General features: G+C 44.1%; 9 protein-coding genes and 1 long non-coding RNA gene across 20 annotated transcripts; 6 read left to right on the plus strand and 4 right to left on the minus strand.

Moving 5' to 3' along the window:
• Window positions 1-10,742: 10,742 nt before the first annotated feature.
• Window positions 10,743-12,189, plus strand: PDE6H (phosphodiesterase 6H). Its single transcript, XM_035551766.1, has 3 exons — window positions 10,743-10,882; window positions 11,171-11,211; window positions 12,113-12,189. Exons 1-3 carry the CDS (start codon window positions 10,743-10,745, stop codon window positions 12,187-12,189), a joined length of 258 nt encoding a protein of 85 aa, XP_035407659.1.
• A 21,438-nt stretch (window positions 12,190-33,627) lies between these two features.
• Window positions 33,628-51,830, plus strand: AGBL3 (AGBL carboxypeptidase 3). The gene is made up of 14 exons (XM_050708311.1): window positions 33,628-33,654; window positions 34,948-35,008; window positions 36,267-36,449; window positions 38,342-38,449; window positions 41,334-41,472; window positions 42,003-42,782; window positions 44,591-44,753; window positions 45,845-45,971; window positions 46,554-46,648; window positions 46,811-46,887; window positions 47,990-48,056; window positions 50,345-50,413; window positions 51,541-51,598; window positions 51,684-51,830. Exons 1-14 carry the CDS (start codon window positions 33,628-33,630, stop codon window positions 51,689-51,691), a joined length of 1,962 nt encoding a protein of 653 aa, XP_050564268.1. The 3' UTR covers window positions 51,692-51,830.
• A 9,325-nt stretch (window positions 51,831-61,155) lies between these two features.
• Window positions 61,156-67,948, plus strand: TMEM140 (transmembrane protein 140). 5 transcript variants are annotated; one of them, XM_035551758.2, is made up of 4 exons: window positions 61,156-61,305; window positions 64,774-64,928; window positions 65,483-65,598; window positions 66,344-67,948. In XM_035551758.2, exons 3-4 carry the CDS (start codon window positions 65,493-65,495, stop codon window positions 66,943-66,945), a joined length of 708 nt encoding a protein of 235 aa, XP_035407651.1. In that variant the 5' UTR covers window positions 61,156-61,305; window positions 64,774-64,928; window positions 65,483-65,492; the 3' UTR covers window positions 66,946-67,948. The 5 variants fall into 5 exon arrangements, with proteins under 5 accessions (XP_035407651.1, XP_035407653.1, XP_035407652.1 ...); XM_035551760.2 differs by having other exon boundaries at window positions 66,347-67,948; XM_035551759.2 differs by having other exon boundaries at window positions 64,777-64,928.
• A 581-nt stretch (window positions 67,949-68,529) lies between these two features.
• Window positions 68,530-71,324, minus strand: CYREN (cell cycle regulator of NHEJ). Its single transcript, XM_035551754.2, has 3 exons — window positions 71,238-71,324; window positions 69,583-69,858; window positions 68,530-69,492 (listed from the first exon to the last, which is right to left on the minus strand). Exons 1-3 carry the CDS (start codon window positions 71,322-71,324, stop codon window positions 69,265-69,267), a joined length of 591 nt encoding a protein of 196 aa, XP_035407647.2. The 3' UTR covers window positions 68,530-69,264.
• A 1,407-nt stretch (window positions 71,325-72,731) lies between these two features.
• On the minus strand, window positions 72,732-90,406 carry WDR91 (WD repeat domain 91). The gene is made up of 15 exons (XM_035551823.2): window positions 90,243-90,406; window positions 89,216-89,395; window positions 87,544-87,751; window positions 86,581-86,663; window positions 84,286-84,410; window positions 82,348-82,525; window positions 81,928-82,086; window positions 79,618-79,817; window positions 79,071-79,221; window positions 77,534-77,628; window positions 76,908-77,076; window positions 75,756-75,864; window positions 74,828-74,940; window positions 74,269-74,466; window positions 72,732-73,366 (listed from the first exon to the last, which is right to left on the minus strand). The coding sequence occupies exons 1-15, from the start codon at window positions 90,363-90,365 to the stop codon at window positions 73,202-73,204; spliced, it is 2,256 nt and encodes a 751-aa protein (XP_035407716.1). The 5' UTR covers window positions 90,366-90,406; the 3' UTR covers window positions 72,732-73,201.
• On the plus strand, window positions 89,429-105,125 carry STRA8 (stimulated by retinoic acid 8). The gene is made up of 8 exons (XM_035551824.2): window positions 89,429-89,956; window positions 92,648-92,723; window positions 94,146-94,230; window positions 94,629-94,781; window positions 97,457-97,739; window positions 99,086-99,162; window positions 100,921-101,032; window positions 104,882-105,125. Exons 1-8 carry the CDS (start codon window positions 89,933-89,935, stop codon window positions 104,954-104,956), a joined length of 885 nt encoding a protein of 294 aa, XP_035407717.1. The 5' UTR covers window positions 89,429-89,932; the 3' UTR covers window positions 104,957-105,125.
• A 5,562-nt stretch (window positions 105,126-110,687) lies between these two features.
• Window positions 110,688-131,196, minus strand: LOC118250551 (solute carrier family 23 member 1-like). The gene is made up of 12 exons (XM_035551791.1): window positions 131,119-131,196; window positions 127,622-127,768; window positions 126,101-126,258; window positions 122,624-122,783; window positions 120,774-120,955; window positions 118,330-118,450; window positions 117,815-117,971; window positions 117,386-117,639; window positions 114,087-114,251; window positions 113,250-113,358; window positions 112,118-112,213; window positions 110,688-110,956 (listed from the first exon to the last, which is right to left on the minus strand). Exons 1-12 carry the CDS (start codon window positions 131,170-131,172, stop codon window positions 110,688-110,690), a joined length of 1,872 nt encoding a protein of 623 aa, XP_035407684.1. The 5' UTR covers window positions 131,173-131,196.
• Window positions 131,197-139,620: 8,424 nt separating this feature from the next.
• Window positions 139,621-150,712, plus strand: LOC118250508 (uncharacterized). The gene is made up of 4 exons (XM_050708313.1): window positions 139,621-139,708; window positions 144,606-144,762; window positions 144,972-145,154; window positions 145,458-150,712. The coding sequence occupies exons 1-4, from the start codon at window positions 139,621-139,623 to the stop codon at window positions 145,660-145,662; spliced, it is 633 nt and encodes a 210-aa protein (XP_050564270.1). The 3' UTR covers window positions 145,663-150,712.
• Window positions 150,713-153,208: 2,496 nt separating this feature from the next.
• Window positions 153,209-226,600, minus strand: CNOT4 (CCR4-NOT transcription complex subunit 4). 7 transcript variants are annotated; one of them, XM_035551710.2, is made up of 13 exons: window positions 226,329-226,600; window positions 193,861-194,104; window positions 186,266-186,463; window positions 183,515-183,601; window positions 182,890-182,991; window positions 181,607-181,732; window positions 178,749-178,882; window positions 175,574-175,729; window positions 172,963-173,020; window positions 172,437-172,686; window positions 170,188-170,685; window positions 155,331-155,543; window positions 153,209-154,574 (listed from the first exon to the last, which is right to left on the minus strand). In XM_035551710.2, exons 2-13 carry the CDS (start codon window positions 194,032-194,034, stop codon window positions 154,273-154,275), a joined length of 2,298 nt encoding a protein of 765 aa, XP_035407603.1. In that variant the 5' UTR covers window positions 194,035-194,104; window positions 226,329-226,600; the 3' UTR covers window positions 153,209-154,272. The 7 variants fall into 7 exon arrangements, with proteins under 7 accessions (XP_035407603.1, XP_035407607.1, XP_035407613.1 ...); XM_035551714.2 differs by having other exon boundaries at window positions 178,758-178,882; window positions 226,329-226,470; XM_035551720.2 differs by lacking the exon at window positions 175,574-175,729 and having other exon boundaries at window positions 178,758-178,882; window positions 226,329-226,470.
• Window positions 226,601-227,261: 661 nt separating this feature from the next.
• On the plus strand, window positions 227,262-231,650 carry LOC118250590 (uncharacterized). The gene is made up of 3 exons (XR_004779501.2): window positions 227,262-227,734; window positions 230,667-230,721; window positions 231,307-231,650. It is a non-coding gene; the product is annotated as an uncharacterized LOC118250590 (long non-coding RNA).
• The last annotated feature ends 11,322 nt before the right edge of the window (window positions 231,651-242,972 follow it).

A 242,972-nucleotide genomic window follows, 5' to 3' on the forward strand; every position in this document is an offset into this window, starting at 1 on the left:
TTCTCCTCCCAGAGCTAATAGAGTCATAACCAGAAATAATCAATAAGTGGGTCCTGATGAAAATTATATAATGCCAAGGAAAAGCATGGCAAGCAATTGTCATCCTCATCACCTTTGTCATCATCACCTGCTGCACTGGTGAGACCCCCAGGGGAGAATACTCCTATGGAACCCCATTGTTACTATTCCCAGCTGGTCACTGGGGAAAGTCTTCCCCTTTCCCTCTCTCCCCCTTCATTTATTTGCATTTTGCTCTATAGCTACCTTTAACCTTTACAGTCACTGTATGCCTTCAGCTATGTAGCCTGCAAATGGATCTTTGTGTATGTGAACATGTGAGTACATGCGTTGTGCAACACGTGTAAGCCCAGTGTGCAGTGATAGCTCCTAACCAGCTCACTTTGTCCATCATGTGCTTCTCGTACTTGACTGGACACCAGAAGTGGGCTGCAGCTCCAGGTCCTTGGCACAGAAATGGCCTCAGGGGCCTCCCAGTAAGAGGATCTAACTCACTTTGTGAGGGGTGTACCTCCGCTTGAAAGCATGTACTGGGTCTAAATTAAAGGAAGGGTTGGAATCTGCCAGTGAAAAACCATAACATCAAAACAAACAAACGAACATTAAAACATTAAAACCTAAGGATTTGTGAAACCCTGAGGGGAGAACATAAGGCTTAGTCCATGGTAATACACCTGATCAATAAAAAAAGTGTTGTTGTTGTGTTGGTTTTTTTTTTTTTAATATGATTTATGTTTCCATCCCCTGTTTTTTCCCCCTTCTGCGGTTATTTTCATCAGGGATCTGCTGTAGCATGGCAGCTAGAGCATTTAGCATCCATGTGTCTGGGAGATGAGCAGCCACCCAAGAGACAAGATAATGGAGCAGGAAGAGCTGCCTCCTCTGCCCATTAGCTGAATGTTCCCAAGGAGAATGCAAGATGCTCCCCAAAAGCAATCATTTCTATTTGAAAGCCTCATCTGTTACTTCAAAAAAAAAAAAAATCCTAATCATGGTGGTGGTGGCAAAGAGTCGAACTGAATGGGATTGCAGAGCGGCGCTTTTATGTAGTAGCAGGAGGAAAGAGTCTGTAGCATGGTGTGAAAGCCATAGGAATAGATGTGTCTCCTTAAGAAGAAGAAAGAAACATTTTACCAAAATGTGTTAGAAGAGCCTCTCTTGATTGGGCTGCTGGTTGCCAAGGAGAAAGAATTGATCATTCAGAGCAAGATGAGAAGAGGAGCTGTCAGGAAAGAAGACATCTGGAGCTGACTTGTGCACGGTTTTGTCTTCTTAGCCCAGTGACACTGAATCATTTGCTTCACTGTTTTAAACAGAATAAACTTCTGTAAATATCTGATTTCCATTTAAATAAATAAAAAAAATCTTGTAGCCTCTTCTTTTTTTTCTTCTTCTTCTTAGCAATGAAGCCAAACAAGACAATATTACTTCCATGCTTGGTTCAATGTGTGATTACTTTTAGTCAGTGCTAGTGGGTCATTAAATCACCGCTTGCAGGTACATGGCATGTAATTCATACAGAAAGAAGCAACAAGATTAACTCCTTGTGTTTGATCAAAAAAGTGAAAAAATGTCCTAGTTCAGGACTTTAATGTTAAGCTTGTTTGGTAAACGGCATTCAGGAGGAAAATAATTTTATAAAAGAAAAACAGATATTCTAATTGTTGGCAGAGTAACAATAGGAAAGAAAGGAAGTTTTTTAAAATGATCTAACAAGCTCAGTCCTACTGCAGCACCACCAACAGCCTGGATGCAGACATTAAGCAAAGTTAGTGCACAGAAAGGACGCTTACTCACGTTACTGCTTTCTCCTGGGACAACTCAGCTCTGAGCAGGGGGATGCTCCTAAACGACAAATCACGAAGCAGTTATAAAGTACTGAGCTCTTTGTGCTGCATGGCCAAGCTCATCGCTCCCCACAGCAGATGTCTGGGTGGATGGGTCTTATCTGCAGGTCTCTGAGATTTCTGTACATCAGTTTCCATATTTACAGATAGGGGTGATGAAAATTTGCTCTGTACTTTGAGATCTAGGGGTGACTAAAAACGAGAAGATTCATTCTGCTTTTCTTTTTATTTATACCAACCAGGATTTTATAAATTAATAAAATCCTACCAGTGTACTTCTTGAGAGCATTAGGTGGCAAGACTTTGTTATCTGTTTGAACAAAGGCCAGGCTCAATGCTCGGAGCAAGAAAATGTAACTCTCTGGTAGCTAATGAAGTGTATGACAGGCTACACGGGTTTTATATCGTCTGCTATAAAAAGCCCTGGCACGTCCTAAAGGGTTGGTGCCTGAGAGCCTGGGGCCTGCAACAATGTGCTGGCATGCACATTAAGCACCTTGACTGAAGGGGAAAAGCAGGATCCTCGCCTTCCCCGAGGAAGCCTGGGGACAGCAGCGCAAGCGGACTGCTCAGATGTGTAACGTGGGGCTGCATGAGCGGCCTGGTGCCATCGAGCACCCCCTGGTAGGAAACATCAGGGACTTAGCCACGTCCCCAGTGTCACCTACTTTCTAACACAGGCAGGGACATTGCTGGTAGTTCAACTAAGCCTTAGGGTTTGATTTATTTTTCCTCAAAGGGCCTTTTTCTCCAGACTGACCTTGGAAATCTCTCTCTGGAGCCCTGGCAGTGGAAAAGCAGGCCTCAGCCTCTTTCACCTCCACCTCATTGCCGGAGCAGTCTCCAGGGCATGACTGGAAATGAAACTCAGGAACCAGGCTCTTCTGCAAGCTGAGCACAGAGGCACCCAGTATAACAGCAGGCACAGACCCCCCGAAGTCAGCATAGCCCCGTATTTATTGCAGGCCATTATAGGTGCTTCATCCCGAAACCAGAGCAGTGACCCCTGATTTCCTGAAGGAAGAACAAGAGGACTCTCCATGAGGATGCCTTCTTCTCTGCAATTCAGACAAACTGGTTTACGTGTACTCAAGAAGCTAAATACTGGCTCAGCCCTCTATAGTTGGTTCCCTTTTTTTTCGCTAGCACAGCTGACAGACCATTCAGGAACATGGCGAGCATTGCGGAAGGAGGGTTACAGCAAGTGAGTCTTCTTCTGCAGACACCTCAGTACACCAAGCTTCTCACCAAGATACTGTTGGCATGACAACTTCGTTGACCTACAAAACAAACAGACGATTTCCTTCCAAATCGAGGTCCTACCACCGTCTTCCTCCTGCCAGGAGCGCAAGAGCATTTGCTAGGCTGCCTATCTGCAGGTGGAAAACCTACGCTTACCTGCAGATGCCTCAGAAATTCCCTGTTCATTTCCAGGTAGGTATGTCTGTCTGACAAGCCATAAAGCTCTATCAACATGGAGCAAAGTCTCACAAGCACCTGGCATGAGCTGGTAGAGGTTTGTTTCAAAAGGGTTATTGTAGCCCGTGCCAGACACCGCTCTCATGCACTGCATCCCCAGCCTGAGCCCTGGCTGGGATTTCCTCCCACAGTCCCATGAGCTCAGCCAGCCCTGGAAAAGTCACTGTCTTGTAAACCAGTGTTGTCTTTGTCATTCAAGCGAGCTGCTATTTTTGGTATAACTACAGTTACCATGGCGACACCAGCTCACAAATAGGGTCAGAAACCTCGGAGATATCTTTAAGTAGTTCCTTGGAACAGGGACTTATCTGGCCAGAGGTAATGAAGTTCTTGGTTTTTCCTTTGGGACTACACCCCTGCCACCACACGGCCCCTGCAGCTCCCGGAGCAGCTGGCTCTGGATGCGGTGGTCTGAGAGGCCAGCACTGGCTTCTCTGGGGCCAGAGGAGAATGAGCCTGGGCAGGGAGGGACAGGGGCTGCGGGCTAGGAAGGGATCATCAAGTACCCCATTCCTGGGCAAAACTCCTCATCCAGCCATGTGGCACAGAGCTGGTGCAACACGGCTGGATGGGGTCCCAACAGAGCAGAGAAAGGAGGTGGAAGGAGAGAGAGGAGGAGAGGAGAGGGGAAATGTCCTGGTCATAATGGGGGATAAGAAAAATCACGAGTGGGGCTGCTCCAGGAGTTTCTGCCACACTTTCTCAGTGAGCAAAAAATAGCTTTGTGTGACACACTGGAAATTTTTTCCCACGTGTCCACTTTTATAAAGAGAAATGAGCCTGCTTTCACTGGAAAAAGAAAAAAAAAAAAAAGAAAAAAACAACAGGAAAACAAAGGGGATGTTTCAAAAACAAATGGCCTGAAAACGTAAATTTTTAAGGTTAAGAAAAAGGAAGCCTGTAAGATTTCAAAGGAGCAGGGAGGGGGGACAAGAAGAAAGCAAGCACGCTTCCTGCGAGGACTGGGGGGCTGTAAAGACAATTTTCCCATCAACTCTACCCCCACAGGCAGAAAGGAAGGGGGAGCTCCCGGAAACCTGCCTGAAGCAGATGGAGGCATGGGAATGAGCAGCAGGGATGGGACAGAGCCTGCTGCCAGCAGGCTGCACCTGTTTATATCCACACAAACAGGTTCCTGCCCACAGAAATCACTTCTGCTGTCAGGAGCTGCTGAGCACAATCCATCTAGGCGTGTTTGTGTGCAAGCTCGAGTCGCTGCAGGGAAGAGACGATGCCAACACGATGCTGCCCCCGTCCTCTTCCCGTGCCCAGAAATTATCACACAAGCTTCTGAAAGCTGCATGATCGTCCTCAAACACGTGGGAACACTGCTTCTCTGCTGCCTCTGTTCTCTGCTCAGTTGGCAGCCCCTCAGCTGCATTCAGGATTTACTTCCCGGCTTCTCTGTGCCTAATCAAGGGGTAGGACCTGATCGATTGTTTTAAATGTAACGCGAGAGTCTCACTGAGCGATTTATCTCGGCTAACTTCAGCCATCTGAAAGGCCAAAGGCTTTGGCTGCAGGCTTTGGCTCAGCAGCAGAGCATTGCAGTACGGGTCCCCTCCGTCACAGTCTGTCGTGTCAGACAGATCCTGTCCTTTCTCAGCCACATGTGGTCACCCCTGGCTAGCACGGATGCTCCAAATCCTTCCTCCATCCTCACCTGAGGTGAAACCCATCCATCACTTCACAGGCAGCCTCTCCCTGACCTTCCCTCAGCTCCTTCTGCCCCTGCACTACTCTGATGCTCCTTGTGCACCTCCTTCCTCCAGGAATATTTTGTCCTTGATCCCACATTGTGGGCTGGTTGCTCAGTGAAGGTAAGTGAGCAGAACTTCACCAGAGCCAGCAGACCTGGAGGACTGTTGTTTTGCCCTATGGTTAGGCTCAAGCCACAGAGCTATTGCCCATGACTGATGTGCTGTGCTGCTGCAGCGGAAGATGAAAATGACCATCTAGCATCTTCTGGCAGGACCCTTGTCCTTGTCTTTTTGTCTGTGGATTCCTTCCACTTTGTCCAAATCTCTGACACTGGTCTCCCAGGCAGTCTCAATGGGCTATTAAAATGCACCAGAGAAATGAAGCACATGATAAAATCATGTGTTACTGCCAATGGGTCTTCGTTGGGCTGGAATTTGGGCTGAGGCACCAGCTCCTCCCTCTCTCAGGTAACATCCACAGTACCCACACATGACCTAGCTGCTACCCCCAGTCAGGTGGGTCCCAGCCCCTGCAGCACTACTGAGCAGTCTGCTGGAAGCCTCTCCAGCCCTTCTCCAGCCTGAGGGAGGGATGTGGGGTGGTTATGACCAATGCTTCCCTTCCCTGCATGTGTGTGCGTGTGTGTGTGTGCTCACAAGCAGCGGCACAGCACAGAGGGCTGGTGATTTCCTTGCTTCTCCAGCAATTTCCCCACTGGAGCACCAGAGAAGCCACAACCTCTTCTAGGGTGATGCTGCAGAAAGGAGCATGTCCGCTACTCCCCCAGGCCTCGCTGGAGCTGTGCCTGCAGAACACTGGGGCCACGCACCCCCCCGTGGGGGCTCTGGCCATGATTGGCGCCCTGTGCCCTGATGTCACCTGCTGACAGGGTATATCTGGAGGAGGAAGGACACCTCGAGACTTTTCCTACCCAGGCTGAAGGACGGGAGTTGAATGATTTGCAAGAGGAGCCCTTGGCACTGTAAGTATTTGCTGGGAGCTCAAAGCAAATGAGGGTGGCGGGGGGGGGTGCAAATGAAGCTGGCTGCAAAACCTAGTGGAGAGAAAAGTCCTTCTCCCCATGGGGGAAAAAGGTTTGTATTTTCATGCTTGGAAAGTGTGAATGCACCCAGTAGCTATGAGAGAGAGTTCTGCTTCTGTGCAGTCATGGCTGTTTCCTCTTAATTAGGGCTCAGTGCTGGGCAAAAAGGTTCATGCAGTAGTCGTGGTTTGTCTCAGCAGGCAGCAGGCTCTGCCATTCACGGGGCCACTCGGTTTCCGACCCCGGCAGCCCTTGGCAGGGGCTCACTGGCAGCCCCTTGGCTTGTGGGCTCAGCCTGCACGTCTGCAGCACTGGAGGGTTCCCAGGGGTGGTGGGGTCAGGCGGCTGGTGCTTGCTGCCCAGGTGCCCAGCAGTGCACACAGGGCTCATCCGTGGGGAGTTTGTGCAAGTGGTGCTGCATCTCCTGCGTTACTGAATGCCTTCCTTGGTGTCAGCACTTAACTGAGGTTGTCTTTCCAATGCTCCCCATCTGGGAGGCTGTTGTGGCAATACAGTTCAACTTGAAGTGAGCTTCTGTCTTTTGGAGTACATCCTCTTTCATTTGGTTGTGGTCTTACAACTGCTGCTAGAATACAGGGGCTGACATCCTGTGTAAAACAGGATCAGAAAGAGCTGAAGCTGCGTGAACTCTTTCCATCCCTATGATTAGCCAGATCAAGCAGCTGAGACTGGAGCTGAGACTCCTCACTCCTCGCAGGCTTCTCGCACTGGATACAATATTTCCTGATGAAAGCCTGGCTGCAAGGAAGATGGCAGTGGCTCTTGAGGTCAAGAAATGACCATCAGAATTATTGCCAAAAATGAGAGTATTTCTTCCCGGAAGCTGTCTATTCCTATTGCATCACTGTGTGGAGGGACACAGCTCATGGAGTTTCAGTTCCTGACACCCCTGAGGCACCAGGAAGATGTGCATGAAGAAGCCTGTACCTGAAGTTATCAGACAGGGGAGGAAGAGATCCGACACTGGATCTGTCTGAAGAAAGTCACATGAGGCATCTGTGTTATCTGTCAGGGAAATTTTCCATAGCGAATCAGAGATTAAAGGGGAGGAGGGGGCAGATTAAAGAGTCACCACTTGTCAGTAGTGTTCAAGCCTCTTTAAGTTCAAAGAAAACTAAAAGAAGGATGATTAACCTGGCCAGCAACCCAGAGGTGGGATATCTGACGCAACTGAGATAAGCACATTACTGTGCATTAGGTATAATTAGCATTCGGACGCAAGCAAGGCTCTTACCCAGAGGATTAAGCCCTGGACTAAACAGAAATGCTGTCAGGGGCAATTAGGTAACGCCTTGTCAGAGGAGGGGGCAGAGGAAGTGCACGGAAGAACATCTTGCTCCCCAGCAGCCTGCACATCCACAGCCATCCACTCTTACCCAGGAGCTGTGTCCCAGTGCCGACAGCAGCAGAAGAGCTCTGACATCCCAGACATCCCCAGGGCCAAGGCAGCTAGAGGAGACCCAACCGTATCAAGCATTTGTCAAGCTTTCTGTTTGGTGTAGTACCAAGGATCTCCAAAGCACCCAGGTATGGGGAGGTGAAAAGCTGGGAAATTCCCCTAGGAAGGTGTCGCGGTGTTCCCTCTGTTTCTTCTGGCTGTGAGCTGGGGCAGCTGGCTCCCAAGGAGGGGCAGCCCTCGTGCTGCTGTCCTCTTTGACATCAATGGAGGCATCTTTTCCTGTGGAAGATGGCAAGCAAGTCCCACCAGCTCAGCAGTGGGAGGGCAACTTGATCCCTGCTGCAAGATGGAGGCTGTTCAGTGGCATTAAGGTTGCTTCCCACCCTCTGCCCTTTCTTTTGGTGATGCGTGGGGAGTACAGGTGAAGGGAGGTTGGTAAAGAAAATGACAGAATGGTCTCTTTAGTTGCATTGAATGCCATTTCTTGAATTCATGCATGTGAGAGATAGGATGGGATGTGATTTGGGCAGATCCTTTTTGCTTCCAAATCCCAAATCAGTGTAGAGTAGCTGATATGTGGGTACAACTGCTTTGGATAGGGACTGAGTAAACTCCCAGGGCTGAGTCTTCTCATTAGCTATTTCTTAATGGATTGAAGGCTGGGGCAAGGCAGGAACTCAAAGAACTAAGAGGAGCTGGCCCTCAATGACATGTTTGTGATTAAGGTACCATGCTGGCAGATGGCAGGGGTTGGTGAAGTGGGGAGGGAACTGAGCAGGGGCTCAGCTGCTTCTTACAAGTCTTGTGTGTCAGGCCAAAGGGCTGGAAATCTGTTAGCCATTTTGTTTCTTCTGTTGTACTTTTGGGAGCAGCCCTTGGGAGAGGTGCCAAAAATCTCCGCATGCCAGATGCACTGAAGGTGCCTAGAAGTGGGTCTGTGTCTCACAGTCCAGGAGAGGTATCTGGCGCTGAGACGAGTGCCCTACTGATGAGAATTTCTCCTGAGATGAAGGCACAGTACTTTACAGGGGGGCGTTAGCAGACCTTCAGTGGAGCACGATCTTCCTATGCAAAGCATTTTCTTGTAGGGCAGTACTGTTTAAATCCCTTGCTGGTCCTGAGCATCACTGAGGGACTGGATTCTCCCTTGGTGCAGATTCACGCAGCTGCGGAACCTCACATTGCTTTGGATTGAACCCAAACTGCCTTCACCTCTCGGATTGGCCCTAAAAACTGGGAGTCAAAACATTTTGGCACACCTCCCAGCTGCACGGTCCAGGTCATACCGATTACCGCACCTCCAGTCCCATTCTGTAAAAGATGTGCTTGCGACAGTGCTTGCCTGTCCAGCCACCGTGCTGTGGGGATAAAGCTGTAAATACTGGGCAATTGCTCAGGTTCTCCAGAGATGAGAGCCAAATCAGTAATTTCTCTGATTTGAGCTGATCCCTGTGTTTGTGGGCACACTGTGTGCTGGGGAAGCGTTGTGTATAGCATCTGTGCATACTTCAGCTGCAGACACAACCATCTGTTGCTCCATTTGGGGCTGCTGGAACGGGTCCAGCCTCCTGCAAGGGATATTACAGCTGAGACAGGAGCCCGACCACAAGCGACAGGAGAACTACCGTGCCTCTAGGTGCTATCATTAGGATACATCCAACCACCGTCACGGATGGAAAGATGTCAGGGGTGAAGTATTCCCAGACTGCCATGGATACAGAAACACATCTCTTTGCCTTGCACTGATCTGGCAGTGACACAGGAGGATTGCCTGGATTCTCTTTTGCCTTGTTCTCAGGCCTTGCTTTCCAGCACTCTGGCTATTTCGAGCACTGTCAAAGATATGGGCTGTCTTCAAATTATGAAGGAAAGAAGAATCTTTGATGGCATTCATAGTTCTGAGATTAAAAGTCTGGAGTGTCACTGCAGGTGATACTGGGGATCAGGCCAGAGCACTATGGTGACATAATGGGATTAGCCTTCAGTACTAAAATCCTGAAGTTAATTCCATTGGCTATTCCATCAGCCTGGCTGCACAGGGACAAAAACCTGGGGAGAGCAATTATGTAATGGTCATGGGGAAGGATGTGACTTCAGGGAGGGGAGAACAAATTGGCATTTATTTTTGTCCATAAATGGATGTGGTCAGACTACTCTAGCATACTAATTAGCACAAAATTTGATCAAGGGCTGGGAGCTGCCCCTTGGGCACTGGTGGAAGTTATTGCTGTCCTCTCTGGGTGGGAGCAAAGGGTCCTCAGTGCAGCAGCTCTGCCCTCACGCAGGAGAGGTGTTGTCCCCCCCCCACCCCCAAGAATGAGAACTGCTACTTGACACTTAGGTAGCCTCTGTGATGTGGAGCTTGGCTCACGCACAGTGTGGTACAGAGGGCGTCAATCTATGTAACATAGTGCTTAAAACCATCAAAATGGACAACGCTTCCTGGGGAAAGTTACAGGCTTTGATCTCCTACATCCTAAGAAACTAAATTCCACCTAAACCAGTCTCCAATGCTTTGCCTTGGCCTTCTTTACAATCTTTCGGAGGTCCTGTACTGTTTCCCATAAGGTTGGTACTGACAAACTTGAGGCCCTAATTGCAGCTGCACCCAGACTAAGGGCCCATCCAGGTCAGCATCGCATCTTCCTCCGTGTGCAAGAGGCAACACTTAGGCACAAGTACAAGAACAGATGAAGTATATTGTGTTTCCCAAGGACAGGACACTTCTCTAAGCCATAAATCCATATGTGTGTCTTTGTGGCTCCTAGTAGTCATATCCAGAATTAGTAAGTAAAAGCACCAGCACTGCAGAGCAAACTGGAATACAAACAACATTGGCATTACCAGCCTGGTTCTGCACAAACTCTGGGGCAAGATGCTGCAGCAGCCTTGTCTGAGACAAAAGAAGATTTAACTCTCCATGACTCTGCAAGTCATCGGACTGTGGGATTAAGTGTCTTTTTGTGCAGGAGTGTTCATAGTTTGATATCTTAATTCTAGCATGCATTGACGAAAATCAGTGCCACTCTGCTTACTTTGTATACATTATGGTCTTTCTTTTTGTTTAATGTCTTTATGTTTAATTCTCTCACAATTATACTTCCCAAAATTATTCTGTCACAAGACTGTTGATACCTAGAAATGATAAGCAGAGTGTTGCGTCAGTCCTTGCTGTTATCTTGCAGACAGAGGGATCTGAGCGAGGCATACTCCTGTCACACAAAACAGCCCAGCAATGAGTGAGAATCCCACCACCAACCTCAACACTGGAGATGCTCCAACTGGTCCCACCACACCACGCAAGGGGCCTCCCAAGTTCAAGCAGAGACAGACAAGGCAGTTCAAGAGCAAGCCTCCTAAAAAAGGAGTAAAAGGGTAAGGGCATTTTGGAAGGAAGAGAAACTGTCCAAGTCGGGTTGCTCCCCACTGCTAAGCTGGGCTCCTGTGGCACCATCTTCCCCCACACAAGGATCCAGGAGGTTTTCCCCTGCCCCACGGTGCCATCAACTCTCCTGTTGTGGTGCTGGCCCACCCCAGCACTGAGCTGCTTCTCATCGTCTGCTGCCCACACTCCTCCCTCCCTGGCTGGGGTTGCAGGGCATCTCCCCTTTCCTGGGTGCTGCTGGCCCAAAATCACCCCTCACCTGCTCTTCTCTCCCCTAGGTTTGGAGATGACATCCCAGGCATGGAGGGGCTGGGCACAGGTAAGCGCTGCGGGATGTTGTTGTCATGCCCTCTTTAACACAAGTGTAACCATGCTTCAGCACGGGAGAGTACTGTCTGGGCTGGGCTCTGTCTGCCTGGCCTCTCTGTAGCTCACAGGGTCACTGGAAGGGGCTAGTACTCCTTCCACAAACTGCCACAGTCATGCTTATGCTTACATACACCACAAGGTAGAAAGTCTATTTAGGCATGCTTCCATTTTTGAATACTTTCACTTGGCTGCAAATGTGCTTGTTTGTCTTTGTTTTCTGCTAATACTCTGGCTTAGAATTTCAGCAGCATGAGGTTCTCAAAGAAATGCCAAATGCTAAGCTATTAATAGCAAAAATCACAAGAACTAAATCTCAGATGGTTGAGTATTTATGTTATCACCAAAATCGTAATTTTAAGAATTTTAGGCACCCATCTGGGATTGAGAAACACACACTGGATGACCTGTAGCCAGTTAAAACTTAGATGTCAATAACAGCTGCCCCTATCAATGAGTTACAGATCCTAAGTGCTGTAGACCAAATATTTCAGCATCTGATTTAAGATTGCACGTTTTCCAGGATGTCACAGGTTGGTTACAGACAGTTTATAAGAACAGGAGAAACCGCACAACCAGGATGAATTTTCACACTAGTCTAGATACTGAGGAGATCGTAGTCTTGTTCACAGAGAAAGATGGCACAGGAGAAAATACAGTGACCTGGTTCAGCCTGGTAGGTAGTACCAAATGTAAAGAGCTCATCAGCTCATTCAGTCTTCAAGTGGAGTCTCATTTTTCTTGTTCTTCCCACATCTGAATGTTTCCTCACTAAAGCAGCCTTTCTATTCATACAAAAGAAGTCCAGGAAGTGCCATGACCAGAACCCATTTCTGATTCTCTCTGTTTTGCAGATATCACAGTGATTTGCCCATGGGAAGCTTTCAGCCATCTGGAACTGCACGAGCTGGCCCAGTTTGGGATCATCTAAAGCGCCAGCATCTCTACTGGTGTCACCTGGTGACTCCGCAGATCCCACCATGGTCTTCATCACCTTTGACACTGAATTTTGGCCCTTACATCCACCTGTTCATGGACAGGGTGATTTTGTATGAGCTAATTTTGAGAAAGTCCTTTGCAAATTAATTTGTCAAAGAAGTTATTCAGGACCCTGAACAGACTGCATGCTCCATGTGATGAAACTACTGAAAATGTCTTAATGTCTCCCTGCACCATACCCTGTCTTCTCCCACTATTGTAGATCTTCATGTGTATGGAGAAAATGGGAGGCTTTATTTGAACCTTTCCCCTGGTTAGCTGAGGTAGTGTGTGCATGGGTGTGCATGTATGCCCAGACCTCATTATATCAAGCCCATTCTTTTTTCTTCCTTCCCTTCCTGACAGCTTTCTATGTAGTATTTCCACGGGTATGTTCCCAGGTTATCTGGACCAACAATTAGATACTGAGACTGTATCTGTAGAGAACAGAATCAGAGTAAATAGTTCAGCCATTAAGGCGTTTTTAAGTAGCAGGAGAGCCTTCCCCAGGGGTTCACCATAAGGAATCTGCTGCTGAGGTTCACCTCATCAAGAAAGGGGGAAAGGGCTCTGAAATGTTCTCTCTGCTGTACTACCCACCAGCTTATGAGCCAGAAGATTCTGGCTGTTCTAGTAACGCTGAATGAAAACACGTGTGTCTGAGATCAAAAACTAAATGAATGAATTAATCCTTCTAATTCCTTTGTGAACCTGAGTGGTTGGGATTCCAAAGAAACAACCCTCCAAATGGCATTTGGGTGTCCTCTCCTTCAATGGCAGGCTCCTGTGTGACATTTGTACTGTCCCTAAAGCCATACATATTTACATGAGGAGTTTGCTCCCTGGGACATGATGCTGGTTCAGAAGACATTACAGTTTGCCACCAGACAGTGCCAGTAGTCCCACCTCATCTAGCAGAAGATGGTATTGAATTACTTGCTCTCTCTTCCCTGCATTTAGCACGGACAATTCTCTCTTCATCCCACCCATCAGCAGGAAGGCTTTTCCCTTCACCCTCTGGCAGCTTCAAGCTCCAAAGCCTGTCTGGACAAGCAGGAAAATGGTTGTTCCCCCAGGAGGGATAAGAGTAGAGCAGGTGGGGAGGCAGGGGGAGACTAGGATTTGCAGGCAAGCACGGAGCAAATCCACTTAACCTCATCGATTTTTGTCTCCTGGTCTCTGGCAGCCTGAGCACTGGTGAGCAGGGAGGCACTTGTAACCACTTAAGTGCTCAGGGAAGGCACCGAGACTCCCTGCTGCCCTGGCATTAAGGAAGGGGGTTCATTTTGGTCAGAGGCAAGGAGCAAGCGTTGTTGTAGCTATGTGATATTCAGAAGGGGAGATGACATTTTTAATCATTGCCTTCAGCTTCACAAGCCTCCTTGCATATGAACTGCCCCCCCCAGCTTATCTTTCCTATGCTGAGCATGTTCACAGGAGCAAGGAATGGCTGTGGAGAGGACAGCAAGTCCTGCCTACAAGATCGATCCCCACGCATAAAGCATTGCTATAAATCCATGGCTGTGCTATAGTTATCAGCTAATGTCATGCCAGAAGTAAAAGCTAGCAGTTTTCATTTAAAATATAGCTTCAGCACTAAAAGCTAAAGGAAATTCTTGCTGGCAGTCCAGAGTAGAGCTTTATTATTCAGCACTCCTGTCATTAGCAACAGCAGTAAACCAGCGAGGGTTCAGACCAGCAGCACAATCACAGCACTGAAGTCATGTACCATTTAGCTAATTGCTGTACACAATATTTCCCTGGGCAGAGGCGGTCCGTCCTTTCCGCTCACTCCTCATTTCTCACATCTTTCTAACCTTTTAAGGTTGTTCTTCCTTCCCTAAGTGTTCTGAATGTAAGTGACATTTTATTTAGCCTTTACTGCAGGAGACTGATTTCATTTTTCTTCAAGCTTGTGCTAGCCCTCTCCTTTTGTGGTTAAATGTGAATGTTCCTATGTCAATGCTCTTGTGATTTCCCTCACGTTATGCCATCTTGTAGCATGTGATCCTTATTTTACTTTCTCAGTCTGTGCTCTTCTATATGGGAAAAGACCCATTGGATCCAGTTTGTGATCCTGCAAGCTGGCTGCCTCTATTTTCACGGTGTTTTTCCTTATTTTAAGCAGGAGTACATCAACAGAAGAACATTTGAATTAGCCCTTTTGCTCCATTATCATCCCAGACCTTGGGAAAGCAGTACAAAAATAGTGAGATTCTCAGTCACGAAATACTGGTGTAAAAACAAAGTTCTCCCTCGTCCAGAGACTGAAGAATTTCAGCAAATGGGAAGGTCCTGATGTAGTTCTACATCTGACTGCCATAACCCCTGCTCCCATCAGAGAACCACGCCTCCAGCGGGAATGCACACATACCCCAGTCTCATGCTTGGCTGAAGAGCTTTGCCAGAAGATGTTCTGAGTCACCACAGTGTGTTAGTTAACTTAAAAATTCATTTCTATGCAGTAATAGGGATTACATTTGTTCCTGTACTTGTAAGGAGTTCCAAGACTTAGAAGAAGAGTCTTCAAACATCCTCACAGTTGTTTTTTCTGAGGGTCCGAGTTTTTTCTAAAGAGATATAACCCCTGAAGCTTTAATTTCTCAAGCAGTGAGAGATGGCTGTGGTATAAAAAGCAAATATATTTAAATAGCTTGTTGAAGGACTTCAGTCTATATACATTGTAATATGTTATTTGTTCTTTTACTATAAAAACAAGTCAAAAGCAATAAAAAATTACACAAAAATGTTTTAAAAATCCTACAAATGTAGTCTGATTTACTTACAAAACATATCCAGAGAAAGGCAGATGATTCAGCTTTTCATTCTATAATCCTTGCCTTAGGAAAGCTCTGAGTGCCAGTCACCACTCCTCATGAGAGAAAAGTAGCTATTTATCTCCAAACAATAGGCAATAAAGTCTTAACCGTGATATCATCTGAGAAGCAATTCTTCTCTGAGTGATGATTGGTGTATTCTCCCAGGCGTGGTGCACACAATTTCCTCAGGGCTGAAATCTTTTAGCCAGTTTTGTCTTTTGGGACTCTGTGCAGCTGAGTGTCAGCATGCTTCTACCCCATAGCAATAAAGGACTTAGAGACATGAATGCTACTCAGTTCCCTCTCTTTGCTGTGACTGCAAAGGAGAGCTGCAAACATTCGTCTCCCTTTGCTTCTTGTCGATGCTGAACTTTCTAAACCTTCACAGAAGTTTCAATTCAATCAAAGAAGGGTCAATTGCCTGCTGGTAGTGTGCTGCTGGGTCTCAGTGTTTTCTTTTGTACCGTCTTTGGAGGTGCTTTCTTGCACCTCATTGCTGAGTATCTAATCCAAAGTCTTTTGGATGTCTATCCTGAGAAAGACAAATATCAGTTAGCCAAGAGGAGTCTTTAATTATTTTATTTTTTTTAATAAATCCTTTCCTAACAGCATTTTGAAAGCCAGGGAAACTTTCTTTCATGTGGTTACTGCTATTTAACAGTCCCAACTTTAAAGCCACGTTTAGCTTCAGCTTGGAAAATTCTGTATCACACCAAGAGTGCCCTCAAAGATGAGTCCTATCCTCGCTGACCTGTTTCTGTCTCTAGTGAAACAGTTAAATAAACTCAAATGTCTGGAAAAAAAAAGAAGCATTAACCTTGGGAAAAGCTAGAAACGTGTATTGCTTTTCCTCCCACAAAGTATCTAAATGACCTCAGGAATACCAATTTAAAAAAAAAAAAATCTTCAGTGTGAGCTGGGTTCTTCAGACCTGAAGATGCTCATTGCAAGATCCCATCCTACAACAATTTGCAAACCAGTACCTCAGTATCAAGCCACTATCTCATTTTCCTATGGTATTGATCAAGATGGCGTGGTACACTGAAAAATGTATTCTGACAATATCCTTGTGTGTTGTGGGGGACATTTTTCTATTTTATAATTGGGATTCTGAGAGCTAGAAAAATTAATGTTCTCACTACTTTGATGTCTCCTGTACCTGATTTTTGAGAGTTCTTAACATTGTGTCTTGGTGTTCAAAATACAGCTGTCCTTGCTTTTGTTTGCAGCTACTCATTAGTGAGTCTCACCCTCTCTCAATCTGATCTCGCTCAGACGGTAAGATCCAAGGCCTCAGCTCGGACATCTGAGGAACAATGAGGGTTGTTAAAGCAGGGCTCTTAAAAAAAAAAAAAAAAAAAAAAAAAAGAGCTGTTAAAGCTGTTAAAGCTTAGTGCACTGACGTTGGGCACCTCCAGAGGTTGTCCTGCCTGCCCAAGGCAGTGAGCACTTAGAGCTCGCAGGCTTCTCCACATCATCTGCCAACCACCTGTAGTAGGTTGGGGAGAGCTGAAACTCCTATACTGGGAACACATAGGATTTTAATCTACCAGTGGCAACATTTAGCTTATCTTTAAAAAGCACTCCTATTTTTTACATGCTTCCCTTTCCTGGAGTCTAGCACAAAAATCCCTGTGGTGGATTTTTGCCCCTTGCTAGCCCTGCTGGGTGAAACCGATACTTCCACTATGAAGGCTCATTGCCTTCAGGCATTTGCAAACACTTCCTTGTCTCCAGCATTTTTCTGAGGGTCTCTCCCACACTTCTGAAGCTGTAAACAGAGTGAATGAGCATCATAATCACCAGCATGTATGCAACATACACCAGCCGGTCCTGATGGTAGACCAGAGAGTACAAAGAGATGAACTTCATTATCCTGTTAAGAGTGTGACTTTAGCCAGGGGAGCACTGGCAGCAGAAAAGGCTTCTGGTACCCTGAGAGCTTGGTTCAGACAGCAGTGAGCACAAGAAATGTGCATAGGAAAGAAGGATTTCTTCAAGAATATGAGCAGATGTTCCCCAGGTAGGGACAGTCTAAATCAGCTCCAACAGCAGCCCACCACAGCCGGGTGCCTTGTGTTGCTAGGAAAAGACCCATATGAAGATCTCAATAGCCTGTGTTTTGTTTCCCCCTACCCCTGGTGAGGACTGAAACATTAGAAGGAGCAAAGGATGGAGATCCCTGGACTGTTAACGCCCTTTCCAACGTAAGCTGTTAGCAAACATCTCTTGGAAGTGGGATCTATGCAGGCTTACAGGGGGTGAAGAGGGACACAGCAGGTTATAGGCAGATAGGAGACAGGACCAGTTCCTCAGTCACACAGGGCCCAGGCGACCTCAGGCACAAACACACATTGCTTCCACAAAACCCCACATTGGTTTCTCTAGGCACAAAGAGAAGGCAAGCTCTTTCTGCTCATCTCACAAGCTAGCTGGATACCAGTCATCTTGAAGCTGTCCAGCAGACATCCTGTACACCTTACCATCCAGGCAGCTGCTGGCACAGGCAGAGCAAGCTTGCATCTGTCTGCACCAGTGGGGCTGCAAGTCTGAGAGTAAAGGAAGAAAAACAGCCTCAAGCCAACAACATGAGAAACAACAAAGAGTGTTAAATCTGGTTTTAACAGCTGAAGTTTTTTTGTTTACAAGAAACCCTCACTGGGATCAAGGTCTTTCCATGTTAGACAATTTGTAAATGCATCACTGGGAATTAATGAGTTAGTATTAAGCCTGGTCTCCAAGCCAGTGTGATATTTCAGCCCCTGGATACCAAACTTCAGTAGCAAGGGGCGGGCTGTGGAGATGCAGGACAAGGGTCCTGAAAATGCCAGTAGTATGACTAGGTCACACAAACAGTCAGGATGGGGAACACACAGATACAGGCATCAGGGAACAGACCTTTCAAACACAGATCAGAAGTTCTGGTAAGCACCAGGCCCAAACAAGAGCGAGGGAAAAACAAGTCGGCAATTGGAATCAAATATGGTAAGCAAACAAAGCAATTCTGGGCTAAGACTGTCTATACAGAAATAGCACCACAAGGAGCTATGATACGAAAATCCTGAGAGGAGCTTAACACTGTAGCGTCCTCAAGCAGAAAGCTGCATTCAGGCCCAGGCATTTTGAGGACAGAGGCTGATAAACTGTTAAGCATTTCAAGCTAATGTGAAAAGGGGAGGGAGAGTAAAGAAACATACAGATAGAAAGATGAGGGAATGGAGTTGTAAGGACTCTACAGAGAGCAGGGAATTTGCTCCGGCATGTGCAGCCCCCTAAAAAAAAAGCCAAGTGGAGTTGTGATTCCCCTCTGTAAGTAGATAATGAAGGAGGACAAATGTTACCTAGGATGGCCCAAGGGAAAAACTATCTGAACATAATAAGCAAAATTTTAAGTAGATGTTATCAGGAAGTCTTAAAAAATGCCTTCCTTGGGAAATCTGGTCTCTTGTCCCATGGGAAGTGGGAGGGCTCTGTTACTCAGGACATTTGCAATGGGACTGTAAAAAGCATCCAAGAATCCCCTGCAGAGAACATCTGGTATGGATCAGCTGTAACTCCAGCAGGAGGCAGGGCAGTCTCTCTGGCCATCACCATTATGGCTTTCTTGCAAGCTATGCAATAGTGAGTATAGTGAGTATAGAGAGTGTAAGTTTGTTTTTCGTATGAAATAGAATCATAGAATCGTCTAGGTTGGAAAAGACCTTCAAGATCATCAAGTCCAACCATCAGCCTGACCTACTGACTCCCATCACTACACCATGCCCCTTAGTGCCATGTCTACACAACTTGTAAAACCTCCAGGGACTGGGACTTCCCTGGGCAGCCCATTCCAGTGCTTGACCACCCTCTCTGTATAGAAATTATTCCTAATATCCAATCTAAACCTCCCATGGCACAACTGGAGACTATTTCCTTGCATCCTATCACTTGCCACCTGAGAAAAGTGACCAACACCCTCCTCACTGCAATCTCCTTTCAGGTAGTTGTAGACAGCGATGAGGTCTCCCCTCAGCCTCCTTTCTCCACAATAAACACTACCACTTCCCTCAGTCTCCTCACAACTCTTGTTTTCTAGTCCCTTCACCACCATCATGGCTCTTCTCTTCACATGCTTGAGACGCTCAATATCCTCCTTGTAGTGAGGGGCCCAAAGCTGAGCACAATATTTGAGGTGCAGTCTCACCAGTGCCGTGTACAAGGAGACAACCATTTCCCTAGTCCTGCTGGCCACGCTATTTCTGATGCAGGCCAGGATGCCATTGGCTGTCTTGGCCACCTGGGCACACTGCTGGCTCATGTGCAGCACACCCAGGTCCTTTTCTAGCAGGCAACTTTCCAGCCACTCCTCAGCCACTCTTCCAGCCACACTCTTCAGCCAAATGTATGTTGTTATTACAATAGCAAAGCTAAATACACAGGTAGCTCTGTTTAGCAGCCATCTGTAAGCTTCCGATAACAAGACATAAATAGACCAGTAGAGAAATGAAAGACATTCATATGATGTAAGAAAAATGTTTGAGATGAGCTTTCGCCACTGCTCCCTGTTACCTGTCAGGATTCATTATTTCTATGGAAACAAAAAATAAAAATAAAATAAGAAAAAATCAAAACAAAAGACCAAAAAAAAAAAAAGAAAGAAAAATAGGAGCCATCGTCTCAGATGTACACAAGCGAGCCCTCAGGGAGAGGCGGCAGTGCCTGCCCATGACCTTCTGCAGGCACCAAATGGCTGCCGCCACCACCTGCTGCCCAGGCACCACTGCAGGAGAGGGAGAGCCACCCAAGTGCCCGTGGCCTCCCCTCCACCATGAGCTAAGGAAGCATGCTGCAGCCATGCCTGCAGCAAGCAGCAGCCCGCAGCAAGCCTCCGTCAAGCTGAGGTGTGGGGTCTCATCCCCACACATCAGCTGCCAGCACTGTGCTCACTGCTCCCCCTCTCCGTCTCCCTCCCTGCCCCTCTTTCCTCCAGTGTCTGCCCATTCTGAAGGGTTCTTCCCCACAGTACTGGGAGTCCTTTGCTGATTTTCTAGGAGCTAAGGGAGAAAAGCTCATTCAGAAAAAATAAAAAGCAAAAATGCAAGACTCAAAAGAAGCAGCACCAAGTTGCATGAGACATTTTCATTGCACTGACCAGCAAGAACTGTTACTTGGAATAAACCTGTGGGATTTTAGTTCCACATCCTACCTTTAGTGCTAGATTTCTCCACTTTGGAAGATATAAGATACACCTCATTGTGCCTAATACTATGATGTGCAATTATTTTTCCTTGGCTACGTTCTGGGACCATTTCGCTGAAAGGCAGAATAAAGCTTTGCAGCTTTATCCCAATCATGTAACCTCTTTGCATACTTTCATGTTAATGCCTAATCCCATTTTTAATCTTAATAAGCTCTTTAGTTCAATAATATCCTACGGCACTAAGACATACAAGTTAATTCCTTGACTTAAAGCCAGAGGTCTCTTGGGAGCTTTTCCACTGACTTCCACAGGCTTTGGTTCAGGTCAGGCTCCAGAAATAAAAACCAACCCACTGCAAATCACTGAATTACCTCACTAAAAAAGTGCTATGGTTTTATATCCTTCGCACATGTAGCCTCTCCATATCTCTCTATATAAATTCTGCTTTCACAAGAATTTCAAGCAGTGTTTAGCCTAAATATAGAGCTACGCTGATGCCAAGATATTCTTGATAAACCCTACAGAAGGAATGATTTCCTTATCCTCACTACCCTGGCCTGGGCTGATATGGTGATTCAAGATGAGAAGTTTGGAGCCTTCGGGTGCCTACTCCCAGAAGAACCCTATCTCTTGATCTATCTAAATTAGTCAATTAAAAACAAGATTCCCAAGTTTATACAGACAAAAATGATGGAGACAAATTTAATATGAACTAAATTGCAAGCAGGAGGAAATTGCTGCTAGTTATAATAATTTAATTACAGAGCAAATTTTAAATCATTTCTTTTGAAGGACTGAGAAAAGTCAAACTGTGGGAACTGCCTGGAATTTCTCTCTGAGCACCAAATAAAGGTCTCGAGTGGTCCCAATAGTGCAAATCTCCTGGTTTGCTGCAAAACTGGAACTGTGGCTGGGAGCTACACTACAGTACAAAAACCATTCAGTGCCCTTTATGCATCTTCATTTTGACACTTTAAAAACGAGAAGATAAATCTGTCTCCAGGGCCCCTTTAGTCCCTCGAGATTTGTGATGAGACACAGAATATGCACACACAGAGGGTAAACTAGCGCAGCGCTCAGCTACACGTTCAAAGCAAGGGAGTTGCTGTAGCTCCAAAAGTTACTGTTCATCAACTGAGTTAGAGAAGGTGACCTCTTTGGCTGCTCCAATTGCCCAATAAAAAACAGTTTATGGTGGTTTATGCTTGCATTTATGCTTTCTTCTTGCAGCAAGCTCAGAGCACACACACAACCCATCACTGCAGTTCAGCTGCTGAGTAGTATTTAGTAACCTGAAATGGCTTTGTTACTTTCTATCATGGATCCATAACCCTTGTTTGGTTTACTAAAAAGATGGTTAAAAGGCCATTTGGTCAGACCTGGCAATGTGTTCATAGGAACAAGTTTCAGATAAAAAAGGAGGTTTTCTTCCAAGCAGCAAAAGTAAAATCAGATCCGGTGGCTGGAAACTGTTTTTTGAGAATTTCAGATAAGAATCACATTGCTCATTTCTGACAGAGGAAATAAAGAACCTCAGAAACAATTTTCCATGTGATCTGTGCCTTGTAGGTCATCAAATCAAGGGTGCGTAACAGGGGATGAAGATATATATGTTCTAGCTTACATCTGTGGCTCAGGCAGTTCAGTGCTCTTGTGCAGGACCACTATAGAAGTTTTCAAGCCAGAGATACACAGGATGATCCCAGGTGGCTCTGACAGTCTGTCACCCATCCTCACTCATTGGTGCACTGGTGGGAGCCCATGAGCAAGAGCTGTGCTTAGATATGATAGCTTTTATGTCGCTACAGATGCACACCGAAAGTCTTCAGGAAAATGGAGATTAACACGTACATTATAACAGTATCACTCTGACATAGGCCCTGCAAAATTTCTAGCTTGTTGCTATGGAACAAGTCTTCTTGTTGCTGTCTTCTGTATGTCCATCTTCTACCAGAAACATCAGAAAAGCATAACAGAAGTGTCTCTACCAAATCAGGCAAAAAATCCCTCCAGCCCAATACTCTGTCTCCAGCTGTGGCCAGTAATGGATGCAAAGGAGAAGATACAAGAAGGTGGCAGTGTGTAGCAGTATACCACTAACATGATCATGGAGCTTCCAGTGATTTACACTCCAGGACATCCTGAGCCAGAGTTGATGTCCTTGTGTTTCATAGCACTTAGTATATTCTTCCTTCAGAACTCAGTCCGGACACTTTCTGAACCTACAGAAACCTTTACGACCCACAGAACCCTTAGGCAAGGAGTTCACACAGTAAGTCTGTTCAAATCAAATAAAGAAATAAATAGAAGTGACTCCTTTCATGTTTCTCAGAATACACAAAAAAAAAAAAAAGGTAATTTTGCTTACTGTCACTTGTCAACTGCAAGTTTCCTTGATGCTTGCCTTGGAAGAGACAGTAGTACTATGCTGGCAAAGGAAAAGTTTTCCTACTTCTCATATTCTTGGTGCCCCAAAGCAGAGGATGTTGTGGTCATTCATTGTTTGGCTAGTTACACTCAACAGCAAACGATGGGTTCCATGTTATGACTCAAAGAATATTGCTCAAAGAATATTAAAAGCTTTAAATCCTTCCTCAGCTAGAGAGGTCAGGAAATATTCTACCTTTAAATATAGTTACAATTCACTGCAATAAGTGTTAATGGAAGTTGTTTTGTTGTTATTGTTGTTGTTTGTTTGTTTGTTTTTATGTCTGTGTTACTTAAAACCTCTGTTCCAAGTATTCAGATAGGACATGGTGGTAATTAGTATAAGTTACTGGAAGTTGGGTTAGTAAAGTTCCTGTGGGCAGATAAAATATTTACTGCATCCTTCCAGTAGTATCAAGATAAAAGATAAATGCTTCATGACCTTCCCCTGCACACAGGGTCAGAGCCTCTGCTGCTGAAAACTGACCTTGAGCCTTGAGTTCCCAGACACTTATTTAACCCATAGCAAGGCCATTTTCTGGGGCCTTAGAAGTTCAGGTGTCATTGTGTGCCCTGATTCAAGGAACTCCGTTTTCTTCCAGCAAGCAGTCTTTTTTCCACATTTCCTGTTCAAGGCACCACCTCTCACAGCATCATCCTTGGGCTCTCCCAAGGCCCAGCAGCTGATCACAGCAGTAAAATCCAGCTAAACTCATTGAAACAATGGGGTTTCGAACTTTAGTATGAAAAGAGATGCCACGGTCCTAGCCTCCGTGAGGTAACCAGCAAGAAGGAACAATTTAGAGAGGACAAAGTAGTTTGTTGTTTTAACCTTTCAGTCAGCTATGGCAAACCAGAAGACAATTTCATGTAACACATCACATTACCTAAACAAAGGCTGTGGTGGTGATTTACTGCCTCAGAAAGGGTGGTAAGACATATATAGGACAAACCGTGGGTGCTTAAGATGGGGTAAAGGTGTCCAAGGCAGGGTCCACATCTAAGACAGCAGAATCAGAGGGAGAAATGCAGATTTCTGTGAGGATCAAATCAAAAAGGCACTAATAATTCATTTACAGCAAATACAGCTTAAATAACAAGAAGGTGAAGAACACCCCTATTCCTTCAGAGCAAAGTCCAGCTGCAGAAGCAAAGACACCTCTTGAATTTGCTGTCAATATCTGTAAGCAAAGCCTGGGACTGACCTGGTATGGCTTTTGTTCCAGTGCTGGAGGCTACAAGGCTGCAATGATGTGAGTGGACACCTCCAGCTCTTGTTCCCCATCCACTGTACATAACTGCCTCTTTTAAGCTCCTTTTGGAGGATGATGACAGTGGCTGGCAAACATGTCCTGCTCTCCTGGGGCTCCCCATGTGCTTGTACTAGTTCTGTCTGCTGTTCTTTCAAGGGTCACTGTGCACTGTTCACACACACACATACTATGCTGAGCACTCAAGTCCTGGCCATGCCAAATTCAAGGGGAATTTTCTTAACACAGAGATGTTCTTACTGAGGACACAGCCTTGTATGGTTAGACAGCAATATCTGTGGCGTATTGTGAGAACTGGAGCTATAAATACAGAAAATAAGGGTGACTTCGGTATGTTTTCCCACTTACATTTTATTGGACTTTTTAAATCCACAAATGCCAGAAAACTTCTCTTACAACAATGGTATTCTTTAAGAGGCTGTTAAAAGCTACAAACTCTGACAGAGCCTCATCAGGCCAAGCTTGTTTCTCAGGCCTCAGTGCGACGTTGTTCTGAGTGAGGCTGTGCCAGGGAAAGACGACCCCAGTGATGAGAGCATCACTAACCCATCCCACTACCCTTTACCATCTTCCAGCCTTCAGCTGTTTGTCTGTTACCCCACAAGTGCAGCTGGAAGTGAGGAAAGGAGAGCTGCCAGAACTGCCCCACAGCACAACAGTTGGCTTGCAAAGCCTCAGCTGGCATGCTGCATCCTCAAACAGAGCCTCCTGTTACTAGCACCGAAACACAAGGAAGTTCCCCTTCCACAGAGACATTCAGGGAGTTTTCAAAAGCTGATGGAAGAGGAACCGTGGGTTGAGTGACACCTGACCTCTGGATGTGGAGTGTAGGCAGCACCGCTACCTCCCACAGCCCACTCCACTGTGCAAGGGGACCAACACCGTAGTGTCTGGGGCCAGAAGCAGGACAGGGTGGCTGGGACACTCATCCACAATGATGCGGGTGTATCTCAGAATAAATTATCACTAAACAGAAGCAGTGACTCCTTCTACAGTAAAGGCCAGCTGCTGGTACAGACTAACTTGAAGAAGACCTGTCTTATGGCACGGGTTTCATCTCATCACAGCTGTCCCATAAATAAGAACTTACTCTTACTGGAAGCAAAGGCAGGGGGCTTTTGGGGAAATACATTGTATCTTTCGTATCTTTAGCACTATCAAGTATTGTCAGAGCTCTCCATAGCTATAAAAAAAACCAGCTGTTTTGTCCCGTTTAGGTCAGTGGAAGTCACAGGCATGACTTTGAATGACAGAAGCACAGAGATACAAATAACTTATTTTTATTTATTTTGTTTTCTGACGTCTATAAATATAAGCATCTGCAAGACTGCATGACTTTGCCAGAAGTTAAAAATACAATTGAAGAAGAAAGAAACAGCCACAGTCTGTTCCTAATGACAAGTCAAAATAAAACTAGCCACAGGAGAGTAAATCTAACCAGTATTTTCTATCCTATAAACTCAATTACCTCACCTTACCTTACATCACCTCACCCTGCCACCCAAAGAAAAGTTTCAAATGCAAAAATAAATGAATAAAAAATAATTCAGTATCATACACTAAGTATCACTTAGCCCTTTTGTTCTCTACCAGGTTCCTTTTGCCATACACTCCCCAATGATATGGCCTAAAAAACATGCCTTCTGCCTCCAATGAGCTACGACTGCATTTTTAGATGTATCACTCTGGTCTTTCTGCTGAAAGAGATGCTGTGTCCTAGGAATCTGCATGGCACCAGGAAAAAGAGAATGATTAAGTGATTTTTAGCCTGTGGTCTGTAGCCCCCAGGGACTCCACAAACTATTTCTAAATAGTTCTGAACCATGAAAAACAACCAAGGCAAGCAAGATGTTTGTCACTGTGCTTTCATCTGATGGGCAGGAACTCACACTCCATTAGGAAAATAGCTCAATTGGAAGCTTACTGGAAAAAGATAAAAGACATCATCCAAGATTGGAGGTGGTCTATGAAAGTCCACGAGCCCACCTGAAGAGCAGGAACTTGCTTCATACATACCACTTTCTGGATTACAAGTGTTTCAGCTGCCTGAAGCATGAAACTATGGTGAATTTATATAGCTTCTCAGCAGCATTTTGCAGTCCATATTTCCCCAGCATTCATGCCAGTTAGCTTAAAGCTAGTGCAGTGGTTTCATCGCTTTCCTAGTCCTACTTTATCTGAGCTGTTGTCGTTTCTCCAAGTCAAGGAGCTTTGCTTTCATCTTAGAAGTAGGAACATTATTGAACTATTTCTTTCCACATTATAAATCTGATGTGCTGATTTACCCCACCAGCTCTGGATCTTCTTGACTTATTAAGTGTCACCAGATCTACTCCTCATTGTCCTTATCTGGGTATAAGTATTTCACAACAGACAGACCAAAATAATCTCTGCTGGGTTAACATTTGTCATGTTGTATGTTATACCACGGATCCGTTTAGTGCAGAAACAGGCAACAGAGCATATCTGCATTGTAGAACAGAACTGGGTGTAAAGATTGCAGAGTTAATGTCCAACAAAAATAGCTCTGGACTGGGAAACAGTCAAATGTCTTAGCAAAGCAGCCTAGCCAGCTAATTTTCCTTGAGGAGAGATGGAGTCACTAGTGGAACTGCTGTACTGTTCTCTAGGTCCGAACTGCTATCTCTGCACAGCACCGCACTGCTGTTCCAGCTTTGCCTGGAGCTGGCTCCAGGACATGGAGCTACAAAGTACACCTATGTGCTATTTCAGAAATCACCTGAGGGATGTTGAGTATTTCATACATTCTAGAGAATGCTTGCATAAAGAAATAAAACAGCATAACAGAAGATTTCCCATGCTCTTGAGCAGCAGCATATGACAGCCCATGTTAAGGACAGTACATTAGAAATACAGCAGGTACAAGAATTCATAACAAAATAATGTTTTTGCCATTCCACCCGGGGACCACTTGGTGACATTCTCAGATTGAGCCAGATAGGAAAGCAGACTGAAAACCAATGGGATCACTTCAAAAGAGTTTGGTTTTAGGCTGTCACTGCATACTGTGGAAACAAATTCAGGCTCGTGTTCCTTAAAGCTGTACTCATTTAGGACAGCTGGTCTCTAAATGCTCTGGTTTCTTGATGCAGTGCTGTAGGATCAGAGCTTGCCATCAGTAAGCATATACTGTCTGTATATCTTTCCTTTCATAAAAGAGATGTCTAAACTTTTCCCACCCCAGAAAATCTTTCCCCATCAGCCTTTCCCACCACCTCCCCCATTTCTGTGCCAGTTTGTAAAGTTGGTCACTGTTTCTGGTGTTGCATTGTTTCTTCTGATGAGCTTGTACTTTACTTGGGGGTGTACTCTCTGAGCTGACTTCTGACTGGACTGCACCTTTCAGAGGGCTTCCTAATCACAGAATCACAGAATCACAGAATCATCTAGGTTAGAAGAGACCTCCAAGATCACCAAGTCCAACCTCTGACCTAATACTAACAAGTCCTCCACTAAACCATATCACTCAGCTCTAAATCTAAACGTCTTTTAAAGACCTCCAGGGATGGCGACTCAACCACTTCTCTGGGCAGCCCATTCCAATGCCTAACAACCCTTTCAGTAAAGAAGTTCTTGTTACAAGGCTCTTCAGAGCCTGGTTATCTCAGCGAGTCCATGCCCTGGATGAATGAGTATCAAATTGGAAGCAATCTTTCGTGCAAGTCTCAGACTCACTGTCCCTGTACCATGACGGAGATGCATCAGCCCTGTGTCCGCTGGCATGCCACAGGGGCCTTATCACCCCAGACTGCAGCACTTTCATTAACTGCTTCTTTACTCTACGACTACAGCCAATTTCTATGAAGTTATAGCTCTGGAGAAAAAAAAAAAAAGTTTATTTTTTTTAATCAGAAGTAATGGAGTCATTTCCTGTAAGTAACCCTCAAGTAAAACAGCCACAGAAGCCTTAGAGAGCCAGCAACGTTCAGTCAAGAGCAAGGAAGGGAGAGGAAGGATTAGACATGCCAACCTCAGCCCCACTGCCGTGCTGCTGTCTTGTTTGTCAAAGTTCATTTATTTAGGTTCAAAGACAATTTCTCTGACTTAAAAAGCCCTTGAGCCAGACCTCTGCAGGCTGGAAGCACCACCATCGCTTACCCTGCATTTTTCCCTGGCATTGATTATTGGCAGCCATCAGAAACTGTGAACCCTTGGGCTGACCCAATGCCCTTCGTCTTATGCTTTAAGCTAATTCAAAAGCTGATGAAGGAATTTCTTGTACTTCTTCGACCCCAGTAGTTAGAAAGAAACTAGAAATGTCCAGGAAAAAAATGGAGAAAAAAAAAAAAAAAAAAAACAGTGAAACCAGCAAATGAACTGGCAGCATGGGCAGAAGCCAGTGCAGGCACAGGCACAGCGCTGGGGACTGCAGCAGACATTAGCCAAGGAGAAGGGCAGGACAGGGTGGGAGAGAAGGTATGACCGAGGGGAAGAGGGATTGTTGTGCGCTCTGGAGTTCATGCTCTGCCCCAGATGCGGCCAAGTCTGCGGGCCTGGTTAGGGACTCACAGACTGGGGAGAAACTGACAGCAGCCCCTTTGCTGGGCCGGGCTTGCAGCCCCCAGAGCTCTGCCTGGGGCCGGGTTAGGCAGCATCCATCCACACACCGGCTTTCTGTGCCAAGTGACAGCAGCAGCATGGTAGAGGTCAGGATGGAATTTGTCTCTCCCAATTTCAAGTATGTGTAGCACAGCTGCCAAGGGGGATCTGGCTAATACAGCCACCTGAGTTTAGGAAATACCTGTGTAACCAAATGCAGGTATCTGTTTCAGCATGAGATGGCTCAGCCATACTGACCAGCCTCTGTGGACTGAGAAGGAAAGCCAGGGTGCCTTGCTCAGACATAGCCACGCACACATGATGGGAGGTGAGCATCACACTCTGAATCCAAAAATAAAGTAGTCCTGAATTCAGTGAGGATCCATCCTGGTACAATAGTGACAGCAACAGTCACACCAATACATAGCTAGGGAATGCAGACAAAAATAAAACCTGTGGGAACAAGCCAAATTCTCAAAGGACTACAATAACCATCAGTTAAACGACATAGTTTTGACTGGTATTCAAAAACATCCAAAAACCCTTAGCAGGGTTCAAAGCCATGCTGTGCTAAGCACTGTATGACCATATAATGAGACACTCCCTGTCCCTGGAGAATGTGTGCAAGAGCAGTAAGATCAGTCCATGGTCTTTGCCCATTTTCTTTCTTTATTTATTTTTCTTCCCTACCATTTTCACAGGGTTCTCACCAATCGCCCATTTCTCTCAAGGGGTTGTACTGGAACACAGTGACATGATTTGGGCAAGAACTTGTATTAAAAATGGGCGTAAACTGTTGTTCACAAACTTTCTGACTTTCCAAGGCCAAGCTTGTACCATGACATTTCAGGTTTCTTTTTGGGTGATGTCAGGTTGTTTCAACGTCTCAAGAGTTTCAGCCAAGTCTTTGAACAAGAATGAAGTAACAAAAATATTAGAAATATTCCCCAAGAATGTGGGAAAACTTATATATATATATACAAGAACCAGAGGATTTGAGGGGAGTGGAAGAGGAAAGAAACATACCCCCTCTAATGAAAAATTGTACAGAACTCATTTTTACTCAGTAAACACAAGAAGGAACTTAACCATTACAACAGTTTCAGAACAATTTGTTAATGAAGGCAGAAAAAAAGCTTAAAATAATGCATTTACTTTTCTGTACACCAGGTTTGAGTTCAGGTGTGTGTTGAGTACCTGTCTCCACGTATCTTCAAAAGTAATTTGTTCAATCTTTAGAACAAAGTCACTTGGCTTTTTAATCAAAATAGAAGCATCAGAGATACATAAGGGTTTATTTGGAGTTGCAGATGAAATTTTCAAAGAAAGCTCAGGAGGCTTATTAGAGATGGAGCTGGAAGAAAAAAAAAAAAGAAAGAAAGAAAAATAAATAAATAAATAAAACTGAGCACAAACACAAAAAACAGTACTGGCAGCTGGTGACGTGACTCTCCTAAGACAGCCTGAGAGAAAAAAATATCTGGAAAGAACTGTAAAGAAGAAAGAGGAAACAAACATTTAATGGAGATTGGTCGATTAAGACCTTCTCAAATACCTGTAAAAATTCATAGAGATTTGCTAAATCCTGTAAGTGAGCAAGCTGCACAAGTAACTAGAGAGTGCGTAATTTTTAATTAGCTAAAAGTAGCTGGCATATGTATTCTTAACCAGTTTAGTTTCTGTTAAATGCGAGTGTGCACATTTGAGAATTGTGGAATAAAAGGAAAACATGGAAATTAAGTCACGCAGAACTAGAAAAACATATGAACAATTGTATGAGAAAAACAAATTGGGCAGCTATCTTCAGTTCAGCATTTTATCACTTTGTAAACCATACTATGGCCAAGGAAAAACAAGTATGAAGGGAATTGGGTCAATTCAGGACATGAGTTACTTTGCAACTCCTCTGCACCATGTTTAACATAAGCACACTGCAATGTACCATGAAGTATAGCGCCACTTAAAACAAGAGAAATTTAAAGCATGTGTGCAGGTTTGCAGCACGGGGTGAAACAGACCTAATACAAATCATGATTTCATCTTGTGCAACATGAACTGACATTTTTTCACTTCTTTGCCTCCAGGGACAGGGTCTTACTGAGCAATGAATGGGTGATTAAATCATTAGCACTGAAGGGAAAGACTTGCACAAGAGTAAAGCTGGGCTCCATGGAGGAAACAACAGCTTAGGCTATGGGTTATGGCTCTCACTAAACAAATGACAATGAATGCAAGTCCCTACTAGTACTGACACATTTTTTTTTTCTTTACAAGATTTAAGCTGCGTGCTGCAGTGTCTGAGCATTCAGTCTGAGCACGACATGTCTAAATGAAACTGTTGCTATTCACAGCACAACTAGCATTTGTATATAGGAATGCAGCAAGATTTTGGCACCCAAGGGCTTATCTTCACTGCAAAGCTAAATTAACATTATAAAGTTGTACTTTGAATGTTGCCTTTATTTTGAGTCCTATTCACATCCAAAAACTTCACTCAAGTATGATGTAGAGCAGACACGGAATGGAAATATGTTGGTGCTGCCAGACCTCACACACCTTCCCCTAATTCCCATGCATCCAGAAAGGTTAAACTCTCCCAGAATCCACAGTGAAATAATTTACAGAACAACTTCATGTATTTCTTCTGATGATTGTAACCCACGCCGAAATGATCCTTGCAGTTGTCTACCCCAGTAATCTGCCAGAGGCTACTCTTTCTCTTCTTTTCTCTCATAACAGGAGCAACAGAAGATTTCTTTCTTCCTGAAACTGTGGTTTCATGCACATTAATATGGTTCTGCACACTGCCAGATCACTCAGCAGCACATATTCAATCTTGATCACGTGTGGGCATATGACTGCATTTCTGTTAAAACAGACAGAGCACATGATGGGGTTTTTACTGTCACCTTCTATCAACGCGAACTTTATGTCAGCCTAGGAGGCTGAATGATGTCTGATCTCTTACAAAGACAGGCAGTATGAAGTTAACCCGTTACATTACTCTGAACTGATCTGAGCTGGAAGAAGGAATACGCAGGAGGCAATGTGCAACCTGGGGCCATGCCATTCTGGATACCGTTATGAGAGACAGAAAGTAGATTGACTGCACTGGCCAGCCAGGGCCTCAGGCATGGCAGCACACAAACCAAGATGCTAGCTTAAGCTGGCAATTTTGAAACCAATTTGCACTTGGCATCCTTGACCAAGCCCTGTGACACCAGCCTATGGGGCTGTACAGCTAACAAGAAAGATGCTATGACCAAGGTAACCAACAAACCCGCATAGATACAACAGCATAGGCGTTATGGCCCATTGCTCAAAGTGGTCAAAGTGAAATGACTAAAGATAACAGCAACTGGATGTAAAATAACTCTGCCTGAACCCTACAAATGCTCCACCCCATGGCACAGCACACAGCCAACATCTGGCCCCACGGATCCGTCAGCAAACCTCAGCGGCATCTCCTCACCCTTCCTTACAGACTGCTACCACCTCGTGGTCGTGCTGCTTCCCATGTTCGTAAAAGCAGACGAAGGAAACCTTTAGAAGTTAGTCCCATTTTTCCCCGTTCCTCTGGAGATAAATGATTTTCAGGGAAAGAAGTTGCAAACACAAAGCACTATGGGGCAATTGTGTCACTGGAGAGAAAGTAACATAAAGGAATACACAACGAAAACCTTTCTCATAAAGTGAACACAAGGATCTCAAAAAAGCACCTACCACTCCATTTTGCAAATGCAAATAAAGCTCTGTTAAGGAAGGACAGCACAGACATTTTAAAACCAAATGAACTATTTGTGAAAAACGGTTTCTCCAGTATCAAACAAAGCTTTAATGCACTCATCCTGAAATCCTAGCATCCTTGATTCATTCAGGAACAAATTAACACCGAGATGGAGAAATCATCTGTAAAATAAAGCTTAAAGACATTTTAAATCAAGTTGCTGCCAAAACCTTTTCCCCACAAAATAATATAACAGCATGTAACTTCTCACTGGAGGTACCCAAAAATTCCTGGAGACCCCAAGCTAAGGTTTAGGCTGTGCACTGCCAGCTCAGCACCTCGCATTTGTTGAGGGGACATTTCATTTCATTGTGAGGGAGGATGCTGCCCAGCGGGCAGGATGGATTTATGGCACAGTTTACGTTCTAGGCTCTGCCTTCTGTCCTGTCCTGCCTCCTTGCCTGTCCCTCACTGCCTTGCCTCCTTGCCTCTCAGTGAAACATGGCACCCGACACAACATGGCTCTGACCGCGGTGATGGGTATGGCAGTGACAGAAATAAAAGTCAGTAACTGAAGTAAGAGCACATGGTTGATTTTATTTGATTTGTGTTGCGGTTAGGTTACAGAGACTGGTGCTGATACACGGGAAGTAAATCTAATCATTCATCTGGCAATTTAGGACAGCAAAAAAGGAGTTCTGAAAGTATCAGGATAGTGATCAGTCAGTATTACTTTTCAGCATACAAAAGAGAATCATTTTTCAAGCTACTTTCAGGAGTTTTCCCATTATTTGCCCAAGCTGCAGTGGTTTATTGGTGCCCACAGTAGCACGCTAGAGGTGCTTATCATATGTTAAACACAGTTTTCACTCATCATAAGCAGGAAAACATGATGGCTCAAATCTCCTTTCTCGGAGACTTTTATAGGGACTGCAGCTAACAGGAGACTGAGACATAAGCTGTTGACTTGTTGATATGCATGTACGAGATAGGTAAACACTGAATTTACTTTATTGCAATATTTCATGCTCATTATGCCCCCTGACGTGAAGGGCAGAGGGTAACTACCCAAAAACCGCCCTTTTCCACGCACAGCCCCGCGCGGTGCCGGAACGGGCTCCTCAGGGGGCGTTACACCACCACCCAGCCACCGCCAGGTGGGGACACGGCGCCGCCATCTTAGGGCAGGCCCGGTGAGCCCGTGGCCGCGCGCCGCGCCGAGCTCTCGCGCGCAGCGGGGCGGTTGCCATGGCAGCGGCAGCGGGGCGGGACGCCCGGGCCCGGCGCGGCCTCGCTCGCCCAGGCCGCCGGGGAAGCGCCGCCCCTGTGCCGGGCCCCGGCCGCGGCCCTGCGGGGAGCCGGCAGCGGGGGGTGCGGGGGTGCGAGGCGGCGGCCGCTCCCCGGGAGCATGTCAGAAGGCCCGGAGCAGCAGCAGGCAAGGGCAGCTCGCGTAGAGGACGGGTACCGAGGGTCCTCCGGCTGCTCCAGAGGTGGCCGGCCCCGCCGCTCCGAGCTCTGCTGTGTCGCGACTGTTGGGCTGCCGTGACATCGACGACAATTAAAATATTCTGGGCTCTTAAAAGCAGCCGGGTGCTGAACACTCGTAAAGGGCTAAATGGAAGGAAGGCAGTAAATAGCCCCAGTAACAGACCGCTTCTACCTGAAAGGCATCACAGAGCGTGCTTGCAAATTAAATGTTAGCCCCGCGCTGGGTGTAGGGCTATGCAAAGCCCTGCCCTAAGCTCCCCAGGAGTTCTGTGCGTACTGCTGACAGCAGTCGTCAGCAAAGTAAAACCTCCTCCATGTTAGTTAAATCTGTGCTTTGTTTTGTGAACTGTTTGCAGTTCCTCACCTGTAAAAATCAAGCCCTTGATCAGCTATGGGACTAGCAGAGTTTTAGAAATCACTTTGTATTTGCAGCTGCAGTAAGTGTAAATGGCAGCAATAAATAAAGCTGAGTATTTTTACCAGCTGTGAAATAGATTGGATGTTAACGACGCTCATATTACAGGAAGGAAATTTGTTTTTTAATTGAATATGGTGTTAATGAAAGGGGGCTAGATTGAAAGAACATGAAATAAACACTGTGTTAAGCACAGAGCAGAGGACAAACACTGTTGTCCCTGTGTTGCCTTGCCAATATGCTTCAAATTTAACCCAGGATAGCTGATTGCTTTTCATGGTCCGTGTGCAGCTTGGATGCAGAGTGGTTCCTGTTTAATTTTTGCCAAGTGTTAAACCTCTGTTTACTGATTATCAGGTTCCTCATTTCCCTGTCCTAGTCATTATTGCTTTGGGATTATTGTGGCATATACCTGCGTTGCCACCAAAAGGACTGCGGCTATTGGTTTCCATTGCCTCTCCTGCGCTTATGTTAGCGGACTTGTATGATGAGCTGGATCAGAGGGCTAGCTAATGTAGCTGAAAACCAAACATTTTTGTTTTATGTTAGTTTTCTCTTCTACCTTTTCAACCAACAGTACGAATACGAGTACTGCACAAGAGAGGCACTGGGGAAACAGGCTAAGTTAAAGCATGTCTCCTGTGAGAGGCAGCCAGGAATAATGGCACTGTAAATGACTATACAGACTTGGCCCAATTATTTTTCAAGCCATAAATAAAGTACACCAAAGCAGAGGTAGCTCTTCTCTTCTCTCTGAAAATAAGAAGGAGCAAGCTGTCCTGCTATGGACTTTTGATTTTATGTTAGTATTTTATTTTTTTTTAGGATGAAGACTCCCATAGCTCCTTTGTGGCAGAAGATAGTCAGCAGTGTGCAGTTCTTACAGGTTAGAACCCTTTCAGTTATTTCCCTACATTTTCCCTGTAAGACCACTGTGGGTAAGAAAGGGGAAGGGAAGAGATATTGGTACACATATAACTGTCAAGCTGTAAATTAAATTGGAGCTAGGTCTAGTCACACTTTATGGTTCTTGACCTAGGTGAGTGATTATCTCGGTCCCATCCTGCAGCGTGCCCTTGATCACCAAGTACTGATTTGGTATTTTAGTAGCCAGGTATCCGTTAAAGTTAAGAGCTAACTAGAGTTTAAAGATGGGTTCAGCAGTTTTGCTTTTAGTTTATGTATGTTTCACATGTAGTATCATCTATGCTTGGAAACAGATCCTTAAGATGAAGAGCTGTTGTTTGTTATGGTGTTCTTTTGCTTGTTGTGAGGAGAAGTAGTTCTAGAAACCAGATCTAAGCTGATTATTATTTTTGTTCTGGTAAAATAAGTCCTGTGGGTGCTGGTATCTGATTCAGACCCAAAACAAATTTAAAAAAAATAAAATTTCCATGAAGCCAAACTGCTGTCTTTTGGTCTGTCCAAAGTGGGTCGTAGTAAGGACAGAGAAAAAGCTTTGAAAGGGAATCTTTCATACCTGTGGCAAAGACAAGTAATTAACTTTGGCCAGTGTAGTGGTCAGCACACAGTACCAGTCTGAATCTTCAAATTACTAGGTTTTTATCAAAACCCTTTCTCTGCCTGTCATGTTTTCATTCAAGTGGCTTCTCATGACTTGACAGGGTTCCTTGTGGACAAGTAAAAGCTCCCCCCACCTCTTCCAAATGTCTCGGGAGATGTACAAAATTCTCGATACCATCAGATTGTTACCTCTCCTGTCATGCTAGCCAGTGCTATCTCATTATTGAATACACCGTGTGATAAGTTTTATAGGAGTAAGCTTTGTTCTGTATTTGTGTAATATTGCACTGTACAGATTTTGGCTTAGGCATTGAGATTGTAGACCTTACCATAATATGCTAGTAATAAAAGCAGTAATAATAACAGGTGCCATCATTTTCTGCAGGAACCCAAGTAAGTTATTTCTTACTACATTGCTCTGTGGTTTAATGAATTAATTCAATGCTACTTTTAAATTCAGTGTGATTTATAGGCTAGAACATTGCATTTACATTTCACTGGGATGTAATTTTATTGTGCCATGCTTAGTTATGTTGATTTCATGTAGATAATCTGTGCAGCCTGTTTCCACTTGAAAGAACAAAAGAGACTGATGTAAGGGTTCTTTCACTTTCTTACAGATTCTGTTTGTGCTGATCTTTTTCCAAGGGCAAAACAGATTCTGCTACCATCTAATTCAGAGGCAGAGGTTCCCCATCTTCAGGAGCTGCCGAATCTGTGTGACTTACCACCTGTAGGTCAGTTTTCCCAGGTGTACTGGCCAAACCAATGTGAAGTCATCAGGGACAGAATTGAGCACATTGGTAAGTTACTGTGGTATGCTCAAAATCTTGCTTGTGGGCAAAGGGGAAGCACACCTTACATATAAATACAGCCAAGAATTTCTTGTTAGTATAACTGAAATCTTAAGAGCGAAATCACTATTAGTTCAGATCTAATTGCTACAGATGAAGAAAGAATAGTAGTGCAGTTAAAATTGTTATGCATATGCTTAACTCACATCCTTCTCCAGCTCCCCTTCCCACTGCTCCTCTAGGTCCTCAGGTCAGTGGTTTCATTCTGGTGGAGGGGAGGAGTTGCTTGTTGTGAACTGTCAGCCTCTGGAGTCCTTTGCTGGGAGAAATATGATGTTCATATTGATGATATCTTCTTCCTTACTCTGGGAATCAAATGACTTTGGGGGGTCATTTTTATATGTTTGATTGCTGGCTCTTACACCTTTCTCTTTTGTGTTGGTCTGCAGTTCCATGTTAGATCTGAATTTAGTATGTATGGTATCCTTTACATTTGTTAGATATTATTTCATTGTTCTCTTTGTTGCCCCTAAAATGAGTTTTGTTGAGCTCCAGGTCTGCATTTCTTCAGGTGACAATAGGAGAGTTGTTAATAGGGTCTCCAGTGCCAAACTTGTGCCATGTCTGTTATTGTCCCGTGACAGTACTCCTGTACCACATCCTATATCTCTACTTCTCAAAGCCTCTCCTATTGGACCAGGCCTGTATTTCCCAAAGCCTCTGTCTGCTATTGGACCAGACCTGTATTTCGCACGCTACATAATTCTGTTGGAGTTGCAAATATCTCGATGTGCGCAGGGTAGCTGCTTGTTGCTGTTGTCTGTATAAGCCCACAAAATACTACACGAAAATGAACAATAGTAAAGCACATTAGCCATGTACCTGGTGGGTTAGAGAGATTACTGTCACAGCTAAACTAAGGGAAACAAAGCTGCAAACAGACGAAGAAAAGTTCAGACAGATTAAGCCTGACAATCTTCAGCAAAGAGGTCTTGCAAACTCAGTACAAATTGTATGGCCTGTTACTAGCAATGTCCATGCTTTCAGGGTTCTATAACCATAGCCATCGCCATAACCATATAACCGTATATGGTCATATAACCATATATAACCATATGTCATAACCATATATGGTTATATAACCATAAGCATATGAATACCAACTAATAACTGTTTTTATGCAGTCTGTACAGAAGTCATACTGCAAACCTATTAGGAGATGATGAACACTTGACCAGTTCCTGTGCTTTATAAATACAAACAATTGTGATTTGGAAGTAATCAGTAGAAATCAGAAATGCACAGAGGTGGGACTGAGACATCTATGACTCTGTTCTGTTGTCTATGAAAATAGATCCCAATATCTTCAATGAAATGAGATGAGACTGCTGTGAGTATTTCAGGAAGGAAACGCCAACTGTCACAATGTACCATCAGTCAGGGTTCAACAAACAGTTCTTTGACATGCCAGGTGAATGTCCTGCAATTTCCAGGGGGACACTTTATTGTAGCCATGCAGTGTCTCTGTAGTCAGCAATCAGTGACTTCACTCTGTAGTTGGAGCATCTGTTTTCTTAATGGTACCATTAAGAAATGGTACTGCTTATAGGGAGCAGTACAGGAATTCTGAGTAATTGCGGGGCAAACAATCTGTACAAAGAATGGAGATAGGTTTGCACGGCAGAAGTTAGCCCATGCACAGACTGATACATCTTTTTATTTAGAGTTATAGTGGAGATTTGTTCACAGATCAAAAAAATGATGTTCATAAAGGGGGCTCCCTGTTCCCTTATGTGTAACCAGAATAAACAGAGTGAACTGCTTTCCAATGTGTTCTTCATACTGTGAAGATTCTAATACAGTCCTCCTGCTCGTAGTTAATCTGTGTATCACTTTTTCAGATTGGATACCCACTACCCCTGAGCCGATGTACACTCCAACAGGTTTGGAGATGATGCCACCATACCAACCTCCTGACAAGGGCACTGTGGTTTATCTGGGAGAAGAAGGTGAGAACACCCTGAGAAATGTTGCTGTCAGCTGTAGGTAGATGAAGCACCTTCTTTGATGCCAATATTTTATCTTCTTAATGAACCTAATGCAAAGCCTAATGAAATCAATATGATTTTCTGTTGTTTTTTTTAAGCAGTTGGCAATAAATCCTTTTCCTATACATAAGGAATAAAATTAGTTACACAGCAGTCTCATCAGCCATATGTTCTGCTCATGCTGTTAATAAACTCAGAAGACCAGCTCGGTTCAAGTCATTGTTCCCAGTGAATAACAGCATGAAACAGCTAAAATGTGTTGCTTATAAAATATGAGTGGAGAAAGATTACTTAACATCCAACCAAAAAGAGAAAGTAAAAAAGATGAGAGCTGTATAACTGCAGGATCACCACTAAAGTCTGTGTTGGGAGAAATTTTATTATCCTGTCTGCAATAAATGTTTAGCCAAGACTTATGAACAAAACCTGACCAGACTGGATCAGTGCTTGATTACAGGCACCACAGTCTGGCAAGGATTAATTGGACAGAAATGAAGGGGGTTGGTTGCCCTACTCCACCATCACCTGTTGATTAACAGAGGTTTATTTGTTGTTGTTTTTTTTTTCCCCCCTGTGTTTACTAAGTTGATACAATTGCCTTGAGTGAACTTGGAGCTTCTGGCGGTTGTTGATTTTGGCCCTGGGCCACTTGTGCATAGATAAGAAGGGATAATAATAGTTTTGCAATTCTAGGATAACTAGCTGTGGCCACAAAAGTTTCAAATGTGCAAAACTGAAAGGATGCTGACATCATTCTTGAGGTCAACACGCCTGGTAAAGGCTTGCAATATGCTAAAAAGTACCAGTATTTTGAAACAATTTTTATCTGGAAATTTGCTATTTCTGCAGAATGGGAATATTACCCATCACTAGTAGGTTGCTCCATGTGGTAATCCTCCATCGGAATTAAGTCATACTGCTGACCAGGAAAACTGATAACTGCTGTGTGGCTGGGAAAGAACCTCTGTCCTCTGCAACTAGACCTGCTAACCTATTGTAAGGTACAAGGTGTAGAGGAACACTCTGAATCCCTGCATCCCACCTTTTAAAAACAAGGACAGTGATTTCTGTTACAATTCATTACTTGTCAATCTTTAAAAATGTAACTTCCCACTTTCTGGGACAGAAACCTCCAGGTTGGTAGCTTTGCTATCTAAGCTATATAGCAGTAAACATAATTTTTAAAACCCTAACATTCTTTGTACAGAGGACATCTGTAGGTAGGGCAGACACCTTACGCAGATTTAAAATGTGAGCGCTACACTTTGACTGGCATGTCATGAGCCATCGCATCCTGAGGGAGGCAGCAGCTGCACTCTCCTGATCCCTGCTGAATTTGACTTCAACAGGAGCTGCAATGCAAGGAACTACCTGCTGCTGAGTTCCTGCAGGCCCTCCTAAAATCTGATTTAGGAGAGAAAAAAACAATCCAGTGGTGACCCTCGTGAAAAAAAAAAAAATCAAAATACCATGATAAACAACTCAGATTTTGTTCATGCATTTCATTCTATAGCACTTGTCTGATACAGATGTTTCCACAAACAGGTTCATTGGAATAACTGCTGAAACATTTTTCTGCCTTAATGTTAAGCCTAAACAGGAAGTGGAGGGTAGAGAAATTGTGAATAGATTTCAGCTAAACAGAAAGTAATTATTCAAGTGGGTATCCCAACCAGCAGACTTAACAATTCTTTTAATGAAAAACCCTATGGATCTGTAGTAACTTAAATAACCAAGAACAAAACACAGAATATGACATCCTTTGTGTGATTCAGTGAATGAAAAAATGCCATATAGAAATCTCAGCTTTGCATAACTTCTCTGAGTCATATTGTCAGAGCTCTTCTACAGCTACGGGAGAGTATAGCTCATGCTCTGTGGGTCAGGACAGAATCACCAGCACCATGATGCTGAGTTCTGCAGCAGGATCTCTGGGCTCCTGGTTTTCAGCAGAGGAGATGTGTCTTCTTTCTCTTATTTTGTGGGTACAGTTTGGAGGTAGCAAGAAGCTTTGATTACCCCATTTTTCTACAACTTGGTGGCAAAAGCTTTGCCACTACGTAGAGCATCAATACAGAGAAAGCAAAAAAGCGTTAGAAGTAATTCGTGCGTTGGTTCTGTAAAGAGAGGATCCTTTATCAATAAAATTATGCAAAGAGTATTCGGGAACCTAAATAACTTCCCAGCCAGAAAATTTGCTGTTCTAGCAGTTCTGGTTTTTAATGAACAGGAATGAAGGTTGTAGTAAAAAGCTGGGTTATGCCTCTGTGAGCCTCTCATCTGAAGAACAGTGGAAAAGGTAGCAGAACAGAGCAAAAGGAGATCTGGGCTCAAATTGTATGCTAAATGTGATGTGAAAACATCACTTAAAATATGAAACTAACTGCTGCTGGGTCTGGGTCATCTTTTTACTTCTAGGCTAGAAGATTTCAATAGAGATTTAAAAATAAACTGATGGCAACAGTTGTCAGCTACATACTGTTTCTGAGGAGAGAACTTGTCAGTGTGACTGGTAAAAGGACCTGGAGGAGCTGAGTCTTTCGAGTCCTTCCACCTAACTCAGTTGCTTTGCCTAAGTGCAGAATATGAATTGCTCTAAGCTCACACACAGACACACAGGCACCTCCGAGACAGTCAGATTTTAGGCTGGCCAAAATCCATAAAGTTGAGTGGGAATAGGCAACAAAACCTTCCACGTCATTTCTTTTATGCTTATCTAAAGTATGTGTTGAAGCTCAGCTACATGCAGTTGTTTGTTTCTAGAAGGAATTTCCATAAAGTTGCATGTATTCCCTAAAATGGCTCAGGCTGAAACTGAAGACATTTGTTCCACTCCTTCCGCTAGCTAACACAGACTCCTGCTTCATGTATTCCCGAGTGAGAGGTCTCTGCCCCATGAAGCAGGTCCTCCATCAGAAACTGGACAACACGCTCATCTTTGAAGCACGGTTCGAGAGTGGGAATTTGCAGAAGGTGGTTAAAGTGTAAGTTTATAATCTTTCCTCCTTTTATTACAACAGTGTTATTATCTGAGTTGTTATTGCCTGCTGCGTGCTACTGGTTTCTGAGCAGGTTATGTTTCTCTGGGTTCGTCATTTGTTTTACGCTAACTGAAGAAGCTTCAAAAGTTGTTCCAGGTAGCCTTCACATGAAATTATCTGATAGCCATTTTATAGCACTGAATGATTTCTGTGGGCAATAATCACCCACCAAAATTCACACAGCTTTTCTTCAGCACCTCCTTTTCAAACATCGTGTAGAGAACTTTTTTAGAAGTCCTAGTCATTATTAGAAGTCCTAAGGAAGACAGCAGTTGCATTATTGACACACTCAGTGCAAGTAGGCATCTTTCTCTGGCAGCTTTGTAGACTTTAATATATGACAGTATAAATCTGCGAGATTTGCACCTGGTTCACCACAGGGTATTTCTTCATGGCAGCCTGCATTACTTGACATTGCATCACGCTGCAGTGCTAACCAGCATCATAACTGTTTGCCTTCTTTTGCCTACCAGTAATGACTTTGAGTACCAGCTGACCCTGCGCACCGACCTCTACACGAACAGACACACGCAGTGGTACTATTTCCAAGTCAGCAATACTCAGGCAGGGGTGCCGTATCGCTTCACCATTGTCAACTTTACCAAGCGTAACAGCCTGTATAAACATGGTTTGCGGCCACTGTTGTACTCAGAAGTTGATGCTAAGCAGCACAGTGTTGGCTGGCGAAGGACAGGAAATGAAATCAAATATTATAAAAACAATGTGGGCGAAGGTGGACGTCGGTATTTCTCACTCACTTGGACGTTCCAGTTTCCTCATGACAGAGACACCTGCTATTTTGCCCACTGCTATCCTTACACCTACTCCAACCTGCAGGAGTACCTGGTGGACATCTCTAAAGATCCAGTGAGGTCCAAGTTCTGCAAGATTCGTATCTTGTGCCGTTCCCTGGCAGGAAACATAGTGCATGTCTTAACTATCACCAACCCTCCTGAAAGTGGCAACGACACAAAGAGGAAGGCTGTGATACTAACTGCGAGAGTGCATCCAGGAGAAACCAACAGTTCCTGGATAATGAAGGGATTTCTGGATTACATTCTTGGCAATTCAGACAAAGCTCAACGGCTCCGGGACACTTTTGTCTTCAAAGTGGTTCCAATGTTAAATCCAGATGGTGTGATTGTGGGAAATCATCGCTGCTCTTTAACTGGACAGGACTTAAACCGCAAATACAGATCCAAGGTGAAGAAATGTTATCCTTCCATCTGGTATACCCGAAACATGATCAGAAGGTAACCTCATTTTCTTTCCCTCTAAAATAGATTATTTTTCTTTCCAGTGTCTCTCGCTTAGCGTGACTTCTCTGTCACTTATTGTTCTGGTATTATTTATATCTTTGGTGTGTACCCAAGCCTCTCTGACTATTTAGTTTCCCTTCAGTTTTATTTCAGAGTGGGCTATTTTTTTCTCCAGTATTCTGTAGGTTTTCCTGTAACATTTCTTCCCCTTCCTGGTTACAACCTGTATCTCCAAAGTGAGAGTTCTCATCAAAGCATTTTCACCACATTTCTCCCCACTATCCTCTGCCAAGATCTTCATATCAAAGTCCTAATGTTTCTCTCATTTTCTTTTCTGGCATGAAACCATGTCCCTGAATGAATTTAGGCTGAGAATAGATCCCAGCTGTCTATTTGACAGAAAAGACTGTCAAGTTTGCTGTATGTTTTACTATAAATATGTTTGATTTCTTAGGCAGACCAAAGTCACATAGACATAAATACTCTGGATATAAAATTAAATCTTCAGGTATTAAAGTAAATCTTCAGCTAGAGAACTTAGCTAGTAAATCTTTTTGTTTTAACTTCTGTAACAAACTGACACAAATAGACTCTTGTGGGGAAAAAAAAAGAGTCAGAATTAGTACATTTAATGCTTTCCATCCAGTGCCAGTTACAGACTGTTTTAAATAAGATCTGTGTTCTTAAAAGTATATATTTCAGCATGTATATCCCTCACTTAAAGGAGATGAGCACTGTCCCTCTTCTTCTTTTCCATGAGAATTTGCCTTTGTCTTACTGTACGAAAACAGCCTGCACATTTAATTACAGTGCCCTGTAATTAAATCAAGTAGGTGTGGTGAAGTGCTTCTGGCCTTCAGATTCAGTCAGCTGAGTCAGACAGATAAATTTATTTTTGCTTCCTTCTGAGCTCTTCCATGGATTTCCAACTCCTGCCCAGAGCAGAGCCCCAGGTGACACACTGTAGTGCCATGACATCTTCTGTGTAGGACCCTGCTTCAACAGGAATTGGGCATCAGGGTTGGGGGTTGCTAAACCCCAATATATCCACCTACAGATTTTATTTTAAAAAGCTAGTTTAGTGATAACACACTACAGAGTCTTGGCACATCATAAAAATTGTGACTCCAGCTTGAATAAGGGAAAGAGTATTCACTACATCATTCTGAGCCACTTATATTTATGCTTCAGTCTTGTAATTGTACAACGTGTATTATTCATCACATGTACCACAGCAAAAGAACGGCAGATAAGAACAGCGGGTTTCAGCTGTACAACGTGCTGTAGTACACATCTACAGAGGTGGATGCATATAACTGAACCTGAGAGTTAGAGGCTAAAAGAAGGGAAAAAAGAGAAGAGGAGAAAAGACAGGGTGGAAAAAAAACACCATGCAGCCACTGCACAGTAGGAGATTGAAGAAATTATATGCAAATAAATAAATAAATAAATAAAGCTGTGAACACATGATTTTAAAAGATGGTGCCTAGCTCTGGAATTCATGAAGATAGCTAAGCTGTGAAAGCTTATGAACAGATGGACAAAGATTGCTGATGCATACAGTCATGTCTGTATTTCTGTGCAGTGACAAGTGTTTTATCTTGGAGGAGATGAGCAGTCTGCCTCTAATCTAGCATTCTAAATGTTTATCTTAGCACTCAGAATAGAAAACTCCTACTGATTTCTTGCACTTCAGATTAAACATGAGCTTCAGCGTATCATATTAGCTCAAACTAGTACTTCTGAGGTGGAAAAAACCCCCCGCATGTTAGCAAAGTATTCTGTGTTGTTCCATATTACAGAGTAATGGAGGAACGTGACATTTTTCTGTATTGTGACATCCATGGTCACAACAGAAAACAAAATGTCTTCATGTATGGTTGTGAGAAAGAGCAGCAACCAAAAGCACCGGACTTGCAGCCACGTGCCTTTCCACTCTTGCTGAGCAAGAACTGCCCAGAGAAGGTAAGCACATGCCAGACCAGAAAATTATTCACTTGAAATTTCAAACACCAACTGTGATCCCTAAGCTTTTTATAAGGGTATCTTATCGGCTTAGAGACCGCACTTCACCTAGTAAAATAATCTTCAGTTGGCTAAAACTGGAAATGTTGGAAAAATGAAATTTTAACTCCTTTGAAGTTCCAGTATCCCAAAATGTGTTGTGCTGAATTGGGTCACAAAGTTTAACATTTTTAAAAGAATCAAAAAGGAATATCAAAGTAACATTATTTTAACAATTTGAAAAACTAACATTAAACATTATTTATTCATACATAAAGTACAGCTTTGTAATATATAGTAGAACTGAAAACAAACAAGTAAATAAGAAGCTAAAGAAGAAAAAAAACTCTAGGCTGAATCTTTTTGAATTGTTTTCTGCTGAGAATTGTGTTAAAATCACCGTGTTTGTGTAAGATATTTCAATTTAAAAAAAAAAGAAAAAAAGAAATTATTAGTATTAAAATATGTAATTTTCCAGCAAAATCTAACTGGAGTAAGCTTCTTTTGAACCAGAAAGGTGGCAAATGTTCAGTAATAAAACAACACACAAGCTAACCTACTAGATTTCACTGCATACCTGTAGCTAATGCTGTTTTCCTCAGATATCAGTGATAGTAAGGTGGTTGTGAGCTCCAGATCTGTTACATCAAACTGTTGATCTGTTAACTCACGAGAGAACTATTCTGACTTTTTAGTAAATATGCACTGGTATATAGCAGGATTTGTGGTAACTCATCTGTTCAGTATTCTTATAAGATTTAGAAAGGGTAAATACAGCCATGTAAAAAATAAGCTCAGAAGTCCCAGAAATCCCTAAAGTAAATTAAACTTCTAGTTGAAGGACTATTCTGTTGTTTCATCTATATCTCCATTATACCAGTAATAATAGTGATTGTCCAGAACTATACTGTGCAATATTCAAATAAGGTGAATAGAGTGAAAACACAATTATTTTCCTGGTAGATAGGATATAAAAAAATTTACAGGGTTAAAATGAAATGCTTGCATCCTCCTATTTACTTCAAAGGCTAATAGTGTACCTGTCTTTTGAGTTCTCATTCCCAGACTGCCGTTTCAGAGTACGAAAGAGCAAAGAAGGTACAGGTCGAGTTGTAATGTGGAAGATGGGCATCAACAACAGCTACACTTTGGAAGCCTCTATTTGTGGCTCTAAGTTGGGTGAGACAATTCCCTGTAGCTATTCAGTAGGAATCATCATATAAGACCTTTACTTTTGCTTTTTCAGGGAAAGCGGTAGCTTAAGGTACCAACTCTTGCTGGTGTTCTGTCTTATTGGTTAGAAATGAATGATGATGGAATATAAGATTTGGAAAAAAAAAAAAAAAAAAAAAACTACAGCATGCACCTGGTGACCTTTCAGGCCGCCACCAGCATTATTACATATCTACCATGAAGCAACAATATTAATGAATTGCAAATTATAAAGTAGTAACTAAAATAGTTGTATGGGAATCAGTTATTGGGAAGAAAATCCTCGATATAAAGAAATACGGTTGGTGCTGAAAGTAATATAATGCATAGTTAATCCACTCTGAGTGGATATATTTGTCCATATGGGCAGAACAGTGAGTGATCTGTAATGCTATCTGTATGAACTCTGGCAGTCATAGAACTTTCTGGCATTTGTCAGTGATATGTATATGTGAGTTTGCAGTCAGCCACCATCCTGACACACCACAGCTCACAGTCAGCAGGATGACTGACATTTCTATTTCTGACTTGCTCCTATTGATGTTGCAGGCTGGAGACAAAGCACCCATTTTGATATGAAAGACTTAGAGTCAATAGGACAGCGTTTCTGTGATGCTCTCTTGAACTACTCTGTTCATAATGAGGTAAGGAAAATCCCTCCTAGGCCTTTTCTCCTGCCTCTGTTTATCCTACTGTGACAAAACATAATACTTAATAGGGTTACAGTAATAGTAAATTTGATAATGGCTTTCATTAAAGCAGTAAACTAAATAAGTGGTGTGTCTTCTTATTATCTGTGCCTGAAGGAACAAGAGAAAGTAGTGAGACAGCAAACTAAGGTGAAATCTGAAGTCCTCAATTCTGATATATACTGGGATTCCAGGTAACTTAGAACTATAAAGATATACCATAATTTATTGTGTGTTCTCCACACTGTGTAAAGAGTGCCCAAGTAAATGTTAGAAGTGTTATTAACATTAGATTTTTAATATTCACACTTCTTAATTTAACAGTCCTTTGTATATATACAAATTCCATATGCAAACCTTAATGACTGGAAATAGAGCTCTGTATCCACCCAAGGTGGCCCTCCTGAGGAGAAAATAAACTGCGTTGGTGCAGAGCTTGATCTGTTGCATCACTTGAATCATTTTTTTTCCACCTTACATTTTGCAGAGCCATCTAGCCATGATACAAAGTCTCTTGTTTTAGTTTTTTGTATATGTAATTTCACTAACCGTGGAAGATGCTAGTGTGATTCCATTTAGCCAAAGGTTATAATTTCAGGGTAATTTAAGGTACAATGACCAAATGATACAGTTCTTAAATATGATCAGCTCCTCCTGTGCCAATACTGACTGTGAGTGACAGTATAATCAGTTGTGGAGGTGATTTGTGTGAGGTGGGTATATATGTGCTGTACCTGTAGCCCTATGGACATTTCTTTGGGAATAAAACTTTAATAGATTTCTTTTCTGGGGAAACATTGATGGGTTGGATCTATCTCATCTAACTTTAGGTGCCCAGGGTATAAAAATTAAGAGATGAGATTCACAACTAGTACTGGAAGTGCTAAATAAAGAGAGACACAAGATCTTAATGGATCCTCAGACAACTAAGAGAAGGTTCTCTCTGAACAAAGAGGATGATGTTCTGTGGGAGGATTTAGGAGAGGGGAGGGATAAGGTATGTGAAGTAGAACTAAAAGAAAGCTGCGTAGAAAAAGGAGATGCCAACTCAATAGATCAGATCTCTTCCAATAATCAAGCTTTCTCTAAGATGACACCCACTTTTTGCAGGTTAGCTAGCTGTAGGTTAGCTGTAAAATTAAAATGTGGATCTGGAAGACAGGCATGTAGAAAACATATCTCTACAACTGGAGATACTACAGAAAACACCTGGTAATGGTTGGAATTAATGCTGCAAAATACAGTTTGCAATTACCAAACTCAGAAATTAAGCACAACAATGCTCGTCTTTCACAGCAGTCAAACTTCTGACAGCTCAGACTCCTGTGATCTTCCTGCACACGGGCAAAAACTAGGCACTAAGGTATGCTATGAATTTTTCTTGGCTGTTCACATCTCTGACCTGAATGCCACTAGGAAAGAATAACTAGCGTGTAATAGGATCTATTTTGAAGAAGCTTGGGATTCAGTTGGTGAGAATAATAATTAACAAATTAATCAGGTAGCTGATAATTATAAAGCACCCGTATAATCTGTAGAGATAAGGTCCAAATGAACAGTGCAGAACAATACTATTATTAAATAGCTTAACCCAAATTGTCCAAAAAGCGGCGTTTTAGTTTCAAAGAAAGGCAAATATCTACCTTCCAGGTTCTGCCATGCAGACAAGTACGCAGATGTAAGATCAGTGTGAGGAGGACATCAGCTTTTAGTACAAAAAGTATACATTTGTACGCTGATGTCAGCTATACTTTGCAGACACTCAGTTCAGTGTTCAGAAGTTCTCCTCTCATGCATACAGGCACGTTATCATTCTGCTGCTAAGTGCTATCAGCATAAGACTGCCCCATTGCCTATTTCTAATTTGTAGGTAAATCTAGCCCCAGATTTTACAGTGTTGTCCCTGGAAGACAATGTGACATTTTATTTTCCTGAAGCATGTATTTACCTGTTTCAGGAAAAATAAAAAAAATACTTGAATTTTACTTTGTTCTTGTTTACTTTATGTTTATTTCTTTGGTGACTGTGATTGGTATAATACTCAAAATGTTTGCTGCAGATAAGCAAAACAAACTTTTGTGAGTGTATTATTTTCTTATCCAACAATAATAGTTCCTGTAAATTGGTACTTCCTGTTTATGTCATAAATACCATAAACAACAGTAAAAGAGGAAACCATAATACCAAGACTGAGTACTTAAGTATGTATAAAACTGAAGTGACACCCTGTAGCACTTTTCAAAACATGCTGATAAGCATTTCAGATAACTGGGCTGGTGGACAAGTTGCATGATTTGGAGTTTTAAATCTAGTTTTAGTTATGACAGATCGAAAGAGAATGCGGTCAGATGTAGCAGTTGTGAGAGTGATTTTGACTTCTAGTGTTTACTCACAGCTTGAAATTTCTGCCCCGTTCCGTTCTACGCAAAAGAACCAAGCAAGAGTTTCCAGTACTGATGTTATGTTATTCCCAGGAGTGTTTTAGTCACAGGATGTCTAACGCGTAGTGAGTTGGGTGAAAAATCTCCTTCACAGCACAGTAACTGATAGCAGAGGGTTAGTGAAAGTACAGAGAGGAGGGGGAAGTATTGAGATAATTTTTTCCTTAATGTACCTTCCATCTTGTTTGTTCTTATAATGCTACCTTTGGAGTTCAGTTTATTCATATGTGAATGATAAATTGGCACATTTCCCAGCACTGGATTGAAAAAAAAATCATGAAAACCTTAGAAAGAAAACGTTAAATGGGCTCTGAAGTTAGCAGCGTTTTCTGATTAGTGCCAAGTGTCCTGGGCCTTCTGGTACTTCTCAGGTCTTCATGCTTTCTTGCCCTACCTCCTCTCATCAGGCTGGCAGCAGGCCTATGCTTGTAGGGTATAACAACTTGGGGTCTGTGTGAAAAGTGGATCTTCTTCAGTGACTAATTTAAGGTTATTAGATCAAAAAGACTTACAGAAATTTCCATTGCTGTTCTTGATGGATTTCCTGTAGAAGTACTTAAAGGCATTTGAGAAAGGTGAATAATGGAATATCACAGATACAGTAGAAATTTGACAAAATTTCATGCTGGAGCTGTACATAGCCCTCAATTGCACTCTGTTAGTGTTCAGCCTAGAAAACTTTGTGGCCTTTATATGTAAAATAGGAGCACTGTTATTGTGTCCTAGAGAAAGCAAACTGTCATTTGGAAAGAATTTTAATATTTTGATGGGTAATATTCTTTTTATGTGCATACACATTATAATGCTGGCTGCTTTATGAATGTTTTCATTGGTTCAATGATAGACCAGTGCTTCCCAAGCTTTTTGTATTTTGTGCCAGTCTTTCTTTTCAGAAGGCCCAACATTGGAAAAGCAGAGCAGTGGCAATTAATACTACTGAGAAACCCTGCCTCTCCAGGTTCCCAGACTAAAAATAAACCTCCCAAATTGAGGAGGAAGTGAGGTCCCTTGTCAGTATGACATGTTTGTGTCCAGGTTCATAAATATTTGCTGAGCAGAACAGCATAAGGAATTCAATCTTGAGAAGCTTGCTTACATATGTTCCTTCTGGCATTGTGATTATCATGTTTATTTACAACTTTTTTTTTTTTTTTCATAACTATAATATACCCCAATTAATCAAAATGGTTGCATACTATTTTATGTGCAGAAAGAAAACAAAACATCAGGAGATCATTTTAACGGTATTGCTAAGGACAGAAGTCATGAAAGCAAAAATGTGAGTATTTTTCATCCCAGTGGAAACTTGTTGTGTTGTTTTTTGATCAGACACCAATGATATATGACACTTCAACCACTGTAACTCTGGATGAACAATTTTGTCACCAGAAGTCACTGATACAGAACAGCCATCGCTCTTTACTGACAATTGTATCTAATTTATGCCACAGATACGGAAGTATTAGCATCAACAAGTCTGAGGCAGGAAAAATAGTATAATTCTCTCATGAATGTATTATTTGATACATTTAGATCTCTGTCAAGAAATATGCCTTGGAGATGGAGACTATACCAGCTTCCCTTCAGTCTCCAAAACTGCTAGTATATCACTCCCTCGGCTGGACCACTATCACTCCTAATCTTGTTGAACACAATTTTTGCCAAGTCCATTAAAACATTTTCTATTGTGGTTTCCTGTCTAATAAAGTGCTGTAAAGAGAAAAGAAAGGGAAAGGTAATTCTAGGAAAACAGGCAGTAGATTTTCTAATTAACTTTGGGATTATTACCAAGCCCCAGGTCTGAAATACTTGTGTTTGCATTATTCATAAACTGTGTCATGTCCCTTCATACCATTCAGATGTGGTACTCGGCATGTCTTAGCTGGTCTAGCTACTACCCCATGGGAATAATTTTATTAAAGTGTCGATGCCAGGATAATTGGTATATGTTCTAATCTTTTTTGAACATATCACCTCTCCATTATTGTTGTTCAGCATTGTACGTAACTATTTAGAAAATGTGGGCCTTGTTATAGTTGACAAACACCTAAAAATTCTAGGTGGAAACAATGGAGTCAAATGTTTTGTTCCTACTTTCACTAAAAGGAATTTAACTTTTTTTTTTTTTAAATGCTGAGCATCCAAAAACTTGAAATGTGAACACAAGTTGCTGAGTTTTCAAGCTTTTGGAAATCAGTCCAAATATTGAATTACTAGAAAAAGCCTATTGCATATTAACTCTTTTCCCACTAATTATTGAACCCTTACCAAACTTTTCCTGTCCTAACTTAGTTGTATACTCCCTGAACAAGCCATAAAGAGGCTGACTTATTAATAATACATTTTTCTCATTAATTCTTTTGGTGCTTGTTAATAATTTGCTTATGTTTCTCTTGTGTCTCACAGATGCCAGGCACTGAAACTCAACATAAGATATTTCAGGAATCTGACCCAGTAGAAAAAGGTAAACATTATCTGTTGTGTTTTTTTTTTTTTAATTCTTAAAATCTTAATTAGTCTTTTTTTTTTTCTATAATCCTAAACTCCAGAAAAGTGAGCGTTCCAAGAAAGATAAATACAGAGTTCATTGGCTGGAATTTCACTCAGTCCCTGCAGTTGGAAGAGCCAATTTTTCTTTCCTTTAAACTGTCTTCAGATAATTATATTTGGCTTTACTGTTTGGGAACAGTCTCATTGGAGAAAAACTGAACTTGAGGCAACTTCCAGAGAACTGAACAAATAAATATATACTACTGTTGGCAATAGGAGACACACATTTGTAATAATGTGCTGATTTGGAACAGAGAAACTAGAAGAGAAAACATTTGTTGCAGTAATGCTCCAGACTAAATCAAAGTTGTTTTTTTTTTTAAAAAGATCTTCATTCCCAAGAACAGTGTAAGATACTTCATATACTCAACAGTACATCCAATCATTGAAACATTTTGATTTTGGTTTTGCTTCTGTCTTTTGTCATAAACAAAACTGTTCTGAGATGTCACTACAATAAAATAAAAAATAAAAAAAAGACACTTTTAAGTAAATGCACGTTTTTTATTCATTAAATATGCCTTGGTACGTAAAAACCTAAATATATTAACTAAATACAATTGGAAGCCCAGAAGGACCCAGTATAAATTAGAAGTGTAAAATTAATGAGAGATGTTAGAAACATGAGAAAAATATAGCTGGTAAATCTGAGTTTAATGTGAAAATTTTCTTAAAGATCAAGAAAAAAGATCATTTTAACAACGGGAGAACTGCATTGCTAGAGATATTGCGCAAAGCAAATGATAAAGCTGTTAAAGCTGTTAAAGATGCTGAGAAGAGAGGCATGTTTAATAAATCCCACATGCAGTATTTGAAAACAGGAAAGCTGATACACATGAGAAGAATGAGGTACCTTCCTGTCAGTCTGTTACAAAGGAACACATCGAACAAACTTTCCTGGAATATCCTAAAAGCTTTTATGTAGCTTTTATTCAATCCGATAATTTAAGGATAGGGTTTCGTAGAGGTTTTGGTGGGGTTTTCATTGAAAATGTTGCTGTGGACAGAGTATTGGAAAACAATGACATTTGTTATGCTTAATGTCATGCTTCAGGGATTCACAGTTACCCAAAGAGCCAAGAAACAGCCCACCATCAAGTACTTAGAGATATACAAAACAAGTTAATCTGTGAAGAAAGTAGCAAAGTAGAAATGCCCTGAACAGGAGGCTGCCTGTCCTCACTCCACATTGCCATGTCAGCATTTATTGATTTTAGTCTTTTTTAATTTATTCCAACAAACATCTCTGAGCAGTGTTAATTACAGCGTCATGGTACTTCTTTTTTCCTAATTCTTACAGCTCATGTTATTGGCAGATAATACATTTCTTTCCAGTTCTGACCTCTCCTACAGTTAAACAAGAAGTACTCTTGTACCTTGGGGGTGTTTAAGGAAAGGTTGGACATGGTGCTTAGGGACATGGTTTAGTGGGTGACATTGGTGGTAGGGGGATGGTTGGACCAGATGATCTTGGAGGTCTTTTCCAACCTTAATGATTCTGTTATTCTATGATAATTATCACGCTTTGGAAGCTGAAAATCTAACAATGTCATACTGTAGCAGTACGTTTTGGCAATAACTTTGTGCTTGTTTCTAAATTCCTGCCTCATGTTTTTTCACACATACAGCCAGAACTATTCTACTTTATGACTACTTTGTTTTTGTCTTGAAGAACTTAACCAGGAAAAAAAAAAGTACTCTGGTAGCTGGAAAACTAATCGATAAATAGTTGGTTTGTGAAAGGGTTTCTAGGAAGGTGACACATGAGCCACCTGTGGTATGGAGGGAGAGAGGAAGTAAAAAGTGACTCCCTCTCTGAGCCTCTAAGTTTGGGCACAAATAATTGCATTAATAATTGACTTCTGGAGTAGGCAGTGTCCGTTCTGTTAAGTACATTTAAATATTATAGCTATCAGGGCTTGCCTGGAAAGAGGAGACTGATAAAGAACTTGTGTACTGACTAATGTTTTTGCAGTCTTGGGAGACTTTCTTCCCCAGCTGCAGCTGTGTTCCTAGCTGTTGTGTAGCATGCCCAAGGGTAAAAATAAAACATATCACATGCTTCTAGGCTTTCCTGGAACTGGCCTTACTTAGAAGAGAAGAAGAAAAAATCTTGGCTCTTACTACTTTGTTATTGTGTTTTTAGATCTGAACTGAAGTACTGTCTCACAGCCTGTAAAACACATCTCAGAATCTTTTTCTCCCTCCTACTGTTCTTCAAGAAATGTTATATTGGCAGGGTGCATAGTGAAGGCAGGTGCTCTACGTGTACCTGAGAGAAAACAATTTCTAGCCTAAAGGTCGCTGTGACTCAGGTACTTTCATCCCACCTGCTCTGGACCCCTGTTCAGCTGCTGCCTAAATGCAGTGGCACCACCACGCTGGAGGCTGCAACACTGCTTTCAGCTTCCCAGGGTACTGGGACTCTGGCACTTCTCATGCCCCAGAGCACCTTGTTCTTACACAGCCAGCTATCCTGCAGTGAACACCAGCAGATAAACTGCTCATGAACATGTATCACCTGTGAAATTTAACTGGATGACACCACCTCTTCTGTCCCACTCCCACCCGTGTTGCTTGACCAGTGTGGTTCAACATAGTACTCATGCTCTGGAGATGTCTGTTATGGCTCTGCCAGAGTGAACCCCACACACAGTGCAACCATGTGCATCACTTCCAGAAGCGAATGGGTAGCTGTCAGCCCCTCCAGTAGCCTGGCAATTAGGGTGTTTACCAGTAAGAAGGACAGCTGTTATTTTTTTCTTCAGTTCAATGGATTCAAACATGCATCTGCCACTTCCCTGTGGTATTCTCTAAGCCCCGCTCTCTCCAGGTGTGGATTTCCTTTATTCTCTCCTGGTTCAATAGAGCATCTACACTTATTGAGATTGACCCAGAGAGTCATGGAGTCAGTAAAACAGAAACACAAAAGAACACAGGATGCTGCATGACTTGCCAGCCTAGCTCCAGCCTCCACATAATCCCTGCTCTGAAGACTGGTCCAGTGCCATTTGAATGTCCCACTGCCTTGGAGCAGAAACAAGGACTGAGGATGTGCTCTTGAGCAGAGCTGCATGCTTACCAAAACAAGACCATCTTGTTGCCTTTGGCACCTTCACTTCCTGACTTACAGTTTAATGGATAGTAGAAGAGTTTCACTGGGAGTTGTACAGAGTGTTTCTATCTCAAAATAGCCTTTGTTTGTCAATAGACAAAGAATTGGATGTGGGGATCTGAGTTGGAATCGGCTCGATACAAAGGAAGTCCTAATCTCCCCAACTGGCTATCCTCAGTCTGTATTTTAGTCATCTGGCTTGATGTCCAAAGATGTCTGCTTACTGTAACTCTACTTATTGCAAATCTTACTAGCCTCAGCCAGTCACTGAGTCTGAACTGGCTGAGACAAAATTTGGATGTTTCATTGTGTTGTTATTTTTCTGAGATATGACATGCAGTTTCAATATTTTTCTTTTTTCTACTGTTTACAGTAAAATTGCCAATTACAGCCTCTGCCAAACAAGTAGGAAAGGATTTCAGGTAGGAGAGTACTATATTTTACAAACTTCTAGCATTTTTTCACAAAGCAAGAGGGAGAGAATGGTCCAAGCCTGTTTTCTCTCAGACTCCAGTCTCTTCCTTTTTTATACTCCTCTGACATTGTGCATCTTTTTTTTTTTTATTCACTCACAAACTAAGACAGGTGTCCTTGGCCACTTCATCCCATGGTGGAGAGTGCAGTGAATGGCAATGTTAGACATTCAGAGAATCCTTCTTCCTCTAGCCCATCTAGAGCACCAGACTCCCTCCTTCGGTACATGGTCCCCCTTTCCCCAGCTTTGCTGGACTCACAGGGGCACAGGCAGTGATCTGGTGCTTTACTTGAGGAAGGGGTGATTGCTGCTGCCCTGGGAGGAAGGGAGAGCATAGAGCCATTCTGTTAGTTAGAAGCAGTGAGAAAACAAAGGCCTAGCATGACTAGGTGACACAGATAGTCCAAAAGGGATATGTACTGGTTTTATTATGGTTTGCTATCTGATGCACTTAAAACCACAATATTGTCATGGTGCTGGTGCATAGGTCATTACCAGTGCATTCCCTTTGCTTCTAGGTTCTGGTGATTTGGCAATGAAACGTGAAGGCGATACTCTCATAGGGACATGTAAGACCCTGTGGCAGTAAGACTGGCAGTGTTGACTACTTTCATAAATACCCACCTACTGATAGGATAAAATGTTCTGTGCCTTGCTTAGTGTACACTTAGCTGTTGTTGGGCAACAGAAAAAAGTGGAATTAACTAGCTAGTTAGATGGCAGCAGATCCTGCCACAAACACCTTGTGGAAGAAGGTATATTAATTTGTTCACACTAAATAATTCACACTCCTGCTTTGCACCTTACAGCTCAGACTTTTTACACAAATTTGAAAATAGTAGGCTTTCTCCTAATAATAGAGAAAAGAAGTGTCTCCAGTATCTTTCTTTACTTCTACAATGGTAAAGTAACCCTCTGCTGCTTCTACGATGGGTACTTCTCTCTGGCTCAGGAGGGGTAGTGGTATAGTGGCTACATGATGCTGACACTAGTCTCCTTAAGGTATTGTGATGAAATTGTGGTTCTGTGAAGTTTGAAATACAGTAAGTTACTTTTTTTTTCTCATATGATTCTTAGGAAATGCTTCAGACCAAAGTAGTGGGAATTTTAACTGTAATGATTTTCCCTTCTAGGCAGTCATCTTTATGTATATCTTGTCATGAATTTGTATATAGATAAAATATTTTCTGTCCTGACCTCTGTGTGTTTTAGCCCAGAGAGACTCACCCATGATGCTGAAGGCAATTGTAGAAAGACATCTGTGCCACAGAAGTCAGGAAAAAGTCTGTGCCCTGATATAATCCTATCCACAAGAGGAAGTTTCCATTCATCCAGCTTTAATCTGATTTCCCAGAAGACAAAGAAACATGATGGCAGAAGTGTCTCCAGCTCTTCAGAGAAGACATTTCAATATTTAAAAGGTTTCTCAGCTATTGTTATATTCTAAAAACACCAAACAATTAGAATTTAGTAGTTCTGTTAGGTGGGTTTCCTAGTCTAGCTATCTCAAGATACTGAAAGCTTTAAGACAGATGGTAGTAGGCAGCAATAGTGCTGGAAAGCTACATGCAGCTGACACTACAGAGGACATCAGAATAGGTTTTATGGAGCTTCCTAGCTGAGACACTAAAAGTCCAGAAGCTCTTTAGCCTCTTTGTGAACACCTCATGGAAAAGTGCTTGAAAAATCTCAGCCTAATAATGAAGTATAATGCCTTTGATCCTGCACTTCTATCCTTCTGCAGTGACTGGTGGGAGAGGCTCTAGCCATCAGTTCGCAGCTAGTCTTATGTATCAGCATGCCATAAAAGGATGTATGATCTGATTATGTGAAATGTTGGAAATAACCTTTTCATGTGAGTCAGTAGAATATCATAATGCTGGATCAGTAGACACAGGTCTTGTGCCTATGGCTGAAATTTCCATATTTTAGTACTAGCTTTTGAATTGTGCCGTGGCTGTCCTTTAGTAAAGGAAATGTTTGTGCCACAGTACGGCAGCTTCATGTGAAGGAAACCAAAGTCATGTGCTTTTTTTCCACTAAGTAGTAACTCATTAGCAGTTGATATGGGTTTGGTTTTTCCTCCTCTTTGGCTCAGGTCATGATCGTAGTGCAAAGAGCAATTCCAAAAAAGAAGAAAGAAAAATGGAGAGTCTCCCTTTAAAGCCCACAAGACTCAGGAAAAACAGGACAGCAAGCCAAGATGTAAATTTTAGGAAGAGTAAATCTTGCCAGGCACAAAACACATTGCAGTTCTCTCTGCCCTTACTGCCTCAAGCAAAGAATAGTCAACCTGCTGCAAAATATCGGGATGTGTATTGGAGTCCCAGTTCTTCAGCCAGTGAAGGCCTATGAAAGAGTGTCATCCATCTGGTTTGCTTAAACAATTCCTAAAACAAAGTAACATTTATCTTAAACAATACATACTGTTTCTGTATGGTGGACTTCACTTGCAGAAGGAACTGTGTGAATAGCTAAGTGACCCCTCACCCCACCACCCCTTCTTTTTTTTTTTTTTTTCCCTTCTTTAACTCTATTTGGAAGTTTTCCTAATATTCACCAGGAGAGTGATTATTCACCAAGCAGCAGAAGCCACCATCCCCTGATCATAGTGGAAAAACTGGAGTCATAAGCCATGAAAATCATTTCCCCTTTCACCAGCAAACCAAATAAATTTTACACACAGAAAAATGTGACATAAAATCAGTACACAAATCATGGAACTCCTTGCTAAAGGATGTGGATGCAAAAACGGATTCAGTTGGACATGTACCTTAAAGATAGACCACTGAGAGTTTTTAAATAGGCAAGCCACATATGGCTTGGGAAATGTCCTCAGCTGACAAGAGGAAGAACCTAGGAGAGTACTTGGAAAAAGTATATGTTTGTTCCATTCCTACTCTCCACTGGGCATCCACACAGAGTCATCTTGGAGACAGAGTACTGTGATAGGTGGCCCCTTGGTCTAAACCAGTATGACTATTTGTTGCAGTCATACGCCTGCATAGTTTGTGTCATCTGGGGAGGGTATAGTACTGTACGGACATCTGAGAAAATGAAATAAGTTTAAAAATTTGGTTCTTTAAACAGGTACTGGATTTTGTCATCTTTAAGTTATGTAGCACTCAGGATTGTCCATTAAGTGATTCAGTAGGCTCCCTCACTCTGCCTTGTCTCTGTCTCTACAGCATACTCCATTTTATTGCAAAAATTATAACCTATTGCTGCAAAATCAGTCATCACATTTTTAGCATTTGAGAGGAGACAGGCTAAAATTGCCAGTAATAACTTAAATAAATAAATAAATAAAATTCTTTTTTTCTCTGTAAAGAGAAAGAATTGGCCAAATACTTAAAATGCCAGGTGCCTTAGACACGTAGAAGAACCTTACGCTGTAGCCATTGAGCCGTGTTGCTGTGGTGGTTCTAACGCAGGTGGAAGTGTAGGGTGTGAAGTATACACAGGATGCGAGTGTACTCCAACCTTTCTTCTCACCAGCCTAAGAACTCCCACAGGAATCTTCCAGGTCCATCACAATGGGGCGGTATAGTTATATATGGGCATCTATAGCTGAGAGGTTTTTTGAAATAGTAGAGGGAACACAGTTGTTCTGTGGAAATTTCCTCAGGAATGAGGACCAGGGTCATGACCAGCTTCTGGGAAGCTAGTCTAGTAGCTTACTTTTAAAGCAGCAAGCTAAAGTAAGCAAAACACATTTGAAAGTCCCAGCTCACCCATGCTTTGCTTGTGATTGCTAATGTTACTGTAACTGCTGACTGTGTTGCTGCCTGTGGTTTAACTCCACCATGAGAAACCCAGAGCTGCAGCGCAGTTCATTCCGCTGTAAAGCCACGTGAACCTCTACTGAATGCACACATGCAGACATTTCTATTTCAGGATACAATTCCAGGGAGAAACAGTTGCACGGGAATTTGGTGGAAGTCCGCTCCTGGGAAGTGCTCTCCTTTCCCAGCCACAGGCTCCAGCACACCGTCTGATCTCTCCTACCCCCAGTCACGTAGAAGTAGAAGCCCTCCTATCTCTCCGTGACAGAGATGAGAAGGTCATCCACAGCCCCCCGAGGAGGACAGTGGCTCCAGGGGAAGTGCTGCGGCATGACAGGCATGGCCTGGCTAGCTGAAGGAGCAGGCCCACTCTGGCAGTCATCCCGATCGCCCCAGCAAACAGGAGCCCAACACAAAGCGAGGATGTTTGTGAAGGAGCTGCTTGTGCCTTCGCTGCCCATGGCAGCAAAACAGCAACCTCCCTGCAGGTGTTGAGGTCAGCAAAAGAGCTGTCTGGCCTCCAGACCCAAACCATTCGCCCTTTTCCTTCCTGAGTGGCTGAAAAGTGGCATGAGGCCAAGTGGTGTGACTGCCCCGCTTGAGAGCACAAGCGTACCTCCTGCAGTGCATGTGTCCCCACTGGAGCAGAGGTCTCGCCTCAGTGGTCTCTGCCCATTCCTCAATTCCCCAGCTAGCAAACAAAATACTAGATAATGGCCGTGTTCAGACCCAAGGCTTCCTTTTGTGTCTGGGCCATTCACCACAGTCAGCTCAGCAGTGATGGCCTGCTGCATTTCACCCACCATAACCCCTTCCCCAAGCCATCTGTGATCTGAACCACCCCAGTCCAGGTCTCCGTCCTCAATACTAAAATTACTCCACATACAGAGGCCAGATACAGATGCATCTCCCCAGTGCCATCTGCCTGGTGGCTCTATCCACTGAGCTTCTTGTAGGGTTTCTTCCCATATTTCCTTTCACTTACGTTGTCCTCTAGGATGTAAGTGCCATAGCACTGCGTGTAGGCAGAGCTGTATACGTAATATTGTAGGCTCACAGCATGAATATCATCAGGAGGTTTCCAGACCTCACCTAAAAGTAGAATTGCTAGGAGGGATTCTGTGAACAGCTTCATGGCCAGGTTTCCCGTACATATCATCTCCTACACATCTCTCCTAACAGACCCACCTCTAAGACTGACTGTACATCAGGACAAATGGTTCTGGGTCTGGCCAGGAGGAATAAAGGAAGGAGAATTTTGCTGCTTCCACCACACAAGGGGGGATTTGTCAACTACCTTTTTGTCCCATTCCTGGGAAGGGACATACTCTTGCCAAAGAGCTAGCAGCAGTGTTTGGAGCCCACAGGTCAGATATGGGCACACTCCAGTCCTGTATGTTGTCCAGGCTGAGAAGAGGGGGGTGGCTGGGGCTGAACTCACGCCTGCAAACTCCACTTGCTTTTACTGCAGCTGCTTAAGCAAGACTGCTTTGTTGGCACTTGCCAGGAAAGAAGGGGTCCCTAGGGCTTAATGGACCATGGACTGGGAGCACACACATGCACACATGCCATTTTGTTCACTCTTGCTTGTCTGTGCTGGTACTTGACAGCCAGGGCTGCTTGTCTTCTGCAGGCAGGACGGGTCAGGCACAGGTTTCACAGGTTTCCCTTAGCAGCACGCGGCTTGCCACTTCTCCTGCAGTGTGCCCACGCAGGCACGTCTGCAGTCAAGGGGGAGCTGGATCCGGGAAGCAGCAGGAAGGGAAGAGTGCTCAAAGAGCAGGAAAGGCAAAGTGGTCATTGAACTCTGTCAGTGCTGCGGGACCCATGACAGCACTGGGATGGTCACCTCTACAGAAGTGTCACAACACAACAAACTCCTCTCAGCCCCCACGGTTGCCCAAGCCTCTCTAACAGCACAGCTTCCCTGGGCAAGCTTAGTGCTGCCAGTTATTCACAGCAGTTGGCAGGGCCAGGAAAAGAAAGTGCAACTCTGCACCCAGCTGAGCTCAGATTGTTTTCCTGCTTAAATTTAGATTACGCAATATCAGGGAGGAGCACAGCACCAGGATCCCATGGCCCTCAAAACCGAAACAGAAAGCAGAGCAGCAGCCCACAACGATAACAAGGGCTGCGCTCGCTTTGTGCTGACATCGTCAGAGCCCAGCCAGCGCAGGACCTGGCAGCAGCTGCAGGTGGGATCTGCTCTCCAGCTTGTTTCAGCTCTACACCCCGATGGGTAGCCTGTAAGTATCCTCCAGCTGTGCCCCCACCTCTTTAATGCCACTGGCGATGGGGGGAGCTGCCAGGGGCAGAAGGGTTGCCACTGGGTGCAAACGTCTAGTAGGGAGAAGGTCCTTCCCCAGCTGGGGGGCACTGCTGGTCTCTCGCTTCAGGGCTCCACATAGCTATTTATCTCTGTGCAGGGATGATCAGAGCTTCCCCCCAGCCCTGAGGCCAGATCCCGGCCAGAGCTGCATGCCTTGCCCTCTCTGTCCTGCTGCCTTTGCCTGGGCATTCGGCCAGCAGCTTGCTGGGTGGAAGGTGCTTACCTGCCTGTGATTTGGGAGAGGGAATTTGCATGCCATCCCGATAGCACAGAAGGGTCCCCACGAGCCCTGTGTTGTACACAGACACCCCCAGGAGCTCCTGAGCCATACACATGGAGCCACTCTCTGCCCGGAGGCTGAGGCACAGAGCTCGTCCTGGTAAAGCCCAGCACTCCCAGCAATGCCCACCCTGGAGCAAGGGCAACGAGGCCAGGCTGGGGCGGGCTGCACCGCGCTTGGGTTGCTTTCTCTTGCACCTTTGTGTTAGAACTGCAAGCTCTCCTGTCCAAAAGGCACAGGCGTCTCCTTAGAGGCAGAGGGGCTGCAGAAAGGGGCTGGGAAAGGCCCCAGCTGGACGTGAGTGACAGCTTTTTCCTGTTTATCCCCTGCTGCTCAGCTGGGCTGCCTCCAAGCCTACTGGGGGCCAAGCAGCAGGGCTCAGAAATGCTGAATGCCGTAGCTGTGGCTGCGCCGGTGGCGGGGCACCAGGTCTCGGCTTTCACAGCCAGACCACACATCCCCTCCGGGCCAGCCATGTGCCCTCTGCCCTGGCTGGCATGGGGCACTGGCACTGGGCAGCTTTCTGTCACCATCACGGTCACACAGATTTATGGGCTGAGCAGGGCAGGGCAGCAGGAGACCAGAGGGAAAATCTGCCTGCAATTCGGCCAACACAAACAGTGAAGGGGGGTGCATGGCTGGGAAAAGATGAGGTCCTGATGGCCATGAGTATCCAAGATACCTGGCTGGTTGGGGTTCCCTGGGGCCTCATACCTGTGGGAATCACATAGCATCATGGGCACCTGAGGTGTCTCTCCTCTACCTCTGCAATACATTTCCATGAACCTGTCAGGCATTTAATTCTGCTTCCCTCTCTGGTAAACATGTGCAAGTAGGACAACTTTTAATTCCTGTTATGTTTTTCTTTGGGGGGGTAGTGGCAAATAGAAGGCAACGTGAGGTGATTAAACAGAAAGCCTGTGTTTCTGTAAGCCTGCCTGCCTTAGGAAACCCATCTAGAGAAACAGGACAGCAAGGGGCAGCAGGCCAGCAGGCACCAGGAGCCCTGTACAGACCCCAGCTCCGAGCTGTGCCAGATGTCGTGGGGAGCTGGCTGCTAATGCAGAGCACCGGCGCAGCACAGCTTGGACTCCCTCTGAAGGCCATGAGGCAGGGTGGCAGGGAGCGCGGTGCAGGGTGTGAGCCCTCACAGGGACAGGGGAGGAAGAGCAGCAATGCCTAGCTGCAGGACAGTGCTGTATAGACAGGCAATGAGGAGGAGACGCCAGGGGCAAGACTGTGGTGGTTTTACACAGGTGGGCAGCTGAGCTCCACCACAGCTGCTCTCTCACTCCCCCTCCTCAAAGGGAAAGGGGGAGAAAATATGGTGAAAAGGGCTCAAGGGTTGAGATGAGGATGGGGAGATTGCTTAGCAGTTATCATCACAGGCAAAACAGACTCAGCGTAGGGAGATTAGAGAAATTTATTACCTATTACTAACAACCTAGAGAAGTGAGAGACAAAGAAAATCTAAAAACACCTTCCACCCCCCATCCACCATATTCTGCCTTCTCCCCCTGAGCAGCACAGGGGAACAGGGAATGGGGGCTGCAGTCAGTCCCTGACACTTCATCTACTCTGCTCCTTCACGGTCACTCTCTGCCCCTGCTCCACGTGGGGTCCCTCCCACGGGATGCCGTCCTTCCCGAACTGAGCCTGCGGGGGCTGCCCACAGGCAGCAGCTCTTAAGAACTGCTCCCACACGGCTCCGTACCACGGGGTCCATCCATCCCCCAGGAGCAAACTGCTCCAGCACGGGTCCCCCACGGGCGGCAGCTCCCCCCAGACCCCCTGCTCCTGCGTGGGCTCCTCTCCACGGGCTGCAGCTCCGGCCCGGGGCCTGCTCCTGCGGGGGCTCTCCATGGGCCGCAGCCTCCTCCAGGCCACATCCACCTGCTCCACCGGGGGCTCCTCCATGAGCTGCACAGGAACTGCTGCTGCGTGCCTGGAGCACCTCCTGCCCTCCTGCTGCACTGAGCTTGGGGGCTGCAGGGCTGGTTCTCACTCCTCTCTCCCAGCTGCTGTTGCACAGCAGGGTTTTTTTTTGTTTTTTTTTTTCTTCCCGTTTCTTAAATCTGCTCTCACAAAGGCACAAACAACATCACTTATTGGCTTGGCTGTCTGCCAGTGGTGGGTCCCTCTGGAACCAGCTGGAACTGGCCCTTACCTAACATGGGGCAGCTTTTGGATTCTTCTCACAGAGGCCACCCCTGCAGCCCCCTGCTACCAAAACTTTGCCATGTAAACCCACTACGTTCCACCCCTCACCTCTGTGAAAGCATGTTTAAGCATAATCACAGTATACTCTTGCTTCACAATTCAACAGTCTTCACAAATTTCACTTACATCAGAAAGAAAAAGAATTCCCCACACCAAAATAAACATTACATCATCACAGCACCGAGAAAGTGGACAATTTACATACACTCCACCCCTTGTCCCTTTACCACATTACTATGAAACATACTCCTCACAGTTATTACTTTCTTAAATCCTTCACAACTGTTATATTCATAAACAACACCCAGTCCATGTTTTGCCCGTTACTTCTCTCAACTATCATCCTTATCTCAAATTCCTTGAGCCCCAAATTGAGCACCAAAAATGACTGTGGTGGTTTTGCCTTGCTGGGCAGCTGAACTCCACCACAACTGCTCTCTTACGCCCCGTCCTTAGAAGAAGAGAGGGACAAGAAAGTATGCTGGGAAGAAAAAACAACACACGGGTTGAGATAATGATCATTTAATTAAAGGGAAATGGAAGAGGGGAAAAAAAAGGCTGCATGGAAGCAGAGAGAAAGAAAAGCAGTTACTATTTCTCATCAATGAACGATGTTCAGCCATGTCCTAGGAAGCAGCGCCTCAATAGCAGTTGTTTGGGAGGACAGACATTTTCATAACAAGACCCTGCCCTCCTTCCCCTTTCCCCCCTTTTATTGCTGAGTGTGACACCACAAGGTATGGAATATCCCTTTGGTTGGTTTAGGTCAGCGGCCCTGGTGATGTCCCCTCCCCACCCCCAGCCTGCTGAAATCATGAGGTCTCATTCTGCAGCAAGGTCTAGGCCTGAGCAATGATGTTTTCCTGGTCGTTTGTGTCTTCATAGTAGGTTCAGAGCAATGGGCATCCTCCATGTGGCCTTCCAGCCTCTCCAGAAGCCTGTTGTGAAGAGCTCCAAGGGAGGCTACAAGAAGAAGTGAGGCGCTGACCTGAGGAAGGGGACAGATCTGTGTCTAGATCCTGTGACACACTGCACGTTGCGTATGTGTTCCTCTTGGCTATGAGTTGGGGAGAAGTCTGGGACAGAGAAGCTTTATGCCTGTGCACATTAAACATGGGTGTCCCACTCCCAAGTGTGTAGGCAGGAGGGTAGGAGGGGGGTGCTGAAGGGTCTCCAGTCACCAGCAGCATAGCCAGACACTGGGTGAGGTCTTTCCAAGGTGCTCTGAAAACTCGTGGAGGCTGTACCAAATCCACAAGTGGCTGTAGGGTGGGAACACAAGCAGCACGGTGCATGAAGGTTGGCCTGGGACACCCAGGACATTGGGATGACACACTATTGGGTAAGGGACAGTGGAGAGGGGATAGCAGGACCAACGTTGCGAACTTCTTGAGAGAAGCTGGTAAATGATTCATAGGAGATAATACTTGTCGAAGACAAGAAAGAGGTTAATTGCAGAGGCTCAAGTCGGACACAGCATGAAGCCAAGGTCTCCGCGCTCCTTGCCCCATGTTTGTGCTCCTGTGCAGCCCCAGATGGCCAGGGCTGTGGTGCCGGTGATGCTCCTTGCTGACGACACTCCCCTGTTTTTCAGTGTGAAGCAGATGCTCGCAGGAGGGCTCTGGGGACAGCCCACGATTCGGAGAGAGGAGCGGGTCGGCAGATTTACCAAGCTACCAGCAAGAGGAGCGGGGAGGACAGCGACTGCAGGTCTGTCTCTGTTGCACCCATCTCCCGGGGCCCCAGTGGAGGGCAAGCAGATGTGGGTGTGCCCAGGGTGCCCCTTGGTGGTGTCACAACTGCCCGCCCACAGGGGACATCAGTCCTCAGGCAACCAGGGCAGAGGAACACCGTGTCTGCCAGCCTCAGTGGGAACCGGGGTGGGGCAACCAGCCCTGTGGTGCCCAGAAATGTAAGGGGATGCAGGGGCCTCACAGGCATGTGGGAACACGGGGCACCGATGGCATCAGGTGTCCCAGGGCTATGAGAGGCGGAGGGGGGGAGCGGGTAGAGCTGCACTTCAGACCCTTTCATGCCTGCGTTTTGCTCAGATGTCCAAAGATCGATGGATGTCCTTGCCTGACCAGAACGGAATAAAAAGCATTTTCCCAGAGTAGCCCTTAACCCCCTCCTTACCAGACAGCAGTGTTTCACTCCCCTGCCATCACTGCAGTTTCCTGACAGATTCTTATCTTGTCCAACATGAGGTCATGGTACATAGGTTGCATGTAGGGCTTAGGGAACCACACCAGTCTTCGTCCCCTGTCCTCTCAGTGCTGGCCCATGCGCAGAGTGTGATTAAGCCACTTTTGCTGTGTCCACAAATAAGCCCTCTCAGCCCACACAGGGGAAGCAGGACTGAGACGCTTCTGCTCTCTGTGCAAGGGCTCAGAGCACACCTTGGAAGGGTACCATAACGTGTGCTAACCAAGGGGTCCCCCCTCATGTTTTGCAGCAGGAATCCTCACGGCAGCCCCCACCATGGTATCAAGAGAGCATGTGGGCACTGCGATGGGTCTGCTGCAGCTGAGGTGCACAGGGCACCTGCTCTGTGCCCTGACCCTCCTCGAGGCTGCCGGGGCCTTGGCCTTGATGCTCTACGCACTGCTGTGGGAAGCTGGGAACCTGGTCGACCTCCCTTACAAACGCATCGGCTTTTACAACTTCTGCCTGTGGAACAAGACAGCTGGGGAGCTGCAGTGCCTGGAGCACAACGATCTGCAGGTGATGGGCATCAGCATGCTGGGAGTAGTACTTGCCAGGGTTTGTGTCTACACCTGCCTGGTCTTCTGCATCTTCTACCCCATTTTTGTTGCAAATGTGAAGTGCACAGAGGAGGCAAAGGGCTGGAAGGTGATCCTCATCATACTCATCATCAAGATGATAATCCTGTCTGGAGGCCTGGGTATGTTTCTCCTCCAAACCTCACAGTGGATTCAACCCTCTGATTTCACTGGGGGCTTTCTGGCACTGGTTGCGACTCAGGCTCTGCTACTGCTCCAGATTTTCACTGTCACTATGTACCTCAGCTGGGTCAAGAACACACATCCGTGTTGAAGCCTTTTTATTGCCCATTAAGGTTTGAAAGCAAAGAAGATGCAAAAGCTCTTGATAACCTGATTAAAACAGTAAACATACTACAGCTTTAATCACTGGCAGAAAAATTAATCCTTAGTCCAAGTGCTCTAGTCCAGCCTGACCTGGAGGACAGTGAAAGGGACAGACTGGAACCTGCAGATGGTGCACACATCCTTCTGGCCATATCTAAGTACATCCTTCCGAGTACAGGCAGACAGTGAATCAAGCAGGCTTATTTTATTGGAGCTGCCCAAAGAGACTCCGTTCTCCACCTCCTGGATGAACTGAGCATGTCTTTGAGGCAATCATGACTCAGGAGCTGTGGCTTCACACTGCTGTCACAGCAGCAGCCTCCCCAGAGGTGCACTGGAAATACTTTGTTCAGCAGGAGCACCTGCATTCCATCTGCTGGAATAATGTCTGGAGTGATGCTGCCGTAGCTCGCTAGGGTGAAGTGTCCCACATCCAACCCCAGCAGTAGCAGAGCACCTGGAGGAGCAGATTAACCACTTGTTGAGTGCTGAACACAGCCCTAACGAGGACGGCTTCCCGAAGACTCTTTCTGGTGCAGAGCCCCAGGTTTGTACCCATTGATATTACAGGGCTGAGTCCATCAATCCATCAGCCATTGAGACTCCAGGAGAGGCTGGTGCTGCATGAGGGCAGCTGTCAGCAGAGCCAGCTCAGCTCTTGGTCCAACACATGCCCTACACAAGTGGCAAGAAGCAGGACCAAGGCTGCCCCCAACTAGGGTGCAGTGCCCCGGCATGGCCACCACATCCAGCATGCTGGACTGTGGCTCTCTACTGTGACGGTGCACGGCCCTGCTCTGTGCTGTGTCTGTAACCTCCCAAAGGAAGCACCTGCTTCCCGTTGTTCCCTGTAGGGACACGAGGGGATGCCTCTTCTGCTGGAGGGTCTGGGGGGGGATGTAGCTGGAGATGCTGGTTTGAGTGATCGTCAATAAAAAAGCTCTAACACCTGCCTGGTCCTCATGCGGTCTGTTTCCCCCCCTTCAGACCAGGAAGAGGACACCAAGCCATCCCCATCCCTTCTCAGGCCCCCCAAGTACACTACCACAGGGTCAACCCACTCAGGATGGTCCCTGCCCCTGATAGCAGGCTCCCACCCATGTTCCCCAGCTGAGGGAAGCCTGCCCGAGGCCAATTCAGTGCCAGGATCAACAGGGACAGCCTGCCAGGACCCACTGCAGCCATCAAGGAACCACACTCACTTGCAGAAACCCGTGTTCCCTTTAATGTGGCCATGCTATGAGATGCCAAACAGAAACAAACATACCCTCGCCTGGAGTCAAATCCCACAGAACCCAGCACACACTGGGAGAAACATGTGCCCCTTCCCTCCCCATGGTCTTCATGGGCTACCTACCATCTCCACAGTGAGAGGCCACCAGTAAGGCAGCTGGTCCAGCCCCAGGCTCTCCTCCTGCCATCCTCAGTACTGCAGGCAGGGTGTGATGCACCAGTAGAGGGGCTTCCAGGGTTTCTTTTGGATTCCAGGACTGAGCAGGCAATCACTCACAAGAAATGTAAGTCAAGTAAAAACAGGTAGGAAAAAAAAATTTATTTAGTTCTTCTCTACCAAAGCTAAACAGTTGATTGATTCCTCAAGGCTTTACTCCAAATAACATGGGTGCATGAGTTATCACTCGCACCCACATCCCATGTGCCACCCCATGGTACTGGCTTCCTCCAGAACATCCTCACGATGCTCAAGCCATGCCAGGTGAGCCTCGTCCTCCCTGGCAGTTAACATCAGAGGTGTCCCTGCTGCTGGGTGAGCTGTCAGACTACAGCCCAGCTTATGGTGAGTCCAAATCCTTGCTGAGTACGCCTCCTTCTTTTATGCCTTTTCTTATGACCTGTGCTCCGTCCTTTCAAACCAGTTAAATAAAAGCTGGTGTCCATGATGAACTCATGCTCCAGCTAGGATCACCATCCTTGGGTTTGCACAATTATTGCAATAATTCTCTCACTCCCTTCATCTCTGCTTTTGGGGTCTGTGGTGTCACTGCTAGTTCAGTGACAGGAATTTGGGGAAGGGAGGTGGAATCACCAGGCCGCAGCTTGTCATGGCGGGGCTTTGGTCAACCCACACAGTGCAGCGACTCAAGCCGTGACCACCCAGGAGTTCTACAGTCTGAGGGCACTCCAAATGTAGTCGTGCTGCATCGTGATGGGCTACGCCATCCCCAGTCCTGCCCTTGCCTGCGCATCCCCTGTCGGACACCACCGCCACAGCTCCCTGTGCACCCCGGGCCCCACAGAAGCAGCACCGTCAAGTGAAGAAGATCTCCCTGACGTATTTCAGCACATCCTCCTCGGAGTCCTCCCCCACCGTCCTCTCCGCACCGGCACCAGGAGGGGACGGGAGGCCGGGGCTGCGGTCACCGCCCGTCCCCACGCCGGCTGCGGTCTCTGGGCTGCTGCTTGGCGCCGGCTGTTGCTCCTGCTCCTCCTCGCTCTCGCTGCGGGCCTTCTCCTCAGCTCGTTCCCTCCCGAGGCTCTGCCCAAAGAAAGCGGAGCCAGCCCGGGCCGTGACCAGCCCCGCTCGGGGCCGCACCGCCTCCCGACGGGGGGCCTCCCGCGGGCTCACCTCGGCCAGCACGCCCAGGGCCACGTCCACCAGCTCGGCCTCGTTCATGCAGTACACCGTGGCTGCCCCGGGCTCCACCGCCGCTTGCTGCCGCCTTCCCCGCCTCCGCCCGGCCCTGGGGAGCGCCCCCCCGGCCGGCCCCCGCTCGTCCCCCTCCGCCGCCCCCATCCAGGCGGGCAGCAGCCGCCGCCGCCCCGCGCCCGCCGCCATTTTGTGAGCCGCAGCCCGGCCCCGCGGGGCGGGTACGCGGGTGCCCAGGGGGGCGGCCCGGCCTCGCTGCTGGCCTCAGGGCCTGAACCAGGCGGCGTGTAAACCAAAGTCAGCTCGGCTCGAGTCTTGTGACACAGTGCTCGGAAGGAAACTGCAGCCCGGGTAGGAGCAGGCCTTGAAATACAGGCAGAGGGCACTGAAGTGCTGCAGCCCGCGGGACGCCTCAGCGAGAAGGAGCGAAGCAGCAGGTCAAGGTGTCAGGATAAGGAGCAGCACAGACATGGAAGGGAGCTGGAAGAAAGACCTGTGCTTGTGCAAAGGGCTGTTGCTGCCCCGCGTCTGCCCTATGCAGGGCGTTTGCCTGTTGCCTCTTTCACTTGATGTTTGTCAGTAGTGCTTCAAGTGTTGGGATCCTTTACGTGTGACACACTGTCACAGTATAAGGGGTGAGCAAGTTGTTTTTTTTCCAAGAAGGTTCACCAGAAGAGCTTAACAGGAGTTGGATTTAAAAAAAGAATCACGTAAACATCTAATGCACCTGCTTATCTTCCTCACAACACACTAATTTCTAGTAGGGGACATTAGAGAAGGAAAAGGAAGGCATTAGAGCTTCTGTAACTGAGTTACACGGGTTCCCTGCTTGAACAGGCTGTTAAAAGTTCCCATGGCTGCTCCCAACCCAACCATAAAGCCCTCCAGGGAAGGGGGTATAGCCAGAAGAGGAAGAAAAAGGGCAAAGAAGAGCCTGGACAGTAACCCAGTCTGGGGAGTAACAAAGCTGTACGTCGTGGAAGGCACCAGAATGGCAGGGTTGGTGGAAAATACCAAAATTGCCTTGTCCAAACCACAGCCAGGATGGAAATAGTAACAGTCAGTTGCCTTGTGGTCCTATAAATAGTAGCCCCAAGCAAAGAGCCCTGTGAGCTCTCCAGGGACAGCAGCATGCAGCACCCTCAGCCTCCCCCTGTGCTGAGACGCCTCTCAGGGTACTCCTTCGAGGAACAAGCTCATCTGCGGACAAACACCGACAAGGGAATAGGGTGAGTAATTCACACTAGGGGGTAATTTGGAAATGCGCGACTGGATTTAGACACCTACCAGGACCCTGCAGTAAGTTTTGGGTGAACCTTGCCCTTTCCGATTCTTTAACTAAGTTGCTGTTTCTACTGTAGCGAATTCTGTCGAAATCGTTGTTAAATTGGCTGATGATCAAATGCTGATGAAGTGCTGTTAAAATCATACAACCTAACCTTGTTATTTATAAAACAAATCCTAAATTGCTGCTACATTAAAGTTGTGTAAAAAACTATTCCACAACAGCCCCTCAGGGCAAAGGGCTCAGCCCCGGGTGCACAGCACACGCCACGCTGACAGCCCCACGTGTGTCCAGAGCTGATTCCTGGCCCTGGTCTGCCAGGGCGAGAAGCAGCCCCCAGCATCCCTACCACTATCCCAGGAGGGATACCCACCACTATCCCAGGCTCAGGACCCACGTCACTCTGAATGGCTAGAGGTTCAACTCCCATATACATGTTAAGCTTTCCCCCTGAGTACACTGGGGTTTTTCTGGATACCACTGCCTATATAGTAATGTTTCACACCTGCCCTGCCCACCCCAAAACCAGGCAGGAAACCTCTCACTATTCCCTCTGCTGAGCTAACTGGCTTAGAAAACAGTCTGCATGAAAGGGCTGTTGTTGTTACTGCCTGGAATAAGAGCTGGAAGCTGCCTGCAGTCCCCATCCCTCAGTTCCCCAGCGATACAAAAATGAGATTACTTAGCACATACCTTCCCCCCATCCTGAATTCCACGCAGAAGTGTAGCCCAGCTTGAATAAATATGACTTCAAAAAGAAAACAAAAGCTAGAGTCCTGCAGCCTATAGCCATGTTTGCCCCTGCAAAGGACCAGTATGACTGAGAGTTCATAGAAAGCTGCTCCAGGTGCACAAATTAGGATGTGTGCTGTCTCCAGTGCAGCCTGGCTCTCTTCTCAAGGCTGAAGCAACCACTAGCCACGTTCAAGTAGGCCCTTTGCTCCAGCCTGCATTTGGGCTAATCTTTCATGCCTAATGACACCTAGTGGCTGGTTGGTCCACAAACTGCAAGAGTAACCCAGCCTCGGGCTGAATCGTGTCAGGGCTCAGAGAAGGGAGTACTCAGCAAGGGGATTTTATTTCCATTCACATCTGATGGAACGTCACTCAAAGAGGATCTCGTCTGTTCCACTGCACAAAGACACTCTGACTTGAGATGCAGAAGTTAGAAGTGCATTCTTTTCCTTAACAAATTACACTGGCAACTTCTCATTAACCCAGAATCTATGCCCTGCCACCGTTCCAGCAGGACAGCCTTGCGTACTCAGATTATTTCCACAAATCATCACGTCCCACATTTTAAGTCCAGCTTTGGGCTGACAGACCAGGTATTTATGAGCCCCCCATAAGCATCACCTGTGTCAAACCAGAAGGACCCAGAAGCCACTCAGCCTGACCACTCAAACACTTTTTCTCCTTAACTCAATTGATATTTAGTGTTTTAGGAGGCAGCTCTAGGGACAGAGCACTATAAAAGGCCAGACTGGTCCTGGCCTTCCCCTCTTCTCTCTACCATCAAATGGTACTCTCTACTATCAAATACATCAGGCATTATGTAGTTTCTGATCTCTAATGTAAGCATTTCAGGAAGTCTGACTGAGGATCCCTCCCCTAATTCCTGGCAGACGCTGCAAGGGAACACAAGACATCCAACCGATGCAGCTATTTTCGTTCATAGATGACTTGCACTGGTAGCCCCCACTGAGAGGTTGTCAGCGCAGGAAGCACCTGGTGAAAACAAAAAGGTCTTTTCTCCATGCAGGAGCCTGTTCGTGGCACATCACTGCCCAGGATAACCTCCATGCTTTCCAGCAACAGCTGAACAGAGCACAGGAATCAAATGCAAGGGAATAATTTCTTTTTACGAAAACAAACAAACAAAAAAAAACACATTATACCCAAAGAATACTCTGGTTTTGCACTGGCCTTTCCAGTTTGAGCCACCTGTGTCACCACACATTGTGCTGCCTCATGTATGCCTCCTCCAGCTTCACCTTCTGCACAAGCCCTGACGTGATCCCAGCAGCCTTCTAGCCACGTGCTACTTCAAGACTCCCTAACAGAGGGAGCCCAGCTGCCACAATGGGTCAGTGGAGTTGTATTTTTCACTGCTGCCACTGATCTGGTCCCAGATCGGCATTCTGTTGCACAGTGGTTTGGCATATGTATTTAACATTTGTCAAGAGGCAAAAGCTAAAATGAGAAGAGTGATTGTGGTTTGCCTTCTCTCCCATGCAATTTGTTCCTGTGGAGTTAACACTGTTGTGTTTTTTTTTTCAAGTCCGCTGCTCTTTTCCTTCAGCACTGTTCCGGTTAAGACTTTTGAGCCAGTAGGGTTGTTAACTTAATCTTCCCATCCATGGAGGCAGTGAGGCAGGTCCCACAGTCCATGGCCGTGCTCCAGTCCACTGTGACAACAGGAGCTCGGTGTCCTCCCAGGGAAAGGCAACTCTCCAGGACCTTTTCCTCACCATTCAACTGCAATAAGAAAAGCAAAAGAATTTAAGGAGGCAAGTTGCTGCAGCAGGGACAGTGTACCCAGAGCAGAATCCAAAGCCTACTATATCCTCCATATCCCTATCAGCAGACATAATTAAGCGGAAAAAAAAGAGGTACGTTTACATTTATGTAGCACACGAGGAAGCAAATTTTCAGTCTCAGGACAGAAGCACATGATCTCAAGCAGCTCAGCTTCTGACATCAGCTAAGCTGCAGTCATTGAACAAGGCAGGCTAAGAGCACAGTTGTGTAAGTTTAAGCCATGGGTCATGTTAGCGCGGGTGCTCTGAACGCCCCAGCTGCAAAGGAAAAATTCCACTTAAACTGCCTTGCAGTGGCTTATGCTGATATACCTTGACTCAAAAGGGGGATGCAATCAGTAACTATTTGTTACTGCACCAGCAGAAATTTGGGTACTTGGGTACAGTCTTACCCTTCATTTCATTTCAGTGCTGTGCACAGTAAGAGGATAGAATCAGCCTGGGACCAGCGTTAACATCAGCAAGCACATGAGGCAGATTAAAGATGAGCATCAGTCATCAACTGCACATTCTGCATTGACCCGGCATGCATTAATGTAATAAAAAAATCTGTAACTTTGTCCTAGGCACTTAGCACTGAGGAAAACTGCTGCAGCTAAGCTTTAGGAACAAGGAGCACATATCCTCTAGCTACAGAGAGCCTAGAGTTCAAATACTTGCTGGACAGCACGCACTGCTAAAACGCACACAGTACTGACCGCACACCAAACTGAACAGCAAGTTCTACAAAACAGGGGTGCGAAAGCATTACTTGAGAACTTCTAGGGGCTGCTCTTGCAGCCTTGTAACAAATGCTTGTATGAATGCAGAAGAAAATTTCCCATCACTTTGCAGACTTACCTTAAAAATGACTCCCCCGGTTGAGGAGCATGTCAGCATATAGTTCCCCTCAGAGTCAAAGGCAAAAAGTCTTCCTCGTGGGAACTGGACTTGCTTGTATCCACTGTATCCAGACAGCACAAAGGGACCCGTAGCTTCGCTGGGAAGATCATACTCCGACACCTTCAAGCCACTCTTGTGAATATTCCACTGAATAAACTAGAATGACAAAAACAGATTATAAAAGCCCATAGTTTAATTAACTTGGATGAAAGAAGAGGGGCTACTCACAGTTTTTAAGAGAAGGGGCTATTTTACACGAACAGAAGATGGCGCTTCCACATCTCTAAGTAGCTGTATTTACAAAACACAGGCTGCATGGGCTGTAAGAGTGCCTACTAGTCAGGCCAACTGAAGAGACTGAATGCAGCAGAGTGGTGCTGTGTATCTAAGCCTACAGTTAGCAGCCTGCAAGTTCTCCAGAGCCTTCGGGTATTTTTACTGTTAGCCCCACCACATGGAGAAGACTCCAGAAGGGATCCACCAACAGCTGACCAGTGGAAGGTCACACACGGCCTACCTTGCCATCCTCGCCTATGCTGTAGACTGTGTTCTCATCATAGCTGAACTCGACGGAGTAGACTTCCCCCTCGTGTGCCTTCCAGCTCATGGCGCACTCGTGCTGCTGCATATCTGTGGGGAGAACCAGTACTGAAACACTCCCAGCGCTCACACAGAGTTGGGGTGAGGAGAGGCTCTTCATGTTGATACAGACTCTGTCCCTGCCGTCTACACCAGCCTCTGGGAACCCTATCTAATCTCAGCATCTTGTCCTTATTCTCCAACACCTCTCCCTCCAGCTTTACAGGGCTGTTCACATCCTCGGCATCAACTGCAGTCGTTCGGTGCCCAAGCCACACTGGCACCTTTATTCTCCTCCTCTCCTTGCTGCCCTGTCCACTCCCACAGCTGCTGCTATCTCTGTCCTCACACCGACCTGGGACTGTAGCCTCACAGGTCAGCAGCTGAGGCAAAAGCAGATCCCTTTTTCACAAAGAAGGAAGGCCCAAGCTGCCTTTATCACAAGGACAGGCTAAAGAGGACAGAACCTGAGAAACAGAAGTTGCTCAGTGAAGAAGGACTGATATGAAGCCTTCGAACTAGAAGGTCACACATTAAATCCCTTCATTTAAGACAGCTTCTGGCAGTGGTACTGCTATTAATGGCATAGCCAAGATGACATGGCTCAAGGGGAAGTTAACTCTGCTCCTAAGCGGGAGGGAAACAAATCCAGCAGCACTACCAGGGCCTCCAGGCAATATCCCCCAGGGAAAGTTTATCTCAATTCACTCCTGAGAGCGGTCATGAAGGAGAAAAAACAGCTTCCAGCTTGGCGTTTGGTCATGTCACACAGCTGCCTCCCTGCTGGCAGAGCAAGGCTGCTGGGGCAGGGGGAGCAGCCAGCCGAGGACACCAAGGGGCCACCTCACCGCTCAATTCCAACATACCAAAGAGACGAACGATCCCATCTGCAGCCCCCGTGACCAGCAGGTTGCCGTTGTGGTTGAAGGCTGTGCAGTTAATAGCGATGGGCTCGGGCTCCAGGGAGAACTGCAGCTGGAAGGGAAAGTCTGTGTTAATGCCTAAAAACCTCAAATGGAGCTGGGGTGCTGAGGAGCTGTACCCCAGAGAAAGGAAGGAAGATGGCGTCTAGTAACAAGAAGTACAGTTCTTGTTCTGCAGTTCCTCCTTCTTGAATTCCAGTTCCTCCACCTCATGACCACAGACTTCAAGGTTGGCAGCTGCATTTTACTGTAACACTAAACCAACACTTCACCTCAGCCAAGACACAGCTTTCTTAGCAATGTCCTCACGGCTGCACAAACAGCTTCTGGCAGACATGAGCTTGAGTTTGCTGCTTTCTCTTATGCATCAGGGAAAGCATTTCTTAAGGGCAAAGGTGAGGGATAAGACCAGGATGCACTGCCAGGATACAACCCATCTAAACTGAAACAACGGAGAAGATGATGTAAGACTAATTCTCTCGACAAGCATTTCACTTAAAAATAGATTTCAAATGCATTCTGGTACATGGCTAGAAGAGCTCTGAAGACAGACAAGTTCGCGTTGTGTGGTAACTGCTATCTCCAGTCCTCGCAGCTGGAGCACACCAGGCTGGGATGAACAGCTACGGTTCACCATGCTCACCCCACAGTGCTCCTCTAGGGAGATGCAAATGGGTCCCAATATCCATGCAGGCAGAGGGGGAAAGGGCAAGGGAAAATAGCAGAAAAGAAAACCCTTCAGTGTAGCTTAACGAGAAAGCCTGAGCAAAGCATCATGTCAAACGACTTGAGAGGTTGCCAGTCAAATTCTACAGGCAGGGAAGTTGCAAGATCATGAAGTATTTTGAAGAATTCATCAAAAAAAAACTAATACACACACACACACAAACACATTCAAATCCAGCAGCTACAAAGAACAGCTAAAACCAACTTGTTTTATCCTACATGTGATAGACGGGAAAAGAGGAAGGGGGTGGGGGAGAAGACATTGAAAAGAAAGTCAGCATAATTTAGGAAGAAGGCTCCTACACATCAGAACAGAAGACATTCATTCTCGACAAGCAGACTAAGAAAGGAAAGAAACTCAGCAAATACCTGCTGTTTCATCGTTTTAGTGTCCCATAGCAACAGCTTCCCGGGAACTTGGTTCATGCTTTTGCCCCCAGAACTGACTGCTGAGAAGTCCACGTGAGAGATGGGGCTCTGGGCTGCTGCAGAACAGACAAAGGAGGCACCACTTGGGCTGCAGGCAAGCGACAGGATTCTGAAATACAGCAGAGAGTGTGAAATGCCTTTCTCCAGCAACTACCTCAAGAGCAACACTCAGCTCCTAGTTCTGCCAGAGAGACCCTGCAAGACAGGACCTCCATCTCAGGTGCGCTGTAAAGGAGAGCATGATCCACATGCTTAGGAAGATTTTGAGTCTCTCCAGTGTAACAGAGCAGTTTTATGCTGCTCAGACAAGGACTGCCCTCTACACAAAGGCTACATAATATTGCAGTTGCAGGGAAGCAGTATGGACATTGAGACTTCATCTGCCAAAAACAGCAGATGAAACTTCAAAAAAACTTCAAAAACTTCACAGTCAAGAACAGCAAGATACATGCACATAAATCCACACACACAAACATATACATGTGCATGTACACACATACGTATGTATGTGTACATACGTGTTCGTACACAGATACCCACATATACAACCAATATTGCAGAGTTACCTGGGCATGTCTTCATCAATGCTGATTTCACAGAGATTCTTCTTCGCTTCTGTGTCATAAAGACGAACCGTCCCGACTCCACTGCCAAGCAGCAGCTTGAAACCAGCAAGGAGGAGATGGAAGGAATGTGAGTGAGGAGTACAGCGATGCTGTCCGGCAACTACCAACACCACGCATTATTTTTTCCCACTCATACATTCCAATTATATATAATTCCATCAGGTACATCCTGTCTTTCTGTGGATATCACGCTGAGTAGGACTACTCTAAAGTCACAGGAATCAGGGTTAAAGCACTGCTCTCCAGAAATTTTAAGAAAAAGATCTGATAAGCACCAAGGTAGAGAACAAGCCACTTTCTGGCATATGGCTCAACGTATGCAAAACACACGTGGAGTCTCAATATCTAGGGGAGCAAGGAAAGAGTAACACAGAATCAACATAAGTTTAAGAGAAAGCCAAGTAGAAGCCACCTCCTTTCATCCAGGGGAGAATTAAATTACTCAGAAGGACTCACACATGCTTTCTCAGTGGTGTTACAATTTAAATCAAAAGAAAAACCATGAAGGGATGCGTTATCAAAGAAAATTAAGCAAGCAAGATCCTTCTCGCTTCACAGCCTGAACTGCTGCTGAATCCCCATGTATTCTAGAAAGAAGAATCTCTCCACAGGAGAAGGAAATAAACTCCACAAAGCAGGAGAAATCATTAACAACTGTATGGACAACTCCTTTCTAAGAGTAAAAGAAATGAAAGAGACAAGCTGCAGCACCAGCTCTTCACAACTGGCATTTGGGATTCGCAGCAACACATCATCAGTGCCAGAACGTGAATGATATTCCCTCGGTTGCAGGCCTGCCTTGTCACACAGCCCTGTCTCTTTGCCAGGGAAGGAAGCGAACACCAGCAGCAGTTGTAGGACTCAGCAGAACGCATGCAATTTAAGGCTCCTCTCTAGTAACAGAATTAGAGGAAAGGTGCTATGGGAAACATTTAAACTGTCTTGGCATCTAAACAAGCTTCCAAGTCCTCACGCAAGTACCAACCCCTAGCTGTGTGAGGCACCAGAGTAAAACTGGACACGGAGCCCTTTTGACACCTGCACAAGCCAGGATGCCAACAACACACCCTTGCTCTCTCTGTTTCCTGCCTCAGGCTGCGAGTGAACCTCCACAGCTCCCTGGTTTTGGCTTCCCACGGGTTGCTGTGCCTCCGCCTGCCCTTACAAGTGACTGCCTGCAGAAAGGCAGTTCTCCTAAAGGAGATACTTCTGTCCTGCAGCTGTCCACGTGCTGCAGCTTGAGAACTTCTGCCGCAGGGCAAGCAGTGCTGAGTTCCTTGCAAAATACAGAGCACACTCCTCACTCCCTGGCTTTTATAAGACCCTACAGGCTTCAGTTCTCCCTAAAGTGGAAACTAACTGTCGCCCTGATTTTATCTGCAGTGCAGCCACCTAGAAGTTAATGTGCAACACACAACAACTGAGCTCCAAATCACCTGCTGTGACTCTTGAGCCTCTGCATGCACAGGCTACTCACCAGCCGATCGCGCTTGGTTGCCCATTCCAGAGACAGCAGCGGAGACTTGGAAATAGATGAAGCTTTAGTTTGCATTATTGGATTAAAAGACCACACCTTGATGACTCCATCCACATCCAAGCTGGCCACCCTCCGTCCAGAACAATCAACCCTGCGTGCAGAAAGAAAACGATTGGGTATTTTTCTCGCTGAAGTTCTTAGATGCAAGCAGATAGCCCAGTAATCCTTCCTCTCCTATTCCTCTCCTACAACAACCAGTGCAATGAAGCACTAGAGCTACACATGCAAAGCATAAAGCCCTTCAGCAATACCAACATGCTTTCCCAGGGAGTTTACACCTGGCTGGCATTTCCCTATCACAAAAATCTTTGTCCATTCCCAATGCACAAGCTACATGCTATTGTCAGTCACAGCAACTCTGCTGCCCTACAACCAAGAGTACGCACACACTGTGCTGGACAAAGCAGAGGCTGGGAGAAAGAAGCCAGACGGAGCTGATCCTCTGGAGAAGTTTCTAGGAGAAAGCCTTCCTCTGCCAGCCTGTTACCTGCAGTACATGATGGACGAATGGTGCTCCCCGTACTCCTCCTGGCTGAGGACGATGAAAGGCTGCTCCTGTCGGACCCCCACAGCCTCTGTACCACCGGCGGGCATTTTGGTTGAAGTCTCTGCTTGGTCAGCTTGCAGCTCTGAGCACGGCTCTGTCTCAGATGTGCTAATATCCGTTTTCTTCTCAGCACTTTGGCCCTGCAGGAAGAAATCCTGTGTGAAATACAAGGAAGCAGTATTTCCAGGCCAAGTTTTTCAGCTACCCCTCCTGTTGAGAGAAAGAACAAAAGCTGTACTGAAACCGAAGCACTGTCAGCTCAACTCCCCTTCTGTCAGGGACCTTCCTCCTGAGCGCAGTGATAGGGCACGGCACAGCTGTGCCATTTGATGTGGCCTCTTCGGTTAGAGAGTCCCTTATATGCCCCCCACATGGCCAGCCATACACTTTCCCACAAGAATTTAAGGAATTGCAGTGTTCAGCATACCTCAGCTGATAGCAGAGGCCCATTTTGATGCTGGTCAAGTACAGACTCACAATCAAATCATCAGATTTCAAAGAATTCTTGTATTCAGCAATGTAAAGTCTGTGGTCAGTCTGCACAAGGGTTCTCGGAGAACGGTGAGCCACAGTGGATAGATTACACTTGTCAGCAGAGATCCAGTCTGTGCACAACGTGGCAATCAATGCAGTCAACAGATGATGACAACTGTAGAGTCAACACGAGTCCAAAAGTTTAAAACCCAATTTGACAGGACAGACGGGAGTTGGAACAAATGGATTTTTAGGTGAAAGCTTTTGATTGAAACAAGATATCCACTGCAGCTCACAAAGTCTCTGAAAGAACCTTAATCTTCCCTTGCCACTAGGAACAGATACAGTGCACGAGTCAGCAAAATGTTTGCAAGCAACCCTTAGCTGCACCATCCTCTGAAGATGAAATGCTTGAAAAGTCTGCATGGTCATGTTCCCTAACACATCCTTGCCTTATTTATAGTAATGTCATATCTTGAGCAGTAAGTTAAACTCTGCATAATCAAATCATCACAATTCACAAAGCCAGAAAAGATTGGGAAATGAATCCAAGAGTGCCTTGCTCTGTGTTAACATGGGGAGATAACCAATGAATGACACTCGTGTCAGAGAAACGGCGCAGCCTTCCAGCTTCCTTTTTGACTCATGCTTTGAGAACAGAAAGCTAAACAATATCAGCTTCCCCAAGACGACCAGACACAACTTTTACAAAGGCAGAAAAACACCGCCTTAACCTGGAACATCACAGCAAAAGGAAAGCCAAAGGATACTTGCTAGGCAGCCAGGGTTTGCAACACGCTGACCGGTGTTTAATTAAAGTCTTTTAGGTGAGCCACAAAGTTCTCTCATAGCCTGGAGCACTCAGTGGTGGAATAACATCACTCCAAAGCAGCACACCCCACACAGAACAGCCATGCACGTCAGCTGATAAGCAACAGTCCCTCAGCACCACCTCTCCCCTGAGGGAGAGAGAGTCTCATATAGCCAAAATAAACATGGCTGAGATGTTACCACCATCCCTCCTATGCTCCATTCCAAAACACACATGGCTGCTAAAAGCCAGACAATATGGGGGTGAACAGCAGCAGTCCACTGACCTTCAGCAGTTAAAACCCAGGACATAGCTTTATTATTTTATTACATAGAAAGCAGGGCACAGCCCCACACAAAACTGCAACACATAGTGCAAAAAAACTCCAAAACATTGCTATGAAGGATATTTCTACTCCTATCCAGGGAAGTTTGTTATTTTTCACTGTCCCACAGAGCCTGCACAAACCAGCATGAGAACGCAGCTGACAGGGAGGAGAGAAAGCATTCTGCAATCCGTGCTGCAGGACTCTTTGGAACAGCATTATTTATTTATGCAAAAGATCAGGCATTCAAATCTATCTTACAATTGCTCACTTCTGCAGTACGGGTGAGCCAAGCCCACTGCTACTAAGGCAGGTGGATTATAACAAGGTATTTGAACGTAACAGCCACTAAGGCGGATGAAACCTACCCTCTCCAGGACAAGGCTGTTGACAAGACCATGACAAGCGACAACTCTTCTTCCATTTGAAATGTCAACACCGAGTCCCTTCCAGGGACACAGAAATAATCTGAGAGTGGAAGGAGTTGATTAACTACAGAGATTAACCTTTGATACAGCTGATTGGAGCAGCATTCCAGGAGCTTAATGGGAATATTTGCATTTTTTTTTTACTACCCAACATAACAAAGAACAGAAAATGGCAGCCCTCCACTTGCCAGCTTCGCAGTGTTGCCCAGTACCTGAAAGGTCCCTTTTGACAGCAGTTCTCTCCTTTCCTTCCCGTGCTCTTGCAAGCGCTTCTGCCGCTGCTGCAGGGAGCTTGACTCGCCCGCTGCTAACCCACTGAAGTGGCTCTTCCCATCCTTACAGGTCACTGCTCCTTCTTTTCCTTTGGCACTCTGGAAGGCAGAAATGATTTGGCAAAGTTATGTTTGCATCAGGCTGTGGAAGAAAGAGCAAAAGACGAGGCAAAGAAACCAGGCATCCACACGTCCCCAGACATCAGCTGTTCTTGCAGTGCATTCACACCCAGTGTACATGCTCAAGGAAGAAAATGACTTTTTTTCTTCCAGGTGAAAGCAAAAGCTTGGAGCAGTGCTGTGCTGCAAGCTAACTCCTTGGCTACTGAGCACCTTTCAGTGCGTACAGTTGAGAATCACCTGGTGATTTGCTGGCTCTTTCTTCCCAAGCAGCGTGCTGCCGGTCTGTGTTGGAGAAGCCCCACTTGGCTGAGCTGGTCTGGAAGGGCCCTTTTTGCTCTGGGAGAGGAAAGAGGAGAGAAAGCCTCCACGGGACTGAAGCGAATGTGCAGTGCTCCTCTGGCTGCAGGTCATATCACTGAAAAACAAACAAACAAACAGACGGAACATGGAAGTGCAGCCAGACAACCTGATCAAAGATGACCCAACAAAAAACTGCTTGAACCTCTGGAGGACAGATGCTCCTTCCCAAGCTGATGGACCACTATGCACTAAAAAACTGTTTTAAAAACATGCTGTGTTAGCATCTGGAGCAGATTGTTGCAATCACTGGAACCAAAGCTCACTTGGCAGCGTCATGGAGAAAGACAGCCCAGATGGTGCTGAGTCACCCACAGGGCCACCCCAAACTCCTTCCACTCCATCTGTTTTTTTTAAAGACCCCAAGGGTGGAGGAACCCAGCTTTCCAAAGAACTTCTTCAGCCTGGATTCCCGATTCGAGGCATAAAACAGACCTCCCTTGAAAGGCAGTATCCAGTGTTTCACTCAACATCCTTACATATTCAGCAAGTCATGTTCAGGACAGGACCCAAAGAAATTAAGAACCACCTCTGTGATTACACACACCTCCCTTCTCAGCCCACAGTGCCAAGAGCAGTGGCTGCTTCCCAGAACATAACTGTCTGACCTCACCATGCTGCAGCTTCCCCAGAGTAGAGCAGCATACAATCACCTTCACTGATTCTCTCTTCTAAGGAAAAAAGTGTTCTATCAAAAATAAGCTTTGGGTTGAGCACAGACATGGAAAAAACAACCAGAACTGGGCCCCTAGCTAACACATGAGTTGTGCACACAAGAAACACCATTTCTAAGGCAAGTTTTCCTAATAAAGCTGGACAAAAATATGGAGAACGTATGACCCCAGTACTCGCACCACTCTCTCCCACATATGCAGGTGAATACCACAGCTTTCCGCCCAGAGTAGTTAGACAAAAAAAAAAATCTCAAATTAAACTCTGTGGCCTGGCCTGTGTGGAGCAGTTATCAAGATAGTTCAGTGGACACTTAAGTCTGTTTAATCAGAAATTTTGAAAGATTTAGCGTGTGAACTCTGCTACAACTTCTATTTGCCACTGTCAGCAGCGTAATTTGATCAATCCCCCTCATGCCTCAACAAAAGTGAAAGAAGCACACGAGAAAGTCAAAGCCCCAGCGGTAATATTAATACATTGTGGCTACGCTACTCTTGCTTTCAGATCCTTTTGAAGCAGGAAGAACGCTCAAGAACAGAAAGAATTCGGGCATGCGGACTTGCCTCACATAACTGCATACTAGGGGAAGACAGGGGTTTAACCAACCAACCTGTATCCCTGCGTATGTTGCCTCTTCTCCATAGAGAGGAATACAACAGATGTAGCCATAAAACACTCTTCAACTGTAGATTTATTGGGAGTTCCATATATAACTGAGCCTCAGGGAATAGAAACTCCCTTTCTCTTGCCTTTGCAAAAGAAAGCCCATCTCTGCATAACAATGACCCCTTTAGGTGACAAAGGAGCAATATCTATAAACAACACAGTACACACACACACTGCACCACAGCCACTAAAGAAAATAGGAATTAGGAGACAATGCACTTCATCTGAGCAACACTGCGGGGTATTCCACTGTTACCAGTGTTCTGGCTGCCCAAAATACCCTGGTGTAACGGTGAGACCAAAGCAGAACAACTTCTACATGTGCTTGGGCTCTCCCTGCTCAGTGAGAATCTCTCTCTAAAGGCGGGAGATGATTTCTGCCAGGATGTATTTCTGTAATGATTCCCAGGGAAGCGAACAAGGAAATGACCCAATAAAAGCGGCAGGGTCTGTCCCAGCTCCTCCCCTGCAGGCACTCACAGCTCAGAGTCCCCTAGTCGATCCATGTTGGCCACATACGCAGGCAGCTTGTGATGCACAACTGCTTCTTCCACTTCCAGTTCCTCTTTCTTCATGCGGGAGGATTCAGCCTGCAAAGCAAAAAGCTACAAGAGAAGAGAGAGCCAAGTCAGCAGAAGTTTCACCAAGATTCGCCTCCTTCCCACTTGCTGAAGTTGTTTGTTCCCTTTATTTCACCAGCCCTAGAAGGCTGGGGAAGGTAGAAAGTTGCCCTGACCGGCTAAGCACATCAGTCCAAGCAGTGGGAACAACCAGCACTTTACATGTATGAAATCGGAGCCTGCTTAAAACCCTTCGCTCCTCTTGGGCTGTTGCTGTAGCAGCATTAACGGGGCCGGGAAAGCAGCGTTGGCCAGGACACAGCTGCTCAGCCTGCTGCTCCACGTAGGCGGTTCAAGGCCAGGGCAACGCACGTGCCTGGCGGTGGTGATGTGCAGGCACCGAGCCTAGGAAGTCGGCTTCCTCCCACAGCCAAGGGTTTGGCAAGCTGGCAGGGTGCTCCGAGGCCAACGCCATCAGGCCATCCTGAAAATCCAGCTCCACGTCCTGCTCAGCTCCCTCCCGAGCATGACAGAGAGATTTATCTCCACATTACAGAGAAAGAAACATCTTTCTTTTTCCCCTGAGCAGACAGGAACCTCAGGAAGCGTCTTGCTGTGACAGATGTGGTCGATGCCTCTGACTCTTGGCTGCGTGATGAGTTCCTCAGGCCTTTCCATATATTTGTTTTTCAGATACAACTCTCATTTGTCCTTTTATCACAGTACTTCAGGAAAGCAACAACAAAAATAAGAAGGAGCTTTAGAAACCCAGGTTGCTATTCATGTATTTGCATTCAGTTTCAACAGTGAAATTGAGATCACTACGTAATCCCAGCTACCACTGAATTCAATACTTATTCACACCATTTTTATTTAAACTTGTATTCTATAGGTAGCTGTTTCCCTTTCTAGCTTGAGTAATTCTTCAAAAAAAAAGTTTAGTTTTATGTCTGACAGAGAACACCTATCCAGTTTGTGATATAAATCAAAACCAAGACAAAACAAAAACAACCCACCCCACAACCCAGCTTCAATCTGACCAGAAGTGCAGAATACAAAATTGGAAGAAATAAGAGTTCTACTTCAAAACACACCCTGTCCTCCCCTCCTTATTCACTGACCATCTTTGCAGATCTGCCCTGGTAGTTTTCCTGCTCTACTGACTCCACACAGCACAGTGCCAAACCTTGCTTCTCTTGAGCCATAAAACCTCCGTTTTGAGATCAGTTTTTCTATTTTACTTCAACGTTTTAGGACAGATGAACACAGAGTTGATCAGTTACCAAAACAATAGTAGCACAACACACGACAATGTTTTGTAACACAGGAGGGTAAAGCACAAAACTTAGATTACTGAAGCATTCATTTAGGGAGAACTTTTTCTTGGAGTGTTTAAAGAAATGAAACTAAAGTCCTGCTTACATGAATAAGGTTTCCCACTTGTACAAGATCAGCCAGATGTGATCTGTAGTTTAGAAGATTCTTAAATTGTGTATCTCCCAAGTCTCTCTAATGGGAGATTGTACTGGGAAAGGACTGACACATCATATTTCCTTACACCTTTTCTCTAAACATCTGTGGATGTTACTATCAAAAACAAGACACAGAACTGGGTGACATTTTGTTGGAGCCGGTCAGCCTTTCTTACAGTAGGGTCTAGAGCTGGGAAACAGATATTCACAACAACATTTGCATTAGTTGATTTAAATTACTTTAAGTGCACTTCAACTGTGGTAAGTGGCCACGTCAGATGTAATGGTTTCTGCCTCTTCACCCTAAGTTATTGCCACTTTCTATTGCACTGTCAGCTCAATCCTGGAGGCGACTGTCAACACCCTCCGTAAGTTGCACTGCGAAGTCAGTCATACGTGCACTTAACCTGCCATTAGTTTCGGCCTGGCAGAATTTGCAGCGCAGCAGAAAAGGCATTGCACAGGATCTGCACCCATCAGACAGCACGGGGAGAGGGACAGACGCCTCCAGCAGAGGCCCAGGAACGTCCTACAGACATTGCGCTAATCATCACACGATCACAGCCCTCGGCTTGCTGGAGACAGTTCAAAGATAAACCAAAATAACACAGGTTTTCTGCAAGAACCTGCCCTGGAATAACTGCACTAAATTGAGGAGATACAATTTGCTCGGACCGACAGAACCAACTTCACAAAACTCCCAGCCTTATAGTCAGCAAGTACAGGGTGACTTCAGTTCTCACCTTATGCCGCAAGGATTCATTTTCTTCTTGTATGAGACTGCTCCTGTGACATTCAGCTTCAAAGTTCAAAATGACTGGCACTGGTGAGAAACGTTAAAGAAAAACCCAAGGCAACAGCTTGCGCACAGCTGGCTTAATTCTAAAAACCAGCACTACCAGGCAATACTGGCCACGTGCTGCCTTTCAGACAGCAAAGGTGCCCCGTCCATACTACTGGCAAGGAGCACGTGCGAGGCCAGCAGACTGGTAACAACTTAGGTAACCTAAGCCAACTTTGTACTTGCACAAACTATTTCACATAGGCTTTGCAAAGATTTTAGATTCCTTCTTTTGAGATGTCAGAAGCGGAGGACAAGCGAGGTTATGACACTTCGTTAGTGTATGTTGAGGACATAGTTCAAGATGAATCATATTCCAGCTGCAATGTAAACTCGCTCATCATGGAAGAAGGCCAGAACTCTACAATGTGGGACAAAAGCTGTTCTTTCTGCTAATGCTGAGCATTATTGTATTATATATTATATAATGCTGCGCATCTACTATATTGGGCTGTCACTACACAGCGTCGTGAATGGATGCACCCAGACAAGGGTCTAACAGGAGAAGCTGGTTTAGTTATGGACTAGGACCCGAGGTTGCATGCCTGTTTTGTATGCCGAGTATCCACGAAAAGCGTTTCACGTAAGATTTCTGACTGCTCTCCTAGTCACTGGCATAGGGATGAGTTCGGCATCAGCAGCAACCGCAATTGTTTGTGCCCAGGGAATATAACGTATCATCGGGTAATTGAATAATAACTATTCCAACATCCTCTGGCAAACACCAGCTTCCTATTAAGGCTTGGCTCTAAGCAATCACCTGAAAGCAGAAGGTTCTGCAATCCTGTATTGTTGGCACCGTTGCTGATAGTCAGCGTAACACCAGGGCAAGGGAGATTTAACTCTTGGTTGCAGAAAAGGATATGCATGCACTGAAATAAGACGCTCAGGAAGTTGTGCAGGGAGACGATGAACGTATCTGCCCACTGGCGTGAGAAATATGTGGCAAAGGTGGGGTTGGAGTCTGGGGCAGGGAGGAAGGGCAGGACAAACCAATCCTTCCACTCCGCCTGGTTCTGGAGCTCGGAGGCCTGCTTGAGGAAAAACTCCTGCGCCTTGTCATTGCGGCCGCTCTGGAACACAGGAGAACAGCGCTCACACTTCCAGTCACATCACTGCACGGGTTCTAAGCATCAATGCCTGATGGACACCGTAAGAGCTACTTTCACCACCAGAGCAACTGCGCAGAATTAAGACTCGTGTGGGAACAAAAGAATTGCCCAAATGCCAGAAGCTCCCAAACACGCTTCATCCAACGTTCTTTCCAGTCACCACAGTCTTGTTTAAAGGCCGAGGAAAATCAAGCTAATTCCTTGGCAACGTTCAGCCAACCCAGTGCAGTTTTCCACTCACATAAGACACAAGTGGTGGCAAAATATACTTCAAATTACTCAATTCTACCACAGATGTAGCCTGAAAAAAAACTGATCTGATTCATTATTCAGACATGACAATCACACTCCAAGGTAAGCACAGGGCAAGAGAACAAAACACGAGAAACCACGCTTCCAGAAACATGCATTAGATTTTGACTCCTCCGCTCCTCCACCAACATCCATCATTTAAGATTTTCAGTCAGTGAATGCAATCAAGGTGGAAATATTGCTCATAAATTGTAAGAAATTAAATATGAATTGTTGACAGGTGTTTGTGTACCCTGCTTGCCAATGCTCTCCCTGGGTATTATCTTTCTTTCACTTTCCTAAGGTATCATTATTTTCTGTTCTATTCAGAGCAGACAAAAACACTTCCGTTTTCTCTCCCACATTACTTGTCCCGATTTGAAGCTCACATCTCCCCTCTCTCCTCTTTTATAAACTAAAACTGAACTCCACCAACTCCAAATGTCCCTTTTTCTTCTTCTAGACCCTCCAGCTTTCTTGATTCTTTAGGAACCCCGGTACCTGTAAGGACCGGCTGAGCCCTGCCAGCAGGTTACAGCGGAAGGAATACCAACAAGCCTGTCTGTTGGTCCCTAATGCTGCAATAAGGCCCTTCTCTACCCTACTGCTGCCTGCTCAGTCACTCCTTATTCTGCAACAGTGCAGTTGATTACACTTATCTAAGCAGAGATTTTATTTTGTTCTTGACTGCTTCCTGAACTTTAGAAGACTACTTCGAGCACTGACCTTGTCCTCCCGCGTTCTCACTGCCGTGCCCCACGAGGAGGTGTTTAAGAACCTTATGATCTCTGCTGGTATCCACGTTACTAACAGAGCCTGAGCAGGACTGAGCTGACAGTCACAGCCATCCCATCTGCCAGGGACTGAGCCTGCCTTCGTGGCTGAGCACAAATACCTTGCTCCCAGCTAACCGCGTTCCCTCTTGCCTTCTGAGCTTCTCTATCCTCCTGCCTGCAAGCCCATCATGTGAGTCTGCGTCAAACTCTTTACCACGCTCTGATACATGACACATGAATCGCTGACCCCCCACCACGCGGGTCAGAGGCTCTCAGGGTATTTCCTTGCTCTGGTTTCAGACACCAGGATGTTGTTTTTTTAAATCAGAAGCCTAAAAAAAAATTGAACAACCATCACCTGAACAGTATGGACGAGGTAGTATCGGAATAAGCTGGTTTTCAGCTTGTTCACCGTGGGCCGGTACACGTCTTCCAAACGGCTGAAAAGGCGCCGGTCGAGGTAACTCCAGTAATCCCGCAGGGCGGCCAGGTCGTAGCTCTGAACAAACTGCTGCAGCTGGTCCACTATCTTATCCACCTAAAGAGGGCAAAACGGGGAAGACTCCGGTCATGTGAGGGCTCTTTTTTGGCACACGAGACTTTCTGTAACTTAACGCTGAGGAGCTTTAACTGCACGAGGAATGCCACAAATAATGCGCCAAGCCAGTCCTTATGCATCAGCTGAGAGAACAGAGGCAGTTTTTGACAAGAAGATTACATTCTGTTAAACACGGGTGTTTGTGGCTGCTTCTTTTTAAGCAAGCAAAACATTTCCACTTCTTCTAAAAGCCAGTTGATAACGAGGAACCAGGAATAACGTCGTTAAACACTGAAAACTCAAGCGCGGCACTTGGAAAAGAGCATTATTTTTAGACTAAAGGGAAAAACTGTACTTGGCCAGCAGAAAAGGAGCTCAGAAAGAGGAAGAAAGCCCCGCTGTACTGGGAGCTTTGAAGCACTTTTAACTTGGATGTCATCTATTAGCGGGATTGCCACAGAAGCCTGTCACGGAAAGCTTTTTGTCGGTATGGCTCTTTGGTAATCCTTTCTGCAATACGGATAAAGCACAGCGGTGATGGGGGCATCGATTTGCAGTTTGGTGAGTTCTGGTGGTCAAAATAGGCTTTAAAATAAAGAAGGTCCTGGAGCCTACACAGAATTTGACTGCTGAAGTGGATCAGTGCGTGGCTTGTCTCCCCCTCGGCGGTTAAATCTTTTGGGACACCACCTAACCTTTTAGGACACCATCTCATCTTTTAGGACACCACCCTAAAGCCTAACCTTTTAGGACACCATCCTTCAGTTAATATTTTAGGACATCAGCCCCCCCCCCCCCCCCCCACGACTCCCACCCCAGCCCCTCCGAGGCCCCGGCCCTGGCTCACCCGGAAGCCCTTCTCGCGGTCCGCCTTGATCTCGGCGTCCAGCTGCTTGAGGGCGGCGGTGAAGCCGCGGAAGAGCAGATACTCCCGCACCAGCTCGTCCGTCCGCTCGGCCGCCGCCGCCATGGGGGCGCCGCCGGCTCCGCCCGCCCAGCGGCGGCGAGGGGGCGCCCGGCCCCGAGCGACGCGGCCCGGCCCGGCCCAGCCCAGCGCCGCGCGGACTACAGCTCCCAGCGCGCCCTCCCGCCGCCGCCCGGCGCAAGGCACGCCGGGACTCGTAGTCCTCACCGCGCGGCCGCGCGCGCAAACCCACCCGTGCTTCCCCTCCCTTCTCCAGCCGGCGGCCGCAGCCCGCGTTTTTCCCCTCGCTCCCATTGGCCGCCGCGGGGCTCCGGCCGCGCTCCCATTGGCCGCCCGCCACGTGCGCCACATGTTGCTGGGGGCGGCCGGGCAGAGGTGCGACGGCGGCGGCGGGCGGGCGCGGAGCCCGCGGGCTGGGCGCTGCGCTCCGGCGTGCCCGCGGTGCCCGGCGGCCGCCGATGGAGGCAGCGGGCGGCCGCCCCCGGCTGTGTGTCAGGCTGCGCCCCGGGCACCCGCTGCCCCGCGCGGGGAGGAGACGCTTGTTGCAGGCGCGCCACCGGGCAGCGCTGGCCGGGCTCTTCGGCGTCCTGCAGGAGGCTGGGCTGGCCTGGGCAAAAAGCTCGGCCTCGAAGGTGCGGGGCACTGAGCGCGATTCCCTCGCCCGTTGCTGCCGTACGCACGTGTTTACGTTAGCTATATCCATTGGGGTGGCCGCTGTGCCTTTAGGGATGCCAGCACACGCGTAATTTCACTCCAGGCAGCTTTCCCGGCTCCTTTTTTCTTTGCAGCTGGCAGCTCGTCCTGAGCAAATCACTTGCTCTGCGGTCTGGGTCACGGGCTTATCATGTGGCTCATCTGCGCTCCTCTTACGTGGTTTTTTTTGCAGCTTCCTCCTGGCCATGTTCTGGAGACAGATCAAGGGGTCTTTGATTAAACTATCTTAATTTCACAGCGTTTCGGTATGGAATTGGAAGTAGTGAATTTAGGGACAGAAGTTGTTACGGGGAAGAAAGTAACTCATTCATCTTTTGAAGTGCATTTTGTCTTTAAGGCACTGAAAAAATAAGGCAGAAAAAGAAACCTGTTAACTGGCCTCTTCTAAACTAAGAAACTATTTAATCAAAAAAAGTGTATAAAGAAGAGATTAACCAAAAGTGCTACTGAAAAGGTGGAGAGTACTGTACCCAAAGCAGAGGAAGAATCATCAGGATTCCTTTTCTTCACAGCTCTGCCACCAACCCATTTAGATTGGTTACTTCCAGTTTTCCAGTTTGTAAAATGATGGTTTAAGATGGAAATCATCCTTGTAAAGTGCCTTTAGGTTCTGAGCATGCTAAGTGCTGCTCTGTGGGGCTTGTGCCAACTGGGCCCCTTACCTCTCGTGAAGTTTGAGGTAAGAGTTCAGTTTGCCATGTTCTGAAGAAAGTGCAAGTTAGGTTGAAGTCACCATAATGCCGGAAACCAAGACTAAACAGGTACTTGTTTTGTCTGATCTGACCGTAGTATCTTCACATACCAGTTCTTGGAACCGCTGTTTCATAGTATCGTGCCCATCGCATGACTTTTGGGATCCAAGGAAGATCAGTATCTTCAAGGGCTTAAATACAGAAGCTTAATCCTAATTTAGTGCTTAATGCCTGGCTGGAATATCTGGTTTGAAAGCTCTGCAAGATAGACCTCTTGTCCATGGTGACTGGATGTTCTCTCTGAGCGTGTAAATCTTGAAATGTTTTTGAGATGGGTAGGTATGTTTAAAGGCATCGACATACATTCTTCACTATGCCTGCTATAAATAACGAAGGAATGATTTGCAGCGTTGAAGTTACTCCAGTTCACGGCAGCGTAGCTGAGAGTAGAACATGGGAAGGGCTTCTACTGAAACCCCCATCAGAAGTGAATGGTAGAGTCTCATGCCTTAAGTCAGCAGACATCCAACAAGACGTGCTGCAGGCATGGTATTTCTGGACAAGCTTCAAGAAGGGCATGGTCAAAACAAGAACAGCTGCTGGTGAGAGATCAGACTGCAGTAGCAAATGTCTATGTGACTCAGGATTATGTTAATGCATTATATAACGTATTTATATTCTAGAATATTTATATTTTATATTTAATTTTGCACTGCTGTTGGTTCTTTCCCCTTCTCATTAGGGTATGGGAAGCTGGTGAAACAACACAGTTGTTTCCTCAGAGACGTCGAGATAATGAAGAAAAAGTGGGGAAAAAAAACACCAAGGCATGTTAAAACATGAATCCAGTCAGAGCAGAGAGCAGTCAGTTCTGATCTCTTTTCTCTTTTTTTTTGTCTTTGTTTTGTTTTGTTTGTTTAGTATCAGGTTTTGTGTAAGGCTAAGAAATATATCCAGGAGCTGGAGCAAACCTTGGGTTCTTTGCTGAAGATGAAAGGTACTGCAAGCATTTGCCTGCATGTGGTTTTTATTTCTTTGTTAAATAGAGACGGGTGCGTGGCTGCTCCCATTGAGGATCGGACTTCAGTGTGACTATTTGTAGCAGTAAGTAAGGGACAGCACAGTGTCTATCAACCCACTGAGCACTGTACCTCAGAGGTCCCCAGTCCTTCCTGGGCCAGGCGGAGGAAGGAAACAAGTGATGTCTGCTGTCCCACAGCAGCAGGCAGTTGGGGCAGGGTGCTGTCTGTTCACCCCACTGCCTCCTGCCCAGCCAGCCTGGGGCTGGCGTGGGTCCCCAGGCTGCGTGCGTGGGCTGCAGGGGCGTGTGTGCTCCCAGCCACAGCGCGGCAGGAGTCACAGCTGCCACAAGCACCCAGCACTGCAAACCAAGCACAGCCAGAGCTTAAGCTTCAAAAAGCAGCACCTGGTCTGAGTTACAGGAGGAGCAGAGAGAATCTGTTGAGAGTTTGCTCACAAAAGTGTAGGAAGTGGAAGCATTTAGTTACACATTTACTCCAGTAGAAACAGGTAAGAGATGATGCGGGTTTTGCTTTCCCTTTCAGCTGGGCAGGTTGTCTTCATGCACTTCTCCACTGCTGCTGACATCGTGCAGCTCTGGCACGTGCTGGTGGCAGTGGAGGGAGGCAGCTCCCACTGCTGGGCTTCGCGCCCTGCCAGTATTGCCAACTGCTTACTGGTGCTGGCCACTGCCTCCAGTGGCAGCAAGTAGGACTGGGTGCTGATTTGGTAGAGGCTTTGGACACGTTTTTACATCCTTTCAAGTGTCCAAAATATGGTCAGATAGAAGAAACACGTTGCTATTCATGCAACTTGCACCTCCAGTAATTTTCATCAATTAAAAGTCACAGTGCTTAAAGAATTAAACTCCTCTGAACCCACGTCCTGGGGTAACCTGTAATAGTCACAGGCAGAAGGAGTAGTTTGACAGAGCAAATCTGAAGGCATCACAAGCAGTGGGGCTGGTTGAAGAGAGTTCTGAGGTAAACTTCCCCTTTGATTTACTTACATATATGTACAATTCATACTGTTGCTGAATCACAGAGTTGGTTGTCAGGAGTTTTTATGTGCAATTTGCTCATTACATGCCAATCGTGAAATACTGAATTGGCTGGTACTTGCCTGGACTTCTGATTTGCTAATTGCTTTCACCATCAGTTCTGTCAATGTTACGAAGACAGCATTAGATTCTGAGTTCCTCAATGCTCAGAAACTCCCAGTAATGCCAGTTACGTTGTAGGAGAGGCAGAGGGGTCTCATTTCACATCACTTTTGTCTAATGAAGGGTCCTGGCTCATGAAGGACCAGTTGTTAGAATTATTCTGCTTGATTGGGATTGAGGATGAGAGGGAAGCCAAATGCTCCACTGCTATGACAGTTACTTTTCTGCTGACAACAGAGTCCTTCAGTCTGGAGGAGGGGAACCCGTCCAGCCTGGAGGAAGTCAAGGAGGAATATGTCAAGAGGTACTTCAACAATCACAGGTAAGGGCTTATACTAATCAAGGAAATAGGATAGTACTTTGCATTTGCTTCCATTCCAGCATCTCTGAGCCTTTCTGTCATTGTTACTGAATTTCCAAGCAGAGGCCTTTCATCATGAGGAAAAGATGAAGAGATTTCACGTGGACCCCTCTAGTCCCACGCACTGCATGAGCACTCTGTGCATCTTGTTGGTCTCATTTCCAATCAGTGCTTGTATTTCTTTCACCTCCTGCACAGCTTGTCTCTACCACAGACCTCGTTTGCTTGCAAAGCAAAAGGAGGAGGGAAAACCTGCGTAGGAAGAATGGCCCTGGACTCTGGAGTGACCATGACAAGGATGTTATTAATCCAGTTAAGAAGTTGTTTATTTGGCCTTTTTTCCTGTGTGTTCTTTTCAGCACTGCATCACCCTCAGGAGCTGTGAGTGAGAGTAATTCCACCGTCTGGTATTTGATACAAGAATGTGAAAAACAAACAATGGAAGAGGATGGGAAGCCAGTATTTACCCAGTACCCAAGCACTTCATCCCCAGAGCTGGTGGAATTTGAACGGTAGGTGCACCCCAGCTCGCCTTCAGTTTTTTCATTTGCATTAACACTGCATCCAGTCGCTGCTGTACATGAAACCCCGCTGGAGCCTGCATCTGCCTTGCAGGAGCCTTGTGCCAGCAACTTTGGCCCTGTTGGCAGTGAAACTTGAGCACCTCCCAGTCCCCTTGCCCATGGCTGCCATGTGAATGGACTCCCGGCATCCTGTCAGCCCCCTGCTCTCCCAGCCTTGGAAAATCCAAGTGGATTTTTTCCATCCATTCTCAAGAAAGAGGGGAAAAAAACGTTCAAGTGTGTCAGTGCTCTTCTAGAGCTTCACCACGATAAATTTATGTGGTTTCTTTTTTTTTTTTCTTTGAACTGGTGTTTTTTTTATAAATTTCTCTTGGATTATTCATCAAAACGAGACTGCAGCTCTGCCAGCAGATGGCACCAGCCTACCGCTACTGTGTCTGCTTTTGCTCCTGCGAGAGCAGGAGATGACTCTAGTAAGGTATCGTTTACAAGACCTTGAAATGTGCTGAATCAAGCTTTTCTGGGGGAAGGAAGCCCTGCTTCATCAGAGGCTGCACAATGGAGCCATAAACGCTTGTCTTTCCCCTTCTTCACCGACAGTGTAGACCAGGGCCTTTGTAGGGCGCTGTGGGCGCCTGGCACTTACCCTGCTGCTTTATTGCAGGCTGCACTTGGTTCTAGGCTAATTCTTCTCACAAAATGATCAATGACAACATGCATAAAATAGTAGGGAGACTTCAGCAAACAAAACAGCTTCTTGGTGATAGTCCGGTCGCGTTATTTGGGCAGCATCTGAAAGACATTGAGCTTCTACAGAGTGTTTCCTTTTAGCCATGTCCTGCAGCTACAGCTGGTAGGACTAGGCACTGCTCCATCCTCTGCAAAGTGTGGTTGTGTCCTTCCAGCTGGGAAGGAAGTTGTTGAGTCATGGTTAGTCCAAGGTTATTTTCTTTAGCAAGCAGTCTAATGGTGATTCATGCTTTGTTTGAGAAACTCCAGAGCCTTCGTTTGGAGCTGTTTGAGAAACTGCCCAGAATTCTTGGTGAGGGCAGCAGCTGATGTGAGAACACTTATCCCCCTTATGGTATTTGCCATAAAAATGTTGGAAAATACTTCACAGCACAGAAATTGGAGGTTAAACATGTTTGTGTGGGGGATTATTTTCTATTTTCAATATTGGTTTACTAAAACAAATATTTACTACAACCAAGAGACAGCTCTTTGGAGTTTATTTCTTGTGCAGTAGTTGAGTTAGTCAGGAAACGTGCCTGACTGGGACATCTTCCAGGGAATCATCCTGGGCCCAGTAAAACTTAGTAACAATGACTGCTGTTTATAGAGCTCTTGCTTCTTGCTCCTTTGAACTTGTTAGTTTCATCCGAGAGGCTCTAATAATCTAATCAACATAAAATAACCTTCAGTGCTGCTTTCTAAAGTAGGTGTCACTGAACCCCTGGTTCAGTGTGCCATACGGTGCCAACAGAAGAAGCAGGCTCTTCCTGCGGTTTGGTCACCAGGTTGAAATTACAACATTAATGTTCAATTGGCAATTTTATGATAGACATCACAGAAGTCAGTCTTAGGGATGCAATTCCTCGGATGTAAAGTGGAGGAAACTGAGCTCCCATGCCCTCTCGAGTCAGACCTTCCAGGCCCAGGGTAGTCTCTTTCTGTCTGCATGTGCAGTACCCAATGCATCAGGGTATGACTTCAGCCAAGAGTTTTAAGAGTACTGCAATGCCAGTAAAAGTATAAAAAGTGACTTGCAGTGCAAGAGCCTCAGGATACAAAGGCAAGTATGCAAAATTTATGAAATGCCAGAATGAGGTTTGCCTCTGCAACAAGTACAGCCCTTAGCAGCCCGGAGCTTCTGTTCTGAGGCAATCCTGCTGAGGCTCTGGCTGGAGCCTGCCTTTTGCAGATGAAATCTTGGCAGAACAGAGTTGCTAAAATCTTCTGGCAGTGTTGGGCAACGTTCAATAATTGTATGAAGTCTCAGAGGGAGAAGTCGGTGAAGTAGTCTCGAATCACAGCTACTCCCTGCTCTCCTGATGGTTGTGATGGCATGACAGGATCTTTCTGGGTAACAACTACAACAGTCAGGTCGGTTCAGCACAGCAACTTTATTAGACAGGTCTATTGAGGTGTCAATTCAATTGTTTAACAACAAACGTTGCACAGTAGTTACTTATCTGCAAAGTCAAAGTTTAATTGCTAGTCTGAGGTAATGTTAATTATATCCTTGATTACCTCCCAAATACCAAGCAGTCACTCAGTCCCGGGGAAGATTCCTTAACTGGCATCCTGAGCTGAAGGGAGATCACCACCTCTGCTCTGAGACCAGCTGGCTCAGGCGGGAGTGCTCAGAAGGGCTCGGTTTGTCAGCATGGTTTGTTATCGTCTGTGGTCCACTGTTTCGCAACGGTTTATTTCACTTTTAGATCTTCTAAAACTTGACATGAGGAACTGCATCTTGTGCCAGGGCGAAGGTCGTTTCCACCACATACGTTGCAACAGCTCAGCATTGACTATGGCCAAGGTTGCGACTGAGTCAAACCTTTGGTGTTCTGCTGTCACTGGATGTCTTGTCCCTCCACGCTGATTTGCAGCAGATGGCTGCGTGATAGCTTGGTCTTGAGATGCTCCTTTTCCTTTCCTTACAGGTACCTGTATGTTTATAAGCACACAGTAGACCTGCTGATAGAGCATGGAGTTGTTTGCACTAAGGAGGCACCTCTTCCTGTGGTCTCCATGGCTATTTCACACCTCTGGCAAGAACTTTCTGAAGAAAGGAGAGACAGCATCTTGCAGTACTGTAGCCAGAGAGATTTCCTCCTGGATCCGAAGGCTGCTTGCCAAGAACCTGCGTGCACTGATGGTGACGTGAGGGACAGTCAAGGTAACAGTGAGGAAGCCAGTGGTTCCTCAGTCTCTACACCGGAGGAAGTAAGTGCTCAGTAACACACATCCTCTGCTTCTGAAACCCAAGCCAAGTTGCTAATTGGCACTGCAGCTTTTAATTGGAGCCATACAGTAGTTGTAATTAAGCTTTCTCAAGACCACTTGAATGCATATGTGGAGACAATAAACAGTCTGAGTAAACATCTGCATCGAATTCTCTCTTAGTAAGATATAAAGCAAGCTCTAGGAGTGCTGTGGCAGTAATCCTGCTGGTCTTCACTTACCTGTGGAGTTTCTGTGCTAGGCAACAGTTTAAAATTTGCTCTAACTTGCCCAGTAGTCAGGAGCAGGAAGGAGGATTATACAGTTGCTGTCCTCTGCAAGTCCTCCAAGGAGGACACGTGAGCTAAATCCAGAAGAAATGCCTGGCTTCCCAAGACTTGCAGTGTTCCTGCCTGCTTTTTTTGTTTTTGTTGGTTTTGTTCGTTTTTTTTTTCCCCTGGTAATCAAAGCACTTGGTAGCCAAGAGAAAGTATTTGTAGGCCAGTTTCAATGATAGAGGACTAATGGCTGCCCATTCCACGCATTTCTGCAGAGCCAAGAATTCAGTGACTATGTAGGCCAGGGCGTGTGTTTTTTTTTTTTAAAAAAAAAAAAAAAAAAAAGGAGATCAAATAGCAGCCAACTCTTCCTAAACTGTTCTGGAGCTCTGATTATTTAAGCAACTAGCTGCTCAAAGATGTTTGTAATTTTACTAGTTGCAAGGGAAGGACAGAGGTTCACCTTTAGCAGATACGTGCATTGCATTGACGAGCTCTTTTTGAGTCACAGGACACTTAGACAATTCATATTACTGACCTACTTAACAAATGTCACGGGGATGTTACATGTACAGTACTTTCTGGCACAGAAAGTATGTGATCTACATTATGGCAAAGTGAGCTAATGACGTCACATGTCTGTCACATGGAGAATCCAAACTCCTTTGTAAGCCAGACTGTACACTGGAATTGGATTTGTGGAGAATGGCTGATACAGCTGAGATCCCCAGCCATAAACAATGCAACAGCCCACAGTCAAGTCTGAAAAGCACTGTTAAAATTCATGCTTTTACTGATGTTTTGGGAGATGTAATGCAGGTCTAATTCTTGGAGGTTGAAGCACAGGCCTAAGGGAGCGGACTAACCTTGTGTTCCTAGTCATGAAATATAGTTACTCCTCCTTATTCCTGTCTCCGCAAAAGCCTGTAGGTTTACTGTAGCAGTAAACATACCCGTTAAATGGAAAGAAGGAATATCATGCTTTTAAAGACTTAATTATTAAAAATTATGCCCTAGGTAAAACTGTTTAGTGGCTGGATATATTGACATTCAAAGTGTTTTCTCTGACAGGTAATGTTTGAAGATGCGTTTGATGTTGCTGCTGGTTTTCTTGACACAAATGAGACTCAGGGAACGTCTAGCCAGAGGTAAATTACAAACCCACGCCTTTTATGAGACAGAATAACTTAATAGCTGACAGTCGATACTCCACAGCAAGTTTGCATGGAATAAGTCAATAGCCTAACTCTCTTTTTTATGCCTAACTTTTAGTAGATGGTTAAAATAGTAGCATACAGCAATTGTGCTCACAATAGTACTGTCTCTTAAGGTGTATGAGTGGAATGATTAATAGGCATTACAGCAAAACCTGGAAGACTCGCTTACTGAGAGTGCCCAGTCACTTTGGGGTAACCAGGGCACTGTTAGTGACTCTTCCTGGTAAATCCAGGAGTCCTCCTTCTGGATAAATGGATAAACCCTTCTAATTTTTTTTCCTCCATTCTGCATAGCTTTACATCTTTCAAATTACAAGATTTATAATGTTTTCCTTTTCTCTCTCACTTACCAGGTCTATGAGGACCATAAGTCATTCGCTGGATAAGTCAGCTAATCATGAACTGTACTCTCACTTAATGAGACAAAAATAATGTATTTTTTAATAATGTCTCCCTTAACCTTTTTCAAGTACTCTAATTTCATCAGAAGGAGGTGATCAAGTTAAAGTGCAGTTGACCTGAGCAGTAACATCAAAGAAACACAAGACCTATTAAATAATAATAGGTTTTTCCTCTGCAGGTCAGATCACAGTTACCTAGGAAAGAACATGTCAGATACAAAACTAGCATTGCCTTTGATTTTCCCATTAGACCAAAGAAAGAAAAGGGTTTCTTTCCTCAAGAGGAAAATCACATTGACTCCTCTCTTATGCATTCTTGCTGCTTACTCTCAGTTTTTTTTCTCTTTCCAAGTAGTGTTTTAATCCCTTTTTTGACCCAGTTTTTACTTATTTTTCCATACTTAGAAATGCACACATCTGTAGCATGCATCTTCACTATTTCTCCCCAATTCCTTTTTGCACTTCCAGAACAGCATGAATGGAAATAACGTTGTTCAGACTGTTGATCAGAATACTCCTGAATACATCATACGGCTTTAACAAAGCATGTATCCACTAAATGACATTGATTAGGTCACAACTGCTGTTTGCTTTTGAAACAAGAAAAAGCATTCGTTAATACTGCAGTGTATTACCATCATCTTTGCAGTCTTGTTTTAGCCCCAAACTAGATTAGTATTTCAGTAGACATTTATCCTGTTCCCTTCTTTTTCCTATCACACTATGCCTTTTAATTCCAGACAGAGGTGTGGTGGCAGAACCTTGTAAGATCCCAGGGAGAATATGGAGGTGAAGTGCAGAGTGATTATCTGAGCTTGTAACCAGTGTTGCCCATTACCAAACTTGCCAGTGACAACTAATGTGTCATTTCGTGACCACGTTTTTGTGTTCTCTCAAAGACTTTACGAAAGAAGTCAGTGTTGTTCCTTTGAACAAGCCTACAAAATACAGTACCAAATAGCCATTGTTGCTCTCTGTTACAACGGCTGTATACTTTTCCCTAAAACAGTTACCACAGCTGTAATGTATCAGTGGATCTCTTTGTTGTGACAGTGGCTTCTTGTACTGCAGTTCTCTGTTCTTCCTCTCATTTGTTAGACAATATCTCCTCCCTACGTACACCTCCACTCCTCCCTATCTTTTATACCCATTGTCTTTATTATCAGGTTTGTCTTGAAAACAATTTAAGTCTTCTTTAATTTATGAGTAAAATATGGAGGAGGGAAAGTAAGTAGGAGGAGAAAAGAGGGAACAAGACCTTAAACATAACTTTGGGTTCCATTTTCAGTTCAGCATTTGCAAGCTACACTTCTGAAAATCCAGAGGATGACCACAGACTCTATCTGCAGATCACTGACTTCCTAAAAAGCCTTTTCTTTGCTAATGCACAGTTTTGCCAGGTAAGCTTTGCCAAAGGGTTCCTTATAGAAGGAGCAGTCTATTTCTGTCACTGTCAGGAAGGAATTTCTGTTTTCCATGCTTCAGATCGTATTGTCCAGAATTTCTAAAACAAGAGCTTGGGGTTTATCACTTCAGATGTGTCATTCCAAAGGTCACTAGGATTGGCTCTGTAAGACACAAGGTTTGAGGTGTCATTATTACTTAGAATCTTACTAAAAATCCAAATGACATGAGGATTTTTTTTATTATTATTGTTTTAGTAATTGAAGTTACAGGTTGAAAAGCTTGAGTGATCTCATGTAAGCAGGTAAAGCTGTGCCTGCTCTCTCCATAACTAAAAGCCTCTTGATTCTGAGCTCAATAGGGACCACCTTGTGCTTTGTCGTGATGCCAGGTTCCCTACCCTCAGCCCCTGTCTGGCAGGCCTTAAGAGCAGGGTAATTATGCTCTTAAAAGAGAACAGCTCTTAAAAGAGAGCAGCTGCTGTGCTGTGCCTTACCCTCAGCCTGTTGTTGCGGGTTCACTGAGCCAGAAGCCTTTGTATTTGCAGTGTTCTTCCTCCTGTTCTTGTCCTCCTGCCAAGGAGGTATCTGAGATCTCACACATGGGTAGAGGACCAAAAGGGAGAGATCCCTCAGCAAGAACATGCTTGTTTGGGCTCAGAGTCAGTTGTGCCTCTACAATGGCCACTGTTCTATCTTATTTTTTTATTTTTTTTTTGCTATCATCTAGCTTCCACCTGCTCTCTGTTACATGAGCAGATGTTCCTTTAAAGAAAACAGAATGTTTGTGATGAAGGGTAATTGAGATCCAACCCCCTTCACCCCCCCCAAAAAAAAAAAAAAAAAGAAACTAGTGTTGCACCACTTCCTAAAACGCTCACATAAAACTCTCACATAGTGATTTCCGTGTGCCATTTGGTTCCCACTATCTCATGGAGATATTAGCACTAGCGGGGGGTTCAGAGTATGGCAGCAGACACAGCAAAAGCTATTAAACAGGAGCTACTAGAGTAGGGCTCTTCAGCAAAAAAGACTGAGGGGTAGCATGAGAGAATTTTGATCCTAAATGGGTTTGGTACACAGAATGATTGTTCATTGCTCTAAGACCAGAACTAGAAAGCACCCAATGAAATGAAAACAACATAGTCCAATCAGTCCATTGACAGTATACCTGAAAGTCTAGATACAATTCCCAGCTCAGAACCTCCTCACAGCACGGTGTGCCAGAATGCAGCAGCATGTATTATGGAACAGAGCATGTTGTATGCTATATTCTTGCACTTCTTGTCTAAACATCCACTCCTGGCCATTGTCAGAGACAAGGCGCTGATCTACACAGCCCTTTGGTCTGTGAATTACTGTGTTCTGCATAAAAACAAGGCTCTTCCTGTGTTTATGTAAATGACCATTTACCATACGAGGAGCGGCTGAGGGAGCTGGGCTTGTTCAGCCTGGAGAAGAGGAGGCTCAGGGGCGACCTTATCGCTCTCTACAGTTACCTTAAAGGAGGCTGTAGTGAGGTGGGGGTTGGTCTGTTCTCCCACGTGCCTGGTGACAGGACGAGGGGGAATGGGCGAAAGTTGCGACAGGGGAGTTTTAGGTTGGATGTTAGGAAGTACTTCTTTACCGAAAGGGTTATTAAGCATTGGAACGGGCTGCCCAGGGAGGTGGTGGAGTCGCCATCCCTGGAGGTCTTTAAAAGACGTTTAGATGTAGAGCTTAGCGATATGGTTTAGTGGAGTACTTAGTGTTAGGTCAGAGGTTGGACTCGATGATCTTGAGGTCTCTTCCAACCTAGAAATCTGTGTCTGTGTCTGTGACCATGAACTGAAGATGCTTAGAAAAGAAAGATCAACTGTAGGCAAGATAGAGTATTTTTGAGTTGTGATTGTCATGCCTTGGTGCTGCTTTTGTCCTCCTGCTTGGTGCTGTATTGTTATACGTGAGCCCAAGCCCATCTCACAGCTCCCAGGCTGTGGCATGAGTGGTAGTGAAATACAGCAGATTGGCAGTTAACTGAGAACTGCACATCCAAAGGGAAGTAAAAGACTGTGTGCACTTTTTTTTTTTCCAGTACCTTTGGGTTGTCTGTGATGAGACGATAAAAACAGAGTTTGAGCAGAAATCACCCAGGCTAGAGAGTACTGATAATATGAAGGTTGCAACCTCTTTCAGTTTAGATAACTGGAGTACAGCACATCTAGAGAGTCCTGCCAAGAGGGAAAAAAAAAACCACAACTGCCAAGAGTTTTTTGTTTTGTGAGCAGAAATTCAGCTCTGTCTCTGAGCAAATAGTTGGAGGCAGTTAGGGAAGTGACTGCTGAGTGGGCCTAGGGAACGTTTCAGCTAGCTTGAAACACTAACTCTGGCAGCAGCAGAGAGCTCAGTGTAGGCTACACAGCTTAGCCCAGAAATTGGTTTGCTCAGGGCTCTGGAGACTCCTGGACTTGTCTGGGTTACGAGACAAGTAACTTGCTTACCTTGCGGGTGTCACTGAGTCCCTGCAGACTGTTCCACTTCCCCGACGCAGTGCCCGTGCCGGTACACCAGCCCAGGAGTTTGGGCAGTGCTGGTGGCATAGGTTATCCCGAGGTAAGTGAAGTCCTGATGCACTGTGCATACACATGGTAGATGATACAGAGGTGGGCAGCAGGTAAAGTACTAAGGCAAGGTAACCAACGTGTACCCGACTAAGTATGAAAGGCAGCCTGTGGTCTCCTTCCCTCCCATCTGCAGAGCTGGTGAGGTGACACATTTTATTGCTGCTTAGTACATGCCAGTTCTGTGTTATGCCATTTGCAGTTAACTATCCAGGTACAAATTATTGTTGGGTTGTGCGCGTCTGCTGTTTTGTAGTCACAGCTCCATTGAGTGCAGCTCCTCTTGAGCTGCTGCCCTGGTGCTCAGGGCTGCCAAGGTCACGCACCCCAGTGATGTAAAATGCTTGAGAAAGAATCACACAGGAGGAGGGAGGAAATCATCTGGACAAAGAAAGGGAGTGCTCTTAAAAGGACATTGGCCCAAAAATGACAACAGGAGCATGGAAGCTACATGGTACAGAAATATTTCTGAGCGTGGGAATAATTAAACAATCTTGTCAGCTGTCCAGAGCTGTTGTCATGAGACAACATAACAAGAGATGCTAAGCAGTAAAGACACTAAAAGTTTATTTGGATTGAGGTTCAAAGTTTTTAAAGTATCTAAGTGGAAGTCTGCTTTTTTTCTAAATTGTATTGAGTACCTTTGCATCTTCAGATGCACGCTTTCTTTTAAAATTACAGATTTTAGATGAGTCATTTTGCAAGCAAGAGCGATTTAGTGCTCCTTAAGCTATACATTTTATAAATATCACCTATTTTTAAAAGCAGCCTTTCCCTGACAAGTCTTGCATCAATGCAGAAGGTGGACTGGATTGATTGCAGACACAAATGCTTTCATCTCATAGACTTTGATTTCTCAAGAGCCACTTATGCTCTGTAAGCTGGTCAAGAAGACCATTTCCTTCGATTGCTAAAAGCAGCAAAGCCTGAAGTCAGTAAAAGTTAAGGGCTCGAGGAAGCTCTTGTATCTTCAGAGCCTGTTACGTGATATGTTTGCTACCACAGTCAGTAACGTGAGTCCAAATGATGTAAATAGAGGCAGGGTGAAGCCCTGTCGTTTTTAGAGTGAAGTTGATTGGGAATTTGAGACATTCTTCGTCAGGCACCTCAGGCACTTGACTGACAAGCTGCTGATTCAGAGAGGCACATTAGCTGACACCTGCCAGCACTTGACCAACCAAGCACTTCGAAACACAATCAGCTCCTATGCTTTTTAACCTTACCTGGCTTTGGGGGGGCGTTTCAGGAAGAAGATCTTCAGTTTGATTATGAGACTGTGATGCTGAGGTGCACTGAGACCTTCGATGATGAAGATTTGTAAATAGTATCTCTGTTGGCTAAAGTGGTGTACCCAGCAGTGCTTGGCAAAAGTCATGTGAAGAGACTGCACCTCTTTTGGTGGAGCACCTTTCCAAGCAGAATGGGGAGACACCGTGTTGAAGTGGTTTGTTATTGTTAACTTCCCCTTCCCTCGTCAGCGCTTCTCAACATACCAGTTGAGCAATTTATACTTTTAAAAGTTCCAGATCTAAAATGTTTATAAAATCTTAAGGAATATTTTTGTCTGTGGCTTTTTAATGCTTAACCTCACTTCACAAATATACTTGAGGCATGTAATGTTTGGTGGCCTTGCCTAGCATAGGCTGTGGAAGAGATGCAGAGAGGACAAGTCACTGGCATCCTACATATCCCAGACTGCAACCTGCAAAAATCATGAAGTGCCTCCCAGCATGCTGGCAGTGACTACTTTCCTCTACTATTTTTCATCTTGGGCTGGCAATGAAAGAGGAATTTCTTTGCAGGGAGTGAGATGGGGCTCTTCCATCTCTTTATGAGGACAACAGCAGTGGCCACCTACTCCCAACTTGCCCAGAGAGATGCAGGCACAGCAGTAAACTTTGGATTATTTATTTCTGTGTAGTATTTAAAGCTCAGAGAGAACAAAGCCCCCTGACACATCTCAGTCCTTGATGAGTAGTGCTGCTTGCATGGTGCTTTGGAATTAAAAATGCTGTGAAAATAAATAAGATCAGTCACATCTCTGAGCTGTCAGTAGCAGCTCTCTGGAGGCTCAAAGTGTAGTGGTTATGCTGAGGTCATGCTGGCAGCCATCACAAACAGGCTAAAAGTTTGTTTTAAAATTCAGGATAAAGCTGGTATGCTGAGGTATCCATCGGTGTGCAGCAGCCAGGATTTGGGGCTGAATCCAAGAGGGCTGGGTTGTGTCCCAGCACTGCCTCCTACGTAGGCTGTGATGCACACAGCTATGTTCACCCAGTCATGTGGAGATATTGGTGCCGAAGTGCAAGGAGGGATAACTCCTCTGGAGCACGTCCCGTCAGTCTGGTTGAGGCTGTGGTAGTACTCACAGATGGACATTTGCCAGGCTGTTCTGTGAGGAGAGGTCCTGCCTTGCAGATCCTGCTTGGGTTTAAGAGCTCTGAGTTCTCCAGAGCATGACCTTGTCTTTCTGTCACCTGTCTGGTGTGCTTCATGTGTACAGGTTGTCATTGCCTTGGTGCCTTAGGCAGTGCTGACTCTCCATCCTCCTCCTTTCCTTCTCATTCCTAAATATCAAGCATATATTGCCCTGTACAGTCTGAGTTTTGGGATGCATGTGGTTGAAATACATGTACAGATTTTGCAGGGGAAACTTTTGCAATAGTTTTTAAGTTGTCGCCATATACTATGCAGATGCGTTCCCTTGATCATCACATGGGAGAGCTTCTGATGCTTCACCAGGAGAATTTTAGGTTAATATGGGCTGAACATGAATGTGGAACAACAGGTGTGTTCAGGTAGTGTGAAACTAGGAAATAACTTTTCCAAATGGTAGCAAGCTGTGTGGGAGATGTTTACGACGTGAAGGAGAGCATGATGAGCACCTTACTACGGTTCATCCTGTGGCACGACCATGTTAGCATGTTATTGCTACCTGTGCACTGGCACCACTTCATTCAGTGCTCACTGGTTGGTCTTGAGGAAACTTTATGAAAAATCTGGAAAAAGCTAGCAGGTTACTGGGGAAGGAGGGGAGGAGTTTGAGGCAGGAGGGCAGCAGGAACGAAGGAATGGCAGACGTAAAAGCAGCCATGGGAGTGAGGCCATTGCAGAGGTTTGGGCAGACCAAGCTGAACAGGGTGAAACCAGGTATGTTACAGCTCTGCTATAGCGCGGCAGCTCCTACACGTTGCAGTGTAGGAATACACTAGTGGTTACAACGTAGGGCAGACTTACTGCCTGGCTCACATCTTGTTAGCTGTGAAAATGAGCCTCTATTAGCTGTTCTAGAGCCAGTGCGATTAGGTACAAGCCAGCACTCATCACCAGCTCTCTTCAGCCAGAACAGCAGGAGTGTCTGCCTGGGCTTGGCAATTAGCTGTGCGCACCTCTGCAAAGCTGCAAGCAGGGTGACAAGCTGGGTGACCCCACACCTGCCTGAGCCAAGCTTGTCTTGCTGCACTTGGGACTAATCAGGAGCGAAGGGTAATACAGGTGGCAGGTAGCTCGCTGTTCCCCAGACAATCCAGAACAGCCTTCAGGTGTTCAGCTCTACACTTGAGGATCCTCTGATCTTCATTTATTTTCATTAAGGAGCAAATAAACAGAAGCTGTGTCACTGCAGTGCAGAGCCAAAGCTGTTGCCAAACCTCAAGTGGCCACATGCAGCTGGGGAGGAGTGGTGGCCCTGCAGCCTAACCTCTGTCTGCTTCATTTTGTAATTCAGAAATGTCTCCCTGAGGGAAAAACAAAACCAAAACATAAAACAAACACAGCAGTGGGGGGATTTTAAAGGGCAGTTATTAGCCTGAGCTTGAAATGGGGACATAACCAGCTTCTGAAAACTGCCTCAAGCCTCAGCAGCTCCAGACACGGCTGCTCCAGACTGATGTGCTCCCCCTGCACCGCTCTGCGCCTCCTGGGCTTTGGGGCATGCTGTAAGGAAGGAGCCTTACAAAAAAAAGCCAATTGAAGACTGTAGGGAAGGGATGCCATCCTGAGGGACCTGGACAGGCCTGAGAGGTGTGCCTGTGCAAGCCTCCTGAGGTTCAACAAGGACAAGTGCAAGGTCCTGCACCTGGGCTGGGGCAATCCCAAGCACAAATATAGGATGGGTGGAGAATGGATTGAGAGCAGCCCTGAGGAGAAGGACTTGGGGGTGTTGGTTGATGAGAAGCTCAGCATGAGCCAACACTGTGCCCAAAAAGCCAGCTGCATCCTGAGCTGCATCAAATGCAGCAGGGTCAGGGGGTTGAGGGAAGTGGTTCTCCCCCTCTGCTCCACTATTGTGACACCCCACCTGGAACCCTGTGTTCAGCTCTGGGGCCCCCAGTACAAGAAGGACACAGAAGTGTTAGAGCAAGTCCAGAGGAGGGCCACAAAGATGATCAAAGGGCTGGAGCACCTGTTCTACAAAGACAAGCTGAGGGAGCTGGAGTTGTTCAGCCTGGAGAAGAGAAGGCCCCAGAGAGACCTTACAGCAGCCTTCCAGTGCCTAAAGGAGCCTACAGGAAAGCTGGGGAGGGGCTCTGTGTCAGGGAGTGCAGTGACAGGACAAGGGGTAATGGCTTGTTTAAAGCCATTAAAAGAGGGTAAAAGCCAGTAGAAGTGGGCAGATTTAGATTAGAGGTTAGAAAGAAATTCTTCACTGTGAGGGCAGTGAGGCCCTGGCACAGGCTGCCCAGAGAAGCTGTGGATGCCCCATCCCTGGAGGTGCTCAAGGCCAGGCTGGATGGGGCTTTGGGCAACCTGGTCTGGTGGGAGGTGTCCCTGCCCATGGCAGAGGGGTCGGAACTGGATGGGCTTTAAGGCCCCTTCCAACCTAAAGCATTCTGTGATTCTAGGAGTCATTTTTATAGGAAACCTGTGTTAAATAAATATATAAATAAATATCTCTTAAGTATAAAGCAAATACAAACCTCTGGCATTTGCCAGGATTCTAACATACCTTACAAGGAGAAGCCAAAAGCCTAACAGCTCACTTCCACACATGTGCTACAGCACAAGTTCAAGAGTTCTGATGTGTAAGACTGTGGGTTTATGTGCTAGGTCCCCTGGAAGTATAGGCTGTCAGCTTAGAGGAGTGGGCAGAACTGCGGAGGATGAAGATGATACCAGAGCTGAGCTGCGTAGGACTAATCACCTCTGTAAAATCTGAGCTGGGCAGGAATCAGATGTAGTTAAATATGCTAATCATTTTTTCTCCCGAAGACATACAACAGTCCTGAATGGAGGCGCTCCAACCTGCCAGTAACATCAACCTGTCTATACCATATTGTTTCCTCCTTTCAGACCCCAACGTACGCAATAGATTGATCTATTCAGACTTCATTCACACCCAAAGCGAAGACACCAATATAGAATCATAGAATCATTTAGGTTGGAAAAGACCCTTAAGATCATAAAGTCCAGCCATCACCTAGTAAAGTCCACCTCTAAAACGTGTCCCTAAGCACCACATCCACACAGCTCTTAAATACCCCCAGGGATGGTGACTCCACCACATCCCTGAGCAAAGCATTGCCCCTTACCAATAAAAGAACATATCACTAAAGCTGCAGGATGGGATTAAAGAACCAGATGGTAATAGGCATGAGAAATAAAGACTTTTAGGGGACATCATATCGCAGTGGAGGGTACAGAGAAGATGGGGGTCAGACTTTTCTGAGAGGGGAATCAGTGCCAAGAGGCAACGACACAATTTGAAGCACTGGAAATTCCAGCTAGACATTAGGGAAAATGTTTTTCACTATGAGGGTTGTCAAGCACTGGAAGAAGCTGCCCAGCGAGGCTGTGGCTCTCCATCCATCCATAGCCTGACTAGACACAGCCCTCTGCCACCTGGGCTAAGGAGGAGGGGTTGGTCCAGATGTCCTCCAGAGGCCCCTTTCAACCCAAGTCACGCTGTGGTTCTTTGTATACTACCTGCCACTCGCTATGGCAGTCACCCTGAGAAATATCATTGTGTTGTATATTTTATTTATTTTTCCCCAAAAATATCCAAGTATAAATCTCAATGCAGGAAACACAAGCTTATGTTACAGCAATGCTATTACGTGCCACCAGCATGTGCAGTCACATATTAACAAGTTAAGGCTGGTTATGCTGACAGCGGGAAGCAGCAAGAATCTGCAGGCTGTTTTCCAGAGACGTGGTTGTCACCACACAATCACCAAACCAAACAGGCATGGTGGGGACACATGGACCATAGCAGTAGCAGAAGTAACTCAGATTACAAGCAGAAGAGTTTTCTTCTTCATCTGTGATGGAGATTCCTTCATCTCTGTGCACTTTGATGCCCTGGGGAAGCTGGTCCCCTGAGCCTGCTCCCAGCACCCCAGGTGGGATTCCTTCCAGTTACAATGGTTATTGCTGACGGATCAACAACCTAAGTAAGGTCTGCAGATTCCCTCTGCTGGCTAGGGACAGAGAGGCACTGTCAGAAGACAATTCATCCCATTAAACTTAGATGCCTCTCTTCTAGCAACGTTCATTTGATTGACTTTAAAGTATCACAGGAATGAGATGAATCATGGCCTACAGGTGCCTGTTTCTTCCCGTTGGCCAGAAAGAGGTTTAAGTCTGAAAGGTGAGCATTGCCATTAAAGATTTTTAAGGTGGGGGTGATAAGCCTCAGCCCAAAGGATGCCTGAGAGTGGCAGAGGGCCCACATCAGGGATGCCTTCTCCTGTGGCCTGGTGAGCAGCCAGGATGGGGGAAAGGAAGAGCTCTGCTCCAGCTTAACAGTTGTTCCTCAGGGTCCCCAAGGATCAGTGCAAGGAAGGAAAGTGAGCAGCCTTCCCAGGCATTTCTTGGGCTTTCCCAAAGCAGAATTATGTTCTTCCTAGAGCTGGGCAGGCAGGAGTAGGGTGGAGAAAAATGATTCCCTCAAGGTCACCAGTGGCACTGGGGGCAGAGCTAGGAAGAGAAGGACACTGTCATTCTCTTGCTTCAGCCTCTAAGAGATGCCAGCTCAAGTTCAAATGATGGGAACAGCAGACACACTTTTCAGACCTCAGCTTGAGAGACAAGTTCACCTTCAGGCAAGGTGCTTATATCCTTGTATCAGCACCTATCTCCGAGACTCTTTCTGAGCTTGCTTTATCACTGCTTTCTTGTCCAGCAGCCTTTAGTTCATCCATTTTCTTGCTGCCAGGTAGTCTTTTGGGGCAAGCTGGGAGATACCGAAACCAAGAGACAGCACAGTATTTGGTGCCTATGCCAAATGGAAGATCGTAGACCTCGGAAATGAGCTGAGAGTTGCCCGCCTCTCCCCTGTGGCTATGCTTCCATGCCAGGAGTCCCCGCTCCTCCTGTGTTCCTGTGAAAGCAAAAGTAAGATGCTTGTGTTTTGACCCCTGAAATGGGTGTTCTGGACATGCAACTGCCTTGTGCACTCCACACCTGGCTCTCAAATCCCAGCAGACCCACTATAACATACAAATCCCTTGCGCTTAAACATTTCTCGCTCCAAAAGTCTTCACAAAAATCAGCTAATGAGCTGCTAGACAATACCAGTCTTCCTGCAATGGCTTCCAGGTAAGCAGTCTTCTCCACTGCTTTTTTAGGTTTTCACAGACCATGGGGGATGCAAGAACCATTCAAGGGGCATCAAAAAGTGCTAGAAAAGCAAGGCAGGGTGTTAACTGCTCAGATACTGTGGGGTGAGGGAATAAGGTTTAGCTAGCAATTACTAACTGCCTGTAATTGTTGCAGCAGCTGAGTCCCTCTTGGGAAAGGGAGTGAACACATCTGTAAATTCTGTAAATTCTGCCCAGAGGAGCTGAAGTTCAAGGGTACAATAAAATTAATGAGCCAAAAGGATATTGGCTTTTCAGTAATTCCGAGTCAGTAAAAGAGCCTGGTTAACAGAGTGCCCTTCCTGTTCTGTTTTTGCATCAAACCTGAGATTTTCCTCTCCTATTCTTACATCATTCCTCCCCAGGCTTGATGAAAATCATAGGGTCTTTGCTGGCTGGGAGGGCCAGCTGCAGGTCCTATATCCTAACTTTGGTCATCAGCCTTTCCTGCTGCTTTCCACTGCTGTGATACAAATTCAGCCTTAATTTCAGCAGCTCTCATAAGCAGGCACATGTTAGCACGTTGTCTAGAACTAGGGAAGAAATATTTCTTCCAGTGTCCCTGCAGTTGCCTTTCTCTCTCCTTTCAACATGACTCTAGGCTAGCATTTTCCGTAAAAGACATTTTTCCTAAATAAATTTTTCCTTAAACTGTATTGATCTTGAAAAACAAGTCATTTTCTTACAGGCTGCCCTTTTGCAACCAGAGACCATGGCATTGATGGGCTCCCTGTCTCTCCTGTTCCTCACCCATCTCCAGGAGGAGTTCAGTGATGTGGTGTTTCATGGTTGCTTTCACAACTCTTACCCATAGAGCAGTGGTAATGAAGACAAAAAATGCTAGTAAACAAATCCTAGGGCAGGCTTGAACAAGTAGCTTAGTTCATTTCAGCAAATCCTACCTGGAATGGTGTTATCCAGGATAAACCCCAGCAGTCCACCCACAAACATGCCAGTGGTAAGGAGCACCTGGATCACCTGGTCCAGCTGGATGGTACCTAGCAGAAAAACAAAGCTTTGGATAGTGGTGCAAAGAGACATATTCAACCAGCAGCACAGCAGGTGCCAAGAGGCTGCAAGCTGCATGCTTGTTTAGGCAAGACTTGCAAATCCCAAAGCACAGCCTATTTGGCAATGGGAGAGAGGTTGACCTCACTGCCAGTTTCAAACCTTTCATTTTATTCTGCATAATTATTCACCAACCCAGCTGCAAGTGAGCAGCAGACGACTCAGAAATAAGTTGCAGATCACAGCACTATCCCCCCCCGCCAAATCCTTCTTCTACTCCAAAATGGTTCTGAATCTCCATGATATAATGCCAAGCAGTTCCCTACAAGAAAATGAGCTGCAGTTCCCAAAGAAATATTGGGAAATTTAGCATGAGATTTCACCACAACTAAATGAATGTGTGTGATGTCTCTCTGTGAGGGCTAATACACACAAGAAAAACAGCCCGGTGACACGGAGCATCTGACAGACTGTCTACAGAGCATGAGATCTGTGGGCCCAGCTTTTTCAACAGCCCACCCAGCATGCCATATATACCTTAAGAGATGACACTATAGCCTTTGTGACAAAGATGTGAATCACATGAGACACGAGGAAGGGGGAACTGTTGGAGGACCAGAAATCTCAGTACAGTGAACTTAGAAGAGGAGCCTGCTCCTGTGTTTTATTGTGTGTGTGAGCATGTAAGAAAGCCTCATTCATGGAGATCATGATCAGGATTCAGCCCTAGAGTATTCTCCTACCCAAGTACTCATCCCAGGTACATGTCCCAGGGAAGGGATCTGCAGTGCTTAGCCCAACAGGAATCTGACAAGGTGCAGTCACCAGTATTTCCACAGCAGAGCTGTGTGTCAGACCAGAGGACAAGAACAGCACTCCCAGAAAGCAACAGTCATCAGTCAAAGCACAGCTTTCAGAGATTTGTATGGAAAAAAGTGCTTTTAAAAAATTCTCTGGATCAGTCTGTGCTTCAGTTCTATGCTACAGAAAATGTTTCTAAAATAACAATGTGCTATCACTTCTTACCTGTTTCTAGCAGCGCACTATTTTTGTTTGCCCAGTTGGGAACTGTGAGGCCAGCAAATACAGAGAATCCAAATATAAAGATGTTTCTGGAGGAGTTCATATCCGTGTACTGCACAGAGAAATTGTATACATTACTATTTGCCATTTGGAATTACCAAAATCCGTGGATTGCTGTTGTGTTAGTGAGCCATGCTCAGATGTACATACAAACCCAATGGCAGGTGTTAGAACAGGAAGTTCTGCTTAAAGCTGAACCAAAATTAGCAAATGCTTTCAAAACCGTGTATGGCATACACCAGCATTTTTATAGGGCAGACGCAGTCAGATGGCAAAGCACTCCATGATCTCCAGCTGAGACGCTGGGAAAAGCTGTGATTCAGCCATCAGCGCTGAACAAACCGCTGGAAGAGTTGGAAATGAAACCCTTTTACTGAAGCCTCCTGCCCAGCTTGTGTCCTCTAGTCGAAGGGCTGTCCCCTAAATATACATTACTATAGGACATGGAGAAATATCATCTATAGGCGCAGTGACAGAAATGCCTCCCTTGCTGATAACACCTTCCTTGAGATAAACCATGTGACTGGGACGAGCAGCCCTGACACTACTGGGGCATTAGTCATCCTGCTGCCCCAGCTGATAGCAAGCCTTTTCCCAACCGGGAACCTGTCTGGGATTTAGTTTGTGTGTGTGTGTGCCCTCATCTTCACCCAAGGAACTGCCAGTACAAATGTTTGCATTTGCTGCAGCACAGCTACGTCTGACTTAGGCTGGTAAGAATCTGGCCTGAAGCCAAAGTCATCTACCCTAGGGATGAAACAGCATGCACACAGCTGATACCTGCAAATTGGAAATCCCCACTGCTGTGATAATGCCAAACATCACGAGGAACATGCCTCCGATGACAGGGGTGGGTATGCTGGCAAACATCGCCCCGACTTTCCCGAAGACGCCGCTGAGGAGCATGGTGCAGGCACCGGCAACGATCACCATGCGGCTCCCGACCTGGGGCAAGAGGAAGAGGAGGCAGTCATGCGCTGGCACAGCGAGGCAGGGGGTGGCAGCACCAGTCAGTGTGGACCTGCTGGGCAGGGCTTGCACCTCTGAGCGAAGCACTCGGTGTTGCCTTCAGTTCCAAGGTTCAGACGCAGCTGCTGGTGAGCTGGGAAGTTCTTACCGTGTGGAAAGTCCCTGTAGCTGCAGACTAGGAAATGTTTATCATAATAGGCACTCCAAGAACAATCAGGGATCCCCACCTATGTACTACCTATGTTGTCTTCTTCCTTGTTGCTGTCAGGACTTAAATATTTTGCTGTGAAACAAAAGGCTTATTAATAATTTAAGAGCACAGTAATCCCCGCACACCGCTTTGCTTTCTCTCCGGCCCAGAAATGTCCTGGCATACCCCCAGGCTGGCGCTGCAACCACCCAGTTAATTCACTGGACAACGCTTCCACCAGGGGTTAGATTTCCATCTAAAAATGGCTTTCAACTAGATGTCCTGCACCAAGTCATCCATTCCTGGAGGACAAAGGTGGGAGGGCAGAGCTGGCCACACTGGCTGCTTCCATCCTGAGCTCTTGGATCTAATACATCCTTTCCATGGTCAGCTACAGAAGTGGGGAAGTCTCTTGGTCTGCCCCCTACCCGTCATCACCCATCTAGCTTCAATAAAAGCAGCTCTCTCTCATTTTTTCCCTACGAAGATCCAGGGGGTCATTCTTAGTCTGGCACTACAACTAAAACAGGATGAAGCACCAAGCCATGCCTTTCATTCAGAGTTGTTAGAGTATGTGAATAGGGAAGAGAGCATCTGCCAAACAAAGGGATGAAAGAGACATTTACAGATTGCAGAAATTAAACAGAAAAGCGGAACTATTTATTAGACTTTCAATTCAAGATAGGCCTTGCCACACCAAAACTTGGACAGCTTAAAGAATCATGTTAAGATTTACAGTTTTCAAGTCATATGCTGAGAAATTCTGTAATCCTCTGCAAACAATTTATAATTCAATTAATTATTTTAATCCTTCCATTGAAATATCTGAAGAATGTCACTTTTCTTTCAAGGGCATTTTACAAATGCTTTCAACAGCAACATTCCCAGTAACTAGTAGTGTCCCTTTTAAAATATCTTTAAAAATACTTTAAAGGCACATATTTATGAAATACTAAGTATTACTTAATTGTGAAAGATAAATGAATGAGATTTGGTGGGGAGTTTCAAAATAAAATCATGCATTGCCTTCAGGTGCACTTTTTATATTCTTTGGCTTAAAACCTTGGGACACCATTACCATCAAAACAGTAATTTAATAAAAGCCAGAAGAGCTATTTGTTCCAGGATTAGAATAAAGCTTCAGATTCTTAAATTGCCAAAATTGTGAAATGTCAAATTACCCAATATATGGAGTTGGCCTTAAAGGCAAATTAACTAATCCACTGATACCACAACTGAGAGCATCTGCTTCTAAAGCCTCTAGATTAGAGTTTGTTTCAATTATGTCAGGAAAACAAGAGAATCGGTTGATTGAAGAAACCACACAGTTCTCTGCTACATATATGGTGATTCTGAGATCTTTACCCCTCCTTAAAATCCTCCTCTTATTTTCTGGACGTGAGAGCTCAGTACTGGCATGCTGGGCTTGATCCAGTAGCTTAAACACAGGTGTCTGGTGCCATTTAAGTTGTTGGATCTTGGCAGTTTTTGGCAGCTTCTCCTTTGCTTTACCTGACAGCCCCTGTGTATATCTGAAATATCCAAACACATTTCAGGTGGTGCTGGACACCTGTGTTCAAGCAAAGGAAACAAGTCCCTTGTGTTTCTTTTTGTGATGGAAAAATATATTTCCCATGTAAAAACCAAATGAAATGGAATCTGCCTTGTGCTCTCAGCATCACCACCTATCCCAGTCAGAGTTGGATTTAAGACTGAGATGAGACTTCTGGTTTCATAAGTCTGAACAAGGTGAGCAGAGGTGGGATCTAAGGAAACTCTCTCTGCTGAATCAGCATGGATGGCATGTCTGTCTGAAGGGCTTGGGGTACATGGGGAGAAGGCATGTCCTATAATCTGATAATTATGGGTCTGGTCACTTCTGCATTACGATCACATCAGCAAACCACATGTCATGAAAGAACAGGCTCAGGTGTATGGTCAGTATGCACCAACCACATAGTGACAAGGTCAAACACTGTAAAAAATGGTTATTGTGACTGAGGTTTATAAAATCCAGTGAAATAACTAATACTATAGAGTGTGAGCCATAAGTCAACTTCTGCATTCATTTACGGACTCACAGCTCTGCTGACATGACATAGCTTGTTTGACAATGATTTTAAAATGTTTTCAAGTGGTTGCTGGATGTACCCATCCTCTGGCTATAAGTCCTAGTGAAAATCTATGATTGTTAAGCTTATCTATCTCTGGAAATTCCTCTTCCTTATAAGAACAATAAGATACTCAAGGAATTCACAAAACTTTATAGAGAGGTAAAAACATAGAGTATTTGGCTATTTATCACATTTTATATCACATCACTGTATTTATCACATTTTATAATCTCAAAGAAATGGTCTACCTTTAACATGACTGCCATCCTCCTCTCCTCTCCTCTCCTCTCCTCTCCTCTCCTCTCCTCTCCTCTCCTCTCCTCTCCTCTCCTCTCCTCTCCTCTCCTCTCCTCTCCTCTCCTCTCCTCTCCTCTCCTCTCCTCTCCTCTCCATAAATATCTAAAGGAAGATGGATAGACAGACAGACAGGTAGGTAGAGAGATAGTCTTTCATAAATTCAGTCCTTAGGACATTTCCAGAGTAGGTCAGTAACATACTGCCTTTCAGTCTTCCAGGAGCCTAAGCCAGGAGCCACGAGTGACAGCAGCTTGTACTTCTCCCATATACAGACTATGAGCAGCAAAAGAGGGACTGACAACCCGTGCTATGGGTTTCGTAGCACCCTGAGGTGGTCACCAAGTGCCTGTAGGCAGCAGGCACATTTTCAGGTGGCAGTCCCTGCAGAGGTGGGCTAAGATCGCTTCCCAGCTCCAGTCCATACCCCCACACAACACACCCGTAAATGCACCGGGGAGGAGCTGCAGGAGGCCGAGAGCACCGCAGTCACCCTGCCGCACGAGGCTCACCTTGGTGATGCCCAGGGCCCCCACGTTCTCGCTGTAGGACGTGGTGCCGTTCCCCGTTCCCCAGGCCCCGGCCAGGAGGCAGCCGATGCCCTCCACCCCGATCCCGCGGCTGATGGCGTGCTTCGGCGGCGGCGGGGCACCGGACAGGCGGGCGCAGGCGTAGTAATCCCCCATGGACTCCAGCATGGAGGAGATCATCCCGGCGAGGATGCCGAATATCCCAGCCAAGCTGACGGTTGGCACTCCCCACTGGCCTGCAAATACAGAGCTCGATTCAGGCTCAGTTTACACTGAAATCTACTGAGGGGAAAGAACGATAAGGGTATTTGTGGGTATTTGCCTCATTTTTGGCACTTGTGGTGGCCATGAACCAGGTGGGGAGCAGCAGCGAGAGATGGGGGAGAGAAGTGCAGGGCCATGCCATGGTACCTGGGTAAGGGATCCGGAACCAGGGAGCCCGAGACAAAACGTCCCCGCGCGTGTCAGTCCGTGCCAGGTAGCCGTAGGCGGCAGGGTCCACAGGGAGGACGTCGGTCACTGTCAGCACGTAGCAGAGCAGCCAGCTCAGGGACAGCCCCAGCAGCACCTGCCCGTCACATTCAGCAGTCTGGTTAGGGCACACCTGCGTCGCTGGTGAGGTTGGGCAGGGTCTGGAACGAGCCCAGCCCCTTCCCCATGCACATGTGTGTGTGCACGTGGGATGGAGGGAGAGGGACAGCACAGTAAGGGTCCCAGCGGCCCTCCCTCCCACCCCGTGAGCAGGGCGGTTGGGATCTTCTTCCCTTTTCCCCTTCTCCCCTTCTCCCTGCTGTCCCCTCGCAGCATAGCCTGTGCCAGGAAGTGTTCAGTCCACTTGAAGTGAGTGGAAACAGCCCCAGCAGTCTGGGCTGGGTGACACTGGTCCCTCCGCCATGCCGCACAGGTGGCCAGGAACCCAAACGTACCGGGAAGATCTGGAAGAGGTAGACGGGGGAGAAGTGGCACTTCTTGCCTCTCTGGTACGACGGCAGTGGTACAGGGATGTCCTTCAGGTACTGAGAGAACAGAACTATGAAAAAAATAGTCCTGGGAGGAGGGAAAACCAGACCATGAGACAAAATGGGTGCCCAGCTGCCCACCTGTCCCCACGCTAACTGAAGGCCTGGCTACCCAGAGATCCAGGACTCCAGAGGACCTCAAAAACAGGCTCTCAGCACCGAAGGGTGGCTCCAGCAAGGCTGGGGCAGAATGAGCTTTCGGTCATACTCTACCAAGGGCTTGTTCTGATGGCTACAAGGTGCAGCCCCTCTCCCATCCCTCATGTGGGATTGAACCTCTTGGCAACAGCAGCACAGAGCTGCACTAAGACACACTACAGCATACAGCCAAAGGTTACCAATTGTAATTCAAAGCACTCACTGAGTGACTGGACACAGAGCGTCGGAGGGGGAACCAGTTTCCATTCCTGGTTTCTAAAGCTGCAGAGCCCAGACCAACTGCATCAGTGCACATTTTGTGCATTTGCACAAAGGGGCTCAGCACCCTGATGAATCACGGCCGAGCACTCGTCTATCTTTGGTAGGTGTCACAGCTTATTATTCAGGTTGCCTGACACATTCCATTAGCAGATGCTATTTTCAGCTGCTTATAATTCTGCCTAACTTTACCCATTCAGGATGAAAATTTCCATGGAAAACATCTGCCTCGGGCCAAATATTTCTGAAGAAATATATCCTAAACCTATTTAGAAGAGTGATGTTCAGGAAATAGACATAGTATAGCCTGCGTTGAGAAGGTCATTATGCCTTGAGCAGTGGTAAGGTCTGCCTGTGACCTGCAGCAGAGATTTGAGGTTTAGTAAAATTTGTTCTATGGGGAGATACATATTGCTCTTTTTCACAAAACTCTGCTCACGTATGATCAGTCTGTAACAACGATCATTCATCCCAGGTCCCAAGTACTCGGCATAAACATCTCTGATTTTAGCATTTGCAGGCACTAAAGATTGGGAGCTTTTTTCAGGAATATGTCCGGGCCTTGCCAACTGATGAACTGTGTATGTACCATCACCATGTGAGCAAGTGAGCACACACTAACCCAGTTTCTCAAGGCAATAATGGGTATCGCCCATTATGGGGGCTCTGGGATGTGGTGGGGGCTGGACAGCAGGGCTGAGACCACAGGGCTCATGTCTTCTACCAACTCCACCACCTCCCTCTCCCTTTCCCTAATGGCATCAATGGAGAATGGAGGAGGCAGCAAAAGAGGACACAACCCACATGGCTCGGAGCACAATGATCAGGCTGGGGCAAAGGAGTGAGTCGTGAAAGAAAGGACTGGGATCAGGGAACAGAACAAGCCAGAGATGTGGTGGAAGAAACAATGCTGAAAGGGAAGCTGGAGAGCAGGGAGACAGGAAGGGTTTGGGGTCTTATGGTGTGCTGGTGGAAGAGATCAGTCAGGTGGGGAACTGGAGGTGGAGAAGAGAGGTGGCCTGGGAGTGCAGGTGTGGGCAGGCAGAACAGAACCAGCAGTGCCAGGAGGAGTGGAGCTGGGAGCAGAAGCCCAGTCTGGGGCTGGATCATGACCCTACAACAGTACGTTGCCTTCCCAGGGCTGCATTCAGACCTGACCCCTGAGTCACCAAAGACAGCTCTGAAAGCACTAGCGAACTGTTGGGAGTCCTTACGGAGGATAACAACCTGCTGCTGCTATATGCTAGCCTGAGCTTAACTCTGTATTATGGATCTGAAAGTGCTAAACCTGCAGGCGAACCATGCAGTGGACCTTCTATTTTTTGGAATTGTTTCTGAAGTACCAACAAATTTCTGCCACCAAGCACACTTGTACACTCATGCACAAAGGCACACACACAAATAGCCTTGAAAGAAAGCTCTTAATGGTGCAAAGCCACATGCAGACATTTCCAGAGCCCCCCAGGCACTCTGTGGAGAAAACAATTCCTCCTCTTGTGAAAACAAGACATGAAGCAGCAGGAGGAATACCTAAGCCTGGGTGCTCAACTTCATTGTTTTAGGAATGTCTTTTTAATATAAGTAATGGGTGTGTAAGATAGTGTGCATGGACAAATACAACAGAGAGGCCTTCAGCAATGACTCACAGGAAAGACTTGTTTCTCTATTGACCTATGAACTTTGGGTTTTCATTATATCAGATGCTTTTAAACCAATTTTTGGCTTTGCTTTGTTGCTGGTGTTGCTGAGGTCTCTAAGTTCTTCGGGAGGTAACTATGCCATGCTGGTGTCTTGCACAAGCCTGCTGGATGTTAGTGCTCAACAAATAAACCTTGAACTCAAGAGATCCCTGCTACCAATTGTAACATCTGATTTCAAATTTGAGGTAGGCGGTTTGTGTACACTCAGCTTTCCCAAGGGGAAGTGAGACTTACATGAAGGCTATGCCCCAGTGCTGCCCAGCATCATTTCCAGCTGAGTCAAAGAGAGGTAGTGCAACCAAGGTGATGGTGGGGGCAATTGTCAGGGGCCCGATGAATCTTATCAGAAATCCAATCAGGCCAGAAAATCCAACGAAGATTTGAAAGCAGGAAGCTACAACGATAGCTCCTTGTACCTGGAAAATTGGAGAAAAAGAGCAGAGGGTGAATGGAGCTCCAGCTGCTAAGCCTTTTTTTAGGTCGGTGCCAAACCAGTGTGAGAGCCAGGCTCAGACTCCACAGATGGACCAGCGCAGAGGCTCTCCTGCTAGCTGCAGCATGGCTCAGCTGAGTAGGACATGTGGGGAAGGACCACCAAAGTACCAGTACATCAACTCCCACCTTGGCTGAGGGATTTAGTCCTCACCAGGGCTAATTTTATTCCAGAGACTCCTCTGGCCTGTCCTTTGTGCCATCCAAGCATGCAGCAGCTTCCCTGCACCCTCTTTTTCTGCTCCCCCAAAATGCAGGAAAAAAGCTCTTGCTCTGAAAGTGGGAGTAGAGCCATGGCCTCCTCTCACCTCCCAGCTGGGAAGGGCTTGGGAGGTTTCAGCACACTTGTAGGACAGGAGGGTCATGACAGCCTCTGTTTTTGATGAGTATCAGTTTCCCTCCAGGGACACAGTTATCACCCTGAACTTTTCTGTGTTTGACAATCACTGTTTAAGTAGCCGGTGATCTGTCCTGAAAAGCCATTTGCTGCTCATGTCACCTCCAGCTAGGGGACTCTAGGGTGAGGCTGCTCTCTGCCTTTGCAGATTTGGTGATAAACCAGGCTGAATCCCCTGCAGTGCTGAGCACCTTCTTTCATCCCAGTTCCAAAGGGAAAAGAAACACCGGGGGGCTGGGGATGAAGCACCCAGCCTGAAAGGAAAGATAGCAGCGTCCTTATGACAGAAGAGGTTTTATACATATCAGTAGGGATGGCACGCTGCTCTGCACAGCAAATACTTTGTGAGCTCACAACAATTCCCAAATACTTTGCAAAGCATCCCAGTGTAGAGATTGACAGAGGCAAATTTAGTCACTTACCCTGATAAGGCAATAGATGTAAAATAAGACAATGAGATCTCTGACCCTTCCTCCTCTCTTTTGACTACCCAAGAATACATTTTACTGTAATATTTACAGTATGTTCTGCCCTTCCATCTCTTTTACTAGGTTTCATGTGCATAGACAAGGTCCTTTCATTAGAAACATCTTCCCTGTCTTCCTTCCCCAAGGTCAACCACACTTCATGGAAAAAGGATCTGTCTGCACCAGTGGAGACTTTGCAGGGACCATAATCAGCCACAGACTCTATGCCCCAAGTTCAACAGCATCAAAACTCCTGTTGGAGAAGGACTCTTTATTGGAGAGGGACTCTTTATCAGGGAGTGTAGTTATTGGACAAGAAATAATGGTTTTAAACTAACAGGTGGTAGATTTAAAGTAGATATAAGGAAGACATTTTTCACTCAGAGGGCGATGAGGCACTGGCATGGGTTGCCCAGAGAAGCTGTGGATGCCCCATCCCTGGAGGTGCTCAAGGCCAGGCTGGATGGGGCTTTGGGCAGCCTGGTCTGGTGGGAGGTGTCCCTGCCCATGGCAGGGGGTTGGAACCATGTGATCCTTAAGGTCCCTTCCAACCCAAACTATTCTGTGATTCCATTCTACGAAAACACCAGAAAAGCTGTAACAGGGTGAGGGCTTAGTTCTGCTGTGGATGGAACATTCCCAGCACTGATGTCCATGTCATGTTGAGGTGCTTTTCTGAAAGCAAACAGCCTTGATGAAGAACAGGTGCCACTGGAAATGCAATATACCTCTCGCATCCGTGTCTGCCAGACTTCAATGAACTCTGGTGAAGAGGCATTCACCAGAGTGGCGTTCTGCGTCCAGGCAGGGCACTTCCACTTGGGGAGAGACAGCATGGCCAGGGTGGGGGTCAGGAATGCAAAAGTCCCTCCTTGAATAATAGGCAACCTGGAAGGAGAACAGTGGGGAAAGCTGAAAAGTGAGAATGCTGGAATTCCAGTTCCATAAGAGTGAGAGAAAGAAAAGCAAAATAATTAAAAAAAAAAAAAGAAAAAAAAATCAGTCTGCTCATGGCCACTGACAGTGTCCTTTGAACTGTGCTGGCAAGTCTCTATCACTAACAATGCTTGGGAATTGCTACCCATTGTACTTAAGAGCAACAACCACGACGCGGAAGCAGATTGGCTCTGGAGTCAAATTCTGCTTTAAGGAAAAATTGTCCTCCTAAGGTGTGACTAGGTCACAGGGCTGCATGTGGTAAAACAACAGCCAAAAGAACAAGCTGGAGGAGGAGAGAAGAGCAAGGAAGAAAGATGGTGAGACTCTGAAGAAAAGTTTAGCATTGACCTAGGCCCAAATCCCACCATTATCCAGTTGTTTCCTCTGTTCCCTTGAGATTCCTCATTTTTCTTCACAACCAGCTTACAAACACAGCACATATATATGCTGGCTGCTCCCCACTCCATAGCCATCCTCAGACTGGGGTCACTGGAAATTGTGACTCAGCTTTTACTAGACTGTTTTTTAAAGTTAACCCCTCTGCCCTGTTTCCACTGACACTAGAACGGAATGGACATAGCCAAGAATGGAGCTTGGAACAAGCCAAGAGAAGCCTCCAAGGCACCTTGGCTTCATTTGCTCAGAACGCATCCCTGGGAGCAGCTCCCAGAGCAACCTCTCCTTGCCCCAGAAACTCCTGTGGCACCTGCTCAGAAAAGCAGTGGGGCAGCGATCCACATGAATGTTTCTGCAGGGCACAAATTTCCCTGCATTTCCACCATTCACCAGAAAGCACAGGAAAATGAAAGGTGGCATAGCTGTAACAGCACAACTCCTCTGTCACCTAGAACAGATATTTATACCACTGCAACTACTCATGCCATGCATAACCAGAGCACTGTTAGAACTTAGACAGTAAGTTATATTTGCACATCAGTCATCCATGGAGTTACTTATCTATGGCATCCATCCAAACATGTTGCAGCCTTCAAAGAATTTTGCTGGGCAAGGCAAAAACAAACAAATAAGCAAAAGTCACGGAAGGCCCAGCACCACCACTGTTGAATTAACAATAGCTTTTTAGCTCCTGAGTTCCTGGTGCATCGCCCCTGAAGCTGTTTCACAGCTGGTGCTGGTGTGGGTGGGCTAGTTGGAATTTTGGAACAGGTTGACCAGAGAAGCTGTGGATGCCCCATCCCTGGAGGTATTCAAGGTCAGGCTGGATGAGGCCCTGGGCAACCTGATCTAGTGGGTGGCACCCCTGCCCATGGCAGGGGGGTTGGAACTAGATATTCTTTAAGGTCCCTTCCAACCCAAACCATTCAGTGATTCTATGATCCTATGACTAAGGGCAAGATGAGGTGATGCATATGGGGCACATGAAGTTTTTTGCAGCAGGGTTTACAAGATGGAAAGCTGCAGGTTTAGAGAAGATGTTATGCTCTAATCATCACTGCAGGATGCCCAAGCATCTGCTAAGGGGGCTCACCACAACGGCAAGTGACCTGTGCCTCCTCAGGAGCTGCTAGGGTAGTTTCTCTAGTGACCCATCACTGCGTTTTCATGCTTTGTCACACGACTGAGCTGCAGGTTACAGTGCGTCGGGATTTTCCCCTGGCTATTGCTTCAGCAGGATTGCTCCCAAATTGCACTCACTCTTGGAAGGAACCTCCTCTTTTCCATGGCCAGTTCCTATCTCTTTGTTCATGTGCCAGCATTACCTTTTAGCTGAAATTGTTTCTTCTTGCCTGATTCCCCCTCTTCTCTCCCAGACTAGTTGTAGGCTGCAGCCAGACCCTCTGAGCCACTGTTTGCCAAAGCTAAAGCAACCAATATCACTCACATTGCCTCTACAAGATGAACTGTCTCCCTTCCCCATATCGTGTTAATGGGTCATCTCTGTACCTCTTCTCACCTCTTCTCTAAATCAGTCTTTCTTAAATGTGGTCACCATGAGCTATGCAGAGCACTTAGCTGAGGGCTCCCCAGGGCCTAGGAGAGTAACATTGATGTTTTCCAGGAAAAAGCATCCCCTCAGCCTTGTATTTACTGTTTTCCCAACAGTCCTGTTGGTGATTCATGGTTATCAGCTACTAAAGGCTTTGAGAAAGCAGTAAAAGGAGGAAAAAAAAAGTGCTTCCAACTGTTTCCCCAGGCTTGGTTTTGATTACCATCCCTCCTCCAGCTGTGCCACAGGCTGAGTCCACCTTTCTGACAGGGAATGTCCTCATGCCTTGCAATTGGGGCTGGCAATAAGGTATTTGCATCCTCAGCACAGAATAAATAAATAAATAAATAAAAAGTAAGCTTATCTTACAGGAATAACTCCTCACTGCTTAATTTGATCTGTTGTTCCTTGTTTAGCTGTTTAGCCACAGGAGAGGCTTCCTGCCACACTTTTCTCCTTGACTAACAGCAAGCAAGGCAAGTCACAGCCCTCAGGTATTCACCACGTCATTTGGGGGTGGCCTGGGAGGACTCCGGTCTGAAACAGCCACCAAAACGGCCCCCACTATGGCCATGCACCCCAACCTGGATTTAACTGAACTCAGAAGAACCAGGTTGTCCCTCTTTAGTGGCCATGGTGGCTTGGCCTGCATGGCATTGTACATCTCCAGACCCCTTCCTCCATGAATCCTGCAGCAACGAAGGAGAAGTGGGGTCACCTCTGGAGAGGGGGTCGTCTACAGCCATTTCTTATGACAGACAGAGATGGGAAAGTTGCGCTGGGGAAAGATACAGGAAGTGTAAAAAACGTTTTGTGATTTGCTGGTAGAAGATTTTTAACCAGGTCATTCAGATTCAAAAGCCAAAGAATGTGTGACTTTTGTTCCTCCCTGCATCCCTAAACGTGGTAGATGGGCTCCCATTTCTCCCAGTCATCCCCTGCCCTAGAGTTTCTCAAGGACTCTGTGTCCCAGGATGAGATCAAAAGGGACCTGCTGCAGCTGGAGGATCCCTGATAAGGAGGAGGCAGATACTGCTTACTGCATCTTTTAATGATTTATTATTTAGCATGGCCAATACCTTATGAGCCCAATGAAAAGTGCATCAATTACCAGGAGATGCAGAAGTCAAACAGTGAGGTAGCCATACAAAGCTGTCAGGTACAGCAATTGCAGTATGCTTTGGCGTGTGTCCTGACTGCCCAAGGGTAGCAAATGACCCTTGTTAATAGATAAACTCTACAGCAAGCTGGTTGCTGAGCATGTAGTAATTGCATCTATAAATTTTCTTGCATATTCCATTTCTTGCCTTTGGCCTACCTGACTCCAAAGAGGACTTGCAGCAGGGTGCAAATGCCTGAGACAAAGAAGATGGTGCTGATCAGGTGGCTCTGGGTGAGCAGGTCGTGCTGGAGGCAAAGCTCTCTGGAGAGGATCAGCGGGACGGCTACGAGACCTCCCATGGCTGTCAGGAAATGCTAGGAGCCACAGAGAAAGACTGGGTGAAGGAGGACACAGAACTGGCAATATATAATTACTGTGTTGCTGAGGGAAGTCTGAAAGTACCTCGCGCTTTTGTGTTTGGGTGACACTAGTACTACCCATTCCCTCTTTTAAAAACGTTAATGTTCTGTTAAGGACTCTTCCAAAGTACCTACAAGAACTGCAATGCACTCCCACAGACCTCTCCCACTTTCCATGCCCAAAGACATTTTGTAGTGCTCTGAACCCCCAAGACTGCTGTCAGATGCAACCAGTTTATCCACAGCCCTGCAAACAAAGCTGCTGGGGATGCTGTTCCAGGAAGTAGGGGACTTCCCAAGGAAGGGATCAGGTGAGGTGAGTGCAAATGTCTCTATTCATTTCATTTGCACCACAACTTACAACATAAAAAGTTAGCAAATCGGAGTCGTCCACTCTTTGCTATCAACTACTTTTCTCACTCAGTGCAATTATGAATAGCCTTAAAAAACAGACACCAAAGAACGGAAAAATCAGGCATTGTGTTTTTCAGAAGAGTCACAGAGGTATTTCAGTGATGACCTTTGCTTAATAACTAAATGTGCAAATAAATTTTTCAGATTTATTTTTGCTTAAATATTAACCTTATTTGTGCTGAGCAATGGACAAGGTAAGGTTAGTTCAGCTGGTATCAATTCCTAGTTCTTACTCATAGTACAGGATTGCAGTGGTGGAATTGGTGGCACTCAGAAACTCACTGTGCTCATGAGAGGCATGCTTTATTAAAATTATGACTCAGATGTGTTCATAAAACCTTGTTTTTATACATTCTAACTCTGAGATGACCTTTGCAGAAAACAAAGTACAAGATGTCCACCAGGCTTCAAGCACAGTCCGTCGTTTCCTTAATCACTCTGAGATCTCTATTTTCTGAGGCTCCACACCCGGTGGCTTTGTGTGGCACTGAGGCATTTAACATGCCGGGGCATGGAGCGGCCAAAGCAGTGTGGACCCTTCTCATGCTTCCTCTGTCTAGCTTTTATTGCAGTGGGAAGGCAGAAGCTCAGACATCTTTAGCCATTTGACTGGCTTCAGCAGAGGTATCTGACCTGTTCTCGTTAGCTATTTGGCTCTGGTCCTGGCACTCTGCCTTCCATCTGCACTTCAAGGGGCAGGGTGTAGCTGCAGGCACAAGGATAGCAATCAGTGCTCAGGCAGCCGTGGGAAGGACCTGAAGTCCACTGACATCCAGCCCAGAACAGTTCCAGTCACACCTGGGGAATGTAAAGCACCCCCAAATTCGGGTTTTGCCACCATGAACTGTCTGAACAACTGTTAACCTTCCATCCCCCCCACCTTCTGCCTGCATCCCTGTCACACCTGAATGCCCAGCAGGATGCACAGGTACCAGGGGGGCACGTCCGTGATGGTGTAGGCTAACTTGTTGTCCCGGCCCTTGACCCCGATTTTCTCTGGGCCCTGGGCAGCAGGATTGGGCAAGGAGTAGTGGTGGCTCCCATCTTCACCCTGGCAAACAGAGAGACCTTTCGTTAGCCACAGCTGCCTCTCCTGCAGCCATGCTCCATGTCTTGTGGCAAACCCATGTATGTAGTTTCAATAAGGCTAGAAGAAAGAAGAGCAACTGAGGGGAGATTAAAACAGAGGTAAAAACACCTAGGGAAGTTGTTTATATGCTTATATACACATGTCTAGTCCAGGAGAAACATTTGAGGGCGTGTCAGCCTCAAAAAGACATCGGGACAAAGCATGTTAGTATCATTAATGCCTTGCTAAGGATGGAGAAACTGTGACCAGAAGCAAGAAGGAGTGTGCAGTGGATTAACGCATGAATCTTGCACTGTCCCCTGTTCTCTGGCCCACTCAAACGTCTCTTCTGATAAAATACATTGAAACAATTTGACCCATTACAGAGTAGAAGTCTTTTTTGTATTCATTTCCTTCTCTTAAATCTTCTTTTCCTGATCTCTCACACACCCTTACAAGTGTTCTGCCTCAATAAACACACCTGTGCTGGGTACAACCCAGGACTCCTCTCTAAAACGGAGGAACCAGGCAAAACCAAAGACCATGGCGTCCCGGCGTCCATTTCAAAGGCGCCAGCTGGCAGAAGCTGGGTGGGATGAGACCTCATCCCCAGCAGGGGCTACCAGGTGCTGCCCAGCTTGGCTGTCTGCCATGGGGACGGAACCCTGTGCCACAGCTGCGGGGCAGGGGGATACGCTGAGCAGGGGGCAGCACCGGAGGTGGGGAAACAACCTGGGGACACGGGGCCTTGGGGAGGTGGTGGGTCTGGAACAGCTCCCCAGGAAGGCTTGGATCCCCTCGCAGGCAGCCAGAAGCCTCAGGGCTCCCCAGGGAGCTATATGCCTCACAGGGTTTGTTTGTACGGAGATGTGTTTTGCCAAGGAAAGGAAAATAGTGCTTTGCTTCAGTTGCCTCAGTTTTTAAGCTGAGTAAATGCCCCCAATTTTCTGCTTCTTCTTCCACCTCACCCTGACCTCTGTGCATACACGTGCACACACAAACACGCAGACACCCCATGCACAACTCCACGCACATCCCACCTGTGCATGCATACAACACCATGTGCACATGCACATGGCAGAGAAACCTGCTGTCAGGAGAAGCTCAACCACTTTGTCAGCACCAAACTTCTTTTTTTTTTTTTTAACCTTCAAGTCCTGCCAGAACGTGAAGACACTGAAAGGCCCAGCAAAGCAGGGTGTGTGCTCGTGGCCTACCTACTGCTGGAGCTAACACTATGGTCAGGGAACAGGGACTTAATGTTACATTCAGTTGTACATTTGCAGATGTGGCCAATTAACCCTGCAGGACAGCATCACTCGCTTGAAATCTCCAAGTTTCCAAGACCTGTGGCTGTCCCATTTAAGATCATGTTGTTAGAAATGTGCTATCTGATACCTCTTAAAACACAGGGTATTTACTCAGCCAAGGCAGGCTGGGGTCATCACACATCCTTCAAAACAGATAGGTGAGGGCAGGGTTAATTCAAACTGAGCTCAGGCATGAACTTCAAGAGCAAAAGGCGTTCCTCAATAACTCCCTATGGAGGCATTTTCATTTCAGAACAGGAGGGCCTGAGCTGTGGATTAACACAAAGTACAGCAAGGTATTTAAGACTGCTCATGCAGGGAGTTATTTGGGGACAGCTACTCCTGAATAACAACATGAGTAGATGATTCCTAAGCTAGGCGGACAGCAGTAAGCTCCTTTCCTTTCACTGCAACTTTTCCCATGTTAACCAGGAGGCACAGGGCAGCTGGGCAGAGCCTGTGGCAGTAACAGCCTCGCATGACCATCACGAGTGCCTGGCCTTCCCCAGGAGCTGGAGGAGAGCGAGCAGGGCTCAGCGGGAGAAGGATGAAGCAGAGATAACAGGACCAGGCAGGACAGGAGACAATGTCTGACTGAACAAGAGGTGATGGGCACAAACTGGAGCACGGGAGGTTCCACCTGAACATCAGGAAGCACTTCTTCACTGTGCGGGTGATGGAGCACTGGCACAGGCTGCCCAGAAAGTTTTGGACTCTCCCTCCTTGGAGATCTTCAAAAACCACCTGGACGTGGTCCTGGGCAACCTGCTCTGGGTGGCCCTGCTTGAGCAGGGGTTGGAGCAGGTGGTCTCCAGAGGGCCCTGCCAGCCTCAGCCATCCCGTGATGCTGAGGCACTGGGAGGAGGAAGAGGCAGGAGCAGTCTGGGGCAGTGACAGGCCCTTGCAGGAGCTGCTGTAGCTGCTCCTGGTGGTTCTCAGCCTGGCTGCTCCCCTGAGGCCAAGGGCCCGCGATGCCCTCTGCGTACTGCATCAGGAAGGTGGTCAGAAACCGAACTGCTAGAACCACAGGCAGAAGATAGTGGTAATTCAAACTTCAGGCAGTCACAAGCCTGATCTGCATTATGGCAGAACAGGTAGAAATGGAGATCATTAACAATAGTGAAAGCAAGCCTCTGCATTGCTCCGAGTACCTCCCCGAGGCTCTGCCTGCAGCCGTTCACATAGCACTCCACCTCCACTGTTCGCAGCAAGCTCTCCAAGAGTTATCTGAGAAATGGGAGACTCGGACACCAGGAGATTAAATGACTCCTCCACAGTCCCCCAGCTGGGTGGTCTGTACCAAGGTATGGGACAGCTGCAGGACCCCACTCTTTGACCCTTGCTGTCAGAATATAAGCAGCTTTCCTTGTTTCTAATGGAGGTGACCTCTTCCATGAGATAGGAATGGGGCTGCTGTGCCCCAAGTCCTTGCCCTGTGGCTCTGTAATAGCCCCCAGTATTTCCCGTGCACTGCACACCCCTGAATTCACACATCATTTACAGCTTTTACTATCCCACTATAAATCTACAGGGTACTTTCCCATGCTGACTCCCCAAACCCTTTTTCACCCACCTCTCTAACAGTTAACCTCACTAGAAATAGATCCAGAAGACAAAGAAACACATTCTTCGGCATGCTAAATTTGTTTTGTAATTTTACTAGTTAATATATAAATGCCTCTATCCGGAGACACCTGCACCAGGATCCACCAGCTCTCTTCCTTTTCAATACAGTCACACTTGCACTGCCATTCACCTACTCTATCGTTTTAGAAATAATGGAGAGAAAAGAAGTGAGAAGGGCACCAGAGAGCAGAAACTGCACTGAGTCTGCAGCAGCAGCAAGCTTTAGTTAGGCTATCATTCCTCAGATTCCTGCTGATAAAAGAGCTGAGACAGACCTTTACCACACACAAGCATCCCTGCATACAGTCCAAACCCCCCGGCTGTCCCTTTCTCCTCCATTTGCAGGGATCACACCAATTTATGCAAGAATTACCCGTCAGAGAAGAGCAGACTCACCACAAAGCTGGGGTTATCTAGCCCGTTGAGCTCTCTATCTGACGAGGGGGTCATGCCTTCCACTTTTCTTCACCGACTGCCTTGAAAAAGAAAGAGGAGTAAGAAGAAGGAAGCCTCCCAAATTGCCACTCGTCCCAGTCAATACAGCCCTAAAGAAACTGGGTGAGCAGATGCAGAAACTGGCCATCAGGAGTAAACCAGTGCTCAGTCCTAGGTCTTCATGTGAGCAGTATCGCGGAAGTGTTTTCTTTCCCTGGGCTTATATAAGTGACTCCTTTTCTCCAGCTGATTAGGGGATTGGCATTCAAACCAAACTGGAAAGCAGCCCTTCCCTGGGCTGAGTGAATCAGTAACTGACAACAGAAAAACTTCCTCTCTAGGTAAAGATGTGTGGGGGTATCAGAGAGGTGAGACACTTCCCTCTTTCCCTGGCACAGCCTTGAAACCTGTTGCTTCACTACTGATTCAACAGCGACTTGAATTTCCCAGGTGGGTTGGGTCTGTTTGAAGAGTTTTATGCCGGTCTTTAGAAAATTAAATTTCTAGATGGTTTCACTTATTCTGCATGTAAATCACTGTGTATTTTGGCTAAGGTACAAATGTAGTCATCTTGTACGATAATCCTATTACAGCGTGAAAAGAATTAGGCTTTTTACAGGGAAATTATTTAAGACAGAAACCAACAAGCAAGTCATCAGAAGACGACACCAGAAAGGTATAAAAAAATAAGATTTTAAAAGGACTACTTCAGGTCATCTGATTATCTCCATTCAACTAAGGATCCTAGATGAATAGGGATAATCAGATGACTTGAAGCACAGTTGCCCTTATTTTAATAAGCAGCAGTGTTAATGCTCTTATCAAGCTATCCTAGCTACCCCTCCCCAGCTCTCCTCAGATGAAGTACCTATTTAATTTAATGGCTCCCCAAGGCAGTGAACTTCCCAGACCAACTGCAGAGAGCTCCTGTGAAAAGGAGCTTGCTATTGCATGCACACAATGATCACCCATTGGGAACATCTCCAGGTTTCCAGGCAGGAAGCAGCCTAACAGAAATAAGCTCTGTTCTCTGTTTCTTATGTAGAGCACTAATATTCTCAGGTCTTCTCCTCAGACCAGGACTGCATTATAGAGGAAGACAATCTTGCCCTAAACATCATCAGTGAAGCTATGACCTGCTGAACAGCTAAAACTTAAGGCATCAAAATCATCAGGCATTTATGGCTTTGCCAGATCTCCTCTCTGAACCCCTAACATATATAGGGATCTCCCCATAATTTTAACTGCAGGGGGTGCATTTTCAGCCCCACTGATCTTGGCATGAGACTACACTTTTTCTGCAAGCTGTAAATGAGAACTCTCCCTGGTGAAACTAGCCTAGACACTTTTGCCCTCAACTCTATCGATTCCCATCAGAGGGAGAAGCACAAAGGCACTGTTTTATAGACTTGCTCATCTCTTGTTATCTAGTGCACTGTATGATTGCAGTTCATTGCATATATACAGTTTCACATGGCACCATATATACTGATAGTGTCCATTACGCAGTACCAGTGAGAATGCACTATTGCAAAGCTCCAAGAAAAGGAGCATTAGATTTTTTTTCATTCATTTTTTTAAAAGTACATTCCTGCTTGCATTTCTTGATGGATGGATGCAGTGCAGTTGTTGGAGCAGCCATCTAAATCTGTGTGTTCTGATATCCTCCATTCACCCTTCTCCATTGCATGAATTAGCCAGTCTCTGTGCCTCACAATCTCTCTCGTTGTGTTTTGTTTTGTTTTGTTTTTTGTCAAGTTGTGGCACAATATTCCTCTGGGGTTACCCTGTCTTCCCAGTAAACTTTTAAAAGACCTTGCATCAAAAAAATCTCCCATCTCGTAATTTCAGTCCAACACCTGTTCAGTGACTCCCCAGTCCTTTTTTTAAAATGGCATTCAGTAATCAGGGTTTCTTCATCTCTTTGGCACACAAACCTACGTAACAACCCAAAGTGGAAGGTGCATTACAATGCTTGTCATCTGGGCTAGCTGCCTGTATCATCTAGGCTAGCACATGCGGGGAAAAATAATAATAATAATAAAAAAAGCATCAGTAACAACAATTCCTTTTCTCAAAAAAAAAATCATTTTGCTATTCTGGTAAACTCTGCAGTGTCAAAAATGCACCTTAAGAGCACCAAGAGAGTGCAGGTTTCCATGAAAAAATGCAGGAAATAAGTCCTAAGTAGCCGAAAGCCTGGACATAAGAGTAGGTCTATTAGGAATGAACAATTTAACAGTATCGGCCTCTGGCCAAAGAAGGGTTAATGCTGTAATCTGTAATCTAGAAAAAGGTTATGAGATAGGACAATGTACACACCAAGGCAGAAATCTACGGAGACCATGTGAAGTGCCTCAGCCCAGAATGCGCTGACCGTGGAAATAAACAATGGGTGTAGGAAGTCTCTGTGTGCATGCAAATGTCTGTGTACATCATCTGTAGATGTACTTGTGTATATTTGTATATATACAACAGGAGTAGTAATAAATTACTAAATTGTGAGGTTTTTGGAACAAGGAATTATTCAGTTAGCAAAGAGGCATGCTGAACTACTAATATCATAAATTCATAGAGCCCAATCAATTGTGGGGGTTGTTATTAGGAATAGATGGGCAGGCATCCGCCTATTCAACTTACTCAGGATGTGTGAGAAAATGAAACCAAAAACTGTGGTATGGATTCCCTTTAGGCTTCTCTGTCTGGCATACCGTGTTATCCATCAAGCTACCTGGCCAGCTGCTCACAACAGTAAAGGCTGTCTGGGCTTACGCCCCTGGGGACAGGAGAAGCCAATTGACTGTTAAAAGCTGCTAGTCAAGGAAAATCTCGGGGACATGGGAGACCCAGCTGAGAACCTCAGTCTTGACCCCAAGTCTTTGTACCCACAAAGAGAGCCTGGACCACCTCTATCCAGACTCTCCTGACAGGGTCATTTTCTCTCTCGTTCTACATTTCTCCCTGACACTCCAAATCTTTTCCAGGAAGCATTTCAATAATGGATCAACTTATAAAGCCATCCTGAGATAACTCATCCAAAGAACTCCCTGCATTCTTTAGCAGACAGGTGTCCCTACCAAATTGCAGATAGAGTGGCACCAGCATGGTGACTTCCAAGCCGTACAGGTAGATACAGATGTGGCAAGTGCCTGCCATGTGCGATTGTCCCCAAAACCTGTGGAGTGACAAATCTGAATGTGCTGGCAGCTCCCTCTGCTGCCAGAGGGTACAGACTGCTGTGATGGCTAAGGGGCCTGCTACCAACTTTACCCATCTGCAATGCAGACATTGATACATGAGCTTCCTCTGAATTCAATAGGCCCTTCTACAACTTCCACTGGATCTTAAAATAGGAGTCCCAAATAGGCTAAGTAAAGAAAGTGCCATTTCTTTCCTGAACTATGCAACAACCAAGAGAGACTAGCACAGATGAAGGTGTCTGAAGATGAGTGAGATGAGTCCCTCCCTGTGGGGCTGTGCACACATAACCCAGGGAAGTGCAGATTTGGTGATTCACATCAAGCCCCTTGCTTAGAGGGCAGGTTCATGCACAGTGTTGCCACAAACTTCTCACGCTGTCCCAGCTGGGAAACTGTGGGTTTAGAGGGAACTTGAAGCTATGAAATAAAAGCAATGTGGTATAGAAGAGGAAAATTTGGAAACATCTCCCTGGAGAATGGTTCATTCTTCCACAAATCTAGCCCTGGTTGGTTCGCACGAAGGATGAACTAGCAAGAGAGCTATGCAAATGGATTGCAGTGAGTAATTGAGTCTCAAAATACCTCTCAGTCCTTCTGTCTGTGGAACCTTCTGCAAGCAAATAGGCTCACTCGTGTTCATTGACTTGAAATTACTACTTTCGTGTTTGGTTGTGGAAGTTCAGCTTCTGCAGAAAAATTCTGCACTGCTCACTAATGAGACTGGATTAACACAGTGCTTTAGTCTTGGACTGCAGACAGTATTTCCTATGAGAAAATGTCTTATCACTTAAGTGCAACCAATGCAACACACTGCAGTGTACCTGGGTTATACAACAAAGTTCACCTGCAAGGATGTTACATTAAAACACAACAGGGGGATAACCATGACCAGAGTAAATCCCCTTAAAGAGTCAGGGATCATTTCATTCTACGTTTGAGACAGGATCTGTATGGCGCTGCAAGGAACCAAGTGCAGAGTCCGAGCCAGAGAATTACCTTCGTGCTCACCTTTCCCCTCCCACTTCTCTTGGTTGCCTTTCCTTGTACAAAGGACAAGAAAACAAGTGGGGCACCAAGGCACACATCTACATTCCTGTTGCCACTTTCCTGTGCAAGCAAAAGCAAGCGTCACAGTGAAATTGCACAGGCTCTAGTCAAGCAGCAACACCCCCTGGCCTTGGTGCAATGCTTAAGCTCACTCAGCTCTTTTCTAGCAAGAGCCCTACAGTCATCCAGCTCTCCCAGCAAGTCTGCCTTGACCCCTCTCTTCCTCTTTCCTCCTGCCGCTGTTCTTCCAGCTGGACCTGTAGCCCTGCTCTCAGTGTGGGTCTTGGATCCCATTGCTGCCAGGGCAGTGCGTCAGCCCCAGAGGATGAGATGAGTGCTTCCCCATGGCAAAGGGGGCTCCTCTTCACCTCCCCTGCCCCACCTAATCTCCATGGCTAGCCCCAGGCGGGCCATACCCTGGGGCATGATGTGACCGAAACCACGTAACATTTTCTGGTTATCCTCAGAGTTCATCTACCTGTGCTCCTCCAGGACGCCCCCTCCAGACATCCTTGTCTTTCAAGGCAGAAGTGCTTGCTCTTCTCTAGGGTTGGTGCTCTTTGGTGTCAAAGTAGCACAACAACAAACCGCAGAGCTGATGGAGGCTCTACCAAAATCAGGAGATTGGTATGAGGGTGTGCGCCAAGACACTGACAGGAGATTAAAGGAGACACCTCCTCAGTTTCACGGTGCTGTGCCGATGCAGCACACCTCTGCTTGGCTGCCTGTGCCAGGGGAAGGGAGGTGTTGCTTCCTCCGGCCAGGAGCACCGGAGTGAGGGGAGGCAGGGCATGGGGATGGGACAAAGTCTGCCACCCCCTTGGACCAGCAGCAGCCTGGCCTGGTGAGGATGTGGGATGGGAGATGGGAGAGCCTCTGCAGCTGATGGGTGCTGGGTTTGAAGCTGTAGAGCAATGACTGGAAGGGAAAATCTTCCAGGACAGCCATGCGGGTGGGAGGATGTGAGAGGCATTTTTGCATAGGGGGGATTTGAAAGGTTCAAAGGGGCACAGGAGAAGGTAGGGGAAAACACCTCCTTGGCTAAGAAAAGCTTTATCCCTAAGTGGGAATCCCCATAGACCAGCAGAGAACTTGAGTACAGGTGTGAGGTGCCTCTGAGCCAGCTTTGGCAGCTGCGCTTTGCCTCGCAGGCTGCCCGAAGGAGATCACCTGCCCGGCCCTGCTCTGCTCCACCGGGAAGGTGGGAGTCCTGGCCAAGACCCCAGGTCTGTGGCTCCCCCGTCCTTCCTTCCCACCAGGAAAGGGCTCTCCAAGCCAGGGCACGGACATGCTCCTCCATGCCCGAGCCTCAGCCGGGCTCCCGGGCCTGCACAGCCTGTTGCCCAGCTCCTGGTTCGGCGCAGGCTGCCAGCGCCTGAAAGCTGAGTGCGGGGAACGGCGCTGAAATCCCTCCCTGGCAGGATATTAATTCCACAATAATAATCCCCTTCATCTCCTTCGGGCTCTGGAATAGCTCTTTAGAGCATTAGCAAAGGAATAATCCCTGTCATCTATGCAGCAATTTGAGCACAAGCTCAAGCGTGGTTATTGTGTCCCCAGGGCCACGCCGAGCCCATTCGTTCCTCAGCATGTGACACGGGGATGGCCGCTGGCCCTGTGCCAGGGGCCACGCTTGTGGCACAAGCTGGGTCCCCAGCTATTTAGTGCAGGGACACCTCCTTCAGCAGGGAGGGGGACAGAGGACCCTGCCCTGGACCCATCCCCATGCCAGCGGCGGTGGGGCTGGCCCGTGAGCCCCACTGGTGCAGCCGGAGAAGGCCCACACAGACAAAAAGCAAGCGAGCAGCAATATTCACCCAGCCAGGCAGGGCCTCTGCTAGCAGGGGGTGATGGGCCCCCCCGTCCCGCTCTCCAAGGGCAGCCAAGAAAGCTCACAGTTTAAGATGGATTAGCCAAGAAAGGGAAGAAAATACCGTTGTTTTCACACAAGATCATTATGAGTCATGGGAGGCTGAAAGAAGTTTTCCTGAGACAGCAAATAAATCCCCTGGAAAGAAGCCAGCGAGGTGCCAGCAGAGGCAAAGATGTGAAGAGGTGTCTGAGAGACGGACAGGCGGACAGAGTGGGAGATTAGGGCGTGCGCTGGTCCAAAAACCCAAGGTGGTGACAAGAGACCCCCGGGCAATGCAAGGAGGGCTGGAGCACGACTGCACTGCCCGGTGTCAGCGTGAAGGGGGTCACAGCACAGGGTGTGAGCGGGGCCCAGGGCATTGCATGGGGTGGGGAGGGAGACCTCACTCTGCAGGGTACCCCCATGGCAGCTGAAAGGGCACATCCAGCAAGGTGCACCGGGCAGCCAGCTGGACTGAGAGGGGCACCCCCAAGGGAGGTCCCCCAGCAGTGTGGGCAGGGGGAATGTGGACAAAGGGGACACGACAAATGGGGGAAAGTGAGAGACGGAGCAGCTGCAGCTCACTGCTGACTGGGGTCCCTGCCTCTGCCCAGAAACGCTGCTCTCCTCTTTGCTGCACCACTGGGATGGGATGGGATGGGATGGGATGGGATGGGATGGGATGGGATGGGATGGGGTGGGGTGGGGTGGGGTGGGATGGGGTGGGGTGGGATGGGATGGGGTGGGTGTTTGATTCCATCTGACAGATTTATTTCCCTTCATGCATTGCAGTAAATCACCCAGTTCACACAAAAACCATCAGGTTTTACAAACAGGAGCTGCCCACACACCTGAGGCAACACTTCTCTCCCCAGACCCCTTCAGGTGGCCATGCCTGACCAAGCACACCAGCCAGCCCAAGGCAGCCTGCACCCAGGCATTGCTCCCAAGCTGTGGCTAAAGGCTCTGGATGTAAAAGACATAACCAAACATGACCAAATGACCCACAAAGCCAGAGCATCTCCCTGCCAAACACAAATGTCCTCATGCCCAGCCACCAAGGCCGTTGTATTCCTTGCATTTGTGCCAATGCTGTTAATGACTAATTGGCTGGGCTTTAACCCTTGTAGCTGCAGTAAGTCCCAGGTTGCTCCAGGAGAGGCAGGGATGCAGGATGGGGGGCACAGAGACCCACAGGGCAGGGCGGAGCTGCAGGGAAGAGATAAGGCAACCACAGCAGGGGATGTGCCAGCAACCAGTGCAAAGCCCCGCTGGTCACACGCCTGGTATTGTGGCTGCTGGGCAAAGCCCGGGCATGGAGGCACTGCCTGCTCCTAAACCTCACGGTCTGGAGTGCTGGGGCAATGTGGGGCACCTCAGCCCTGTGCAGGGAGTCAGGCAGATGAAGGCAGGCAAGGGTGGCTTACAAACCAGAAGGCAGGAGCCGGTCACTACTGCAGCCTCCCCAGTTATAAAACATCACAAAGAAGGCCAAGGGAGATGCTGTGCAGGGGAAAGCCCAAGAAAAAGGAAAAACAGATTTCTCTGTGGTTCCCACAGCAGCGGGCTGAACTGCTACTACAAAACCACTTTGGCTGTGGCAGCACACATCCAGCTCCACTGGTGTTTACAGAAGATCAACCCTGGGCTGTGGCGGGAGGGAAAAAATGTACATGGGAGGGGCTGCTGCCCAGGGGTCTCACCAACTCTTTGCAAAAAAACAGCAGGGCAGTTTCATACCCAGCACTGGCTGCTGTCAGTGGGCAGAGGAGGAGGAGGAGGAGGAGGAGGAGGAGGAAGAGGAAGACAAAGAGAAGGAAGGCTCCCAACGCATTGCTCCAGCACCTGGGGAAGCCAAGATGGTTGGGGAGATGGTGACAGCTAGTCCCTGCAGGAGGGAGCTGTAAAAGATGGACCCCAGGCGCTTGCTGTCTCTTGCTCCTTTCCAGCTGCCTGTTTTTCGGCAGAGCTCAGAGCATCTCTGCCCAGTCTGCAATGTGGGGCTGGGGCAGTGGGTTGTGGGGTGCAGGGAGGCTGTGGGAGCCCTGCCTGGGTGGGAGGGGGATGGAGGGAAGCAACGTGCAGCTAGAGTGGGGCAGGCAGTTCTAGGAGCAGGGATGGGGGGCTTGTGCCTGCGGGGAGGAGAACGGCTGCTAGCTTTGCTGCTCAGGGCTTAACGCCTTAAGAGCCCAGCTGATTCCTGCTCAGAAGCAAAGGGAAAACACAGGCATACAGGACAGCAGGGTGCTCAAGGATGCTGTGTTTCCCCAAACCATGATGGGACAAAGGTTTGGAAAATGCATCGCTTTTTGCCTATTGTCTTGGAGCTGCCTGAGTGTTGCCCAGAGCAGTGCTGCTGGGCCCATGACCGCTTTGCCCAGTGCAGGACACATCAGGAAGGGGCTGCCCAGAGACTCTGACAACGGGACCTACGTGCACAGCAACATCTCAGGTACTCGAGCAAGCGTTTGCCCGCCTCTCGGGCTGCTGGGGGCCCCGTGGTGCAGTAGGAGAGGCACCGGGATGCCTCTGCAATGGGACGCGGGTTCTTCTGCAGAGGGCGCATAGGGCACATGTAGGGGCTGCAGGGCTTCATGTGGTCCTAGGGGCCACAGCAGTTGTGGGCTCTGGGAGGGACATGTCACATCAGAGGCAGGGTTGCAGGTACGGGGAGGAAACAACGCTTCACGGCCTTCCTGACAGAGGAAAGCTCTCTTCCATGTTAACCTCTACGCATATCACAACAGGCCAGCTCTCTGGCCAGGGGACGAGCTCACTAAACACATCCCTGTCCCCATGGGCTGAGCTGTGGCCCTCAGGAAAAAATGAGGATGGAGATTTGTTAAAAGCAACAAATAATCTCCAAATGCTGCAGGCCATTATGGTTTTTAATTAGCTTCCTAGAGCAGAGCAGGTGCAGCTCCTCAGTGAGGGGTGCATGGCATTAGGGCTGCCACAGGGCACCCACCTGCCTGATGCTGTATTGTTGAACCTTCACCTTCCCAAACCTCTGTCCACTATATGTTTCCAAGGTGCATGTTGGGAACAGTCCCCAAACCACCTCATCCTCACATCGTCACTAGGGATTGTTGGGGAAGGTGCTAGCCAGTGACAGACAATTTAACCATATAACAGGTCCAGTCCAGGCATCCTGGCAATGTCCCTACCACTGCTAAATTTATGCATATAGATGCATCTATTATCTCTTAATAACACTGATGGACCTGAAGAAAGTCTGATCTTACTCAACATGATGCTTTCTTGCCAGCCCCTCTGACATCATCTCAGCAAAACCAGAGGCAAAACAAGGCTCTCTTGCATTAACTTTACTGCTGCACTTTGAATTTGCCTCAAAAACTAAACATAGCAAGTTTTTACCTGCATGCTTTAAGCTTAGCTAAGCTTTCTGGCCAATGTCTTCCTTTAATTGAGGATGTTGATGCCCATAATATCTGTTACACAAGAATCTACCCATCTACATTGCCTTTGCCTTGTGTTGGGATATCTGGGGTTTTTGCAAGCATACATCCAGACTGACATGCTTTTGGGAGTCACTCCAAAGGGGTGCAGCCAGATACAAGGGGTGCAATGCAAAGAGCCATGACCTAAACAGAATAACCGGGTAGTTTTGAACAGTTGGGGGTAAAAAAAAATAAAAAATAAAAAAATTGAAAAACATTAAAAGCTGGAATGGAAAAGGTATCTTTCCACAGCATAAACTAGTATTTTTTACTGCTTTGAGTTCCACCCAATAATATTCTCCCAGAGTCTAACTTTCTTACCTGTTTGGGGTATTAAAAAAGCCTATTCCCTTCCTTTTAAGGAAGGGTGACCCTTTTAAGGGTCCCTTAAAGATGACTCTTTGCACACTGCCCGCATGCTGTATCCTTCTGTTCCCAATTCTGCTGGTCAGGAACACCTCACATTACAGAGTTTGCAACTGGGAGACTTACTTCCCAAACAGCCATTAGACTTCCTATGTCCCTCCTTTAAGGTTATGCAAAAAAATCCTAGAGCCTTGAAAGACCTCCAGGAGTGATACAGGGGATGGGTGGCCTTTTCAAAAGCATCACACTGCAGGGGTCTTTGCCACCACCTGCACCTAATTTCCACCCTTCTCCCCCAGCGCAGTGCACAGCTCTGCCCACACCACAACACGGACACTACTACGTGGACAGAGGCTCGGGCGTCTCCTTGGGCTCAGTCGTCGTGTACTGGTGCGAGGAGGGTTACCAGCTGGTGGGCAGCAAGAGGCTCTCCTGCCTCCACTGGGAGAGCATCCCATCCTGGAGCCACCCTGAGCCCCGCTGTGAGGGTAAGGAGCCCGCCGGCAAACCCAGCCCCAGCAGTGCCAGCTGGCATTGCAAAGCCCTTCTGCTCTCCTGTAGGGTTTCAGCTAGGTGCATGGGACCTCCATCCTTTCACTAACCAGTGGTCCTCACCAAACTCAGCCAGTGGCCCCATAAAACCGGGTCCCAGCCACCTTGAGAGTGGACAGCAGAGGTCCAGCTCCACCCAGCTAGTGGTCATCAGCACCAGTGAAACATGATGCTTTCAGTGGGGTGCTTGCAGGAGCGTTTAATGAGTTGTGTATGCTGGTGCAATGCTGTGACCTAGCTGTCCCCTGAGCCCTCAGCTGGGCACATGCAGCTGATGCCTCCTGGGTGGGAAGCCAGGTGGGGAGACACAAGGAAACACTCTGGAGGGAAGGCAGGGTGCTTCCATCAGGCTGACACCCTTCAAGAATATTAGAGAGCATCCCAAGGCAAAGGGGCATTGCAGCATTTTGTATCTTCTTGCCTCATAATGCTTTCTGCCAGAGTCTGATTTACCACCAGCAGTCACCACAAAGAGCTCACAGACATGCCTGCCTCCAGGCTCTGTCACAGCAGAATGAACGCAGGGAGGCTCTGTGTTTTCCTATATAACTTTCTGTCCCTTACATAGCAGCTGTTAAACCTTAGCTAAAAAAATCCACTTGTTTGTCACTGGGGTGAATCCCGAGGAGGTGGTCCAGTGGGTAATCACAGAATCACAGGAGATCCTGAGTTGGAAGGGACCCAGGGGGATCATCAAGTCCACCTCCTGAGAGTGTTGTCCAAACGCTGCTTGAGCTCCGTCAGGCTCAGTGCCATGACCACTGCCCTGGGGAGCCTGTCCCAGTGCCCGACCACCCTCTGGGTGCAGAACCTTTCCCTAACCCCCAGCCTGACCCCCCCCTGTCCCAGCTCCATGCCGTTCCCTCGGGGCCTGTCGCTGTCCCCAGAGAGCAGAGCTCAGCGCCTGCCCCTCCGCTCCCCTCGTGAGGGAGTTGCAGGCCGCCATGAGGGCTCCCCTCAGCCAACAGCTCGTACTAAGTTACTGTCATCCAAAAACTTAGCGTGAGTTCAACTCCTGTGTCCAGACCATTAACCAGGTGTTATCTTACTCACACTAACTGCTACAGAAGTCACCAAGGCTAGTCAAAACCTGGTACTGGCTGATATTCAGCTCCAGGTGCCAGGCACAGGGTCTTCAATTCACAGCCAAAACACTTCAGCAGGAAGAAAGCTGAACTTTGTAATAACCCAACACATGCTCTTTATAAAAGCACATGCAAAGCATGTGCCACTTTCAAATGGCCCTAATATTTTTTTCTGTTATGAGCTCATAAAGAACTAATGGCTTAATGCCGAAAGAACAAAGTCTATATCACTTTAAAAGCTCTCCCTCATGCACTGGGAATTGTGTGCCTACATAAAATGATTTCAGGAAAATTGCCCTCAAGAAAGTTATTTATTTTTGCAGCAACAAGCAAAAACACAGAAATTGTAAATACTATATAGCTATGCATAAACTATATTGCTCATGCTGGCCAACGAGAAGGACCTAGGGGCCCTTTCAAAAAACATCTACAAGCAAACCTGTGGTACAACAGCTAGCTAGAAAAGGTTTTAAATGGAAAAAGTCTGACAACTTTTGCTGCGTCTCTTTCACTTGCTCAAGACAAGCAAATCCATTTAGAAAAGGTAACATCTCATGAAAGTCCAATTAGAAACGTGCTTCAACCGCAGAACATCTCAGTAGGTCCTACACTGGGAGAGGCTTCAGCTCAGCCCCTAAAACACCACAAGTAGCTTGCTCCTTAAACACAAACACAAATAAAGCAATTCCCTGTCAATTCAGAGCTGTAAAATTTGTTGATAATCAGTGAGTGTCTTCCGTTCATAAAGGCAATCATAGCAAAATAAATGAACTTTGTTGCCATAGTTTACATGTAGTGCTGCAGTAAAACATTCATTAGCAAACCTTATCTTCCCAGCTCTAAAAAAGCATTGCAGCTTGTACACTGCCTAATGCAGAAACATCTCCAGTGAGCCAAAAAAAAGCCAACCTACAGTTTTAAATCACATTTCAGGTTACCAAAAATAAAGAAGTTTTAAAACAGTTTCAAGGAAAACAAAACTCATACACTTCACATTTCTCTTTGAAACAAAAAGCAAATCTCTGTGCTTTCTGAAATCTTAGTTTGGTTGTTTTGTAAGTGTTGTAAGGTTGAAGGTTTTTTTTAATTTGTGTATTTTATTACTTTGAAAACGTACTGTTTCTGCTGATGCTAGCAAATGCTTTCCTATTATTTTGACCTTGGGGAGGGAGCCACGTCCCTAACTTCACATGTTTACAACGCAGATGTCATTTAGCTTCCCATTAGGGTTTGATCACAACGCAATTCACCCGATCCTTTCAGCCATGGGCCTTACTGCAGGCAGTGATCCCAACCCGTCCACCTGTCCCAGAACACTGTGAAGGCAGCACACTGCACCCACTGGAGTTGCCAAGGAATTCTTTACAGAAAAGCCACCTCAAGAGCCCATTTTCCTTTCAGATAGGTGTGCTTCCTTAACCCTTTTTTCCTTTTTTTTTTCCCAAGATAATGGTTAAGCAAAATAGGTGTTCCAGGTACAAGCCAACAGTTACCATATTTTTAATTGGAGTTTAATTCATGCTACCTTCGTGTTTTATGTAGGACACATTGGAAGCGCTGTTTTCTGTCACAGATGATTACTTTATTTAATTCGAACCAGAAAATATTAGTTTAAAAGTCTTTATTTTTTTTCATACACCTTTTGTTTATCGAACCGGCGCGGGTCACCCGCCATTTTGTGAAGCTCCCACAACCCCTGCACGGCAATTAATTGCCCGGGGGGGGGGGGTCTGGGCTGTTCCCTAAGCCTTTGGGGCAAAGCGGCCGTGGCTCGGCGTGGCTACCGGCACCCCGGGGCGCCGGGGAGAAGCCCCCCGGGGGCCGCACGCCCCCGGCCCGGCCCCGGCCGCCCGGTCACCCCGTCCCGCTCTGCCTCTGCCCGCAGCCGTCCCGCCGGCCCCGCAGGCGGGCTCCCGCCTGGCCGTCGCCGCCGCGCTGGTGAGCGGAGCCGTCATCGCGGCGCTGGCCGCCGCCTTCGCCGTCTGCTGCTGGCGGGAGCGGGCACGGAGGAGCCGCGGCCGGGGGCGAGCGGCCGGCGGGGGGTGAGTGCGGGGCCGGGGCGGGAGGGGGCCGCGGGGCCGGGCCGGCGGCGAAAGCCTCGGGGCGGGGAAGGAGAGGAGCGCCGCACGGTGCTGCCGGGCTGACCCAGCCTCGGTGGAGGGGGTAAAGGACAGCAGGGGGCAACGTCGGCTTGCGGGACGGAGGGGCGGCGGTGCGGGAACACGGCTGTGCTGCGGCTCTCCCCCTGCAGGCAGCGGCAGCAGCCCCGGAGGAAGGGCGGGCGACGGGAACGCGGCCCCTCGGCGGCGGAGAGCGGGAGGAGAGCCCTTGGGAGGCTGAGGCAGCACCACCGCCGCGATTACCGCCTGTCGGCCTTCTCCAGCGCTGTGCTCCCGGGGGCACACGCAGGCTGCAGTAACCTGGCTTGCCAAAGGTAGGGCGCAGCCCCCCGGGCGCTGCCCGCAGCCCCTCGCCCCGTGCCAGAGGGGCTGGAGGCAGGAGCAGCCGGAGGTGAAAGTCTGCATGGCCTGGGTGTTCACTCCCTTACTCCCCCGACCCTATTACCCCTGGCCTGGACCCCTTAGTGCACGGAAATGCCTTCCTTCCCTAAGTCCTTCTCAGCTAACCCAAGGCAGCACAGCCTAGCGAGGTAGCTCAGCACAGCCTTGGTGGGCTGCAGGCTCCCTTGGGTGCCACAACCCCCCTCACAGCCCTCTCTTCTTCTTGCCTTTGCCAGGAGCTCAGAAAACCTGCCCCTGCAGAGCTCAGGCCCCGGAGTGCATCTCCTGCCCCCATGGGCAGCACAGCCCCCCGCAGCACCCCACCGCCTGCTGCTGCCTGGGGGACCTGACTGCATCGACCTCACCCGGGGCCTGCCCCCCGGCTGCTACAGAAGCTACGAAGAACACCAGCTCTTGCACAAGTTTGGGAGGCCAGTTTGAAAATTTAAGCTGTTGTTCACATCACCCCTGCCCCTTTTTTTTTCTTAAAAGATCAATTCCTTGAAGCTCCACAGAGCTCAGGAAAGAATTTCACAAGAGCCACTTGGTTTTCAAATGGAGAAAATTGGACACTCCCTGGTGAAAGGCTTTTTTGATACCATCCTTTTATTGTTTCCTGTGTCCAGAAGTGCACATTTCAAAGAAATACCTTGGTTACCGGCTGCTTAATTGATCATTTGGGTGAGATGCATGAAGCCGAGTTAGAACAGCCCCAGTTTAAGTCAGAGGCTAAGCACGTGCAGAATTTCAGGTTTTAAACACAAGAGTCTGATTTGCGGTTTGGGGCTCTTTTGAAAGCTGAAAGTGAACAGTGAGTGCCAGTTACCAGAACAAGGAATCTATGTCATTAGATAAGTGGAAGCATTTGCAATTCATTGCACTTGAATGGAGGCTGAGATTTAAAGTTTTTCCTGTTGTTCAGAACTTGCAACATCCTCCCATTGCTGTAGTCAATCTTGGACTTGCAAGATGCAATGACAAGTGGGTAAAGATAACCAGTCAAGAGGAAAACATGAATTTATCCTTAATACAAAAGACCTAGCACATTTAAAACAACTTGGGATTTTTCATCGCTTTTCTCCTGCATTAGAAATTCACGTCACATGTATCAGGACCAACAGCAGTGCCTGAAGAGCTAGCATAAGTACTGTAATTTGCATTCAGAAGGCAACAACACCCATAATTCTGTCCAGGATTTCCTGCGTGGAAACATAGGGGCACATCCCAGGCAACCACCCACAGAGCCTGGCCAGCAGACCTGGGCATACATAACATGCCTGACACGTGCTGGGCACACCAGGCTTGAGAAACATGGCCTCGGAAGTGCGCAGGGATGCTCTTCATATCTCGGGAGTGACTACTGAATTAGTCAAGAGGTGCTGGCAGCCCCAAAGTTGCTGGATGCGCAGGGCAGGGAATAAGAACAAGCACCCAGAACATGAACCACGAGCATCGCTACCATCCAGTGCTCAAAGGTACAAACTCAAAGTGTACTGCTACAAAGGCTGGGAGTTTTAGGCTGCCAACTCGGTTTCCATCAACTTTTGCATTACATTTAATTAAGGCTTCTTTCCTTGAAAAGATGCAAGGTAGCACATTTTTGTGATAAATGCAAGACCTACTTAGTAGACCTCCCTGGAAACACTGTTGCTTCTCCCTGGAAAGAGGGCTAGGGACACTTTTCTATTTGTAGTATCTCTCCCCCTCTCCCCATTCTACTTTTTGTGTCGTCTTTTCACACCACCACACAGCAGAAAGACTGGTCTGGGGGCTGGCTGTCAATGGGGGGAGGCAGGAGGTGCTAAAGCTTGTATGATCCTTTTCAGAAGAGGATGACACCTGAAGTGGCCGCTTACTGGTAACCATACTGCAAGGAAGAAAAGCTTTTCATTCCCATAAAACAACTGAAGCTGCAGAAAGGACAGGAAAAACAAGACTTGCCCTGTGTTTCCCTTCATCTCCTGTCCTAACTTTACCTTTTTCTCCTCTCCCTCTTTCCAACCAAGCCTAACACACAGCCCCACGAACAGACTGCGGAGACACCCTGAGTCAGTCCCCAGTAAGCATCAGGCCTGCCCAGCGCTCCCAGCATGGCCCCAAAGTGCTCCCCAGTGGAGGAATTTCTGCACAGACCTCTTGCAGAAAACACGCTTGCTTGTCAGGAAACAGCAGCGACTTTGGACGCAGTGCTAAGGGTGGCTCAGCTCTCAGGAGCACCCTGGCATGCCCATTGGTGCCATATCCACAGGCTATGCTCTATCGCTGTTTTGCTGAAATATATTTTTATGTGCGGGGATTCAGCACAGGATCTGCTCTGGGAACAGTGTTTCCCAGTTTCTTCACCCTTCTTGTCGGAAGGGAGATGAAACCAGAAAAAAAGAAGGGAAACAGAAGAACGTAATAAGTTTTTTTATATCTTTCTCTTCTTTTCCTCTCCCCTATCATGGTTTAAGGAAAAAATTTAAATTCATTACAGTTTCTCTTCTCTCCAAGATCTTTGTGAAAAGAAATACAGTTGGGGCACATTCAGAGTTCACTTTTCCTTGGATCCAAGCAAGGCTTTACAAACAAAAGTGGGATTTTTTTTTTTTTTTTGCTACATAGAGATTGATACCTGCTTTCACTGCAAACTGCAATGACGCACATTTTAGATATAAAATCTTTTGCCAAACATATCCAGAATGATGTCGATTCTGAAGTGTCATAACAAAAAGTTAACATTTTCAATAAACTGACACAGTAGTTTTTCATATGGAGAAAAATGTCAACTTGAAACAAGCATTTGATGTGACTGATATTTAAAAAAATTATTTACCTGACAAACCTGAAAAGTTTCTTTAGGGGTAACATTTACCTGACTTTTTTTTTTTTTTTTTTTGAAAAGTTAAGATTTCTACCACAAGAAAGTTGATCCCAAGACTTGGCTCCGACAGCAGATCCTCTAGCGGGAGGAACAGAGAGGCCTTCCTCAAAATTCGTCTCAGACTGGCAGGGAACCAAAACCAATGGAAGAAAGCTGGGTTGAGGGCAGGAAGCCCAACTTTACCACAAGTTCCCCTATCAATCTCTTCATCTTTGCCTCGGTTCCTTCTCACCTTGCACCAGCACAGCAAAGGGCTGAGTTCAGTTTGCGAAGAGCCGTGCTCAGCTTCACCCCAGGAAGGCGACAGGAATCACCACCTGCTTTTATTCGCCCAGAGGAAGGTAGCTATGTAGAAGCTTCAAGTAATTTGTGAACTGAAAAGAAAAAAATCCCTCCCAAGCCTGTAGTCCCACACATTCTCACCACAATTTGGTGGTTCTCCTTGGAGCCACCATCTACCTAACCCTTCCTCAACAGGGCAGCACATGCAGGCCTGCCCTTCCCACCACTTTCCCCTGCCAAGCACAAGACAAACTCCAACATTCTCCACCCTAGGGAACGGGATTTCCAGCTAAGATCCTGGCCTACCTACAGGGAAGCTGAAGCTCCGAGAAGTTTAGCTGTAATATTTTATGCAGTATCCAATGCAATATCTAATCATTTTAATTATATTTATGCAGTGTCCAATACACAGGTGGGCCCTGGAACTAGAAGAAACCAACAGAGGAAGAATGGAGATGGCTGCAAGGTTGTCTCATTGCCAATTTCTGTCCCAAGCAAACATGTCAATCAGTTGCTCCCAGCTTAGTGCCCAAACAGAGAATGCATCCTCCTTTTTTTTTTTTTTTTTTTAAACAGGATATTAAGCTTGAGATCCCGCACTGTGAAACCTCAGCCTGCATGCTTATTTAGAAATAGCCAACAAGTTTGGGTCACAGCTTTAAATTCCTCAGATAAGCTCACTGCATCAGCCTTCTGTAGACTGTCAGCATTGACAGAAGAGGTTTCAGACCCTCTCTGAAGATCTGGGCAAGGTTAATGCTGGGACCTGTAACAATGAAATGTTAAAGCTATGAAATCCCAAGAAGCATTCATTGTGGTCCTGAAAAGAATAGTGAACCTCGGCCAGACATTGCTGAAAGGGCAAGAGATTCGTAAAATTTAAAATTTTGAGGACTAGAGGGAAGAAATAGTAATCAGGCAAGATTTCCCAGGAGAAAGTGCATGCAATGACTGTATCCCACTTGAAAGACCTCATCTCATTTGTGTTCCAGGAGATGGACTCGTGGAGCACCAGAGGTCAGGCACATCATCTCCCATGGGTGGCTTAGATTAACAAGTTTTCTATATTGCTTTCCTCCAGTGACAACACCTTTGTTCAGACGACTTTACCACACCTAGTATTACTGCATCAGCCCCACCCTGAGCCAGTCCATTTTCATGAGCAAAGTCAGCGACAAATCTGTTGCTGCCAGGATCACCAAGCTGACCTTGAGCCTCCACTGTACCGAAGTATGGACTTCTGCATCCCCACAAGTGGGTCTAGGTCTCTGTACTTGTAGGGCAGGAGCTTCATTTGGACATTTCCATCTCAAGAGCCTTCACTTTACCACATAAACCTAACAGCAGTAAGCCTAGGGCAAAGGCAAACCCCAGAAAGAAGGGAAGATGAAGATCTTGCTCATATACAGGGCTCTCACATGTAGACCAAAATGTACTTAGGTTACACCATTTCTGACACTGTATCCCAAAGCTATAACAATACATCATCTTTTCCCTCTTAGGAGCTTGGTTTACAGCAAAAGCCATAAATAGAAGAGGATCTGAGAGCTGTCTCCCATCGGTGGAATGTTCTAAGGGAAAAAGAGGTGTTGGGATTTGGGAGGAGAGGGAGGAACACCAGTCCTTACAGTTAGTACAGGCACATTCAACATGAAAACCTGATAACATATCAGTGAAGCAGAAAGCATTTCTATAGCTAGACACATATTTGCACAGTGCTAGAAGATGTGAAGCAGCAACTGTTGTTAACAGACGCATTCATGGCAAACAGCACTACACATCATCTCTGCTTTGTGAGCACTGAAAATTCACGCCTGCTAGAGCTCATTCCCCCCACGAATTTAGCAGAACCTACGACCCCTTCAGGCAGGGCTGGTGACAGCTCCAGTGCAGTATCCCTTGAAGCACTGTGCCACCTCTCAATGCTCAAGACGCCTCAGTTCCGAGTAGTGAGAGTTAAGAGAGTTTTTATTCCAGCACTATAGCTTTCCCCAAAGGGATTAGTCTCAGACAGTACAGTGCCCACCACTCAATGGATTTACATATGCTAGAGACCAACAACAAACCTAAGCTCCTTTACAACTTATACCATGCATTCTGAGGCGAGTGACAGACAAGAACCACCAGGTAACCGGTCTATGATCTTTTCAAGTGTATTTTCCTAAGCTCTCTTGCAAGGGTGAGGGAGGAAATTGGTGCATGCTTTCCCCCACCACCCCAGGGAATAATGTGCTCAAGCCAAAGAAGTCTCCACAGCAGCACGATCAGCTCTACAGAACTACAGATCACTGCACTGGCCCTAAAATCCTGTATCTTGAATGCCTACGATTAAACAAGCATCTCAGATAAAAGCTTTTTGCAGAACAGAGTCTATGATTGGGGAAGGGAAAACTAAAATTACGAGTTAAAGAACTTGAGTACAAACCACTCACTTCATGATTTAAAACTGTCACAGAAGTTGGCAAAGGTGCTTTAAGTATGGTTAGAGCAGCCCTGTTGGGACACTGCATTGGTAGGGGGACAGCTGCTCACACCTGATGGGGGAGTAGAAAATGGATGTTATAGATGGAAAGAAAATTCATTCAAGGGCTCTTCACCTTACCTAGGAGCCAACGTACTCCTTGCTGTAACTCCAGAGATTTGTAGTTTCCTTATTAAAAGGGAGCCATGAACCCTTAGTATCAGCCCAGCACTATTGACCCCAGAATTACTACACCGGAACAGAATTCCTTGAAAATGCAGCAGAACTGATACCAATGCATTCACAACTAACAACTCCCTTCCTCCCCTCAGCACACATTCATACTAGTTTTGGAGGAGTCTGATCCATCCTCTTTCTCCAACTTATCTCTACCAGACATCTTTCAAATGTGTTGCTAGACCAGGGTCACCACACTTTTAGTCATGCAGCTTTCTGGGCTTAATGCAAGAGCTGTACATGTTCATAATACATGTAACAAGAACAGACCACGCACTGAGATAATCACATGGACAAAACAGATGCATGAACTTCCTCCTTTCGGTAATGGTCCCTGTACAGAATTTCTTGCAGTAGGAACAGTCCTTCGTCAAAATCTTTGAGAGAAACTAGCAGAGCCCCACACAGCTGAGCGGAGTGAAATGCCAGGTAGCTTCCTGAGCAAGGGCACAGGAATTAGTACCAGAGTAAATAAAAATAGGGTAATAGAAGCACAAGCCACCCCACTGTCCACCTAAGCACTGATATATTTTAGTGTTGTAACACCACTGTTACCCAGCAAAAGCCTTTCTTTTGGGGTAGTGGGGCAGAACCAGACAGAGGAGCCATTCTAGTTACAAAATTTGTTGTAATACATTTGTCAGCAGGCCAACCACAAGCAGGAAGTAAGCTCTCCTGAACAGAGGAAGCCTCTGTTTAGTGGTAATAGACCACAGGCACACTTTTCCTTCAGTGCATCCTAAACTGCCAAGGAGACAAATCAAGAAATGATGAAGGTACCAAGTTTCAACGAAGGTCCCAAGTTTCATGAATTGCTGTGTGAAATAGGAAGCAATTGCAGCTACTTTAAGAGTTTTAAGCTTTGCCTGTTTTCAGCATCAGGAAGAGAACCCGTCTGAAGAGAGGTATCCGTAACAAGTTGGGGAGGGAAGCCCCCGGCACCTCCTCCACCAGCTCCAGAAGATGGCTCCCCCCGCTGCCTGCCCTGCTGCCCAGGCCCCACCACAGCAGAGGACACTCCCAGCCCGCAGCCGCTGCCAGAGGGGTGAGCTTCTTCTGCTGAAAGCGGTTACAGTGGGGATTGGGCTGACTGGGTCCCAAGAACTGTCGTTATTTTGGGGGGTGTTGGCACGAACAGGGTGTAAGCCCTCTTCCAAGTAACCAGGGCACAGGGCTAAGCTGCAGCAACAATGGCTGCCCGGAAAGAGTGCGCTGAGTTCAGCTGTCGGACAGCAAATACAGCACCACGAGTAACACAGGTAAGAGCAAAAGCAGGCAGCCACCACCACGTGGTTCTGTAAAGCAGGGTGTTTAGAATAACTTCACGCAGGTTCAAGAGCAGACAGCAGGAGGCTGGTTTCCCCAGCCCAGCAGCTCAGGGCTGCTCTCCATCCCAGCGCAGGCTGAGGCCAGCCTCCCTGTATGAGGTGCCTGTAGTTCAGAGCTGTGAATTCCCCTCCTCACCCCTGCCCACTGGGAACATTTTAGGAGGGCAGCCAGACTGTACAGCTGGCATCCGGTGAGAAATCCTTTGCACAGGCACTTGTAGTAGCTCAGGCTCCCAGCCATCTCTCATGAGCTATGCAGCGAAGACTTCAATCCAGCACTCAGTCATAAGGTTGCTGGTTTTTAAATACCAAACCTGATCTCTGGCTGGAAGCGTTAAGAGCTTGTTGGAGGCTTTCTGTATGCTGAGAGCTTTTCATCCCCTGCTGCACAGTGAAAATATTTTACACCTTTTTTTAAAAGCAGAGATGCTGAAGGAAACAAGTTGTAACTAGAATTCTCTTGCCACATATTCTGACATTATTATATGCTATCTGTCCCAAATGACATCGTATTGAATTGAGAAAGCAAAACCAAACTTTTTATGCTTCAGATTTAAAAGGATGACAATAAAAGCTAAAGACACTCATCCCCCAACTATTAACTGAGTAAAGACAAACAGAATCCCTTTAAAAAGATTAATGCTTCTATGCTTTTTCCACCCTTCAATACAGAAGTCACCATGCAATGCAGCATTTCATGAAAAAGTAGCTTCAATTCAGACAAACAGGAGGAAGAAATCATGCAATGACATACGGCTTTACCAGATGCAGTTCTTCGAAATCCAAGTTTAAAAAAAAAAGACAAACACAAAGTCATCATCAAGTTTTCTGTTTTATTTAAGATTTTAGTTTTAATTCTGAAGAAAGAGGTACATTTCCTTGGTTTTAGTTTTAGCGTTGGGTTATAACCATGTTTATGTTTCTTTCCTGTCTTTTCAATACTGCACAAACGTCCAGAAACTACAGGGTTAAGTAAAAGCTGCAGGCAGAGGAGGTCAGAGGTTGCTCCTGATGGTGATCATGTGGCCCCAATGCAGTGCTATCCCAGAGTGCCCTAATCAGGTGAATCTTTGTTTTTAAAAAAAAGAAAGAGAGACTGACAGAGGAGACAAAGACTGAAGTAAATATCACTCGTGTTTCAGCTGCTTATAATTATATTATGTATACACTAGGTATTAAATCTGTGAATACTTTTAAAACATTAAAGTTTACTTTAAACCTAAAGCCAAAATTAAAAAAAAATAATCTTATTCTCCCCTCTTTAAACCACTCTTCAGCAACATGCCAGTTACTCATAGCTCTAAGTGTTTTGTCTTTCAACACACTTCATGTCAAACCTCTTACTGAGTGACACAATAAAGTTGCCTTTTCTGAAAAGAAAAAAAAAGATAGCATTTTCCCTGTGTAGTGCCACACTGAATGCAAAAACAAATGTTAGGCCGCTGCTTGCCCCACATGTTCAGTAACTTCATTTAAATTAAATACCTTTTCCGTATTTCTGCATTGGATTCTGCATTGCATTTTTCTCCTATTGTAGGCTGACACTTTTCCACTAGGCAGGAATACTCATGTGCAAAAAGACATAAGACAGTAATATTCTCCTTAAGCATTGAGGCTGCATTTTGATTTCTCTCTCTCTTTTTTTCTTAGGATATTTAGGAATTATTTCAAACAGTGTATTTCCAACACTGGCTTCAGCAGAAACTTAGCAAAAAGATCTGGTCATGACCCTGCGATGGCATTGCATTTGGGGGGGAGGTTTGATCAGGAACTGGATTCTTCAGAAAGAAAGATATGACAGGGAACAGTAGGTGGGCATAGGGAGGAGTCAGGGTGGGACATTTCCTGCATTTCTAACGTTTTGTTTTTTTCCACCTTTCCTAATGACGATCCAGCGCTGAGCTCTGTAGTAGATCTGTGGGCGTTTTACTGGGGGGTCTGAAGGCTGTCTGAAAGCCTGGGGGTGGGGAATGGAAACTGGTGGGGTTTGAAGGAGGAGAGTAGGGATTCCAACTGGCTCTGTGCAGAGGGATCTGTGTGCCGAAGGGGTTACTGTGGTGTGTCTGTGACGGCGCTGCACTGGGGCCGTCCACCTCTGTGAGGGCCTGAAGAGATTTTAGCCAATGTGGAGGATTGTCGTCTTGAAGGGTGTCTAAACTGTTTCCTGTGGAGGCTGGGATACCTACAAAGAGAAGAAAAAACAGGATACAGGCAAGTCAGAGCAGAAGCAATAAGCTGAGCATGAAGGAGGTCAATTTAACCTAGCACAAAACAGTGAGAAAACATGATTAGTTTGTACAGATAACACATTTTACATTATATATGTTATCCTGCCCACAAAACATTTAACATTTAAATCCAGACAGGAGAAAGCTCCCCCTCAGAGCACTCCTTTGTAAGATACACGTTTTTCTATCGAGCATTCTGCACGAGGACTGCGACCCTGTTTCCGTGAGCTTACCACACCAAACCCTACCTGTGCCCTGCATGCTTTTCTTCCTGCTCTGCCTACTTGAATCATGCTTCAGCCTCTCTAACAGGGAAAACACAACCAGACAGCCTTATAAAATAGAGCTTTATAAACAAGTGGAGTACGTCCCTTTTTAAATAACATAGTCCAGTTACTGATTCCAGTGCCTCAGGACCAGCGGCGCACATACCGGACATGCCATCCTGCAGAAGGGACACCTAAGTTGATCCTATGGATAAGCACTGATCATCCTGACTGCCTGCAGAGGTCCTGGGCATGCACTGCAAAGGGTTACGTGACAGTTTACGCCTAGCGGTTCCACAAAAATTCCTGGACCCTTGAGGTTTTGTGGATGGAAGCTGGAAGAGACCACCGCATACTTTTTTTTTTTCCAAGATGTAAATCAGTTTGTGCCAAATACCCATTTGATGGTTTGCCAGCAGAGCTGAAGGAGTGAGAAACGATTACCTGTGATGATTGCGGGGTCCATCCAGCTGCCAGGGCTGTCCCAATTCAGGCTGTCGGTGGTGGCAGTGTTGGACGTTGGTACACTGTGGTTGGCGTTGGAGGGGGAAGAAGCATTGGGCAGTCCACCAAAGTTGATGTTAATGTTCGGTAGAAGTGCCCTTAGCCCGTCCTGCCATTCCTTCATATTTAAACTCTCTACAGAACTGCTGTTGTCTGGGAGATTTACCAACAAAAAAAATGAAAGATAAAAAAATAAAAAGCTGAAGTTAGAAACAGATGTCCTTCTTTGGTGGGGTATGGGATTTTGTTTTTACTTGTTAAGCTAAGCATTTACTACTTTCCCTGTCCAAAAATTAGGGTAAATGTTTATATGGTTGATGAATTATCCAGAGGGACTGGCAGGTTTTAAACCAAGTGTAAGTGGGTGGGAGAAAGATTTAACTCCTCCCCCATTACATATTTCCCCATTTGTTTTTTCAGTTCAGAGGCTCAAATAATGAAGGGCACAGTGGCTCCATTATTGATTAGGGAAAGCCTACTAGATCCTTTATGAAAGGACCTCTGGTGCAGGCTAGATAACCCAATTCATCTGCTTTATCAATGGGCAGCAGGCTCGAAAGGGTTGTTTTCTTTGAAGTATATTAAAATGAAGAAAGGCTAGGTAGGGCTTTGCTATAGAAACCGAACATGATTAAATTTCCTGAGGAACCAGGGAGGCAGGGAAATACCACAAAAGTTTTTTGTTTTGTTAAAGCTTGCTCATTCACAGCCCTACAGATGTTCTTCCGAAGAAAACAGTAACTAGGTTCTCATGAAGCTGGAAGGAACGTGATTTCCTCTTGCAGTTGAAGAACAGTAGCAAAAATTCTTTAGAGACCCGTCAGAGTCATTTCTGGCACAGCAACATCCTCTAACTTTGGTTAGAAGCAAACCAGCTGGATACTGCAACAGTCAAATCTGAACTATTTGGCAAAGTTTCAAGGCACATATTGAAAATGGACAACAGCACAACTTGGCTATTAGCACTACAGCAAGTGATCCCCCCACACAAGTGGTAAACCATGCTATCTAGAACAGACTATCAGGTTGCAGGATCCATCTCCTGCTTTAGGAATCCCCAAGCAAAACAACACAAGAGCATCCTAGTATTTTATCTGCCAATACTGCAAGTTAATATTAAATACAGCTTTCTGTCACACATATTTGAAAGGAGAGCGGTGGGTAGTATGCTGGCACTACACCGTGACAAAAAATTAGAATAGACTTTTTTTTTTAAAGCCTTCTCTGCCTGTCTTAATTGAAGAAAAGACCTTGATGTCAACTAGCAGTGTTACTATGAGATACATACAGAATACTGCTACTCCAACAACTGAAGAAATTTAAGTCTTCACAGAAAATTAGAGAATATCCCTAGCTTGCAACTCTGTTTGGAGACTGAAAAAGGTAAAGTCACTTGCTATCAAAACTTTCCTTAGCAATTTTTGCAAAGGGCAATGCCCAGAAAGAGCTGATGTCTCCAACAATCCCCTTTTTGTAACGCACTTGAAATCCTGTGCTTTCATAATGAACTTTCCCTCCTGAGACTGATTTATATATATGCATATATATATACACACACACTTATACAAAGACTAAACTTAAGATGTTCTTTCTGTATAGAATTATAGCAATTTAAATCACAACAGTAAGTCATATTTCAGCCCATGCCACCAGCTGAGCTTCAAAATTAATTACTATGCTGATCTGCTATACCCACTTCACCTATGACGGCTATTGGGACAGCGCATTCATTTCTAACCCTCGGCATGCCTAACACAGTTTGTTCCAGCACAAGCACCTGTGTGCTTCAGTGCCCACAGGTAGCAGGACAGCAGCTGAAATCTAGAACATCTGTGGCCAGACTGCTGCTGCATGCAGGTGAAGCAACCACTCTTCAGAGGTTAGCACATTAAGTACCTCAACTAGAATGAAAAAGAACTTGAGCACTGCAGTAAGCAAAGAAACAACTCAAAAGTCACGTGGTAGCAGTAAACCCTAAAGCCTGCCCATTACTATATGCACCACGCTCCATCTACAGATCCAAATTTTAAGTGCTTCAGGAGAAAAAAGCCCAAGCAGTAACAGAACTGCAGCTCTGACTCCAAGTATCTCAGAGCAGCTTTCAGTAACCTTAGCACACAGACGTGAGAAAAGCAGCCCAGCATCCCAACTTCAGCATGCCTGTGTCCACACAACCACATGAAGCAACAAGCGTGTTCAATGGGGCTGGTCTGGAAGTCACACTGGAAGAAAAGAGCAGGCTTATCTGTGACTTGTTCTAATCTCATTTAGCACTGAGCCGTAGTGCATACAGCTGGCTTTCATCTGTACTTTCATTTCTTTCACTGTAAATCAAAACCACTCCCTGTTCTCTCCAGAACTCACTCGCTCACTTGCGATATTAACGCCCACAAACCTTTTTAAATAATTTGGTGTAGTTACTTTTTCATGCAGACCTATAAAATATATAATTTTTTTTTCCAAGTCTAGTTACATGACCCTGGGGTTGAAAAATTTGGAATTTAAAAGAAAAAGCGCTAGCCAGAAACATCCTTGATAGATTTTTGCCCACAATCCTCTCAACATCCATAGGCCTGTGAGAGATAAGTTCCAAAATTCAGCTCTCCAAACAAAAATAGCTGACTCACCATCACAGAAATAACTGTGACAGACTCCCCAGGGCGCAGTATCAGTTTCCACTGTTTTCTTACACCACTGCTTCCAAAGGCTTGTGCAAGGAATACAGCTCACTTTAATTACTTCTACTACAGAGGCAAAAAGCATGTACAAGATGCTTACTAAGACCACATGTAAGCAAACATACTTGGAATACCTGTGTGTTGGGGATCTGCAAGCTTGTGATGATCTTAATCACTGCTGTTACTAACCCCAATACGCCCTCAAAGCCCATGAGACAGCAAATAAGCTACACACCTGCAACATATGCCTGTATGCATGCACACACTATGATAAACAATGTCACTGAGAAAGTCTAATGAAGTCAAAGTCACCAAGAAGACAACTTTTAAGTAATGGGATAGGGAAATAAATACAGTATGGCATTACACTGTATTGGGCTAAGAAAATACGTTGACTGTTGTCATGTTATTTGCCATATACAGAATGACAGAGTACCGGGTACATAAGAGTCCAGAAGGATAAAAAGCATTTGAAATACAAGATTTTTCCATGGAACCTTTTCAAGGAACAGAAGAGGCTGGCACTTTTTGTTGAAATGACAGGCTATAGGGCAGGCACAGTGTACCATTAGTATTTACCGTAACGGAAGACGAGACAGACAAAGGAGGACTGTCCTTTATCTCAACTGTCAGTACAAAATCCACTTAGAATCACTGAATGCAAGAGAAGAAGGTCCTAAAAGGCTTAAACATCTACATGTATATATATACATATATGTAATTTATTAAAATCTCATGCTCCTAGGTACAAGCAAATGAAAAAACTCCAGAAGATGTGACTTTCCCAGACAGTTGTGTTTTATGGGGCTAAAAAGCAAGCTATGACAGAAAATACTGCTCTCTGACACCAAAGAAAAAGCAAGCACCACATTACTCAGGTGCCTGTAACAGTTTTCTAGCTTGGCTAATAAAAGCACCATAAAAAACAAACCAGCCAACAAACAAACATGACCAAAGTTGCTCAGCTTTCTCAGACTCAAAACCTCCAAGGAGAAATGCAGCAATTACTCTTGCAATACAGCATTTGGTAAGGGGTTACATGCATTGTTGGTTAAGGGCAGATGGGATCGACAGAGATTGCAAAGCCCTACAACGCCTCCTGCACTACCTACTGACCTGCGACCAGGTAGGACAGCCAGTCACAAAGCACCCTGATGCAAAACAGCGCCTGAGCAATCTCGGGGCACCACCCAGCAAGACTCAAACCACACAGTTAAATCAGCATGCCTGTGCTGGAGTCTGACAAGTTTTAAACACGAGTCTAAGTGAAAATGCAAAGTACTTCCACCACCTGAAGAAAGTAAATAAGACTCTTCAGCTAGTTCACTCTTTTTGTTAACGAAGTTTATGGTTGACCATAAAGCTAGTACCGTGTTTATAAACAAATGGGTAGCTTCCCATTACTACAGATCTACTAAAAAGATTTTTTTTTTTTTAAGTCATCTTTCCCAACTTTATTCCCTGCTACCAAATAGGTTTGATTTTTAACTGGCTAGCAGCCTGCTTGGTTGGACACCATAACCTATGAACATGAGAACCAATACACGACTCCTTCCCTCTCTCAAAGAGTGGAAACGTTGTCTCCAACGGCTTCATCCCAATTTAAAGCAGGATGTCCAAGGACAGTGGGAAAATTGGACAGAGTCCAAATACAGTTCACATCAATGAAAAGATTTTATACACCAAGATCAACTGGAAGCATTTTAGAGCCTCCTCCCTTCCCACCCCCCAGCCTTGTCCCCCGGACAAGAGAATAACCTCGTGAAGCTCCCCTGAAAGCACCACTATTTGCACAAAAACAGGCATAAACACAGATCACAGACTATATTAAACTTCAATCTTCTCTTAATGCGCATTTCATAATCCTATCTGCTCTAATGGAAACCTGAGTTTCCAGAGGTGAACAGACCCCACAGTTCTGGCACGGAACTTTTTCATGTTTCTGATGTAGTACGTCACCATGAAATAAAAGCATCTTACCTAAATTTTAAGTTAAGGACTGTCTGAAACGGAACAAACAAGGGGAAGAAAAATGCTTCACCACAGACATAACCTGTTTATCTATCTACCATAAAGCAAAAATACTTAGTTATTTTTAAACAGGTACTACTGGGAAGTCTGATCTGTATAAAGCTGGTGATTTCATGAATTTGTAATGAAGTCACTGCCCCATCACGACATCCTAGCAGACAGTCTGCTAGTCTTACTGCACTGCCTTTTTATCTGCAATGTTTTGACATTGTTCCTTCAAATCAGGTAGAACAACATGTATTTGGGGAAGAGACGGTAAAGGGGATGATAGCCAAGCAAAAAAAAAAGCATGGTTCTGTTGTATGTAATCAGTACTTCAGAGGAAGTTTGCATAACTGTCAGTTTCACGACTTCATGAATTCTGACAGACAACACTACAATGCAGACCATTTAAAACACAAAGGTGGTTCAAATTTGGCTACCCCACTTGATCTTTTATATCAAGGGTAATGGGATAGCACGTCTGAGTTTATTTGGTGGGAGACAAGCCCACTAAAATGAATGTCCTACAAAGACTGGACCCTTTCAAATCATTGTCCTAATTCCAATACAAGACTATGATCAAATCTGTATCAAGGTTCAAACAGCACATTAAGTAACTAACAAAGATCACAAGACCATCACATTAAGTGAATGTAAAGCAAGTGCAGTTCTTTGCCAAAATTATATTCCAAGCTAATACAAGAGCCTGATTGTACTAATTGCATAAAACTTAAATATCTTTATGCCAGGAGTCCTAACTGTTCTGGTCCTGCTGAAGAGCAAACAGTCCTGCAAATCTGGGTCGCAATTATTTGTTTATTTTTGAAGAACCCATCAGTATGCCACGTGTATGACCGAGGCACACAACAGTGCTAGAGAAAAGCCTCAAGTAAGCAAAAGCACTTCAGAGGGAAACCACTGTATGGGAAAAAAATAAACCTATTAGCCATGTTGTGTAACTGCACAGGTTAGCAGCAACAGAAGCACACAGAACACCAAGGTATGCTCAGGACCAGAACGCCCACTGCAATGACCTGACTGTTAGGAGGCCCTTAGGAAAGCTTCAAGGACACTGTACAGTAACAGTTTCAAAGCCTTGGCAAAACAACCAGAATTACAAAGTTGGGCCCAGGACAGGAAAATAAATAGTTTAAAAAAAAAAAAAGGAACAGGAAAGAGGACCTGAAAGAGTTCACTGAGTTTTTCCAACTTGATCAGAGCCAAGCGTGGCCACCAGCAAAGCATACCCTTGGTATGACATCCCTATTAGTCCCAGCCTGCACTCTGTGCTACCCTTTTAACAGGTACCACAGGTAGCCTGTGCTTTCCATGAAACAGTTCTGAAGTGATAGGGGCTTCTTTACTTTCAGCTCAAGATTCCCCTCCACTATTGGTATTTCTCTTTTGCAAAAAGATATCCGATATTTCACTCTGTAGGGAGAAAGAGGAGAGGACGTTTTGCTCCATCTTAAGATGAAGTTAAAATGAAGTGATTCCCATCACATGAGAGAAATTTAAAAACCTTTCATTCAAAGCCTCCATCATCATCATCAGAACAGTGATGATAAAACCATACCCGTGTCACTTTAATACAACTGAGCTTGTTTGCTCATGGAATTTTCTAAAACCGTGAGTAAAATTCTGCTCATACTGCTGTGGTCTGAAGGATTTCACTCTCAGACTTCATTGATTCTGCATTTGTGATTTCTAGGAAACGTACAATGCTTAAACTAAATGACAAAGCGGCACGCAGATTCACGATAGCCTGAAAACATCATTGTCAGAATAAGATTGAGCCTGTCCACATTTAAACAGCGGCACTGCTCATCAGGAATACAAGTAGCCACTTCATGTAAGGGAGATACCAAGTGACAGGAGTGCTGGAAGATAAAGCTGCTAAGGAAAACATGTAAAAGCTTCACAGACATTCTCTATGCATCAGAAGCAAGTTGGTGATCCAGGAAAACAGCTTTCTAAATATCATTCCCCAGAGCAGATTTCACAGGAAAGTCTTACGGTCATGAACTCAAAGAGCAAGGGAAACCGAAGAGCAAGGGAAACAGCAATACACATATACACACAAAATTGGATTTGGTAATAAGGAGCACTGCTCTACTCTGAACTTTAAAGTAATGCAAGTAGAGCAGCTTTTATCTTGATCCCACATTGACTTCCACGGTTATATTAATCCCACATCTACCCAATTTAATAGACATCATGTAAATTAGAAAGGCACTATTTTTCACTTATACTGCACTTTTTTTTCAAAGGATGCCAGTAAACCAAACTACCGAGTACAAGAGGAACATATTGAATTCTGAACTATACACTTTGAAGGAAGAAAATATTTTTTCTAAATAATTTTCCTTTCTGATGAAGGTCTGACAGTATAACCTTTAAGCTTTCTTTGACTAAGTAACTATTAAGACAGATATTCAATAGGAAGATTCATATTTACTTGTATGTACAGTGTCAGAACTTAAATCAGGTTTGAGAAAAGCATTTTTGTATTAGTATTCTGTCCTTGTGACTGACTTGTACTTACCACAGCTCAAGAGACCAAATCTAATACATAATTATAGCAGCCAGCCACCTAATTCTAAGCCCTAAGAGAACTTCAAACCAAGATTCTCGCTACCTTTGAAAAACATGCTGACATCAACTCAGATGTTTCCAGAGTATCCTGGAGTATTCCAGCATTTTTATTACTTTTTAATTATTTATTGCTGAAACTACATAGGATTCCAGCGTAGGACCTCAATCAAGCTGGGGTCCACTGTCCTACCTGCAAGAATGACATTCTGTAGTACTTCCACTTTAGTCAGTAAATATCCTTTTTCATGTGAGCTAATTCCTCATCCAAAAATGGATCTCGTAAGACTAAATGCAGTTATCACCACTGATAATACTAAATCTTAATGTAAACCTAAACGGAGCTCATAAAGACTGTTAAAGGCACTGCAATGAAGATAGACATCTGAATCCTACACAGGGAAAGCATGACTTAAAAGCCCAGGAAGATAAGCAATTTCCATTCATCTGAGGGAAAAAATAATTTTCACTTAAGTATACCTGGTGCTTACTCTTAGTTTTTGCATCAGATTTCAATCTTACTATGTTATCCTAACTGTCAGTAAAAAAAAATGCTTTGACCTCAAATGAAAATCCTTTACATGTACTTGTGGTATATGCATATATACGTATGAAAGCAAAACGTATGGAATTTTCCCCATGGTCAATACAATAACTAGAACTGGTGAAGAAAACTCTGATCTTCAATGTCATGATCAATAATTAGCAAGAGCCTATACAGTTAAAAACAGGATTCCAGGAATTCCTATCCAATCCTCTGACCAAGGCTGTGAGAACAGCATTAGTACAATGAATGCATACACTAACAAATTACAAACCCATTTTCAATTTCTCCATGTATGTAACCAATACAGCTGAGGTATATTTGTGGATACTTCATTCCATGAGAAGGTTCAAGAAACCTAAAGAAAAACAAACCCTCCATGACAGTAATTCTGATTACTAAATACTATCTTCCAGAGATGACCCACTTTAAATGTAAATATACACACAGGTAGGTATAGTTTTTTAATTGGTATCTTTGGAAACAAGCTAAGGTTCAACCAAGGCTGTGACAGGGAAGGAACCAAGAGATGACAAAGCATGGAAAAGATCAGATTTTTTTCCCCCAAGAGAGATTTGGTGTCATTCAGAAGGAAAACCCTTTTCATAACACTGTTCTTTTAATTGCTGTTGTTTCTTTAGGGTATTTCACTTACATTCCTGCACCATTACAAATTTATTTTTTTTTAATTATGCTCGACTTTTCTCAGTGGTTATTCAAGTTGTCTTACTTAGAAATACATTTATGTAGAAAGCTTATGAACTGCGTGCTTTTTGTTAAAACTCAGTCATAACTAGAATTTGTAAAATTGACTTGACCCGGAAAGATTTGAAGTTAAGTCCATTCACAAGATGTGGCCTCATTTGACAATGCTACTTGTCTGATACAGCTTTTGTAACATTTGGTGAACTGCTCTTAGATAGCTTAATAGTGAAAAGCTCTTGCTTTTATGTAGTAAATTTAGTCTACCATCCCTAAAATACAGGCAAAGACCACAGTGCTCATGCAGCTGAAGTTTCTTTGGTGAGACTACTGGGGACACGGAACAGTCTGGAAGGGCTGACTTCAAACACCTTTCCTGTGTTTGCTTCCCCTGCTTCTTGTTGGGGAGTTACCTGAAATCTGTCAGGACTGATGGGCCAGAGTGCAAATTAGGTGAGCCACACAGGCCAATTTCAGGCAACATAGCATTTGTTTTGAGTCTAGCTATGTTAACATGATTAGTCATTTCTCTGATGTGCTGCGGCCAAGAAAAGTTGGAGGATTTTTATTTTTACATTTACATCGTCACATTTTTCTTTCAAAGTAAAATTAGACATTTAAAAAATAGGCAAAAAAGCAGGATGCCTGTCCTTAACTGCCATCCCTAATAATCTTACAATTAAACATTTTCAAAAATTTAATAAGAGCTTGAACCAAGCTCACAGAGATGAAGGAATAGGTATTTATACAGTAAGCTTTATTTGGAACAGTATCTCCTGTACAATCATAAGAAAAACTCCATACGATTTTAAAACAGTTGCTGTATCAAAACCAAAAAGGCACTGGGGCAGGGGGGAGGTCAGATGAGACTTTAAAACAGATGGAGAAATGGCAAGACTTGAAGGACAGGTGCTGGGGATGAGGTTCTTTCAGAGAATGACAAGATCATGTTGTTACGGAGGACAGGACTTACTAGTGAATGCATAAAGTATATGGGAGTTGAGGAACACAATAACAGAGGTACAATAAAGAATATTCACAGCAGGCTTCAAACCATGCCATTTTAAAATATTAAATATAGGGCCAATTTTAAGATGAATTAGAAGTCTCACTTCCATATACTATATTTTAAACCTAGCAGCATTAAAAATACCTCCTTGCACCTCTGGAGCAAGGGAAGCAAGCAAGCCAAAAACTTATTTTCAAATTTAATTTGTTACATATGGTGCTGAGCATTTCACCTCTTCACTAGTGAAATACAAAATCAATTAGGACTGGAAATAAGGAGAAAGAGCCAGAGCTTATAAATAAGCTCTGACTTTCACGGGTGGGGAATGCACACAGGAACAAATAATTTCCAAAATAAGATGGGAGAAGGGGAAAAGGCCCACAAACCTCCATGACAAGAAATCAGATACCCTGGGCATAAGAACTGATGAGAAGAGCACAATATTCAACAGCAAAGATTAGACCAAGAACGGCATCATATTTGCTGATGAAAATAGCACAGGGGATCTCTGCAATGGTCAGCAAAGCAATACTGGAAACAGATGAGGGTCATTTCCAAACAGCCCTTTTTATATGGCAACTTAAAAACAGCGTTCAGTCCTTTATCTTCAGGTGAGCAGAGATCTTGACGTTGGCATAACATCCATTTCAGAGAGCAGCTGCCCTGTGCTCTGGAAGGATACAGGCCTTCAGAGGGGTCAAACCCAGCACCTAAACTATTAGTTGCTTCAGTTCAGATTTTCAACAGATGCACTGTTTTCGATATTTACACCTAATGAGATAAAGACTTCAGCTACAGGCAGCCATAGATCTCATCAGGAGCACAGAAAAGACAACATGAAGCTGCAGTGCTTTGGCTTGACAGAAAGCCAGATGTCACCGAAGACCATCAAGGGAGCAAGCAGTCTTCTTTAAAGGCTTAGAACAGAAAATTAATGGCCTAATGCATCTTACTCTTAACTGTATGAGCATCTATACTTAACTTAGAACTGGCATTAAACCTTTCACATTGTCAGGCCAAGAGGAAAAGCATGGCAAAGTGCTCTTTCAAGCACTGCAACAAAATAAAGGGACATAAGGCAGTGCTGTTTAACTTGCACTGATACCGCTAGAAGACAGGGTATAATTCTTTATGCTTCCTAACTGTCTCTATACCCACTTGACTATTTCAAGTATCTTAGATTTTTAATATCTGTGGAACAGATATACACACAATGTTGCGTACCATTAGTCCTGGAAAAGTTAGAATTAAGCCATCTCATTGTAACTGAATAGAGAAGTTTTTACAATTAAATTTTCTCCTAATTTGGAATTAAATTCATAGTAATTATGCAATTAATATACGAAATAACAGCCAGTGTTTCAACATTTTACTCATATTGCATAAAACTGTCAGGAAAGGTGAGCTAATTTACAGCTTTATTCTACTTTTAGCTGGGTAAATTTGTTCTTCTATTTTTTCTATGTAATAAAATTCATCCATGCCTACCAAACACCTACTAAACTATTTTTCATTTTCCCATTATTAATAGACATACATCTCATTTTATCATCTGTCTCAAAACACAGAGCCCTACTCTATTTTGTGACCCAATACTATACTTACAATTTTAGAATACAAAACCAGGTAAGGTAGCAAAGATGATAGCGTATCAACTATCAAAGCTTCCTGACAGCCTGCAGTAATATTAAAAAAGGCACACACCTACTCATGGTGCTGTTGGTGCATCTTTCCTTAGTCATGATCTGCAGAATAAAGGAGAGCCCCTCCCCACACAATCCAGGGTAAGATTGCTTTTAGCAACAACCATGCTATTCAGAAAGAAGGCACTGAACTTTTATCCTGAGGCATATTTACACAGTAAGCCATCTAACCCATTCCACTAAAGCCTGAACTGGCCCTTACAATGAAACCATGTTACATCTACTACAGTTTACAAAATCATGCTGGCTGGACAGGAAGGAAGGAAAATTCACTTGTGAATTAGTCAATCAAAAAGTTCATTTAAATAAAGATTGGGGACAACATCGTGTCTGATGGATATGGCAACTTTTAAGTATATGCATAATTTTACTACGAAGTCAATTTTGTCACTTCACTGGAAAGAGCAGAATAAGTTTATTAAGTACTACTACAGGAGAAACAGGCTACCACATTCCACATGGAAATTATTTATTTAAATGAGCTTAAAACATTTAGGTAGCACCTGTGTCCTTCCACTTAAGTCTAGTGTTCATCACCAAATAGCTCTACTCGGAGCTATGGAATTAGAAAGACAGCAAAGCTCTGATTTGAAACGAGACACAAGGCAGCTTTAAGATATTACATTTAACATGTCAAACATGAGTACTTCACATTCACATGAATACCAATGCCTACATAAAGCAGAAGCACCAAGAGTTCAGAAGATATTGCTTTCTTCATACAAGCTTCAAAAACACAAATACACTTAAGTGGAACCAACTAAAGTTGGGATTTAGAAAGCCTAGGAAGTAGCTTACTAGCTTTAAAAAACCAATTCATTTTGAAGAGTACAAGGGCTGCTTGTTTTCACATACATTGAAGGGAAAAGTTGAAAAGGGTTGGTTAAACACAGCAGGCAGAGTAATCAGATGATGCACAGAACAAATGTTCTCCTTTTTTTTCTTTTAAATGACTGGTCCAGTATGATCTGCTTTAGGATTTGGATTTTGTGATCTTTCACGGTCATGTAAAAAATTTGATGAGATCTCTCAGGAAATATGCAACTTTGACAGCACTAGAATCTCTGCTAGGAAACAATGTGAAGGTTTTGTTTACACTCAAGTTTCTTTTGCTGTTATATCTGAAACAGCAAAGTTGATGACCTTTTCTAAAATACTTTAATTCAGACTAAGAACAAAGCTAACAGGTGCTTCAGATATACTGCAACTAATCCCTCTGTACTGCAAAATGGCTCTAGTGATACATAAGGCCTTTCTACGCCAGCTAGAGTCTGTTATAAACCACTAACAAAGTCATGCCTACATGGTTTCTTTACTCGTATACCACTTGCCTCCCTGAATCCATAAATCAAATAAGGAAACTAGGGAAGTCCTATAATTACATACCTGCTACTGGCAGATTTAAAACAAGCATAAAGAACAGGTATTACTCTTTCACAAAACACTTTGTTGTAAAACTTGTGCACTAGATACAGTTTTGAAAATAAATTCAATAAATAGGAAACTAGCAAGTCAACGTATCAAAAAAGAGGCATGAGGGCACCTCCTGATTTTCAAATTATTTGTACTTCTGAAGCAGTTAGAATCACTGCAGGAAACCCAAGACACTAAATGCTATACAAGTAGTACAACTTCTTTAACTAGCACAAGAAATACCAGACCTCCTTGAGACTTCAGCCGATCTGACAACAGGAAAAGGAAAAAGCAGTAATTTTGTTCACACAGATCACTTTTTTCAAGGTACATCAGAACTGACATGCAGATCAGCTGACAAGTATTTGCATAGCAGCTACTAATGCTATCTAACTGTGAACCAGGCAACAGTGTTTTCTATAACAAGAGTTTAAAACCAACTCAAAGGAACTTTCCATAGAGACTACAGCAGATGTTTGCTTTCTGTTCTTAGCACTGTATCTGCCAAAAGTATTTTGGGATTAATTGGTTCTAGCAGTTGTATACAAAAAAGGATACGATCAAGTACCATCTCTGTGGCCTTAAAACATACGGGGAAAGCACGTGACATGGGCTGCGTGCATCAACCAGGAGCACACAACCGACTCTTCAGGAGTACCAAGCCTTCTACAAAGAAATCCACTTTCAAACTGCCGAAGGCAATTAAAATAATGCCTTTTAAAAAAAACACTTTGGCAAACTTGAGAATAATCTCCATTGCAAACAGATCAGTTTTCAACACTGAAGGATCTTCCTGCCCTCCTAGTCCACAAGAGGGTACTGTTACCAGGCCCTTCACAAGGAGGGTTTTACAATTCAGCAGTAAAGTCAAGACAAAGTCTTGCAAAATTCCTGTGAGTTCTCTGCAGTTTAGGGTAGAGCGAGCAACAATTTGCAGTGCTACAGATGCTGCATTTTTGACTCAATGTCAACTCTTCTTCCCCACACACACATTTCAGTGTAAGCAGTATCAGTAATTTTTGTTTTAAAACTTTGTCACTGCTAGCATAAAGACTTTGAACTATTTGTCATCTGGACAAAATGGTTAGACTATGAATCAGCCAAAGGACTCTACGGCAGTACCATAGCTTCAACAAGCCTCCAAAGAGGACAAAGAACAGGGAAAGAGCCAGAATCGGCTCTTGCACTAGAGCATCAAAACAAAAGTGACTTGTTCTAGGTCATCTTTTTGCAGTATACCTAGTACTTCAAACCCCACCCGAAGAAAGTACCATTGGCAACATCTCAAGACAGTTTTCTTCATCTCACGGCTACAAAGAGCTTAGAGTTTCTATCTGCAGTTCCTTATAAACCTAATACAATTCCCGCCCCCCCGTTAGAAAAAGAGAAGCTGGGCAGGACAAGCCACATAGGAGCTGCGGAAGGATTTCAAAATTCCAGAAATGACGTTTTAATAAGAACAATTATTGTCAAAATTAACTCCTTAGTTGTAAAGCTTACTGCAGGAGCCTCTCAGCTAATTCAGGGCAACAAACCACCTGACTGCACATTTATTTTCCTCCAACATCACAAGCCTCACAATCAGGATGAAGCCTCTTACAAATGTTGCAAGCATCCATTCAGTGAAAGACTAACGTGATACAACTAAGGCCATCTGAAGTATAGACATGAACAGCACTGAATGTTTTATTATGCATCCACTTGGTTATGCACAAGAGGGAACAACCCCAGCCAAGACATGTAGCACAAATCGTTACAATTTTTTGCAGTTTTAGTAACTTTGGTCAGCACCTCACATCAACACAAAAGTCACGATTCACTTTCAGGGCCTACCCTTAAGGAAAGCCAGTTTGGCAAGACTGCAGAACCAAAATACCAGTCTGTTTTGGCACAAAATTAAGCGGGCACAGAATACTCCACCTTCCTTATAAAGCTCAATATTACAAGGCTAAACATCCAGATTTTTTTTTTTAAATGGAGAGGGTCTATTGAAAATGATGTTCCTCCCTCTCTTCATAAGCCTAGTATGACAGTTAAGAGACATAGTTCTACCACTTGTAGCTGGCTATTACCTTTTCCTGTCCTGACTCAGAAACTGAAAGCACGCATTAAGTCTCATTCACGGCTGTCCTGATTCACCTACCTGATATAGGGATCCCTCCCAGACCTGTGCTGTGTTGTGGTGGGAGATTCAAGTCCAAGAAATTACTATTTGAGGTGGGATTTGCTGTGTGGTTCAAGTGCATGATGCTATTGCGTGGGAAGGCCATCCAAGGATAGCGAGCTGCTTGGCCTGGAAAACTGAAGGAGTTGTAAACTGCTCGATGCTGTTGAAACTGTGGGAACCTCTGTGGCATGAGTGGAAAGGTGCTACTGAGAGAGTTGGCATTTGCAGGTGCAGCAGGATGCAGAAATCCAGAGCCTGGCCCTTTGGCAGTTGTAGTGTGTGGGGTAGGGTTCTGAAGAGATGTGGGTGAGAGGGAAGGTTGGTCTTGGACTGACAGTTCCTTCTCAATCAGGTCTGCTAAGGCTTTGCGGGTGATGTCAAAGGGGTCAAACCCTAAGTCGTCCTCTTGCTGTTTGGAGGAACCAAACCCAAAAGCTGCTTGCCAGTCTGTGGAGGAAGATACTGGTATAGTTTCTGTTGGAGAGGAATAAGATTTAGAACAAGAATTAGTATTTGTCCATACAAAAGTCTCAGCCTCAGTGTAATTTATGTTGCCAGTTTTATCTTTCATGTAATATTTCTTTGTAAATTCCCCAAAGACACACATCATTTTATCAGCTTGGAAATCCATTTTCAGACCAGACTGTAATAGATTTCTACTTAAGCTGAAGTGGTAGAACTAGCAAGCAGTAGTTTTATTACAGAACTGCTCCGACTGCACAAAAGCTTTTGTAAAATAAGCATTTTTCAGTAAAAGCAGAGTAGAAAGAAACCAAAAGACATTAGGACATTCTTTCCACCTAAATTACTGGGGAGCAGTGTGACCAGAGTTTAAAGTTGTTATTCAGTTCAGTATTTCTCTTTAAACATTAACGCTGTGCTTCAACTGTGCTGTGCAAAGAACTGGGGGTGGGGGTATTCCCTCTCAGATACTTTTGAGTAGTGGTTAAAACATATTGTCGGCTATTATGACAAAAGCCTAATTCTTATGTATGCGCTTTGACTGAACAAAGGAAATAAGGAACTGCATTACAAGATATTGGTAAATATTCTTAAGCAGCATGGCAGAAGAGTTGGTCTTCCCTGCACTTGCAATTAGCACTTCATTTTATTATACTGTTTAAGTTTCTTAGCTCAGGTTCAGAGAATGCTGATCCTATTTTCACCATATTTTTCCTTAAAAATTGCAGTGAAGAAAGCTGATGAGTACAAGGTACTATCACTTACAACAACTCCCTCTGCTGGCAGGGAACCTGGACTGCTGCCTTAGGTACCATTAAAATTAAGTTGAGCATCCTCTCAGAAAACAAACCTACAATTTCATTTTCAGATTAAAAGTGTTGGTAGACAGGCAAAAACCCCTGTCCATCATACTTTTACTTTAATAGCAGCCATATATTTTGTATCAATTATGAAACAAGCCACCTGGAAGTTCTCCCACTGCTACTTAATCCTCACAAAACTGGTGTATATAGTACTTTAGCAGCAGGTAATTTTCTTGGTAATATTATTTACAAACAGGATTACGACATCGAGAAGGAGATAAGCATTAAAAGATTAGCCACTAAGTAAAATGCTATTCTATCCCAAAGCATCATTACATTCTATTTATTACTGATCTTGTTTCATTTAACTTTTGAACACATCCCTTCGGTTTCTAATTTGGAAACTCTAAAAATGATAACCATTCCCAAGACTGCATCAATACTCCTAAAATGATGTTTCATTCACGTGAAGTGGTATTTTGTAGCTTTCAATTGCTGCAATTAACCGTACTTTTATCTTCTCTGAATATATATAACCTCGCTTTGGAAAGATTAGGCAGCTTCAGATAACTATGCAGGATACTAAAGAAAATTTGAAATTCTACTGCATAGCTTCTGACATTGGAATTGCAGGTTATAAACAGATTAATTTTAATAACAAACCTGTAGCATTAAATACATGTCACTCACCCTATTAAGCAGACACATGGCTAAGAAAAACTAAAGCACTCTGAAAATTTAGCCATGCAGTTTGAAAGTTCTGTAAAGCTTCTTTTAGAAAAAATTCTTATGTCAGTGCAATTCAGTTATACTGTAGTAAAACATTTTAAACATTTGTGAAGTGGTGGAAAATTATATAAAGCATACCCTAGAGTTTTTAGTTCTAGAGTGTTCTAGGCATCAGCTGCAATAAAGGAACCAATATAGAGCAGTGGAAGCTGGGTACAGAGGTGTGCGTACCTGATGTGAAGAGGCTCTGTGGTTCTGGTGCTGTAGGCCAGTCATTTGAAGTCTGTGGAGAACTGGGGAATGGAGGAAGCCCACTAGGGATGGGGTTAGGGTGCCGAAAGTTGTCAGAGAAGAGCGACTGTGATTCTGTTACAGCCCCTTCAAAAGGGGACCGTGCACTGTGATTAGATGAACTGATGGGTATGACTGGATTGGGTTTTGTTAAACCAGGCGGTGGTGAAGGTGTGTCACTGTTTGTTATCTACAGGCAAAGGAGGAAGAGAGACAATTAGGTCCTGAGCATTTATATATATTCTTCACTAACAGTTGAAAGAATCCTCAAAGCTATTGGCAACATTTCCTTTAGTTAATATATAGCTCAGTACAAGGTTTAACACTAAAGCAACTCAGCAGTAGCATATTTTTGTTTCGATTAAAGTTACACAATACTTCAGAAAGTATTTCCTTCTCAAATTACAAGTTGTACCAAGCCAAACAAACTCAATTCTTATGTTCACAGCATTTATCTTTGTCTTACCTGCTGGGAGCTGTCACCATTTCCTATACTGAGGGAATCTGAAGGTTTGTCGATAGGGCTGCAAAAGTGGGAGGGGGAAAAAGTCAGTAAGTCACTCAGGTATTTAATGTGAATTTCAACATTCAATTTTGTAGTGATAGAAAAACCTTGAAAGAAAAACAAACCAAAATTAAATTGAAAGAGATAAGGAAAAAAGTCCAGTATTTATTAGACTTTATTGGAATATTTATGATTAAATAATTTGCCACAGTATTTCTTCCCACCACTCTCCACTCTGCTTGTTGACTCCGCTGTTATAGAACAAAAGGAAAGTTTTAAGTATCTTCAAAATAACTCTTAGCCACTCAAAAACCAGGACAGTATACATTTGTTGTCAGTTCCATCTATTCTATTATTGGAGAGAAAGTTGGGTTTTCTAAATACTTATGTTGTCAGTTCCCACGTGAGTCCTAAATAAATTTGGGGAGAGATAGGAAATTAAATTAACTACTTAATCCTGGTGGCAAGTCAAGCTTTCCATCAGCCTCAAAGCTTTAACTAGCAGAAATTAGTTCCAAGGTGAGAAAACTGAGCTTTGCGATGATAGAAGGGAAAAAAATTCAGAAAGACAATACAAAAAACTGTCAATAAAGAGAACTGAAGGTAAGGTACAGTAGAAAACCACTTCAGAAAGCTATTCACAGGGAATTAACATGACTCAGCTAAAATGGCATACCTTTGGATTCAAGATTTCACAGGCACTTGTGAGCAGCCGTAGTTATACTAAATACAAAACTAATGGTGTTTCATTAGTGTAAGTTCAGACAAAAATCTCTGCTTTGCAACTTAAAGATATTTTCATTTTATCTACTGTAAGAAGAAGAGATGCACAAGCATCTGACTACACAGCCCAGAACACTGGTCCTACAGACAAGGACCCGAAGAACACGAACATGATACAATTCAAATTACAGATCCAATCTGTTAAGGCAAAATAAACATAGATATATTTTAACTGGTTGAAGACTTCAGATCATAGATACAAGTTGCAGTAGCAAGGGCTGTTTGAAAACAAAGTGTGATACTGCATAGAGCCATGTAGCAAGGTCCAAAATTCAATTCCTCCGGTATTTGTTCTCACGATGACTATCTAAACCCAGCAAAATACATCCTTCTTCATTGTGAAGAAAGTGTTTAAGTGTTACCCATTAATAAAAACAATTCTGGGGCAAAAGAACACTACATTGGTATTTCATAAAGGTAACTGAAGGTCAAGTATTTACGACTACAGAAGAAAAATCAGATTAGTTTTGCAAACAAGTATTAGTCCAGTGAAGATTTATAAGTGGTTGAACAGCACGAAGAAAGTTCTTCCACTTGGAAGAAACTTCCTCATGTCAGTAATTTCTGAATACCTACAGCATAAGAATGTGCTGTAGACGCTTCATTAAATCATCCTGATTGTAGAGCTGATGTTTCAAGTAAATTCTCTCTCAGAGCCTTTGACAGAAAGTCACAACACTGCAGCCTAAAGCTATGCAACAGACAACTTCTAATGATGGCCTGAACACCGAAAGACAATGCGTATTATACTTGAACCTGCTTAAGCAGCCTGTAATTCTAAGATATGCTTTCAGTCTTCAAGAATGAAGAAGATTCATTAGCCATTAGTCACAACATTTACCTATATATAGCACATTCTTTTCAAAAAGATGAGAAGGAAGCTGCATGTCACTGCAACCATAGGATCTCTGTCCATACCTCAGACAAACTGCTACTAAAATAAGGTACCATTTTCAGCAGCACTCAGTGTTAATGCACCAGCTCAATATTCATTTAAAATGAAGATCAGCTCTCTAATCAGCAACACCACCTCTTGAAATATTAATGTTCACCTTGTTATTTTCTCATCTGACCTCTGAATAGGCCCAAACCAGCATGATGCAAGGTGGTCTAATAAAAACAGTAACAGCGTGACTGCAGACTGCTGTAAGTACAGGTAATGCTCATGCAGAAAACACTAGTTCTGTTCAAGGGAGGCATCAAAAGAAGCAAAAAATATTGGTTAACAATGATGAAGTTATTGCAAGTAGATGAATTACATCCTCTGCACAAAGAAGGCTCAGTTGAACCTGCTGTGTGTTGTTCCTATTGCTGAGCGATAATCAGGGAACCCTTACCTCTGCAGTTGTGTTTTTGGAACACACCACAGCAAACAGATGACAGATATACAGCCCTAACGTTCAGGTTCCTTCTCTTGAAGCTCTTCCAAGTGATCTCTCCTGATATATAGCCACTGGCATGTTACTTGTGTGGAAGCTTTTGTACAGAAACAAACAGCTTGGCATTGGCTGTGACCATGGCCCTCTGCAAGCAGCTAATACAAGCTGCTGATGCCTGATTATGTAGTTCCCCTCGGCCCCTACCTGTACCATCACTACTTTTAAAGTTAGAGTTCTCCTGCAGCCTGCCAACCAGTCTTTTTGACATGGGCTAGGCTAAGCTTGGCTTTCTGTGACCTGATCAGGACTTCAATCCAGCTCTCCAACCAGAGACTGGAGAATCATTCCCTCCACACCAGTCAGCGTACTTTCTCTCTCACTATCTGAAGTATAAAAGACAGCACAATTACCCGAAATCTGAGTCTGCACCATCTGGAGTCATGTGTTCTGGGTCTGTGCCATTTTCTAATATAGGAGGCGTTTTCCTGTGTTCCATTGTTAAGCTGTTGGCTGATTTACTTGAACTCTGTAATGATGGCCAGGCATCTTTGTTATTACTGTTCAGTCTGGAAAAAGGCAAGAGTAAAAAAAAGAAGAGTTCAAGTTATGAAGAAAGTGTTTTAAAAATTGTAGGCACTGAGAAAATGAATCCTTGTGCCAGACAATCCATAAGAATAGATTTATCTGGATAGTATTTCTCAGATTTTAAATGGTGATTTCAGAAAAAAGAATTGGGAGGTAGGGAGAGGAGAAAAACTGGGCAGAGCTCTCCATTTTCTTCACTGAATAGATAGAGCTCCACTGCCAATGCTGAAGTCCAAACATGTCCACTCGGGGAGGGGGTAAAAATTCATTGACAGCTTCAAGTATCTAGGCCTACATACACCTCATTTAGAATTACTGGCTTTATCCCCTAGGTATTTTTAAAGGTAGTTTAGCTAATGATTTACACTTAAAAAAAATCTTCTATATTCCAGGATCTAACAAGCCTGGCCAAGATGAGGCTGTGTTTTATTCCCACATAAGAGTCCACAGCGTTATTAACAGACCATGAGACCAGTCAGATGAATGCATTGTTCATTCAAGTTACTGCTCATTTCATTTCCAGTTTTAAGCCGTAATTACGTCCCTTTTTAAAAATTACATTTCATTTCAGAGAGAACATTCAATCTGGAAAGAAGTTCAAAAGAAGACTCAAAGCTAAAGTTATCACTGAAAATAGTTATGTTTTATCTAAACTGAAGTGGGCTGAAATATCTGTAACCAAATACATTCAAATAACATTACCATCCACTAACACTGTAAGCTAAAAACTTGATACAAAGATTTGTCTTCACTTTCTCTAGTTCTTTTCTATTACCTTCAGCCTTTCATTTGCTTCAGTTAGGATGCTACTTTTAGTGTTTGGGTGCTATTGTCCAAGTGCTGTATTCGTAAGGACTGAGCTTTCAAAAAAAAATTTTAACATATGTTACTCTTGATGCCCCTTTCATTAATGTTCTTACTTAAATTCTTAATTAAATTAATTAAATTCTTAATTAAATTCTTAAATGTTCTTACAAAATGTGGAAGTTCCCATAGCTGTTTTATACTCCAGATAAAATTGATATTACTAGCTACCCTCAAATATCAGTTAGTACTGTAAGATTTGATATTCTCACATACCTACACTACAGGCAGACAGATGAAAACTGACTGATTTACAGATCTCATCCTTGCTTTGTACATATTTGAACTAGAGATGAGTTAATCAGATATTGAGCAATGAAGACATATCCTGTTACCATCTGTGATTCTCCCCCTTGCAAGAGGGAGCCAACTAACAAGACTTTAAATCTATTAACAGATTTAAAATATACTTATGTCCACTGCAACATAAAGTCATTTCTATACTAAAATTAATTTTGAAATGTCAGTTAAAATACGTTTTATAACCAAAATGAAAGGTAAAGCAACAATACAGGTTTTCTTTATTTTTTACTTAGAAGTTCAAAGCTGTATGCACCTAAAGGCCTGTCCTCAAGAAGACCAGCAGGTCCCTAACAAGTGTTTCTACTTCTAGCATAGTAGAACCTTCATTTTGGTTCTTCAGGAAAGGAGACAGTAGAAAAAAAGAGGTTGATCTGTTTTAAACATGAACTCCAGTAGTTTTAAGAAAACGCAGTTGTCCTTACTATTAAGTGACACAGCAAAAGACGAACACCCATGTACACAAAGTTGCACTGAGGGATTTTAACATTTGCCTTCAGCAGCAAGAAAGAAGTTCTGCCAGTAGGACCTTTCAAGTTAGACCACAATTGTCAGAAAGCATTTATGCAGCATTGAAGAAACTCTTTTCCCTACTACTGGATATTTGTAATTAAACATCTACTATTTAGAACCCAGCTACTGCCCTGTTCCAAAGTGAAACAGATCTTGCACCACAAACAAGAGAATGACCACAGAGTTGTCAGAGCCTCTGACAAACTGCCAGACCTAATATCACATCAATGAATCAGGAAAAACGAGAACCTAACTGGGTAGGAAGTTGTGAAGGAGAATGAAACATTCACCAGCTCACAAGCTATGTTTTGCACTGATGAGATGGGACTCGTAGAAACATTTCAAAATCCTAGTGGTAAGAAGAAATGCACGCTACAACCCACAAGATGGTGCCCAGTCGTCAGCAAAGAACAGATTGTATTGTAATGATGATGCTGAGGTGATGAGAGAAATCAGCTCCAGGCTGACTACTAGTTGCCTTTAGAGGAACATGCCATTTTTTCCACAAGTGCTAAAACGTTAGCACCACAGACCGGCCAAGCTCCAATTCACAATTACTAATGAGATTACTACAGAAAAAATAAAGGAACTTACTAACAGTTTTTATGTCTCTTAAATATAAGATCTGAGCAGGTAACTTACATGAGGACTGATAATCTTAGGCTTTCATTCATGTTTGTATGATTGTACTCATATGGACAGAAAAGTATTTTCATAACTTACTGAAAATAAACTACTTCAACGAAATATTATAACAATAGTGCTATCCACAATTAAAACAGTGAAAATAAACGATTTAAGTTTACTAGATGAAGGCAAGAAGTCTTTTATTCACATCTCATGAATTCGTAGTCAAAGAAAGCGATCATTTCAGTTTCGGTTTCCAAGGTCTTTACACCAAATACAAGAACTGCACTCCAAGTCATGATACGAAGGCACAATAAGAAACATGCATCAAGGCAATAAGGTGTCTCATACTCAGTTGTGAGCAGACTGCATTCATCTCCATCCCAAAAAGTTAATGTCTGTTCTTTAATCATTACCATATGTACTTGTGCAAATATGAAATCAAAGTTCTTCTTTAAGAATAAAAGTGATCCAAATGCACAAAGCAGAATCTTTTTTTTAAACCATGTAAGACTCAGTATTAGAGCAAAGCAGTGTGAATACCTCTAACTTCACAGGAATAAACAATATTCGAGTTTTTCCCATAACACACACCAAAAAGAGCAGGCAACATAAGGGAAGTAATAGGAACAAGCACGTTTTCTGTGGAATAATTGAAAAGAAAGCATTGCCAGGTAGTCCAGCATCAGTACTTACACATCGTACCTCTGCAGTGCTGTCACTTTGTTCTTGTTCTTGTCAACTGTACCCGTAGATAACTGAAGAAAGTTGGGGTTTAATTTGTATAATTCTTGCAGTAGTTTCTGTTCATATTCCTGGTGCTTACCCGCCTACAAGGAAAGAGAAACTCACAATAAATGGACGCTAATTTTATACATTTGTAAATAATCCCAAGTTAGTAATTGATCTGTACCACCTTAAGAGGTCAACTACTGACAAGCTCCTAACAAATTAATGCAGAGGCAAAGACTAGCATCTCCCACCTGTCTCATCTAAACTCCCAACTTCACCTTTACTAAAAACACAACGCACTTTTCAACGATTGCCAAGAAAGCAATATGAAATGAAAAAAACGTAAGTAGTGTAACAAGGAACAAGAAAGGAAGATTCACCTAAGTAGCCAGGATCCCGTGCAAAACCAAATTGTTGACCAAGGTATGTAAGCCTATCACTTAACTGGCAGCCACATCAGAGGACTGACAGACTGCCACTGTAACTGACTTCTACAAAAAGGGGGTGTAGAAGAGATCCTGTGAACAACAGACTGCTGAGTTCAACCTCCATTCCTCATAAGATGACAAATTCCATCTTAAAAAAGTAATGAAAAAAGACAGAAGTACATGGATAAACAGTCTGTTGACAATGAGTCTGATCATCATCTATAAAGAGTAATCCTACTTCAGTGGTACGGAGTTTCATGATGGTGTCAATAAGCACCAATACAGAGAAACCATGAGATTTTCAAATAATCCTTTGCTAAGATTTCACACCAAAAGGTTATTTACAAAGGTGCCCTGGGATAAAGAAAAGGTTCTTATACGGTTCAAAGATAGGAAGACAAAAGGTAAAACTGCTAACTGGATGCAGAAGCAAGCAATGAGGACTGATGACTGGCATCAGTTTTATGGAATGTCATCAGGCAGCATGAGAAAGAAGGGAACAGCAAATTCTTTGCTGATGATACCAATCTCTTTTGGGCAGTAAACTACCGTGCTGATAATGATGAACTCCAAAAGAAACCCACAGCCCCCAGCAAACATGCAAAAAGATAGCAAAGAAGCTTCACCACAGAAACAGGTCAGGTAACACACCTAGGGAAAGTTAACCTTTTAACACCTATACTATATAAAGTTAACCTATCCTAACACCCTATTGACCTCTGAGCTGGCTGTTAGAACTGAGGGAAGAGATACTCAAGTCACTGCCAACACATCTCTGAAACCCCTAGCTCGTTATGCACTGACAACCAAACCCAAAAACGTGCTGGGCATCATTAGGAAGGGCACTTAAAGGGATTATCATTGATGACTACTATATTAAGCTTTGCTGCCCCTGCATCATGAATATGACGTGTCTGGTCTCTGCATCCTAAAGAGGGCACAGGAGGTACCAGAGAAGGACAACAGAAGTTACCACAGAAAGGGAGAAACTGCTTTACAAAAGAAGTTTAAACAAATTGCAGAAAATCTGCAATTTGGGTAGAAGGCTGAGAAAGGTAAAATCAAGTTCTACAATATCGCAGAAGTAATGACTAATATAAATAAGGGGTTTGCTTTTAGCAAGTACTGCAATGCTACAGCTAGGGGACACTTGACAAAACTAACTAGTAATCAGTTTAACACAGGAAAAAGAAAGTGCTTTAGAAAACGGTGAAATTCTAGGACTTGCTGCCACAAAAGTTTGTGGACTTGATGGTATCAGTAGGTTCAAAATCATTTAACTAAATTAATGACTGACAACTAAGAAACTAAAAAGCCTATACATTTCTGAGGGTATGCTCCTGTCTATTAACATAAGTGGTGGTAGAAATACAGGGAAACAATCAGAAGTAGCCTGGTTTGCAAGGTCTCCTTGAATTTTACTTACTCTCATCATCTGAGACAAGATAGAAACTGCAGGGGCTACTCATCTAAACCAGCAGGATATTTTCTTTAATTTCAGAAAGAAATAGTTGAAATTCTCAGAAGTAACTGCTATTTTGTGAAAAAAATGCTTAGATACAGACATTCTTCTTTTCCTACCTCAAATGAGACCAGTACATGAAATAAAATCTACTTGTACAACATTTGTGCTAGCACTGATGGTGTGGACCACCTCCTTCATGGTGAGACCACATGCAAAAACTAACACAGATGCATGGCTGGCATACTTAAGGTTGAGTTTAAAAGCTTTATCATACCTCATGTAGAGGGACAAATTCTAAAGACTTCAGAATGTACCGCTATTGAGGAACTAAAGCATTTACTTGCTTCCCTACTCCAGATAATTATTTTGCTGTTAAGATTGCCATAAAAACTGTATCGGTATTTATGGGCTACTATAGTTACCTTCAGTATTATATTTTCAAATGTTTTCTATACCCTTCACAAGCTAAAAGATGTATCAGAATTCAGATAGCATGGTCGAGTCACAATACAATAGTTAAGCCATAACTGACCACATACACAAAACCTACCAGAAAGCCTATATCTGCAACAACCTCTTTTACAGAGATCTAAAATAACGTCACTTCACACTGGTATGAAGAAAAGGCAAGTAGCTAACTCAAGTTTATTTGAATTCTTGATTAAGAGTTTGTGTTTTTGTCTCAGCAATGTTTAGAGGACTTCTACCCTTTCAAGGCAATGCACAACTAAAAATTTAGCTAACCACACAATTTCAATATCTAACTGGTGAAGCTCTAGCTAATGAAGTACCTAAGTACCTTCTGTAACTCAAAAATCAATTGTGCAATAACATTCTGCAGAAGACTACGTTATATAAATAAAGGACTAAATTATACACAAGAAAATACATATATGCCTTATTTCACGTGTTTCCTAATTATTATTTACCTGCATTTCTTCTTTTGTGAAACTGGCTGCTTCATCTCCCAGCTCATGTAGATACATACAGTCTGGTTTTGGACACTGCATATTTTTTAGGAAATAACTGCAGTATTTTGTTGTACCTAATGATGCCTGAAGAAAAAGAAACGATTCATTAGCTAAATTAAGCACCAAAAGGTAAGGATGCCATTTACAACAGAAGGAGAAAAAAATGCTATATTTACAAAGAAATATAGCATCAAGATTTGGAGTTCTATCATAATGCATTTTTGACGCAGATGGACTAAAAAGTTCATCCGTAAGAAATCCATATGCTTAAGCATTAGATAATTACAACGTATTTCTATTTTCACATCATCTAAGCAAACACCAAAATAAGAGCCTCAGTAAATATTTGGCTCCTTATGATTATGAATGCAAATAACGAATAAAAGTAGTTATAAGATTGTATTACATTCAACTGGTTAATATTCTTTAACAGGGTCAGGAAATGAATATTAACCAATTTTCTGTTGCCCATATAAGTGTTTATATAGACACCAAGAAGAAAAAAATTATATTTCCCACAGAGCTTTTGAGAGGCTTTTTTAAAAAAATACTTAAAATCATATGACATCATCGCATGAATTTTAAGATGGCTGAGCACAGACCATCACATCCCATTGATTTTACATACATTATAGAACAAGCGAAGTACAAGTCTGGTAGGAGAAAAATAAACAAGTCTAATCAATGCAAATTTAAAAACAAACAAAAAAAATAAAAAGCAAGTGAAGACAGACAAGTGTAGATTTCATGACAGCAAGCTTTAGGCTGTTACACAGTAAACCTAGGCTTGACTTTTGGGATATTCTTCCCTCCCAACACACCTCACCCCCTTTTGAATGGGAACAGAATGCTTGAGATAAAGGCAGGCTTACTACTACAAGAATGTTTTGTAAACAGGACATTAACTTGATAGAAATTTTGAGGATGAAAAAAGACTCTGCAGAGGTACACTCCTCTCTAATCTTACTTCATGCGTTTGGACTACAGAAGTGTTCTGTAGAAGAAAATAATCAGGTTTTCACAAAATCTTTTTAAGTTTTACAAAAAAAAGCCACAGTGAGAAAGGGGAAGGGGTACATCAGTCTCAAACTTCTGCTCTGAATCTACCTGCCAACCCTCAAGCATCGCATGCTAGAAGCTCACTGAACTTCCATGCTGTAATTAATGGTAGGAAAGTAGATCCAAAAAAATGTGTTATACTATCCTAGCACATATATAAGAAAATGTAAAAGCATTACCACCTTGAGTGTTCTGCCGTCTACCACCACATTATTGACGCACTGTATGGCTCTGAGAGCATCTTCTGACCGGATGTAGGTTACATATGCGCTGGCACTTGGACCCTAGAAAGAAAACATGCCAATTTTTTTTTTCCAGACAGACATGAGCATTAAGTTGCTTTTATACTAGCTCACTTCAGAAATTGATACATTCAAGGCCAGACATTTCTGAAAGTAGACTAAAACAGTTCATGAGAATTTAGATTTGATGTATGAAGGAAATGAAGGAAAAGAAATGCATCAAAATATCCCTTAAGGTTCAGAAAATACTTAATGGTGTTTTGTCCATGAAATGCAAAATAGTGAAAAAATGCCATGTTTCTGCTGCTTTGAAGATTCTCATCCTGTCTCCTGATTTTCAATCTTTCTACTTACTCTGCATCTTCCAATTGAACTTCGAAACTGTTTGGACAATGCCTCAGCTAGTACAGTAATTTTGCTTTTGCAATAATATGTATTTTCTTTTTACTACTTTATTTTACTACTTTAATCTACTGCTTAAACAAAAAATAGTTCCCTGGATTCACAGGACAAACACGTATTTTCTCTGTAGGAATAGAAGTCACAAGAGCCGCTACAGTCTTACCTGTGAGCCTGCATATGATGTGCTGTTATTAATGACAACTTTATGTATTTTACCAAACTTCCCAAAATATTCTGGTCGTTTCAAAACCTACAGAAAGAAAAGGAAGAAAGTTAAAGAGGTATATTGGAAAGTTAACTGCACTTCATATGGGACTGTACTTTCTCTGCTTACTTAATGAAACCCACATCTTTTCTACAAATGGGAAGACAAACGGATGTAGATTTCTTTTCCAGTGAGAAACACAGTTACTTATAATACAAAGTGCATTGCCACTGCAGTAAAGAACTTAAATGAAGGATATGCTATGTTGTGTTTTATTTTTGTTATTTGAACTACCTAAACTCTGTTCTGGCAATATATATCCAATTCAACATGAAACATTCCTGCATGCACCTATTTTATAATTTGAGGAAAAATCCAGAATCACATGAATTCCAATTTTAAAATAACCACCTTAAACTTGCATTCAGATATATTAACTGCCAGAATAAAAACAGCTGAATCCTGACTCACTTGCTCCACACCAAGAGAAGGAGAGTAAATTAATTAACCTGAGTCTAATCTTTCAAAAAACTTAAGGCTAAGTATAGGAAGAAATATGACACTTCACAGGGGGCAAGAAAAAGTGTTGCAGAAACAACACTACACTGAAATGTGACTGAATATCACACACCAGAAGGAAAAAAAAATCCTGTCCTGCCTTTCACTGCATCAGTAAAGTAATAACTATTTGGGGATCCTATGCAAAGCAGAAACATCTTCAGCATACTAAGTAACTTTGTTGAATAATAGTTACCTGTGTGCCAATGGAATTGGCAATATCTGAGAGGCTGCTACCAAAAGCCTTTCTTTTTCTTTCCCTGTGATGGGAAGAAGTGACTACTCAGACTGAGCCTATGTAAGCTGAGAGGAAGAAAGGACAATTTGTTTCCCCAACTACATCTTCAGATTTATACTATAATACAGCTAAACTGTACTGATCCAAGAACTTCACCTAACCGCCTTTGCTCCCTTCTTCAGGGAGCATCAACATCTTCAAGATCAGGCAGTATTAATCATGTTGCAAAAGTCCTGTAGAAGTACAGGGCACACTGTACTTTCAACTAGAAACTCTCACTGGTCTCATCTGACTGTTCTTCAGCTGATTTACACTGCTCCTGAAAGGCTCAATGCCACCTTTGGGCACCATTCCAGAGGAGACTGGCAGTCCTAAGGAGAAGGATTTCTTCAAGTGTTTTACAGATCGCACACCTGATAACCTGTCACAATTTTCAAAAGAGTGTGTCAACAGAAGTGGATCCACCTGTACATTCCATTACAATCCACAGACCTATTTTCAGAAACATTAAATAGCAGCCAGTCTCCCCTTCCAAATCATGTTTATTTGTACATGAGGTTTTTTTGCCTGCTTAAGTGGAAAACAAGTTGAAAATACTGAAGCCTTTTTTTTTTTTTTTTGATCTATCCCATCTCTCTCTTTCAGGCTAGGTTTCTCTGAAATCAAGCTATCTGGGTATTACATACAGTGTTCAGTAAGTACCCGTTATCCTTTGACATATCAGTGAAAATACTGACCACCACATAATCTAATACAACCCTCCCACCTATTATGCAAAAAAGACAATGTGGAACTACCTGAGGTTAAAAAAAGAGTTGTGTATATTATTTCCTCTTAGAAATCCACTCTCTAGTCAAAGAAACTTAATGCATTTTTTAGTAAAAAATTGCAAGCAACTGTCAACATTGGCCTGGCTTTGTGCTATTGCATTTAACTTGCTGCTATATTCTTGTCAAAACTGTAGTGTTTTAGGTTGTATCAGTTTAACTGATTTTTCTCTTTGCTTCCTATCCTATTTCTTTTCACTAAAAACAGTGTTTTACATTTGTTCTTTTCCAGCCTACCAAAACGTGGCCCATTCTCAGCAAGTCCTCAGAAACAGTCACTTATATCTGAGGTTTCTCCAGACAGTTTAGTCCAATCAGGCGAATTTAACTTGGCACAGCACTTTTGAAGACATCTATTTATCTTGTAGTACATTCCTTCCACATTCTAATTCAAGGTACTCTTACTCATTAGCACTAATTCCATTAGCCATCTGCAGCTGACTGATGATGGAAGTGAAGAAAGCATTATTAAAAATGCTGTTTTTTAAGCCAGTTAAAAACAGTTTTCCCCAAATGAAAAACTTCTTTTTGATGATACAGAGTAGTAAGCCTTTCCTGGGTCCTTCTCTTACTAATTTTTTCTTCAAGTGACATTACTCTTGTGCTCCTTCCTAGGTATACTTCAGCTGTTGACTTTTTTCTTCTGTCCTTACAGATCTGTGCTACACATATATTTGTTCTTTATAATCTGAACTGGCTCCAATTTTAGAATAGGCAGTGCATAGCACAGCTGCATAGTTTAGAATAAGCAGTGCATGACACAGCTACATAGTGCCAGCAGATCTAGCACAGGAAAGTGAGTAACTAAAAGTGTTAAACTCGTTTTAAGCTCAACATCAAGCTTTTTAATGAATAAAAAGAACAATTTCCTTAAAAATAAAGCATCCATACTCTCAAAAACAAAGACAATTATTTTGGAGTAGGAAGCTCAGTAGTTGCCTTAAGAAAAAGGCATCAGTATCATGGGAATTTTGAAAGCTGTTTTATTTAGTACCCACTACAGACAGACAAGGGTAGGCACAAAGATGTTCCAGTGGTTTCCTGACAGTAAGTTAAAAGCAAGATCTACAAGTGTGAAGTGCTCACCTCTGGATCTGCTAGGCGTTGAGATAACCCTACCACGAAGACAAGGTTCTTTTGTACAACCCGTACACTGGCCAAATGTTTGCGATTCTCTGATATCTTTTGTTTCCTCTCATTTTGTTTCTGTTTCTTTTCGTTTTTTATCCTTTGCAGCTCTTCCTGGGAGAGTGGTTTGTACACTGCTGGATCTTCTGGGTATGGCTAGATATAACAAATATAATTAAGAACAACACATATAACAAACATTTGAAAATCATTAATCCAGACATTTTAACATATGAATATATTTCTCCTGTTACACCGTTCTAATTGTTATGGCCAGCCATAACGTAAAAGTAGCACACTGAGACCTTTAGAGAGTAGGGAACATCTTGCAAATTTTCACAGAATTCTCCAATTTATGGGTATAATACTGACATAAGCAAGAACTGCATTCTAACTGAGCTGCCTATTCAGTCTAGTAACACCAGAAGCAACTGCAACACGACAGCCAACGCATCCTGTTAAGATTTCGCTAACATGGCATAGTAAGTAGGGTGAGAGAGTGCCCTGCATATTTGCATTATGTCTGATACTGATTTGAATACTTAAATGTATTAACAAACATGAATACTAGGAGATTAGAAATCTAAACAAAATTGTGCTTTCAGTGAATGAGGTTTACAGTAACACCATTACATGCCTCAGTCTTTACATGGTTAACTTCTCCTAGCAAAGAGAGGTTTCAGCACAGCTAACTGCATACTGATTTAATAGTGTTCTTGCCATGCTTGTGTGTCAGTTTGAAACTTGAGGTTGTCTTCCCTGCACAAAGGTGCATTTTAACCTCTAAATTATCTACATATAACTCTACAGACACATCTACAGATAACTCCTCAAACAGACAACGCTAGATTTTGATCTCAAAAGTAACTAACAGAAAGATAAATCTCCGTTGCACAGAAAGACTGCTTTATTTGTGCAGGTTACGTGCCTATTGGTATAAAGGCACTATTTTAGCCCCATCTTGCAGGCTACAGTGAAATGTTTTCTGTCCCACATTGCTTCTCAAAGCACTTCCATATTCCTTATCCATCTCATGTTTTTTAGACTGAAAAGTTAAATTTCATATTTCACGTACACAGCAATGCTAAGCACAGAAAAAGGTATATAAAAAAACACATTTTTCCTAAGCATTGAAGATGAATTAAAAACAAGAATACAGGATATATGCACTAAAGTAAAGATTTGAGGTAAAGAACTTAAGCTCACCAATATGTTGAACCAAGTTCACTGCCTGTACTACCATAACAAAAGGTTTCAATGTCCAACAAAAATGTACTTAAATTTCCTGACTGTCCTCTGTTAACAGTAGAATAACAAATTAAACGTCATACTAAGCAACCTGAGAAAACCTACAGCAGATAAAAATAAGGGTTAGTTTAAAAGCATGTATTCCCCATACTTGTGTGATGCTACTGAAAGAGCCACTGAGTAGTTCTTAGACCTGATGGTCTGAGTACATCTCCAAACAAAACAAGATCCATTTTACGGTTTAAGCAGTTTAGTCCAGCATCATTACGCTATACTTGAGACATCTGAAAATACAGTGGTCAACTTCAGCAGACAGTATCAAGGTTAAGCACTAAGTTCCTTGGAACCTGCTTTTAGTATCACAAAGCAATTTAAACTTGTAAGATACCTACTATTAGCCAAAGGTACACACTGAAGACCTTGGCATGAAAACACACTTAAGGACTCACATTACCCTTTCAGAACAAGTTAAGACTATACTGTTCCTCAGAAAGTTATGTCATGCACAAGTAATACTCAATACTTCATACAGATTTCACTTAATGAACATTTAACAATAATGTGAAGAACAAGGATCCACGTTAGTAAGGTCATTTGAGATGAGCTATAGCTGATGATTATCTTGAGCTTCAACACATGTATACAAGAAGGTATTCAGAGACAGGGTTAATTCCACATTGCTTGACAAAGAGAGCTAATTCAGTTATGATGGTCAAGTTGAGCTCAGGTAAGAATGGGAAGAAAATAAATGCACCAGTACAAGGTATATATAGCTCCAAAAATAAAATAGCTTGCCCTACACCAAGCGATGTGGTATGATCCCTACAAACCAGCCTTTCACAGATTGAATTTCTTCTCCAGATTTCATCCTATGCAAGGCAAGGCATTCAAGTGTGTTGCTCTCTGATACTATGAAAGAAATGAAAAATTCATGGTCTTCAGGAGGTTCAGTAAGGCCCCCTGAAGACCCGAGAAAACTACAGCAAGCAGTGCCAAAGTTGATCAGCTTCTTTCTTGCCAAGAACAACTACATTAAAAGTATATTATCAAATGAGAAGCATGTTCCTCCTCTGTACAGCAATTTGCTACTAGAAGTCCTGAACAGAAGTCTGCAATCATGCTGGATAACTCGAGCATAAGCCTGAGCAGAATATTTACTTGTCCATAGTAAAAACACTGCTTCCTATTTGTACAGAAGAGCATGAGAACTACCAGGAGGCACTAAACAGCAGTAACTTCAAGAATCAGGGAACAAAAACATCTTCTCAGCAGGTAGTGCAAGACCACCTGATTGAGGATTTTAATTTTTTTATTTGCTACCATGGATAACGCTACTTGTTTTAGCGACAGAATAATCAAAAGTTCTCACTAGATACTGTAGTGCTGTATTATACAGAAAGTGTTTCATATGTATGCTTATCACTTCCATGACATATTTAATGCTTCTAAGGAATATGGGTAGTTGGGCATCATGACTTTCAGGACCTGTAAATGAATCTATGCACCTCTGAGTCCCAAGACTGAATCAGAACCCAGTTCTAAGATGTGATAAAAGACACTCCTACCTATACATAACGTGTAGCATGATGAGAGATAAGTGATATTGTACATTTAAGGAGGGAAGCAAATATACATAGAATGATCTTCTCAAATGCTGTTGGTGCTAAGAAAATTTGAGTCTTAAAAATCCCATTCAAAATAAGGACAGGAAAAATCCTGTTTCAAATAAGGACGAAGCCATTCTACAAATAGAATAGGTCAATAAATGGACTCCATCCTCAGAGAGGCTGCTTCCCACAAGTTCATGTACTCAGGTGACAGTTCAACTATGGACAGAACATAAGCGTCAAAGGATAGCGGAAAATGACTGTGAAAGCCAAGCAAGGTGGATTGACTATCCATGTACCTCGAAGTATCATTTCACTTGCTGTTTACTCTGTCCAACTCTACAAAACAAGGAGAAGATCACAGATCTTGCAACAGCAGAAGTGGCCATGCCATTAGGCATGACTTTTCTTTAAAAAACACACCTTGGCCAAGCATGAATCTAATTCTGTTTTGCATGGTGTAGAACAGGGGGTTAGCTGTTCCCAATGGCCAAGAGGCATAAGGTGATACTTTACTGTGACTGATTCCTTAGCTGGTAGAGGATTTGAGATCCAAGCAAAGTAGCTACATCAAACGTTATCAGCATTTATATATCTTCAGATACAAGACACTAAGATATGTCAACATCACAGATTTGCTGTCTAAATTTAGCTGACGCCCTCCACTTCAGTTATACAAATCCTCTTCAGCAAAACCCATGGAAGCCACCTGAACAAGACTGCCAACACGGCAAGTGACTGGGCTTTGTTTACACTAACTGTGAGTTGCTGGTAGTCCTACAAGGAAAAGTTCAAATGTCTCTTCTGTAGTCTCATGTCTTTTATCAGAGATGGCCCTTGATGAATTCTTAGTCTTCCTGACTAAGCTTGTCTTGTAATTTAAGTTTTGTTTTCTTTCAGACTTTTTCCCCACATTTTCCCAATTGTTGAGAGCTGAGCTGGGATTTATCAAGCACTTTGCTTTTGTCATTCCCAGATGGGGTCACATTCCTTCCACACAATGGATGTACCAACATTTCCCAGTTGTTTCCTTGCTACCAAATAGGTTCTGAAATGAGAAATACAGAGAAAGTCAATAAGGTTTATGCATAGCATACAGTATACTTATTACAATAAAAATTAGCAATTTCTAAATACAAATTGTTGCACTAAACTATTCAGTTATGGCATTAAAAGCACAGAAGGAAACACCTGACATTTGACAACTGTGCTCCTACAGACAGGAGTAGGAGAAAGACACGAACACGCTTAAAACATTTTAGTTTCTTGGTCATAAGTTCACTACTTTATCTCCAATGCAATGTGGTAGGAGGAAAAAGGCTTACTAAGTCAAGGAAATGGAGAAGAATGACAAAGCCATGCTACAAGAACAGCAGAATATCAAATTATACTATTTGGTGAAGGGCAGAGCAATTAAGATTTAAGTGAAGGAGTTATGCATTTTTTGTTAGTGTTTGGGTTTTTTTTGAAGGCATCCCATTTGGGAGATTTAAAAATGTTAACAACTGACATTAAGGTCTGAGTGCTATGCTCTATTAAAGCCATATAGGTGACTAAAATAATAGACATTCATACAAAAATAGTACCTAGGCCACTGAATATTTTAAAGAAAAAATCACCACAAAAAAATCCCTGGCTTTACAACTGAAACCAGTGAGTCTGCTGACCTGTAAGCCTGCTTTTGGCTGCAGAAATCTCTTTTGAGAACAGCATATTTTCATTTTAATTTGACTAGTTAGTGACTATTTCACTCACAGTTAAGAAACCAATTGACTGGAAAGAACAGGAACACTTGCTTAGCATCTTACAATTGACTAGACCTACAATTCTGAAGGGGATCAGTAACTTGAGAACAGGTCGGTTCTGTTTAAGGAACCACCTTTTGTCATTAATGAAATAAGCAAAACCAATTTGTGAGTATTTCAAAAGCCACATAAAGCTTACAATGCCTTTAATATGTTCAGACTAACAAATACTAGTTACCATCCAACATTCAACTTCGAGTCACTCTACCCCCTCACTTTCACAATGCAAAGCAAATGTGTATCTACTACCATTACTAACAGGAGGAAATTCAGGACATGCTAACCCAACTGACTGCAGTCATGTGAACATATTCTGCACATGCATATCTTGAGCTATATATCAGTTCAAGTACGCAGAAATACTTCCTCCTTGGCAGAGAACAATGCAAGATAATACCTTTTCAGTTAGAAGCAAGTTAGAGATGCTCAGGAAAACAGCAGTACATACACAAGGCACAATCAAATGTACAGCACAGACAGCACTCAAGAGTATAGCCACTATTTTATTATGGACTTGTTTCAAAAATCTTCCCCGAATCTTTCAGCCAAAATCCCCAGGTAAGAAACTTCATTGCTCCTCTTCATCGACAAGCAACCAAACCATTGGAGACCTTTAATTGCACTCACCAACCTTGGCACCAAGAGCAGTTTTCTATTAAGTAATTGCGCATGACATACGCATATGCTTTAATATGAGGCCTTGCTTTCATATACGTATATTCACATTCCATTTTGCAGTAAGAATCCTGCACTAGTATATTTTTATAAACATTATAAACAAGATGTGCCTGTTGAGAGCATAGTACCTACTATAAACTTTCCTACAATAAACATATTTGCAAGAATTTTACTCCTTTGCTATTTTCTGCACTTCAGCATATTAAGTGATCACAGCTGATGCACACCATCGTTGACATGAATTAGAATGCTACTTAGATCTTTTCCCCAGAAACCTTACTACACACAGACAGGAAATATTTTAAACACACTACACTCAAAATCACATACCTGGTTCAGACGACACACCACACTTCAAAAGGTGGTTTCTTCAGACTTCTTCGATGCTGCCAGCAGTTGGGTAGCTCAAAATGGTTTATTCCAAGGATCTCAGTGGGGTCTTGGTACCACAATATCTTTGTGCCACAAAAAGGAGTTTACTCCTCAGCCTCCTCTACGTAGACCTTCTACAGTCCAGTGAAATAGCAGCAACTCTACTTAAGAACATCTTGCAATCCACAAATGAAGAAAGTATCAAGAACATAATCCTCGTCTACTGTGAAAGAAGTCTCCTTGCTCTCCTGGAATAGTTGGCGTGCTTCCTTCTGAAGGTAGTACTCATTGCAGCTTTTCTCCCAGAACTGTTTTTCTGATCAAATTGTATCCAACTCCGCAAAATATTTGCATATCCAATCACATGCCAAATTATTCCACAAGGTAGTTCAGCTGTGGCTGTATCCGTATGTCAAAGAATCCACAGATACCCAGAGGAAGTGAATACCGTGCTGATTCTGTGATTTTTCCAATATATTCCACAAACTTCCAATAATAAATGATCAGAGATGACTGAAACAGTTGTTGGCAAAGAGTAGCATAATAAATCCAGGTACATGAAGCAACTTACACAGACAAGGAAATTCCAGAAATCTCATGTTTGTACCAGCAGAGTAGACATTTGCTTGTACCATAAGAACTACTATAACAGCATGTGTCATCTACAGCAGGTATCATATGTGGAGACCAATTTGGCGATGACAGGTAGATCCTCCTTGTAGATTATACAGCTCAAATACTGCAGCAAATCTGTGCAATTTGTTAACAAACTTATGTTGCTGCAGGATAGCCGAGGCATCCAAACACAGGTTAGCAGCGAGAGCTCTAGTGTAGCCGAAGCTCAAAAGAACAGCAAGAAAATGACTGGAAGTGCTTATAGAAAGCTGTGGCAGTGAATGAAGATAGTGAACTCAAGTAAGATTACTCAGGGTCTGAGAAAGGAGCTGTAACATGAGACAGGAAGCCAAAGGCATAAACTGAGGATAGGATCACAATTAAATAAGAGGAGAAAGAGCAGACGTAAGTAGCTGCGATTAGACAAAGAGGAAGGCCAGGCAAGAAAGTTACAATCAAGGAGTATCGTTAGAATTAGAGAAGATATCAAGAAAGAATTTTATACTAAACATTGATGATAAGGAAGTAATAAGGCTAAGCAAAACACTAAGGAGGAAGAAAATAATTCAAAGGAAAAAGTGGCCAACTGCAGTACCAGCCACGTATCAATTAAGAGATAGGGAGAAATTAACTGTGACTCTCAACGTACTACCTTTAAGCATTTGGCAACAAGATCAGAATGCTAGACAATTAGACTTAGCCTAGATTTTGAGAAGCTTTAAAATTTATCACCATTGGATATATTTTCCAAAACGTTTACAAGTTTAGTGTCCAGAAAAATGGATTAAGAGCTCCAGTGCCACAAAACAAGCAGGTGATTTATAAGCTTGCCTCAGACAGCTCGGCTAGTTTAGCTGAACCTTGGGCCCTCAGCAAACCCCTGATGCTGGAATCCTCACTGTCCTTCCTGAAAAGACTCTGGCAATGCATGAGCACCCCAAATCACAGGACTTTTTACTTTTGGCAGTTCTCCCAGCATCAGCATGCCTTGGTTCTGATCCACAGCTTCCCCTATTAATCCAGTTCTGAATTTAACAAACCAAGACTAGCAGTTGCACAATGGCTTCGACACGTATGCAGACAGAATCTGAAAGATCCAACACCTCACCCTTGAGCTACGCCATTACTAGAAGAATGTTTCCCCGAAGGAAAAGGATGTCTTTGGTACCAACACAACGCAAGAGCCTTGTGATACGTGCAAGGCAAGCCGCTGTTCCAGGGTATTTACCTTTCTGCAAGCAGGACAAAGTCCATTCTCATCAGTGCGGATACGATGCCAACAGAAACGGCAGATTTGGTAGCCACAGGTGCAAGGGAAGAAGTTGATGTCATCAATCTCCAGAGGCTCCATGCAAAGGGGGCATTCCACAGGGTCTTCCTTAGCATCAGGGCTGCGAGACATCTTTATATGTTCGCAGAGCAGCAAAAGTTTATAATAACTTAATAGATAAAGAAGGTCAGCACTTGAAAGTCTGCAAGAAAAAAAAGAAGCAATTAGTACTTTTGACAACCTTTGTTTTGCACCTCTTAATATTTCCGTTCTCCACCACTTGCCTTCTCCCCACACAAGTTATCTACAAAAACACAAGCTACCTGCTAATAACTTGAGTCCGTCTTCCCACTTATGAGCCACACAAGTAATATGAAAGATGCTATTGGTGATGTGCCTCCCCTACCTGGATAGGCAAACGCTTTTTTGACTAGCCTGTGTTTCAAGCTGTACAGTCACAAGGAAATACTTGGAGTGTATGATGTATGCTTAAGTTCTGCCAGCTCCTTTTAGTGACTGCTTGCTTCAAGTCTTCTACAAATTCAACTCAGGACTTCAAGTTCAAGACCAATTTATTCCTCCACTCAGGGATTTGGAACAACATTTAGGTCATCCATTCAGACTTTTCAGTGGGGCTACAGAATTATTGAACAGAAACGATGAAAGCTTCTTACACAGAATGGTTCATTTCATTGTCCATCCCATTTTTTTTGGTACAGAGACCAAACCTTGAGATTAATTTTTAAATAGTGTTTGCCAAGGTTTATAAGGTATACAACTTTCTGTACGCATCAGACAACTTTTGTCAAGTCATTTATGCTTTTCATCAGCACCTAATTCACACCGAAGTCCAAATATATACACATGCTCAAAGAAAAGCCATCCTAGTTCTAACTAGGGAAGCAGACAGTACAATATTTCTGGATCAGAATTTTGAAAAAGAACCAAAATGCATGTTTTCTTCAAAATTCACTACTTAAGCTCATTTCTTAAGCTCAATCATTTGAGTATGCTTCCATTCGATTAGTTTAAGAATGAAGAACAAAGAGTTGCTGTCACACTCAAAAAGGACATAGTCCTCACTGAGATATTCAATCAGTTTTGTGTTTTTCCCCCCCCCTCTCGTGAACTAGAAGTGTGGATATTTGAAGTGGTATCTAGTCTCAGCAAGTCATCTTTACCTGCTGCAGGAAACACACGTGTATAAGGCACCTAATTTTATTACTTCACTTTAATTCTGTACTTCTTCTGGAGATAAAACCACACAACTAGAAACCCCCCTGAAAAGCATGACTGATATGCCAGTTACACCTACAGATACAGCCCTCCTTGCCCCAAGCATTGAGAAATACATGACCAGAATCAACAGCTGGCTGGTCATACTATCTTTAACACATGCGTACCTTTTTACAAATAGGCAAGCTCAAACTTCAAAAATCCAAAATTCTTTTTCAATTACACCTTCCCCCAAACAGACGTGTTTCCTCTGCGTATTCCTGAGCTTCCTGCACTAATGCTTTGCTCAGTCAGAATTTTACCAAGAAATTAGCAACAAGTGCCATGCTGAGCAAAGTACGAAGTTGTCAAGCACTACTCTCTAGCTCCCCCTTCTTGCATGCTATTATGCAACTGTATTTAGGATTTAACCACACACACAATCTGAAGTCTTCTCCACTTTCCCACTGAGTTTTCCATTTCATTACTTTCCAAAAACATTAGATCATGTACTATCCAATCTTCCCCCAGGCTTTTAGGAGCAAGTCCAGAGAAATTCTTACGTCCACCTACTGGAAGAATGACATTTACTCCCATCCTTGTAAATACAGGTTTTGAGACCAACCCCCTGGCTCACAGATTTCCATACACTGGAGTCTTAGCCTTACACATCTTTGGTTCAGTACTCACGACCACAAAAAACAGTTCTGTTTATGATCTTCTGACTCTAAACCACTCTTCCTTGCATAAAGTCTATCTTGTAAAGCCCACGAGGTTCCAGTTAAAGTTGGGACCTCTCACTTTACAGGACAGGATCAGTTCAGCATCAGCATGCAAAGCTTGTCCCTGTTCCCCACAGAAATTCTTCTGCAGGTGGCCAGGAGAGAACCCCGAAGAGGAACAGCGCACACACGCAACCACAGCACCAAATACACAGCAGGGCAGAAAGAGCATATAGCCTTACACAGAACAGTTGCATTGCAGCCAGGTGTGTTCACCAGCTGATACCAGCAGCCTAGACTAACTGCAGTTGAGGCTATTCTCAGAGCACATACTGCCTCAAGGTACAACATACAATTATGGTGAACACATAGCACTACCTTAAAAAAACAGCTTAAAGTCTCATTAAATGCTCACATAAAGTAAGGATGGAGGAACAGATTTTAGATGCAGTAAGCATTATTTTCCTCACGTGGCATGTACTAGCAACAACGCTGTCCTCTTTCTGACCTTCACAGTGATTGAAATCAAAGTGTTAACTCCTACAATAACATAGCAGGTTTTTATTTAATTATCCATGATTTCTTTGGTGGTATATAACAATCACTTTAACCACCTCAAAACCACATCATGGGGCCTTATTAGTGTTTAGACAGAACAGAATCTGGCCTGAAAGAAAGAAAGGATTAGCTTGCCCAGGAGCTCTGTCTTGTTTGTAAAACCCATTTTCATCGGTTGAAGGGTCAGAGGGACTGTTAAAAGGCCACAGCACACTGTTTAATTGCTTGTTATGCATATAACTTAACACACATTTCTACAGCAACCTTTATACCTTTCGCAATGCCTGTATGTGAGTTAAATTTCTTATAACAAACTTCTCACATCTATATAGCAGCAAAACCATTACAACACAAAAGTGACATTAAACCAAAGCATGCAATAAACTACACAGATTTTGTTCAAAAAGTTTCAAGTTGGATATGACTTTGTCATAGAACTCCAAACAACGGGTCGGAAAGCAAACAGCATAGTCCGATCAAGCCTGAACTCATTCCACTACACGTCCAGCTACTTTGAGTCTACTGAAACATATCTAATAAATCCATACTAGTACTAGTGCAGTTGTAGTTAGAAGCACAGCTTTGAAGAACTTCAGCTATCACAATAAAACTACTGAGTTATAACTTTCCTATTTGGAATCTCTGCTAGGAAATGTTATCGGTTCATGTGAAAAGAGTGTGACATTAGCTAGTGCCTCTAGGATATGCAGACAAGCTCTAAGAAAATTGCAACGTGATTAACATTTATGAGCTGTTTAAGTTAACACTAAGAGTTCAGCAGCTGCTTGCAATAATGCCAATAGCTTGCTTCAGTCAGTAAATGGCCTGTTATTTTACAACTAGGAGTAAAGAACAGCTGTATGCCATGTTTCTTGAAACTAAGTGAAAAGCAGTATTTATTTACCTGGGGAAAGACCGTTCAAGCATCCTATTTTTCAAGCATCCTATTTAAAGATCCTCTCCAAAGAAGTGTCTCCATTTCAGGAGGCTTTATATACCAGGGACTGTGTACCAGTTCTGCATCAGAACAGTGCTCAGTTTTTCAAGCCCAGAAGAGTAACGTGCAGAGTGAGGCAGCATTAAATGCATTGTTCGTACAAAGCTACCAAGCTACTAGTTTAACTGGTCAGCTCAGAATGAAGTTGTTGGAATAGCCTTCAAGATTAACATCATAATAAAAGTAATGCAGTGACAGCAAGACACAAAAGGCAGAACTACCTGCTGTATTTAATCTACAGTATTTGGTCTTTGGGATCAAGTTCCCAGAGATCAATTTAACAGCATCTCAGGAAAAAGGGAAGAAGGTTGTGCACATGTGCATACACACACACAAAATGCAAGCAGCTAGGATTTGTCCGTGCTCTTTCCACAGCACTGACAACTGCAGTCAAACAGCACTCCGGCAGCTCCACATCCTGTTTATAGAAGACTGTGCCAAAATATTCACACACACAAGGACGGAGCAAAGGTGGACAACGTCCAGCAGCATCTCTTAGAGCTAGTGATTTTGTAATAGGTAATAACCAGAATAGAGAAACAAGTAGTTGGTACTGTAGAAGGGATAAGGCATACTACTATAAAGTTCCTTTCTTTTCCAAACCAGCATGCAAAGTGAAAAATATTTTTTAACTTTAACACTAGCAGTTATTTCAATCCATTTAGCATGCAGACGCTGCCATTTTCTTTTTCACTTGAGGTGAGCAAATTTAGCTTCCTACAGGTTATCTTCATCTTCATTACTGAGTTTTAAAAGAGGGTCTTAAAGGAGAGCAGGAGGAAAGCACTTGCTTCTTATCCGTTCTTTTTTCATCGAGGACACCTATTCAAGACTTGACAGAAACAGAACCCATCTTCTTATGATAAATACTAGAAGATTTCTACTTGCTAGCAGTTCATTTTAGGAAAAAGTGTTCCTTAATTCCTCTTTCAGGAGGGCAGCTAGCTCCACAGGGTACAGATGCCTTCTTCCTTTATCAGACAATGGGCTGAATCAAGCCTTGCTACTTGCTTTAAGACACTAATATCACAATCAGAAGTTGTCAAAAATCAAGTCAAGATAAGCTTAAGTAAAAGACCCACATCCTAGAAAATATTTGGAGGCCTCCTGAAGGACAAAAATCCAGGCGTGCGTTAGCTAATGTTTCACGTGAAGTTCAAACATACCCGACACTTGAAGGGAAACAGGTCGGACTCTATGCACTGAACCTTTAGTAAAGGTTGGTTAAACTTGCGCAAACAAACTCAGACATTTTTTCACAGCCTTCTATCTTTTGAAACTTGTCAGGCCCTGAGAAGTCTCAGAAATGAGCTGGGGATTCTGCCTGTGTAACTTCACACAAAAGGCAGCCCACTGGAAACTCCCCTCAACACAACGAGGATGGATCAATTCCCTTTTCAAACCTAATCTCTACCGTGATCCCGTTTAAAAGCTGGAGGTAGAAAGGTAGAACATGAATTATAATGGATTACCCCGCTTCCTTGACCTAGCAGAGCAGCAGCTCCCTCAGCACAGCACTCTCCTCCAGGCAGGGCAAGGCAGCGCCAGCCTTTGTTTCAGAAGCCCTCAGCTGGACTAGGTCCTTCCATGGGTACTTCTGCTGACAGCAAAGCAGCCCCATTTCCTCTTATCTCCTAATGTACTAAAGGCTGTCACGGTGACCACTGCAAGGTTTACATCAAAGCCGTTCAGAAACAGGCTGCACAGAAAGGTACGTTTTTTACTTCTAAGCACACAGAACTGAGGGAGATCCAGCAAGCCACTCAAAGCCCCACAGAAAACCTGTGGCAGAGGAAGATCAGATATGCACGTCCCAAAACATGAACCTAGTCACTAAACCTCCTGGCCATGCACACGATTCAGAAGTCTGGGGACCTTCTCCAGGCCATCCCTCTGACACACTATCTATGCTCACCTGTAATTTTCAGGATGTCTACAGGAGAGCAATCCCTTTCCCCCCCAGCCTCTTAATCCACAGCAACACATGGTGATTGCTTCAGTTCCCTGGTTAGTAACACTACTTCAGGAGACTGGGCAGGAGTGCTGAAAGCTGGCTTTTCCTGACAGGTTTTTGGTACTGTTACTCAGAGCTAAGACACTTCAGTGACAAGCAAGGAAGCTCCAGTTCATCCAAGTTAACTCTCAACTGAGACAGAGAAGGTTCATGAAAGAGGCCAAAACTGAAGTCTGAAGATTCCTGTGCTCTAGGCCACCCTGCAGGTGCCTGAGGAGCCCTCTTGTGTGTTCTCAGACTGGTCATTCCTTCTCTTTGTCCATCTCTTTGAATTCTGCCAGCCTAAGCACTTGTACTGTCTCTTGAACCAGCGAGACCAAGAAATAGCCTATTTTTGCTGGCTGATATTTTACCTAAATCAACTCCCTGTCCAGTTCGTCACACAGCCATGCAAAAGCTTACATCAGCACAGCAAAGACGTAGAAATGAGCAACTGGGGATAGCAACTGCTCAAGCAACACATTCAGCAACAGTGCAAAAATCAGCCAAAGAACTCGACTCACAGCTTTCAACACAATGCCCTCAAGGCAGCCTAATAACAAAAAGAGAAGTCAGGTGGCAGCTGCTAAATGAAAGGGGTACTAATCTTTCTCTACAAAAATACTTGGTGTTCACACTGGATTAAGACACTTTTGGTGGCAAAAAAAGTTTTGTACCATAAAAAATGATTTGCCCTGATGTAAACTGAGCCAAGAATTGTTCACTGTAGGCTTATTGTTATAGGACTTGGAGCTTTTATGCATAAAGGGCTACATACTACCAATGACGCATGAATACCTGTTAAGAGATTATTTACTCAAATAAGTAACTTCCTTAAAAAGCATGAACGGAATCAAGGTGTGAAGTTTTATTCAGAAAAAAATAGGCCAAATAAGATTCAGACATTCACCCACAATAAAACTTTGGATGCAACAAGCAAACGTTATTCTACCATCTAGGCTGATTCATTCATCAAAATTAAAAGCACAAGATTGGCCTGTAACTGTATAATTTCCCATCAATTTCTAATTCATGTTAGAACTTGAACACTACTGTTCTTTATTTTCTTTCTACATGTCCCCATTTGATCTTTTTGTACCTATACCTCCACTACATGTAAATACAACATGTCAAAAGCACCTGGATAATGAATCAGAAGCAGGGTACACAATTAAAAAGTCAGACACTTCGAAAGCTTGTGTCACAGACAGTGACCACCCAATATGGGAATATATATCCCGACATGATTAACTTCCATTCCTCAGACCATAAGCAGGAAATGCTTAAACAACAGTAGGAACAAAAGCCATATCTATACAGATGTGCATACAGCAAGTTATGTACCACGAATTATCATGAAGTGTTGCATACACCAAAAACATCACGCAAGAAAAAAGAAAATAGATCTATCACCTGCCATTAAACATGAAGCAAGTTCCAAACCACCCTGAACTCCCTAAATCTCATTACGGATGGGCACAATCACTTCTGTTCTCCTTGTAACTCTGTAAAGGAACACTAGCATTGGAAAGTAGAATATTCTTTCCAAGTCCTAATATACCAGTTTTCTCTGTGTATGCGCTCTAGCATATTGATTTCATTGTACAAGATCTACATTCTAGTACAGAAACATTATCAGACAATGAGAACGGTATTTTGGCAAAATAAAGCACTTTGTAGGAGACAGAGGGTTTAGAGATTAAAAGCTTTGTTAATGCGTATACATGCAGTAATTTGTGATATGACAGCATTTAATTGTAAAGGTAGTCACTAACATAAAGAGAATTCAACACCAGTGCAGAGTACCCTGGCAGACCAAGTGCTTAATGTTATTGTAGCTGGCTAATGCTGTCCATCTACTCAAGCTCCCTGCAGCAAGGCACAGAGACTTAGTGATGGCAGCTGTATTTCACTGAACTGGACCTCATGTGTTTAATTGAAGTTTCCAACATCCAATTTTCCCAATGCTCTTACCCCTGAAGATAAAAAACACAACTGACGGGGTCAGGCCACCATGTCAGTTCTACCCTTCCCCTTTTGCCCAGCACTTCAGCCCATTCATCTCCCTCTCCCCAGGAGTAGTTCAACTCTTTGCTCATCTCCCAAGCAGCCCTCTCCCTGTCTCCCACTTTTCATAGGTCTTCCTGATGCCATTCAACCCATTCATATTTTCCTAGGATGTCTTCACTCAATAGAGGAGAAACCCAGTTTGCTCCAGGCTCCTGGCTATTGGACTCAGTTTGTTTCCTTCCCCACTGAAGAAGAGGTAAGAATATGCCATTCTATAATGAAAACATCTTGTGCTAGCCTGTATTAGATTGCATACTTAATAATAATAGCCACTATTCCCAGATCCAATCATAAAAAAAGCTCAATTCTGAAGAGCTTGACAGCCTTTAAAGTGACGACCCAGGAGTTCTCTCTCACAAAAATCACCCTACTTGAAGTTGCAAGACTGTATTAAGACAACAGTTTGCAACATTCTGCCAGCAGCTATCATCTGGATAACTTAGGACTTATTTTTGACCTGCACTTTTTTTTTTGACCTGCTGCTCCAGCTGCATTTGTTCATATACGCTTACTATTACAATGAGCTGATCTGAAAGGATGCCTGAAAAGCAAGTCGCATCCTCACTGAAGTACACTCTAACACAGAGCACCATCAACGCAGTATGCTCCAAAAGAAACACATGCAATTAAAAAAAAAATAACACTTGCATTAAAGGACAGCTCAGCTTTTACATTAAAAAGACTCATTTGCATTTTCATGGTGCAGCATGAACAAGATCACTGCAGCATCTTTAGAAGTCAGAGCCCACCTGTCCAACCATATTCAGTAATTAATACAGTTGTACTACATAAAAACCTTTTAGCCTTTAAATATCCAGGAATTAATATGAAAGTTATCCAAATTAATGAAAAATGCAGCTAAACCTCCTGCAAACATATCTCCAGAGACCATTATCTACTAGATAAATACCTTCTTCAATAGCATAACTATTATCTGTTATTTGCCCCTTGAAGCAGCAGTTACAGAAACCTTCGCTAAGGAAAATGCAATTTGAGCTAAGGCATACTATGCATGACATTCTCTCTCCAGATTTCTACGCAAGTTAAAGTATTCAAGGACCTCTAATTTTTAACCATCTGTTATTTTTGCTCTTCAGAGAACAGTATCTAGTACTCACCACAGACTTCTGAAGTTATCTTGGAAGTAATACTTAATTTTAACAGTTAATTCTAAGAGTAGGGGGCAGGGGCACAGGAGAGGGGCATAAAAGCTGATCACAGCAAAGAGGCACACACTTAACCGTAGTATTATTGACTATAGACAGGTTCTTTTTGCCCAACAGAATTCCCCAAACGACTTGCAGAAAACTGGGTGTAAGATGGAAGACCGGGTGACACCAGGTTGCGGCTTTTTGTCTCTCCCAGCTGTCTCAGGAACCTTCTAAACTCCTTAACTCTTCCACATGCATTGCGGAGTTGTCACATCAGTATTAAGTGACGACAAAATAGAAGGTTTATCAGCCATATTAGCACTATTAAGGAAACAGTCCTCTCACAACAAACCACATGGCAAGAAGTAAACTTCCTGTTTATCCCTAAGTAGGGTGGGAGATGGGTTCTAGTTCCCCATCAGCCTCGCCTGCAGTTGAGGGCCCCCTAGAACATTATTTATTCTTAATTCCCAACTGCTTCAGATGCTTTTCTTGAACAGTGTATAAGTGAATGGGTAACTCCTTTTCAGTATTACCAAGACACGAATAAAGCAAAAGAATTATTCACTCTGAGGCAGAGATTAACACACTTCAAAAACAGGGTATGGAAGATGCAGCCAATGTTAGTGACAGCCCCACAGCTCCATTCATCAGCAACCTTGAAGTCAGGAAAGCATAAGAATCTGAACACCACGAGAATCTGAGAAGGGGCAACACATTTTATATAATTCTGATCAAAGTTACGTAGGCATTTAAAACTCGTCATTAACAACCTTTGTGAAAATGGATGATAAACTAGTGTTGATTTGCTTTCTCCCCAACTTCTCGATTAAGGTATTATTTATTCTAGGCTCCAGCTCTTGGAGTAGTTCAACATTTTCAAGATAGAACAAAAGGATAACTTGACCTTTAGTTATTACAGAGCAACAGACTTATTATGCTGGTTTTGAGTCAGTTTAAGCAGCAAACATGAACATAATATTGCCCTAATTGTTTTCTTAGCAACAGTGATAGGTCTTCCATGTTTTCTCATAACCCCTAAAAAAATAAGCACAAATACTTCAGGCTAGATCGGAGGGGAGAGGAGGACCAAAATGAGGCTTAGATGGAGAAGTCTGCACAGAGGAAGCCTTATGCAGCTCATCTATAGGTTCTGGATGAGCTCTGATTCCAGCTTGAGTGCTTCTGCTGATCTCAAGTAATAATGCAACGCATTGAGCTCAGAAGAATAAAAACTCTTTGTCAAAGTCCATGCAGTCCTCAGTGCCCACAGCTCCATCTTGAAACTCCCTGGCGGCTGATGCCAGAGAACAGAGGGCTGGCGTGCAGCATTCTGCATGACTAACAAAGCAACAGCCACATACAGCACCAGACTGAATGTGCCTGCTTAGTTTTGTACACGTACATCAAACTTTTTCTTGTCATTTTCCCGTTCAGAAACTGTGAAGCACCTACACCAATGCCTTCCCTTGGGTCTAGTAGTAGGTTGTACTTGAAGTACAACCGTAACTCCTTAAGGGAAATTCTTACTCTTCGTTTCATCCTGGAATTATGTGGACTCTTTACAAAAAGAGTCAATTATCTTCTGATTCTCCAGGCTGCCGTTTATTCCTGCCAATTCAAGGTATTGCTTTGGATACCGTGAAGCAATGAAGCCTGCGCAGGACATCAAGAACTGTGATAAGCAGGACAGAATGAATGATACAGATTTGATATCAGCAAACACGTCTCACTCCTGAAAGTTTCTATAAACCTCAAAAAAGAAGGGAAAAGCACTCCAACATTATACATATAAGTATATCTATATTGTTTCAAAAGTGTCTCCAGGAAAGCAACGGACAGAATGGCAGAGAGACCTCTCCTCCAGAGCTGAGACTGCTCTCCCCGAAAGCCAGCAGGAGCCACACACCCCACCGCCCCTTCAAGCCAGTTCCCGTATTTCAGTTGGGCCTGGGAAAGGAACCTCACAGTAGCAGATGGCTGCTACCGCAGCACTTGGCTATAACTGAAGACAGCAAGAGAACAGAAGTGATAATATGATCAAGAAGTGACTGCTAATCACCTTAAACAGATTCTTGAAAGGGTCCCAAGAGGAACAAACACTACAAGTTAAATTTTGCAACTATTAAACCACTTATTTCTGGAGTTAAAGACACTGTGTAGAAGCAGTTGTGTAACTACTGCCATTCCTTTTTATAAGAGTGCAATAGAAACCATTATTGCTTAGTAGTTTGACTATTGTTTCACTTTTTTTTGTACTATGCCATTTAAAATATTTCTATACCTGAATTGGCTATTCTGCTTTTTAGTGAGTGTTTACATATGGCCAAACCAAGATAAATAGCTTCCCCTCCCTCCTTTTAAGAAAAAAAAAAATCAGGTAACAACAGTAATTTCTCTTCATGAACATCACATTTTTTTACTATGCTGTGCTCTACAGCCCACTGGCACAGAGCAGACATACGGTGCAACCAACTACAATATGACAACTTGAACTTCCAAACACAGGTCTGACATGAAATGAGCCGTTACATCTTGTCTAGCTATTACTATATGACTGGGGTGGTGGGAATAAGAGAATCAAAAGAACCCCATGGTTCAAAGCGTTCCTGCTACAGGAAGAACAAAGCTGTGCTATTTTTCCTCCTTAGAAGCATTACGCTGAAGTTAACCAAGTTGCGTTTTGATTTTTCAAGGAAAACCCTCAGTTTCAGAGAGACAGAGACATCTAGAAACCCGTAACAGACTGTTCATGTGTGAATTGCAATTCGCAGCCACTATGCATTGCAAAAACCTTGAAAATATTAAGCAGTAGTATAGAATCAGAACTCTTGCCTCCACTTGTTAGAATATAATCATGATGTGTTAATATACACAGACTGAAAAATTGGCAAAAGCGTTTCCTCAATAACTGTAGATTCTTTATCTGATAATTTTTCTACATACAAGCTTTACTAAGGACAAATGAGGAGTTCAAATTTATAATACCAAATACAATTAATGCTTCATCAGATTATTTTGAATCAAACTTCAGTGAGAGAAATCCTTCAACAAATGCTCCAAGCAAAAGAACAAGTTCTGGTATACCTTTAATGCTGTTTTGCTTACGAATTTTCCAGGGTTTTTCTCTATAAGTTTAGTTGAGAAGTTACTTGCAGGTTTACCTTCACAGTAAGTCAGAGTCTGTGATCAAAAGGACACGCTGCTCATGTGACAAGAGGAGCACAGCTCTTACCTCCTGAGCCTATACTTAAATTTTTGCCCATGAGTTTATACAGATCCTCTTTAACATGCAGCTCCACAGGCAGACTTTTAAGAACAGTAATTGACAGTAAAATCTTTTCAGAAGGGATTCTGTTTTCTTTCATTAAATGACAAGTACACGATTTTGGTTAGAAAAGTGCTAAGATATTTCAGAGGAAATAAGTGGTTTTAATGTTTTTGCGTCTCCTCCCCCTGGGCCTACAGAATCGGAGTTATGCTTGTACTTCAGCTGCCAACCAGATATTAAGCACCCAAAGCATCTGTCCATAAACACTAACAGGTCAGATTCTCCAGGTGTGAGCAAGTGATGCAAAGCTTGAAGCTTTTAAGGTTTAGTCTGTAATCACGTCCAATGGCTACACTAGTTAGAGCTAGACAGTCAGCAGGCAAAACGAGAAAAATACCCAGCTGTTCATGGGGAGACAAGTCACTGCCCATAAATAAGTCTGAGGAAAGCCACAGATCATGTGGACAAGGACAATTTTGTTTTTTTCTTACATTTCAAAAAGGCTTTCAATGAGGTTCCAGTGAGCTCTCTGAAGAATTTAGGCTGCTTTCAGAAAAGCACCTACCCTGTCATGGATTAAGACTTGATTTTAAAAAGTTGGAAGCCAAGTACAAAAAGCGAAGTCAATGGCGGTTCCACATGACTCTCACCACAGACACCAGTCATTACATTCAGTAGCGATCTGAGATAGTAATTTTTGTCTACTTCTTTGTTCTCTATGCAAAAGGATTTATCTCTAAAGATGATAAAGACGAGGACAGAAATCTGAAGAATCTCATGAAGTTGAGGACTGATAAAAGTAGCACAAGACGCATTGTTCCTAAACGCCAAGCAGCCGCCAAGCAGCACAAGCAAGGAAAAACTACTACTACATAAGTACAACGATGTGTCAATCCAATTAATTTTAAGGTAGAAGATTTCTGAGCTGTCGTAACAACTACGTCCTGTAACATCAGCTCACTAATCAGCCAGTCAGAAGCCAAACTAAATACAAGGGATTACGAAAAAAGCAGCAAACACACTGCTGTAGAAGTCTACAGAGCACTCACACCCTGCACACAGGGTAACTCTGCTTTTCCTCACTGCTTGTGGGAAAAAAAATAGAAGGTAGAGAAAGATAAGCAGAATTACCAGGTGTATCAGAGAACGAGACCAACCCACAGGAAAACCGGGTTCTGAGAATGTGAGGCACTGCAATAGGTGGGATGGAAGAGACAGACAGAGGAGACTGCAAACGTTACGAAGCAACAGAAGTGCTCAAATGAAGGTAATATTCCACACAGTGCCTGGCTAAACTGTGAAAACCCTTGCTGTCGAAGGTTGCAGATGAGGGCATTTAGGTTTAAAAGCAATCAGACAACCTGACACGGGTGGAAGCAGCAGCATTAAGTGAATCTCTCTCATACTGTGAAGCACAAAATACACTGCCAAGGAAGCTGCTGGTCCAAACACTTCCTGAGCTGGAGAAGCACAGACTTCGGGACTGCTACCAGAAAGCATCACCATGTTTGTGCCAGTCTTATATTCCTCTGCAGAGCAGCTGCTACTAGTTGCTGACCGCACCACGACACCAGACTGGACAACTGTATGCTGATCCAGTACAGCAGTTCACACACAGGGTTGGTCTAATTCACTACAAAGTGAATTCCACACTTTCAGAAGCACAAAAGGAAGGAAAAGAGCCTGTAACACACACCACTAAGTTTGAACTGGTTTGGAAACCAGAATCCTTCCATGTCTTTTTAATTTCACTTCCTATCTCCAGAGCTGACCAGCATTTTTATAAGCTCACTTGTACAATGACTACAAGTCAACCAACATCGCAATTAGATTTATAAGCAAAGCTTTGTTTCTTGACAGAGCAGTCTCTCCAACAACCACAGCCAGGCACCTCAGACCTCCTCATCTACTATAACTCACAACCCATAGTGACAGCCACAGCTGAAATCTTAACTGTTTAAAGAAGAAAGAAAAGCAGCTCATCTGCAGCCTGTAGATTTCATGGCATCATATGGCCAGGTAAGAAGGACTTTTCTGATATTTTTCACACAGGTGGTGTCCCTTCTTACTAGGGAACAACTCTCAACAGCAGAGAGAGTACAGTTGTATGTGCAGAGTGACCGAAGTCAGCGCTGGAACCAAAGAACAGCAGCCAGTACACAGAACTCTGGGCTGCAAGGAATTACGCGTACTGCTCTTTTCCCCCTCATATCTCCCAGATGAGAGGCTTCGTCAGCCCAGTTTGAACAGCCTACAGAACAGTCCCAGTTTCTCACCTGGCAGCAAACACCACATCAAACCTCCCACTAGGTGGAGAAAGATCATCCCCAAACATTCTGCAAAAGCTAGAAAGAGCTGATTAGTCTGGGTGTACCTGTGAAATATTATCTTTCTACAAGTTAAGCTGAATGAGTTTGCCTTGTAGTCTCCCCGAGAAGATCCTTGCCTTTACAAAAAGGTAGTTTACTGCATTAGTTTCACATCACCCAAGTTGACATGATTAAAGATTCTGGGACCAGGGAGGAGGGAGAAAACACAAACCAAAGAAAACCCCAAAAAACAAAAACACGCACACCAAACAAACGTAAGAAAACCCACCCAAAACAAGCCCTAGTATATCGCCATGGCCTCTCTGAATGGCTACAGCTCCTTCTGAAAACCCTTGGCTCGATTATCATTGCCCTTATTCACCCCCCACGGGAAGAAGCATAGGAAGAAACATAGCTGTCTGCCATGAGTAACAGATTTTTGCGTTGGGGGCCAGAGATGATAATGTCTCAGACTAGGAAAGGATTTTTTTGGCCTGTATCCTTATATTGGCTCCAAGTTTCTCCACTCCAAGACAACTAGAGTTTGTTTACTGTGATCTGTCCCAGTGCCAGACTGCACGGCCAGCACAGTGATAGTCACCAAAAACCTTGGTGCAAACCAGTGCCAGAAGCATCATGGTTCTGCCTAGGCTAAAGAAGTCAGAACCAGAGATTCAAAGGAAGTCATCTCAAACTAGCAAGTCCTAGAAGATAACTAGAAGATAAAAATGCAGAAAGAACATCTTAGTTTCTTGGTCAGTATGGCAACCAACTGGAGCCTTGCAGTAAAACACTATCTTGCAAGACGCTGGTCATAGACAGAGCAGAGTTCTCAGATTAGACTTTTTCTAGAGAAGCTGAGCTCATGTAAAAATATATCACAGCAGGTCATCAAGAAATAAAGTTCAGGTGCTTTATTCTGAAAGTTATTACCACTGAACTGCATTTGAATGGGCAATATATCCCAAACAAGCCTTACACTGGAAAGAACCATAATAATCTATCACACAACAAATAATTTCCAAATTCAGGAGACACAGGAGAAGTGGCCGCAACCAGATTTTTTCTTCTGTTAGCTGCACAGGCCAAGTACAGCAGCTGCTTTGAACAGAGCTATTCACTTCAGCCAGCTCCACATACAAAACCACAGAAAACAGAATTCAGTGAGCATTGAAGCAGCATCCTTTTCTCTTGTTATAACTCCGTATTTTAGATTTGGGGTTGACTACTCTTACCCTTCAGATTTCAGAGCTCAGTCATTTATGTCTACTTTTCCAGCTTAGTAAGCTTCTCGCTGTTCGTATTTTGGATATAACCATGACATTACTTACGTGTATTCTAAAAGTGATCTCAAAACCAACTGACAATACAAGGTTAGAGGAAGACCACTTGGAAGTTTAATTTTAATCACGTACGCCAGCCATTTTCCCTATTATAAACAGCCACATATCCCCACTAATCAAGGTATTTGAAATATTAATATGCAAACAAACCTAAATAAGCTCAGCAGCTACATTCAACAAGAAAAATAATCCCCTTAATCTATTGTTTTGGCATTCAAGATTTCCAGGGTCTTGGCACCACGAGGATGAGCGACAACGAGCCATAATGAGTTACGAATGGGTGTTTTTTTTTTTTTTTTTTTACCTTTATGCTTACCAGATGTGTTAACTACAGGACACACAACACAACAGATCAAACACCAGGCATTATTTGCTTTAGGAGAGCAGTTAAGCACAGAGCTTAATTTGATGACAAAAATCTTCCAAAATTAGTCTTAAACACAGATGCTCCATTTGAAACGTGCAAGCAGAAATTACAAAATAAAACAATGGGTCATCGTGCCTTGCCACTTTTGTGTGGGCTAGCATGTGATTACAAACCTGTAATAGTGACTTTGCAGTGCGGTTTAGTCTTCATCTGCAAGGTGCTGAACAGCAATTAAGTGTTTTAAAGAGCAACCTGAAAACCCTCATTAGCGTTCCAACAGCAGAGCAAGAGAAATGGAGAGGTTTTGCTGTCTCCAACAGAAACGTCCACTTTCAAAATAATGCTAAGTCACCACACCACTGACTTACCCCCTTGGGTTTATGAAGATATTTCTCAGAACCATTTATCCAGTCAACAGCGTAGCTACAGAGCATCTTTCCTAGAGGTCTGCAAGGGGGAGGAGAAATATTCAGAAATACAGCACCCATGCTATTCACTTACTGGCAAGTGCTGTAACCACCTCACTGGACCAGTCTACATTATTTCAAGTTTTTAAATCCTCATCTGCATAAAGGCCAGATTCATACAGTAATGAAGGTGTAAAGTAACAGAGGACAACAACACATAAGAAAAGGAAAAGTTTATCTGCTCTTTTTTAAGCAGGAATATTTGGCTGTGAAAAGCAGGTTAGTTTTTTCTCCTCAGGTACCGAGCAGAAAAGGTTTGTAATCAGTATTGTCCATGCAGATAGGTAAATCAGATGTTATCAAGGGGTTCTGGTTGATGTAATAATACACATAATGCCTTTACAGCATTGACATGGCAATAACTAGATAAAACAATGAAAAGTCGGGGGTGAATAAAGGGCAGCTTTTTTTTTGGAGGGGGGATTTTTTTTAATGCTTTTCTCCATTCCGTTTGTTCAAATTTAGTGATGTATGCATGTTTCAACTTTATCATCATTCCCAGATTTAGACTACAACACCAGTCAAACGAATTCCCAGCTCTCACACAAAACAGCAAACCTTTGGAAATGGATCAAGTGTTCCTGCTGCCACTGCAACATCAGCAACTCAATTCCCAAACTCTGGAAGGAAATGCTCATTGGGTGGAGTAGGTAGTACAGAGAAGAAGTCTGAGTTAAGAGTAGCAGAAGAGTAACGTCCTCTCCCAGGAGGAATGAAGTCTGACGACACCAGCAGCAGAGACACTCTTCCCACTGCCTCCATTCCTTAGGATTACGGACTACAGCAGCTGGCAGGCTCTCTTGCTTCTCCACAAGGCAGGAGCCCTAAATCAACCACACTCAGAATTCACTTCCATATTCCCCCTGTCCTGCCAGGGGCCCCAAGATAAAGCACTACTTCCCAGAAGCTGTATTTCAAGCTACAGCTTAGCTTTTTGTTTTTCATACAAAAAATAGTTTCAATGAAGGCCTGAAAAACATTCCAGACAATATTAAAGCGACATTTACAGGCACTTTTTTTTAAACTCCTTGAGATGTGTAGCCTTGGACATAAGACCAAGAATGCTATCGCACACAGAACATTCTCTCTAGTTTAAGGTCACAGTATGTAAGATAACAAAAGATTACACTACCCAGAATTAAGTTTCTCCACTTGAAATCGCAAGTCATTTTGCTGCAGCTGAACACAAGTGCCTAAATACAAAAACAGAGCATGGGACCACAGCAGCCATTCTTGATCAGCCGGGCATGGATTAAGGACAGCCACGAGAAAGGAAGAAAACAAGTGTGGAGGGAAAGAGTATCATCTTCCTCCCAGCTCTGCTGCGGAGTCCCAAGGCTGCCAAAGACGGAGAAGCCACGTTCCTGTGCCTCGAGCAGACTCCTGCAGTTGTACCACTCCAAAGCAACCCCAATGGTTTCAGGATATCAGCAAGGTTTGTAGGCTATGGTATCTTTTATTAGACCAATGTATATAATAAACAGGTATACTGGTCTAACAAGACACTGCCGCTGCACTTGGCCTTGCAGACGCGCAGTAATCCTTGGTGTCACTACCAGCCAGCTCATAGCGAAGCGTATTTCTGCAGAGTGGGGCAGGATGACAGAATATAGCACCTCCAAATTCAGTAATTACTGACTGATACAAATTACAAGTACACTCCTTAATATATTCAGCACCTGATCCTGAATTCAGATGTCCCAAATTCTCACCAAAATTAAACAATTTGTTAATTAATTTTAAAAAACTGTTTTTAGGTTGTTCATAAGAATTAGAATCAGCTGTCATTTACATCATTATTCTCAGTGAAAGGCAAAAGAAGATGAACTTTCTAGATGGCCACACTTCAAGATGAACTATGGCATAGCAGAGGAAGCCCATCGCTACTTTGACAGGGGAGGGGGGCAAGAGAAGATCTTTGATACTCTGCAACAGGATACATGTCACAAGTTACCTTTATATCCAAGGCTTTTTGACAAGGGAGAAGCAAGAAAATAGAGCCTTCCACATACTATACCTGTGCAGTAAATCAAGCATTTTGTGTCAGTTTAAAATAGGATGAAAAATCTTTGACGTATCTGTTATAGAACCATCACATAGTGTCCATGACAGGCAGCATTATGGTTGCTGAACATCCCAGCTGCATTTGCTTCCCTTTTAGCCACATTTATAAACCTTGCATTTAGTCTCTCCCCAGAGTTCAACGCTAATTTAGGATCTGCTTCTTAACTTTCTTCAACCTTTATAAGTCACTTTGTCTTTCAGAATGGTTCTCTTATGCTACTTAGCTACAAAAGGACTACGACGTGGAACTGCTTATATGGCTTAAATAGTTTCCCCCGTATACCCTTCAAAAATTTTACTTAAACTAAAAATCACATCTGCATTTGTAGATGAAGAAAGACAAAATTATTTAAAGTTTATTTTCAACGTCTCTAATAATAGAGAAAGTACAAAATAATCCACAAGCTATATAGGAGGCAAAGGACAACCTCCAGCAACGGAAGAGGTACTGCGATGTTGAATGTTTCCAAAAAAAATCATACATTTAGATGAAGATCCTGTCTGTCATTTTCTCTGCTTTTCTTACAGCAGAAAGTCAAGATTGCAGATTGCAGAACTCTACTTCTCCAGCAGTCACTGAATATTTAAAAGCTGACCTTTTAGCTGGCGCCCAGGTCTAGTTCAGAGTCAGCGGTGACCACGATATGTAAGCTACGTATATCTGCTAACTGCAGTCCAGATCTCCAGTACCCACAGTAACCAAGCTTGTCCTTATCGCACTAAGTTACCAGCTGTGTGGGGAAGCCAAAAACCAAGGTCAACCTGAAGAATAAATTACCTCCCCGTTCCTCCAGGCCAGAATGAAATACACTTGTATGAATATTTATATTATTCCTGCTAAACTTGTTTGATGGACAGACTTGAAAAATATTACTGGACACACAAGAAGTTCTCCTAAACACTTTCTTTACAGTGTTCTCTAAAGGTATCGGGTATTTCACCAATACCTGTATTAGCTCACTAGTCCATAACTTTTATCTTGCAAGTGCCACTAAACCATAGCAAGCCCTAGTACATAAAAGTCAAAAAAGCCAGAATTCTTGTCCAATGTTTTTTGCTTTTCCAGCAAATACAAGTACTAAGGTATTGAAAAATTATGCATCCTTGAGCTTTTATCTAACAGCAACTTCAACATAACAAAGGGTGGGTTTAAAAACTTCTCATTACCCCCAGAAAATCCCAAGCATGAAAAAGAACACCTGTAAGGTCTAAGATAACTATTATGAAGGATACATAAGTACTGCACGAAGTAGAAGAAAATTACGTTTCGGGTGCCACATTTCCTTCCTTGCCTGCACGCTCCCAGGAGACGCTGCAGAAGCTATGAACCACCACGATGATGTTCAACAGCTAATTTTAATCTTTTATTCGTGACTTGATTCATAACCCTGCAAATCACTAGCAAGCTGCCTAAAGGTCTTAGCTTAAGCAGAAATTTGAGACTTAAATTCTGGTCTAAGACAAATTATAGAGTACTTGCAGTTACAAGCTGCAAAAGTTATTCTGTATTATCTGCAATAAAATCGTGCTTTTTAACCAACAGAAGCGAAGCCTACTCAGTTTCGCATGCTTTACGCAGTGAGACAACTACATTAACTAGCTTTTAGACACAAACCGCGCTGTTACTGTTCTAAGGCTTCGAAGAGAACTATAAGCTCAAAGGATAAAAGAAAAGAAAACCCTACAGAGGAAAAAACAAATGAGGAAACAGCCACACACACAGCCAACCCCATCTTCACCACTACACCACTGTTATTCCAGCACACTCCCAGGCCTACTGCAGCTGTTGAAGGGCTCAGGCTGCACCTGCAGTACCATGGACAGGGTATCCAGAACTTCATTCACTTCAGAGCATTTAACCACTGAATTTAAGCAACCAGCTCAAGCTTTTTCTTTTTTTTTTTTTTTCTCCAGGTAACATCCTTTTTCAGTGAAAGAAAGAGATTCAGCAGTTCTCATGTATCATACCCACAAGCTTCAGTGCTTACTTCAAGGAGTTCCTTTCAAGTTTAAAAACCTTTTTGCACTTCCACTGAACCCACACTATTAAGGCCCACGACTGATACTTGGTTTGAAACTCAAACACGGACAACTCTCTGTTGATGAAGCAGAGGATTTTTGCATTTTTGTTATAGCATCATAGAATCACTCAGATTGCAAAGGACCTCAACGGTTTTCTCATCAACCTCCTGCTCAAAACAAGGTCACAAAGACCAGTCCAATTACTCAGGGCTTTATCTAGCTGAGTCATCAAAACAGCCAAGGAAGGACACCTCCTTCAGAAACTTGTTCTAACGGTTGACATCTCCATGGTGAAACTCTTTTTAAAGCCAGTTATTTTAACTCAAGCCTGCTGTCTCTTGCGTGCCCTCTGCACGCTGCTGCGAAGAGCCCAGCTCAGTACTCTCGATACCCTGCCCACAGGTACCAGCGGTTACTATTAGCTCCCACCTTCGTGAGGCCTTCTCTTCTCCAGGATGAAGACCCAACTTCCCTTCATTTCTTCTCACCTGGTCTCAGAGAGCATCAAACTGTCCCATACATTTTGATGGCCTTCCACTGACTTCCACTCTGTCACCTTCTGGTGTTCAGAAGCCTAATGCCGGTACTAACGGAACAACTACAACTGTTACTGGTATTACACAAACTCATAGAATTTTGGCAAACTCATACGACTCATATGCATCCATGACATTGAAACGTACGATTTTCAGTCTAAAGTCTGGATTAGAGTGGATTTTCTTCATCCTTATGCTTCCCCAGAGACAACAGCAGGACTCTGCTGCATCATTTGTGGTAGTGGGGGACCGCGTTCATGCTCTCCCCTGGTTATGTTTTTAGGGTTGCCCAAGGAGGTGGTAGAGTCACTGTCCCAACCCTTCCTTAAACACCCCCAGGATGTGGTGCTTAGGGACATGGTTTAGTGTGTAATATTGGTGGATGGGGGATGGTTGGACCAGATAAACTTATAGAATCATAAGGGTTGAAAAAGATCTCTAAGAAAATCTTTTCCCGTACACACTGAAATGAATTGTACACTGCCTCTCTCACTGTAATTCGCTCCTAGGACATCTCAACTCTACAGAGAAAGAAAGAAGGGACATTTCATATTCAGCCTGTAGCTGTTTCTAACCTAGAATTAGTTACGGAAGAACTCCCAAAAAAAGCCACCCAACTGAATGACAGTTCTGCTGAGCAGAGCAGAAGTTTTACAGGATTAAATACATACTTGGATACACAGGGACAAGTGAATAAGATCAGAAAAACCTCTGTTGTACATACTTTAAGATATAACATGAAGGAGAGTAAGAGTACGTTCTATGGGCTGCTATCTAAACCATAAGCTGATACTCAAGGTGAAATAAATTAACAGAAGAGCCACAAGCACGCTTGTGCTCTGGGAAGGTCTTTCTCCTAGTGATAACCACAAGCAAAACTTCTAATATCCCTTTTCCAAATCATCCTTTCCGTACTCCAAACTTACTCATCAGGCTAATGGCAACGTATTTCAGGACAGTACTAGCTATTTAGACACCAACACTCTTGGGTGAAACAAGTAACGTAAGGAATTGTTAACTACTGGGAAATCCAAGTCTTGGCCAGTAAGTCAGTGAATACCAGAGACAGGAGAAGGAGGCATGGAGAAGGGTCGTACCCAAAGATTTACTTTAGACCTCCTGGGGGAGGAAAATGTTTTCCCTTTTCTCAAGGGAATGATTGGGGAATTACAGATACCGGAACAAACAGCAAAGTTTCATTAACAGAAAAACAGATCTTCTCTACAGGCCTCCACATGTCTCAGGAAAGCCCCCCTCCTTTCTTTGATTCCCAAAAAAAGGGGAATAAATATTTCAGAAAAAGGTCTGTACTCATCTAGATTGTTTTTGTTTTTAATTCCTACAAATAAATTAAGCCCCTGCACCTCCTGAAAAGTTGGTCAGAATCCTTGAGAAGCTACCCAGAATCACACAGCAGCAGAAACGGTTGGCCAGTCTCTTCAATCTCATTCAGAAACTTGAGAAACAGCAAAGTCACCGCCTGCAGGTTCCAGCTCAGCCATTTACGCTCTTGGTATCTTCACAGCCACATGAGAGCAAAAGGAAGCAAACCTGACTTTGGCCATATTGACAATGCTTACCTCTCACCACAGAGGCGTAGCCAAGTCAGTTGTTAACCACCGGCAAAGGAACACTTAACAGTTTGGAGATACAGTAATATTAGGTGAATAACCCGCCTGTACTTTCACTTTAAACCTCAGGCAACACAGCAACACATTAGAAGTTACCTGAATTTATACAGAGCTCAAGGCAGAAAACAAAGCCCTAAAAATTAATGCCTTGATCCTACAAACGTTTAAGTTGTACCTAACTTTACCCAGTGGAGTATATCTATTGACTATAATGAAATTACAAAGTGTGCTTGAGCCACAGAACAAAGCCTAAACTTGCAGCATCAGGTGGAAAAGTGTTATATCAGAAGAATTCCCTAGCATAAAGACTGCTGTGGCACACTGTAACTGTCTCAATGTGTAAATCCATGTGTTACAGTGGAACTGTGAAGTTACAGTACCAGTTTAACAAACAAAAGGCCATTTTTACTTTAAATGGATACAACATCTACACTTAGGTACCTATACTTAGGCATTTTCAGGAGGAAACAAGTAGTTAAAGCACTAGCCCTGTGGCTAGCAACTGCCAAGTCCAATAGAGAGAAAAAAAGCACAAGTTATACATCAAGAAAGCTGAATTGTTTTAAGTACATCTGGAAGGTAAAGTTGATTGCAAATATAGCACACATCCTGCATCCAAGTTTATGGCACTGTTGAAGTGAATGGAAGCTAGGCCTCGGGTTTATTTCTTGCTTTACCCTGAAAGCATTAAGAGGTGAGCCTTCTCCAAAATCTACAGCTCTGTAGCAGATAATTCTACATATTGCAGTATCTCTTAGCAATTTAGAGAAATGAGTTGGGCAGAACACAGGTGCATCTAAAATGCAGCATCCAGTAACACCAGTGACCTATTGGTCCTATCATCTAAAGGCAGACATTGACTCAGTTCTGTTTAACTAAAGAGAATAAAAATACCGTGCTTAGGATGCTGTCTGCTTGGGACAGCCAAAAGTAGGATGCTGGTTTAAAAGATTCAATGACACATCTTAGGTAGCAGTGAACAGCACAACTGTCTACCATGTCATAGTTACATTCAAACACACTTTAGGATTATTTCTTTTTTTCCAGAGAATACTTAAAGTTTTACCTTGCGGGGAAAAGAACAGCAGAAGACACCACACAAACATGTAGAACTGGAAATATATCAAGAGCTTAAGTGGAACAACTACAAAAATGGAACACTAAATACATTAACAACATTAACAAAAGTTACATGGAACAACCACAAAAAAAAAAAAAACAAACACACAAAACCCTCAATTTCCTCCCACTGCTCACTTTTGACTGGGTTGCAGTTCAGAACCTTACATCTTCTGAAGACATCACTGGGCAGGAAGGAGAAACCTTAGCCATTCCAGAATAAAATCCACTTCAGAAGTAGCCACTCCATTCCCAGCCCTCCTACTCATTCAGCATACGTTGCAGTTTTCTATAAAATTTACCTTTCAGAAAGTGGAAGATGACACTTAATTCATCATTTCTTTACCCAGCAAGATCACTGTTATAACAAAAAAACCCATCAGTACAGAGCTCAGATCCACAAGCCTAGGCATTTGAGACACCACCACTCAGGAGTTATCAATTATCTCTCAAATTACTATTCACTTTTAGCAGACACAGTTAAGGATAAGAAATAAAGACATACACAAACGAAAATATGGGCTGAAACTACAGAAGACTGTCCCAAGGGTAAAAGTTACATTGCAAGCAACTAAGTTAAATTTCTCTCAGGCAGAAATTCAGGATGACCTTGATTTACCCAAGTTTTTGGGTTTTGTTTTTAATAACTAAACACAAGAGTTTAAAGACTCCAGATAAGAATCTTGCATCAATGCCTTCAAGTGAAGGTTCCATCTCCAATGGAGTAAGTGCTAGAAAGTTTGAAGAATTCACAAGTTAACAATAACAAGGCATAACCACTAGCATGTACTCATGATTAAAACTAATCAAAGTAAACTATAGCTTTACCATAGATATTTGTTTTGCATTTCCAAAAAATAAGTTATATTTCAGAAAGCAAACCAAACTTCATACATATAACTTAGCAGGAGTAAACTTCAGGGGATGAAAGAATCTTCCTATCACTCACTCCGTACAAGTGCTATAAATCCACAGAGGTGACAAGTTTGAGCAGTATTCACTCCGATCATAAATCCTACCTCCCACATGTCTGGTATATGAGTTACAGTCTTCTGCTGCTACTGCTCAGGGAAATATGTATTTGTTATTAAACAACAAGGTTGGGAAAGATCAGCACCTCCATTCAGGGAAGTACCTTTATCTCAATGGGGAATAGGGCATACAATGGCTTGAAGATAACCTATAGCTGTAGTAAACAAATTCTAGAGACAGTCACAAACAAAAACAATTGACTTTAAAAAAAGGAAAGGGAAAGCATTAAGAAGTATCCTGGGGACATAGTTTTCCAGGTCATTTTCTAAAAAGGCTGCGCAGAAAGGGAAAAACAATTTAATAGTCTAAAAAGAAACAATCCAGTAAAATACTCAAAAGCAGAGTATCGGTTTCCACAAGCTTCAGGAGGGTGTGGAGCACTGGTTTTAGATACATTCCTTCTGCTACTGCCTCAGCTATATGGAAGTACATTAATTCAGGCAGGTGAATTTAAGGAGTCACTAGCTATGTACAAAATCCTGAATTCAATCCCCCAAAAAGTAATCTGCCAGACTGCAAGACGCTATAAAAAGCACAGAAGTTCAAATGCACTGCAAATGCACTTGCCCAGCATATTCTTTAGATGCTGTGGCTTTACTTCACAGGTTTTGTTTGTTCCCACCCCCCAAACTAATAAGCAGCTCTGAATTCTTACTGATCAAGAGCAGCTGAGCACAGTGCCTTCAGAGAAGGCAAAGCCCATGTGAGATGCAAACTAAAAAGAATCCAGACAAGATTCAAATAACTGCCTTAAGAGAAAGAACTGGCTATTAAATCTTTCTTTTTTAAGAAGAAAAGAAAAAGTTATAAAAGAGAAATACAATATTAAGGAGGCCTCACCAACATCTATATTGATGGCTGCTCTGGTTGAGGGGATGCTCTCTTCAATATCTGGCTTTATATTTAGTAAAACACCACGGAGTGACACCAAGTCCTTCTCATACACTTCCACATACCGGTGTCTTTCCCAAGTCCATCCTAAGTCCCAGGAAGAAAGTGGTATACTATCGAAAGGTGCTGCCCTGCACTTCTATGGAAGTTGCCTCCAAGCTTTCAGAAGTACACTGTGCATGCAGCACGAGCAGCAGCTGGTTGCTCCTCTCACCCAATGAGTGGCTCAGCTGCTCAGCACGGCTGACTACAGTACTGCAAATGCCAGAAGGAATCTGCGTCTCACCTCTTCCTCCCAAGTGCAATTTGTTAGAAAACAAATTTTGGCTTGCCTCTACTCAATAGAGTAAAGTATGTGAGTGTATGCACGGGCACACACATGTGCACACAAAAAATACAACAACCAGTAACTGGTATTAATTATCAGTAGAGATAGAGTAAGGATTTTAATTCCCAGGGCCTGTCTTCCGGTTCTTCGCTTGGATTACACTCTACATAACTAACCCAAAAGAGTAACAGCAATACCACAGCAGGCCTCCTCACGAAGATGGCTGTAAGGGCTCCCTTTTTTCTTTGAAAGCAGTTAGCTGGCAGCCCAGCAAAAGATGCTGCTCTTTACAGAACCAATTCCGAGCAGTTTCCAACTGAGGTAAGGTGTTTTCTCAACACTGTCAAAGTCATACAGTCACACAACACAGCTGGTTCTTACCGAGTTTCACTGCGCTATGTATTTATGTAGTAGTAACCAGAGCAATCGTTCTCCTACAAGGTATGCCGCTGCCCCACCCCCAGGGAATCACGAGCCTGCAAGGTTAAATCAAAATGAGACCACGAGCAAAACGATTAAGAAATTAATGGCTTTAAGAGAGCTCAATTAGAGCAGGAAGCCACTACACTGCTGTGAACAAGAGGATGGACCTACAGTGAAGCATTTCTTACAGTTACCACTGCTACTCAAGACAGACAAAGCTATAAACCAGCCAGAAGATGCCTGCCTGTGTGCAAGAGACAGCTTGATGATTACAAAGCTTGTATTTCCTTAGATTTCCCAGCTATTCTTTCATATTTTTATTGCACACTAACAGTTATGTTGAAGAAAGCCACCAGCAATCATCCTCTGCCTTCAGACTTACCACCTGATATTCCAGAACCAGTTTGCCAGTAACTGTGAAGCCACAACATTAATATGTTAAATGCACACTTTACTAAATGAAAATATTGGCAAAGAAGCTTTCAAAGACAAGAAGAAACTACAATTTCTCAAACTTGGTTCCTTCAGTTACAACTTCCTTGACCCTTCGCCCAAGACGAAGTTTGTGAAAGGAAAACTCACCATCATAGGAAGAGGGATCGGACTTGCTAACAAGCAACAGAAGCCCATGCAAGTGGGCTACTTCAGAGGAGCAGCAGTTCTATGACAAATGGCAGCAAGATTAAATCACTAGACAAATTGGATCACTGTTCCTGGGCCCCTCTCTCATTTGGACTAGTGCTTTTAGCTAATTCCAGCAGTTCAGGGCCCCTACCTTTCACACTGACAGGGGGAGATGCACTCAGATTATCTACAAGGCAAGCTGACCTATAAACACAGATTTTGACCTAACAAGTTTTGGCCTTTCTTTTCATGCTACTTCAGGAGCTCTCAGAGGACACTTTTTTATGAATGAGACGCTGAAGACGAATTCTAGATTTCATTAAAAGAAAAGTCACATGTAATGAAGCAGAAACTATTCAAAGGGGGGGGGGGGGGTAGAGTTTCTATTTCTGAATCATCCAGCAGCCCAAGGTAACTTCTGCAGATCACAGCAAAGCTTTAGGCCTTGAACTGACAGGTACAGCCACAGCTACATATATACCTATCTTCACTCGTTATGTTTGGAGAGAAGGTAGAAAAAGAAAGAAAGCAGTTGAACACTTTTTCCATACATCTCATGACTACCACTTCTCCAACCCCCTACCCCTCCCCCTTTTTTTTTTTTTAATTTCTATGTTGTACTGCAAACCAGAAACTCTGAATGACAGTCATCACATGCTTACCTATGTGGCACATCACCTTCATCAAAACTTTTATCACTTGAACTCCCTCAGGTCTGCAATTGCAAAGTATATATCTATATCACTGAATTATTTCCTTCAATACCTGCACTGAAGTTGTTAAATATGTATTTTTTAAATGGTAAGTTATTGTTAGCATGTAATAAGAGATAGGTTTGCAGTAATAACATTACCTAGGTTGCAAATACAGTATTTCACACCTTTATGAGTCTTAACCCAGGCATCTTGCAATTTAAAATTAATATACACCGTTCAAACAGGTTTTGTATTAAGCTTTCTGCCGTAACTGTAGATTTAAACTAAAATACAAATGTGTAGCCTACTTTCTAATACTTCATCTGTTGACCTCACTGTTCCTGAAACAAGTTGCCCAGCTTCTCACTTGCCCATTGCATTAAGCTGGTAGCAGGTCTTCCTATACAGCGTATTTTGCCCTACAATGAGTGAGATTGCCACCCTTTTACTTACTACTTTTCTGTATCTAATTTTACACAGCAGAAACTGTTTAAGAATATCCATATTGGGAAAGTAAATGCCCATTCTGCTCAGCAAGGAAGAGATTAGAGCTCAGTAGTCCAAAACAGAAGATTAGGTTGCAGTCCACCCTGAAGGAGGCCTAAAAAATGTGCTGAAGTAGTAGCAGGGATGAAGCACTACTTAAAAACCACAGTACTTACTCCTGTCACTCATACAAAGTTCCTGTGATTCCGTTCCAAATTCATTAGCAGAAATTCAAAGTCAAGAAAGGGAAGATACCATCGTTACACGTTCTTTCTCCATCCATTTCATCTCTTTTGAAACAGAAAGAAGGGGAAATCCTAGTGCTGCTACCTAGTATTTACAATCAAACACAAGATGCTGCAATTTTGCATTTCAGAAATCAAGGACTGCTAAGCTGTGATGACTAAGAAAACCAAACCCAGAAGGACGCAGTCCAATGATCTGCACTCCAACAGGGAGCCCTCCATCTCACAACCAAAGCTTGGAATAGCGCAGTTATTTCACATCAGATACTGCAGGCAATTGGAATCTACTTCATATTAGGCATCTAATTCTTGAGAGCGCAGCAAGGAAGAAACTGATGCTGGGACTGCAGAAGAAAGTCACTTGCAGACAACCAAAGTTTTGCCATCATCCTTTACAAAACAGATCCTGGTCAAAAGCAGGCAGCACCGCTCTGGGAGCAAGCCCTGGCCAAGAGCTAAGCTCCATGCCCACCAAGTTCAGCAGCATGTTTGCTTCAACTCTACAACAATCTTTAAACTCACTGACTAGAAGATGCACAAAGCCCTTTTTACTGACCCCGACCCACCTCTCTCCAGTTGGAAAACCAGCAAGAGATGAAGTAACTAATAAAAATACTGAAACAGACGATTATTTTGAAATCAACTCTAACCTATTCCTGCTCCAGACTATAGTACATAGATGGGTTTTAAGATACACAGAAAAGGAACGATAAGGTGCCGTTCTCTTGCTTCCTCATGCTGTTACAGCATGTGCATAAACTACTTCGTACACATTTAAGAAAACACTGTTAAGGCCCACTGAAATGAAATACCCCTACAAGAAAGACCTTAGATTTGCCATGATCCTAGAACAGCCAGGGGGAAACAAGCAAAAACACGCTATCCCACCCCCACAAAAAACACCAGACCTTATTACTTCAGTGCTACGTGGCAAACACTATTTTAAACACTAATTCTTTTCTTTAGGCTGGAATACCCAGTCTAATAACAGCTAGCCAGAGCTAGTCAAAAACATGACTTCTGAACGTTCACTGATTTAGTAGACTGTTTAATATAATTTTGAAATAAGAAGAGGATGAGGATCTCCCTATCAGGTTCACTCAAGAAAAATGCCATCTGACAGAACCAAACGTACGATTAAAGTTTCTGGTACAACATAACAAAACCCAGTTTGATGAAAACATACACCTAACAGATCCGAACAGTTTAGCACAAGAACGTATGTATACATGCTTTTACTTACAGAGCTTACACTCACATTGCCTGCTAGATACTTATACCTCCCTCCCAGTTTGCTTACAGGTAGAACCAGAAGATCTGAGCACCATCCTAATCCACGCCAAACTATCTGCCGTTATACTTCAGTTTCGAAGACTGGTAAGCATTTATAATTGTTAAAGCGTTAGTAAATTTTAACCAATCTCTTGAAAGGAACTGGTCTGTTCTCCAAGAACTAGAAGGGGCCAGAAGAGATGCCTACTTATTCACCGATTCCTGACTCTTCGTCCTGTTTCCATCTGATAAAAATAGGACAAAGTACACAGAATTTACACACTAGAAATCAGAGAAAGCATTAAAATTACCTTAAAGAACAGAAACATTCAGGACATTAAAGCAAGATAAGTTTTGCAATCTTTCACAGATGCACTTAATTATCACAGCAATACTACACAAATACAAGTGGGGCAAAAGGTGGTTTGTAGAACCTAAGACTATTCCCCATGCGAACATTCAAGAACTCTTGATGCTAGTGGTTTTCCTGAGCAATTAATTTCCTTCCAACATGTGGTAAGGCCTTGGACAACTGAATTCTTAGCTCTGATAAAGGGATGTAAGGCCTAAGATGCCTTGTCTGATCTATGATCATTCACTTAGAAGATGTTTTGTATGCACAGGTAAATGAGTTTATTTCAGATGGTACATATTTCAAAGAGGTAGGTAAAATTTTAAGAAATAACTGTCAAGGTTAAGCCTTCAGGGCCCTTGCTTGATAAGAGATTAAGATCTTGGTCAGCGTAATTTCAAAACATTTCACTTATATATAGAATATCCTAACTTTCCTGAACTACAGGCACAGGTAGGAGGACATCTATCTGTTTATAATTATTTTTTTTTAATAAAAAAAGAAAAGCCACATACTTGTGCAGATTCTCTGACCAAGTTCTTTAACCCCAGCATTTCATTTAGAGGGCACCGTATAGCAGTTCTTAAACTTGCTGAAGAAAAGGCACCAACAAATTTTGAGAGCACTATTCCTGAAAGGCACTCACCACCCTTCCTCTAGAAAGAAAGAAGCTGTTAGGATCGTCCAAGAGTCATCATTTAAAAAGCTAATAAGAGGCGGCACCTGAAGAAACAGTAAGTTAAAAGCAGAGATCATTTTATCACTGTATTCCCCCCTTTCCAAAACAATCCCTTCCCCTAGGATGAACTTTGCTTGCAATTCAGCCAAGTTCAACTGCCAAGCATTTCTAACCACTTACATGTGTTCATCTTGTTTATGAATTAGAAAGTCTACCACAGAATCCCAAAAGCTTAAGGTGCAATGCATCCGACTCCTAGACCACGCACTAGTTCGCTACGTTATTAGAGAGACATGAAGAAACTGGATGCATATTTGAGTATTTGGAGGCCAGCTGAAACCAATCCGTCCCCTCAAACCTCACAGCTATTTTATTCTCTGCTCTTCATAAGACTGCACTTTGCTGTGCTTTCCCTGTGAAACAAATAAAACAGGAATACGGGGAGGACAGCAAGAATCTCATTCTTCCTCATATTTGTCTATCTGTACGAGTGTCTTCTGTTAATGCCAGTCATCACGTTTACAGGAATGCAAAGTCAAAGTACAGGGATGTCCAAGTTGAAACACTTTAGAACTAAAATGAAATACAGACAGTTAAAGCTCAGCGCGTTATGAATCTGTACAGGCTCAGTAAACATGTGCTCGGCCAACATTAACTTCTAAAACTTGGGCAGGAGCAAGCGAACATCTGCAGGCCTACAGTTTCCACAGCTTTAACCAGCTGATGGCTTTTGCTTACATTAAGATACGATCCAAAGAATTATTTCTCCTGTGAACTACGCATTTGGTGTCACTATACTGACACAGACATCTAAGCTATGGACTATTAAATCCTTCCTGGGACAGTAAAGAAGCGTTCTCATGTGTTCTCCCTCCTGTCTTCCCGGGCACACGGAGACAGCAGCAGCTCACTTTCAGCCTGGCAGGTAGAGCTCCGTGACAGTCACTGGAAGTCAGATGAGAGTCCGCACGCAGCCCTGTCATTTGCTCCTGCTAACGCACAAAATGGAAAGGGCTTCCAGTGCTTTGCAAGGGGGAGACGGAAAGTTACATGCCAATTATTTTACAGACAGACAAATCTCAGGAGCTTACACGGACGGTACAAAATAACGTGAAAAAAAAACAAGACGCTGCCATTTGCCATCTGCTTCCCTCTCCCCTCCAATATTAAAATAAAAGTGCCTATCACAAGAACAAATGGAGCCCGGCCGCGGGGAGGAGGCAGGAGGAGAAGAGAGGAAATTTCCACGCAAACCCGGGGCTCCCCTCTCGGCCGGCCGTCCGTGCCCGGGGAGGCTCCGGGGCCCGGCAACCCCCGGCGGGGACCCCCAGCGGCCTCCCCCCGGTGCCCGGCGCCCCCCTCCCGGCGGCGGCCGCCGCCTCGCCCCGCGTCCCCCCCGCCGCCGGGGCCGGCCCGGGGGGGGTGGGCTGAGGCCTGCGCCGTCCCGGCGAAGCCTCGGCGCTCTCGTAGGCAGGGCGGCCCGGCTCCCCCACCCCTCCTCCTCCTCCTCCTCCTCCTCCCTCCTTCCTCCCCCAGCCCGGCCCGGCCTGCGGCTCGCACTCACCCGCCTTCCTCGGCTCGGCTCGGCTCGGCCCGGCCCGGCTCGGCCCTGCCCAGCCCGCGGTGCGTGTGCGCGGCTCTCTCTCCCTGCCGGGCCGGCGGGGGCGGGCGGGCGAGCGTGTGGGGAAGGAGGAGAGGGGAGAAGGAGGAGGAGGAGGAGAAGGGTGGGGAGGGAAGGCGAGGGGAGCCGAGCGGAGAGCGGGGAGCGACCGCGACGGCGCTCCCGGGGCGGGACCTGTGGCGGCGGCCGGCCGGGCGCTTCGGCGGCTGCTCCGACGGCCTTCAGGCGAGGGACGGGGAAGCTCCGAGCTCGGGGCGCTGCGCTGCCAGCCCGGCCACCATCTTACATTAGGGAGACTTGCCCTGGACGCCGCCTCCCCTGCGCTTGCGCCGCCGACAGTGGGCGGGGAGCGGCGGCGGGGGGCGGCCGCGGGGACGGGGCGCGACGGCAACAGCCGCGACGGCGCGGGGCCGCACGGGACTTGTAGGCGGCCGGGCCGGGCCGAGCCGGGCCCCCGGTGCCGCCGCCCGGCGCCGCCGGAGCCCCCCCCCCCCCGCCGCCCCCCTCCGGGCTGAGCCGCCCCACACCGGGGGTCCCCGGCAGCCGCCCGCTGCGGTGGCAGCCACCTGTTGCTGGCCGTTAAACCCGGACAGGTCCGGCGCACCGGCTCTTTTTTTCATTTTATTTTTTTTCCTCCTTTCCCCTACCATAGCCGTCGCATTGTTTTGTTATTATTTTTATTATTTTTTGTTATTATTTTTATTATTATTATTTTCTCCCGGCTCCGTTCGCCGCCCCTCGGGGGGGGGGGGGGGGGGGGGGGCGTCCCGCCGCCTTCTGCCCCGGCTCCGAGGGGGGCCGGCCCCGCAGGACGCAGAGCCGCAAAAATGGGGCCCCCCCCTCGGCCCCAGCCCCCCTCGGGCCCGAGGCCCGGCAGCAGCCGTCTGCTGGGTTCCCCCTCCCCAGTTTCAAAATTCAGGCAAATCCTGTCAAGTGACTTTGACAGGGGCGTCTTCCTTCCTGCACAGCCCGGAGGAAAGAATCCCTGCCCCGCCGGAGACTCGCCTCGTTGGTCTCTGTATTGACAGAAACTGAGGCAAAACCACGTTGCTGCTGCTCTCTTCTGTCTACCGCAGGCACCAAAAACCCCAGGCCTCGGGCCTGTCACACCTCAACCCGCAAATCCCCCTCCTTGTGCCTGCAGCCCCGTAGTGCACGAAAGACCCTCAGGACCTCGGCTACCAGACAAGACAGGGCGCTTTTACTGCCTCTCCGGTGGCAGCTCCTGCCCAGCTCCTGCGGCTTCACCCTGGCTGTTCAGCCACCGCTTATCTCCCGCGCACAAGCTATTGGGACTTCTGCCACGGCAATACCCACCCGAGGCTTTTACTTACTTCAGCGGTCGCTAGGTGAGAGGTGTTCATCACCGTGGTCATCGCAGAATGCACTCTTAACTGATCAGTATAACTGATTCATGTAGCAATATGATGTGTTTCATCTTTACATTTATCTCTTAAAGCATTATGTACTCATACAGCCTCTCACCACACGCCTATTCTGCTAGCAGCACAGTGCTTCGTGTTGGCTTCGCTTATTCTCCTTCCCAAAACAAGCCAACATTACCTCCTGCATATAAAGTTTTATATCGATATAAGTATATCCAAAACATCAAGCTCAATGAATTAACTTTACCACTTCTGGCTATAGGCAAGCTCCAAGCCTGCATAAAAATAAATAGTTTTCATTGGTAGTCTTGACATTTGTGTAACACAAATGCAATGCTCTTTTGGAAACAAAGCGTATAATGAAATTGAAAGAGCTGTATATATGAGAAATTCCGTGTTTGCATCTTCAACTGTAACATATACATCATAGATATAGCTACATAATAATCAAGTTCCAATGAATATATATAAAAATAATAGACTTTCTCAAAAAGTGTGTGTTTTGCACATTTTCATATCAAGCTCTATATAAATGATTAGGTTCCAAAAGTACCTATTATGTAAGTAACTTACATAAGGAATGTACTTGGTGACACACCTGGCGATGCTTCCTGTTGAATAAAAGTAAGTGCTTTGACTCTAAAAGAAAAATGAAGCTAATATATCTAAGAGCTGCGATTAATGGATCAGAGTTAAGGCTGTTTATTAAGTGGATTTGGTGTTTTTTTTAATCCACTACTGAGGAGTCTTGCCCTTGCTAAGAGGCTGTTCCTACTCCTTTGATGAGCCCCATATGAACACAAATTTCAGCACACTTCTTCTGTAAGAGTAATTCAGTAGGCCATCATGTGGCCATTTTAGATTTAAGGTGACCATTGTTAGATTTAAGATGTCCTTCAATTAATTATTTTCTTGCTCTTAAGTAACCGTAGTTATTTCAATAGGTTATTCTTACTTACATGGCCACATTTTGACACCTTAATCACCTTTGGAAAGGTTTTTCATTTGTTTCGAATGGGTCTGATAACTGAGAAGGACTGTTTCTAAGAAACTGTTTCTGTATCTACAAGGAAAACTTTTAAGAATGCGTTTTCTTGGAAATAACCAATGCATACCAGCTAGAGTACAAATGTGCATCCATAGGATTTACATTTTCGGCTTGCCCTCCACTTCCCCTGGCTTGGATGATTAGTACTTAACACAAGCACTTCAAGATGGTAAAGGCTGCAAAGCATCTGCACAGACTGCCAGATGAATAGCTGGCAAGAAAAACCCAACAGGGCAGCACCTCTGGGTGTGGAGATGTGCAGCATCATTGCCCCCGGGCTGGCCAGCCATCCAGGCAGCCAGGTGCTAGCTGGATTGACCCTGGTCTGTCAGTGTGCTGGAAATACAGACCGCGTGCATGTTTCAGTGTGCTAGTACTGAGAAAATCCTTCAAGATTTGGAAAGCTGATGCTCCTGAGTTGTGCTGGAAGCAGCGGTTGGATGTGTGCACCTGTATTTCATACTGACACTCAGGTTTCATCAACAGAAAAAAAAAAGATGTTTTTCCAAGCTTCTGCAGAGCCTCATCGATTAGTATGGAAAGTTCACAAGTATTAGTGCGGAGTCATATACAATAGCTGATGACAGGATTTTTAGAAATTCAGCCTTATTTACTGCACCAACAGTAAGAATGGCTCCCTGGACTGCTATGGATGTTAATGATGTTGCCATTTCTTTTTGTCACTCTGGGAGACCCAGACATCTTTCTCCTCCTCTGGCTAATGACGCCTTTTACTGGGCAAATGTGCTGGATAAAGGAACTATATGACTGTTCTGAGTAACAGTAGAATAATAACGACGGGCTTTGTTGGAAAAATGAAGGGCAGGTGGAGGAGCCTTACAAACACTCTGATCAATATTTGCTGCAAGTGACAGATGCTCACTATGTCTTGCTCAAAATCTGTGAGAGAAGCAGGAGGTGTCCAAACTGCTCAGGGAAGCAGGATGAGGGATTTTGTCCTGCTCTTTTTTAAATGAGAGAATATATTGGTGAAAAATGAATGTGTTGTAGCCAAAGATACGAAAGAAATGTATCTTTGTTACTGCTTTTGTTAAGAATCAGTGTTATTAGGGAAAGATGAGAACTTCGGGATGCCTCTAGCATTTTTTTCGTGGTAATCCTTACTTACTCAGCTTAACTCTGGCACAACACACTGTAAGTGCTAACTGCCCCTACCTTTGCAAATGAAAGCAGAAATCACTCCTGCTTTCTGGAAAGGGCACAGAAATCCATGGGGACCTACAGCGAGTCACTGCTACTCTTGTTAACCTCAGGGTGCACTTGAGGTACTAATACGCATATAACATCCTAATATTCTTCAGAGGTCTGCTTCCTTCTGCACAATTTCCAGCAAAGAGTCCCAAACTCTTCTGAATCTAGATGTTCGCGTGCAAGGTAACACAAGTTTTCACCAGCATCCTTCCAGCTTGTCTTGTGCCTTCTGGCTTCTGTGCTAAAATCCATTCACAGGATCCATGGACTTCTCCTTCCTATTCCCCTTTTCTCTTTTGAAACATTTTTTATGCATTGAGCAGCTTGCAAGGCTCATGTACCTCATCATTATGGTGCCTTGGTTGCCAGTGACAAATTGCAAATATTTGTCATTTCTACACTGAACACAGTGCCCATGATAATAGGTTTCTCTTTTTTCTTTTTTTTTTTCTTTTTTTTTTCTTTTTTCTTCCTCTTTCTTTTCCTTTTCCCTTTCCTTTGCCTTTTTTCTTCTCAATTTGGTATGTCATTCCCATATGCTTTTTCAGTCTGGGCTTCCCTAGGAAATGGATGTTCCCAGGGAACCTGGTTGCATGTAACAAAGAAAGATACCTCTCACTTTTCTCTGTTCTATAGAAAGCCTGTACTGGTTCTGGAACGGGAAGAAGGGATGATCCTGAACTTGTGAGAGGTGAGGAGGAACAGGATTCAAATTTGCAGAACATGTGCACCTTGGTAGGGATTTTACCTTGAAGTGCGTTTCCAAGAGATGAGGCAAAAGTCTTACCGAAAAAGGCGATGGATAAATCAGAGGAGTATGCACTCAGAGGAGTAGTGCTGAAAAAAACTCAACTGCAGAAGCAAATGAGAGACGCCATACAGATGAGCAAGACGGTTGCATCACTTTGCTCTGTGCATAGTAAAATGGGATGCAGTCTTTGCCTTAAGATCTCTGATAGCACGTACAGGTCAGCATCATGTGCGCTAAAAGAGAACAGACTTTAGAGCGATTGGCCTGAATCCAAGGATTTGATATTGCTAAAGATTTGATTATAAATGTCTCATAATCTAAGCATTTTGAAATGTTTAATTTTGGTAATTCGTCTCATAACACGTGAAAGGAGCTAAGAGCTCAGTGTGCTGAGCAACGTATGAGCCAAATTAAATCTGCTATTGCTTTTTCCCTTTCTGCATCCACTGTTGCAATAAATATGTCTGCCCTGCAATCTGCCTTCCCTTTAACTCATGCTGGGCTGCCGTGTTGTTTGAGCAGCAGGAAGAGCAGCAGCGAGGCCAGAAGCGCAGCCAAGCAGCGTGAGGTGGGGACGTGGATTGGATTCTCCTTTGTGGAAGGCCACAACGACCACACTGGGGAAGACAGTGCCAAACTGGTGGAGAGAGGTTTGTCGTTCATGCAGCTCGTTTCCACCGCCAGTGATGGAATCCAGATACTACCTGGTTTGAGATGCAGCGCTCCAGTCGAATACAGGATGTGACAGCAGTATTTCCCTCAGCAGCACTTGCAAACTGACCATCTCTCTGGATTTCAAAAGGCATTTTTGTAACTTCAGTCTTTGCATTTCAGTGTAGTGGTTTGAAACAAATACTAGCTCTACAACGCCCTGTATGAAGTGACATCATTTGACAGCTGTTGTAAATCACATGAGTACATTACAATACCGGGGTTCAGTGGCAATCTCACACATATAAATCTTTTCCAACTCATCCAGTTCTGGGGATTTAGAAAGAAAAGTCCTGGAGATCCTGCTCACACCCCTTGTGCTCTTGCAGCCAGTGTTTGCTTTATGGTGGCACTGCTCCACCTCTCAGGAATGCCTCTCTCTTGCATTCAGTTTGGCAAATCCTAGTATTTGAGGCACCATCATATAGTCAGGTCTGGGTGTGCTACACACAACCCATGAGACAGCATCAGGGGAAGAAAAGAGGTGCTGCTCTAGGGAGCGTGTGAATTAGGCTGGCGGGACTGGAGCTGCAAAGGAAGCCACCAGCATTCATCTAGATGTAATCCAGATGATCTTGTAACAGAAGAGGGCACTCAGGGGCCAGACAGCAAATAAACCACATCACGTTATGCAACGAGGGAAAATCGTTGCGAGAGTGGAAAGAATCCTCCTGTGAGCTCGATGCAGCTTATAGCTGGTGAGCCTGGGGTTCATTCATGCAAAATGAAAGCCCAGTCACTTTAAAACAATCTCTGTGAATGCACTCGAGACAGCTCATCGAAAACATCTGAAGTAACATCCCTGTGTAGGCAGGACTTCATTATGTTACTTGTTATTGTTTTCAGTGAGTCCTCACCTGCTCTTTAAAGCGCAACATACATTACGAGAGAAAATTATTGCTCATTATTGTTGTATTCCTTAATTGCCTTCTATATTAGTGCGTTCAAAGGAATGCATTTTTCCTCTTCTGCCCTCTGCCTGCATCCAGCAGCACTCAGCATTTTCTCCAGAGCTCAGAATTGCTTGCATTCTTATAAAAATGCCTCAGCCATATGGGATTTGCTGAGACCAAATAAAAAGTGCATGACTTGGGAAAATGCAATACTTTATACTGTGTATTGATTCCATGGCCACCGTACAAACAGAAAGTGTTAGTGAAAAGAATGTCCACAGGCTTTAGCAGTGTTAGAGTTCACGTTCTGCACAGGCCAGGCGTGGCCGGAGCTCGCCAGTCAAGAAAGTATGACGTTGCACTAAGGGGCAGGGGTGAACTTCGATGCTTGTAAATATATTGCACCAGCCAAGCTCCAGCTGCAACCTTGCAGTTTTCCAGGCAGATCTACTTCCTTTTGCCAAAGGAATGTGAGCGACTGCAGCTAATTTTGTGCTGTATAAATAATGCTGATAGAGAGACGAGCCTGAGATTAGATAGGCTAGATAGCCAAAATAATAGATTAAATCGGAAAGGTGAAGCATTTGTTAACCAGAAATATGAGCATGCTCCTTAAGAAGCTGCAGGAACCCGACTGTAATGATGATGAATGAGAGATCCCAGAATAATAAGATCAGTCTTGCATATAGGCAGAGCTGCATCTGAGACTCCGTATGACATGGATGTGCTTGTTGTACAGAGAAATTGGGCCTTTATGTTCTGATAGAGGACATTTCCTCTTCTTAATGGCCTGCGCTTGACACGCTGACAGAGCGAAGGCTGTGCTGTGTGCCTGGTGCTGCTCTGCTCTTTCCCCTTCTGCTCCATCTTCCCTCCAGCATCTTCCCTCCTGTGGCATTACAGGGCCAGACTGAGGGACACTAAGGCCAGGGATCATTGCCGGGGGGACAGACACCAGGCTGGTATCCTGACCACAGCGTTCAGCTTAACAGAGACACCGGAAGGATGGCAGGTATTTATCTACTTTAATATATAGCTTTGTATCTTTCCTGTGAATTTCCAAAGTTTACTGTATTTTCCCCTGCAACATTTAAATAATTGTCACATTACTGCATGAATAGTAAAATCTCCTGTTAACAGGTCAGACGTGCAATTGAAGCCCTGACTAGACCCAGTTTGTTTTATTCCTAACAATCTAGCGCTTGTTTTTTTAAGGAATGACAAAATGCCTCTGATTCTTAAATAAGTTATTTTAAGCTGCAGTCAGCCAGCCTGTGACAGGAGCCACGTTTTGCTAAACCGTGCAAATCATGTGCTGATTTTTACTTAAGGTTTTCTTTTCTGCTCCTTACTCTCCTTGTATCATTTCTGGGAAACCAAAACGTTGCATGGAAAGCTTCTGCACAGATGTGCCATCAGCACTTCCACTGCTTATGTATTGTGTCGCTCTTACCTGAGAAGTTGTTTTATAAAAACTCACTGTAGGCTGGGCCTTAAAAGGTACTGCGCAGTTGTTGGATTGACATGTGGAGAAGGAAGGATATGCTGAGTTCTTTGCTCTAGTCTATTCCTAGCGCTCCCTCTCCTAACTAGGAAATAAAAGAGTATAACATCTAAAAGCCACAACTTTCAAAATTTTCTGATGCTTATATTTGCACAGGATCTCAGAAAAGTAGCCTGATCTCCAAAACAGGTGAACATTTCCGATTTCTGTGAAGAACAATGAAAACTCGTCATTCTCTGAAAGATCGTTTCATTCTACAAGTTTCCCACACAGGATTTCCACACCGAGTATCAGGCCCACACTGTGGAAAACATTGGTACAGGATGACGATACAAAACAGATGTGGGCACCCACCAGATTCTACCAAATGTATCTAGAATCTGCCATGTTTAATCTCCTAGGCGTATTATGTTGGAATGAATTATAAAAAGACTTCAGGGTGAAGCTATGACTAATCAGAACAGTAGGTAACAAGAGGTCTGCTGAGAGAAGAAAGCAGGGAATTCGCTGCAGAGCAAGATGCACAAGGTGCTGCGTAACAGGAGGCTCTGCCAAAGGCTAGCTGCACGTGGGCAGCCTTGTCACCCTTCAGAGGCAACCCTTTCATTCAGCCGGTCTGCAGGCAGTCACTTTCTTCACTCTCCTGCACAGAAGCAGCGGAGTAAAAGTGTCAAGATGAGGTGGGCAGCCTGCTACTTCCCACTTTGGTGAGGAGACTTTGCCAAAATTAGGGACATGAGGGAAATGAGCTGCTGGTTGCCTTCCTCTTCAATCCTCTTTGCAGATAGGAATCTAGACACTGGACTTTCTTCCTGCTGCATAATATATACCTTTCCTCATTCTTCTGAGCAGTGTATACCTTGACTCATTTCTGTCAAACTTCAAAGGCACAGAAATCAGAGGGAGATCTCTCAGACCTCTTCTCACCAGAATGAAGTCATATCGTCTCACCTCAGGACAGGCAAACAGTGAGTAGTCTGAGCTGAGATCTTAAAGATGAGGGTATTATCATTTCATCTTCAGGATCTAGTTAAAATCCAAGCTTCTTATCCAAGGTTGTCTCAATCTAGTAGGCAAAAATACCAATGTGGATTTTATTTTAAAATAGTTAAATAGGTACAGTATCTATTTATTGAGGTACAACTATTTTCAGGAAAAGGCAAAGAGCAGAAACAGAATGCAGGACTCAAAATCTAAAGTAAGACTGCTGAAAGAATAACAATGGTTCTATTGTATGCCTGTACAAAAGCAAATATGATGGCCTAATTGAGTTTTATTGGGCGCTGCTTTCTAATTGTTGATGTGACAGAATGATCCAAACTGTAGAAGGCGCTTGGCTAATACTCTGAGTAGTGTGATTCCTTAAGAAAACCTAGCTATGACACAGCATCCACCTTTAATTGATGCCTTTCATCTCAGATAACTGAGGAATTAAGAGGATAAACACAGCCACCTTAGGTTTTCATTACTTGTCTGTCTCTTTTATAGGCCTTTACAGTTCAGTAGCTCTAAATGTCATGAAGAAACCGGTTCATGAGAGAAGTCTCCACGAAATTCAACACACACAAGTTCAAAAGGCTGGTTGCTTTAAACCCTCTTTGAAGCTTTCACACGTGTGAAATCCAAGCAGTTGTTTTTAAATAAAAGCTCTAAACGTGAGCCGTGGCAGCTCAGTCTGCAGAGGGCTTGTGAATGCAGAAGAGTAGACTGACAGCACAATTACCTGTAAGGTGTGCCCGCTGCGTGCTGGGAAAAGGCTGAGCTTGGGTTTTTGTTCATGTCACCACATGTGACAGAAGGTCACCCGAAAGGTGATTCCTGCTGTCCTACCTCTGCAGTCCTCATGCTGACTGGCTCTGGCAATCAGGCTGCCTGCTGAGAACTGTCTTTGTCTGGCACAGCTGACTCCAGCCATGATTTGGTTGGGAAGGATGTGGGCATCATGCCAGCACATACGTCGCACTGGGTGACACTACCTGTGTGTGGTGGCAGAACCAAACCTCCTAACTGCCTCCTTACTCTTCCCTCTTAATTCTGAATATCAACAGTTAATACTATCCCCTAATTCTCTCCAAGTCTGTGTCTGCATGGTATTGTTGGATCCTTTTTTATGGAGCCATGAATGGAGAGAAAAGACAGGTAACTATTAGATGAGATCAATCTGTCTATTGAGAGCACTGGGGCTATATGACTCATGGAATTATCTGAGTAGGCAAAAAAAAAAACCCACAAAGTATTAAAAGAGTGGTTGTGATCAATACAAATAAAAACACGTTTTTGTTCTTGCTAAGAACAGGGAGAAAAAAAAAAAAGTAACCTTGTAATATAGATTGGCTTGGTTTGAAAACACCCATAAGGAAAAAAAGGTTATAGCTGGTCAAGTTCACAGACCTGGTGAAAGTGGTGTCCCCTTTCACACATGGATCAGGCTTTCAAGAACTCTCCAAAGCAGCAGGAACTTAGGTTACATTTCTTCATGATTTAGGCAGAAAGTAAATTGGTATTTGAGTCTTACATTACTTGAGCAAGAGCTCTAAGACAGTAGAGGACCCTGGACTGTGCTTCTGTTGGTTCTTTTGATTGAGGCTGATGCTTTTTTCCAAGAGACTTGAAGACTGAAACAGACCACATGAGAAAGATGCTTTACCTGGTGGTCAGATTACTCATCTGAATGGTGGAATTATCTCTACGACCCTCTGGCAGGCTCCAGTTCCATATCCAGTGAAAGTTCAATTATATTTTGCAAAATGAAGCGGCACTAACAAGAAAGATTGAGGGTGTACAATGCCAAAGTCACCTCCAACCTTTACGGGAAGTAGGGGAGATGTGTTAAGCAGAGGGGAGGGTACATATAGTAAGCCTCTGACAACCTGAAAAATGATCTGAACTCCTCCAGTGAAAGGGAGGCATTAAGCCTTCTTATAATGCTGGCTTGACCGCAAAATTGACACTCAAATTTCTCAGAAGTTCTGGAAAATCACTCTGAAACACATTTACCATCTGCCAGGATAAAACAATGTCAAACTAAGTCACCCAAAATGTACAATCAAATCTTCATTAAAAATAAGGCCACCTCATTTTTAGGGTATTTCTCATAGCTTAGCGTTCTTGTGTAGTTATATTCCAAATACACCTACAAGCAAACCTTTTCCTTGGTGTCTTAGAACGAGACAGTACCTCAAGCTGCTCCTGGGCTGGACTTCACCGCAACTTCTCGTCTCTTCAGACAGACTGTAAATTAAATAGGAGTGAAAGTACTATAAAAAAAATGATTTAGTTAATAGAAAGATGCCTAGGAAGGCAGCCAAGTGACACATTCTGAGTATTATTTCCAAGCAAATATTGATTGCCATTTGTAAAGAGATAGCACAAGATGTAAAGCTATCTTGAGATCATAACCATAATTAACTGCTGTCTACTGAATGAGGACGGTTATGACCTTTGATGCAGATACCAACCATAATGATGAATGTGGGTCACTATTTTTTTTTTCTGCAAGTTCTTGACCTTTGAATTTCTGTTCTTGAAATCGGTGTTTCTTGTATGCAGCTTTCACTAGGTTATTAACTCTGGAGTGAACTATTCTCCTAAGTATGCTTCATTATCCATAATAATTCCACAAAAGTTAATTTACAATAGGAGTAGTTTTGACTTGCAGAAGGACCTAAGAGATTACCATTCCACCATGTTGGACACCTGCAGACACGCACAATTAACTCTGAGAAATTTATCTTTTCCATTGGTTAGGTCTCATATTATTTGAGAGTTCATATTAGCTGACCAGGTGTTTTTCAGCACTACATTTCGAAGACAGAGGATTAGCTTTGTCTGACTTAAATAGGAATGTTCTTGAATGATTAGGGAAATTCATTTTGGCTATCTGATGCCATCTAGAAGGAAGGTATGAAAGTGGTATGTGCCATGCAGCTTGGAAACCTGCAGATAAGATAAAGGTTTTCCACTATTCTACCATTAAACACGCTAGCAACTGAATGAGCATAGCCATAATCGCCAGCCTTGATCACTCAAGCACGTAATACAGTTCAGTGCTTCAACATCTAAGGTGTCACCTTGGTAGGAGTTATTGAACATGTGGTCTCAACAATTGCTCAATTGAATGTGAACAGCTCCTATTGCTTCTCATTATCCTTCTGCAGCACAGTCATAACCAAATAAGGCAGGAGGAGACTTTAACAGATTTGTGACTTCTTGTGAAATAATTTGGCACCAGAGACAATTAATACAGTTGCCCATTTCAGAAATTTAATTTGTTCTGTTCATGGCCTGCAGATTCTTGCTGCTGAGGATAATTCTTTCTGATCCTTAGAAAATTTTAACAAAAACAAAATGGACTGGAGCAGAAAGCAAATCCTTTCTTATGCTTCCTATTCATACAGGTTTTCTCTTTCAAATAGGCTATCTCAGAGCATCAAGACAGGGAAAGTACTTCAGTAACTGACTGTCAGAACTGTGCAAGACAAATTCTGCACACATTTTCAGTGTGGAGAAACTTATCCTCTTGTACCCAGAGAATGCCAAAGTGGACGACAATGGGAAAATGATTAACAGAGTGGCAGTATAATTTGTGAAGCAAATTTATGTTGCAGTAGAGAAGGCATTGCCAGATGCCATTTTTCCCAAGTCACGCTGGTTCCCATCAAATTCATTCAGTTTATAAGTATAAAGTCCTGATTTTTCCAATTTGGCTCAGATTATAACTGTCAGGATGCTTTCTCTCCCATCTCCTGTATCACCACTACTTAAAGAACCCCCGTGCTTTACATTCTTAGCACAGGCATTTTTGTGCAACCTTACACACCCTCAGTGTTGCCAAAGTGACCTCATTACACTTCTGTGGCTTTACACCTAATCCAGCACAGCCATTCTCTGATGAGAATCCAAAAGTTAAGCATACAATTCAGCCTTCGAGGTACATAAAAGATGCTGTGGAAAGAGCTCTGTGAATTTCAGAACGAAGTCTGAAATTGTGGGACTGGCAACTAGCAAAAACATCAACCATCTGTAAATCTGATACGGAAATCCCTGAACAGAATGAATATCAATGAGGCAGTTGATGTGCCAACATGTCTACTGACTATATCAAATAACTCCATTTGGCTTGTACTTTGCTTTTCTGTCATTTTCCCTGTTGTATGTTTCTTCACCTCTTGTTGTCGATTACTAGCAGTTACATCATTACAGCAATCAGGTTATATCCTACGTTAATAACTGCTGCATTCCCTTCAGACAAAAGCTATTTAAATTCTGGGAGAGAGAGCAACGAATGAAAAGACAGAGAGCTCTAAGGCCCCAAAGCACGAATTAGCAAAAAGCTGCCAAAATAGTTCAAGAGACATCACACAGCCAGGAATGGTATTTTCAATTCACCTCTGCAGCCCAGACAGGGATCACAAATACCCAGTTGTCAAGCAGGAAAGTTACTTGATTCCATTTATCAAGGCATTCATTTGTGACTGGATGTTGATCGTCAATAATTGTCCTAACTGACACAGGGAGGACAACATCTGCCATTGTTCAGCTCCCTTCCCTGCATTCCCAGATCCTGAGGAAGGTATTCGTACAACTTTGTGAACATTTAGCTCTTTGTTGCCTTGGACTAGATAAACCACTTCTCCAAGCTAGCAACAACCTCACACAGTTTCTCTGATGAGCTTAGAAACCATGGTGACAGTAGAAATATCTAGGATGAAAGACAGAGAAATTACAAAGTTATTTTTTTGAGAATCACTGCAGGGAAAGGTCTTACACTTTTCTTCTAAGATTTGAGGCTGAGCTAATCATCTTGATGTATAAAACACACCTTTTCGCTACAAAGACAGGATTAGAGTGCTAAGAAGTTTTCCGGAAAATTAGCCAGCGTGGTAAGAAAATTCAGGGATTTTACTCCGCCAACTTAACGGAACCCAAAACCACATTCTTTTTCTGTGTTCAGATAGGGCCAGGCTAAAGATCCAGTTGATCAGCATTCCAGGCTACTGTGAAATGTTACACCCATTTTTACAGATGAGTAAGCTGAGATGCACAGTGTTGGTGTCAGTCAAAATAAGAGCTAGAGGAAGTAAGTTTTATGGTCTAATCAGTAGCCAGAAATACTTTCAACTTTCTGGGTAAAAAAAATCTTTCAAAATGTAAATGCTCATCTATATTTATGTAGGTGTACGTCTACAGGGCATCTTCTTCAGCTACCAGGCAGAAAATACTTTGGATTTTCATTTCAGTTAATCACACAGGTTGTGATCCCCACGATTGCACTCAAGATTAAAGGTACGAGATTATGGATGGCCTCCTGGGCATTAGAAAAAAAAATTATTACTAGCAATTGTTCTTCCTAATCATAATAAAATACAAACTAAATAAATTGTATTATCATTATTGTTATCTTTGTATCCTGGTATGTGATTTGACTATGAAAAGCAATGACTAGATTTAATATTATTAAAAATAATAATGTTACCTCTGTATTACAGCACAAAGCATCTAGAATTTCCAGTCAAAGACCAGGCATCCATGGTGCAGCTAATTTTAGTTCTTACTAGCAGTTATTGCTACCTACAGAAAATAGCACGCTTTATACAAGATCTCACGTGGCACAAGCAGAATTCACTACCCTGCAGGCAATCTGGGGACCTCCTTTCCTTGGAATCCAGAGGAATTGCTATCCATCTCAGGCATTCAGTGCCAGCCTACCTTTGATACTTCACAGATTTCCATCCTCTAATTAGGGATGAAAGAAGCATGTGTCCCTCACTGAACCCAGCTGTCTTGGAGGAGAACTTCCTAAGAGCTATTGTTAGGAAGAGGAATGAGGTATTCTTTTCCTATAGTGACTTGGAAAAAATAGCTTAACAAACAAGCCAGCAATCCCAGGTAAACAGTAAGATCCTCAATTAAAGGAGAGCCAATAAAGCAAGAATAAGCAAAGAATTACTAGCCATGGACTTGCCTACTCATCAAAGCACAGACGAATGCAGCTCTGCTGACATAAATATGTTTAGAATGTATGGTATGGTGTATCTAGCTACAGCTCTTCCTTCATTCATACTAGGAGTTGTACTGTCACAACTGTTTTCCATTAAAAAAAATCACATTGTCAACAGAGAAAGAGTAAAATAAATGCTACACAACTGAAGCTAAGCATGATATTTCTCTTCTGAAGTTCAACTGCTCAATGACCTACCCCATACCATCTGCTCTTTTCATAGAGTTTTTTTCTTCAAATTGCTGTGTGACTGGTGGCCCATTGGCAGAGAACCCAAAGAATTATCTGGAAATTTAACATCCTCAATCTGCAGTGGTTAGGATTTTTTTCCTCCAAGAGATTAAAAAAAAAAGCGTGTGCAATCTGGCTGCATCTGAATGCCAAAAGCACTATGATAGCTCTTAATATCTGGGAATGGCTTTTTTAAAAAATTGATTCGTTTATATATTTTTTTTTCCTTTTGGCCTTGTTTCTTAAGGAAATGAGGCCTAGGAAATCACACTCTTCCTGCCAAATATTTTGAGTAGCTTTTGAACCTGTTGCAATTCCTAAGCCAAGTCCAGCCTAATATGATCAAGGGGTACAAGGACTCAAAAGTTTATGTCCTCACCAGTTTTGTGAAAGTCAGGGAAAATGAAAAGGGAAAAAAAAAATCAAAATGAGGACAGCCCCCTGCAGTTGTAAAGACTGAAGTAAAACCTCAAGCTATCCTTTAAGTTTGCTGTGGCCAGCTGATCAGCACAGGTGTCTCTGAACGTATCACAATTCCCACCTGCTTTATTCCCTCTCATAACCCCCCAGTTTTTGGGTGGTGTAGGAGCAGAGATGTGGCTTTGCAGTAATGGGTATGCAGAAGGTAGGAGATGCTGTGTCCAGACTGCATTAGTTCTGCTTGTGGAACAGCTTTGCTTATTTTCTGCTTTTGCCTCTTGCCTGACACTGTTTTCTTCCCACAACAAACTAAATAGTTCATTATCAATCATTTTATTTTTATTATAGGTAGATCTGTTCAAGCTCATGGCTAAGACCACAAAAAGGGGTATCTCAAAGAAATATAAGCCCTCTGACTAAATGAACAAATTAGGTCAAATTAAGGAGAACAGGTTAATCCTTTGAACTCTGTGAGAAGCTGTTCTGGGCAGGACACTCCCCCAACCCCTTTTAAAATCTCTTTCTTTTCTTTCTCCAGAAACCTCCAGTTCTGGTGTCTTGTTTCCTATAGCCATCTTGCCAAATCACTCTCACTCCAAGGCCACTGCTCTCTCTCTATTGCCCCCTCTGCCATCCAATTATATTGAAGATCTAGAGGAAAAAAGATATTTATTTTGCCCGTTTCCCATGGGTCTACTTTGTTGGACACTGTTTCACAACAGGTGAAATATTGCTTTAATAAAGTTCAAGAGGAGTAACTATTGAATACATACCTCTGGTGGAATCTTCTACCTTAAAGGTAAGACCAGAGGGAATTCCTGTATAAGATGATTACCATGGGGATAGAGGGTAGTACACTGACTTCAGATATGGGAGACTCCTAAGATACTGATACATATTCCTTAGCTCTAGACACATGTACAGATGTCCCTTTTCCTTTCTTTTCTTCATTCCTGGTACTTTTTTCCCTTGCACTTTGCATTTAAAAGCAGCTTTCTTCACAGTATAACCTCTATCACGGCTGCTTCTTCCCTCAATACAAATTGTAAACATTAGTTTACCATTGAAGACCAAGAAACATATCCCTTTAAAAAGCTCCACACTCACTCACAAAATTGATCAAAAAAACTTTACTGTTTTTAAGTGGATATTACTGTTTTAATAACATGCATTTTAAATAACGATGTCACAAGGCTTTTTTTTTAATAGAAAACAAGAAAACACTCCAATAAATTTACATCTAACTTCAGGTATTTTTCTTTATTTACTGAACGTGGCTTATAAAATATGGCTGAAGGATTCCCGTTAACACGACAGGAAGGGCTGTGCACGCGTGTGAATGAAGTAAAAGCGACGTGTAAGGTCTGTGGTGCAGGGGGAAGCCCGGAGCCCCGTGAGGTTCCCCGTTCCGTCCTGTCACGGCCCACCCGCT

This window comes from Cygnus atratus, chromosome 1 (assembly GCF_013377495.2).
Source record: "Cygnus atratus isolate AKBS03 ecotype Queensland, Australia chromosome 1, CAtr_DNAZoo_HiC_assembly, whole genome shotgun sequence".
Lineage (NCBI taxonomy): Eukaryota > Metazoa > Chordata > Aves > Anseriformes > Anatidae > Cygnus > Cygnus atratus.

What these genes read in the sequence shown, in the direction of transcription:
- PDE6H (XM_035551766.1), top strand. Translation starts at nt 10,743, where the DNA reads ATGAGTGAGAATCCCACCACCAACCTCAACACTGGAGATGCTCCAACT. An exon ending in CCTAAAAAAGGAGTAAAAGG is followed by an intron (nt 10,883 to 11,170) that starts GTAAGGGCATTT and finishes TCTCTCCCCTAG; the next exon opens with GTTTGGAGATGACATCCCAG. An exon ending in CATGGAGGGGCTGGGCACAG is followed by an intron (nt 11,212 to 12,112) that starts GTAAGCGCTGCG and finishes TCTGTTTTGCAG; the next exon opens with ATATCACAGTGATTTGCCCA.
- AGBL3 (XM_050708311.1), top strand. Translation starts at nt 33,628, where the DNA reads ATGTCAGAAGGCCCGGAGCAGCAGCAG. An exon ending in GCAAGAACTGCCCAGAGAAG is followed by an intron (nt 44,754 to 45,844) that starts GTAAGCACATGC and finishes CTGTCTTTTGAG; the next exon opens with TTCTCATTCCCAGACTGCCG. An exon ending in GAAGTCATGAAAGCAAAAAT is followed by an intron (nt 50,414 to 51,540) that starts GTGAGTATTTTT and finishes TGTGTCTCACAG; the next exon opens with ATGCCAGGCACTGAAACTCA.
- TMEM140 (XM_035551755.2), top strand. Translation starts at nt 65,367, where the DNA reads ATGAAGCCAAGGTCTCCGCGCTCCTTGCCCCATGTTTGTGCTCCTGTG. An exon ending in GGGGAGGACAGCGACTGCAG is followed by an intron (nt 65,599 to 66,343) that starts GTCTGTCTCTGT and finishes CATGTTTTGCAG; the next exon opens with CAGGAATCCTCACGGCAGCC.
- CYREN (XM_035551754.2), bottom strand. Translation starts at nt 71,324, where the DNA reads ATGTATATGGGAGTTGAACCTCTAGCCATTCAGAGTGACGTGGGTCCT. An exon ending in GTATCCCTCCTGGGATAGTG is followed by an intron (nt 69,859 to 71,237) that starts GTAGGGATGCTG and finishes TGAGGCCAGCAG; the next exon opens with CGAGGCCGGGCCGCCCCCCT. An exon ending in CCCTGGGCGTGCTGGCCGAG is followed by an intron (nt 69,493 to 69,582) that starts GTGAGCCCGCGG and finishes TTCTTTGGGCAG; the next exon opens with AGCCTCGGGAGGGAACGAGC.
- STRA8 (XM_035551824.2), top strand. Translation starts at nt 89,933, where the DNA reads ATGGGGGCATCGATTTGCAGTTTG. An exon ending in AGGTACTTCAACAATCACAG is followed by an intron (nt 94,231 to 94,628) that starts GTAAGGGCTTAT and finishes TGTTCTTTTCAG; the next exon opens with CACTGCATCACCCTCAGGAG. An exon ending in CAGGGAACGTCTAGCCAGAG is followed by an intron (nt 99,163 to 100,920) that starts GTAAATTACAAA and finishes TTCCATTTTCAG; the next exon opens with TTCAGCATTTGCAAGCTACA.
- WDR91 (XM_035551823.2), bottom strand. Translation starts at nt 90,365, where the DNA reads ATGGCGGCGGCGGCCGAGCGGACGGACGAGCTGGTGCGGGAGTATCTG. An exon ending in TCGTCCATCATGTACTGCAG is followed by an intron (nt 79,222 to 79,617) that starts GTAACAGGCTGG and finishes TTCTGCACGCAG; the next exon opens with GGTTGATTGTTCTGGACGGA. An exon ending in ATTGATGAAGACATGCCCAG is followed by an intron (nt 77,077 to 77,533) that starts GTAACTCTGCAA and finishes GCTGTATTTCAG; the next exon opens with AATCCTGTCGCTTGCCTGCA.
- LOC118250551 (XM_035551791.1), bottom strand. Translation starts at nt 131,172, where the DNA reads ATGACCCCCTCGTCAGATAGAGAGCTCAACGGGCTAGATAACCCCAGC. An exon ending in GCATCCTGCTGGGCATTCAG is followed by an intron (nt 126,259 to 127,621) that starts GTGTGACAGGGA and finishes TGTGGCTCCTAG; the next exon opens with CATTTCCTGACAGCCATGGG. An exon ending in GGCAGACACGGATGCGAGAG is followed by an intron (nt 120,956 to 122,623) that starts GTATATTGCATT and finishes CCAATTTTCCAG; the next exon opens with GTACAAGGAGCTATCGTTGT.
- LOC118250508 (XM_050708313.1), top strand. Translation starts at nt 139,621, where the DNA reads ATGACCGCTTTGCCCAGTGCAGGACACATCAGGAAGGGGCTGCCCAGA. An exon ending in GGGCGAGCGGCCGGCGGGGG is followed by an intron (nt 144,763 to 144,971) that starts GTGAGTGCGGGG and finishes CTCCCCCTGCAG; the next exon opens with GCAGCGGCAGCAGCCCCGGA. An exon ending in AGTAACCTGGCTTGCCAAAG is followed by an intron (nt 145,155 to 145,457) that starts GTAGGGCGCAGC and finishes TGCCTTTGCCAG; the next exon opens with GAGCTCAGAAAACCTGCCCC.
- CNOT4 (XM_035551710.2), bottom strand. Translation starts at nt 194,034, where the DNA reads ATGTCTCGCAGCCCTGATGCTAAGGAAGACCCTGTGGAATGCCCCCTT. An exon ending in TTTGTCCTGCTTGCAGAAAG is followed by an intron (nt 186,464 to 193,860) that starts GTAAATACCCTG and finishes TGTTATATCTAG; the next exon opens with CCATACCCAGAAGATCCAGC. An exon ending in GCACTGCAGAGGTACGATGT is followed by an intron (nt 175,730 to 178,748) that starts GTAAGTACTGAT and finishes GCCTTTTTCCAG; the next exon opens with ACTGAACAGTAATAACAAAG.